Here is a 203,157-nt window from a genome sequence, read left to right as displayed (position 1 = left end):
ACTGATGAGACAAAAGTTGAACTTTTTGGAAGGTAAATGTCCCGTTACATCTGGCGTAAAAGGAACACAGCATTTCAGAAAAAGAACATCATACCAACAGTAAAATATGGTGGTGGTAGTGTGATGGTCTGGGGTTGTTTTGCTGCTTCAGGACCTGGAAGGCTTGCTGTGATAGATGGAACCATGAATTCTACTGTCTACCAAAAAATCCTGAAGGAGAATGTCCGGCCATCTGTTCGTCAACTCAAGCTGAAGCGATCTTGGGTGCTGCAACAGGACAATGACCCAAAACACACCAGCAAATCCACCTCTGAATGGCTGAAGAAAAATAAAATGAAGACTTTGGAGTGGCCTAGTCAAAGTCCTGACCTGAATCCAATTGAGATGCTATGGCATGACCTTAAAAAGGCGGTTCATGCTAGAAAACCCTCAAATAAAGCTGAATTACAACAATTTTGCAAAGATGAGTGGGCCAAAATTCCTCCAGAGCGCTGTAAAAGACTCATTGCAAGTTATCGCAAACGCTTGATTGCAGTTATTGCTGCTAAGGGTGGCCCAACCAGTTATTAGGTTCAGGGGGAAATTACTTTTTCACACAGGGCCATGTAGGTTTGGATTTTTTTTCTCCCTAAATAATAAAAACCACCATTTACAAACTGCATTTTGTGTTTACTTGTGTTATATTTGACTAATGGTTAAATGTGTTTGATGATCAGAAACATTTTGTGTGACAAACATGCAAAAGAATAAGAAATCAGGAAGGGGGCAAATAGTTTTTCACACCACTGTATATATGTGTGTGTATATATATATATGTGTGTATATATATATATATATATATATATATATATATATATATATGTGTGTATATATATATATATATATATATATATATATATATATATATATATATATATATATATGTATAGAGAGAGATGATATCTATCAGAATAGAATAGGCGCCGCCGTGAGTGACAGCCTTTCCAGCAGCTCCATGTAGGACTTTATCTTTCTACCTTTTTCTTTATCTCTCTGATCACTCCTAACACTTTCTTTTATGTGGACTCGTTTCCTGAACACTTTTTACTACTTGGACATGGATTTGTACACGCTGAAACTCGTCTATTCAGGTAGTCAACTTCTAGCGCTGAGAACAAAGGCCCATGCCGGTGTGGTTCCCTATTTACCTGACAAGGTAAGAAGGCCATATCGTGGCAGCAGAGCCGGTGCTAAGCTAAAGGCTAAATGGCTAGCGAGGAAGTGGCAATACAAGCCTTCGGTGCCTTCTGTGATCCTGGGAAATGTGAACTCACTACCAAATAAGATCGATGAATTGGCTGCGCTGGTGAGAAATGTCAGGACCTACAGAGAATGCAGTTTGTTGTGTTTTTGTGAAACGTGGCTAACAACTAGCATCCCAGATGCTAACGTGGAGCTACCCGTGTTTAGTACAATTAGTACAATTACAAACCGAGACACAAATACCTGCGGAAAGGAGGAGGACTCGCTCTCTATGTGAACACAAGGTGGTGCAACCCTGGACATGTAAACATCAAAGTCTCCACTTGCTGCAGGGATATTGAACTGTTTTTTCGTAAGTCTGCGTCCCTATTACTTGCCCAGAGAGTTTGGACACGTTGTTGTTGTTATTGTTTACATCCCTCCTCGCGCGGACGTGGAGATAGCGGGTGACATCATCCACTCCGCTGTTGATAAACTACAAACATATTACCCTGAGGCGCTTGTGCTAATCTCTGGAGATTTTAACAATGTGACGCTGGACAAAACATTACCTGCCTTTTCCCAATATATGGATTGTAACACCCTGGGCAATAGGATTATTGACCTACTTTATGCAAACGTTAAGGACGCATACAACGCCAACCCGCTGCCTGCTCTTGGGAAAGCAGATCATAACCTGGTTCTGCTTCATCCTCACTACAAACCAAGAGTGAGGGAGCTACCTACAACCACACGCTCATTCAGGAAGTGGTCCCCTTAGGCAGAGCAGGCTATGAGAGACTGCTTTGGAACTATGGACTGGGATATCCTGCAGGGATCATATAGTGAGAACACTGAGGAGGTTGTTGACTGCACTACTGACTACATCAACTTCTGTATGGACATTGTAGTTCCAGTAAGAACATTATGCTGCTATGCTAACAACAAGCCATGGATTACAAGTGATATCAAGGGCCTTTTGAACCAGAAGAAAAGGGCTTTTAAAGGTGGTGATCAGCATGAGCTCAAGCGCGTGCAGAAGGAACTCCGAGTCCAGCCCAGGGCGGCGAAGGAGCAGTACAGAAGAAAGCTGGAGCAGAAGTTGCAGAATAACAGCATGAAGGAAGTGTGGGATGGGATGAAGATCATCACTGGCTGCAGCTCGAAACGGGGTGCCTCCATCGAGAGAGATGTGAAGAAAGCAAACCTGATGAAAAAACTTTTTTAGTAGGTTTGACCACCCTAACCCACTCTCACCTCAGAGTACTGCATCCTCCACCCATCGTTCTGCTGATACCAGCATAGGAGAGAGTTCTCCTCCACCCACAATTACAGCAGCCCAGGCAAGCAGAGAGCTGAGGAGACTTTGTGCCAGCAAAGCAGCGGGTCCAGATGGAGTATCGCCACGACTGTTGAAGGCCTGTGCGTTGGAGCTGGGGAATCCTCTACAGCAAGGTTATTATACTTAACGAAAACTGAAATCAAAACTGAAACTATAATTAAAAAAAACATTTTCGTAAACTAAAATAAAATAATTAACAAAACCGAAATGAAAAACTAAAACTAAATGAAACTATTAAAGTAGCTGGAAAGATTAACTGAAATAAAATAATAATTTATGAAAATATTTTTAGTTTTCGTTTTTGAACGAATATTCTTGCCGTTAGTCTTTAACCCTTGTAAGTTTTAACTCGAAAACAGAAAGTCATCCACCACGAGCCGTCCCCGCACATATTCATCTAGGGAATGGTGGCTGGTGATGAAGGGAGGCTGTTCACACAGCATTTGCGCTGACAGAGCGTGCTGAGTGCGGATGCGTAAAGTGTGAGAAATAGAAAGCGATTTGCATGCCGCCTTTCTTTGAGCTTGTTGTATATCAAGATGTAATTCAAACGGCTGAAATCGAAATGTGCTGGTCAACAAAAACCTTACCATATGGACAGAAAAATCATGAGTGAGTAACGTTTCAGTTTATTTCTCAGGTGACTGCTTTTTGTTGACAGCAATTCACCTGCCACTTCGCACAGGAGAAATCGTTTTTACTTTCTCATATACGAAGTATAAAGTATAGTAATGATGAAAAAAATCTTGACGTTATAGACCTCCCAGAGTCCAAAAATACTGTTTTTTGGAAGTGTGTGTGTGTGTAAACACGATAACTCAAAAACACAACTAGATAGATGGATGAAATTCGGCATGTGGTTGTTACACAACAATTGTAGGTCTGTATTAACTTTTGGGCCATATCCATCACCCGGAAGTGGTACCTGAACACATACAATGTGTCCGATTTATTCAACATTACTTTTATAATAATTGTTCAATATATTATTAATTTGACTTGTTGGTGATTGTTTCTTAATGTACATAATATAAAAATATAATCATTGTCTTGCGGTTTACTCCTCAAATATCCATCCCCATATCTGAGTATAAAAGAAATTCTAGGGGAAACCACTCACGATTTTTGAAAATAAAACGCCGCTGATCGAGAGACTGACATGGTCATCATACAAGATCAGCATATTGTTGCTGACCAATCACTTTTGCTGCCTTACATCCAAACCTGCTGGGGTAGGCTCGAGGTTTCCTGTGATCCTGTTCTGGATAAGAAGGTTTAGAGAATGTATATATTGTTCTTAATCTCAGATGCTGTCTCTGTTGTTTTGTGCCTGTCCGTATTCCTATTACCTACTCTTGCCCTGCTCATTATGGGTTTACTGTCCTTATGGTGGGCTATTCAAGACTCACCACCTCTAACCTTGACACTATATGCTTGTTGTTCTTTGTTACCCTCAATACAGCTAGGTGGGGTCAGCATTCCATGCCATAATTACTAAAACTGAAACTAATATATATAAAAGTAAAATAGAAATGTCTTTGTGAAATAAAAACTAAACTAAAACTAAAAATACACAATGAAAGAAAACTAAAACTAAACTGAATTTCCAAGTAAGGTCAGAAAAAAACATAGAAATAAAAACTAATATAAAAAGGCAAAACTATAATAACCTTGCTCTACAGCGCATCTGCAACCTGAGCCTGGAACAGGGGAGAGTCCTGAGGCTTTGGAAAACATCTTGCATCACCCCAGTCCCTAAGGTATCACATCCTGGTGAGCTGAATGACTTCAGGACTGTCGCCCTGACATCACATGTGATGAAGACCATGGAGGGGCTGCTGCTTCACCACATGAGGCCACAGGTCCGCCATGCCCTTGACCCTCTGCAGTTCGCATACCAGGAGAAGGTGGGAGCGGACGATGCCATCGTGTACATGCTACGCCAGTCACTCTCCCACTTGGACAGAGGCAGTAGTGCAGTAAGAATTATGCTTCTGGACTTCTCTAGCGCAGGCATGTCAAACACGCGGCCCCCGGGCCGCATGCGGCCTGCAACAGAAATCTGTGCAGCCCGCATGACAGATCCTAGTTAGCATTGAACTTGTACAAAATGATTGATTCAATCACAAACGATAGTATTCTGCATCTTCGGTGTTACTTATTGATTTTTCTTACTTCTGCCTTCTGACAAAAGCGCGTTTTCCCATGGCATTACGGTACTGGAAACGTCATCTGCTATTATAGCCACGAGCCTTGACAAGTTAATGAGCCGCAGCGTCACAACTGAAGTGCTAGGCTGCAGCAGGGGTGGCCTTAGGCATGTGCAAACTGTGCACCTGCACAGTGCCGTCAAATCCCAGGGGCCGCCATGCCAATATATATTGAATATAAAACAGAAAGAGAAAATAACGACACAGCTGACGGCAATGTGGCCGAAAAACATTCTGTTTCTTGTTAATTAGTACGCTGTATTTACAAATGTCGCTAGAGTCGGAGCAGTAAGCTATATGTAGTATAATGTTTTGCCATAATGAGAATATCATGGGTTGCCACTTGGTTTTCAAGTTACGGACACAAGTATATAGAAGCGTGTCATGAGCACGAGGCGGCTATGCAGTGTCCGAAACGGATGTGGCCATCTGCCGTGCATAAGAAACTGTATTGACATTGCTAGGCGAAGGGGCCACCGATTCTTTTCTCTGCCCAGGGCCGCCACGAGCCTAGAGCCGCCCCTGCTAAGGCTACACTATTGACTGGGTTGCTGAGACTGGCCACTGGGCAGAACTGACCATCACAAGTAGTAATAGCTCGCATATTTTCATGTTTTTTTGCTCTAGTTTCATGTAATTTTGTGCTAGTATTGTAACGAACAGTTAGTGCAGACTACAGCTGAAGATCTGAAGTGGACGCAAGAAGTTGGTGAGTTGTTTATTAACATTTTTGTGATTTTGAGTTTGTAAAATAATTGTAGGTCATGTGGCTTTTTGCATATCGGCTTATTTTACAATATAAACTTTGAAGTAAACTTAGTAAAGTAAAATTTGATTTTTGGAGGATTTGTTTTCCAACTTGAATTACTGAGCAATGAATTCAGTGAGCATTTTCGTGATTTCAGTTCACACAAACAGGGCATTGCACTGTTCTCTTACAACGTTGAGAATGCGCCTGAGAATATCCAAATGGAGTTGATTGAAGTGCAGTCAGATTCTATTCTGAAGGCAAAATACAACGAAGTTGGTGTGTCAGGCTTGTATGCTTACCTGCCACCCTCGTATGTGCAGATCCGAAAGTTGGCATCGAGAGTACTGTCTATTTTCGGAAGTACTTACCTTTGTGAGCAATTGTGTTTTTGTTAATGAAAGCTACCAAAACCCCACATCGCTCAAGACTTACCGTCGAGCACCTTTCATCCCTCATAAAAGTTGCAGCTGCACAAGATTTCAAGCCTGATATTGATGAACTGGTTACTAACAAGAGATGCCAAGTGTCGGGACAAAAGAAATAAATCTCACACTGTAAAGCTCCTATATAAGCAATGAATATCAATCATCAAGACACTATATAAAAGTGGTCAGGATTGTCCTTCCGTCCCGTGAGTGCAAAGCTTAGCGGTATTCCGCTTATCACAGACTTACTACTTGCGGCTTGCGGTACAAAGCGACGCGATGTGAGCAGAGTTCTGGTGCTCCCATCGTTTCCTTGCTTTTGTGCGCGATGCGCTGGAAAAATAGACAAAATTATGTCTCTGGAAATAATTAATGTTGATGGAGTACAAATGCCTCACCGCGTAGTAAATATCAGGGGAGATGGTGCTTGCTTATTCTCATCTATAGCTTATTTAGTGCATGAAACTCCGTCTTTAGCGGTACAGATTCGAGCTGACATTGTACGACATGTTTTAAGTAATTGGTCAAGGTTTCAGCAATTTACAATGATGCCATCAGGAATCTCTTATACAGATGAGCTTCAGTATCTCACTGAAATGTCAAAGTCTCAAACTTATGGTACCATTTCTGAGCTAATGGCAGCGGGAGAGTTGTTCCCCTATGAGTTTCAAGTATATTATTATGGAGTCCTACACTCCAAGTTTGGACAGGCACTCGAGGGGATGATAAAAAAAAACTTAGGTTTTCGGGAGATGTTATGAATGGGCATTTTGATGTTCTCATTCCCTAGTCTTAAATGCCTGATGTACACATGGAGCGCACACAAATTGAGGATAAAAGTCGGTTGCCTTAAAAGGAGGGTGAGCCTAGTAATATAATAAGGACCTAGCTTAGAGGTTAAGACTCTAATTCTACACTGTTGTATGGAGACTGCATGGAAATAAATTGCTTTTCTTTAAACTTTAAGTGTTACATTTTTTAAAGTTTTCAGTACTGGAAAGAAAGCTACAGTAACTTTGTATAATAGTACTTGTTATAGTACGGCCCGCTGACGCACGTATGGCAGTCGAAGCGGCCCACCAATGGTAGTGAGTTTGACATGCCTGCTCTAGCGTCTTCAACACTATCCAACCTCTGCTACTTTAGGGACAAGCTGACAGAGATGGGAGTAGATTCATACCTGGTGGCATGGATCGTGAACTATCTTACAGACAGACCTCAGTATGTGCGTCTCGGGAACTGCAGGTCTGACATTGTGGTCAGCAGCACTGGAGTGCCGCAGGAAACTGTGCTTTCTCCGGTCCTGTTCAGCATATATACATCGGACTTCCAATACAACTCGGAGTCCTGCCACGTGCAAATGTTCGCTGACGACATTGCTATCATGGGCTACATCAGCAGTGGGCAGGAGGAGGAGTATAGGAACCTCAACAAGGACTTTGTTAAATGTGCGACTCAAACCACCTACAACTGAACTTCAGCAAAACCAAAGAGCTGGTGGTGGATTTTAGGAGGCCCAGGCCTCTCACGGATCCCGTGATTATCAGAGATGACTGTGTGCAGATGGTACAGACCTATAAATACCTGGGAGTATAGCTGTATGATAAACTGGACTGGACTGCCAATACTGATGCTCTGTGCAAGAGAGGACAGAGCAGACTATACTTCCTTAGAAGTCTGGCGTCCTTCAACATCTGCAATAAGATGCTTCAAATGTTCTATCAGACGGTTGTGGCAAGCGCCGTCTTCTATGCGGTGGTGTGCTATGCTATATGCATGCATATAAATATATATATGTATAGACTTCTTTTTTTCTCTCCTTTCCCCTAAATGGGTCTGTTTAAAATCACAACCTTGGTTTATTGTATTAGGATTGTACTCTCTTATGTTATCTGCTTCTCCATGGGTACCATTTAACATCATACCCTGGGTTTATTCTTTCAGGCCTGTCCGAGATTGTATTCTAGGTTTATAGTATTTGGACTGTATTGCCAATGGGTATCTCTACTTTATTCCTTCTACACCATTGCTTGGGGATTTGTTTTATTCTGGAAGTGCTCTGTCTCTAGGCATGTCAGGAGACTGGGACTTCATGAAGTGTGGTCTTGCCTCACTTTTTGGAAGCAAAATGGGGGGAAGGGTGATCTAGGGGAGGAGATAAAGAGAGCAAGCTATTTCTGATCTGTCCTTTTTATCCCCACAATTTTAAATGCCAACACAACAGTAGGCTTCATAGCCATAACTCCTGGCAATACTGGAAATTAAGGTTAAAGCCATCATATGTAATAATGTACTATCTTAATGTAAGATTTTTTTCAGTGACCACAGAACTTCAGAAGCAATCTCTGTATGACCATACAGTGAACTTTGTGAGCTGGAATGTCAAAAGGTTTCAATCACAAATTAGAGGAAGAAAGGATTCTCTCACCTAACTGGTCTAAACGCCAAGATACTGTTTTTACAGGAGACTCACTTAATCAACAAGGATCAGTTTCAGTTGCAAAGAGACTGGACTGGCCAAATTTTCCATTCCAGCTATACAAAAAACTAGAGGTGTGGGAATCTTAATTCATAGAACAATTTCATTTGCAGTATCAGATGTAGTATTTGATCCTGTAGGGCGATATGTGATGGTGATGGGTACATTTTTTAATTATAAAGTGATTTTGATAAATATGCTACGCACCCAATGTGGATGACAGAGACTTTATCCAAAGCGTATTTGTATCCACTCCTTGCTTGAACTTTCATATAATTATAATGGCCGGAGACTTTAATTGTGCTTTAGATTCATTCATTGTTATTAGCTGATGAGAACTGTGCAAAATGTATATTTAAGCAAATTGATTCTTTTTTTGAGACAAATGTATCCTCAGAGATTTCTGCAAGAAAATACTCTGGGAAACTCTGAAGGCATTTTTAAGAGGACAGATTATCTCATGTCGCTCCCACAAAAATAAATTGGAAACCAAGAAGGCCTCAGAATTAATCAGTGAAATTTCCAGAATAGATCAAGAACATACCAGGGGCCTCATGTATAAACGGTGCGTATGCACAGAAATGTTGCGTATGAACATTTCCACGCTCAAATCGCGATGTATAAAACCTAAACTTGACATAAAGCCACGTACATTTCCATGATACCTCATACCTTGACGTACGCAATTTCTCCGCTCGGTTTTGCAGACTGGTTGGCACCCAGCGTCAAAGCAGTGCTACTGTTCCTGTTTATAAATACACTGAAACTAACTGCATATTGTTTATTAGTGTAATGCATCTCAATTGTAATTAACCTGCAGCAATATAATGGTCCAGGGAATAGCCATAGTATTCCAAATACCATAACTGCTTTAGCATTGTTACTCTCACTGCATCATCTTCTTTCAGCTGCTCCCGTTAAGGGTTGCCACAGCAGATCATCTTTTTCCATATTACTCTGACTGTACCACTCAAAGTATTTATATCACTGTATCTGAGTGGGGAATCACAGCAGCAGCTGATTGGAAAGAGAATTATCAGTATACAGCATGAAGCAGATGCTGCCTCAGCCTTGGCAAAATGCTTCAAAGCCTTTCCTGCTGTACGGACCTCGCGGTTCAGAAAAGGTTTCATCCCAAGAACTATAAACGCACTCAATCAGTCCATCAAGTGCTCCTTGTAGAACTGTTTGTACTTATAAGTACAATTACCCCACTGTAAACTTGCAGTACAGTTATAATATTGCACAACCTGCGCCACTTTATAAAGCGCGTATTTACATATGATAACGATATCATTTTTAAGATGAAATGCAGCAAAATATGTTGATTATATTATACAGATAAAATGTTAACGTCATTTAAATAATCTATATTGTTAATAATTAAACATGTGAGAACACAGTGCCGCAGCGCTAGCTAGTTCAGGGATTGTTCCTGCTTTGTGTTGTATTCTTGCTGGTGCTTACGCGACACTGGAAGGATAGACGGATAGAATAATTAAACACATACTACGAAGAGATTTCAATGTTCCTTAAAAGTTTTGAAGAATCTGCGTTTTAAGCTTACAGATGGCCTCACATCTATTACAGAGCTGATTGTGTGGCGATTGGGTATTTGGAGAAAGAAAAGTAAGGACATGAATTGGAGGTTAGTACGTTTGAAAGAGACAGTACTTCTGTAATAAATTATTTCATCGAAGGTAGCGCATGGCTCAGAAAGCCTCTTGCGTGAGACATGAACAAGCACTGCGCCACCGTGTTCCCATGTTTAATAACATGCTTTCATTCCTATCATCATGAACAAGATACCACATATACATCTCAGTATTTTAATTATTCAGAGAGCTGTAATATCACGAATGCAATGGATTATGTGTCCTGTCAGAGAAAGAGAAAGCCCGCTTAAGAAGCAGGTAGTGATTCACACACAGAGCACAAAGAAGATCAAATACAGAACAAAGCATTTAACGTGCTACTTTAGTTACGATGGGATTTGAGAATCTAGTAAATTAAACAATTTTAAGATGAACTTTACGATGTTCTACTTTAATGGCTAAATAAACTACGTGATTAAAGTGGATATTTCGAGATTAAAGTTGACATTTCGTGCTTTTTTCCCCACTGTATGCCTATTTTTTTGTCTGTACCCTAATAAGCTTTCATATGACACTGAGACGGTGGGCTGCGACGCGACTTTGATATGTGACTTCTTTTTTTATTTCGGGCACTGTGCGACTTTGTGAACTTGAGCTTTCGAGTTTCTCCGACACTCTGTCACTTGATCAACTTCCTTTTGTTGTTTATATCACTGTTTAAACCAACAAATAGTACGTTGTTCCTTTGCCTCCCTTGGTATTTGCTGAAATTCTTATATTTTCCCCCATGATTTTCCCATTGTCTTTTCACAGAAGGCTGAGCTTAAGGGCTATTTATATTGATTTGCATATTCAAAGAGTTGTAATTCTGGGAGGAGTTGGGGCAGGACAGAAGGCGCGTGCACGTGCGTTACTTTTCACGCTGATCGGGATTTATGTAGCGGAAGAACGTTAAAGTTTGCGTACGTACAGATTCCTGCATCTGGATTTTTCTGTGCATTCGCACATTCCCGCTTTTGTGATTACACCATGTTATAGTGTGAGTTCTACGCACGGCGTTATACATGAGGCCCCAGGTCTTCAGATGAGGCACTTTTTAGGAAAAGATAGGCTTTGCAATCAGGACTCATCCTCTTGACAACAAAAGAAACGGAACAACTAATTTTTAAATCACCACATCATTACTGTGAACATGGACATAACACTAATAAGATCTTAGCTCAACAAATCCACAAGCAGGAAGTTTGCAGTGCAATATCAGTGATCACCAGCACAGACGGAGATAAAATCATTGACCATAAAAATACAATGCACACATTTAGAGACTACTATAAGTTCTTGTATTCTACTCAATTTAAAGAATACAAGACACAATCTAATGTGTTTTTTGATACATTACGAATACCACAGCTAGATACTCTCAGTGCACAGGAATTGGATTAACAGCTGACACTCTCAGAATTACTTAATGGTATAAACTCACTTCAGAGTGGGAAAGCACGAGGTCCTGATGGCTACCCTGCTGAATTTTATAAAAAAAATTTCAATTAAGTTAACTCCCTTTCATTAGCAACATTTATAGAAGCCAGGAGATAATAAAATTCTGCATCAAACTTTTCGCCAAGTATTAATTACTGTTTTTCTTAATAAAAATAAGGACTTATTACAATATGCATCATACAGGCCAATCTCAATCTCTTCTGAATAATGATGTCAAGATACTCTACACAGTTCTAGCTAGAAGGATTGAGAATGTGCTCCCTTCGGTCAAGACCAAACCAGATTTATTAAAAGTAGACACTTCGCTTCCAATCTTCAATGCCTATTTAATATAATATATTCACCCATAAAGTCTAGCACTCCAGAGATCTTATTATCTTTGGATGCAGATAAAGCATTTGATATGTTTGAATGGGACTTCCTATTCACCACATTGCATACATTTGGGTTTAGCCCAAACATATGTGCATGGATCAAACTACTGTATACCAGTCCAAAAGCTTCAGTTTGTATTAAGATTATTCCAGACTACTTTAAACTAGAGTGCTGTACTAAACAAGCATGCCCCTTGCCACCACTGCTGTTTGCAGTCGCCAGTAAGCCATTGGCTGTTCTCTTTCAAAATGCATCAGACATAAAGGGGATTTTCAGGGAAGAACTTGAACTGAAAATACCAATATATGTAGATAATATGGTACTGTATATATCAGACCCACAAAATTCTGTGCCTGCATCCCTAACTGTACTAGCAGAATTTCAAAAGATATCTGGACTCAAACTTAATTTGAACAAAAGTGTGCCTTCTCCATTGAATTCTCTAGCAAATAACAGTAGATTGGACATCTTCCCTTTTGTCTTTGCTGATCAATTTAAATACCTATGGGTATACATCACAAGTAAATAAAGTTCTTTTTCAGCAAAATTTTGCTATCTGCTTGGAAAAACTTAAAGCAAGACATGCATACATGGTCTACCCTCCATCTTACTTCAGCAGGGAGAATTAATACTATCAAGATGAATATCCTCCCTAAGCTTCTGTTTCTGTTTCAAAACATCCCCATATACATTAACAAATCATTTCTTAAGATATTAGATTCAATCATAACTTAATTTGTTTGGAATTCGAAATATCCACACATCCAAACAGTAACCCTACAACAACCTAAATCAGAAGGTGACATTGTTCTACCTAATTTTCAGTTTTATTACTGGATGGCAAATATACAAGCTATAAAAACCTGGACATTGACACAAATAGGTCTGCTATAGAAATAAAATTCTGCAGTACTTCTTTATACAGGTAAAATTCAATTATAACGAATATCTTTACAATGAAATTTTCTTTATAACAAAGTATGTTTATGGTCCTGACAGCTTCCCCATATGACACGAGTCTATAGAAATCTTGTTACTACAAAGTACTTTCAGCAGATACTTTCATTACAACGAAGTGCACAAAAGACCTTTAAATGCCTGAATGAATCATCCACAGATGATAGTTCTGTGGCCACAGCTCAGTTGTACACAATGATCCCCAAACAGAAACACTGTAATTTTTTTTTCTTTCTTCAAACCTTGTACTGTTTTTTTTTTTGTTGCTATTTTTGTTTGCAGTGGTTTTCAGTGATACCTTTTGCTTATTGCTCGTCAACATTTGAAAAACATCCATTGGAATTGAACTCATTGTCATCCTTAAATAGAAACGGCAGACACAAAAAAACGGTAACAGTTCATATTAGAAAAAAAAAAACTTTTTTACCGATTGCGGCAAAAAGAAAAAAGACGTTGCCAGTGAATTGGAAATTTTGCCATCGACACTGTCAACTTTCTTGAAAGACCGAGGAAAAAAAGAAGAAAAATCTCAGATTGCAAACATATGTGTACTGCTGCATTTGAAGACGTTGAAAAAGTAGTTTCTATGTGGTTCAGTAATGCTTGTTCAAGAAACGTTCCTATTAATGCGGCACTCGATCAAGAAAATGTGAGATTTCTAAACTCTCTTGGGACCTCCCACAACAAGACAGCAAGCCGAAGAGCGTCCCGAAATGTGATCTACGTGTCTGTATGGGGCAATAGCAGGCTCACAGATATGCTGCATCTCTTCGCCAAAGTAAACAGAAAAGATCTCGATGGGTGATGTAAGGTTAGGAGCACGTAAATTGTAAATGCAGATAACAGGATTACTTGATCACTGATCTGCATGACCCTGCCTGACTGCTCTGTGTCTGTGTATAGCCGAGTGGGAGATCCCGCTACAATAAATAACTGTGCCATTCCTGTTTCAAGCTGAATAAAGCTGGTTTTGCTAAAGTACTGAGACTCAGTCTCGTGTTTTGGGGTGGAAGACAGGGACTTATAGCACGACCCCGATCTTTTATGATTTGCTTCTGTGGCGCTTCACTGCAGCGCTGTGAGCCTCCTGTTGCCCTGCCCTAGCAACGGTCAAACAATCTTCCACAGACGCTGCAATTGCGCTTCAGGACGCACTTCAGTGTGTCACTCCTGTTGGGTGGGGAGTGGGGGAGTCTCAAGAGTTCAGAAACCTCACAATATGAAGAAGAAAAAGGATGATTAGGCTTCTGATTGATAACTACTGCCCACAACATGCTTCCACATTTAGATAATGTTCGTGTTAAATTCCTCCCACCCAATTGCACGGCAGCACTTCAGCCATTGAATTTAGGCATCATTCGCACCCTGAAAGTGTATTATCACAAGGAAATGCTGAGAGAAATTCTCGTCAGCATAACTTGTAGGCTGGAGGAGATTAAAATTAACACGAAAGAAGCTATTGAAATGATTGCAAACGCCTGGACGCAAGTTAAAGAAAGCACTATAGCAACAAATACATAATCTCATTACAACAAAATTTTTCGTTACAACGAAATATTTTTTAGGTCCCTGGTAGTTCGTTGTAACAGAATTTTACCTGTATTCCTTGCTTTGTACACCAGTAAATACAAGGTATTGTCAAAATACTAAAAACACAATTGTAATTCTGTCACTTACAGTAGAATATGGAACCAATGTAGGAAGCACTTCAAGTTAGAGAATATTTTATCTGTTGCACCTCTACATGATAAGTACTTTTTTGCACCCTCTCAAACTTACACAGTTTTAAATGTTTGGAAAATGTATGGGATAAAAACATTGAGTTTTGTATGTCTATGCATTCTACGAACAATTACACTCCAATTTTTCCACTATCTCCAAATTAGAAACTACTCAACGAAATCTGCCCAGTTTTCTTCACTTCCCACCAATTTTTGTTTCAGAAGAAATATTAAGCAGTCTTCAGGACTCAGCATTTCTATAATATACAAAACCATTTTCAGGTCCCTTCCTTTTAAAGATCCCAGAGTACAATGGGAAAAGGAATTTTCACACAACATTTCAGAAAATAAGTGGAAGGTAGCCATGTACAGAATTCACTCTAGCTCCATATACACACAGCATTAAGTTACTCAACTTAACATTTTTTATCGAGCACATCTATATTGTTTAAAATTGTCCAAAATGTTTCCAGGGCAAGGTCCAACCTGCAAAATTTGCATTCCTGCTCCAGCCTCACTTGGCCACATGTGTTGGGCGTGTACCAAATTAACATTATTCTGGACAAAAATGTTTCAATGCCCAATCAGACAGCCTCTGTGTCTCAATCACTTCTAATCCATTAATCGCTGTCTTTGGTGTACTCCCAGATGGGCTTAAAGTGGAGAAGGACAAATAAACTGTAATTGCCTTTACTTCATTATTGTCATGTAGACTTACCTTGCTCAACTATAAGAATCCTAGCCCACCTCTTTTAAGTCAGTGGGTAACTGATGTTAAATACTATTTGAAATTGGCAAAAAATCTAATTTCACTCGGAGGATCTGTTCAAAACATTTTAAAAACCTGGCAGGATCTAATCAACAACATTTTAGAATAAGTGTTTGTTTTGTAGTAGGACTTCTTTCCCTCTTTACTACTCTCGAAGTTTTACTCTGGCTATTAGCCTTCCTCTCTTTCTCATGGGTGGGTGTTAAATTGAATTTAGTTTTTTAAAGTTTGACTTGATTTTATGGAAAGTTACATGATTTTAATAAATTCAATAAAAGATAAAAAAAAGAAAAAGGAAACATGCCTTCTCTTCTGAGGTATGTTTACACAGCAGAAGGAAATTGGAAGTAATTTATTACATATTTTGTGACACAATTTTTTCTGAGGTAAAGATACATTTTTGTTTATACTAAATGGCTTTGGGTGGTGTTTTTATGTAAATAGACAGTTTAACAAAACCAAATGTGTCAGAAGTTGTTTAGCACTATGAAAAGTAAGTAGAAGTGTTATAGTATCAGCAGTGGAAGTGTAATTTACTAGCAAATTGAATGTTGTATAGATTAGTAGGTCATTATGTACAGTGACATGGAAGCACACTCAACTTCCATTCCTTTGAAAAGTTTTAAACACTTGATAAAAAACACATTTTAATGATGGAGACTAAGTCATTTGAAGATGACCAACTGTGTCAAATCTAAAAAAAATTTTGACTAGTATGGTTCCTGTGTCCAAGCACAATTTCAGCATTCAAAACCAACCAGCCACACATTTTGATTAAGAAACTAAGCAGTATAAATATTAACTAGTTTATAACATTATGAATTCAGAGCTTACTTTTATATCTCTCATAGACCATCAAAGTACATTCCACTTTTTCAAAAGTTATGTGAAATACGCCCCTGAAGGATGTGTTTTGTCTTCATTATTATTTAAACTGGACACAAGTGACATTAGACTGAACAGTGACCATTGTTCCATTATCAAGTATGCTGATGACACCATGTAAATAGGATGTATATATGCAGCGGATGAAGGTCATTATTTAAATCAACTGGTCCTCTTAGTAACTTGGTGTTTTAAGAACCATCTGCATGTTCACCCATTATTGTTGTGGCGGAAGAGGTAGAAATAATTATTGAATATAAATACTTAGGAACAACCCTATATTATAATCTTAATTGAAATATTAATACAGAAAACATACTCTAAATGCAATCTGCAGTTATTTCTCCTCAGTAAACTCAGACAAGGACCTTATTTTCATCTTCATTGCCTTGTTTACTAGACCGACAAATCAAAATTTAAAAAAACTCTAGCTTATTACCAAACATGCGACTAAAGTTATTTGGGCCGACGCAGATAATGAGATAAAGTGTTTTTCAGAGGGCTATGTTGATAAAATTGGAAATTCATTAAACTGGTGTCAGACTCCAATTGCACGCAGAACTTGGCTTCAGTAAATTTGGGAGGCTAGTCACTTTAAATAAAAACCCATACAAATCACTCCAGAAATGTCTTTCATTCCTGTGCCTTAAGACTCTTTAATATAGATTACAGTATTGGAGATCAAAATCCACTTCTGGAATTTTTTTTGTGTGCATCATGTAACATTTTAGGTGAAAAAGCACTATCAAACAGTTTGAAGTAGTTGTAAAAGAATCCGTTTTTCAAATGATGTAAATATTTTAGTTTTTTTGTGCAAGATTTTAACCCAACTTGCCTCTGTTTATTTAAGTTCTGTCTCTTATTGGATGCAGCTGAGAAGGCAACTTTCATGTTTTCTTGTGTAAACATGACTAAATGAAAACCTTGAACTGCTACTTCATGGATCTAGCATCCTGGTTTTGAACCTCCTGCCAAGTTATTGTCAATGTTGAGTTTGCATGTTCTTCCCAGGGTAGTGTGGGATTTTCTTCCACATCCCCAAAGACATGTAGGGTTAGATGAATTAGCAGTTCCCTGTTAGTAGTCATACGTGAGTGGATGAGTATTTGTGAGCAAGTATAAAATGACATCTTATTTGTCTAAAGCAATGATTATTAAACTCTGTTTCACTGTCAACTTACAGTAAATCTATGCAGTGATTTATTAATTTGAGTTATACAGTTAATTATACTTATACTTTTTATTTTTAGTTATAACAATTTCTGTCATAGTTTCAAATTATTGTACAGCAGTAAGTAAACCATTTGTACAGTTTGGCAGTAAAACATTCAGATAGTCAATTCTGCTTTAAACAAATCAAAAGACTAGCTTTTTCAAGACCCTAAATTTTGCAGTATTTTTAAACTAAAGAAATAAGGTTTTAGGAAATGTAGGGATTTGTCAACTGAAAGTTAAAACTATGTTAAAAATTAATACCTGCATTACTTGTGGGATTATTTTACACTAAAATAATTTGTTTTTTTTCTAGAATATAAAACTATTTTTACTTACCCATGTGTTAGCTCAATAAAGTAGTAATTAATTATGCAACCAAAGAATATCATTTGTTTTGAATGATGAATACTGCCAGGTATCATCAACATATTAATGAAGGTACATGATATCCCATAAGTGCAACATATAAATAGAAAAGCAAATTGGTCCTAGCAAGAAAATTAGATGGACACCATGTTTTACTATATACTGGAATAAGAGGAACTATTTTCAGACATTGCATGTCTTGAAAACAGTTTAAAAAGTATAAAGTTAAACAACCACTAGTACTAGTTAACAACTAAATTGTCAAACAGGTACTTCAGTTTAAAAGCATAGTGGTGGTGGTGGCGCAAACTTCACAATAGAAAAAGTAAGAATATTATTTGTGACATGAATTAAGGTGGGGTGTAGCTGAACTGAAATTTCTCGAAATACTGTGTTTTAAGGTAATGTTTTAGTTACAAGATTACAGTTTTCTCTAAAACTTCAATAAGATGTGGTAAATTGAATTTGATCTCTACTTCTTAAGAACATTCAGATCTTCTCTCTGATTTCTTTAAAATGTATGTTGATTTTAACATGTATTTGTTGATTTGATTTTATATTTACTAAGGTATTAATGTCAGTGGGTGCTATATTGTGATGCAGCAGCTTCTATGTCTAAAAAAGTGAATGCTTAATCTGTAATCCCATGGCATTTAGCATACTGTGTCAGACAGTTTGAATTTCTTATTAAGATTGTAAATATAATTTTTAATCTGGTGTAGTAATCGTAGCATGCCTTGTGCACTACTTTTTTAATTTAAAACTAGGGGGCGAAGCCCCCTGCTTGCTTCGCTCGCCCATCCCCTACCAATCCAATCCCCCAACCCCGTGCGCGCTATGCCCCAGCCACCTCGCGTCTCTGCCGCTCATGTTGCTTCGAACATTTAAAAGCCTGTACAGCAGCTGTCCTTTTGTGTCACTGCCTTGTCTCGCGGGACGTTAAAGTGTCTCTGAGAAAATTGCGTCTTGTCTCCTTCCAAGCCTTCCAAGATTTTTTTTTATAATAGAGATTTAATTCTGTTGAGACAGCAATTTTTTTTTAACCTCAAATTACTTTACTGTTGTCATCTTGCTAGCATTGTCACTAATTAAGAGAAATAATTCCATTCTGAATGTTAAAAGCCATAAGAGATAATTAAATCTAAAAAGTGGTTGAGAGTATGGACTACCTTGAATCAGATAGGCAGTTACTGAGTGTTTCTTTTCCCAAGAAGTGATACAGTAAACATTAGCTACATTTCACCAAGAATATGAAGTACACAAAACCATTTTAAACTACACATATGTGATGGATTTAGTTTTTAATATATAACAGATTATTTGAACAGGCATTAAAGTGGGAGATATCATTTTAATTTGAGGTTAAATCATAATCTCTCTAATAATTTGTAGTTTTATTTGTAGGTGATTTTGAATTTGAATGAAAATATAATTTGTGAGATACCATCAGTGACAGCAATTACAGGTAAAAGTTGGGAAAAATCTAAATATGGAGTAATGTACAGCCTGTAATTTTAAAGTTGCAGAGCTAAGAACAGTGAGCACAATACTCAAAAACGTAAGTGCAGTGTGGCAGTCCTGAATATAGTAAATTTATGGTTGTTACTCAGGAATTGCAGTGAAGTGTTTTTGTACATTCCCATATTAAGTAGGCAGAAATCAATAAGCAGGAATACCTTGCTGTCCACTTTACCTACTCTACCATATTAATAGAGAAAAATAGTAAATCAGTCACAGCCAACTCTCGTATCATCTTGTTTGCTATTATTGAAATAGCATTTCATGTAATAAAGAAGGAAATCTTTAAGGATTACATTGCCTTTATCCACAATATTAATGCAATCATATAGTGGTTTCTGTTTAATGCTGGTGGTATCTGTGTTCCATCTATGTTCTTCTGGTCAACAAATCTGAATACATTTACTCATCTATGAGCTTTACTGGGGAGGTGTGTGTGTGATACTGTTTTTTCCAGATATTTTAGCCTTTGCTTTAACTCATTTTTTTCCCCAGGAAGAATGGAGCAAAATTTTTCCTAACGAATTCCATGACTGAATCAATGCCATGGCACATACATTGTAGATCAACTTGCTATTAAGTCATTTTATTTTACTGAATACAAAACTACACTGCAGGTCAAAAGTTTTAGAAACCTCGTTTTTTCTTCGAATTTAATCAGTTGAAATGCAATGAGTGACCTAAAAATGGTGTAGTAAACTGCCAGAAGTTTAAATTTTAAGTTTAGGTTAGCAAAAACTTAAAAAAGGAAATATCAGAATATTACAAATGGGCCTTCTTCAGGGAACAACTAATAGGTTATAACCTACAGCTGTTCGGCAGCAATTGAAGTAAATCAGGCCTTGAAAGTTGAAGTAGTTTATGCAGGTGTCCCAACTTCTGTTGGTTACTTGAAATTTAAAATTCTGGCAGTTTACTACTTGCCATTTTAGCATTTTAGATAATTCAGTGCATTTCAACTGATGAAATTTGAAGAAAAACTGAAAAAGCTGAAGGGTTTCTAAAACTTTTGACCATTAGTGTATAAAGTTTCAATATGTTGGTATCATACTTTTAATTTGGTTTTCCCCCATCTTTTTGTTTAGGCTTTGACAGATCAGCAGCAGTTTGGAAAAGCTGATGAAATGTATGATAAGTGCATCGAACTTGAACCTGACAATGCTACAACCTATGTTCACAAAGGGTGAGAAAGGATTCATGTAACATAAATAATTTCAGTCATAACTAGATCATTTTGGATCAGTAGGAATTTATTTAATTATAATGAAAACTTTCATTTCTGTATTGATACAATGCAAGTATATTTTACACCGTAAGGATTTTGTCACTGAAGCATATTGCTTATTTTTATATAAAGTAAAAGTATGCAGTTTAAATATTTGATTAAATATAAGGTACAACAATTTAATTTTCAGTATGGCACACACATTTACAGTAATCCCTCGCTATATCGCACTTCGCCTTTCGCGGCTTCACTCCATCGCGGATTTTATATGTAAGCATATTTAAATATATATCGCGGATTTTTTGCTGGTTCGCGGATTTCTGCGGACAATGGGTCTTTTAATTTCTGGTACATACTTCCTCAGTTGGTTTGCCCAGTTGATGTCATACAAGGGACGCTATTGGCAGATGGCTGAGAAGCTACCCAACTTACTTTTCTCTCTCTCTTGCGCTGACTTTCTCTGATCCTGACATAGGGGGATTGAGCAGGGGGGCTGTTCGCACACCTAGACGATACGGACGCTCGTCTAAAAATGCTGAAAGATTATCTTCACGTTGCTACCTTCTGTGCAGCTGCTTCCTGAAGCGACATGCTGCACGGTGCTTCACATACTTAAAAGCTCGAAGGGCACGTATTGATTTTTGATTGAAAAACAAACTCTATCTCTCTCTCTCTCTCTTTCTCTGCTCCTGACTGAGGGGGTGTGAGCTGCCGCCTTCAACAGCTTTGTGCCGAGGTGCTTCGCATACTTAAAAGCCAAACAGCCCTATTGATTTGTTTGCTTTTCTCTATCTCTCTGACATGCTCTGCTCCTGACATGCCCTCCTTTGAAGAGGAAGATATGTTTGCATTCTTTTAAGTGTGAGACGGAACTGTCATCTCTGTCTTGTCATGGAGCACAGTTTAAACTTTTGAAAAAGAGACAAATGTTTGTTTGCAGTGTTTGAATAACGTACCTGTCTCTCTACAACCTCCTGTGTTTCTGCGCAAATCTGTGACCCAAGCATGACAATATAAAAATAACCATATAAACATATGGTTTCTACTTCGCGGATTTTCTTATTTCGCGGGTGGCTCTAGAACGCAACCCGCGCGATGGAGGAGGGATTACTGTATTATACATATTTATTCTAGGTATTGTTGCACCTTTTATACACGTATGTAGAACAGAAGTATAGAGTGACACCTTTTTTCATATATAAATGTTTAACATTTTTGGAAAAAACAATTGTTTCAACCTCTATTTAAGGTAGATGTAAGATCTGTGACCATATGACAGAGAAGTATGTCTATTATCTATTGTTTTTTCAGACTCCTTAGCAAACCTTGTATGTGGCATTTAATAAATTCTGATTTATTTGGTGTACATTTTAATTGTGGCTTTGTTTTATGTTCATTCCTGAACTGTAGATATTATTGGTGACTTTAGTGATTGTTATAACTGTTTTCCTCATTTAACTTGTTTGTGTCAGATATTATTACAATATAATAATAATATAATTAGTGTCATTTTGACTTTGCAGTCCCAATAGTTACGGAGTACACTGTATGTTAACCTTTAGTTCTAAGTCAGCATTTCAGCAGTGTATAATGTTTATGTTAAATATTTTATTCCTGATAAAATAATACCTGACAAGTGGCAACACCCTTGCCCCAAATCTGGAGAAATAATCTGCTTTGTTTCATTTCTTCTTTTGTAGACTGCTACAGCTTCAGTGGAAACAAGACCTTGATAAAGGATTAGAGCTGATCAGCAAAGCCATTGAAATAGACAACAAGTGTGACTTTGCTTACGAAACAATGGGAACGATTGAAGTTCAAAGGTAACTAATTTTTTGCAAGTATTAGACCATCTGTAGTAGACTGAGGATATGCTTTGTTCCATGTGGCAAATTTTGAAAGAGCTCTTCTCTTTATTTCTCACTCTCTCTCTTAATTTTTTTCTTTGCATATGCTTATTAGAGCAGGTGTGATTTAAACATAAATCACCATGTTGATATAAGTTGGGACAAACATTATCAGACCTAAACACTTTAAAGTTTTATATCTGATTTCAGTTGACATATGGAAAGGCAATTAATTGAATTGATAGGTGATGATTAAAAATGTATCTTAGCCCTGAAAATTTTCTTCGTAATCTCATTTTACTATCCACTAAACTGACTGCATTGCATACTAAATGTCCCAAATAAAGTTGTTAGCTCAATTGGCACAATTCTTTTTTTTTCATAAAATGAGATAGCAGTCAAGTAGAAATCTGCTAGCAATATTTGAAAGGAGTTTGCATCTTGTGAAAACCTGATTATTGTATAATGAATCAGATGACAGGTCAGTCATAGGATTAAACACTATAATGAAGAAGGAAAAATAAATAGCTATAGAAAAAAATGTCTTTATCCGGTAACAATGTGATTTCAATATGGATTTTTTTTAATCTATGGTCTTTCTTTCCCCATTACATCTGTATTTTTACCCTGTTTAATTGTTCCTTAAATACATTTTATTGCACATGTCATTTTGTAGGAATTATGTTCCTACTGTAAGATGACCTCTGCTGTATTGCATTTATAGTGATATATGCTATGACTTATTCTAGATATTACTGTGACTGCCCATCACATGTCTGCCTATTAGTGTACAGATATTTATATAGCTCACTTTTGGAAGAAGATATCATTGAAATATGTAGATATTGTATGAACATTTTTTTTATCTAACCAATAAATATTTCCCAGACAGGGCTACACAAATTTCAATATTGTTTACTTTTGTCTATGCAGGATGCAAGGAGGAGTGTTTTGGTCATGTTAAATAGTTTATAGCATTTTTCATTTGTGTTATTTTCCATCCAGAAGTTTTATACATCCACAAAAAATGAAGGAGACCGCAAGATAGAATGGCTGTAACTGCTTTAGGCAAACCAAACAAATGTAACAATTCAGATCTTTGATTGCTGTTAAAGAACAGACCTTCCATTTACTAGCAAATGTTCACTGATAGGAGAATAATGGAATAGGAACAATAAAGAACACTAAAAATGTTTAACTAACACACATCAAACTATAATGAATTTCAAATAATAACAATAAACAAAATAATAATAATAAAAATATAATGGTTGAACATTATAAATGGTGTTAATGAAGTAGTTCTAGCTGATGGTAAGTTTGTCTCCTGTTTTCTCCAGAACAGAACCATTTCATCAAGGCTTGTTCTCAAAATAGTGTTTGAATTCCACAGAAATATTAGCCCATTCTGACTTCATTGTCTCAAGTGGATGTTATAGTTATGCTAATGGTGAATCTCTGCTTTTTTATTTCGTTCATAGGATTGATTCAACTGAGGTTTAATGATTATGCTAGCCAATTCATTAAGTTGAATTTTCCTTCATGTTTCAGGAGTCATTCCAAGATTTTTGTACCCTTATGACATGTAGCTTTAGTCTTCAGAAATGCACATTTATAGATGAAAACACTGCTGCCACGAAGAGATAAACTAGTTTGGCAGCAATGTTAAAACATTCTTTGGCATTCAGGTGTTATCCTCTGTTCATAAGTATTACTGCAGAGATGGGAGCAAAAACCTGTTGGGGCAACCCAGCTACACCCAGAAAATTACTGTTACACTGGTGGTGGTGGTGGTGATGATGATGATGCCAGTCTATGTTGCACGGTTAATGCATAGACTAATACTGTTTTTGACTACTCTGTTATGCCCATCAGTGTGAATGAACAGAAACTGGCATTTATAAGGCTGTAGGAAGTTTTTCTAATCATTCAGTGCTAGTGTTCTACTGCTTACTACAACAGCGCATTTTTCTTTCTTGTTGACAAGGTTAGAACTCTTTCGGGTCATTTAGCTCACCGTCACCTGCCAAGGCAATGTGTTAGTAGTGTTTCTTTCAGCAGCACTGTCACACTCGATTTTAATTGACAGAGATGTAGTGAGTCTTCTAACTCTATACAAGCCATGTCGGACCCTGTGTGATGCTTTCATAAGTAATTTGTTACTTACCATTGGGGCCACAATTGGCTACGTATTTTTTGGGCGGACATTTCTTAATATACCTATGACATTACCATGTGCAAAAACAGCAACAGGCTTGCTGATACAAATATGTTTGGATGACCACTACTATGCCAATAAGCAGCTGTGCACATCTATAAAAGCTGATTATAATCAAAATCTGCTAGACTGATGGAGCTACTGTAGTTTTATAAGGCTTTTAATCTCAGGGGAAACCTTTGGCAGGTTTACAAGCAGGTATGAAGTTTTTCTTTGTTTTGTTAGTTTAGATTGAACCTACCACTGTACAAATGCCATATGTTGTTTTCTTAAATGAGTTTGAACTAATATTGTTATGACAGTTTGATGTTGTCATTTATGATGATCCCATACAATTATTTCCATATTTCTCAAATCATAAGAAGACTTTTTTTATTTTTAAATTCTAATAATATTTAGCTTTGCTCTTACTTATTTACATGTCTTACATCAAATAGAAAAGTATTAAATTATTTTGTGTACATGTTAATTTATGTTTTTGCTTTAAAAGGTTTATGAAGTTAGGCGGAACTGCCAAAAGTATTGAGCTTACTGTAAGAGTTAGATTTGTAAAGGAAATGGTTGAACTTTTTTCCCTTGAATATCTTTACAGAGGTAACCTGGACAAGGCAATTGAAATGTTCAACAAAGCTATAAACCTTGCCAAGTCAGAAATGGAAATGTCCCACTTGTACTCCCTCTGCGATGCTGCCTACGCCCAGACTGAAGTGGCTAAGAAATACGGATTGAAGCCTCCAACTCTTTAACGCAGCAGTCATATATTCCTCCTACTTGGCTATTGCTAGGGCCTGAAGAGTTTTCATTTCTTTTGTAAAAGCTGTGTTGGATAACTACATGTGTATTGTGATTCTGTAATTTGGTTGACATTTCCTTGGGCGTTAAGGTAACTAAAGTATTGCAAAAGGCTCAAATTTACATGCAGGGGGAGCAAAAGTATGTCTTTAGATTATTCATGATTATTCAGTCAGTCAGGACTGGTCTCTAAGGGTGTCATGTGATCTTGCATCAGTTGTTTCTTGTTATCCTCCCAACCCAGCTGCTCCACTGCATCACGATGTAGGGGTTGCTGTACCTGAATCTTTCATACACAATTTTTTTGTGTGAGTCATCTGATGGAGTACTCATGTTACCTTTACAAACACATTCTTACCCATCTATAATCAGTTCAATTTTCTGTCTATCTGCACTATTCATATAATATGTGTTGTATACTCTTTATCAGCCAGTACTAGAAATGTTTCATTGCCAGCCAGTTCACTTTTGAAATTGTCTAGCATTTGTGGGCCTATGGCTAGTTGTCCTGATCAAACATGCTAACCATTACAAATAACTTGGTGTAGTCTGGATACCTGGATCTTGACTAACACCTTATATTTGGCTACAACAAGCTTTCCTCTGTAAAGCTGACAGATACATGGCGTCTTTTAAAAGAAGTCCATCTTGTAATGCTGTAGACTGCCAGGGCTAACTAAGAAAGCATCACCGAGCCTGTCAACTTTTTTTTTTCTCCTCCCCCCCCCACCCCTTCTCATTCCCCTTGCTCATTTTATCCTTGTGAGGACCGGAAAATGCTGTCTGCATGGGAGCTTTTTTTTAAATGGTTGGGGGAGAATGTTAGGCTATTCAAAAGTTTTTTGTTTTTGTTATAATTTCTTTTTATATTCTGTACAGCATGAGTGGGATTATTTTTTCTTTCTTAATAAATATTAATATAATTGTGTTGTAAACTTGTTGGATATTACTGTGAAATTCATCAGATTGAATTATACAAGAAATACAAAGAGAATCATTCAACATATGTGTTTGTCTGAAGCTGTTAACGAATAAGGTGAATGAGTCATTGTGTGCTTTAATGTTGTTGTATTACATAAAAAAATCAAAAAATCAGTCAAAATGTGTAACTGACCTGGCTGAAAACACAGCGCTAAGGACCACATAATAAAGTCTAAAACCATACTATGCAAAATAAGATGAAATTCCACTCTCAAAAAAAATCCTGGCATGTGTAATTCATGTCTGTCCATTAAGAATTACAGATATATGAGGAATGAGACACTTCTCTAGGCTTTCATGCTGGTTTGGTGTGTGGTTGCTTTAGAATCCTTCGAAGTGGTAGAAGTTGATTTCCTTTGCTTTGCCATTCCAGTTGTTGCTTTTCAGATTTGGAATAACATGAAACTTGTAATGAGTATGTTGTTGCTGTAAGGATTCTTTTCCAGTCTTTTTCCTTTACAACATAAGATATTGACTGTTGGAGGAAGATTAATTAAATGTATTCTAATTAATATGCAGTTTTAGCCATGTAAATCTTTTAATAATTTCTCCTGTCTGATTAAAAAGTAAGGTCTAGACTTTCTTTGTAAAGAAAGCAATTGCTGTTTTCTCCTAATCTTGCTGCTCTAAATTTGAGATGTTTTAAGAAGGCAACTATGCTTGCTTAATGATACTTTTGATTAAATTACATAGTATCTTTTTTCCTTCTCTGCATTTACTAGCTGATTTGTATGTGGACCAGGTAAAAGGTACAGGGTGGGATTTTTACATGAGTGGTGTTGCACGGCTTTCTTATATTTAAAAAAAAAGAGGAACTGGCACTCTTACATATTTATAAATAGATCTAATTGTATACCTTCAAGCTGTTTCACTACTTTTTACTTCCTGGTGATCAGTCTAAACACTAAATACAAATAATTAAAAATCAAAAAGGTTACTTTATTATATCTGGTCCTCCACAGTGCAGGGGAGGTTGCTGAAATGTTCAGTTTTGAATTAAAAAAGTGGTAGCAATCACTCCTGAGCCAACAGGAAAATGTGGTGCAACTACTATATGTTCAAGAAATTAATGTAACATGCAAGAGTAAATGTAATGGTACAGGAAATCATATATCTCTGAACACGAAGAAATCATACCAGTAAGCAACTGCCAGAAGTACCCCTTCCCTTCCTTTTGTTGCTCAGACTCACTGCAGCCGTCATACTTCTTCTTTCTTTCCATTAGCAGACTCTGATGTTTAATTATTCAAACCATTATAAGAAGCTTGAATAATTAAACATTAGAGCCAGTTTTATAAAGTACCCACCTCAAGTTTAGATATGCAGAGTAGAGTGAAGTGTGACAAGTATGATGAATTGTGCCAAGCAGGTTATAAATGTCTTTGATGATTAGCCAAAGATAAGTAAGTAGGTCTTTTTTTTCTTTAAAGGAAGGCAACTATTTGCTCCAATGGATGCCCCTTTTGTTGTTTTATTTTTTTAATTAGCTTTTAAGAGAATTTATTGGGGTCAGTGTGCATGTGCATATGTGTGTCAGGGTGGCCTGAAACTTCTCCCTAAACAGTGTGGGGCTCTACAAGGTAACTGCATGTTCTCTAACCTCGTCTCATGAACAATTGCCTGTTGCAACCACCTGCACTGAAGATTTTTGTGTCTTTTGTAAATGGATTATAACAATGTAAATTGAGCAAATAAAAAGAACAATCTGGTCAATTCTTTCCAGTTCTTTTCTGTAAAGCTTTAATGAAAAGCAAGCATGCAAATAACACTTATTGGAAAGTGTCGGAAGGGGAGTAGCTTTTTTTGTCCCCCATCAATTTTTAAAACCTGCCTATTCCACTTTGGCACTGTAGAAGGCCAAAGCCTATTGAACCAGTGGATGTGCACAAGGAAGGAACCAAACATGAAGACACTGAGCCATCACAGGGCATACTCGTATGCATATGCCCACTTCTGTACAAATGACATTACTATATATAGGAACGCTTAGAATTTCCAGTTAATCTAAAATACATCTTTGGAATTTAGTAGAAAAGCCCACATCAATACAGGGAGAATTTATAAACTCCTCATTGACATTGATTTGGTCAGGATTCAAACTCCTGCCTCGAGAGCTAAAAATTAGCAGCTCAAACACCAGCTATTATCCATCTAAATTAGACAAGTCTTTATGTTTTGAGGATTTTTAATTCTATGTTTTGGTTTTGAATATGGAATAAAATAACACTGTTTACTGTGCTAACATTGACAAGATGCATAAGTTAAAGAGGTTTAGTAGAGTGTGTGATTGTGCGATATAATGTGGTTAAAAAATGTGTATGGTAGGCTCAAGAAGGGTAACACAGTTTGTTTTTAAATGTTCGTCAAAACAGCTTAAAAGTGTGTGCTTTGTGAGAACATGTGTCATAAGAAAATTACCTTTGACAGTGAGGAGCCATGTTGCCCTTTTAAGAGGATGGGCAGCATAGGCTTTTTAAGGCTTAGAGGTGTGGAAAACTTGGCACTTCCTAATTTTAGCCATAATCTTTGTGTAAGGTTTAAAGGACTATTTTTCAAGTGGACACGTTTTAATCTTCGAAATCCTGAATTAGATAAAGCATTTGTTTTAAAATGTTGTTAATAGAATTGCAAAATGAACAGAAATCTTAACTTTTTTTATCATACATTTTTATTAATTTTGTATTTTTATTATTAAAACAATTTTGTAAGCCTGTCACTAAACTTGTTTAAAGTATTTGAACGTTGGGAGAGACCTCAGATATGTGTCAAGTAAAAGGCTGATTGTACATGGTCTTGCAAAACAATTCAGCCCTTAAACAGTTTTAAGGCTTTAATTTCTAGTACTAGAGATTCTATATAGCTTGCATACAACCTACTGTACAATGTGCAACCGTAACATGTGAAAAAGTATTAAGGCAGTTTATGCAATTACAACATTTATATTTTTTAACTTTAGAACAATAGCACATTTTCTCCTGATCCTGGTCTGGTAACTGTGCTTAGAGTTTATATGGTTTCCATGTATCTGTAAGGGTTTTCCTCCTACATTCCCAAGATGTGAGTTAATTTAAATGACACCTCTACTTTGGTCTATTGTGGCAATAATGGGCTTCTCTATGTGGAGTTATTTTAATATTATGACAGTACTATTGTATGACTACTAATTATGAATTTAATGTGAAGGAAACACGTAAAAATGAATACATGCTTCAGAACTCATAGATGGGGTTATTGTAGATTATGAGAAGAATGCATGAAAGTTTATATCAAAGGCTTCTTTATACCAACATCAATACATCTGAATAATTCCTCATAGTCAAGTCAGAACTTTTCTTTCTTTTGAATTTTCTTGTTTTGTCTATCAATCAAAAGGGTTACATATTTTGCCAGGAAGAGCCGGTTGAAAATTCAAACTGAGGAAGTTTCTTCTTGCAGCCCAGATTGTCCCCTGAAAAACTCATCCTTCTGAAATGAGAGATGAAAAAACATGATAATATGAGCCATTGTAAATAGAATAATTATTTCACAAAAATTTGAAGGATTTGGTGAACTTACAGTGGAGTAAATTTGCATCATCCAACCATGTCAAGTGATCTGCCTAATACTAGTCTGAACTGTGATAAAAATAATTCTGATAAATTCTGATACAGTGCAGAACAATTACTGCCTCTGTTCTGCATAACCTCATTTTAAAATAGAGAATTTGAATCACAGTATGTAGTACCAGGCTAAAGGAATGATTCCTGGCAAATGAGATAATCATACTTGAAGGAAATAAGAGTGAAAAATATGCACATCGGAAAGAAACAAGATGCAAAATAGAAAATATGAAACCTAAAAGATAATAATCATCAAAAGATCTGTCAGAGCAATATAATAAAATATGAACATACTTTTTCAAAACAAAATCCTCACCCAATTCCATTGAGAATTTATGGCCCAACTTGAAAGATATGGCAACTTGCAAGAGATAAAGGAATTCTGCCAATTTAATCGAACAGAATGTCTTCCAAAAGAGCTGTGTTATGTGTCTAGAATTACCAAAAAATATTGTTGACACTATTTCTGCTGTTTATGAAATCTGAAGGCTGTCTGTATCTTGGCACGTCATTGAGCTTTTCACATCAAAAGTTGATGCTACTTATTAGATGGACTATTTTGATTTAAACAATAGTGCAGGCGTATCAGTGTTTTTGTGCTTGATGTCAACTGTTTGCTTGGATAGCTAAGCTCTTCCAGATCAAATTATCTGGTGTGCATCATATTGAGTTAAAGAAAGGTTGAGTGCTTCTAGGGTGACTGCATTATAGGACACACTGCAGTGTTTTCATTTTTGACAACTTTTGATGGGTAAACTGTTTCAAAAAAAGCAAGTACATTTTCTGAAATAGTTTGTATCAAAAGTATTTTTTAGAGAGGAACGGAAAACATCCTTCATTCCATTTGCCAAACCTGCTTAATCACAGGGAACCAAATCCACTGTATTTGTGGAAGTAGTGAGAGCAAGGAAGGAAGCAGTCTTGGGTAGGACACCAACCCCAAACGTAACCACTCATGCTGGGGTTATTTAATGTTTCATATTTGTCTAATGCAGATGACCTTGGGAGATGAGAGGAACATAGAGAAACCCAGACTAATAAGGAAAAAAACAGACAAGTTGAACCTACATTACAGGAGTTGTAACGCAGCAATGTAAATCCTTGAATTGCTGTATCATCCATCCATTTTCCAACCCGCTGAATCCGAACACAGGGTCACGGGGGTCTGCTGGAGCCAATCCCAGCCAACACAGGGCACAAGGCAGGAAACAATCCCGGGCAGGGTGCCAACCCACCGCAGGAATTGCTGTATCATCCACATCGAAAAACATTTAAATAAGTATCTTAAGTGGGAGATTTGTCTCAATTAGCTTACATATCATATATTTGAACATATATCTTGAGGTGTGGTGCCATGAAAACATTTTTCCTTCCTTAGTTCAACTTATTATTGCAGATTTTTGACACTGACTATTTTCAGGTCTTTAACCAAAATCTAGTATTAGTTAAAGGGCACTGAAGAGAATAAACAACCTAATTTTTATTTATTTACTGTGGTGTGCAAAAGTTTTCAGTTCCCTTGAAAGTTGTCATAATTTTCTGCATGACAAAAGATTTGTACACATATTTATCCGTTCAGTATTTCTAATGTGAACTGTCATGCTGAAGCAGTACATTTCCAAAGTCAAGATAAAGCAGATATTTAACTGAAGAAGAAAAACTCAGAAGTTGGTGTTCACACAATAAGAATAGCATACTAACAGTCAAGCCTGGTGGTGGTAGTGTGGCAGTGTCTCAGGGCCTTGACAACTTTCTGTAAATGAAGGAATCTGAATTCTGCTCAGTATCAGAAAACTTTTAAGGAGTTTTAACAAGAAATCATTTAAAAAATAATTTTAATAGTTGGGAAAATTAGACTCTTGTAAAAACAAATTGCACACTGGTCATATGATTTGTCATTACTGTTATGACTCACTGTGTTGCCATAGATTTGCTCTGGCATGATGAATATTACTGGGGTTCTAGTGATAAGGAAGAGAAACAGATATTCACTTCTCATTTTGGTGCTCAAAGTATAAAAAACGAGGAAGTAACATTTCCCAAAGTTCATAGATTAAATGAAACTGCTTCCTCTCTTCACTGTTTTTGAAAACTTTCTCAACAAACTAAAGGAAAGCAGACAGAAGAAATGGGAATTCAGCATGTCAGAGTCAGTGGGACAGTGAAGGTGCAGTCTCTGGTATTGCTGTGTGACAAAGAGCACATCATCTACTCTGCAAATATGAAAACTATTGTACTATGCACCTGTAATTTGTGACTTGCTTTGGATAAAATTATCAATCAACATAAATAGGAATTTATAACTTATGTGTATCTCTTTGCTCATCCATCCTTTGTATTGAGCCCATTTGACCAAGTTTTAGGTTTGCAGTGAGCCAGTCTGTGTATCTTAACAGTAGCAAGCCTGGAACTGGCCCTTTGATAGATAACAAGAATCAGTGTTATTTATTAATGGAATTGTTTTTGTGAATTTATCTTTTATCATGGTTATGATTTTTAAATTCGTATCTATACTTAAAATCAGACATATTTGTATAAGTGTCATAGTATTACAAAGTGGCAACACAGAGCTGAATGTTTTCTGAATTGTGTTACTTTAGTACCACCTAGTGGACAACTGTAAAGACCTATGGCAGTGATTGTCCACCTTTACTCCTCCAGTGGCCCACTACACAGGCTATGATATTTATCATCTTGAACTTTGCTGCAGTCTTGACAAAGGCATTTATTTTTTACCTTAAATTTATTAATAAATGTGTATCTGCTTGGATTATCTGTAAAACATAAAAACACTTAATATGCACTTTTCAAAACAGCTTCTATGTTGTTTTTAAATAAACGTTCATTTTTACTAGTGCCTGAATTTCTTATTCATAACATAAAACAAGTAGGAATTTTTTGATAAATAATTAACCAGCAATTGCCAAAATACAGAATTTGAAAACTGAACTGTAACCTCCTAGAAAGAGAAGACCTCATGCAGGAGCTAAGGAATGCATACATTGCCTGGAGGAAAGAGAAACGCTACTTCCAGAAGGTAAGTGACTGCTGGGAATATGTGAAAATTAAACTCTGCAGTTTCTTTCAGGCCAAAGGAAGGTAGCAAGCATGCCAATGGCAAAGGGATTTCTGCAAACTGCAGAAAAAGCCGTAGTCCCTGCAAGCACTTCATCAGTGTGAGTGGGACATAAGACTTGACTTGGAGAAGACAAGAGAGAGCCTGTGAAGGCACTTTGACGAAGAATCCAAGCACGTAGTCTTTCGCTGTAAAGTGGAGGACCTGGAGAAAGGTGAAAAGTGCAACTCCTTCTCCAGCCACATGCCCCCAGGGAACTCCAAGATGAGGAAGACATTATCAGGACCAGGAAAGAGGCCATGATGGGAGTGATCTGGGATTACTACAGCAACCTCTACTCTCCAAAGATAACTGAAGCAGACATGACTAACAGATTCCTAGCATGCATAAATAAAACTGTGGACCCTGCAGGTGAGTCAACCTTGAAAGTATCCTTGACACTGGAGGAGCTACTGATCCTTCAGACTCGGCAGGACCCTGTGCTGTGACAGATTACCAGCCGAACTCTGCCGTGCTGTGGGACCTCATCGGCCTGGACCTGTTGGAGCTGTAGGAGATGCTGGTAGAGGACAGGAATGATCACAATCTTGTGCAAACAAAAGGGAGGGAGATGTGAACTGAGAAATGAGTGTCATATCACCCTCCTGACAGGTCATCCACCCAGACCAGACCAGTGGCTTCCCTGGATGCAAGATTGCAAGGGACTCGGTACACTACGTGAAAGAGCATTGCATCGCTGCAGCCTTGGTCATCCTAGATGAAGAGAATGTTTTTGACCTTGTGTCCAATGGGTTCATGAATGGGGTACTGCGAGGGATCGGCGGGTGAGATATTTTGTTCATACCGTGACATCTCCAACACGGTGCTGGTGAATGGCTCAAATAACTGAACCCTTCCCAGTGCTGTCTGATATCAGACAAGTCTTCCCTCACTTCCCTCTTCTCTTTGTCTGTTTATAGAGCTCCTCGCAGAATAGATCAGAAGATGGCCAAAGATCAGAGCGATCACTGCCCCGTGACCAGACAGGTGAGATAACAGATGCTTACTCTACATGGGTGACGTCACCGTGATCTGTGGAGATCAGTGATTGATAATGGCACTAGCAGAGACCTGAGAAGACTTCAGCCAAGCTTCAGGGGCAAAGGTCAATTTTGGGAAGTCAGAGGCAATGCTTTTCTTAGAATTTCACTTGATGCCCTCCTCCCACCTTCTCTTCACCATCTGACCGGACTCCCTTAAAATCTTGGGCAGCAGGTGCGGCGGAAAAGGAGTGGCCTTGAGGATGCAGGATGAGAGACTCACCAAGATCAATGAGAAGATTGGTCTGTGGAGCCTCAGGTACCTTATATTCGAAGGCAAAGCACTGGTGTTGTGAAACGAGATCCTTCCGATTCTGCAGTCCCCAGCCCACACATGGTCACCCGTTGCCACGGTCTGTAGAGAGATCACCAGGATGGTCTTTCACTTCATATAGGGCTCCAGGATGGACAGAGTCAAGTGGTCAGTCATCCATCCATCCATCCATTTTCCAACCCGCTGAATCCGAACACAGGGTCACGGGGGTCTGCTGGAGCCAATCCCAGCCAACACAGGGCACAAGGCAGGAACTAATCCCGGGCAGGGTGCCAACCCACCGCAGGTGGTCAGTCATGTACAAGGAATTCCTAAAGGGTGGGAAAGGTTTTGTCAACATTCCCACCTTGCTTAGGGTTCTGTTTGCCTGCATCCACAAGACTCTGATGGAGTACAGTAACAGCTTGTCCTGAAACTCCATGCCCCACTTCTTCCTCCTGCTCATTTGGAAAAAGCTTGGCTGGGACAAGTGGGACCCCCCCATGGTTCTACACGGATGTTGTCCGGTTTATAATGTAACACGGATTGGAGGGAGTCTAGCCAGACCTGTCGAAGCCAAAGACTATCTACACACTTATCAGCACCAAAGACACAATGGAACCTACCAACTGCAACAGCCACAGTGGTCTGGGTGAGCATAGCCTCGATAGTTTCATGTACTGTGTGAAAGATGCTCATTGGGTTGCCAGGAACTGCCTCTTTCTCAAAAAATAAATGATGTCAATCGAGGACTGCTGCAGATACATCCGCAACCTACTTAAAGACTACTCTATCCTGGACACTTTCAACAATCGAAGCCATGCATGGAAGAGAGCCAAAAACCGTAATATAGGGAGGGCATGGGACTCATTTCTCACCCAGTGGACTCAGAACAACTGTTTTTTTTTTTTTTTTTTTTTTGTACCACCTTCCTCGGCAAAGCCCCACTTTGAGGTTAAGCCTTCAAAGTCTGGGACCCAGTCCAGACTACAATAGGTTGTAGAATGTAATAGATTGTGAAAGATTGTATTAGACTGTAGCTGACTTTAGTCAATTTTAATTGATTTAATAGATTGAAATAGATTGTAATGGTGTACTAAATTGTGTTTATATACATATGTATATATAACCTAAATATATGCAAATATATTCTGATACTGTATATCCTAAATATATGCAAATAAAGAATATTTTTGCAAAAAAAAAAAACAATCATCAAAAACAGCTATTAAAACTCTCTCTGTGTTCTTTTTATTAAAAAGTCCAGAATCCACCCCACCAAACAGAACCGATCAATCAGTTTTTACATTTAAATTAAGCATAAAAATGTATTTCTAAAAATATAAAATTCCAAATTAATTTGAAAAAGTGCATAATTAATTGCCACATAATTTTTTTCATACTTTAATTACAGACTCTGTTTCTTTGCCCTCTGGATACAGCACTGGATCGTTTCCATCAGTAATAGCCACATTCAAGAACAGTGGAAATGCTAATGTGTTGTTTCTCCACATACAATGATCAAGTCAGTGGAAATGATGAAAGCATCATGTGGGGTGGTGGTAGTAGTCAGGGAAGCTATTTGTGCAAGTTTAAAAGTCACAGCAGTGTTGGCAGCGATGTATATACAGTAAAGTCAACCTACCATTTCTTTCATTATTAGACTGTCACAACTTTGGCATCATGATAAAACAATAAGTTTCTATATGGCAATGACATGCTTTCACTTGTTCTTGTTGGGTGATTATAGGCAGCCAGTCTCCATTCTAACAACAAGTTAGAATATAATATGCAATGCGCTGTGCTGTATGTGAGACCACTAGACCCCAAACTGCTATACATGCGTGTGGAGTTCATCTGTTTTCTATCAAGACATAATGAGAGCAATGGAGACATAGTTTAATGTGTACATTTTATCCAGATAAAATACACATACAGTATATGGGTAAAATCTATAAATGAAAAAGAACTTTCAAAGAGGGTCTTTGAGAAAACTAACAGTCATTACAGGTTGTATGTAACAGGTTTAAAATATTGATGAAGCGACCCTCATAAGTTTTTTATAAGATTAACACCCTTTGCTCTAGATTAATTTTTAGTGGTTTAAGTATTTTTGTTACTATTTTGTAATTGTTTTCAGTAATCTTGCAGTTCCTTTTGAAGTTTATTGGGGGCCCCTAGTGGGCCACAACCTCCCACAGTTGAGAACCATTGTCCTATGGAATGGAACAAGAGGAATTCTACAAATATAGTTAATATGGAATGTATTATAATGACCACTTTGATAGCCATATGGGGAACTTGATATTGCTGGTTTGTGAGGTGCAAATTAAACTTTTGTTCTAGACTATCAGTGGACATGCCTTACACTTCCTAGTTAAGCCTAAGTAAACTCAATAAAAAGGCAACAGGGAGTAAAAGGCAATTCAAAAATTGCAAGAAAACAACATGTTTGTCTCTCAACCTACAACATGGATCCAAAATGTTTAAAATTTCTAACAGAGTCTGTGAGAGTGTAATAGATTGTATTTTGTAAACAATGTATTTTATACAAATAATTAAAAGGTAACATTATCAAATTCATTATGTATAATTCTGGATCACGGGGAACCTATTGTTTCAGCATTAGACACAATGCAACAATAGACACTTAACGACATACTCACCTACACACTTATATTCACTCTTAGTTGATTTAGAAGTCATATTTGATGCTTATCCCAGCACGATTGAGCCTAAGACAGGAACCAGTCCTGCAGTCCTGGACAGGACTCCAATCGGTCTAATCAGCACATAATTTTTCATGTAAATACAAAGCACAGTACCCTAGTGAAAGGAAGAAAAAAACGTGGGGAGAATGCATAAACACCATTTGATCCAAGCTCATACCGGGATCCTAACACAGGAGCTGTGAAAAATGTAGCCACAGTTACCTACTCCTGTTCTCAGCTCTTCTTTATCCATTATTTTTATTCTCGCAGACTTGTTTTCTAAGCAGTCAAAATATATTATACCTAAAACTTAATATTTAATCAATATACTTTTTGGCTTAACTTATTGTAAATCTTTTCAAATATTTTTACTCGATTTACACGGCTTTATTTTTCTTACACCAGGAGTGCTAATACTGTAATCATTGAATTATAAAAAAACTTATTCTCCCAGGCTTTTTACTTTTGTTGTCTTTCCCGCCTCCCCGCTTTGCCTCCTCCCCATACTCACGCCCCCTTATTTTTTGGTAACGCCCATGTTCTTTGGTTGACGGGAGGGTGCGTAGACGGAAGGTCTGGGCTGGTTTACGACAGTTTTTCCTAGTTTACGGTAAGCAGCCTTGACGTGGATGTCAGTAGCAATGGCGGAGGCAGAAGAGCAAGTCCTCCAGGGCAGCTGGTAAGAGGAAATGCTCTTCCTAGTGTTTGAATTAAATGGAACCGTATGGATTTCTGTTACTTAGAGTAGAGGGCAAAGTGTTTTGTTCCAATGGAACACTTTTCTTTTTCTTTCTAATTCATATAGCCTGCCTATTTCTCTGATTTGGCGTTTCTGTTTTGTGATGTGATTTACCGTCGAAAACAAATCAATTCCCCATTGAACTGGTCGTGGTTTTGTATAGATTGTCTGTCGCAGTTTAAAGGAGCGGAGTTCGGGAGAGGGCAATACCATCTTCTTACGAGTAAGAAGAAGCAGTCCTTGTAGTCGAGCTTTACGTTGTGCCACGATCTTATCCTATGTTCTAAATGCGTTTACTGACATTTAAATATGAGATGCGGTTTTGCTTTTCCTTCAAAAGACCCAACATGAAGTGACAGAAACGGATGTTTGACGTGGTTTTCATTCTCAGTATATTTGATTGGGTGTTGACAGTATTTAGACAAAATTCCATTGTTTGGAGGGTATAGGCTGCGATGTTTAATATCGTATCAGAATGTGTGTCCGTTGGTCCTTAAGAGAAGAACTTGATCGGTCGACCGTTGTATCTGACAGGACCTGTGCTGTACTGTCCAGGTGACATAGTTTCTATTCTAATGTTCGGTCGAATGGAGTTGCACTTTTTGGAAGAAAGGTTAGGCTGTACTATTAAATGCACACTTGTCTTGTTTATGCTGCCGCTTTTATAAAAACGTGTTGTTATGTAAAACGAGTCAAATATACTTTATACTGAAATCTAAACACCTCAGAAGTACCCTATAGCTAGATAAGCATTTTACAGAGTGACTGTAAGGGCATTTATTTGTTCCCAAAATACTGATGGTGCTGTAAATAAATTAAAAAAACAAAACAAAACAAAAAAACCCACAGCAGCGTCTAGAGACCTCGTTTTTTGGCAGTCAAATAACCCACTTCATCTTTTAATTCCTTTCGCATCTGGAAACTTAAACTATTTATGCCGAGTTAGGCAGAGCAGGTGGTGCTGGAACTGTGAAATTAAGAAATCATGGTGAATTCAAAATCCTGTAACCTAAGGAAAACTTCTGTAGCCAAGCATTTAAATAAAAAATAAAATTAATGAAAATGTCAAATACAGTACTTGAAAGTTATAGAAATGGTCAACCAGTATAACTGCAGTATATTCAGTTTTAGATGAATATAGAAATACAATATTACATTTTATCTTTGCATACTTTAACCTAATTATTTTTTTAATTAACCCAAACAATTTTTTGATGAAATATTGTATTCATTAAAAAAAAAAATTCCCAGTAGTGATTAATACACATAATTATTAATAGCTGCAGCATTTGTTTTCAAAGTGCAGCAGCATCAATAGTGGAGGGCAACTGCAATATGCCTTTTGACAACAGTGCATTACATCCGTCAGATTAGACAGTTTGATTATGGATCTTTGGAAGATTTTTTACTTTCATGTGGAATTTTAAATATTGTACCTGTTATTTCAGAGAAATTAGCATATAAATGTAGTCATCTGAGAGCTGTAGTGCAGCAAGTAATGTATAGCACAATGAGTTTTTGCTGTTGTAAGAAAATAAAGTTCCCAATAAATTGACAATACGCATTTTGAAGCTGTATGACAATATTAACTTAACTTTTACACTTTGGTTGTTGGGTTGCTTTTGCATTTTTAGCATGTGTTAAAATAACAAGCAAAAGTAACATTTTCCATCACAGCTTAGTCTTTTTGTTTCCCTCCCTCAATGACGAATATATACTGCATGTATTGTGTCTGGGATGACAAACTAGCACCATCAGTTGTGTGGCTTTGTCATTCATTATAATGTTCTAAAATCACTGGAAGTCACTTCTCCCATATTGATTCACTCAGCTCTTCCTTTATAAAACATAAAATCTTTAGACTTTCACAGTTCACCCATCCCTTCACTGTCCTTCCATCCATTAAACTGTTTAGGTCAATCAAGCACAGTTCTACTAGATTTAATTAGAGTACTCGATGAGGTGTGAGCAATATAATTTCATGTACGATAATACTGGTATAATTGCAGAGATGGTGAGATTTTGTAATATTTCAATAATGTGACCTCAGTACAATGGGCATCACATTTAAAAAAAAAAAAAATTAAAAATGGGTATTTTCCATGAGATGTGAGGGTTTAAGTTATGAGTTACCACATTCACAAGGAGTTTAATGTAAACCCTTTATCAAGTAACAAGACATCATCTTTGCAGATACTGGAAATAATGTGGAATTTTCTGTTGAGAGCTGCACACAGCTGTTTGAAAGAAAGATACGAGGAGCTCAGCATGCCACCATCTTATCATTCTTTCATGCAGGTAATCCACCTTGGTGGTCTTTTTCAAATTTTGGTATTGTTCTCCTAATGCAATTGAATGATAGAGGCAGAAAACATGCACAATCCAGCAGTGCAGGTCAACGAACACAGTGAATTTCATCTTCATCTTTTCATTTTCTATCACCTTCCAGTTCCCATTTACAATCACAAGCCAGCAATAATACTGCTACATCCTTTGCCACCCTCATCTGTTCACTTTGTTCTTAATTTGTTTAGTGAATGTGATGTTTAGGATGACCAAGTTACATTTTTCTTTTGCTGGATATGCCTTTTTTTTAAGGTTTATAATATCAATCTGGTTAGGATATTTAAACTTCCTTATACTGTCTGGGATGTAGTTTAGATTGTTACTCACTCTGGGTAAAAAACCTAGGCCTACATATTTAATTTGTTCCATTCATTGCTGGTGGATGCTTTAATCTTGCACACAGTTTTACCATGCTTTATTTTTAGAGACTGGACTTGTGACATTTCACTATCCCGCTTTAGTTAGGTAATGTGAGTTTCTGATTGTCATTTGCATTTTTATAGGCTAAGTAACATTTCTGGCAGATGTAGTTCAATTTTTTATGTTATGCAATTGTCTGAGGTGAAAGGTCAGCATTACATCTCAACTTAGAGAATTCAAGTATCACTATTTTGTCCAAATTTAGACTCGGATCTCCAACGTAATTGGGCATTCACATGAGATTTCTGACTTGGAAACTAAGACTTCCTGTTTATCCAATAGCATTTGAATGTATCTTTAGTGTTCTACTTGGCAAACTTGCTAGGAAATGCAAAAGGGTTTGAATAAAAAAAAAAAAAAAAAAAAGGCACAAATGGCAATTTCACTTTGTTGGCAGCTAAGAGGATGAGAAAGAGCTATGTTATGATTGAACACTATATCTTAGGAACAAAAGATGCCTGTACATTTGCAGACAAGTTAAAAAATAAGCACCAATGTTTTCAATCTGCTCACAAAGAGTCAAAATCTGAATGTACTGTCCTTAAAGTGTCCCTAATGTGGCCTGTTTGTAAAGTATCAGTATCAAGTAGGCAAGAAACAATACGCTCGGCTCATGATACAATTCATATTCCGATTCAGGCTTGACCATACAGTATTACATGATGTGAAATTTTCATAAAAGAAATTAATGCTTAATATTACTTGTGAGACAATCATAAATTAATACACTGCAAAATAAATTAAAATTAGTGCAAAAGTGATCAAATTTAATGTACATTTTTGTAATTTTACTTTTTTATTAAAATAATAAGTATTAAAATACAATGTTTGCACTGTAGTAACAAGATGTGTTGCATGTTGAATAGCAAATGCAATTTAGAATTTCACTGTACTTGTACATGTTACACTAATCACCCTAAAAAACTATAATATAAAGTTCCTATAGTGGGAAACCATCCAAATTTAAAATGATCTTTTTGTTTTCTGAGTTAGCATTTAACTTTGCTCCTACAATGGCTGTTCTTTTATTGCATGACTAGCAAAATACCCGCGCTTCGCAGCGAAGAAGTAGTGTGTCAAAGAGGTTATGTAAACATATATATACATATACATATATACATATATATACATATCTACATATACATATATACATATATATACATATCTACATATACATATATACATATATATATACATATACACATCCACATATATATACATATATATATACACATACATATACACACATACATAAACACACACATATACATATATACATACATACATAGTGCGTTGTAACACGGGCTGTGATTGTTACATGGGAGGGAGATGACAAATCACAGCTTCCCGCTTTCTAATCGGGCCTGTGATTGGTGCTTTGACTGATGCCTAGATCCCACAGTATGTCCCCTTAGGAGAGGCGTTAGGCAAGTGTAATTGAATAGTGGTGCTGCAAGTTTAGCTTTACACCTGTTTTTAAGGCTTATTGACTGAAAGGGGCTTTCATGAAAAAACTTAAGGCTTTGCTACAGGATACACCCTCCACAAGTTAAGGAAGTAAAAATAAAGTTATATATTTCTGTTTTATTTAAACCTTTTAAGTTTGTATGCGGGCGGCATGGTGGCGCAGTGAAAGGTGCCAGTTAGGAGACCCGGGTTCGCTTCCCTGCGTGGAGTTTGAATGTTCTCCCCGTGTCTGTCTGGGTTTCCTCTGGGTACTCCGGTTTCCTCCCACAGTCCAAAGACATGCAGGTTAGGTGCAATGGCGATTGTAAATTGTCCCTGGTGTGTGTGGGTGTGTGCGCCCTGCGGTGGGCTGGCACCTTGCCCGGGGTTTGTTTCCTGCCTTGTGCCCTGTGTTGGCAGGGATTGGCTCCTGTATTTAGGATATAGCGGGTTGGATAATGGATGGATGGACATTTGTATGCATAGCCCCATTTGCCCGTTTTTGTCTTTTTTCTTTCTTCAGTAATATTTCAGCAAACCCGGAGCTTGTCAGTTCAAATCCTGGTACTGACATCACTGTGTGACCCTGAGGAAGTCACTTCACCTGCCTGTGCTGCAAGAAACAAAAGTAATGTAACAAATTGTACCTGAGATGTTGCAAGTTGCTGGAATAAAGGCATAAGTAAAATAGATAAATATGTATTATACACATAGGAACTATTCATTTATTTTCAGTTAAGTCATCTGCAGCAAACCTTTATAAATGAGGGTTTCTCCTTTTTAGATAGTGCAAACTGTTTCTTCTTCATTGAGGTTTTCTCTTGGAGACCTTTTTTCATTTCATTGAAAATTAAAGCAGCAGCTGCCAAAATATGTAGCTTTCTTATTAATTTTTCAACATTGTGTAAAATAACTTTATAAAGTAACATGAAAGGTTTAAATACTGGTTATCCTTTTACACTAAAATATTACTAAAGAGATACAAAAAAAAGTAAAATGCATATGTTGTTTTTCTTTAAGGAGATTAAATATTAGTGAAGAAAGAAAAAAAAAAACCAAAACAGCCAAATGGGGCTATGCATACGAACTTAAAAGGTTTAAATAAAACAGAAATACAGTCATCCCTCACCTATTGCGGGGGTTACGTTCCAGAGCCCCCCGCGATAAGTGAAAATCCGCGAAGTACCGACCTATATTTATTTTATTATTTATATATATTTTAAGGCTTTATAAACCCTTCCCACACTCTTATAAACCTTTCTGTCTCTCTTTTTAACCTTTCCCACACTCTTATAAACACTTCCTATGCTCTTTAACACTTTCTACACTCTTAACACCGCAGAGCAACACTACACGCAGGATCAGACGTTGATGTGTCTGCCACTCGCTTTGTGAAGAGGGGGGCAGGTGAACGCACATTAAGCAGAGGTGGACTTTGTGCTGCTTCTGCCAAAATGCCTGCTTGTCGCTTGGCGCGTTCTGATGGAGGAGGAGGAGGAGGAGTGTCTGTGAGTGGGTGTGTGAGGGCTGAACACACGTTCGCTCAAACACCCCTCTCCGAGGCGCGGTACGCTCCTGCCACTTCGCGTTTTGGGGGGGGGGGGGGCAATGGGGGGAGTGGGCTTGCTGAATGCACGCTAAGGAGAAGTGGGCTTTGTGCTGCTTGTCGCTCTGCGTGTCAATAAGCTTGTACAGCAGCTGTTTTCCTGTCTCACTGCCTTGTCTTGCATGAACTTAAAATGTTTTATAATAGAGAGATGTTACTCATATTCTTAGTCCGACATCCACATATCATATGTGTTAACAAAGTGTGTTTTATAAGTTTACGTGTGTTTAAAGCGTGTGGGATGGGTATTTTAAGGCTTAAACTATAAAAATGTTTATTTATATGGTCTTTCTATATCGCGGATTTTCACCTATCACTGATGGGTCTAGAACTAACTTCCGCGATAGGCGGGCGATCACTTGTATTTAAAAAACCCGCGATACAGTGAAAGCCCGTTTCAGTCAATAAGTCTTAAAAACAGGTGTAAAGATATTGACAATAAGCTACGCAAACCCACCAAGACATGGAATCGTTTAAATCAAGTATCATTACACCTTCCTTTTTTAAAGAGAAGTAAGGCAGTACTTATAAGCTTAGTAATGTTATACATTTCAAATGCTACTTCGATAAACTTTATCACTTCAAACAACTGAACTATCCAGAACATTTCAGGCATACATCTAGCATTCAAACTATGTATAAAAAGCACAACTGTTAAAGGAATTCAGCATTTCCTAATTGAAAATGTTCCTTTAATCGTCAACATGTCTCAATGAGTCGTTCTGGTGGTTTTACTTGACGTTTTGATCTTCTGGTTAATTGTGTTTGCAGTTGAGATGTTCTTTCCTGATTTATACTTGTTTTCTCGTTAATATTTGTTTCGCTGGTGTTACTGTTGTGATTAGAGGTTATTGGTCCTTTGATGTCTTGACGGTTTCTTCTTAGAACAGCTCCTATTACGCAATTCCGTCACATACTGGTCTATTGTTTCGCCGCTTTTCTGGAAACACGTAAAAAACTTGTGACGCTCAAACGTCACATTGTGCTTCGGGTTGCAATACACTTTGAATTTTTCAACTATTTTGTTCAATTTCATATTGTCTCCATCTTCTTCAAACTGAAAATTGTTATACACCTCTAGCGCCTCTTCGCCAATTACATGTAGAAGCATAGACGCTTTCATTTTTTCACTTTTCCTATCTGCTTCAATCGCAGCAAGATACAACTCGAATCTCTGTTTAAATCTTTTCCAATTTTCAGCTACATTTCCCTTTAACTGGAGATTTGGTGGGGACTGTAATCCTTCCATATTTTTTTTCTCTTTTGCTAGAACGTCTTAGTGCTTTCTGACCACGTTTTCGGGTTACTCACAGACACGAGACTCGTTCAAAAGCTGAACGTCTTCTTCACATTCCTCTTCCAATCCGTCACTTCTGACATCATGTAGTGATCTTGTTAGGTTCGTAGTTTAATCAATACACAGGATTGAAAGATATAATAACTTTTTAATAGACAGACTTTAGAGACATTTACTGTACATGTTACTACTCGTTCTTTAGTTCACGCCCATTCTCCTACTTGCATCGGCATTCACAGGCATTACTAATCATTCTGTAAGTATCCCTTAATAGACCTTACTAATCAACTATCATTACAAAATCCAACGTGGTTTGTGCCCTTCAGAATGAAAACAGTTTGCATTTACTTTTTTAATAAAAGAGCTTTTAAGCCTGAGAAATCACCCCGTAAATGCACACGTTTAATTGCACATGTGTTAATATGTATGCTTACACAGTATTAAACCCACCAAGACATGGAATCTTTAAATCAAGGCGCTGTGCTACCTTCTTCCAGATCGGCCCCAAGGCGTTTCACGTGATTACGTAGGAGGCGTGATGACGCGATACGCGACTCCGCCCCCGTCCATTACAGTATATGGACAAAAAATAGGTTCCAGTTATGACCGTTACGCTTTGAATTTCGAAATGAAACCTGCCTAACTTTTGTAAGTAAGCTGTAAGGAATGAGCCTGCCAAATTTCAGCCTTCCACCTACATGGGAAGTTGGAGAATTAGTGAGTGAGTCAGTCAGTCAGTCAGTCAGTCAGTCAGTCAGTGAGGGCTTTGCCTTTTATTAGTATAGATTAAGTGCTTGACTGGCCCTATGAAGAACTTATAATGTTATATTTTCTTTCACAGTAAGTTTGTCCTTTGCTGGTCCCAGTTAATTTGAAAATAGGCCTCTGGATGTAGTGATGCATCTTTAAAACAACATTACAATTCGCCATATTCGACAGACTCAGTAAAGTCTGTGTGCGAAACACTTAGCCCTTGATCCCAACCCACTTTCATGGACAGTAAAGTATCTGTTGTGTGCTGACAACTTTGTCCTTCACATAATTATAGAGAAAGTAATAAATGGTTCTACCAAGGTGGAGTTAGTTGTTATACATTAGTTCTATTTTTTCAGTCATCTTTTTAAATCACCTGCTTTTGACAAGATGTTTTTATTTGACTTTGTGTTTCCTTTCAGTCATGTGGTAATGTCATACAGTACACGATACAAGGCCACATTTTTTTATTGGCAGTATTTTATGTTATAAAATTCAGTGTATTGGAATTTTGTTTCTTGCGTAGTAGCAAGTAAAGACATTAGCTCATATTCACCATGCAAAGCACAAGACTGCAGTTAATGAGTGCTTGTCACTAAATGTGACAAACTGTTTTTATGAGAAAAGGTAAACCGAGAATGCTATGGCTGCAGCTGTGGGTAAGGGTATAAGTCCTTAAAATGTTTTCTTAAAAGTTTAGTAAAACTAAGAAATTTAAATTAGGGATCAACCGAAACTGCTCCATGGTATTCTTATCCATATGGTACTACTGCCTAGATACTCGTACAGTGGAACCTTGGTTCACGAACGTCTCGGTACACGTACAAATCGGTTTACGACGAAAAAGTTCGCCAAACTTTTGCCTCGGTTCACGACCACACACTCGGTATACGAACAAGCCAGGTTCCCGTTCAGTTTGTACATGTTCAGTCTCTTCCTGTGCAGAGAGAGAGAGAGAGAGCGCGAGAGCGCGCGTGCCGTGCACACACACACACAGGCAGCACGCGAGAGAGCGCACACACACAGGCAGCGTGAGAGAGCGCACACACACACTCAGCGCGAGAGAACGCACACACACACACACACACACACACAGGCAGAGAGAGAGAGAGAGAGCGCCACGCACACACACACACACAGGCAGAGAGAGAGAGAGACAGAGCGCACACACACAGGAGCGCGCTAGAGAGACACACACACACACACACACACAGGCGCTCCAGGCTCGCAAGAGAGAGAGAGGGAGGGACGCATAAGGTAGAGAAGGCTTCTTTTTGTTTTCAGTTGTTTAAAGTGATCGGTTCATAGCCTGCATTGTTGCAATGTTACTTTTCTTGGTGGTTTATTAAATTACGGATTTTTCAAATGTTCATTTTTTTCCCCTGTGCTTAAAACTCACTAAAAAAAAGTGTTTTTAGCGAGCGGTTCCTAGCACTATAGCGCGAACTATTGCAGTGTTAGTTTTCTCTGTTGTTCAAGGTTTTCTCAGTGTTATTCAATGTTTTTACATTTAGTAACTATTACGCTGTGCATTCTATGGTGTAATTAACTATATTTGTGCTTAAAAATTAAAATATATATATATATATTTACATACAGTTCGTACGGTCTGGAGCGGATTAATTGTATTTACATGCAATCCTATGGGGGAAATTGCTTCGGTTTACGACCAGAGTTTTGGAATGAATTATGGTCGTGAACCGAGGTTCCACTGTATGTGGTATCAAGTGCGTCTTACGGCTGGCTGTTTATTAGTACCAAATGAATACTGGACTCTTAAGGTCAGGCAGCAGAAAATTTAAAACATGGACTTGGGAATAAAGTACAAAGTTGCAAAACATGGCTCGAGGTAAATCAGTAAGTCACTGATATCAACTTCTCTTACGAAAGAAGGAAAGAGTATGTAGTAGTCAAAAAACTTAAAGCAATTGTTTTTCAACAGAGAAACCAGGACACTGGCTGCCTAAAATATCCTTATGTATTTGATCTTTGTGTTTATGCAGTTATTCCAGGTACATTTATTTCAAATAGAGCTATCATATAAAAAATATATATTAATTAATATTTATATTTTACACATCCCTTTAATATTTGAAGTAACATTCAAAGTTTCAAAACTTTCTACTTAGCTTTTTATTACTGCATTCAACACTGTGTTTCATTTTCTGGAGGTCTGTCCTGTGCAATGAGGTGAATGAACAGGCTTTGGCAGCAGCCAGGCTTTGTTTGGAAATATCACAAATGATAAAATGGTCAGTACATACTTATGGTAATAAGAAAATGAAAAAACTGATATAAAACTAAGGATAGATTAATTTTCCTAATCACAAAATGCCACTGTGTCTTATACTATTTTGAAGGGACATACAGTGCATCTGGAAAGTATTCACAGCGCATCACTTTTTCCACATTTTGTTATGTTACAGCCTTATTCCAAAATGGATTAAATTCATTTTTTTTCATCAGAATTCTACACACAACGCCCCATAATGACAACGTGAAAAATGTTTACCTGAGACTTTTGCAAATTTATTAAAAATAAAAAAACTGAGAAATCACATACAGGTGCTGGTCATAAAATTAGAATATCATGACAAAGTTGATTTACTTCAGTAATTCCATTCAAAAAGTGAAACTTGTATATTAGATTCATTCATTACACACAGACTGATGTATTTCAAATGTTTATTTCTTTTAATGTTGATGATTATAACTGACAACTAATGAAAGTCCCAAATTCAGTATCTCGGAAAATTAGAATATTGTGAAAAAGTTCAATATTGAAGACACCTGGTGCCACACTCTAATTAGCTAATTAACTCAAAACACCTGCAAAAGCCTTTAAATGGTCTCTCAGTCTAGTTCTGTAGGCTACACAATCATGTGGAAGACTGCTGACTTGACAGTTGTCCAAAAGACGACCACTGACACCTTGCACAAGGAGGGCAAGACACAAAAGGTCATTGCTAAAGAGGCTGGCTGTTCACAGAGCTCTGTGTCCAAGCACATTAATAGAGAGGCGAAGGGAAGGACAAGATGTGGTAGAAAAAAGTGTACAAGCAATAAGGATAATTTATGCAAAGAGAAGGTGTTCTGCCATTTTATCCTAGTTGCACTTAGCAGTTTTACATTAGTAATGTGAACATGTCAAGAGTATAAGAAATCAGAATTATAAACTTAATTTTTTTTCACTTTTGGGATATATAGACTTCATAAAAATGCAACTTGAAGTCTAAATAAAATATTTAAAAAATGCAGGTAATGCTGTTAAGAAGGGACTGAAAATGGGAAAAAAATGAGGCCTTGTGCAGGCTGCCATGCTATGCTTTTTAAACTTTTAACCAATTTTAGGTTCAAACTGTTTGTACATACGCCCTGCCCCTTTCTTACTGTATGTGTATTCTAAATCACCATGCACATTATGAAGGAAAAAAGTTTTATATGTCTATTCTATAAATTTGATTTGATTCAGTTGTGCAAATTTAGCTTAACAACATAATGACCTCTGACAGACCCTGGTGAAACAAGTTATGAAACCTTTCTTCTCTATTTTTCCCCATTTTTCAGAACTTATTAATGTGGTAAGTCCATAAGTGACAGTGGCACCTATTTTAACACAGGCAAGGAAGTAGCAGAGAGGTTAAAGTCAAGCAGCGAAAGCAGAGAGAAAGCGTACGTTGGTGAGACTGAGATACTGACTTGTATAGTATGGATGGGATGCTCAAACTAAGTAAAAAAAAAAAAAAAAAAAAATGTCAGAACTTGCCATTTAGAAAATTTGTCCATGCCAGTGTGAACCACTTTAAGCATTGATGGTGTTACTTAAAACTGGGCAGTTTAAAGGCACATTTGTGTGCTGGTTTTACACAGAGCTGTATATTGTTCAACATTTTAGTTTTCATAAAAATAAAATTATATTTAATTTTTATTATTTTAAAATGTGTTGGAAACCAAAGGTGTTTTGCTGTAATAGATTTTTTTCCTTAGTTCTGACATTTTTTTTTTGTGAACAATTTTTTATTTGTTCAAGGAATTTAACATATACGCATAGAAGGCCAGTTGAAAAAAGGGAAAAACTGTATTACCCAGAGGGAAATTTAAATTCCTTTTTATTTTATTCCACATTTTACACGTTGAAGTGAAATGGCTAAAAACAGAAGCAGACAGAGTCAAACTGTTTTATCAGCTATTTCATATCTGCCCTAGCATGAAACACATGAACAAGAGAGAGAGAGGGAGGGAGAGCTCACAGTGAGTGTCCAAGACCTGAAAAAACTGTCTGTGATACCAAATAGAAGAACAGTAGCATAACACATTGAATAAATTGCGTAAATTTGGTGTCATGCTAGCATACATTCTAGAGGCATAGTATGGTCCATGTGATCTGATACTTGGCAGAAATCAGCAAGATTTCTTGTATTTTTTAGCATTAGTAGTGTTAGCCATATCATATGCAGCATAGTTTTATAGTGTCATTATTGTTAGATATACAAGGGTAAATTAAAAAGTAAAGGCAATTTGAAAAATTACATGATGGCCACAACAGACAGAAGCTGTCGCAAAACATTGTAACACTCTGCCATTAATCTAGTTGAAGCCAAGGTTAAATGAACGTGGACACTTTGCTGCTGAATGCACTATTGTTTAACAGTGCACCCTGGTGAAATTTCTTAAAGGGAGTGACACCGTCTGAAATTCACTGAAGGATGTTTGCTCAGTATTGAAGTGAAAACAGCATGACTAAACGAAACGTTTTTGAATGGGTGGAAAGGTTTGGAGCAGGATGAACAAGTGTAACCAACGTTACTTGGTCTGAACGACCATCAACATCATGCACACAAGCCCACATTGACATGGTGAATGCTTTCAACAGAGAAGACCGGCAACTTTTGCATGCACATTTTGGATATCAGCTATGAATCTGCACATGCCATAGTGAAGGGGTAGTCAATTATTATTTAAGGAGGTCCTGATAGAGAAACTTTCCTTATGTACAGGTCCGCAGCATCATCATGTTTAAGTTGCTTTATAATTTAGTTATACATTACGATTAATTTATATATATATATATATATATATATATTGAAGTAGCATTGCCATTGTATCAATATCTGCACTGTGTGAAGTCAATGACTCAAATCAAACAAAGAAAGCTATAATTCAATGCGATTTCAACAATATTTATTTTCAGTGCAACTCTGGACTCTGGTGGGTTACATACAATAATAAATAATAAATAAATAAGAAAAATAAATAACAAAGTAAAAGCATGATAAATTTGACTTTCAAGTGAGAATTATAAATAAGTAATTTCATAATAATAATATGTTTTAACATTTGAACAAAAAAAGACTTGCCTCATATAAAAATAAAATATGTAAGAGTTTTTAATATGTGCACAACTGAACAGGCTTAACCAGTTTCACAGTAAATGTGAACATCTTTAAATAACTGAACGTATCTTCCTCTCATATCCCACTGCCTACTTTCTCTTGTTAGTGAGAGCTCTTGCTTGTTCTGCCAGGATTTTAAATCTGGGTTGGAATGGTGTCAGTGCCATCCTCATGCATGTATGCAGATTGTCGTCACTGAATGTTTTTTTGTGACATCCCAAAATCCACACAACTCTGAGGGAATACTCATTAGCGAGTTATTGGCCAGTAAATGAATGTGTTAAAATCCTTGTTGACCGATCATAGTTGGCTTTAATATCGCTTATTTTCTGTGCCCTAACTGCCGAATTTAGTGGGAAACGTTTCTTAAATGTAATTTTGTGCTTAGTTTCATAGTGGTGTTTCACATTCCCACTTTCAACCACTGCCACCATCTCAGTGCAGATGAGACACAGCGGTTTTGAGCCTCCTACGGGAAGTATGAACATAAACACCTTGGTCCATTCCGGATTAAAAGCCCAGTTTTCAGTGGGAAGCTTCTGCCATTTAGCAAAAGACAAGGCACATTGACTCACAATTTCGCCGCTTTTCTCTCTCTTGTCTTCTCACTCCTTTATATTTTTCTCTCTTGTCTTCTCACTCCTTTATATTTTTCTCTCCCTGTCACTGCTGCTGCCACAAAAGAGTGCCAGCTCTTTTCATGCAGAATTCAGGTTTTCCACGCCTCTGTTCAGTGAAGGCCCACCCTACTCTGCCTGTGATTGGCTGACATTCTTGCTTTCACCTTGACCAATCTCAGTCTTCATGCTTAAACCCAACAAACTCAAATCCATGATGGCAACAAGTACTAGCCAATCAGATACACGCAGGAGATCCCTTTCACTTGGTAGTGGTGTAGAAACACTGTCAGAAAAGAATTGCCGGTAAAAATGTAATCTCCACCAAAACTAAATAAAACTCAGTGATATATCTGGTCTGGGTCTGGACCTGGACTGCGGTCTGCCTGTTAGTGACCTGTGCCATAGAGCATGATCACTTGGAGTACTGTAAAGTTTGCCCAACATGGTTACCCAGACAGCTTCCTGATCTGCACAAACCAATATCCTTAGGTGAATTTCAGCAGTTTCTGTCCCCCTGTCCCAATAAATCTCACTATTGCATTTTGTTCAGCAATGGTGCAGTCCTGCAGTGGAGCATCTATGTTCATTTAGTCTTGGCTTGAGCTAGGCTAACAGCAGAGCACTGCACTGTCTGTGTTCAAAGTACACATAAGCCATTGTGAAAATGCTGTATTGCATCCATTTATGTTATTACTGCAGGTTTTTCAGATTGCCTTTACTTTTTGATTTACCCTCATAGTTGCCTATAAAGAAGGAATAATCATCATCTCAAGCACAAATAATCACAATATAATTATTTCTTTATATGAACACTTCAACACATTGTTACTCATTGCTAACATTAACACAAACTGAAACTCACTTTTATTATGAAATGAGGGTGTTGGCCTTTCAGGTGGGTTAGCCAGCGCTTCCGGACATGGCTTTTGTTCATGGACCTTGGAGTTGGAGTAGCCTTGAAGCCTAAAGCAAGCATTTGCCTTTTATATTTCATGCCATTTTACATAATCTTCAGACCAAGCTTCGCACTGCTAGCGAGTGGAATTGTGGTGTGTGTTAGTCAGGCATACAAGTACAAGTAGCATTGTACCCTGACTTCCTATTCGTTTTCCATAACTGGGTTGTTTTTGAGTTTGGCAATAAAGCCAGTATTCTGCTATAGGAGCCATAGGTAGCCATGCTTCTTGAATCACTTTCTTCCTGGAAAGACAGTCTTGTGCTATTTGTTTTGTATTTGCTAGGTCGAATCTATGAATTGTGTACGTTGTCCTGTGTTTGTTTGGCTGAAGTTTTCTTTGGTGCTGACCTTTGTACCTTCCATTGTACCTGGTGTTTCCTCAAAAGTAGTCTGTTTTGGAAGCGATGTTCATCCATTCTGCAAATGTATCCAAACCAGTGATTATTGGTTGTTCATAGCAGATCGATCAGGTGTTGTTGTTTATGACATGGTCACGCAGGCTAATTCCTAAGATTTGATGGAGGCATTGCATTTGGAAGACCACCAGTTTGCTGAGATCTTCCAACAGGGCCATATTTTGACTTCATAGACCATGATAGGCAGTACTAGTAACACTATACAATCTTAGTTTTATGCAAGTTGAGATGTTTTTTTCTTTTCCACAAGCACCAATTGTCTTGAAGCTCTTGTGCTGTGATTTGCCTATCAGGCAAGCTGATGACCTTCAGAAACTCTGGGGTTGTGACTTTGGGTCTGCCAGATCTATTCCTATCAGAGTTTCCTCCTCCTCTCCAGTTGTTTTTGGATTGTGTTAGACACTGTACTCACTGAAACTGTGATTTTCTTTGTTTTTTTTTTTTTTTTGTAGTTTCTGTAAATGAAAGACCTACAGTTTTAAGGGTAGTAATGCTCTCTCTAATTTTATTTGTTAATTGCTATTTTCTTGCCAGTTGCAGCAGAATATCTATAGGTTGTAAATCTAAATAGTTATGAGGCAAAACCGTAAATCTTTATTTTAGAGACATTTTTAAATGAAAAAAATATTATAATGTTTATCACATTCATGGCAACACATTCATGAATATTTTAAAAATTGTTTCTCATCTGACAGAGACAACAGGTTTTTTTGTTCTGATTATTTATTCATGTTGCTCTCTTTTTTTTTATCCCAGGTACCTTACTCTACTTCACTTAGTAGAAAATAAAGTGTAGTATCATAAATTAGTAATGAAGCACTGCATAGTCACTGCAGCACATCTGTTCAGGGCAAAGAATGAACTTTACAGAAGGAAAGCAAAAATGAGAAAAGGATAGTTTGTTTTTAAAATTGGATTTTATTGTTTGAAGCAGAAATAAATTGTCCATGAATTGTTAACACACTTGCACACTTAACATTTGTGCATAACAATAGCCAAAGATGCATGTAATTGAGCAACACAGCAAAAATGTGAAGCAGTCATAAATAGCTGTTAGTGATTATACAGTAATGTGAGTATAGTGAAGTTTGAGGTTAAACTGTTTTGCAAAAGGGTATAAAAGTGAACAAGTGCAGAAGGCATAATCAAGGAGCTGTAGGGGTAAATAGGCTAAAATTAGTTCAGTCTTCTAGCCTAATAGTTTGAGTAGAGCATTTATAAAATTATAAAGCATTTTTAATGTTACTTAGAAGGATATAACATGGGTCTTCATGTTTGAAAGGAAAGGAAAAAAAAAGTATGCTGAAAAGGGTAATGCAAATATGTGGAATAGGTCACATTCAGTTTCACAGCTTTTGAACTTTTTACAGGCTTTTACAATGTATGACTTGATTTATTATAATAGGGCATGCTGCTTAGATTTGTTATTTCATTCAAGCATTCTTGGTTTGGTCTTCGTGCTTTTCTTTGTTACATTATTTTCACAGAGTCTTTCATTTAGATCATCTTTGTCATCAATAAAGATGTTATAAAACTTAGATATAGCTTTATTTATCTGCACTTTGTTTTACTGATTGATTCACAAAAGCATCCATGTTTAAAAATTTCATTGAAATGAGTAGTTTACATTTACTGCAGGGCTTGAATTTCAGCATATGGTTGCAAAAATCACTCCTATTCATGGTTTAACTTAATATGGTGGGGAAATTCTGCTGCTATTTAAAGGTTTAGGAGGCATTTGGTACTGGACTGTCATTCTGTTGGAGGGTTACTCCAGAAGTAAAAATAAATAAGTTCTGCATGATTTGAAAGTAAAATAATGTGACCGATCAATGGTAAATTCTAATTCTTTTAGTTTGTATTGCATTTGAATGACAGAGTTGAAATTCATTCATTTTCTATACTGGCCTGTCCAGTTCATGAACATTGGGTGCTGGTGCCTCTCCTACTGGCACCATAGGCAACTGGCAACCTTGAATGAAATGCCACACTTGCACACATCCACACTGTGGGACTAACTTAAGTCATTTTCAAATGATCTAACCTGCACGTCTTTGGGATGTGGAGAGAAAACACAGTCAGTGCCAGCTACAGTTGTAGCGAGCATAGATTGAGGCATGTTTCAAACACATGACTATCGCTATACGTGTAGGTAGCCCACCACATTGATGAAATTAGATACTAAACTGTTCATTCCAAAATAAAATTTATGTAGTGTGTTAAAATTTCCACATTGGCCAGACATTCATGTGGCTTAACTCCTGATGCGTTGAAGCATGTGGCATATCTCATAATAATGTGTTAATGGAAGCACATAATTTAAAGAAATGTGCAGTTAACAGAACTGCTAAAACATCTGCTGAAAATGAAAACGGCAAATACTAAATTTGTATCATTCACTGGATCTTTAAAACCAAAGTTATGTTTAAGTGGTTTAACAGTTAAAATGTAAAAAAAACTACTGAAAACATTAAACAGTATATATTTGAATGGTATAGGAGTGAACAGAATGCAGTCTTCAGTTTCAGTTAATATAGTTCAGCAATTAACCCACTCTTCTACATTTGTTGTTACTCGTTGGGGCCCCAACAACCCTTGAATCCTCAAAATGTAATTCAGGTCTTGTACTTTTTTAATTCAATTCATTAACTTTTTATAAATCTGGCCTACTGCAAATAGAGGATGTAACATAATATTCTGTAAGTGCCTTGAGCATGGGAAAGGCGCTATATAAATAAAATGTATTATTATTATTATAATTTCCTGTGATTGACCTCCATTATCCCTGGCCACTTCTGGCCTTTTTAATTTTTTCCTGGATCCAGGGACTTTTTAGAAACCCTGGAACCTTAGTAGCATCCTACTGCAGGAAATCAGGCCATTTGCAGTTCCTGATAATTTTTTTAAGCTCCTACTGTAGTGTATACTTTTTGTTCAGCCAGCAAAGAACTGTTTTGATTGACCACAAGCACTGGCGCCATTTTACAAATCTGATAGTACAGTAATCCCTCGCTATATCGCGCTTCGCCTTTCGCGGCTTCACTCCATCGCGGATTTTATATGTAAGCATATTTAAATATATATCGCGGATTTTTCGCTGCTTCGCGGGTTTCTGCGGACAATGGGTCTTTTAATTTCTGGTACATGCTTCCTCAGTTGGTTTGCCCAGTTGATTTCATACAAGGGACGCTATTGGCAGATAGCTGAGAAGCTACCCAACTTACTTTCTCTCTCTCTCTCTCTTGCGCTGACTTTCTCTGATCCTGACGTAGGGGGTGTGAGCAGGGGGGCTGTTCGCACACCTAGACGATACGGACGCTCGTCTAAAAATGCTGAAAGATTATCTTCAAGTTGCTATCTTTTGTGCAGCTGCTTTCTGAAAGGACATGCTGCACAGTGCTTCGCATACTTAAAAGCTTGAAGGGCACATATTGATTTGTGCTTGAAAAACAAACTCTGTCTCTCTCTCTCTCTTTATCTGCTCCTGACGGAGGGGGTGTGAGCTGCCGCTTTCAACAGCTTTGTGCCACGGTGCTTCGCATACTTAAAAGCCAAACAGAGAGAAATGCAAACAAATCAATAGGGCTATCTCTGTGACAGTCACTGCTCCTGACACGCACTCCTTTGAAGAGGTAGATATGTTTGCATTTTTTTAATTGTGAGACGGAACTGTCATCTCTGTCTTGTCATGGAGCACAGTTTAAACTTTTGAAAAAGAGACAAATGTTTGTTTGCAGTGTTTGAATAACGTTCCTGTCTCTCTACAACCTCCTGTGTTTCTGCGCAAATCTGTGACCCAAGCATGACAATATAAAAATAACCATATAAACATATGATTTCTACTTCGCAGATTTTCTTATTTCGCGGGTGGCCCTGGAACGCAACCCCCGCGATGGAGGAGGGATTACTGTAGTTTGGACTTTGGTGAGCTATGAGTGAAAATGGAACACCACACTTCACACCACATTATTCTTTGTAGCTTCCTCCATTGTGCACCGTGCACCACATTGAAGCAATAGATTCCCCTATGAAGTCGCTACTTCATCAAAGCAATAAAGGGGTCCCCTGTTGTGGTGAACAGATTTATAGCATATAGGTTGATAAATATTTTGTATGCCTTTATTTATAAGCTAGACAAAGCAAGTGTAATATTAGTGTTTCAGGAGATAGGTTTTACTTGATTGATGAGAACAGCAGTGCTTTATTGTTTATCTAATCAACCTCTGGATTAGGAATTTATGGTGAGGGGAATGGAGCATGCACTGTATCAGATCAGCTTGGCATGGGTGATGTGTTTGGACTTTGAGCCTATAAGCCATCACCTACAGGAAGGCCATAAACTGACTAAACACAGCAACTGGGGGATGAGTTGTACCTGAATTCTGTTGCTCTAAAGTATAGCTGTTTATGATTGGTTTTGAATTGGAGGCCATTCTTTAATGATGAGGTTTGTGTTTTGTTATAATAATGGTATAAAAATTGGTCACCCCACCTTTATCTCTCTCTACCCCCCCCCTCCCCCAATGGCCATAAAGAGAAGACCATGATGAAGTCAGCTCTAACTTTGCAGCCATATTGAGACCAACATGTGGTCTGTTTTCAGTACTCCATTTAAAGGCCATGTGGTAGCAAAGCAAGCTAGATTTAAGATAGACACCTATAGACCCAAGATGTACTGATACGTAGGATGTAGGGTATGGCTTGCCTGTATTCATATTAGGGCTGCCACAAACTATTATTTTGTAAATGATTAATCGATCAACTGTTTTATTGATTAATCGGTTAATTTAGCGACTAAATTTGTCCAAATAATTCAATAGGAATATGAATACTGTATGTGAATATTTATTCGATAGTTTTATATATGGAATTTGAAAACCTCAAGGAATGAACAAAACACAACTAAAATAACTCCAACAAGAAGACAAACAAGAAAACATTGTGAACATTAAAATATTTAAGTCAGAAAATGTTTTTGGTTAATGGACCTACCATAACTTCATGTCAGCAGGCCAACTTGAAACAAGACAAAAAAAAAAATAGGCTTTTGGGTCCTTTTGAACCTCAATGTTACAACAGAGAAATGTTAACATATCCACAAGCTCAGGACTAAGGCTGGCTTTCTTGTTGTGACTATATTTCCAGTGGCTTAAAACAGGGTTGGAAGCAGTAGATGTGGCAGGTACAGCCAAGTATGATTTTGCCAGAGTAGCCAAATGTGGGAAACCTTGGCTTGTTATCTTTCCACCGCTGCAGTGGGTTTTCACTTTTGAGAAGAATATGCTCTCCAAAATAGGTTAGGATCACTTTTCTCACTATTTGGCTGACGCTGCTTTCATTTTTATCTTCTGCACTGTCATTCTCACTGTCGTGTTTTGAGTCAGACCCTAGTAGTGAGCCAGTAAAGACACTTGCCTCTTCTCCTCCTTAGCATGAGCTGAGTTTTTGATGTCAGTGGTAGACTGTTGCTGTTTCTCTTCCTCTCTAATTCCCTTCTTTGCTTCCAATGGAAGGGCTTGCACTTTCAACTGCACTTTAGATCCTTCTTCTGGAGACAGAAATTTGAGCTTACGAAATCTGGTGTCAAGGGCCGCAGCAGTTAGTTATGTTTGCAGAGTTATCTCAATAGCTCAACTCCTGCCCCCATCTTTTGATAATTTTTGTGAAACCATCACCTGGAATGCATGCACAGGAGTGGCATCAAAGGTTGCATTCTGTGTGGACTTGAGGAGTCCTTTGATTGCAGGTAGAGCAGAGATTTTTCACATATGATTCATCACTCAGATATACAGTGGCACACTAAAGTGGTTTAAGAGCTTGTTCTAGTTCCTTAAACAGACTCCACTGTTCACCATTAAGACCCAGTAAATACTTCAGTTTCTGCATCACTTCTGGGTCTGAAAGAGCTGCTGTAACTGGCCACTTCTACTCCCAACAAGCAACTGATAATGTAATTTGTGCTGTTCCACTTAACACTAACATCTTGAATTGGTTTGTATTCAGGGGTGCCCAATGGGTTGTATTAAGCTGACATCATTATCAGAGTATGCATAAATGAAAACGAGGCGGCGGTCATTTTACCAAGGAACGAGTTGGACGGCCATGACTATCGACTTCTGTGTGTTTGGCTGTAGTAACAGCAGCAAGAGACACCCTAAGCTAAGTTTCTTTTGTATACCTTCGGTACGTAAAAATCAAGGAAAAGAAACCGAAGAACTAACGGAAAGGCTATGGAAAGCTTGGCTAAAAGCCATCAATCGGAAAAACTTGAATGACCATACTGTCAAATAGTGGCATGTTGTGTGTTCTGAGCATTTCTTTACAGGTAGGTTAGATCCACACAAATTTACTTTTATAAACTGCAGTTTGAAATATATTTACTGCGTTTATCTTTCGGGAATGCTATGCTAAGTAAAAAATGTGACGGTGATTACTGACAGCATCAAAAGCTGTTATCTGGTCTACAGTTATAACACATACATACAGTTAGGTCCATAAATATTTGGACAGAGACAACTTTTTTCTAATTTTGGTTCTGTACATTACCACAATGAATTTTAAATGAAACAACTCAGATACAGTTGAAGTGCAGACTTTCAGCTTTAATTCAGTGGGGTGAACAAAACGATTGCATAAGAATGTGAGGCAACTAAAGCATTTTTTTAACACAATCCCTTCATTTCAGGGGCTCAAAAGTAATTGGACAATTGACTCAAAGGCTATTTCATGGGCAGGTGTGGGCAAGTCCGTCATTATGTCATTATCATTTAAGCAGATAAAAGGCCTGGAGTTAATTTGAGGTGTGGTGCTTGCATGTGGAAGATTTTGCTGTGAACAGACAACATGCGGTCAAAGGAGCTCTCCATGCAGGTGAAAGAAGCCATCCTTAAGCTGCAAAAACAGAAAAAACCCATCCGAGAAATTGCTACAATATTACGAGTGGCAAAATCTACAGCTTGGTACATCCTGAGAAAGAAAGCAAGCACTGGTGAACTCAGCAACGCAAAAAGACCTGGACGTCCATGGAAGACAACAGTGGTGGATGATCGCAGAATCATTTCCATAGTGAAGAGAAACCCCTTCACAACAGCCCCCAGGTTTTAAGGACCTTGATCAAGGGCTCAACGGAGTGGAGTCACTTCTGACATTTACTGGATTTGAACCGGCAAACCTTCCAATTGCTGGTGCAGATCCCTAGCCTTAGAGCCACCACTCTGCTGTTGACTGGCACCAAAAAAAGGAGAGCATATCTCACCTGTTCTGACTTCCTTGCACTGGCTTCCAATACAGTATACGGTGAATTTTAAGATTTTAATGTTTGTGTATAAGGCACTGCATGGGTCCGCTCCTTCATATATTGCTGTGCTTCTTACAGATCATTGTTAGTTTTGACAATACATTTTGATTTAGTTTTAATCTTAGTCTTCTGACTAAACTACATTTCAGTTTTAGTCACATTTTAGTCATTATTGTTAGATTTAGTCTAGTTTTAGTCAACAAAAAATAACTTTAGTCGAGAAAAGTAAGTTGGTTTTAGTTGACTTAAAGTAAATTTGTCAAAGTCAAAATCAGATGAATATCATGTTTAAAATATGAATATGCACAGAATGTACTGCACCTCCAAACTATTATACTAACATGTATGTTAAGGAGCCAAACCACATGTAGTGATTTTTGAACATTAAATGAAGAGTAGGTGTAGAAAGGATTTACTCCAAAAGTTCATGGTCAGATAATGACAGCTCTTGTCCGTCATCACAGTTTTCTGGCCTTCAACATGCCTTAGTTATGCTGCTATAAGATTTTATCAAAAAAGCCTGGATCAAGCAACACACATTTCATTTCAGCTTCTGATTTATAAAGAATGAGATCATATGGACTATCTGATTTACCTGACCATGTGCATGTTTTAAATTTATTCTGATAGTTTTTGCCCACCAGCTGAAAAATACTGCTTAAAATAATACTAAAAATAAAAATTCAAGCATTATTATATCTGTAGTGTTGAATTAGTGAATTCCAAAATGCTTATATTTAAACACACCATTAAAAGCTATTTTTGTAACATATACTTTAAAAATCTGGTTTGTGAGAGAATCAGTCAGTTAGGTTTGCAACATTTGCTATTGTAAGATTTATACGTACACAATTAGCTTGTTAAAAAAACTCAATAAAGAGTAACATTTAACAGAGGAGTCATATTTTTTATATATATTTTTTCCAATATTTCAGAACTATTGTTAAAGAGCCTTGTGCTGTTTCCAAAGTGCCTGACATGAGTGATATGACTTTATTGCTTAGCCTGTGAGCAAATCCACAATTACAAAAGTTACCTTTACTCAATTAATCATAACTAAGAGACTGCATCACATTCAACATACCATTCTAATATACCGTATGACAGAAGTGCTTTTACTATGTTCTTCACATTCAAGGGCTTATGCTCATAAACATTAGTTTACTCTCAAAAACCAAACGAATAACAAAAATTTAGTGTTTGCAGATTTGTATTCAGGAATGATGCAGTGTTGTTTTCCCATGCTATACATGTGTATATCGTATTGATTTGGAGATGCACTTTAAGCTCTGAAATCCTAAATACATTTTATGTCAGTAATAACAAGTGGAGCAGCTCATTTCATTAATGATGCCACCAGCCAAATAGCTATTTTGTTTGAAACTTGCCTCGATTTTTAATTGCTACAACTGTTGCCATTTCTGCCACTGATCCCATATGTGTAAGTGGATGTGTGCAAGGTGGTTTCACTCACAACTCTAGATGGATGCGACGATGAACATGTGTAGGCGTTCTGTGTAACAGAAATTTTTTAAATTGCACCAAGGCATTCATGCTTGTTATTTGTTGTGTAATGGAGATGTACAAAAAGCTTTACATTGTTCACTGTCCAGTTGTCTGTCTGTCTAACATTTTCACTTTGTTTAGTTTTCGTCAACAATGATTTTAAAAGCATTCGTCTTTGTTTTTGTCATTAAAGGCACTTTTTTATTTAATTTTAGTTCTGTTTTTGCCACAGTAAAAATGTCTGAGTATTTTCCGTCTTAGTTTTTAATCAACAAAATTAACACTGCCTCAGATCAGTTATTATTATGCATTCCGTGGACATGTGGGAAGCTAACAGGTGACTGTGCTTTTGCAGCAGTGGCTTTAAGGCTTTGGAACACTCTGCCTTACGAAATTAGAGCTTCTCCCTCAATTTTTAGCTTAAATCTAAACTGAAAACATATTTTTATATTTTAAATGGATAATTTGTAAAGCATTTTGGTCAACTTGTAGTTGTGTTAATTGTGCTATATGAATAAAGCTGACTTGACTAAATAGAGTAAATGTATGTGTTAGCAGTTAAAAAAAATCTCTAGTGCAATTAATGATTAAAAATTATTAAAATCTTTTAGTGCAAGTATATTTACATTTAAGCAGTTTTTAATTGCCAATATCAATTAATTGATTGTGTGAATGTGTGTATATAATTGTTTTTTTTGTATTAGAGAAATGGTGAAGACTACTTTTTTTTATAAACATTGTTTCAGATTGGTACATTACAGAAAAAACTTGACGGCTTGTAATTATGACAAGCATTTTACTTACATTTATGCCATATGTATTATGGATAAATATTTTTGTACATCATTTTTTATTTGCATGTATTTCAAGGAAATGTTGTTATTTTTAGGGTCATTGAACAATCATTGTTATCATTATCATTTTTTTGGGAAATATTTTTTTATTTTATTATTTTGTTTCATTATTAGTTGCTCATATGGGTGCTGAATGTTTAACAGCTTCATGATTCCTTTCTTTGTGTTCTGTTATGTCACCAATGTAAGCCTCTCCCAGTGTTCATTGTGTTAACTTTGAGAGGGGGAATTGTACCAGCAGAGTTTGAGCACTCATATGTTTTCTGTTTTAACATTTCAGCCTGTTAATAATAAATATTAACAGATAAGGGAGTTCAGTGTGGTTTCATTACCCCCTTTCTTGGAAGTTCGCATGAAGATGCACATCGAGAGTCACCTTCATTTTTGTGTCAAGATCAATTTCCTTTTTTCCTAGTAATTGTAAGACAAATGTAATTGAGCGTAGGAAGAAACATTGCAGGTAATAAACTGAGATCGAGATGAATGAGTTACGCCATGCAGAGCAGGCATTGCGAAAACTGTCGTCTGCCTGTGAGACGTGGTAGCAGTCATCAGTCGAATGGTCATAAGACATATAGGTTGAGGTTAAGTTGACAACTACCTGTATTTGATTAAGAATATTTTAGTAAACACACTTGTATGTTTCCTTGATTGATCTTTTTGCTTTTGTTGTCTGTCATAGGTGATTTTAAACATTGACCAAATGTTATTTTTTATTTTCAGTGTAGTTAACATTTTGAAAGGATTTAGTTTTATTACAATCCTTTTTTTTATATTCTAAATAGTAACTTTGAATTGTGAGGGAAGATTCTCTTCTGTTAGTTAAACAATTTGATTTCAGCTGGAACTGTAACTAAGCAACAGGGCTTCTCATAATTACTACATTTTTTATTTGTGTATTTGATGTGCCACAATGTTTGTAATAAGCTTTTCAAACGTATCTCGCATACCTAGAAAATATCAATACTTAGAGAATTGTGTAACTAGTATGTAAATCTTGAACTGTTTAATATTTACAGGATCTTAGACAAACCATGGAAGTCTTTCTTTCAAAATTTTTATTTTTTGGAGCTGGAAAGTAGAGTATTTTAAATTGCTCCTTTTTTTTTTTTTTTTTTTTTTTTACAAATTAAATCAATGTACTTGTTTTATCATATCCTTAATTCTGTTAGAAAACTGAGTCTTTGCTATATGAGAATGCAGGAGCAGCTTTCTGGAGCTAGTGAATTATTTATCATAAAAAGGTGATATAATATTATAGATTGCCCCTTGTGGAACAATTCAAGGCATTTTAGTGTTACTCTCCTTAAAAATCCCCTATATATTTTAACTTAATATTAAGGGAAATCTAGCAGTTCTTTCAAGCCAGCAGAAATTTGTCATTTCCATAATTATCCCATTTATAAAATTAGTTCAGAAATAAAAATGACAAATACTTGAATAAAACTGTGGGAAATTGGATCTGGGCTGCAGTTACACATATTTACCACAGTTAATTCCAGCTCAGTGTACACAGGCAGTAGCAAAATCTGAACACTTAACATGAAACACCTTGAAATTGAACAAAGGCTGCTATTGAGGAATACTAAAATAGTAATACTCTTTGTCTAACAGGTTTTAGCATACAATAACCCATGTTTTATAGTATCTTACTAGTACAGTGCAATTTCAAATGCATGCTAATTTTGGCTTTAATTAGCCCTGGACATATAATGTGAGTCTCAGGGTGGTATTTAGCCTAGATATTTTTTTTCATTCATAAAGGAAAGATGCAAGTAATAATGATTAGAGATTAGAGACAGGGAGAGAGATTTACTAACTTACACAGAATACAGTTCAACGATTAGGTCAAATGGGAACTGAATAAAATTAATCATAAATTGGGATAAGAATGCTTGCTTTCATAAGTACCATTTTAAATGAAGTGACAACTGAGTGGATGGAGGATGTCAAGGAAGACATAAGAGTAAGCAAATTTGCTAGATTCATGTACTGTGGGAGTTTTCAGAGTTCCCACTTATGATGTCTTAACTTCCCACTTTGTTTTCTTGTGTTTTTTGAAGTGGGGGGAGGGGTTTGATTAAATGCAAGGTCACTATTGATTATGGTCTATAAAAGTAGCATTTGAAGCTAGCCTTAATAGCCTTAAAATGAATTTTATGGTAGAATTTAATGATGTGAAATGAGATGAAAGATAAGAGTTGTGGTACATCTTGGAGAAAGTTGGGATGGCATTGTTTTCTCTGTATTGTCCAACTCAGAGTTTCTACTTTGAGAGCTTTCATGTAAAATTACCAGCTATGAAACTAGTATTTCCCATCTGTCCACTAGCAAGTGCTGTGTGTATAATTCATGTACTATAAAATAATGCAAAGATTTCAGATATGCAAGTAACAGTGTTGGACACACACATTTAAACAATTTAGGAACATATGAACACAGTCAGCATTGTGGGCAGAGTATATAACCTGAAGATCAGTGTGAAGATGACAAAAGTACAAAGTTTATTGACAGTAAACAAAAACTAAATTTATTGTTGTTAGGTGGTCATTAGGGGAGTACAGGTTAAGGGTGCTCACATATAAAGTACAGCTTTAACATGTCGACAAATTACAGTACCTTACCAAGATTTGCAGCAATCCCAGAGAAGATAAACCTCTGGAGAGTTCACAATCATTTATAACAAGCATAGTTACGGTTACCCCGTTGCATAAATTCTGTAATATAACAAACATCTGAAATCTGTAGCGGAATAAAATTAAATACAATTACGTGGACTTGGGGTACCTCAGTACCCTTTGACCAAGCCTTTATTTTTGAGTAAATAACTAACAAAAAATTGTTGTAATTACACTTAGTTGAATAATGTAATGAGTATGTCATAATATAAAAAAGAACAATTGGCAGGAAATTAGTTTTTTATTGGGTATTTATGTAAAAGTGTATTATCTAAGAGTGTACAAAATAAATTTGTTAATTTTCATTTCCTATTTATGTGCTCATTGAACATGGGCCTAGTTTGTGTGGTTCTACTGTTATGCAAAAGCAAGCAGTAGGTGAGGTTTGTAATGAAAAATTCTGTTTTTCCACCGACACTGTTTTTCTGTTATAACGTAGTGCTGGGCAGTACGACCAAAATTCTATATCACGGTATTTTTCAAAATTTTACCGGTTTCACAGTGTTGGACGGTATTTTTTTCCCATGCATGAGTGGATGTTAACCACATTTTCCACTGCAATTACTGGCTAAGAATAACCTATTCCACTGTCATGAGAATTGTACATTGTATAAAAAAACATTTTAATGTGCACTCAAGTATTAATACAGGTTTGCATGGCCCCATAAAGTGATAGTTTTCAAGGGGGTGGCACTAATGAAGAGAAGGAATCACATTGCATGACAGATGCAGTCAAAATAGAGAGCCTTTTTATTGAACAGAGTTCAGAAACAAACTAAAATTTTGACAATATATTTTCAACCATCCAAAGAGGCATGTAGACTTAGTAAAATATCCAGTGGTGCTTGTCAAAAGTTGTATTGCACTGAATATGTCTTATATAAGGAATACATAGTAAATATTTTTTGTAAACCAACTACACTTTGTTAATGTTAACAATCTCTGTCCACTGACACGTTAAAGTGACTTTTTAAACAACTTTACCCTCATTAAACTGCATACTATTTAATCTAATAAATAATAACAATACAATAAATAATAGTGCAACTTCCAGTAATAATACTATTACTTCCAAGACTTCAAAGCCCAGGTGCATTACACAGTATTCACCAAATTAAAATAAAATAAAACAAGTGCAACTTGGTGATGACATCTTTACCAACTGAACCATCATTAAGGCAAACTGCATTAATATGGACCTTGCTTCAAGCTAAGCTATATACTGTACATAAATAATAAAACTGCAACTTGCATTTATAATGCTATTTGTGTTATAGCCCTACGGAAGCGTATTAGGGCCACGGTGAAGAAAAAAAAAATACAGACACAGTGAAGAAAAAAAAAAACTATATGTCGAGATTAAAGTCGAGATTTCCACTTTATTCTCATAGTTTACTTTGTCATTGAAGTAGAATGTCGTAAACTAAACTTCATCCTAAAATCAATGTTTAATTTACTAGATTTTCTCAAACCCCGTCATAAGTTAATGTAGCACAATAAATGCTTTGTGTTAAGTGTTTCCCGACCCAGTTGGTAATCGTTACGCTCTTCTTAAACTGACTTCCTCTGCACTAAGAGGAGGCGCCAGCAGTGATCGCTGCACAGAATACATTCACTTCATGATATTCCTGCTCTCTGAAAATATAGAAAGCTAAGATAAATTTTCATGATGAAATGCATTAAAGCAGGTATTAAACATGCACGGTAGTGCTGCTCCCTCACAGTAAGGGGATCCCAGGTGTACGTTCAGTGTAAAGAACTTTATGGCAGGTGTGACGAGGCTCCAAAAAACTGGATGTATGGATGGGTATCGCACAGGTTTAACTTAAATATTGTGTAAATATTGGGTTTGTGATCTGGTGGTTAGAGACATGAACACCGAATTTAATGGATGTTCTTCTGAGCGGGCTTTCTTTATTGCATGCGTGCTGTCTCTGTCTGACGTACCAAACCCGCAGTTCCTATCTTTCCACATAACCAATCACCACACGATAAACGTCTTTGTGAAATTAAACCTAGTTATAAACTTAGACCATGGAGTGTTCAGAACTTAAAAAAAAATCTTCATTATACGTATTTAATTATGCCATCCATTCAGGGTTGCTCCCATCCCAGCAAGCATGCAGTAGCAAATCCTGAACGTGGCGCCAGCACATCGCAGGGAGAATACGAGCAATACATACACTAGCAGGGTCAATATAGCCTTACAAAACCCCACACCCTACATGACTTTGAAAAAAACTGAAGCACACCGAGTAAACCCACCAGAAATACATGCAAATTCAAGGCAGAAAACACCAGGGACCCCCTTGCGGCAACACAGCAGTGCACCCTCAACGCCACCGTGCCCCCACATGATTAATACATGCTTTAATGCATTTCATCCTGAAAATCATATCATGTATTTATGTTAGCATTCTAAATGTTCAGAGAGCAGGAATATCATGAAGTGAATGTATTCTGTGTGGTGATTGTTGCCTGCGCCTCCTCTTAGTGCAAGAGGAAGTCAGTTTAAGAAGCATGTAACGATTAACATGGCTCGGGGAACACTTAACACAAAGCATTTAATGTGCTGCATAACTTATGACAGGGTTTGAGAAAATCTAGTAAATTAAATACTCATTTTAAGATGAAGTTTAGTTTACGATGTTCTACTTTAATGACAAATTACAAGAATAAAGTCAATATGTCGACTTTAATCTTAACATAAACGTCGAGATTAAAATGGAAATGTCGAATAATTTCAACATGTCATCACACTGTTACACAGTGCCCAGGTACATTACACAGTATTGAAATTAAAATAAAACAAGTACAACTTGGCTTGCAGCATTATCCAATAGTATAGAAACAATATTCACACATTTGAACATAATGGTCCACATCCAATCTTTTAAAACCAAAGTATCTACAGACAACAGACATGGCTTCTTTTTTCGGCAAAAGTTTTTCTGTGTCATCATGTTCAACTTTATCATCTGCTACAGCTTCAGTTTCAAAATGTTCTCTGTCCATTTTCACCGTTCAATACCTCCACTAACGCATGTACTCTGTTGCATTTGTGTTTAGCGGTGCAGCAGTAAAAAAGGTTCCCCCTTAAACAGTTTCCCACTGTGCCATATTCCGAACGTTGTTTAGGCTATTTAAACTGGTGTTGCAGTATATGAAAAATCCATATCATAACAAAAATAAAAAACGGTTTTTGGTATGAACCGGTATACCGCCCAGCACTATTATAACATTTGTTTGTTTCTGCATTGTAAATGTTATTAAAAATTACCACTTTTAAAGTACTGTTAAATATTAGAATATTATAGAAACATGAGGAAGCAAACACTAAAATAGTGTACTATTAAAACTGCTTACAGTTACCTAATTTCTACTAGAAAACCGTTGCTTTGATGCTGACCTTGTGTCTGTCACATTAGACACTATTGATTTTGTAACTAATAAAATTTCCTTACACAACATTATCAACTAGGCCTGGGTAAAAATATGGATTGTATGATTAATCATTATTTTTCGTTTAACCAATTCCGCATCGGTTCTTAAAGTGTCAAGATTGATCTAATGGATCTCTATCCTGCTCTTCTACTATATGTAGATTTTTGGTGATCTTCATTTTTGCCATCTGATTCAGTAGATGTCTCTAATCACATGTTACAGCTTTCTATGGAAAAGAGCTTTGCTACTTGTACTTTGCACAAAGTGGCATGTCCTCCTTACCTGAAATGAGCATCTTTGACACTAAACGAAGATTAGCAAAAATCTGCATATAGTACTTCTCACAGAATGGTGTGTCCTCCTTAACTGAAATCAGCATCTTCAACACCTAAATCAGATGTGTGGACTTGCTACAGTTTCAAACAGTTTATTGGAAAAGCACAGCTAGATAAAAGCAAAGCCCTGTGTAAGCTCTGCATCTCAGAAGGTTAAGTACTGTGTTGTGGTCACACAACAAATTTGAGAAATCACTTCTCCCCCACATCACCCAGAAACATTGTCTCAGTTAACATCCAAACAAGTAGAGTGTAAACAGTCTACATTGGAGACAGTATTTAACTCCTAGCCTAATTCGTCTCGTGTCCAAAAAATAACAATCTATAGCAGTTTTTATCTGTAAAGATATCAGACCCTACACTGTTGCTGTCACTATGTGACAATCACTTGTCATTACATGAGGAACGACTGGGTGCCATGTAGCGGATATGTTGCAGACAAGCGAGCTACATGCCAGTCACAGCGGGAGCATCCTCACTGCCTATATGGTATGCAGAGCTGCTGAGATGGTGGCTGTTGTTCCAAAAATCTTTCTAGCATCTCCAATGCATTGTTTTTTTGCATGACCACATTAGTCACAAGCTTGTGCATTGGCAAGTGCAATACACATTGCTTCTCTGTTAGCATGTGGCTGCAGTAGCTGTACCGCTACAATGTAAAATGTTTACAACACCCCATACCAGGCCAAACAAGCAGGCAATTGTTGGAATTTTCAGAGCAGTCTGCACTCTGGTCCCAGTCCAGGTGGTTCGTTGTGTGGTAGGTGAGGCAATGTGTGAGCAAAACAAGTAGGTTTATAAGCTGTACTGTACAGATATTAGAGGAGTTGTCAGTCATGGTGGCTGTTTGTTTTTTACGTTCCATTCATTCAGCACCGCCATCAGCAAGCCTCAGCATTAGAGCCTTGTTTTAATATGCATCCTTTTGTGTCTGAGGAGGAAGTGTGAGGACACATTTTTGAGACTGATTAATGCAACAGTTATATGTGAGCAACTATATGTTTAACTTGTAGAATTATAGAAAGACAAGAAGATTCCTGCTGTATCTTTAATTTCCACTAATTCAGGAGTAATTTTGCCTAATAGGTTACTGAATAATATTTATTATTTAATAAGCAGTATTTAATTATTTTTAATAACATATGCTAGATGATATATGCATTTTACAAAGTAGATGCCACTGCATTGTATTAAAACAAGGATCCCCCCCATAATATATGTGGACTCTGATATGGCGATACATATGTCTCTCTATATATAAAAGAAAATCCTGGAATGGAAAGCAAATGCAAGGCTATGATACGTGATAATCTCGAAAGACATTTTAAAGACCCGCGAGACCAAGGAGACTTGCCACGGTGTGTCTCGCGGGGACTGTAAACGTGAGACTTGATGCCAAGAGATTGTCCCAGGGCCGTAGCAAAAAGGACAGCGGCTGTACAGGCTTTAAAAAGATCGAAGGGCAGCACGACAGCAGCTACCCCAACCGAACGCGAGCAGCGTTATACATCCTGCAAGAAAGAATTCAACCACGCCCGGGGCCAGTAATAAGACAGGTATTGCTTTTACAATGTCACGCGAGACCAGGCAGTGAGCCATCATTTAAAACAAGTCAACAGACCTCTAAGCTAGCAGTTGTTGGATTGCTTTTGGCAGGCAAGCATCATGTATTCACCAGCTCTTAAAACAACGACATGCGACAGGCAGAAGAGGCAGCTAGCAAGCAGCAAAAAGACAGCAAATAATCCAAAGGCATATCCTTAGCGTACGTTCAGCCGCAACACCCTTCACAACACGAGCAGTATTATACGTCTGGGAAGAAAGAGATGGAACCACGCACGTTGCCGAAAATAAAGGACAAGTATTGTTTTTACAAAAGTTTTTAAAGTAAAAGTGAAAATAATGCATATGTAACAATTCACAAGAAAATAACAATCTCTTTAAATTGTAGATTGCCTGCCTAAGGTAAAGTCATCCCTGATGAATGGGGACATGGGAATGAGGGGACCTTTCATCGGATTAGCGAAATTTCAGATGTGGAATGGCAAAATGGGGGAGGCAGCTTGATGAATGAGGTCTCCAGGACTTAAAACAAATCCAAATCATATTATGTGATATCATCTAATGTGAAATACTACTCTGTACTTCTAGAATTTTTATTTTTATACTGTATTGAGGATTTATTCCGTTCTATGTATTGTACTGTACAGCTCAGAATTAAAAGACAATGAGTAAAATGACAAAGTAGAACTTCATAAAGACGTTTACAAATTATGGAGCTAAACACATGTAGAGCAGGTTAGAGACTATGAAACCAGTGAAATTAGAAAGGCTCAAAAAAAAAAAAAACGGCGCTATACACGTGGAGAAAGTTAAAGGATATGAAAGTAGGAAAATTAGAAAATATAAAAAAAGAAAGTAAAGATCACAGTAGCGCAAACAAACAAACTGCCTCATTTAACTATGCACCAGTCTAATTTTGGTTTTGCACAATAATTACTACACTATTGCACCTTAACACTTAATTCTACTTTATTCACATAATTTTACTTATTTATTATGTTCTACTATACTGTTATCTTTCAATCTATGACTTTTTGTTAATCTAACTGATATTCTTCTAACTTTGCACAGTTTTTGATAAGCGGATCAGGATGCATTTCACTGCGTGTTGTCCTGTATAACTATGCATGTGACAAATAAAGAATCTTGAGAATTTCAAAAACGGAGTTTACCGCACATGCATTTATTGGTTACTTTGTTAGTGTATATATATATATTTATCTGTCTGCTTATTTAAAAAGCTAAATTTACCCCAGGAGTCAAAAATGTTCTGTCTAGCCCTTGTACAAAAACCTAGACAAAAGCTGGGGTATCACCTTGGTAACCCCATGTACTTTTGGAACTGTGAGAGGAAAATAGCACGACTTTACAGACAGGAGTCCAATGCAGAACTCTACTTACTTTTTTACTTTGTAAAAAAAAAAAATTATTAACTGCTAATGATATAGATCGTGGCGGCACGGTGGCGCAGTGGGTAGCGCTGCTGCCTCGCAGTTGGGTGATCTGGGGACCTGGGTTCGATTCCCGGGTCCTCCCTGCGTGGAGTTTGCATGTTCTCCCCGTGTCTGCGTGGGTTTCCTCCGGGCACTCCGGTTTCCTCCCACATTCCAAAGACCTGCTGGTTAGGTGGATTGGCGATTCTAAATTGGCCCTAGTGTGTGCTTGGTGTGTGGGTGTGTTTGTGTGTGTCCTGCGGTGGGTTGGCACCCTGCCTGGGATTGTTTCCTGCCTTGTGCCCTGTGTTGGCTGGGATTGGCTCCAGCAGACCCCCGTGACCCTGTGTTCGGATTCAGCGGGTTGGAAAATGGATGGATGGATGGATATAGATCGTTTTGCCTGTGCTGAAATTCCAAACAGAGAAACCTGTCCTGACCTCATTAAAAAGATTCAGCATATGGGACTCGCAAGATTACAAATATTGTTTTTACATAAGTTCTGAAATAAAAGTGGAACTAATGAAATAGCAAAAATTCAAAGAAAAAACAATCTTAAAAGTGTGTATCCGGAAAACTAAACACGGGGGTTGGCGAGCAAAGACCCCTAGTTTGCTAAATTATGGTGAATTTTGAATGTGTGTGGTGCTGTAAGCTGTGATATTTGTTCCACATCTTTCAAATATTGATGTTAACTATTCATAACTGATCAAGTATTGATTCTTAAATATCATTCCATGCTTATGCATATGTTTTGAAGACAGTATATAGACACCCTTCAAATAAAGTGTTCCTCAAATTTGTCACATTATCTTAATGCTCTCAATGCATGGTTAAGCAATCTCTAAAAAAAGCCAATACTTCAAATGTCAGTGCATGCTAACTAAATAAAGATAAAATCAATATTGAATCAAATTGGGACATTGTGAAATAAATCAAATTGTGACATCAGTGGTAATACCCAGCCCTGTTATCAATGTTCTTATATTTTGGAAATTCAATTAAGACACGTATCTGCAGGCATAAGCAGCTATTTTAAATGGAGGAAAGTAACTTTAGTAAAAAAAAATAAAAAAACTGATACTAGTGATGGTTTTCTCAGAAGTATTATAACAGAAGTTTTACTGGAACAGAATTTGGGTCTTTTGCCTACAGCATGTAATTTGGTACTTGTAGATCTGCCTCAGAACTATAGTTGTAACTGGCTAAGGAAGACCTGTGGAAGAACATGACATTAATATTGTTGATGTGATTTGGAAAGATACCTGTATAACACCATACAAGGCTTTTTCTCTCTATCTTTCTCTTTCATTTAACAGCTATTTTCTGGGTTCACTAAGAGTAACCAATTGCTTATTTCATATTGTGGCTTGGACCAGAATTTGTTTTGGCCAGATCTCCCTTTGGTCATCTCTTACAGCATCAAGAGGGAGCTTAATTTCACACCAGGTCACAGGAGTTTATCCAGGTATCTGCTTATACATTTCCATAGGGCATTGCAAGCAATTCCAGGAGCAACAACAACAGCCTTAATATAGCTACCTAGTAGCACCCCACATGTACAGTTTTATCTGCATATAGACAGTTGCTTTAAGCAAGGAGACTTGCTACCTCAGCATAAGCAGACCTATGCTAGTCACCAAAGCAAGTGCCTGGTCAACATGTTGCTACTATTGGAAAACGTGTTTTACTCAGCTTCTATCCCCTATGGGAATATGGCAATCACCCACACCATGTGCTCTTATCACTCACTATAACAAAAGTATATTATTAGGGAGATTCCTATGTTTGTTATTTTGGGTCGCCTGTGCTATAGTTACTGTTACCTAACATTTGTTTAAACAATACAGTTATCTGTTTTATAGCGCCCCATGTGTACAGCCTTAACTATATATGGACAACTGCAAAGAGACTTACTAGCTCAGCACAAGCAGACCAAACGGTTGTCTTCAGACCTGAGGTACACCTGTGCCAATCTCCAAAGCAGGTGCCCACTCGCCACGATACTTTCTTTTGAAGACTTCTCTTCTCAGCTACTAATTCCTGTGAGAATATGGCAATCACCTACACCAGGTGCTGTTAACAATATACCTTGACCCAATCAAATACTATAACATCAATATTGTTATAAAGCAACATTAATAAAAACACGATAAAAACAATGGTAGCAAAAGTAGAGATATATTTGACAAGAGACTTTAAAGGTTAAGAAATTAATTTGGAAAAGGGTTTTATTATAAATACCTATGCAGAAAATATAGGTGGTGGAAAATCAATCTTTTAAAGTCTAGGTGCAGAGTTGCTTCAGATTGTTCAGTCTGCAGAAGCCCTTGTCAATGTCTTTGAGCTGTTCTTTCTCGGCTATCCTTGCTTTTTCTCCCCAAACTTAAAGGCCTAAATTTGCGTTGAATTAACAGTGATTACAAGAATAATCAATAAGTGTTTGTCTTTCCCAGGCTGTTTGTTCATTCAGATCCTAATTAGTTCCGATTTAATAAATTAACAGCCTGTTTAACATTCTGAAAGAATGATCTAAAAAATTCAGAATTTAAAATCAATCTATAGCATTTAAAATATACACAGAGTGTGTTTAAAATGAGATTAAAGACACCACTGTTTAAAAGTTTAACAAGAATCTGTTTATGTCAGAAGGTCCAGGTTAATTACTAGCTGTTTACTTAGGTGACCTTATTAATTAGTGTTAGTTGACACAGTTTACATTTTGACTAGTATTTGCAGCCCAAGTCATTAAAGGTGACAGCTCAGTAGTTTTGAACATTAAAATCTTCATATCACTTATTTTTATATAAATAAAATTACTTTGTGAGAATACTTACTTAAGTTTCAGTTAGTCAGGTCTTTCACTGAGCTATAAAGGGCCTTCAGTGTAATGTATGGCACTTATTTAAATGATTGTGCTTTTTTTTTTTTTAATTTTTTCACTTCCTTTCAAGGTTCTTTAGTTATATCTATCAAACTGTCCCGTTAATTTAGCCTAATTCCAAGCTTTTATACTTAAAAAAAAAAAAAAAAAAAAAACAAACACAAAATTTGTATGCATGGTTGCCCTGACTTCAAAATTTCAAACATCAATACAATACTAAGAAAAGTATTGAACTTCAATACCTTTTTTGATTCTCAATACAGTATATAATGTAACTCAATAAAAATTTATCTAAATAAATTGCAGTTCAGTATGCATTAAAATCTTGACATCTTTACATTGATGGAAACAAATAAAACAAATTTTCGTCATTAAATGAAATCTTTTGTTAAAGTAAAGTTTTGTAAACAAAGAGTAAAGAAGTCAACAGTTTTTTTTTTTTTTACTTTGATGAAAACAAATACTTTTACTGAGGTAGTAAAATGAAATGTCACAGATGCTATTAAATGTTAATTGAATAAGTATTGCAGTCTTTTGTAAACAGTATATATAAAAAACAAACATTGAATTGAAATTCAAGTAAAAAGAAAATTACGTGTTGTTTTGTAAACAACTGTTCAGAATAGTACTACAGGAACAGACCACTTAAAGACTGCACAATGGCATCAGTAAACATTGAATTTTTGTGTAAATAAAGTACAATGTATTTTTCTTTTTTTACAAGAAAGACTAGCATGTCAACGTGCTCTTCTGTGAGGCGTGCTTTTATTGGGCTGCAAATAAACCCTGACGTACTAAATAGATGCTCTGTACCACAGCCTCAGTGTATGATACATGGAGGATTAGCACCATTGTTAATGCAATTGAGCAATGAAAATGTATAGAGCTTTACATTACGTAGCAAATGTAATTAAATATAATTTTTAAAATCGCTTGTATTAACATAAAGTAATGCTCTACAGCAGCACACTTTGCGGTGAGATTTTGAAGTCAAGGGAGTGACAGAGCTCTAGTGCTTAAGAGTGCTGAATGAACAGGACAGAATAAAACTGTCCTGGAGGTAAAAACAATTGCAGACCACTGTCTTGATATGTTAAACAGGCTACATAAAATGTTTTTTTATGTAAATCGTATAAATAAATGTTATTGCTGTATTAACTTTTTGAAGAAAATAAACATCACATCCCTACTTCAAATGCAGCAGTTTACAGGTTTATATTTATTATTTTTCTGGAATTTAGAAATAAAATATCTCTTGAAATTCTTTGTGTTTACTCACATGTCAGTCCATCAAGTGTTTGACTAAATTGGTTGTGTAATATCTTTCAATTGGTATTGCGTGTTAGCAAGTCTTGCATACAAGCTTGCATGTATCTTGTGGTTTTCTGTCCACCTTTGCCATGAAACTGAAGTATTTCAAGATGCCACACTGGCTGCTCTCTGTCACTTAAGCATGCTGGTGAAGGTTGTGACAGTGCTGAAGTTGCCATCTTATTAACACCTGTGAGTGATTGGAAAAGAGGCTTCAACTCCATCTATGCTGATTCATAGCCTATGAGGCTTAACTTTCAAAAGCCAGAGCGAACTGGAAATGCATTCTTGATCTATGCTGTAAAATTGATACTATAAAAAATGAGAGGTGAAGTAATTTTAAAATGTTAAAATTGATACTTATTGATATTTCTATACTTTTGACAAGCCTGTCATGTACTGCATTATCTGGCAGTATAATTTATCAGGGAAGCTCCAACCTGCTGTCCATCAGGTATCTCTTTAAAAAATTTACAAATTAAGAAATTTGGGCTGCAATTAGCGATAGATCCTTCACAATCAATTACTAACAACTGGGCTACCTTTTCAACTGTATTCATATCACTGAAAAGTGCTTTTTTAAAGCATGTATTTAATGTAGTGTACTGCAACATGCAATTGCATTCAATTATTGCTGTTATTTTTGTATGACTTCCTGTTAAAAAATGTAATGAACAAAATTTAAGCAAGTAAATCTTTGAGGAAGTAACTAAAAAAAAATTGTTACTTAAGTTCCTAATTACACCTGAATGTTACACTACCATACATACATTTTCTAACATGTTTAACATGCTGTGGCATTGCAGAATGTATGAAAAATCCTCTCATTCTGCCAGCTTTACCGAATGACCTGTTCTGTTCTTGGTAGTCTGCAATTCTTCCACTGCTCTCTGACTTGGTGCTCAGTTTTGAGGGCAATAATCATCAAATATGAATTTTGTGGTAAGCATGCACTTCTAAGTTAGAATTTACAGAATAATAAGCTGGCATTTGGTGCAATTCATTTCAATATTAGTTTACTTAGGACAATGATGTTAGGGTGTAAAATAACAGTGCACAAATGTCTGTTAATTAGAATATATTCAGATTGATTTAATGTGTGTTAATTACTCAATAGTTTAAATCTTGTCTTTGGGAGATCAGTCTTCCATTATGCACATTCGTCTATAGCTTATACTTAGGGAAATAGTTAAATATCCTCATTTCTGTTTTCTGTAGGAACAGAGACCTTTCCAATGCTCTGGAGTCTAGTAGCTGTGAACTTGAAACAATGCAGAATGTCATCCAAGATCGAGATCTGCCTACTGAACAGAGAGTCAAAATGTGGAAGGTGAGCTTTGCACTTGCGTGCTATATTGTATTTTGACATGAGAGCACAGTTACAAAAAAGTGAAAGGCTTCAAATCATCTTCTTTTAGGCATTTTTCCACTTTGTTTTCAGGAACCAATGAGGTCCTCTATGATGTAGGCCTAGGGCCAGTTGTGGTCCCTGACCGCTTTTGTGAAACTAACTTTTATGAAAAATATGTGATGTGCAAAGTGGTGCACGTTCTGGGGTACACAGGGGGACTCCCCCAATGTATTGCTTCGAACTAACAACAACATCACAGGATATATTATTGCTTCGATGCAGTGCACCAGGGAGGTGGCTATAAAAGTGAAGAGGTGTAGAGTGTGGTGTAATCGGGAGTTTGTGGGGGATACACTCACCTCATTGCTTCAATCCAATTGTGACTTCATGGAGGGGATTATTATTTGATCTGGTGCATAGGAGTTGGCTATGAAGAGTGATTACAGTGTAAAGTGCTGCACTTCATCTTCACTGAAAACTCTCCCAAAGTCCAAACTACTAACAGATTTGTAAGATGGGGTCAGTGTTTCTGATTAACCAATCAGCTCAATTCATCTAAGCCCCACCCATGATAGTTCCTGGTTGAATGAAGTGTACATACCCTAAAGTAAGAGGAAAAAAAAAAAAGTTTCTAAAATGTCTTTGGTTCCTGTGGTGTGAAGGCATCTTTTGCTGTATAATTGAGCATGTCCTAATGTAGTTTTTGTCTTCATGTCAAAGGCTGCAAACATTCAGAAATGATTGAAGATTATTTTGACATTCTCTTAATGTGCCACTTACTTACACTTTTCTGTCTTCTCTCAGTTTCTGATATTTTCTAAGCTGTTTTGTAAATATAGAGTCTTTGTACAGTGGCCTTTCCAATACATCTTCTCTCTTAAGATGACACTTGTACTGAGCTCTTTTCTCTCTCTTCATTCATTGCTTAGATGTTTGTAGGTTTTTACAGCTTCTGTCATTATTACTCCTATGCAGATGATACCTAGAACCTCCTTCTTTCAGTCCTCTGTCTTTGGCACTGATCTCTTACTGCTTGTTATCTATGGATCATTATCATCTTACAATATGCACATTTCTTCTTTGACTCGGCCCTGTTTTTGGATCTTTTTTGAATCCACAAGATTTGCCTCTACTTTCTACTAATGTCACTTTCTTCTGGCTCTTGTTTTTCTCTAGCCTTGATTAGTACATCTCTTTGTTAACTGGGTTCTCATCCTCTATCCTCCACTCTGTGTAGCTCAACTGCAGTGCTCTTACCCGTTTTTTGTATTTTGTCCCTAACTACACCAAAATCAACTGCTCTACTTAACTCTCTCAGGCTGTACTTTGACTAGGTTCAGTAATGTCTTGATCGACAGCTCAACTCTGTCCATGATTAGTTTTGTCTTTGTTGTCTGCATGTAACTATCAAAGGAGTGTTTTTTATGCTTTGTCCTCCTACTGGCTATCTTTGCCCATTACAGACAAGTAAAAATGTTCAATATTTACATTTTATACCCTGTTACTCCTTGCTTTTCATAATTGTAGCATTTTTTATATTTCCATCTTGTTTTCGCATATAGTCTCTAGGAAATGTCTCTTTGTGTTATTTGGTATAATAACATCTCTTGTCATTGGTAAAATGAAAGCTTTGTACCTAATAAAAAGAAGCCACAGTTTCTTTTTCAGTTGGAGTATTATTTCAGAACCCAATATGATTTTTCTGTACCCTTTCTTTCACATGCAGAAACTAGTCAGTGCATTGTTCTCTGATCTGTATTCTCCTAGCAACTTGCATTCAGTCTGATCAGTACTAGCCTTAATTTCAAAGTTTCCGAGTTATTGAAAGTCTTGCTAGACATCATATCCACACATTGTTCTTTTTAATTTTATGTCTTGCTGTGTGCATTTACATGCTGTTTATTAGCAGTAAGGGTTTTTTGTTGTTCTTGTTAAATAGTTACTATATATATAAGCTTTATTCTCAGATTATCTGATTTCCTACCAAAGATCACTTCCAGCCAGCTCTAACATATCTAGGCACAATGATGTTTATATAAAAAAACACACTGTTGCAAGCTCTTCCAAGTAGAGAAGATAGGTATCCTCAGCCAATAAAGAGATAAAAAAGCCGGTAACACAGATGACCAGCTTTGTGGAACCAGTGTCTTTGACTCCTCAGATTAGAAATATTTAGCAAGTGTTAAAACTTTTGTTTCTGGTGAATCCTTCTTCTCCCATAACCAAAATTGTAAGCCACTTGGGGAGACACTTTTTAAATATGTGTAATACAACTTAACTAAATAAAGCAAGAGTCTGGGACAATTGACAGTGCTCCACAATTGTGAAAAGAAACCATTAACTTCAAGAATGCTTAACTTCTCCTTAAAAGTGGAGGAAAGGAAATTAGTAATTTCAAGAATAGATGAAGACTTACACCTATGATTAGAAGAAGATTAGACCAAGACTGCATGAAGAGGTCAGAAGCTTAAGAAATTCAAAGATGCTTAGTCAAGAGGTGCATTTTCAAGAGGCACCTGTCATATTTGTCCTGTGCTGTTCAAATACATTCTTTAAGCAAAAAGGTACAATCCTTAAGTAATTTATGCTTTTCAGGCATTACGTTTTCCCAGGCTTGATCAGTTAAGTATTTGCTGAAGTGTGAGGTTTAAATTTGGTTTAAGCTGCAAGGAATCTCTATAAGTAAAAGAAGGATAATAATAATTTAATAATTAAAGTAAATTCTCCTTTCATAATTAATTTACAAAGAACAGAATTAAAAAAGGAATAGTGTTCAACATACTTTTCTTTAAACATCAGCTAAAATCTAATGAATGTATGGTTCTATAATAAATTCTGTTGTGAAGTCAGCATGTTAATAGTAGTCTGCTTAATAACTGCATGTACCTCAAGTGGTAGTGTGCTACCCACATTTGAATTTAATTGGACAAATCCATATTTTTAATATGAAACTTTGAATTTCTTATTGGTTAAGATAACAGCCTACCTAGAACTTTTTTCTCCATACACTCAAATATATTGTGAACTACCTATTGTTAAGGTGTCTACTAAATAAAAGAGAATATTACTGAATTTTATTTCTGTATATGACATGATCATCCATTCATATATTGAGCAAGCATCGTTTTCACAAACTGGGGTTTTCAATGGCAAAATATGTTTTGAGCATTTTTGGATGGTGTCTGCCTGTATGTTTTATATACTGTATCTGTCATTTAAGAAATTTTTGGTCATTTTCACTTGTGAAATTTTCTGTACATCTTGCACTGATTAGTCTTCCAATTGTTCAGATTCATGTTTTTAAAGCCAATACCAACAACAGCCAGACCACTGCTCAGAACTTCACAAAATGTGTATTTAGGATTTTAAAACCAAATTTTGTGAATTTCTATTTCAATACAATGCCCAATTTTTGAGCTTTTAATGTTTAAAAATTTCAGATGCAGTTCTCACTCTTATTACAAAGAAACATTGTTTGCATTTTATGCATTTACCACAATTCACATTTGTGTCTGGCACGTGCATATCTTTTTTTTTGTTTTGTTTTTTGTTAAAACATATTCCTTGATTTGAGTTTTGAACTTGCCAGTTTAGGTTATGAGATTTGGATGAAAGCCCCAATACCATCCCGGCAGCATGGCAGGAGGTTTTGGTTTCTAAGCCTTCTTTAGTAATGTTTTTAACATTTTAGGTATTAAATAAAAAAAATTAACATAGTTATAGCTGAATCAATTTTATTATTTATTCAGATTAAACCAAAAGAACAATTTAAATCTGAAGTATTTCATATTTTTATTTGAATAAAACCATGAAGTAGTTATTTTTTCTTTTTAATTAACTTAACATGTAACACAGACTAAAATATGAAAAAGAAGCTTAAGTGGTATTGCATTTTTCATATATTTTGGTACATTCACACTGTATTCTTGTGTTGTAAATTTAGAAAAAGACATGTTCTGGCCATATTAGTTAAAATCAGTTGAACATTGTCTGTGAGTAGGAGATGTTGGAAATACAGTAGTTTGTTTTCATGATTGATAAAAGGAAACTTGAAACATTCATTTTTTTCTTATTATTTGTTTTCAAATACCATGGCAAATGAGCATGCTTTGTAATCTTATTGTGTTTTTCAGGCTGAATGGTGGGCAAAATTCATTGTTAATGAGAAGAATTGCATGCCCCTTTCAAACAAAAACCTTATGTTGGGTTCCCTCACTCCCGCAACTCATGTATTTACAAATGTTCTCAGCAAATGATAATGGAAGAAAAGAGTCTTTCTTTACAAGGCTTCACTTTTTTTTAAGTATAGGGTTATCCATCTCTGTCAGTCTGACAAAGTGCTGGAGAGAAATCTTCTCATTAAATTTAAGTTCTTAGCAGAATTCCATGGAAGCTGTGTGGCATTTGATTGCTGAAACAATGTGACTAGATTCTTAACAAAAATGATTTCTTACTAAATCTGAAATCCTTTTGGCAATTTTAATAACATATCTGATTGTTTTTATGCACTGTTTTTGTCCTAACCTTGAGTAGTTCCCTAGTTCCGTCTGTGATGTTGCAACAGTCGCCTTATCAGGGGTGCAATCCCTACACTTCACCGCCGAGAGGGAAATGGACGATGTTTGAAAGATATATCAGCCTTAAAAATATTCGGTCCTTGACCCCTCTTCCCCCGCTCTCCATGCCCGCCAATGCTTGAAAGAAACCCAGATGATAGTTAAACTGATTAAATATGTAAGTGTATTACAATCCAGAATCCAGTGTTTATACATGTACAAGAAAGGTGACTGGGTGCTCGTTTTGTGATCCTTTTTTCTCCAGATGCCCTCCCCAACCTCCCTATTCTTTTTGCAACTAGTCTAATGCCAGCTGAATACATACTAAAGTTAGGAGAAAACAAACTCAGTACCACAAGAGTATTGCAAAACACTTATTTGTAATATACCGTTAATGCACAAGAATCAATGATTTACAGTTTTGTGGCATCTGAAAGACATTTCTTTTATTATTTGCATTGCTGTGCACAGCTAACATTACTGCGGCAGAAATTAAATTCTCTGTCTATAATTAATTAGAGTGGCTCTGTTAGTTATGTTTTTTGTAATGTTACAGGGTGGAAAAATGGAGTTTCCCAGAATTGTCTATGAAAATTGTCAGTGTCCTCTGTGTCAGGTGAAATGGGGGGACCAAGTTTAAAAAGTGTTGTTATCTAAAACCATAAAAGTAGAAAGGGGACAAAGCATTTCAGTGAGATTCTTTTTTCCAGGACAAAAAAAACACAAGAAAAAAATATTTCATAATATTAAGCAAGCCTTCTTTCTGTTTCAGATTGCACTTAATGTAGCAGGCAAAGGTGATAGCCTAGCATCATGGGACGGCATCCTAGACTTACCGGAACAGAATCTTATTCATGATAAATGCCAACAACTGATAGGTAAGGATGACCAGAAGCTGTATTTTATAAAATAAACTGTGCTACTTGTATGATATTACATTGCGGTTAAGACCTTATTCTGTATCATGCAGACAGTTAATTCAATTTAGAAATTATGACTCGATGAAACCTATATTATAAGTTTCTTTACTATGAAACTCTTCCATGAGATGTTGCTCTTGTTGTATGTGTGAAAGCTTACTGTAAACATTGCAGAAAACAAAGCAGATTTTCAAATGACATGCCATTTGATTATGTTTGATCTCTGTTTTCACTTCTAGATCTTTCTTTCGCTTTAAAGTTTTGATTAGCTGCATTCAGCTACAGTTCAGTTTGTTAATTTTGCATAGTAAAATATAGACCTATGTTGGGTGATTCATATTACTTGTTATCATCTCATTGCTGTGTCTAACAATGGAAATAATTTGTTGCTATCAAATTCATGTAATTTTTACTCTAGCTTACTGTGTCTCATTCTTCTTTGCCCTTCCCAAGCTTTTAACAAATTGTAACTAGCCTCAAAGAATTTCCATGAACAATACTCTCATTAGATAAAGTAAAAGACAGAAGTCCATGAACACAGTTTTAATAGATTCCCTTTTACTTCTAATTGTTTTTGGTGAGTAATTTATTAGTATCTTCTGTTTCTGTTCACTCTGTAATTATGAACCCAAAATCCAGTTCACGGTGTGATTGTAATTATGCACCCACGTTATTATTCATACTTGTAAGATAGAGGCCAGCAGAAAAAAAAAAAAATTGGAACATCATCTTCACTAATATTTAAAAACATAAGATATAGCTCAGAAAAAAGTAGGTGTAACTGTTGGATTGTTTCCCTTCTGTAATTTTTAAACAGTATGTAACAAATAGAATTATTTTGGCTTCTATTCACAACTACTGTAGATGTGTTTTTTGAGTTCAAGTTGTTTTTTTTGTTTTTTTTTTGATAGGATATGATGTGAAATCGTAAATACCCACTTTGTCTGGTTTTCTGTATTATGTATTGTCTACTGTTCAGGATGCTGATATTTTTAACTCTGCAGACTATATTCTGACATCATCGCTTCCCTTTCATAAATGCTTGCGGCCAGTTAGACAGCAGAGGCAGAATGTGAAGGTGGAAGGATTTGTCTTTGTTGCTGAAGATAGTATTTCCTTTGTGCAGTCAGCCTCAAAAATTTGAACAGACAGATCAAGTTATGCACAGTATTGTAATGCATGCACATTTTTATCTAGCAATGGAGCCTTTAGTTCACAAATCAGCTGTCAGCATCCTATGACAAACATTATCTTCCACATTTGTTATTTGTCTAATTTGTTTGCAGTGTTTAGTATAATGGGGTAGGAATATATCTGTAGTAAGAAATAGGCATGATTTAACCTATGCACACAATAGGGCTGTTGGATTGAATGCCACTATTTAAATTAAACTCTTCTTCAAAAGGTAAAACCTTACATGTAAAAGAATGGCTGCTTGTTTTTTCCTCATATTAATTACAACATCGTATTACTTCATACATGCTATGCAATATTGTCAGGGGTTTACACATTGTAAATACATATGGTAGTCATCTGGGCTTCTAGTTTAGCAATTATAGTAATCTAGGTATGCTTTATGATAGCCCATCTTTACATACGAGGTGTAGGATTACCTAATATTTATTTGTAAAGTCAGGTTGTACATGAGTACATGAGATTTTAAGTAAATAGATGATTTTTAAAGAATTATGTCATGTTGATGTGTGATATTTTTGTAATATATACAAAAATATTTGATTAAAAATTACTGAAATACACCATAAATATTGTATTCCTAAATGTTGCTTTCATATCTAATTTAGACCCCACCCATCTGTTTGTCCTTCAGGGATATTCTTAGGTGCACTATGTCCTTTACAGTGTATTACACCTTACACAACTAGTGATCTATGCATACAGCTGTATTCAAATTTGTCACACTTGAACCATTTAGTGAGTCTTCGTATTAGATGAAACAAGGGGGCTCCGCCCCCTGCTCGCTTCGCTCGCCTACCCCCGGCGTTTTGAACCCTTGCCCGCTGGGCAGCCACGTGTGAGGAGTACGCACGTTTAATACGGAGCGTTCGCCCGTGTCACTCTGGGGCACCCCACTGTTAATACGGAGCTCCGTCCGTACTATTATGGGGTGCATTGTGGACTACTGCGGACCCCGTAGTGTTTCCCATTTCAGTTTGTATCTCGGTCAGTCGAGCTTTTGTTTTTGAAGCTTTTGAATTCCGGTCTTCATTATCTGTAACCTGCTGTCCATGTGTTTGGCCCCCTCGTTTAACCTGTTTATGACGTTTTACTTTGCTTTCTACTCTGTCTTTCATTTCTGATCTCGCTTTATTCTGCTTTTGTTTCAATGACACCTGGTCTGTGGTGAATATATTTTCCCTTTTTCGAGTAATAATTTTCATTTGTTTGCGATACTGTGATGTTTATCGTACTGTTAATAATGCATCACTGTAATGTGATTCACCTATGCTGTATAGTTTGGACGTGTGAGGATGACGTATGTTTAATACGGAGCGTTCGCCCGTGTCACTCTGGGTCTCCCCACTGTTACTACGAAGCTCTTTCCGAACTATTATGCGGTGCATTGTGGAGCACTGCGGACTCTGTAGTGTTTCACTTCGTATCTCGTTTAGTCGAGCTCTTTCTTTTTGGAGCAGTGCCTGCCTGGTCCGCGGCATTTCAGACGCACGTTGTAGGCGCCTGCGTTCATTAATTATATCCAGGCAGGCATGTGTTTGTATCTCGGTCACTCGAGCTGTGTCGTGTTGAATCCGTGCCTGCTTTGCATACGCAGTTTGAGATGCGCGTTGTAGGCATCCACATTCATTAGATCTGTCCACGCGGGCTCGGTGTCGAAGCTGTGTTAGTTGTTGAGCTTTTTGGTTTTGGAGCCAAGACAGTTTTGCTTCCGCGGTTTCAGATGCATGTCCGTACCATCTCGGGTTTGATGTATGAACCCTTGTGGACTCCGTAGTGTGTCCCGTTTCACTCTGGGGCGGGGCGTTGACTGCTCTTGTTTTACTATGTCTCCTCCTGTGCCTTCACCACGCATTAGTGCCACTCACAATATGGCGGTGACGCCTGCGCCTTCCATATTATGTCGGTTTTTACCATGCTGTGTAGACGCCTTTGCCTTTTGTACTTTACCGCGCCTTCCAACGCACGATGTAGGCGTCTGCACCTTCCGGGTCTGCCTCCGCTGTGTGGTGTGGACGTTTAGCTGTCGTTGTTTCTGCCTTTATATTCTGTATCTCGGTGTTCATGTGTTTCGTGCCTAGGTTTTTTTGAAGCTGTTGCATTCCAGTTTTCATTATCTGTAACCCGCTCTCCATGTGTTTGTCCCCGTTCTTTAATCCCTTTATAAAGTTTTACTTTGTTTCCTACTCTGTTTTATTTCTGACCTCGCTTTATCCTGCTTGCAGTATGTCAGACGGTTCGTAGTCGCTCTCGTTTTACTCTGGGGAGGGGGGCTTTGTTCTGTAACCTGCTCTCCATGTGTTTGTCCCTGTTCTTTAACCTCTTTATGACGTTTTACTTTGTTTCCTACTCTGACGGTTCGTAGTCTCTCCCGTTTCACTCTGGGGGGAGGGGGGGGGTTTGTGTGGCACTTGCGCACTATGTCTTTTGCGTCCACGGGCAGGTCCCTGCGTCCATATCCGGTTTACCATTCTCGTTTAGTAATATGGATTAGAATTAGGCCTGAAGCATGTTCACATCTGCAGTACTCAGGGTAATTGTAAGGAGCATTTTCACACAACCTTACCGGTGAGCATCTTATTTTTATGAGATTCTTCTCATGTCCTTTCTGTGACTATATAAGGTAAGATCTATTTGTGATGGATTATAGCCCTCTGATTTCAAAAGGTTACTATCCATTTCATGAGACTGAACACATGAAAATTTGTGACAGGAGCATTGTTAAAACATTAAAGCCATCACATGTAATCAATAAGCTGCTGAATATTTTAGGTCATTTTCTCAGTGATAGCAAGCCCAGTGTACATTTTTGGTTTCCAAATTGTACAATTTATTAAATGACTCAGCACTTTCACCAGCATGTTACATTTTGAAGGATTGCTAGTATAGTAAAAAATGTAATGTTACTGTTCTTTCTCAGCTTTTAATCCTGAAATTAGTTTTGCCTGAAAACAAAGGACTGTTTTTATATTCAATTTCTGAATGCCTTCTGCATACAGTAAGGTACATTTTCTACTTTGGTTGTGATTCTGTCCCCTCCCTGCAGTTGTCAGTACCTTGTAGAATATCCTCTATATATAATCTGCTAAAAAAAAGTGCTTCCATTATTTGAAAAGTTATTTTCCATTTATTTTTGTCATAATGCAGGAATGCAACAATTGACCTTGTCATCTCCTCTTTTTTTTTTACTCAACTTAACAAAGTATGCACTAATTATTACTTTGTATATTGCAGTAAAGTACAATAAGATATGATGCCCCAGTTGTTTTACAGCTGATACCATTCTTTCTCTTGTTAGCAAAGGAGCAAGGATAATACTCTATCGGAGTGGGTGATGTACAGGATAAAGAGATGCACTTCAGATATTTTTGCATGAATCCCCGTTCATCATTCAGTCTGCAGCGAAAACCTGGCTTGTGCGAGTTGCGTTCAGGGACATGTCACTGCATCTGATATATTTTTCTCTATGGTCTTCACAACCAGCATGCATGCAACAAGTACAGGCCAGACTTTAGATGGTTGTCTGACACACTTATTATAGCTGTCTTTACAAGTGACACTTAAGCTAAGATGCTACATTCAGAATTAGGTCTTTTTGTTTTTGTCAAATTGTTTTTGTTTAAGAAAATATTGCTAGCGCCAAAGAATTTAAACAGTCTTTGTGAATCTTTAGTTTGGTTGTCTGGAATTAAAAACTAGTAATCCTGGGTGTCCAGACTATGGATTTGTACACCTCTGATTGTGGTTTTTTATAAATTTGTTTTTGGGACCACCCTGTTTGTATTTTTTGAATGATTAGCTAGTATTATCCTTTGTAAAATGGGAAACCTACGGCTTTTTAAATATACTTCTTTACAATGTATTTTGTAAATTAAATGCTTGGATCTGCTCCTGATACCCTTTCATTTCACTCAGTTACAAGAGATCTCAGACAGTTATGTTAATAAAGTTAAAGCATGTCTCAAAACTGTGCTGGTTGTTCAATGAAATTACTCAAGGAGGGTAATGGTAAGCTAAGAAAAAATATATATTAAAAAATAAAGAAAAGCGAGAAGCATGAAACAATCCTGTGGTGGGCTAGAAGAAAAACAGTTTACTTAGCATTATTAATTACATCAATAAATATGATAATAAGAAGAATATTGATAGTAATAAATACAAAACAATCTTTTATTGGTTTACTCCTGAAGTGATCATACTATGTCTGTTAGTTGTCATGAAGGGAAGTCTGTTTTACAATTAAAATATGTTGCTTCTCACTGTACAGATCTAATTATATAACAAAACTTCTTTAAAAAATTAACTGCTTTTGCTTTAGCAGCAGTCTGAAACAGCTTTCAAAACTTTGATATTTTTATAGTTTTGAAATTTAGATTGGTACAGTGCTACTTAAGTATAGACTTAGTATTTTGTGCATCTTCAGTAATTTGTACATTATTATGACATTGAGGATGTACAGAACTTGTGTTTTCTTGTCATCGGGTTATCCTTATCTATAGAGCATGACCTATAGGTGTCAAACATTTCATAGAGCCCGTGGTATACTGTAACCACTGTTTTGCATAGTATTTTTGCATTAATTTCATATTCAACTCATTAAAGTACTTAATCTTTTAGCATAATATAGTGCTTGTCATTTAACAAAAGACCGGTGCACAAACTAACAAGCTGATGAAAATAATTTTTATTTTTGATTTATGTTTTTTTGTTTTCTCGTTCTATGGGCTTTAGTGCTTATTTGTATAATAAAATCTACTTCATTATACTGTTAAACTTTAAAGTATTGCTTGGTGTAGATTCCATAAACAAAAAGGTCATAGTTTCACTAAAAGCAAAACAAGTAAAAACCTAGTATGTATATTTAGATCTTCTGAATATTTTCATTGTAGTGTTGTTGTTGTTAATAATAATAATAATAATAATATTACAATACCAGTGTTTTCTAGGCATGCACAATCTGAGATAGTCAGATATTCTACCTGTCCTGGAATTGACTAGAGAAAATTAAGAACAAAATTTACATAATTTAAAGAATTCCCAATTTTTGTAATGTTTATGTTCTTTTACAAAGGGCTGATACCATCAGCAGTATCTGATGTACTGTAAATTGTGATTTATTTATTTGTGTTTCTTTGTCTCTTTAAATTGTTTTTACTCTAAGCTTCTGAATAACCAGACATAGAGAGGCTTTATGTGTTATATTAAACTATGGACGACAGTTGTTAACTGTTAATTTTTATTAACAATGTGAAATTCTGTAGACTTGTTGTTCAGTAAGCATAAAAATACTAAAATAAATAAAATTCCCTAAATTTATGTGCTTTTAATCTAATAAAATATGTAGAGACAATATTTACCTCAATACACATGGCATTAAAGAAAATAGTGCTTCTCATAATTACAAGCTTTCAAATAGATTAATTTCTTCTCAAATGTAGTTATCTGAAACAAAATTTAATATAAAAAATGTTTTCATAATTTGCTAAACAAAAAATACTGTATATCTATTCTCACACATTTATTCAGTTTATTAATATTGTCAGTTAAACACTGCTTAAATTGACTTATGGGTTTAAATAATTTTTAGACATTAATTGCAGTACAGCTTTTTTGCAGTTAAAATATGCATTTACTATATTTATATAGGGTTTTTCTCCCAAGAGTAGCAGTTATCTATTCCTAATTCTTGAGGTGTAATTATAAATATGGTCTAGCATTTCAGTTATACAGTACTTTTTTCTTATCAAACCTTAAGTATGACACAAACAAACAAATCATAAACACTGTATAAACCTGTAAAAAAGCTGCAAATCTATCAGATATTCATAAGATGTTTACCAAGAAGATTCCTGCTAACATGTTTTAAAGGTTTACAAGTAAAATGGACTAATTTTGCTGTTAAGCTAACAAGCCTATTGTTTGCTGAGCAACAATTTCAAATTCTGCTTTAGCTCTTCTTTTTCTTATTGAAAACTAGCTGTCCTCCATGGCTCCACCCACGTAGTAGTGAACTTTATAAATCAATAAACAAATAGGTATCGCTAGCTAGGCGGAGGCAAGGTATGCTCCAAAACGTGGCCAGAGGTAGACTGATTCGAACAGAGGCTGGTGCGTGAGTGAGGAGGACCCCTCCTCCCTCCCTCGGCCCATAGCTGCTCTCCCTGATTCGCGTAAATAATTCGGTACCGCAAGCAAATTATGATACTTAGCGATCTGGCAGAAATCGCAAAATCAACTGGAATGTTCAAGCAAATTATAGAAAAAAACTCGATCTAAATCCGTTAAGTAGTTCTCTCATAAAAAGCAGACAGACAGACAGAAGTTGGATTTTTATACATATAATTAGGGATGTGAGATGCTATACTTAGAACAAGCTCCCCTCACCATTCAAACTCAGACAAGCAGTGTTCATTTTAAATAAAGGGCAAAATAAAAAGATCTGAATTCATTAAAGTAGCTTTTATCGATGTTATCCTAATTGCCCGAGATGATTCCACCGATTCATTTTTTTCAGTTCATTACTCCACTTTGAGCTGATTTAAATCAGCTGCCAATCAATCGGAGCATCACTAATTTTGATTCCATAGCACACCTTATCATAAATGTTGGAATGACTTTGTATTAGTGCTGTTCTCTTACTGACTGTCAGTGCACTTTTACACATTGTGAAACAACCTGTAGTTTGTTAATTCATTAGTTAGTTGCAGTCAACTACTTAGCAGCCGTGGTATGCAGAAAGGCAGTGTTAGGTTTTTACCGTAATAGGATTAGTAGGGTTGTTTCTGTTTGTTTATTATTGTACTCATTATAGCTTGTTTAATTTAAGTTCAAATTCATTGTCATGTGTACATAATATAATCAAAATCTTACTTTCGTTGTGCCTTGGACACAGAACAGTACTACAATACCAGTAGCATACAATGAATAGTAGACAAAGACCTTGAATACAGCAGTATTCTTGTAAAGTAACATCAGAAGATATATATAAGAAGCACCCATGCATTTGTCAATGTGAATGGCTGCTTAGTAGCCATATGTGTTATAGTTAAAATCTGTGCCTGTATCTCTTTGTGTGAGTGATGATGGCTTTATAGAGAGCTAAGATCTCTAATAATATTGTTTGCTTTTCAAAATATGTGGTATCTGTGTAGGCTCTGGACAGTTGCCTGTTGTGTATCGGTAATGTTCTGATCCGACTTTAATCACCAAGGTGCTGGTAAGCATTCTTGACAATACCCAAAATATGCTTTGCCCACTCCAGGGTTGTCAGTGATTGGTAGCTTTTTACTAATTCATGCATTGTAAGAAGTTTTTGTGACTTATGTGGATTATTTCTGGCTTTTCAAAACCACTATAACAAACAACACTTTCCTCCTCATACAAACTAATTTGTAGCAGTACAAATAATAGTAGAAAAAATCTACTGCAGTTGTACAGTTTATGCCTATATTTTGAGAGTAATTTTTAAATTGGTCAGTAATTTTTTTTGAATTATACTTTGTCAGAAATGACACTGCTGTGTGCTTATATATTCATATTGTTGTTTGGAGGTTAATATATGACCATTGACATTTAGAAAAACAGTTTAACCAAAATGAAAACTGCTGTTACTTACTCATATACATTTATTAGGTAAGAATTTTTTGCGTAACATTTTGAACTCCCACTTGTATTTCTGTTATAGATCAACTGCAAGCTGCAGAAGATGAGGCTTTGTCATTGCTTGCTGACGTGGAATCAGTTATAACCTTTTATTGCAAGTCTCGAAACATCACATTCATGGAGAACCTTGGTTGGCCGGATCTAGTGAAACCTCTCCTCTGCCTTCGACTACCACGAAGTGACCTCTATAACTGCTTCTATGCTATCATGAGTAAATACATTCCCAGGTGAGCATGTACCACTGCAAGAAGACCTACTGTATGTATACATGTAGTCTTTATCTAAATCAATTGTTAATTCTCAAAGTTATACTGAATTTGAAGAGCTTTGAGTTTAAAATTACAAAATTAAAATGGGTGTGGGTCCTGAAGTGCAGCCAGTGGTTAACAGAAGGAAAGATGTGGTGGAATAATCACGTTTTGTAAACTTCTTTCCGGAAAATTGATAATGAACAAAGTCTTACCACCAGAGGCCAGGAAGTGGATGATCTTCTGAGATGTGTCTGTTCACAAGGCTGTCCTGGTATTCGATGGCCATGCAAATCCTCCTCCATGCAGACGTCCAGTTCATAAAAGGTTTTTAGGTGCTGCTGATGATGAAGTTGGTGGAAAAAGGAAAAGTCAAAAAATCCCACCACATCCTTCTTTTCCAGTTTTATATGTACAGTGCCTACATTTACAAACTGCAAATCCCACAAGCCTGTCTGCATTCAGGCAAACCTGTTTAAAGTCACACACCCCATATTTACAAACCAGGTATCTGAGCTACCAGTTTTGTTACTAACATTCATAATCACCAAACAGGACATGCTATACAAAAATGAAAACCCCAGAGAGAGAATGTGCAGCACTGTTCATAATGGCAATTAGTTTTGTTTTAATTCTGTACTTCACTACTACCTCCAGTGGGGTACAGAGTGCATCCCATAACTGAGACTGCCCTTTTAATTATTTTGTTAATTTAGTGGGCCTTTCTTGAAGTGATCCCACTGGGCCAGCACACCATGGAGGCATAGTGGTATTCACAACAAGAGAGTGGGATGCTGTGTTAAATGTCCAGCCCATATAATTTGTGTGAGGAATGTGTGCATTCTCCTCCTGTTTGTGAGATTTGTTTCCTGGGTAGCCTAGGTTCTTCTCACATCTAAAAGACATACATTGAGTTAAACAGTTACTATAAATTGGCCCCTGAGTTTATGTGCATGAATGTGTAACTGTGCCCTGCAAAGGAATGGCAGCTGGTCCAGAGTTAATTTTTGCCATTGTTGGGGATAGATTGTGGGCTCCAGTACCCCTCTAAATGTGGAACAAGCAGGTTCAATAAATAATTGAATGAATGCAAATTTAACAAAAATGCATGTAGCCCTCATTCATTTACCATAAGATTGCATAATATTTTGAGAACAATTGTGGGACTGTTAAGCAAAGAATATCTGGAATTGCTTTTAGTGCGGAAGATGAAACCTTAAATGATGGCAGACAGGCCTTTGTATGACTTCAGCCCTTCCATAACTGTTCTGTTGAGTAACTAAAAATAATGTGTGATAAATATGAAAAAAATTGTTTGTGTATAGGGAGATAACTGCAGTTGGTTAGGGTTTTGACTGTTTCAAAATGATAAAACAAAAAAATAAATGTACATAGTTCTAGCCATCTTAAGAGTAATAGTATGATACCTTTGTTGTCACTGTACAATACAATTAAACATCATGAAAATCTTAAAAATTTACTTATTCGTTTTTGTTTGATTTGGTTCAAAATATTTCAGTTCCCAGAATAAATTACAGAGCACATAAAACCAATTGACATGTAACACTTACTGCTTATTGAGTTATTTATTGAGTTTTCATTGTCATTTGTCCTTCCCATAGTTTTCACTTTATGTACTGTAAAATAACAGCAAAAATATATTTTGATAGCACGTTTTATATAAAGGTTGTAGCTCAGCGTGCTTTACATGTCAAAGAAATAAAATAGTTTAGAAATTACTGGTTTCAAGTTTTTAGAATTCCTGCTTAATATATGTATGAAGTATTTTTTTGCATTCTTGTTAAAAAAAAAAAACTTTAACCACTATTAACAGTTATATACCCTTATATAAGTTTGTCTCAACAATTTTTGTGGTAATTCACTATCACCTTTCTTTATTCATCAGAGACTGTATCCGTAATGGACGTCCCTTCCACTTATTTCGCCTTTTGTTGCAGTACCATGAGCCCGAACTCTGTTCCTATTTGGACACCAAGAAGATCACACCGGACTCCTATTCCCTTCGTTGGGTAATAAAGACTTAAAGACTTTTCTCATCCTCTGTTGTTCTTATTAATATTTGACCTAATTTCATTCTGCCTGTGTAGTCTTGTATTTTGTTTGATAAAAAATTCCATTTTGTGACGACGTTTGTAATGAAAAACACATTCATAGCATTCACATTTACAGTAAAAAGTTCTTACTAAATATAATTCCCAGGAATATTGTCATAATTTTATTTTTTTGCTTTTTAACTGACATATTTGAAATTGACACACATTAGTTCAGCTGTTTTTCGGTCTCCATCCTCTGTTTCTAATCTTCAGATTCAGCTAGTTAATTGAATGAATTGTCTGAACAGAAGTCAGAGATTATATGCTTTTTATAAGCAGACCATGTCATGAACCATCCCAAAGCCAGCTGACGTTTAAGTGACCATTCATATCCCAAATAGCCTTAAGGTGGTGACCGTGCTTTCAATCTGAAGTAATGCAATAATTTGAGGTTATTTGTTTGCTGAAGAAACCCAGAGGAATTCTGTCTCTCTCTCTCTCTCTCTAATGTTTCTCTTTATAACAGTAATAATTCTATTACTGTTGAATTGGCTTCTGATTAACCAGAAATGTTTTTTTTTCTTGAAGGATTTTTAATTTGTACATACTGTATATTGGCGATATAGATTGATACATTGATTTGTAAAAAAGTAAATAAGGAATGACTCATCTGCAAAAGCAAGATTATTTAATAAAGCAGTATGATTAAGTTCTAAAGAAAAACTGAGTACTATGTAATGTACTCGATAGGGTTTTGTTTGTTTGTTTTTTAAGATAAGATACATATTTAACTTGATTTTACCCATAAAGGTTAGTATAATAGCTATGCCTGAGCCTAAAGCTAGATATCCTCAATCTCCTTCATGGAGAGGCACAGATGCTACATTTTTTGATTCCATGCAGTTTCTTAATTAAAAGTCAATTATTGCACTTTCTTCAACATACTTTCTTGTACTTATTTTTTATTCACTCGTTAAAATTAAAAATATTTAATTGGTGCATCAATTTCTGAATAACTTCATGTACAATTCTTGATTATAGTAAGATGCAAATAACAAGGGAACCAGTCACTCACCAACTTGGTTTCATTTACATCTGTGTTTGTTCCAGATGAAGTACACTGCGGACTTCATATGAAATGTTTTCATATAACACAGGAGGCAAACCATAGTGTACTTCTCTCTTTAAAATGGAAAATAGTCTTTTTTCTAACTAAAGAGAATTCAGTTTTATTGAGATGTCCTGCCCAAAGTTTGAATATAGCATTCCTTTAAGTGATGTACAAATATGAGATTGCAGTGTAATACATGCTGCAGTATTGCATAGCTGTGTCCAGAGTTGCTGATTGTAGATATTGATGAATATGTGCTGTATGCAAGCACTGCCATTGGTGAAAATGAATGCCAGAAAGCAAATGGGAACAGCCTGTGAATCTTGCTTACAGTAGGATATTGGCATCAACTGTACATACTGACAATGCATTGTTTTTACTAAAATCATGTAACCGTTCTGTTTAATGCAGACCCTCGTATTTAAGATTGTCAGATATTTTGCACCACGGCTAATACATTACATAAAGTCTTAACTACGTATATTTATGCAAGCTTAACATTTGTAGAGATAAAGAGTATAAAGATTAAGAAACAGAGAAATAGTAGTCTTCTCTGGTGCAAAATCTAAAGTATCAAAATGTCTGACATGGTTAAATGATCTCACTAACAAGCTACAGAAAAGAATTACAGGCATCAGTAACAGCAAGAATTGGCCTGTAATGAAGAAACTGGAGCAAAAAACACATGCAGCCATTTTGGCTCTCTAGGACCACAACTGCAGACTCCTTGTCTATTCTTAGATGACCTAGGAAAAAGAGTGATAAATACTTGTTGGCCTGTTAGGGATCAATAATGAGTTTTGGAATTAATCAACTTACTTTTAAATAAGATGGCATTTTGGAGACTGGGAGATAAGGTGACTACTTACTGTGAATGTCATATATAATTAGCCCTCAGAGAAACATGATTTGTACAGGATGTCCTACAGAACGCAAGGATCACATCCATGGATCTTCAAACAGAACAAAACAATTAGCAGAACCTTGCCCAAATAGAGAGAAACAGGAGTTCTGCACATTGTTATAATGTATAATTTTTTCCTCTGCATTACCTTATTCTCCTGTTATGATGGTCTTTTGCAGTCAAAATTACAGGTATGATAGTTTTGTTCTTTATTGACTGTTTATTAAAGAAACCAGTTTCTGTGCTTATCTTTTTGAAGTTGGAGTAGGGCAGGAATGCTTTTGATTCAGTTTAAAAATTGTACTCTTTCATATAATTACCAGCATTTCATCTGTTTGTGTTTATATGGATGATGTTGTTTTTGAGAGTCATTGAAGTTCAGTGTTGTGTTTTGTTTTGTCAAAACCATTTCATTGTTACCTGGTTATTATGTTACATTAAATTTTAGCTAATACTTTTTCTTCCCACTATATATACTCCAAAAATTCTTTTAATCATTGATCCCATAAAACAAATGTCATCCAATAGGCTGCACCATTAATGGATTCCTAATTTAAATGTAACTTCTTAATCATTATAACATTTACAAAGCACATCATTATGACTCTAATTTAAATAACCTGCAAGTAAGCAGATGAGCATGGCAAAACAGCAGTATTGAATTCAGTTTAAAGGTTCACTTTTTACACACATTAATTACTTTGTGTCTGCTTAAAGTGTACTACATGTTTGATATAATAAATAATGAAACTTAATTTTTGAATGTGTGCTCTTTGTTTAGGGTATTTAATTAAAATCCAATCTTCAAGTAAAGCATTAAGGTTTCATTATGTGAACTCTTAATTTTTCAAGTAGCACTAGTGATGTTAAAACAGAAACTTAAAAGGTCAACCAAATTAACAAGGTCTCATCCATATTACTAACCGAGAATAAACCGGATATGGACGCAGGTACATGGCGATGGGACCATGAGACATAGTGCGCAGGCACCTACAGCACGCGTCTCATAAACCGCAAGTGAAGTCTGATCCACCGCGAATGAAGGAGTCATGGCCCAAAAACAAAAGAGCTCAACTAACGTAAATAAGACATGAAGCAACAACGTGCCCATAGCTAACGACCAACGACACAGCCACACAAAAAAAAGAGGATTCTGTGCTGCACCCCAGAGTCAAACGGAGGAGGCTACGGAGGAACCACAGGTCCACAAAGAGAGTACGGAAGGCGTGGGAAAGTACGAAAGGCGCAGGCGCCTATGACGCGCTTCTGAAGTAAACGTCCACACTACACAGCATGGTCCACATGCTTCTAACACACCGCAAGCATAAACACGAGATAGTACAGAAACCACACAGATCCGGACTCCACAACATATGTGAATCACATTATAGTAATACAATATTAAGCACATTACAGTATGGTCCACGCGCGTCTAAAACACCACAAGCAATTACCCGAGATGGTACAAAAGCCCCAAATATCCGGACTCCACAACATATGTGAATCACATTACAGTAATACAATATTAACAGTACAACCACAGAAAACACAGGCTCGATACCTGATGGGTATTAAGAATAAATGAACGCTCCGTATTAAACATACGGCATCCTCACACGTCCAAACCACACAGCATATGTGAATCACATTACAGTGATGCATTACTAACAGTACAACCACAGAAAACTCTCCGTATTATCAGTAAGTGCAAAAATTCATATTACTAACGGTAAACAACGTATAACTAATGGAGACATGGTCACGGCTCCAGAACGATACAGCTCAACTAACGGAGCTACCTGGGTAAAATCAATGAATGCAAGCGCCTACAACGCGCGTCTCAGATGCCGCAAGCAAAGCAGGCACAGCTCCAAAAAGAAGGAGTTGGACTGACGGAGATACAAAAAGAGAGTACAGAACCCTACACGTCTGCACTACACAGCATAGTCAAACCCGACATAGTACAGAAGGAATCACATTACAGTAATACAATACTATATGTACTCACGGAAAACACAAACAGAAGAGGCTTCGGCGTCCCGCCCCACAGTCAAACCAGACAAAGTACGGAGTCCCCAAACGTCCACAAGGCACAGGATAGTCACACCCGAGATAGTACGGAGGGCACATGCACCTATACACCGCAAGCGAAGTAGCCACGGCTCAGAAACGAAAGAGCTCAACTAACGTAAATAAGTGATTTTAACAGAAAGTGCAACACAACATATGTGAATTGCATTACAGTAATACAATATTAACAGTACAACCACAGAAAACACAGGCTCGACACCAGATGGGTAATAAGAATTCACGAACGCTCTGTATTAAACATACGGCATCCTCACACGTCCAAACTACACAGCATATGTGAATCACATTACAGTGATGCATTACTAACAGTACAATGACAGAAAACGCTCCGTGTTAACAGTAAGTGCAAATATCCATATTACTAACGGTAAACAATGTATAACTAATGGAGACACGGTCATGGCTCCAGAACGATACAGCTCGACTAACGTAGCTACCTGGATAACATCAATGAACGCAAGCGCCTACAACGCGCGTCTCAAATGCCGCAAGCAAAGCAGGCACGGCTCCAAAAAGAATGAGCTCCACTGACGGAGATACAAAAGGAGAGTACAGAACCCTACACGTCCACACTACACAGCATAGTCAAACCCGACATATTACGTAAGGTGCAGGCGCCTACAACACGCTTCTAAAGCACCGCAAGCAATAACCCGAGAGAGTACAGAAGCCCCAAAGATCCGGACTCCACAGCATATGTGAATCACATTACAGTAATACAATACTATATGCCCGAGATAGTACGGAGGGGACATGCGCCTATACACTGCAAGCAAAGAAGCCACAGCTCAGAAACGAAAGAGCTCAACTAACGTAAATAAGTGATTTTAAGATTATAATAACTCCATACCAAGGAATACTAATTCAAGGACAACACGCCATCTTTACTACAAATGTTGTGTATACAGATATCCTATGTACGTCATCTACACCTTTACACTCCAATATATCTCATACATAAATCTGCGCAAACTCAAAGACATTGTATACTTGCATAACATAACACTTACACTGCTTTTCTCATTTACATAAATTACATAGACCAACAGATATCGTGACAGTGGACATTATACATATGTAACAATTACCGCGACAGACAGTAATCTCTTTCAAATGTATTTCGGGTTACCCAAGACCAGGGGTTGGTGAGCGAAGCGAGCAGGGGGCGGAGCCCCCTAGTTTAATAGAGAGGCACTAAAAAAAATCATACTTGCTGAAGACAGCATTGTGTCTCTTGTGTACTTCTTTTGCTGTACACTGTATTGCAGATACTATCACAGCTGAGTGAAAAGTGAGTTAGCAGCATTTTGACAATTGACCATTCATTTTGTTCATTTTTTCTGTCACTACTTGAAACTTCAATGCTCTAGTTGTAAGTAGTTTCACTGCTGCATCCTGTTTTTTTCCTTAGCATTATGGTTCTGTCTGTCATCTCATTTTGCTTGTTTTTTATTTATTTATTACTATGTTTTGCAGATTGTATAAAGCAGATTTTATTTAGTTTATATCATTTTTGTTTTCACAGCTGGGGAGCTTGTTTGCATCATGTTCTTCACCAGAGGTGACTCAGGCCATGTGGGATGTGTATTTCCAACAAGCTGATCCATTTCTTATCTTCTTTTTAATGCTCATCATTCTCGTCAATGCAAAGTAGGTTTCTGATTTCTTAGTGGTGTTTTTATTATACAACAGCATCTCTCTTCAGTGGATGCATTAAGTGTGTTTAATGATATTGATTTCCTGTTGGGGTTTGTTCATTTGCTAGTAATACTAATTCCACCATAAACAGCTTACCTGATTGGAAAAATAATGGCACATGAAAATTCTAAAAACATTATCTTAATTAGAAAAAGTATTGCAGCAAAGCATGAAAAAGAAAGAACACATATATTACTAGAGTGGAATGGCCTGATGATTCCCAATTCCATGGCAGGGATTCTTAGAAGGACTTAGAAAAACATTTTTCACTTAAAGGATTACTTAACCCAACAGTTTGTTTTCTATAAAGTTCTTTTCTAAAATGATACTTCCGTGTGTTGTTTACGTCATTCAGTTTGTAGTGGTGACTGAGAAAAATTTTTAATTTTGTGTTTTTGCGGAGAAACATTACAAAGTTTCTGAAAGAACAGAACCCAATAGTGACCAATCCTGGACATTAGAAAACAATATCAAAAATTTACATTAAAAAAATCTCACATTACTTGTGTCTTTAAATCCACATGTCAAGTCATCCAAGCAAATACTCACAACATACAAAACACATGTATTTTGTGCTAAAATATTGTTAAATAAATAATTATTGTAATTGGGATGGAATAACCTTTACATAGGGAGGCACTTTTGAATTCAAGATCTGTTGGTCAAGAGTCCTGTTTTCAATGTAAATGCACATCCCCATGTGAAGGGTATTCCTACAGTATTTATTCACTACTTTCAGTTTCCAGAGTTATTTACATGTTATTTAATGGAAGGGAATGCTTTTTTAAAATGAGGATATGAAGCTTTGAATTTTATTGCAGTATTTTTTAATTATAAATTTAGCTAAAACCAGACCATGATGAAGCACTAAATTTAAAATTCATTTGTAACAGTTTGCATTCCCAAATACACAGAGCAACTAACGAAGTGCCCAGCCTTGCCCAGGTATATTTGTATAATGGGTTAAAGTATCCATCCATCTATTCCATCTGTCATCTACAATACCGCTCAGTTACAATAATTATAAAGTTTCTCTGCTCTTTTGAGTCAAGAATTTGTTCTTTTTGTGCATGATTGGATTTCTTAATTGTAACCCCTGCTTGGTTAGAACCATGAACACTGCTTCTTTTTATTTCGGGGTTTAGTGTGATTTAACAAAATGGAAATCATAAACAATTAGGATGCCATGGAGTTTTGGGGTTCACAGACATTGCTGCAGGTCTCTTTATTAATACAGGAGAGAGCAAGTGTGGTGGTATTCAATAATGTTATAAAGCTGATTCATGCAATGTTGATTTAAAATTGCAACAAATCACAATGCTCTATTGTCATCAAAGCCTAAAATTATAATGGCTCATCATAAAATGTACTTAAATAAATGTCTGCCATCAAGAAACAGTAAAAGTTACTAATGGCATCCTCAGTCATTTTCCGTCTACCATATTCTCAACAGCGGTTTAGCATGTTCTTAAAAAAGTAGTGTTTCATTCTATTTCACTCTGGCTTCTCTCTGTTGAACTCATTAGTGATATGCCAGTGTACAATAGCATTGGCTTTTACAAAAATGTAAGGATTTGCTTTAATAAAAGTATGATATCTTCAGTTCATTTAATATTTACTGTCATGTGTGTGCAATGCAATGAAATTCCTGTCTGCACGTTTGATCAACAAAGAGCAGGCCAACACTGCCATTGGTTATATATAATACAAAACCACAAAATAATAAATGCTGGTAAGTGAAGTAGCCTTTTGCATACAGTTATATTGAATGTGATATTGCAACTGCAAAACACAGTAAAAAGGCTATTTTGGAGTTTTAAAACTTGGGCAAGCTGGGAGGGGGATCGTTGTGTTGAAAGAAAAGAACATTATTACTGAAGTATTTTACAACACTGCACACCCAGTTTGAACCCGTAATATTTCCTAGAAAAAGGACTAGATGAAAATTAACTGGGGAATAAAAAAATCTTTTTAGAAATTCAGCATTGCTGAACACTACCCAAATTGAACCAAAAAGAGATACACTGCATCAGAAACAGTAATCCAGTGAGTCAATAACATTTTTATCAAATTATTTGAGAAGAAAATTATGTACATCTCAGATGATTTGCCACTATGGCTAGTACACAGTTTTGTGCGTGTTGAAAGTGGTGGCCTCCCATCAGCCCCAGTGCTCTCCTGTTAACTGATGAGAATTGTAGCACCCACATTCTTGGTTTGTCTCCCTTCATTACAGCCCTCCTCCTTGACACTCCATATAGCCTGTATGTTAAGTTGGACCAGTGGCATCACACATGTAAAATAAAGCCTGTTCAGCTATTTTTTGCAGGAGTGGCAAAAAGACAGGCAAACGATTACTGTATTTGACATGGCCTTATTTAAAACAATGTTAGTTTACAAGAGTTTTAAGTTATTTTTACTTTTCACATGGCAAAGTTTAAAATAATGTATTTTGTTTGCAAAAAATGCAAACCATTTTCTACTTTTTAGGGAATTTGCTTTTTACACTAAAAACTAAAATCTGACCTTTTTCATAAGACATTTTTCATTTGAAGTGATGTGTGCTCTGATGTCAGTTCCTCAAAATATCCAATAAGTAACCATAAATATTTAATCGATCAATTTTTTACAAAAAATAGGATTGAAAAGCAAGTCGACCCTCACCCCTGAGAGAGAGAGCATGGCCAGCGGGGTAAAACGTAAGGCTTGTAAACATACCTAAATTGATGAGTTTAATAGGCCAGTAGAGATGAGTGGAGAAGAAAAAGAAATGTGAAGATAATTGCTTCCTCAGTGCTTTAAGAGCTTATTCTAAAATTTTATTGATTATATCCTGCCAAGGTTTTAAAAAAATTCTGTACAGATCCTCTAACTGAATATTTGATTTTTTCCAATTTCAAACAGTATAAAACATCGGTTTCCCACTGACTTAAAAGAGGAGAGTTAGGATTCTTCCAGTTTAGCAAAATAAGTCTGCGTGCCAAAAGTTTAGTAAATGCAATCACAGTTTGTTTGTCCTTCTCCACTTTAAACCTATCTGGAAGAACACCAAACACAGCTGTTAATTGGTTAGGAGGGAGGATTGTGACACCAAGGCTGTCTGAAAGGCACTTAAAAATTTTGGTCCAAAATGATGTTAATTTGGCGCAGGCCCAAAACATGTGACCCAGTGAGGCTGGGACTTGATTGCAGCGTTCACAGGTTGGATCTTGCCCTGGAAACATTTTGGACAGTTTTAGGCGAGACAGATGTGCTCAATATATAACTTTGAGTTGAATAATTGTATGCTTTGCACATATGGAGCTCGAGTGAAGTCTCTGCATTGCTACATTCCACTCCCTTTCTGATATATTAAGAGATCTTTTTCCCATTGACCTCTTGGATCTTTGAAAGGGAGGGACTGTAAAATATTTTTACATATTGCAGAGATGGTGTCTAAGTCCTTGAAATTGAGCAAAATTTTTTCCAGCATGGACGAGGGTGCAAGATGAGGAAAATCGGGCAGGTTCTGTTTAACGAAGTTCCTAATTTGAAGATAGTGAAAAAAATGTGTAGCTGGAAAGTTAAATTTGGAATGTAATTGTTCGTAGGATACAAAGATGTCGTCTATATAAAGATCTCTGAGCATTTTAATCCCAAATTTTTTCCAGATAATTAAAAACTGCATATGTTTGCGAGGGTTGAAAAAGGTGGTTCTCTTGCAGAGGTGCCACAGATAAAAGCTTCTCCATTTTAAAGTGCTTTTTGCATTGGTTCTATATTCTGAGTGAGCGAAGCACAATTGGGTTATTAGTATATTGCCGATACCTTGCATTTATTTGGGCACAAAGCAGGGAATATAAAGAAGTACTGCAGGATTTTACTTCTATTGCAGACCAGGCCTGTGTATGTTCATCTGTTTTGCGTCCAGATTTTTATAGCTTGCATGTTTGCTGCCCAGTAATAAAACTGAAAGTTAGGTAGAGCCATGCCACCTTCTGCCTTAGATCTTTATAGGGTCGCTCTTTGGATATGTGGATGTTTTGAGTTCCAAATAAATGAGGTTATTGTTGAATCTAATTGCTTAAAAAATAATTTATTAATGTATATTGGAATGTTTTGAAATAAAAAAAGAAGCTTAGGAAAAATATTCATCTTAACAACGTTAATTCTTCCAGCTAGAGTGAGATGAAGGGTTGACCATCTGTGTAAGTCTTGCATAATTTTTTCCATATAGACTGCGAAATTTTGTTGATAAAGAGCTTTGTGTTTACTTGTGATGTTTACCCCTAAGTATTTAAACTGATTTGCAATGATAAAAGGTAGGGTGAATATCTAATATTATATGCTTGAGAATTCACTGGAAAGAGGAAACTTTTATTCAGATTAATTCTGAGACCAGAGATCTTTTGAAATTCTGTAAGTGCTGTTAAGACTGCAGGCACAGAATTTTGTGGATCTGATATATGCAGTACCATATCATCTGCATATAGAGAAATTTTCTGTTCCCGTTTATCTGATCAGCATTTTGACAGTGAACCACCAGTGGTTCAATGGCGATTGCAAATAGCAGTGGTGACAAGGAGCATCGTTGTCTGGTACCACGTTCTAGTTTAAAGTAGTCTGAACAAATGTTGTTAATACAAACTGAAGCTTCTGGATTGGTATACAGTAGTTTGATCCATGTACAAATGTTCGGGCCAAACCCAAATTTCTTTAATGTAGTGAAAAGGTATTTCCATTCAATCATGTCAAATGCTTTTTCTGCACAGCCAATGATGATAATATTTCTGGGGTGTTTGACTTTGTTGGTGAGTATATTACATTAAACAGGCGTCGAAGATTGGAGGATAAGTGTCGACCATTGATAAATCCAGTTTGATCTTGTGATATTACCGAAGGCAGCACTTTCTGCATCCTTCTAACTATGATTTTTGAGAGTATCTTAACATCATTATTGTAATTGTAATAAGTCCTTGTTTTGTTTAGGAAAGACGGTGATTAATGCTTGGCGAAAAGTTTGAGGTAGAATTTGATTGTCTCTAGCTTCTGTAAATGTTGCTAATAGGAGGGGAGCTAGCTGAGCGGAGAATTTCTTATAAATTTCTGCAGGGTGGCCATCAGGGCCTGCTGCTTTCCCGCCTTGAAGTGACTTTATAGCATCTAGTAATTCTATTAGCGCCAGAGGTTTATCCAGTTCCTCCGCACTAAAAGTATCTATTTGTGGTAACTGTAATGTATCCAGAAATACATTGGATTGTGTGTTGTCTTCTTTAAACTCAGTAGAATATAACGATTTATAGTAGTCGCTAAATGTGTGCATTATATTTTTATGGTCAATGATTTCATCTCTGTTCATGTTGGTGATTACTGGGATTGCATTGCGAACTTCTTGCTTGTGGATTTGTTTAGCCAAAAGCTTATTAGCTTTCTCTCTATGTTCATAGTAATGATGTCTGGATTTATAAATTAGTTGTTCAGTTTCTTTAGTTGTCAAGAGGTTGAGTTCTGAATGCAGAGCCTGCCTTTTCCTATGTAGAGCCTCGCTTGGTTGCCTGGCATGTTCTTCATCTATTCTAGTAATTTCGCTTTTTAGTTCTGATACTTTCTTTGTTTCTAATTTATCCTGTGGGAAAGATATTAAATAATCTGTCCTCTTAAGAAGGCCTTTAGAGTTTCCCAGAGTATTCCTGCAGAAACCTCTGAGGATGTATTTGTCTCTAGGAAGAAACTGATTTGTTTGGATATAAATTCTATACAGTTCTCGTCTGCTAATAGAAGCGGGTTAAGACGCCATCTACGAGGTGAGTGTGTGGGGCATAGTGACTTTAGCTCAAGATCAGAGGTGCATGGTCGGAAATAACAATAGCATCGTACTTGCAAGATTTAATCGTAGGCAAGAAATTATTATCTATAAAGAAATAATCTATTCTTGAGTAGCAATGATGCAATGGTGAGTAGAAGGAATATGTTCTTGAGTTTTGATTTAGAAACTCCAGGGGTCTGATAAGTTGTGGTCAGTTACAAACTGTGTAATTATCTTTGCAATGTTAGATGTCATCCCCCTTGTGACAGGAGTCCTATCTAAGAGTGGATTTAAAACACAATTAAAGTCCCCAGCCATTATAATTTTATGAGTGTTCACATTGGGAATGGATGCAAAAACGTTTTGTATGAATTCCTTATCATCAACATTAGGTGCATAAACATTTATCAAAATCATTTTACAGTTAAATAAGCTGCCCATAACCATCGCATATCTCCCTTCCCGGATCAGATACTAGATCTGATGCTACAAATGAGACTGTTCTATGTATGAGAATTCCCACACCTCTAGTTTTCTTTGTAAAGCTAGAATGGAACATTTGGCCAGCCCAGTCCTTTTGCAGATGGAACTGATCCTTGCTTAGTAAGTGGGTCTCCTGTAAAAAATACTATTTTAGCGTTTAAACCTGTTAGGTGAGAGAGTATTTTTTTTCTCTTTAATTTGTGATTCAGGCCTTTAACATTCCAGCTCACAAAGTTAACTGTCCCATCGTGGAGATATTGATTGAGTTTTTGATGTCATTTTATAGTCTTAACTGGAAGTGAGACAGCTTTAACCTTAATTTCCTGTTTCCCCAAGAGTTATTGCCATGCAGCCTATTGTTACGTTGGTAGTCTAGCTTGTTCTCTTTTTCTCTCCTAGAGACAGAGCACGTCCAAAGCAAAACAAGCCCCCACGCAGCGGCGTTTTAGGATTAAAAAGTAGAGATATCTATTGCCAATATAGTATAAATACTATATGCCTAAAATATAATCATTAACAAACTATCCATCCATCCATTTTCCAACCCGCTGAATCCGAACACAGGGTCACGGGGGTCTGCTGGAGCCAATCCCAGCCAACACAGGGCACAAGGCAGGAAACAATCCCGGGCAGGGTGCCAACCCACCGCAGTTAACAAACTATGATTATATATAATATTAACAAACTATAAACATAAAATATATAATATAGTCTTCAGCAATCTTAAAATAATAAGATAATAAACCCAGGGGATGGTGTTAGAAAGTGGTCCAGGATAAGCATAGTACAGTAAGTCTTAATGCAATAATAACAATAAACCAAGGGTATGATGTTAAACAGTCTCCTTTAGGGTAGTAAGAAAAAAAAAAGTTAATTTCTTCCACACACACGTCTATAACTGTAATTAAAACATAAACAGAAAGCGTCCGAGTAATGAAAAGGATGTATAATTATAATAACCGTATCATTACAAGTGGATCAGACAGCAGGTGATATCTCCATGCCATGCCATAACAGGATGCGACTCACTATTGTGTTTCAGAAAAGTGTCGGGATCAGCTTTCTTAATTCCTTTTCTGCTTCCTCCTTGCTGGAAAAGACGTAGTATTGGCCTTGCAGATCCACTTTCAGTTTGGCAGGGTACAAGAGGCTGTATTTGATATCTGGTTGCCGTAAATGCTGTTTAATGTTGTAGAAGGCTGCACGTTTAGCAGCTGTTGCGGGAGAGAAATCAGGGAAAATACAAATGTGGTTACTTTCAAATATAATCTCTTGCTGGCGTCTGAGGAGTGCCATCACATCTAGCTTACATAATAATCTCTCGAAGCGGATAATAAAAGACCTAGGTCTAAAGGTATTTGATCTGCGTATGTGATAAGCTGCTGCTATCTCTGTATCCGATCTAAAGTCCTCTCCACAATTATTTTAGAGAATAGTTCAGCTGTGAATTTCACTGGGTTTGGACTTCCACGATTCTCAGGTAGACCTTCGATTCTAATATTATTCTTTCTGCTTACATCTTCCAGAGCAGCAAGTCTATCTCAGAGTTTTTTGCATTCGGAATTGGCAGCTGTTGTTTTTCCATCAGCGGTGGATGCTAGATTTTCGGCTATTTCAATTCGAGTTGTGAATGCCTGCTTAACATCCTCTAGCTGATTGGCAAATGTGCTCAGTTTAGACGCGTTTTCCTGAATGTGCTCCTCAATTTTATCCAGCATACCATTAAAGGCCGCCTGAAAGCGGATATATACGCGTTTCTCCGAGTCTTTGTTATCCTGCTGCAGCTCTTGTGGCTCCTGCCGCAGCTTCTCACTTGTCTTCTTGCTTATCCTCTCGTTTGTCTTGAGCATACTATTTATTTCTTTCTTTATATCATTCTTTATCTCTTGCTTGAGCTCAGCGATCATCACCTTCAGTTCAGACAGATCATTTCTGCTTTCGAGCACCGTACATGAAGCAGCGGGCTCTATTACAGCCGATGTTCCTGGCTCGCGTGGAGTAAGTGAAAGTACGGACTGCAAGGCCTTTTCCAGTTTCAAATGATCTTCTCCAATCGGTGAGCTATCATGACCTGCGTCACTCGCACATTCGTTCCCCATTTCACTCTCAACTGGAGATGATGCTGTGGACAGGGGTCCTGAGGAGTCTGGGCTTTCGCCCATCTGTTCCAGGTCAGTCTCTGAAAGGCCGTACCTTGAGCTTGAACTTGGACTTGTCGGTCTGGGCTTGGATGCAGCTTTAGTTATCTTTTCCATTTCTTTCTGTGCCCCTTTCTTGCCGACCATGTTTATATATACTGTAGTAGAACCCTCGGGTTGGATAAATACAGGATATCTCGGGATAATAAGGAAATAATATAAAAATAACAACGCTGCTAACGGAGCTCCGCTTCAGATGTCCATCTCTCGCACCGGGCGAGACCAACCCAAATCCCAGATTTAATAGTTGAGCATATTTACATTACAAACCTTGTCAGTGAAGTATGAGGAGATAAAAAAACAAAAAGAACAAAATAATCATTCATTAATCGTAATTGAGGTAAAATGTTCAATTAATCGTAATATTGATTTAAGGGCACATTGCCCAGCCCTAGTTTGTATATACACACACTTTGCAAACTGGATTCAATGTGGTTTTCTATATAGCCACATTACATACAGTGCATCCGGAAAATATTCACAGCGCATCACTTTTTCCACATTTTGTTATGTTACAGCCTTATTCCAAAATGGATTAAATTCATTTTTTTCTTCAGAATTCTACACACAACACCCCATAATGACAATGTGAGAAAAGTTTACTTGAGGTTTTTGCAAATTTATTAAAAATAAAAAAATGGAGAAATCACATGTACATAAGTATTCACAGCCTTTGCTCAATACTTTGTCGATGCACCTTTGGCAGCAATTACAGCCTCAAGTCTTTTTGAATATGATGCCACAAGCTTGGCACACCTATCTTTGGCCAGTTTCGCCCATTCCTCTTTGCACCACCTCTCAAGCTCCATCAGGTTGGATGGGAAGCGTCGGTGCACAGCCATTTTAAGATCTCTCCAGAGATGTTCAATCGGATTCAAGTCTGGGCTCTGGCTGGGCCACTCAAGGACATTCACAGAGTTGTCTTGGCTGTGTGCTTAGGGTTGTTGTCCTGCTGAAAGATGAACCGTCGCCCCAGTCTGAGGTCAAGAGCTCTGTGGAGCAGGTTTTCATCCAGGATGTCTCTGTACATTGTTGCAGTCATCTTTCCCTTTATCCTGACTAGTCTCCCAGTCCCTGCTGTTGAAAAACATCCCCATAGCATGATGCTGCCACCATCATGCTTCACTGTAGGGAAGGTGCCAGGTTTCCTCCAAACGTGATGCCTGGCATTCACACCAAAGAGTTCAATCTTTGTCTCATCAGACGAGAGAATTTTCTTTCTCATGGTCTGAGAGTCCTTCAGGTGCCTTTTGGCAAACTCCAGGCGGGCTGCCATGTGCCTTTTACTAAGGAGTGGCTTCTGTCTGGCCACTCTACCATACAGGCCTGATTGGTGGATTGCTGCAGAGATGGTTGTCCTTCTGGAAGGTTCTCCTCTCTCCACAGAGGACCTCTGACAGAGTGACCATCGGGTTCTTGGTCACCTCCCTGACTAAGGCCCTTCTCCCCCGATCGCTCAGTATAGATGGCCGGCCAGCTCTAGGAAGAGTCCTGGTGGTTTCGAACTTCTTCCACTTACGGATGATGGAGGCCACTGTGCTCATTGGGACCTTCAAAGAAGCAGATTTTTTTCTGTAACCTTCCCCACATGTGTGCCTTGAGACAATCCTGTCTCGGAGGCCTACAGACAATTCCTTTGACTTCATGCTTGGTTTGTGCTCTGACATGAACGGTCAACTGTGGGACCTTATACAGACAGGTGTGTGCCTTTCCAAATCATGTCCAATCAACTGAATTTACCACAGGTGGACTCCAGTTAAGCTGCAGAAACATCTCAAGGATGATCAGGGGAAACAGGATGCACCTGAGCTCAATTTTGAGCTTCTTGGCAAAGGCTGTGAATACTTATGTACATGTACTTTCTCAATTTTTTTATTTTTAATAAATTTGCAAAAATTTCAAGTAAACTTTTTTCACGTTGTCATTATGGGGTGTTGTGTGTAGAATTCTGAGGAAAAAAATTAATTTAATCCATTTTGGAATAAGGCTGTGTTATACTATGTATTATTAATTTTAATGTCACTGTCCTCTGTGCCCACTGTTATAGATTCATTCATACAGGCAGACCAAGTATAGGTACACAGGGGCACAGCGTCAGTATTCAGAATTGCTGGGCCAAGCATTAGGATAAGACAAACAGGGACAGCTGGAGGACTGTCGTCAGCCTGAAGGAGAACTGTGTGTTATAAAAACTTACTGTCTGATGTCAGCTAAAAGTTTGTACCCTTGTTTGGAAATGGGCTCTGTGCCATCTGGGGGCTTGCATGTGGAGAAATACTATAAAGCATCTTGGAGGATTGCCAGCCATTGGGAGACTGGACGCCCGGACTACAGGAGACTATGTCGACTTGGTCCGAGAAATCCTTCCAAACGCTGTGACGATGACTGTAAACTCCATACGCACGGTCCCCACCCTTGGACTGAGTACTGCAGTGTGTCTTCCCCGTTAATTATGCAGCTTAAGCCGTTATTAAAAAGCTAGAATTATCCTAACTTGTCGTGTAAGCTTGTAACCGCCATTGCATGCTGAGTGGGGTAATACCATTTTAATTTATAATAATTTATAATTAAGGTTAATTAAAACGCCGCAATATAAAAGAACACATTTCCAGAGAGCTAATACCTCTCTTCAGGAAACAGGCTGTAACATAACAAAATGTGGAAAAAGTGATGTGCTGTGAATACTTTCCGGATGCACTGTAAGTTCATCAATATACTTCTGTTGACCTGGGAAATTACTATCTCAGGTTTCCCAATACTCCAGATTTATTTGTTAATCTCATGATATCCTCTGTATAGCTTAAAAAGCTAAATAAGTTATCTGATTCTCTTTCAAGAAAGTCTGGAGAACCACAGTCACTCTTACTAATCATCAGTGAGTTTCTAGTCATTTAATTCCTATTCTGTATGATATCTGGTCACCTGCTGCATGTGTTTAATGTTAATGAATACAAGGTTACAGTGCAGACCAATGCGGTGAAGTCTTTACGACTGATTTATGGTTATCTTCTCTTTTACAAGTTTTTCCTTAAATAAGAATAAAGCTACCCGTGTCTCCTTCAAGAAAGTCTAAAGAACAGGTTAATGGTCACTCTCCTTAATCATCAATGAGTTTGTAGTCTTCCCTGTACGATATCTGGACAAATAACAAATATAAATTTGTGCTTCCATTGATTTTTGTTGTCTAATTCATGTGAATGGACTAACAACATTCAGTGCAGACAAAAGCCACAATCTTAGCAGCAAGTCTTAGGGAAGAGATGTATGTATTTACACATAAAACAGTTGGTGCACTAATAAATGAAATTGTCTCATGCTGCTGTTCTCAAAATACAGAGTTCCTAACACTGCAGAGCTGACCATTCTGCTTACCAAGGGAATTCACAGCTATTAGCATCATGGCTGTATGCATTCTCCTCAGTGCGAACACAAAAGCCACACTATCCACACTGTATCAGTCCATCATCACGATGTAAAATACTAATTCAGACTGTGTTTGTATTATAGCTGGAGTCTTTAACATGTGGACCTTGCAACCAGGGGAGAAGACGCATTAGACCTGGTTTACAAAAACTACAAACTGGCATTTAGGGCAGCTCCCCTCTCCTACCTTGGAAATTTGGACCATCTCTCTGTTATGCCTATTCCAGCCTATAGGCCACTGCTAACTAGAATAAAGCCATCTGTGAAGCAGATAATGATTTGGTCAGTGGGAGCATTTTCAGCACTCCAGGACTGTTTTCAATGCACAGGCTGGAATTTGTTTAGAAAGGCTTCCACTGTCAACCCACACATCAGTCTGTGATGAGATTCATATCCAAGTGTGTGGAAGATGTGACTGTTATCAAGAATATCGCCGTGCTTGCCAACCAGAAACCCTGGTTCACCAGAGAGGTGCATACGCTTCTGAGAGTATGAAATGCTGCCTTCAAATCTGGGGAGAAAAATGCTGTTAGATCTACACAAGCCAACCTGAATTGGGATGTGAGAGCAGCAAAGCATGCTTATGGACAGAAAATCCAGGGTCACTTAAGTGATTCAAAAGACACCAGGTATCTGTGGCAAGGCATACAGTTGATCACAGACAACATGTCTCCTCCACCACTCTGTGATGACAACATTGATTTCCTCAGTACACTTACTTTAGCCAGTTTGAAGAAAAGAACAATGAAATCTGCTCCCACCCTGGACGATGAAGTACTTTGTCTTGACCCAGCTAATTTTCGGAGAACACTGCTCAGGGTCAACCCACAGAAAGCTGTAAGTCCTGACAACATACCAGTGTGTGTACTTGGATTGTGTTGATCAACTGATGCACGCACTTACAGACATTTATAATACTTCCTTGAGACACACCATCGTACCTCCGTGCTTCAAGGCCACTAATATCATACCAGTTCCAGAAAAGTCGCCGGCATCAGTGCTCAATGACTTCCTATAGTTCTGACCCCCATCGTGATGAAGGGTTTTGAAAGCTGGTCAAGGACCATATAACATCCAAACTCCCTCCAACATTCGATCCACTTCAGTTGGCATACCGCCCTAACTGCTCCACTGATGATTCTATATCGGCAACACTCCATCTGACCATGGCCTATTTGGAAAATAAGAACAGTTATGTGCAGCTGCTCTTTATTGACTTTAGCTCTGCTTTCAATACAGTTAACCTCCAGCACTTGGTAAGAAAACTTGACCCACTAGGAATCAACACCCCTTTATGCAACTGGATATTGGATGTCCTCACATATATACCCAAGACTGTACTTGTTGGAAAAAACATCTCTTGAGACCATCAGCATGAACACTGGGGTCGCCCAGGGCTGTGTTCTGAGCCCTCTTTTGTTCGCTTTGATGACTCACAGCTGTCATGCAAGGCATGACTTGAATCATATTATCATATTTGCATACAACACAACAGTGGTGGGCCTCATCAGCAACAATGATGTCTCCGCTTACAGAGAGGAAGTGAACCAACTTGTCTGGTGTGACAACAACCTGTCACTGAATGTCAACAAGATGAAGGAGATCATTGTTGACTTAAGGAGGAAACACATGGCACATACTACACTTACAATCTGTGGCATCACTGTGGAGTCAGAAAGAATCACCAAGTTCCTCAGGGTGCACATCTTGAAAGACCTGACATGATATACAAACACCACCTCTCTTGTCAAGAAAGCTCAGCAGCACCTTCACTTTTTGCAAATGATTAGGAGAGTAAACCTCCCCCAACCTGTCCTCACAGCATTCTACAGAGGTACTATAGAGAGCATTTTAACCAGCAACCTTATAGTCTGGTATGGCAGCTGCACTGTTTCAGAATAGAAGTCCATCCAGAGAGTGGTGAAGATGGCAGAAAAATTCATCGCAACCACTCTCCCATGTATACATGATCTGTACTTGTCATGCAACCTTAGGAGAGCTACTAAGATAGTCAGAAGTCAGAGACCCCAACCCAATTATTTCCCAACCCAGCTCATGGACTGTTCAAACTTTTGCTCTCTGGCAAAAGCTACTGCAGTATGTGGTGCAAGACTGCCAGACTCAGTAGGAATTTTTTCCTATGGGCCATCAGACTAACTCAACTCCCACTAATAACAAACTGTATGCTGACATATCAGGACTGTTAAATTCCTGAAAACACACACAGACTGTTCGCACATATATTATTTCAGAATTTTGCATCTCCTAAAATGCTGTTATGTCTGTGTATTATGTTAATGTATTTTGTCACTTGAACAATTTACAACTATTCACCAATTTGTCTATTGGATTATATACAGTATATATTCTGTCTGCTTATGCTGTCTATTCTGTTTTTCTGTTGTTGTATAACGTGCACTTGTCTGTATGTTTGTGTTTGTACATTTAGTCTGGAGAAACACAAATTTCATTCAGCTATGCACTCCTTGTTGTATGGTTTGAATGACAATAAAGTAAATACAATCCAGTCCAAGATAACTTACTGCTCGATTGCGTTCTTCGGTCAGTGATAAATGGTAACATTGAGCTTCAATAGATTGTATGATTAAATTGATGGTAGTAAATTTCTCAGTTTTCTTTGTTTCTGTGATGCTGCTTTATTTGTAAATTTGTTTTTACATTGATCATATAGTCATAATTGTATTTATTCTCCTGTTTATTTTTTTAGGGAGAGCATCTTGACACAGGAATATAACAGCAAAGAGGATCTCATTAGTAAGTGTTTTATTCCAGCCCATAACTAAAAAGCCAGTGTCCACAGTAACAAAGTATAATGATAACAGTGTACTTTTTACATTTTGGCAGAACTCTAATTTCTGGCATAACAATTCTCTCAAATCTTTAATACGTATGTGCAGTTTTTGAAAAATGTATACATCCATCCATTGTCTCCCGCTTATCCGAGGTCGGGTCGCGGGGGCAGCAGCTTGAGCAGAGATGCCCAGACTTCCCTCTCCCCGGCCACTTCTTCTAGCTCTTCCGGGAGAATCCCAAGGCGTTCCCAGGCCAGTCGAGAGACATAGTCCCTCCAGCGTGTCCTGGGTCTTTCCCGGGGCCTCCTCCCGGTTAGACGTGCCCGGAACACCTCACCAGGGAGGCGTCCAGGAGGCATCCTGATCAGATGCCCGAGCTGCCTCATCTGACTCCTCTCGATGCGGAGGAGCAGCGGCTCTACTCTGAGCCCCTCCCGGATGACTGAGCTTTTCACCCTATCTTTAAGGGAAAGCCCAGACACCCTGCGGAGGAAACTCATTTCAGCCGCTTGTATTCGCGAACTCGTTCTTTCGGTCACTACCCATAGCTCATGACCATAGGTGAGGGTAGGAACATAGATCGACTGGTAAATTGAGAGCTTCGCCTTGCGGCTCAGCTCCTTTTTCACCACGACAGACCAATGCAGCGCCCGCATTACTGCGGATGCCGCACCGATCCACCTGTCGATCTCACGCTCCATTCTTCCCTCACTCGTGAACAAGACCCCGAGATACTTGAACTCCTCCACTTGGGGCAGGATCTTGCTACCAACCCTGAGAGGGCACTCCACCCTTTTCCGGCTGAGGACCATGGTCTCGGATTTGGAGGTGCTGATTCTCATCCCAGCCGCTTCACACTCGGCTGCGAACCGATCCAGAGAGAGCTGAAGATCACGGCCTGATGAAGCAAACAGGACAACATCATCTGCAAAAAGCAGTGACCCAATCCTGAGCCCACCAAACCGGACCCTCTCAACGCCCTGGCTGCGCCTAGAAATTCTGTCCATAAAAGTTATGAACAGAATCGGTGACAAAGGGCAGCCCTGGCGGAGTCCAACTCTCACTGGAAATGGGTTCGACTTACTGCCGGCAATGCGGACCAAGCTCTGGCACCGATCGTACAGGGACTGAACAGCCCTTATCAGGGGAGCCGGTACCCCATACTCTCGGAGTACCCCCCACAGGATTCCCCGAGGGACACGGTCGAATGCCTTTTCCAAGTCCACAAAACACATGTAGACTGGTTGGGCAAACTCCCATGCACCCTCCAGGACCCTGCTAAGGGTATAGAGCTGGTCCACTGTTCCGCGACCAGGACGAAAACCACACTGTTCCTCCTGAATCCGAGGCTCGACTATCCGACGGACCCTCCTCTCCAGGACCCCTGAATAGACTTTTCCAGGGAGGCTGAGGAGTGTGATCCCTCTGTAGTTGGAACACACCCTCCGATCCCCCTTCTTAAAGAGGGGGACCACCACCCCGGTCTGCCAATCCAGAGGCACTGTCCCTGATGTCCATGCGATGTTGCAGAGGCGTGTCAGCCAAGACAGTCCTACAACATCCAGAGCCTTGAGGAACTCCGGGCGTATCTCATCCACCCCTGGGGCCCTGCCACCAAGGAGTTTTTTGACCACCTCGGTGACCTCAGTCCCAGAGATGGGGGAGCCCACCTCTGAGTCCCCAGGCTCTGCTTCCTCATTGGAAGGCATGTTAATGGGATTGAGGAGGTCTTCGAAGTATTCCCCCCACCGACCCACAACGTCCCGAGTCGAGGTCAGCAGCGCACCATCCCCACCATATACAGTGTTGACACTGCACTGCTTCCCCTTCCTGAGACGCCAGATGGTGGACCAGAATCTCCTCGAAGCCGTCCGAAAGTCGTTCTCCATGGCCTCCCCAAACTCCTCCCATGCCCGAGTTTTTGCCTCAGCAACCACCAAAGCCGCATTCCGCTTGGCCTGCCGGTACCTATCAGCTGCCTCCGGGGTCCCACAGGACAAAAGGGTCCTGTAGGACTCCTTCTTCAGCTTGACGGCATCCTTCACCGCCGGTGTCCACCAACGGGTTCGGGGATTGCCGCCACGACAGGCACCGACCACCTTACGGCCACAGCTCCGGTCAGCTGCCTCAACAATAGAGGCACGGAACATGGCCCATTCGGACTCAATGTCCCCCACCTCCCTCGGGATGTGGTCGAAGTTCTGCCGGAGGTGGGAGTTGAAGCTACTTCTGACAGGGGGCTCTGCCAGACGTTCCCAGCAGACCCTCACAACACGTTTGGGCCTACCACGCCTGACCGGCATCCTCCCCCACCATCGAAGCCAACTCACCACCAGGTGGTGATCAGTTGACAGCTCCGCCCCTCTCTTCACCCGAGTGTCCAAGACATGTGGCCGCAAGTCCGACGACACGAGCACAAAGTCAATCATCGAACTGAGGCCTAGGGTGTCCTGGTGCCAAGTGCACATATGAACACCCCTATGCTTGAACATGGTGTTCGTTATGGACAATCCGTGACGAGCACAGAAGTCCAATAACAAAACACAGCTCGGGTTCAGATTGGGGGGGCCATTCCTCCCAATCACGCCCTTCCAGGTCTCACTGTCATTGCCCACGTGAGCATTGAAGTCTCCCAGCAGAACGAGGGAGTCCCCAGAAGGTATGCCCTCTAGCACCCCCTCCAGGGACTCCAAAAAGGGTGGGTACTCTGAACTGCTGTTCGGTGCATACGCACAAACAACAGTTAGGACCCGTCCCCCCACCCGAAGGCGAAGGGAGGCTACCCTCTCGTCCACCGGGGTAAACCCCAATGTACAGGCTCCAAGTTGGGGGGCAATAAGTATACCCACACCTGCTCGGCGCCTCTCACCGGGGGCAACTCCAGAGTGGTACAGAGTCCAGCCCCTCTCAAGGAGATTGGTTCCAGAGTCCAAGCTGTGCGTCGAGGTGAGTCCGACTATATCTAGCCGGAACCTCTCAACTTCGCGCACTAGCTCAGGCTCCTTCCCCTTCAGAGAGGTGACATTCCACGTCCCAAGAGCCAGTTTCTGTAGCCGAGGATCGGACCGCCAAGGTCCCCGCCTTCGGCCACCACCCAACTCACACTGCACCCGACCTCCTTGGCCCCTCCCATAGGTGGTGAGCCCATGGGAAGAAAATGTATACATTGTAAGAATTTTGTCAAAGCAAGCATTACTGTTCATTGACTTATTGGATCACAAGTCATGTATCGTCAAGTGTGTGTGTATATGAATAGAATCTATATAATGTACATATTTTGGTTCAAGTAATTCTTTTACTAAATATTCGGTTGCTGAAATTATATTGTAATGCAGAAAATTGAACAGAGCTAAGACATCATCAAAAGACTGTGTTTGTTTATTTAATTATTTTGCATATTTTTTATTAGATATACTTGAGACATCACCAGCCCACTTGGAAGTGGAAGATATTGAAGATCTGTTTGCTTTAGCACACTACTATTACAGCAAAACCCCACTTTCTTTGAGAAAGGTACATCTTTCTTGGGAATGCCCAATTGTGCCTATTTTTCATTTATATACATTTTTTTGCCTATCGGCAGTGAAAGGTTTGGGTTCCTCTGGTGATATATTCAATGTACTGAAAGTACTCTTATGCTACATTAAATGGCTAGTAGGCAATAACCTTTGTTTACTGATTTATTCTTACTGTTTTACCATCTATGACTGCAGACCAGATTACTGATTTCATAGCAGAAATGTTCAGAAGAAGGTTTATGGGATCAGGGCATTTCCTAGTGATGATACAATCTAAAGTCTGCTTAAGCTCAGTCTAGTGCAGACACTGTTGAATATATAGATAACTGAGTAATGTATAGGTTGTTTCATCAATTAATCTATCAAACACTATACATTAAAATTTTACATAACTAAATAAATAAAAAACTAGACGTCTCATTTTAAAGTCTCTAAAATATTATACTGGATAAAGATAAACTATAAATCTGAAAAATCTCTTTATGAAAAATATAAACACAAAAGCAGTATTTCAAGCTATTCCGTTAGGCCCTATAAAATGTATGTAAAAGGGTGCAGAATTTAAGCTGTTGAAATGAAAATGGTACCCTCACACTTCTGTTGCACTGCTGTTATGTTATGAGCAAGTTAGAAAATTAACAAATGTCTAAAATCATGTGTTAACTTACTCTTTGAGTACAATATAAAAATATATTGTAAGCTTTTCTACAGCTCTCTTTTGTCTTCACACCTTACCAGAATGGGTACTGCACAGCCAACTGTGACTTTGGAGGAAGGGGGTATGGGATTTCTACTAGGTACAGGACAGACTTTACTCCAGTAAAAAATTGGTGTTGATTAGCTTTTAGTAGTAAAATGTAAAGTTACTTTTTTTATAATGTATTGTGATGAAGTTTTCATTTTGAAATGATTGGTGACATTCTCCATTCAAGTACTTCATATCTAACCTCAACTCATCAACTTTTAAAAAAGCACAAATGAATGTGCAATGGAAATAAGGTGTCTTCTCTGTAACCAGTAGTCTTAAGCGATTAATAGATGGCTTTCATTTGCTAAATGACTTTTTATTATAGCATTACTAAGCAGGTACACTGCACTTTTACATACAGCTGATAATTGGAGAAAAAAATAAGAAGTTATTTAATTACAATAACCTACACGGGCACCTTCCATGCTTTACAAATGCCTGCCTAGTGTGTATAGTGCTGTGAGAAAACCAGCTGGTAAGATAACTAAAATTGCATTCAAGAGATTTGGAAAATTTCAGTATTCTGTTGTGAATATTCATGAGTTTTTGTTTTTTATTGTACACATCCCAAAATATCACCTTGGGAGCCTGCAGTGGTAAGTAATTAGTAGATAGGGTTGTTTTTTAAAATACAAAAAAACAAGAAAACCATTTGTAAACCATCAGGAGGCTCTGTTTTTAAACTCATCATTAGGCTTTATTGTGTTCTAAAAGTATCTAAGATGAGTTCAAAATTTGTCTAAGTTTGTCATACTGATTAAACTAGGAGATTTGAGGCACAGACATCAGGAAATATGTAGAGCCAGCAGAGATCTACAGCAAATGTAAGAAAGCCATATGTTGAGTAGCACACTTCATCTGTACACTGTCCACAATAAGCATTACTACACCTTGTGGCATCCGGCAAGTCTTGGTTGATACCTAGATTTTTTAATGATACGCTAATTTAGTTTTACAGTGTCAACAGTCAATTTTATTCTCCCCCCCCCCCCCCCCCCCAAAATTCTAATTCTTTCTGCTAGGACCCTAATCCATACTTTGTTGATTATTCACAGAGGTCACTTTTAGTCAGGTATTTTTTATTAATTGAGTAACTTCATTACTTGTGAGACCCCTAGCTCGGATATAGAGGAGGCATCAAACAGGCAGGCTTCTTTGTCATTCAGGAAAGAGTCAGCTTATAGAGTAGAACTTCAAAAAATGTTCATTTCGACAGTTTTGTTAGTAACAAGAGTAAGTTACATCTTCAAAGAGTAAATGCCAGCAGTTTCCTTGGCTTGGCTCCAGACACATAGTGGTGTGTGGTGGATGTCAAACTCAACACGCTGAAGAAAACTGGAATAAAATTCCATTCTAATTTTAGTGACTGGTGCCTAGGGTCCATTACATGAGGATGTATGCTGTCAGGATATTATAATGTACATATAATTATTTCTTAAAATATGAATGGTAGTATTTTGCTTTTAATATTAACAGAAAAAGGAGAGACATGCTATCTATTAAGTTCATATGTTACATACTGTTTTTGAGCAGGCATAATAGTTTCATTTTGTAACATTTGAAAACTATTGTGGCACATTTTTGGTGAACTAAAGAAAAAAATGGTGGTTATGCACGGAAAGCCACAAGCATATATACCTAAGCATTTTTTCATTGACAAATATACATTCTAATGTAATGGGACAACAAGATGCACAAGGATTAATAATGCTGTGTAATGGGTCCATCACCCTGAATTTCAACACCATGCACAATAGCTGTCTAGGTGGAGTTTGTCCTTGTGTGTCTGCTTAGATTTTTTCCCTCTGGGTACTCTGTTTTTCACATCCCAGTGATATGCATATTAGGTTAATTTCAATTCTCATTTGGCCTTAAGTGAGTGTGAGCATGAGTTGTCCCTGCAGTTGGCTGGCTCCTCATTCAAGGCTTGGTTTCTACCTTGGATGTAATACTGCCATGAAAGGCTTGCTGTATATTTAAATTTAAATAGCTATAATTTTTGTATTTTGCCAAGTTAACTACCAGACCAATAAATAATACAAGTGGTGGTCATTTATCTCACAAAAGCTTAATTACCAATACATTACCAGTATCTTCATTAATAGTCAGTTACGCTTCTTCCAAATCTAGTAAAACTGCAAAATGGTCACTTTAGGCTATTTTTTTGTACTTTTCAGTACTTTACCTATTACAGAGTGAGATTTATAAATATAAAGAGGTATGACATAATAAAATGCCGTGGTATATATAAAATTTCCTTGAGTAAAGTATAAATTTGATCTTTATTTACTTTAAATCTGTTACATTTCATATAACAGTACCCTCGCTCATGTTTATTTTATTTACCTTCAAAAGGTTTTTTTTTTCTTCAAATCATACATTAGGAGAGCCAATGAGCAAGCTGACCAATAGGCTCTGTTAGAAACTCAGATAGTGTCCATTGACTTAAAGTTGTGCTGCTGTGTTTGAAAAAGGGAGAACAGCTCCTTTAAAAAAAAAAAAGTTATTTAAATGTGATGCTTTGCGTTGACCTGGCCCCCATTATTATTATATCCTGCTAGTTATTATTATTATATTCCAGATCTGAACCTGCAAAAAATAACATGTTTTAAAGTTCCTGTCAGCCACATTTTATGTAGGAAGACATGTCAACTATCTATAGCCACATCTATAGCCAACTATCTCAGCCACATTTTATGTAGGAAGACATGTCAACTATCTATAGTATTTGTTTAATTGAAATTATTTGAGTTAATCTTAACATTTTGCAAGTTTACACATTTTTTATGGGAATCTGTTACTCTTGGAACATTTTTTCATATTCCTCTGCAGGATAACCAAAATCTTTTTGGAAGCAGTCTGGTAGCACTTAAAGATGAAGATATGGATCTGAGTCAAGCCCTCTGCCTTCCAATATCTGTGCCAGAGATCCTCCAGGCCAATCAGCAACTGGCGGTATGTGCTCTGATTTGTGTGATCATTTAAAGGTTCTAGGTAAATTGATCTGTGGTCTTTTCCTGGGCCTAGTTAGGTGTTGCTGCATTCTAATTTTCATCTATGTCAGTCTAATATATTTGATCTCATTTTCAGGATGGTGTGAGATTCTTTGTGGTTGATTGCAGACCTGCTGAGCAGTATAATGCCGGACATCTTTCAACAGCCTTCCACTTGGACTCAGATCTTGTGAGTAGCTATCTTTGCACTGTATGTGACTAAATAATCACACTGCATTATTAACTATGATCTTTTTCAAAGCATATCCATGTTTATATGGTACATTCCGATATTAACAGAATTTTTAGAAATTTACCATTTAAAACATACCTGTGAAATTGCATCAGTATGGCTTTCAATATCAAAATCTCAAAAGTGGGCAGTTTTAGAAATGCTGGAATGAGCATAAAGAACACCTTTTTATGTCTGAATAAACAAAGTATAGACCAAAGGTTAGCTTGTTTATTTGAGCTTTAACAGGATGAAATGTCAGTAATGCTCACAAATTTGTTGTTCAATTGTTCATTTTATGGGTGCTGGTTAGAACATCACACTATTTCAGCATTAAGAACATAGTGCACCAACTTAATTAGATACTTGAATAGTTTCCGGATATACTGTTAATATTAGGGACAAATATTGATAATCAAGTGTACTTTTGAGTACTTAACGTTTGCATTACACATGTTTGACTGCACTGCTGTATTGTGTTCCTGTGTGTGCATTTAAAAAAAAAGAGAAATATCTCACATCATAAAGGGCAGATCAAGTGTTCCCTATCCAGTTTCACTTAGTGATGCTCAGATTGATCAGCTGGTTTTTACTCCAGATGACTTCTAGTGATCAGTGATTAAGAAAGTTATTATTTCTTAGTTTCTTTTGTTTTTTATAACCATCCAGAAGTAAAAGCTAGTTATTCTGTATTTGTACAGAATGAAGCAGCAATGTATATGTGTTAGATGGGTAAGAATTAATTATTGTTTCTTTTAAAAGTATATTTTAATTTCTTAATGTTCCAGCTATTTAGACAATTACTTACTTGTGTGCTTATTAGTAAATAACACTGAAGTAGCTTCTTCGTTGAGAGTCATTTGTACTGGTCTACTCTGCTCAACATTAATTGTATTCAAGTACAACTAAGAAAGCAAACACTACAGAAAAGGTGAATTGAAAATGTAGAACAAAGATGCATTTAAAGATACAGTAAAAATGCGTCTTAATTTCCTCAAAAGTATTTGTCTGACACTACTGCTCTTTTATAAATGCAAAATAAAAGGATAAAAATGGGTCAGATAATAAGAACAACTAAAGGTAACAATGACTGACTGATTTAGAAACAGGTTGGAACAAAAACCTCCAGCCATAGGGGACTCTGAGGAATGAACATTGAAAACCACTGGAGTAATAAACTGAGGATAACGGAATCTGAAGAGTCATCCAGTGAATGGAAAGAGGCACGTTAGATATATATGTTGCCCTTCTGAACTGTGAGTGGAAATAAAGGAACCTCATTAACAAAGAGGGCAAAAATTAATAGAAGTTATTTTTAATAAGCTCAGACCTTTTAATTTTGTTTTTTAGTTAAATTGGATGCTGCTTGTCTGAGTATGGACATCGAGCTAGCTTGTATTTAGTACAGCAAGTCACATTTTGAGTAAGAGGTACATAGGCTTGTTATCCAAGATTTGTCTGTTTTAGTTCATACACACAGTATTATAGATATCCTCTTTTTCTTATTTTTTTTTTTGTTAGTTGATTTATTTATTAAATTGTTTATTACATCACAAGTCAGTGATTAGCATAAGGAAGTAAATCCTTCCAAATGCATGTTCAAAATAATTCATCTTGTGCATTTTTGATGGCAGTTTTTTTAAGTTAGAAATAGATGACTAAGCGTCTAATCTTATACAAATTAACAAAACGTTTTTATAATTCTTTATTTCTTAAAACAGATTAGCAAGTACATCCACTGTATATTATTTTTTTAAATTTATTTAACAGATGCTGCAGAACCCAACGGAGTTTGCTCTATCAGTCAAGACTTTGCTAGAGGCCCAGAAACAATCTATTGAGTCAGGGTCCATTGCCAGTGGGGAGCACCTTTGTTTCATGGGCAGCGGCCGTGAAGAGGAAGATATGTACATGAACATGGTTCTGGCACACTTTTTACAGGTTGGTGTGTTGTTTCCACACTTTATTCTTTTATGTATGTCTATAATCCCTACTTGTTTCCCTACTTCCATTTTCAGGATTTTGTTACTGCCACTGGTATCCCATTATGGAATTAGTTCAGAAATAGATTTGTGTATGCTTTGATAGCACAGATATCTCAGTCTCAAGCCTCCTGTCTACTTTGTTTGCTTGCTACCTGACTATAAGTTCACTACAGTTTCTATGCTGAAGTTTTAAAAGGTAACAATGCTGGAACAGTTACCGTATTTAGACACTCCCATCTACACATCAGCAGAGTGTGTAAAATAAGAAGGACCAAAGTGGAAGGGTTCTGCAACTTGTTTTACTGGGTCTGTTAGAGGCTACTTTCCTGTTTATAATACTTGCCTTTATTCATCCATCCATCCATTTTCCAACCCGCTGAATCCGAACACAGGGTCACGGGGGTCTGCTGGAGCCAATCCCAGCCAACACGGGACACAAGGCAGGAACCAATCCTGGGCAGGGTGCCAACCCACCGCAGGACAAACACACCCACACACCAAGCATACACTAGGGCCAATTTAGAATCGCCAATCCACCTAACCTGCATGTCTTTGGACTGTGGGAGGAAACCGGAGCGCCCAGAGGAAACCCACGCAGACACAGGGAGAACATGCAAACTCCACGCAGGAAGGATCCGAGAAGCGAACCCCGGTACCCAGATCTCCCAGCTGCGAGGCAGCAGCGCTACCCACTGCGCCACCATGCCGCCCTGCCTTTATTCAGCTATGCAATTTTTGTTTACAGCATCAATAGGCAGTTTGACAAGGAAGCTATGTTGATCCATTATTTTCTATGTAAAACGCATTGTGATGAGGAGAGGGTTTTATTCACACCTCTACTTTTCTCAGAACCTTTTTTTTATATGTGTGTTTTGCATCTTGAAAAGAAAATGTAGTTATCCATGAATCCATCCATCCATGTATGTATTTTTGAACACACTTAATCCATTTCACAGTGGCCAAAGTCTGTGTACTCTAATTGCATAGTAGTACCCAGCCCAGGATGAGGCCTCTATCCATGTTTGGGCACTTTCCCACACACCCAAGTTCATTCACAGTGGACCAATTTACATTCACTAATAAACTGAAAATGCACATTTCTTGGCTGTTAGAAAGCCAGAGGTAGCCTCTCTGAGCCAAACATGATAAGTGAAATTTAGTTAAAACTTTGATGAGGACAATTAGACAGCTTACTGAGTTTCAAATTTCTAAACAAATTCAAGGCCTCATGAAGGCAGCACTCAAAGCAGAAGTGGTGATTCAGAGCTACAAAGAATAATGGTGCTGTTGTTGTCCTGGTCCAAAAGAGGGCAAGCTTCTGTCTGTCTGCAGTTGAAATGTCTCCTAAAAGACCTGTATTAAACATACAGTAATTCCTCCTCCATCGCGGGGGTTGCGTTCCAGAGCCAACCGCGAAATAAGAAAATCTGCGAAGTAGAAACCATATGTTTATATGGTTATTTTTATATTGTCATGCTTGGGTCACAGATTTGCGCAGAAACACAGGAGGTTGTAGAGAGACAGGAACGTTATTCAAACACTGCAAACAAACATTTGTCTCTTTTTCAAAAGTTTAAACTGTGCTCCATGACAAGACAGAGATGACAGTTCCGTCTCACAATTAAAAGAATGCAAACATATCTTCCTCTTCAAAGGAGTATGAGTCAGGAGCAGAGCACGTCAGAGAGAGAGAGAGAGACAAAAGCAAACAAATCAATAGGGCTGTTTGGCTTTTAAGTATGCGAAGCACCGCGGCACAAAGCTGTTGAAGGCGGCAGCTCACACCCCCTCTGTCAGGAGCAGAGAGAGAGAGAGAGAGAGAGAGACAGATAAAAACAAACAGTGAAAAATCAATACGTGCCCTTTGAGCTTTTAAGTATGCGAAGCACCGTGCAGCATGTCGCTTCAGGAAGCAGCTTGCACAGAAGGTAGCAACGTGAAGATAATCTTTCAGCATTTTTAGACGAGCGTCCGTATCGTCTAGGTTTGCGAACAGCCCCCCTGCTCAATCCCCCTACACCAGGATCAGAGTAACTCAGCGCAAGAGAGGGAGAAAAGTAAGTTGGGTAGCTTCTCAGCCATCTGCCAATAGCGTCCCTTGTATGAAATCAACTGGGCAAACCAACTGAGGAAGCATGTACAAGAAATTAAAAGATCCATTGTCCGCAGAAATCCGCGAACCAGCAAAAAATCCGCGATATATATTTAAATATGCTTACATATAAAATCCGCGATGGAGTGAAGCCGCGAAAGGCGAAGCGCGATATAGCGAGGGATTACTGTATTTGTTTGCAGCATGTCCAGAAGGCACACTAAATATGTTAAAAATAAACATAACCTGTTGAAAGGGAAAAACATTTCTGTAATTGGCATTCACAGACCTCAATGGAGTAGTGGTAAAAACTAATGATACATTGTCACAGGTGCTGCGCCTGCTCTCTGTTGTTCAGTTATGATGACAAGTGTAGGAGTCAATGTAAGGTTGAAAGAATTGGCAGCTATGTTTTTAAAAATAGGAATTCCAAGATATCCATTTGAAGTAAATGGTACTACACCTCATCAAAGGAGATGAAAAGGACTGCTGTTAAAAGAGGTCATAATGAAGAGCCTCAAGAGGTGCAGATTTCACTACTCAACTCAACTTTTATTGTCACTCATCCATACACATAGTAAATGGTTGAATGAAATTTAATTCCTTAGTCTCCAGTGAATAGGCAAAACAACATACATTTAACATGCACCATAACATTACTAAAACCATTGCAACAATATAATGTAACAAAACAAAAGATGCAGGACTATAAAGCTCAATATCTATAGTAAAGTGACAGTACATAATTTGTGAAATGTTATAGGGATATGGTACTGGGTGACGTGTAGAGGAGTTCAGAAGTCTGACAGCTTAAGGAAATAAACTGTTATAGGACCTGGCTGTGCTGGTCCTAATGCTGCAGTATGTTCTACCTGTCATCAAGAGGTCAAAAAGTATGTGTAATGGGGGAGAGCCATCTTTTACAATGGTGGAAGCTCTACGCAGACAGCATGTCTGAAAAATGTCCTGGATTGAAGAGAGGGAGACCACTATGATCATCCTCAGCTGTCCTCACTACACACTTAAGAATCTTGCGTGCATGGGCTTTGCTGTTCCCAAACCACACAGTAATACTGTTTGTCAGGACGCTCTCCACAGTTCCTCTGTAAAAAGTGGTAAGTATTGGTTGTGGCAAGCCAATTTGCTTCAGTATCTGCGGAAAAGATATGTTGTTTTGCCTTCTTAACAGCAGAGTTGGTGTTAATTGCCATTGATGAGCAGTGGGGAATAGTCAGCCAATGTTCTCCTGAATCAACAAGTATTTTTTATATTTGACATTTAAAGACAGATTATTTTCACTAAACCACCTCACCAGAGGTTTAACCCCCTAGCCCCAGCAGTACAGTTACATATCACCGTGGTGGAACTTGGTCTGTATAGCAGTCCTAGATCACATAGCCTCTCTTTCAATAGTGTAAAAATTGTTGCAAAGTAGGCACCTCCGTGTGTGTTCATTAAGTCCAAAGCCATAAGAATATTGCAACCTTAACTAAAGCGAAAAGGACCAGCATTCCTGGAAATGCCAGGATGGACATTAACGCAAACATTAGCGCCACACATGGGAGCCGAAGAGGCCGCTGCATCCATGCACACTGTCATGTTTCTGACGCTCCTTTCTGAAGCTCATGCACATAGCTGGCAATTCTTTCAACCTCAAAACACATGAATTAGTAAATGCACCTGATGATAACAGTAAAAGCACAGACAAGGCTGCATAGAATCCACATTCTCACTGAATGAATATTCTAAATGAATAATGAAATCAGTTTTATTTTTTTTTGTGCAAGTTGACAGTGTTCAGTCATTTTTACCTTTTTTTTTATACTTTTTTGTGATAATGAGTGTGTATCATGAATAATATACATTTTCAGAGATGATAATTGATGCTAATACTTTAGTGCACACTTTCTTTTTTAGGTGCATATGCATATAATATGCAAAGCACCTATTGACACATACTGTATCTGTCTCTCTGTCCATCCATCCATGTGTCCACATGAAACATTTTGGCTATCTGTGGACCAATTTTGTTCAAATGTTGCTTGTTTATTCTTCAAAGAAATGTGTCAACACAATTCAGTTTTTGTTGAGATATCTCAAACAGATCGCATTGTGTAAAGTTTTGAAATTTCAAAATCCCATATTAAGGAGCATTGGAAAATTTGTGAACTCATCCATCCTAAAAAGGAGGAACATTCTGTGCAGCTTCAACTACGAATTAGTTTGCTATTTCACTTTTACCTCCTTGAACTTATATGCCTATGTGGTGTAGTGGTTAAATCTTTGGACCTAGGACTTAAGGTCGTCTGTTCAAATCCTGCTACTGACACTATATGACCATGATAATTTCACCTGCCTGTGCTCCAATTCTAAAAACAGAAGATGTGTAACCAATTGTATCTGCAGCTACCTTGGACAAAAGTGTTAGTGAAACAATAAATATTTTGTATATTTTCCTATTGTGCTTGTCTGACAACCACTCAGATACCTAATGCAAGTGAGTAAGATTGTTAGGAAGAGTCCACACAGCTCACATAGGAGCACCCTTCTCCTTCTGCATTAGCTAAGTTAACCATTAGGATTTTTTTTAAGCATCTTCTTCAGAAATAGATAGTGAAAAGCAACATAAAATATACAGTACTAGCCAACCCGCGGCGTACCATACGCCGCATAATCGGGCCGCTTTTTTAATGATTTTTAAGCACAGGGAAAAAATTAACATTTGAAAAATCCGGAGGAGAGGGGAAGGACGCCCATTACGCCCCATCCGTCATGCTAGTCTGCTGATTTCTCGTTCAGTAACCTGTGAGTAGTGATGGGCGGAGTGAAGCCTCACGAAGCATCAACACGTTTGAAGCAATTGTGTCGGAAATTGTATCGAAGCTTCGAAGCATTTGACACTCACCTCTCTCGTGACACCTCCTGGCCATTTTCATTAACGTTACAGAAACTTATGATACACTTCAATGACGTCTGTTAAAAGTCGTATTGCTTTTATTTTTTCGTAGCTACAGACTGACAACGAAGAGAAGGGTTCGTCAGCAGCTTGTAGTGTGTGATGTCTAAAAAATATAAATATAACTAACGCCAACAGGCAGAATGCACTATACGATAGCAAGAGTTAAACAAAATAAGACGCCTCACTCATGGATTCCCGGCTCTTTCAATTAGTATTTACTTTTGCACTGTATCATTATAATCGCTCCTGTTATTAGTATTATAATTAACCCTGATCTTTTCTTGAGATTACATTTAATAGCCTTAAATGTTTTCTTTGGTCTGTCTTAATTAAAACGGAGTAGACAGAAAATAAAGGTTTATCCCTGTACTTTGCCATGATATAGGTAAGCACATTTGAGAAAGAAAATGTGAAATCCTTAAATCACAGATGTCATTATTCGATCAAGTATTAAAATCTGCAGTGCTTCGAAAGCTTGACACAGTGTCGAAACCTGAGTATCGAGCAGCCCATCACTATCTGTGAGTCACGTAGAGTTTTCATTGTTGTTTGCGATTCTGGCCGCTTTTCGCGTACTGAGTTGTTCCGGAGTCACAGTTGAGAAACAGTTTTTTAATATCTTTTAAGCACAGGGGAAAAAATGAACATGTAGCCCGGTGCATTCTTTAACTACCTTGTGGCGCTGTAGTAGTACGGCTGCTTTGCAGTAAGGAGACAGTGGAAGATTGTGGGTTCGCTTCCCGGTTCCTCCCTGTGTGGATAGCAAATTATCCGCGACAAACAAACAAACTGTTTTACACGCTGCAAATCAATCCGCGCCGCTTTTTCAATGTTTTTTAAGCAGAGGGAAAAAAATGAACATTTGCAAAATCCGTAACGCTGCTTTCAGTAAGTACAATGCACACGCGTTTAATTTGTCAGCCGTCTTTTCTGGTTTGGGCCGCTTTTGCAGTTTTACCTCTTGTGTATATTATATCTTGAAATCCTTCGAGTTGCTAATTAACTAACTAACACCCACCCACTCAGCTTGTGTGAAAAAAATGCGCCCGTTCTTTCATCATTTTGTTGCAGCCTATCAAAGACTTGCTGATCATGTTTTGTAGACTCAATATATATTGGCTTTTCACTCAGCGCGAGGGCACGCATTCATCTCGGATTATTACATCCTGCTAGACTAATCTGCTACACGGCTGCGTTTGAAAAACCGACTTATCCCGGATGAGTTTCACCGGCATTAATGATTAGGAATCTGGTTGGAACAAAACCCTGCAGCCACAGGGGTTCACCAGGACCGAGTTTGGCAAACACTGCTGAACAGAGACGAAACCGACTCAGGTGAGGAGTGGGGGCGGGCAAAGTAGTTGCAGCTATTGATTATTCAGTGTTGTTTGCCTGGGTGTCTGATCTGCTCAACAGGACCATAAATAAAAGGAAAACAATGTGAAGGCAATGTCACAGGTGATCCTGTGGTATAGCGGGTCCACAGCTCCCTTTCAAAAGACCATTTTTAAATAAATAATCATCGCACTCACAGTGTAGCGAGAGGCGTGGATGTGTGGCTGAAACGGTTTCCGGGTAGACTCGTGCTTCGGGCATTTCTCCCCTGTGCAGTGTGTGAGCGAGTGAGGAGAGAGAGAGAGAGAGAAAGCTGGTACGTTAGAGTGAGCGAGAGCAGGCTCGAAGGCAATGTGTTCCTCTGGTATAGCGGGTCCATAGCTCCCCTTCAGAAGGCCATTTTTAATCAGGCGACTGACAGTAGTGGAGTCAGGCACAGAGAAGGTCAGCTGCAGAGAGAGCGTCTCGACTGTTGCAGAGCCTGAAGCAGGTGAGACGCTAATGAAAAAGAGGCACAGGGCTTATTGGTTTTTAAAGACTGCTTCCTTCATTGTGTTTTAACTTCAGTTTTAAAGGATTGCGCGGCTCTGTCTTGTGCTGCCTGTGTGTGCCTCTGTCTCTCTGTGGCGCTGCCTCTGTGTGTGTGCGTGGCTCTCTCTCGCGCGCTGCCTGTGTGTGCGCTTGTCTCTCTCTGGCGTTGCGTCTGTGTGTGTGTGTGTGTGCCTCTGTCTCTCTGGCGCTGCCTGTGTGTGCGCGGCTCTCTCTCTCGCACTGCCTGTGTGTGCCTCTGTCTCTCTCTGGCGCTGCCTCTGTGTGAACCAAGGTTCCACTGAGGTTGACTAATGAAAAGTCAACGTGGCTCAGAGCTGCAAGTGGACTGTGGCACAGACAATCAGAAATGACGGCATGTTTTCCGAAGCGTCGCATCCGAGTTGGTGGGCGTGGCTCTGTGATTTTTTTTTGGCGTATCCAATGGTCTAAGAGTTGGTGGGCGTGGCTCCTTCCTGCGCGCGCCGTTGGCGTCTTACTTGTCGGCGGTTTAGTGAATCCACGCCCCTTCCGCCGTGCTTTCCATGGGTGGCTACTTGTCTCCCGGCTTAGTGAATTATATATATAGATTTGACAGGTTATTATTATAAAGGACCAATTTTGTCAATCTGCATCTAAATGATGCTTTAATTGATTAATTACATGGGAAAGGTGCAGCTGTCCTAACTGACATAAACATATCATGATTTTGGAAATAGACAGCAGAGTCGAGAGGTGGGGTAGTCCCTGTTCTTTGAGTCCTAGATATACACAAACAATCACAGCCAGCTCGTAATCTTCTTGCCCTTTGTATACAACATAGCCCCTGATTAATGGTATACTATTTATTTAAGATACTCATACAACTCATGTGAAACCCCAACGGGGACAAACCCTGCTCTTTGATTTTATATTCTTGTATAGATTACATAAAACCCCACTCTTCAGGTTTTTTATTCCCATGTGTAACAGCACTCAGTAATTACAGAATGGGCTAAGACCGTGATCCCTGCAAATCCTACAGATGCCCCGGTAAATAGAATTGCAGTTGATCTGCAGGCAGAAGATCAGACCAGGCTGGCCACTAATAGTAAGGACAGAACAGTACTGCTGTTTGGTTGGTGATGATTACTTAGAAGTATAATACACAATAGACTGACCACACATTAATCTTTATCTGTACCCAAAGAGTTATTTTACTTCAGTGAAATTAAAATATTAAGATTACTGTCATGTTTGGTTTTCCCATTATACAATAAACCAGTTACTTTATTAGGTCTCACTTATTTATATAATTTTACATTTACATTTATTTGCTTGGCAGAAGCTTTTTTCCAAAGCGACTTACAAATGAGGTAAATATAATAGAGTATCATTAGGCTGGAGGCTGTTTGTTCAACTGTAGTAAGAAAGGTAACAAAAGTTGATTGCTACAAGTGAAAAGATTTAATAACTAATAAATTTACTAACCTAGATTAACAGTCAATGAAGCAATTAAACTTAATGTAACAGTAAATCGGCGAAAAGTATGAAAGATCATAGAGCATTTTTTTTTTTCAATAAATTAGACAGATATTTACGGAACAGATGGGTTTTCCATTACTTCTTAAATACACTAAGGGAGTCAGCAGGGATTAGAGGTGAATGGAGGTGAGCGTCTTGCTCCATCAGCTAGGAACTGTTCAGGAAAAGTCTAGATTGAGACTTGATACCATGCAGAACCTGAATTACCAGGTGCTGTTCCCTGGCAGACCTGAGTGGGTGAGAAGGAGCATAGTACCTCACTAGTGTCTCCATATACCAGGTGCTGACCCATTGACTACTCTGTAGGCAAGCATTATGGATTTGAACTTGATGTGTGCTGCTACAGGGAGCCAATGTAGAGAGCTAAAGAGAGGAGTGACCTGTGTCCATCTCAACTGGTTAAATAAAAGACAGGCTCCTGCATTCTGGACCAATTGCATTGGCTTGATAGCATATGTTGTAGTCCTGCCAGAAGTGAGTTCCAGTAGTTCAGACATGACAAGACCAAAGCTTGGACCAGAGGTTGTGCTGCATTGCATATTCTGTCATATAAGGTCTGATCTTGTGGATGCTGTAAAGTGTGAACTTGCATGAATGAGAAACAGCAAGAATTTGGTCAGAAAAGGATAGCTGCTCATCAATCACCACCTCAAGGTTTCATACTGACTTGGCAGGTGCTAGCGATATTAAGCCAAGCTGTACAGAGATGGGGAGTTGAACAGACTGGCTGGTTGGGAACATAAGAAGCTCAGATTTTGCCAGGTTGAGCTGTAGATGGTGGTCCTTCATCCAAGTTGAGATATCAGTAAGACATGCGGGGACTCTAGCTGATACTGTGTTGAGTTCAAGAGGGAACAACAGGTACAGCTGTGTATCATCAGCAAAGTACTGATAAGAGAACCCAAGGGATTGGATGATAGAGCACAGCGAGGTGGTATACAGAGAGAAAAGTAGAGAACCCCGCACCGAACCTTGGGGCACCCCATGCATGCCTGATGCACCTTTGACAGCTCTCCTCGCCAGGATACACTTTAGGATCTGCCACAAATGTAAGATTCAAACTATCTGAGAGCAATCCCTAGTTATGCTGAGGTCAGAGAGGGTGGCAAGAAGAAGTGTGCGGTTGACTGTGTTGAAGGCAGAGGAGAGGTCTTGAAGGGTCAGGACTGCTGACATATTGGTAGCAGTGATATTTCAGCTCTGATATTATAGTTTTTATTTTATTTTATAAAATTTTTATTTTTATTTCGTTCTCATTTTCAGTGGAGTCCAAATTTTTTAATATTTTTTTTAGTTCTGTGTTTAAAATTTTAGTTTTTATTTTATTTAGTTCTGGTCTTTTTACATAATAGTACAATTTTAGTTTTTTTTTTTTTTTTTTTCCACAAATTCTGGCGTACACATATTTCAATGCTAATTGGGGCGGAGTGGTGGCTCTGAGGCTAAGGATCTGTGCTGGTATCCCGAAGGTTGCCGGTTCGAATCCCCGTCACTGCCAAAAGAGATCCTACTCTGCTGGGCCCTTGAGCAATGCCCTTAACCTGTAATTGCTCCAGGGGCGCTGTACAATGGCTGACCCTGCGCTCTGACCCCAAGGGGTATGCGAAAACTACCAAATTCCTAATACAAGAAATTGTATAAGGCGAAATAAAGAACAAAAAAAAAAAAAGTTATGTTTCAGTCAACAAAATACACTCACCGTTCATAATGCCATTAAACACAACTTGACTATCAATGAGCAAACAGATTAAGTGGCCTAATGAGTACAGTCAACAAGATAAAATCTTTTAACCCAAGAAACTATTCTTTGTAAACATGTTACTGTTAAGCTTTAAACAAGCACGCATTTCGAGAGATTTCTTAATGTTGCAACGAAGTCCGTTGCACACAATGAAAATACTCGCTCGACTAATGCCTGTAATGCATGTGCACAGACAAGGTTCTGGCGCTAGCAGACTGTATGTTGACAATTTCTGCTGTCAGTACTGAAGCTGGTGAGGCACTGACTCCCTTCAGAGTCAGATTTACAAATATATGAACCCAAAAGAGTAGCTTATTCACTATACAGCTGGAAGCATACACATTGACTAATGTTTGTTTCATATCTCATCGGCATTCTTTACACACACATACAGGTAAGGTACATATTTGGCTAAGAAAGAACGTTATATTTATAGCAGCAAGAGAGGGCGCATTTGTTCCGCACCTTCCATGTGTTCTAAATTTGCCGTTGCAATTCCTCAATTAATACTCACTCAATACAAATGAAAGTACAGAGTGGTGAACAAAAAACACAGATTTTAATTTTGACCTTAATTGAAATATTTGTTTTTAAAAGCTTTTAATTCTGATGCTTTAATCAATATAGCACCGACTGTCCAATAAAAGGATAACAAGAAAAACTAAAAAATATTTTTAAGTCAAAATTTAGTTTTTAATTATTGGGTTTTTTTTCTTAGTCTGATCCCACTTTTCATAAAATTGAAAACTGTTTATGGTCTTATCTTTATTTGTAAGTGGATCCCATGAGCCTATCCTCCATGAAAATTTCCGTCACTTTCTTATAAAAGTCCTTCTTGTCTTCACTTAGTTTTAAAAGTCTTAATCTTCCATTTTGGCAGTCAGTTGGAATAATAAATAAAAATAAACGGACCGCTGCAGTGCACGTGACTTTCTGATATCACTAACTTATTGGCACCTAGAGCCTCTGCGTAGAAGAACAACCATCTGCCTCGCCATGTGCCTTTTCACTGCGGTTTTATGGTCGATCAAGCAAGACTAGATATGTCACACACATTCATTAAAGATATTAGCCAGACTGTGGAATGTCAGGGTGTATAATAAACGTGTCTGCAAACATTATATTGGTGACATACAGAGAGATAGCAACAGGCATGCTTCAATTGCATGCATCAACCCAGTGTGTGAGCGACAGTGCAGTCCGGGTTGAGGTGAGTCTCGAAAGTGCCGCATCTCAAGTTTCTCCCCTGTATTTGAACAGGAAATGCGCCAATTCAGTGATTTTGACTAAAAAAATGATAAAAATTATTGGAATCATATAGAAAACAAGTTTATAGCACAGACCAGTGGACACATTTATTTTATGTTATTATTATTAGTTGTTTTTTTTGACTTCAGAGGTATTGCAGTGTGCAGCTTCACTCTATTGCCCTGATATGACTTTGCTGGAGTATGTGAATTTCCCCTTGGGATTAATAAAGTTTATCTGTCGATCAATCGTCATGGTACTCCACTAAGTACTGGTCCTGCACTGAAACTCCAAGACTCTTTTCTTCTTCTTGCACGCTATAGTTGCTTTTATTATCATCTGCGTTGTAATTATTTTCACATGTTACTTACTCGATTTCTACCCGCAAATATCTGTGCAAAACTAGCCATCGTCAACCACATGTGCTTACTGCTTCAACCCGACAAGCCAAATGTGCTGAACAAACAAACAACGGTCCTTTACTGAAGTTACGCTACGTGACTATAGTAAACCCAAGTAACAAAATCACCACATAGTGAACAGCACAACGTAACTGAATGCTCAAGGCGACCTACAAACAGCCCTTCTGCACGACTGAACCGGACTGAACGAAAATGCTATCGCTTTTTTTTTGTTTTGTTTTTACTCAATTTTCGTTCTCGTTTTAGTTCGCTCACATATCACTGATTTTTATTTTTATCTAGTTTTAGTTTCTCTGTTTGCCTTAATTTCTGTTCTCATTCTTGTTAAACGAAAAATAATATTTTTAGTTCTATTTCTCGTTTTCGTTGTGAAAATATCAGTGGTTGGTAGTTCTAGCAAATCGTTGCTGGTTGACCACAGTCAGTAGAGCCGTCTCAGTCAAGTAGTTCCTTTTGAAACCGGACTGGTTAGTATCGAGCAGTCCATTCTGTACTTAAAGAAAGACCTGGGTAGAAACAGCATGTTCATGTAATTTGGATAAAAAAGGAAAGGAGAGAGACAGGCCTGTTATTTTTAACTTGAGATGGATTGAGTGTTGGTTTTTTGAGGAATGGGTTTATTAGTGTGTTTGAATATGGTACGGAATGTTCCTGAGCTGAGTGAGATGTTAATGATGTGTGTAATTGCAGAGATGAGTGAGGGGAAGATGGCCTAAAGGAGATCTGAGGGGGGTAGGTCAAGTGGACAGGTAGTAGGATGATTGGTTAGAAAAGGTTGGAAACAGTGGCAGAGAGTGGAGAGAATGTTGGGTGATGTTTGGGAGGAGGAATAATAAGTGGCAGTGAGAACTGACTACTGATAGCAGCCTCCATATCCTGAAAAAAGGTGTCAAAGTCATCAGCAGTCAAGGAGGTTAGGGGAGGATGGTTAAGAAGGAAGGTGAATGTGGAGAACAGATAGCATGTGTCGGTGGAGCTGTTAATTCTGGTCAGATAGGACCTTACCTTAGTGTTCATGGTGGCAGAAGAAAAGGATACAAGAAGGGACTGATTTCCTCCATTTCCTATTGGCTGTCCTGAGCTCAGTAAGTTGATTGCAGAGTGCTTCAGAGAGCCAGGAACAGGAATGTCTTTCGTGTGCAGGCCTGGAAGAAAGAGAACAAACATTTTCAGGGCAGAGTCGAGCATAGGGTGTCTGTGGCAGTATTGGTGTCAAGAGAAAAGTGGTCAGGGGGAGGGAGAGCAGAGGTGACTATGGAAGAGAAATTGGTGGGAGAGAGGGAGCTGAGGTGATGGTGGAAGGATACAGTACGGGGAGGAGAAGAGTGAAAAGAGAGAAGCAGCAGAGAGAACTGAATGAAGTAGTGGTCAGACGTGTGTAAAGGAGTGACAGTTGCGTTTGCGGGAGTGCAGTTGCATGAGAGAACAAGTTTGAGCAGATTATCAGTCTTGTGAGTCAGTGGGATGTGGAGTTGTGTGACGTTGAAGGAGGAAAGAAGAGCAAGAAATTCAGCAGCAGAAAGGCTGTCCAGGTGGATGTTCAGCTCACTGAGAAATAAAAGTGGACTGCCGTCATCTGGGAGGGAAGAGTCCATCCAGCTCATCAGGGAAGGTCTTGAGCAAAACTTTGGGGTGATAAATAACAATAATGTTTATGTTAATTGGAAATGAGACAGTAAATTAAATTTAATTTAAAATTAAATTGCAATAAAACTGAACTCCTGCAAATTGGGACTAAAATGCAACTTAATAAAATGAGCTCCTTCCCAGTCTATCTTGGTGGTGATCTCATCAGACCTGCCTCTACTGTAAAAAAAATCTTGATGTCATTTTTGATTCCTCCCTCTCTTATTCTGCCCACATAAATCACATTAAGAAACTTTCTTACTTTCACCTCCGTAACATATCCCGTGTTCGCTCCTTCCTGTCCTTCTCTAATGCTGAGAAACTTGTCCATGCTTTTATCACATCTCACATTGATTATTGTAATTCCCTACTGGCAGGTGCCCATTCTAATCTTCTATCACAGCTCCAGCTTATTCAAAACTCAGCTGCAAGAGTCCTTACTCGAACCAGCAGCAGCGAGCACATCACACCCATCCTGCTCCGTCTTCACTGGCTCCCTGTGTCTTACAGAATCGATTATAAAATCCTACTAATAACCTACAAAGCCTTAAATAACCTCGCACCAAACTACATCAGTGACCTACTCCATCACTATGTGCCTGCCTGCCCACTAAGGTCCTCTGATTCTGGCAATCTTGTTGTACCCCACACTAATCTACACTCCATGGGTGACAGGGCCTTCAGCTGTATAGCGCCCAGACTCTGGAATGACCTACCGAAATTGATTAGATCAGCTGACTCCAAGAATTATTTTAAAAAACAACTCAAAACTCATCTGTTCAGGAAGGCTTTTAGATCTACTTGACTTTATTAACCTTCTCTCAGTTTACTTCTCTGTCAAGATGCTAATGTAACCTGTGTGTGTGTACTAGGCCATCAATTATGTTGTCTGTTTTTTTTTTTTTTTCCCCAGAATTCACTGTCTTAATCGTCTTTATTTATTTATCTGGTTTGTACAATGCTGTATACTGTATATGCTGCCGTTCTTTATTATATTCTGTAAGTGCCTTGAGCATGGGAAAGGCGCTATATAAATAAAATGTATTATTATTAAATGCATGGTACTCAAAAGTAGTGAAGTTGCTTACATTACCAAGGAGCATGAATCTCTAGCTCTTGGACGTAAGGATACCTGCCCTCATACCCTCACCAGTGAATTAAGTCTGCTTTGTTGACTGTAGACTGGCAGTTCCGCAAGCAAAATGAATTACTGTAAAGAATTACTGTTTTCACTAATATCACTAGCTAGATGGGGAACTTATTTCAGATACTTTTATAGGGTGGTATTGATAATTATTTTATACTAATATTGGTCATTTGTTTTAAAAGTTATTTTTTATTAGCTAATTATTTGATACTACTCTATAGAATATTATTTCAAAAATCTTATCTTCATTAAAACAACCATAGATAGTCATAGACTAGTATTGGATCGGTACTAAAATTTTGATTTCAGTATCGATATCAGCATTCAGACCTTAGTACTGGGACCAAAATGGTTCTGATGCATATTAGGAAAAACTCTAAAACCCCCTAATATTACTCTAGCCTCCCATCCTATCTTGTCAGCTGTGAAGTCCTAATCACATTGAAGAAATAAATAGGCTTTCTCCTTGAAGTCCCAATCACATGAAAACAATAAAGGGTGTCCCCATGAACTCCTGAGCATGTCAAAGCAATAGTTCTCCTTTGAAGTCCAGGTCACGTTGAAGCAATAATTCTCCCGTGAAGCTCCTTTCATGTTGAAGCATGTAGTTATGTTTAATGAAGTTGATGACATGGATGTTTTTCCACAAGTTGTAATAGCAAGTATGGAGGATGGCAGGTGGGGGATTGACAGGAAAGCTGATGTTTCCTTCCAGGCACTGAAAATTCCAAAGTGGTCGTATTGCACCTTTTTAAAATTTTTGTTTTTCGGTACTTTTCCAATTCTGGTAGCACAGACCTTCCACTGCTAACATTCATCAATCAGTCCCATTTTCACATCACTTGAATTAGAATCTCCTGTCTGTAAGGCTATTGGGCCATCACAGACATATTTGTGCTCTGCTTTTAACTCCATTGTGAAGTGCTATTATAAAGTAATCCAGTCTTCTAGCATATGTAATTATGTTCTATTGTCACTGTTATTTTTGAATATGACTAATCGGTGCAAAAATATTTAATAAAGAAAAATGTAATCATTTATTGACTAAGGTGGTAAAATGTTAAATGCTCCAATTTTCATAATAGTTAACTTAGTTGTTGAACGCACATTAATGTTATGCCATGCATACATTTTCCAGCTTGTTTAATTATTAGTTTGTTAGTGTTTCTTAAATTAACAACACTTAACAATGTGCTTTGTTTGTTAATTAGGGTTTGCAACCTGCCTTGAATTGTATTGTGCATCATTAGAGCTCTAGCAGTAGAACGAAGTGCACATTTTATTTCTTGCTAAAGGATAATGGAGTAATCCTGTTATCTTTGAAAAACACTAAGAATTTTTAACAATATGAGAAGACTTTTAATGTTGAAATTAATTAATCAAATGTTATCTGAGATAACAGGAGCCTTTCAAATCATGGGATGGAAAGATTCTGTCATCAGATTAGACTCTACTATAGAAAGCTCAAGAGGGGGTGAGGTGGAAGTCTAGTTGGCCTAGCTCTGTAGGACTGAGACTGTGTCTCATTTTGTCCTTAACTTCCTGTTGTACAATTAACCATGGACCTCCCAGAAGTTTGTTTTCTGCAGGGATGGTGCTCACTGGAGTTTTTGTATTCTCCTCCTTTTGTTAGGTGGACATAGTTCAACAATTAATTAATGGGCAGATATTGTTGGTTCTATTCATGCTATTCAGTTTCATACTACTTTGTTTTTCCATGTATTTAAACAAATCTGTGTCTTTATATGTACTAATTCTTTCTTTAGTAATTTGTAAAATTTACACTTGAGTTTTACCAGAAAACTTCTCATGGCACTTTGTGCATGAATTCAGTGAAGTGAGCTATACCAAAAAAAACTAAATTGAATGGAATTCTCTTTAACAGATTTTCTTTGAATAATTCTGGGAATTTTGTGCAATTACGGAGTGCTGGCAATATATGTTAAGTTGCTGTAATTGAATTAAGCAAATTTATAATTAGCTTTTAAATTCTAAATAAAATGGTAATATTTGATGTGCATCAGTATTTTTTCTGATGAGTAGATGTTGAAAACTTTCTAATTCTTAACATGCTTTTATTTCAGAAAAATAAGGAGTATGTCAGCATTTGTAAAGGAGGGTTTATGGGTAAGTTACAAAGATAACATTTTAAGACTTGCTTGGTTAATATAAAGAAGTTAATTATAGAATTACAGTAGGTCTGTTGTAGGATTAAAATGACAGCAGATTTTATTTCAGATGCTTTTGGTATGTGCAAGGCATTTTCCTGCTGTGCATATTGAATTTTTGTATACTCTTTCTTTATTCTTATGACTAGAGGCTAATCATTCTAAGATTTATATACAAACAAATATTGTAGTTTCATTAAAATTTCTGTTATTGGGGTTCCAACACTTTTACATATACCCCTTACACTGAAAAGTGTGTATATCTCAGTCAAAGCATTCTGCCTTTCTTAAGACCAGAACAGATGAATACACTTCTACCAACTCAAAAAAAAATTAAAACGTTTGGTTGACCTTTGGTCAACATTTGAATTTGTACTTCTATGAGTGCGCAGCAGATGATCAAATGAATGCTTTGATAGTACATTTAACAATTACACAAACCTTATTCAGAGTAGGAACTCTATTTAATGTTTAGTTAATAAGTGAAGAATGTCCTTACTTGTGTACTGTGATTGCCAGAGTATTTCCAGTACCAATAGGTATTTAGTGTAGATTTTTAAAAGCACCACCAAGATTTTCTTGGCAGAATATATATGTATCTTCTCATGGCTGGTTTCATTGCTGGTTGCATTATCTGGTATAACTTGGGGATGATGGTTGACTTGTGGAAATAGTCTGTCTAGTGTCCATTATTAACTTAATAGTTTTCTGATAAACACTCAAAAATTCCTTATACAGATTATTTGTAAGTTGCTCTCAATTCTAGTATCGCAAAAAAATCAAAATGAGGGAAAAACACTAAAGATCAGTAAACATACTTAAAGATCAGTTTCTTAATTTGTGAACTACTGTGAATAAGTGTGTTTTTCTTGATATTATAAAAAGATGGTAGAAAACAGGACTTCTTCTGGCCTCTCAGTCCATAAAGAAACCATAGCTTTGGGAAAAAAAGGAAAACTTTATTATTGACTGCATTTAATGTGTTTTAGAAACCACAGACAATTTTGCATGTTTCTTATGTAGATTCATGAATGACACTACTTTGTACATGCAGTAAATACAATTTTTAAGTGCTGCGCTTGCTTGACGACTTTTTTTTCTTCCCATGCATGTCTTCTAAATGGCACTATACAAATCATAAGCTCTTATCTTACTACATACAATATTGATGTTTCCAGGTTGCACCTAAACATTGTGCATGCAGTGAATTGAACATTTTAATAATTGTACAAAAAAGAACAGGTGAAAAGAAATAATATAGTGAACTACATACAAAGTTCACCTCCTGCTTGTCCTCGCTCCTTGGACGAAAGACTCTATTACTGATCTGTGCAAATGGTTAAACTTTACAAAGAATGCTTTCTCTCTGGGCTTGTGTTGTACAAGCCTGTACACTTTCAAGACACTTCGCTGTTTCTGATTTGTGAACCAGAGTTAGCGGCACAACATGGTGTGACATTCAGGGGAACACCTCAGTTCACTGCAGTATTGCATGTATTTCACCATCATGGGCTACCCATTCCCCCATGCCATTCATCGAAGTATTTGTATATAAGCGCGATTGACATATTTGTATGTATTTTATACTGCATCACAAGGAGTAAGAAGCCGTGGACAGATTAGGGAGTAGTGCATGTACCAAAGGACACAACTTGTTAAGCACATCTTCTTTGAGATTCCCTGAAGTTTATGCCTTCCAGTTGGCTTCTAGTAGCAGCCTTTGTTTACATAAGGTGGCAGCACCGTTTCTGTGCGTGATTACAGCCTCATTGCTCAGTCCAAATAAAGGACACAGGGCTTTACAATAGCCAATAGCTTGTTACAGCATTATTATCAATAGATACATATAAATGAAAAAAAATTCTATAAGATCTTCAATTTTAATTTAATTTAGTCAAAGCATTTTTTTAGATTTTTTTTTAATCCTAAATATTGATATATTCAAATGTCCTTTCTTACTGTCCTAGATGTACCATCCTGACAACTCTTTAATAACAACTTTTTAACTAAATAAGAAATAGTGATTGGTTAAAGAGTGAGTTAACTTTGCATTATGTACAGTTTTTTAACTTAACACTGATGTTTTTGCTGTGCATGATAAAACAAAGTGTTTTTTACGCTATCTGATGCACAAGCAGTTTGTCCTGTTTGTACGTGCATATTCATAAAATGGTGATTGTTTTCTGAACCAGTCTTAGGAAAAACAAAAAGTCAATGTTAGATCTTTGAACCCACTATTTTCATTTTCATAATATGATTTTGGGGAATCACCATGAACTTATTTGCACCAAATATTCAAATGAATATTTTGATGGCCCTGGTGTTTTATTCATTTAGGCTTTTTTTTACTAAAATTACAACAAAAATCATAAACTAGTTGTAGCCTGCTCCAAAGTCGATTGTGTAATCTATTTATTTGAAAATTGCCAATAGAAGTAATGGTTGAAAATATTGCCTGATCATCAATATATGAAAAATCTTCAATGTCAACCTTGGTTCAGGAGGGACACTAGATATTTTCAGTTTTTTTCTGATCCAGAATTGCAGATAACAAATTGTGGATCTATACTGCATAAAATGTTGTCTTGTATACATAGTCAGATAATATTGTATTGCAGAAAACCAGGATTTGCTTACAAAGACTTGGACAACATGCATCCTTATATAACCCACATGCCCCTCCCATTTACTGCCAAATAATGTATAACCTGTAGGTTAAATTTGACAATACAATACTCTCTGCAATAAAAATTGCTCTAGGTGCCGTACTTGATTTTTTCTTGGCCACTTATTTTTAGCTAAAAGACCACATTACTTAAATTTCAGATGCTATATCATAGATGAGAAAACTATGGTTTGCTAAAAGTATTTTCCATTAACTGTCATATCTCTCTTGCAGCACTCCAACAGCACCTGGCTGATATCAATGTGGATGGACCAGATAATGTTTATGTACACTGGATTGTCAGTACTTCTGGTTCTAGAGGTAGCATCAGCTCCTCTGCCGATGTAAGTTTTCCTTATAATAATGGAACAGCTGCATTGTTTAATCTGTAACTGGAAGCGCTACCATCTTAGAAGAGTACATTGTATTGGTCTTATGCAAATAAATTATTTAACTGTTATTTTCATAAGATAATACTATCTCTACAAAAGTATCTTGTACAGTCAGGGAACACATTCTAATTTCTCTATTATGGAAGTAGAAGATTAGCATGTACACATCCATAAAGATCATGTAAAGGTGCATTTATTATTAAAAGTGAATTAATGGATTTATTTACGCAAGAACACTTAAATCCTTTAAAATGTCATTTCTGCAATATGATGTAGTACTAGGGTGTTGTACCATGTTAGCCATTATGAATGTAGAGAAAAGCCAAGCAAAATGACACCTTTTATTGACTAACTTTAGTTAGTCAATAAAAGGTGTCATTTTGCTTGGCTTTTTTCTGCAATATGATGGAAAGTATTAAACAAAATGTTAATAGATGGTAATCCGTTTATCTCATAATTAGCTGGGAGAATTAATATTGTAAAAGTTATTATAATCCTAAATCTCCTACAGTATCTTTTTCAGAGCACTTCTATATGTTAATAAATCAGAACAATACATTTTTACAAAAGAACAATTAATTCAGAGCAATTTCTTGAAATATCTTAATTTTGCTAACTGAGCGGGATTTCATATTCTATTGGGAAACATTTTCATAATTGCTGTAGTAAAAAACTTGATAACTTTAAAATAATTCAGAGTTACATGGTGAATTATTACAGTGTATTACCAAAGGAGTGTAGACCTTCATTAGTAAAATAGCAGAACCCAGGAGGGGGCAAGTTGTTCTAATGGACTGAAGTTGAAAATTTTTGTTAAGAAGACAATTTCTTCATTTCTGTATTTCTTTTTTAACTCATTTTTATTCAATTGCCATAAGAGTAATTATCTGTTTTCTTTTCTGACCTGTTATTATTATTATTTCATTTCTTGCTCCATTCAGAGTGAATCCTTAAACAGCTTGGTTGATGGTAAAGGGGTCAAGTCCCTGGTCAATAAAATGACTTTTGCTCTCAAGTCTAAGTCTGTTAACGTCAAGGAACGAGTAATCAGCTTTATTGAGAACACATCTACACCTGTTGACAGGTATGATAATGGTGTCAAGTCCAGTCATGTTCTGAGATTCTGGGGATTTTTCACTTTAGTGAATGCAACAGTGATTTGGGAACTTATAAACATGTAGAAAAATAAAGATATCTTGCTTAAACATCATAAATTCGAAATAAGTATCTGTTCTAGTTTCTTTCATGTAATACTTAACATACATACCAGAGATCAAACATTAAAATGTTTCATCAGAGGGTACACAGGTATAGTTGTGAATCTTAAATTAACTTCACTAGTTTTTCAAGGACAGTATCAATTTTTTCAGTAAACTAGCTGCTACAGATTCATTTTTTTATAATAACGTTGGGTAACCCGCAACAGAGAGAATTTGCCCTTTATGTCTTTTGGATATTGATAGTATGAAAATCATAAAGTTTTAAATGCATAAATTATTTTGCTTTCGCTTTGTGCCTTACATTCCATATCCTTTTCACGAATGATTTTGCTATTTAAAGAATTTGTTTTAAAATTTTACTAGAATTCATTCTGACCTGTACCTTAATTCATAATAGAATATCTTTCAATCTGCCATGGCCAGAAAAGATGATCCCTGATAGGTAAGAAGCAACAGATTTCATACACACGTTTTCTTGCGAGCATGAAATCCGTAATAATAAAGCACCTGTTTAGAGACACAGTGATACTAACTGGGTTGGATGTCCACAGTTGAGATATGGATGACTTAACAACCTTAGTGTTAATGAGCACGGGTAATTCAATTTCACACGGCTTGTTACTTCTCTTTTATATCATGATTGCAGAATCATTTTATGATTTAAACTGCCCTAAGGTGCTTCTTTTATTTGCACTTTCATTTATATAGGATGTTAAAAGTTCCTGGAACTCCACATGTAGTAGTAAATCTCAAGCTGCCATTAAAGAAGATATGGGAGTGTCTTTTTTTTTTTTCCCCCTCTCCAGCAATAGACTGTACTCGATATTTTGTGTATCACTGTGATCTCTGAGGTGGTTCATCAAACACTAACAAGGCTTTGCATCAGCTGCTGCACAAATAATCACCCTATGGTTTTCTTCCACACTCAAAATATGGTAGTAGCTGCTGCTTCAGGCTGTTGTGCTTCTCCTCTGCTTTTGAAAGTAAAGATACTGAACTGGCATAACACCATGCCACATTTTGACTAACTGATTCCTTTAAGATGGACTCTGGACTACTAGTACAGTAGACAGTTTTATCAGTTTCGTCCACTGTCTTAAGTGTTTCCGCATAATTTTTCTTTGTAGAAATGTAATTATTTTATAATGCCATGTATGTATCATTCAGGTCTGTTGTATTAAATGTTGATGAGTACATTTAACCTAGATGCATACATCATTTGAAATTGGAAAGGAACTATTGCTGTCCTTAGACATTTCTGTGTTAGTTATTCTGACATGTTAGGTTAAACCTGGCAAACAGTATTTGGGGATAAGTATTTATTTAGTATAAGCAATTATTGTGTGAATGAAGTCCAATAGTTAACATAAATAACAGTCATTTAATTGGGCTTCAACTGTCTACTTCCACATAAATAAATCATTTCCTTCTTTGCTTGTTGTTTTGACTGTACTGTTTACAGATCTGACAGGTTATGCTTATCTGGTAATGTTGGAATCTCATCTTTTTATTGTGCCATTGAAAGATTTTTATTTCCTATGAGTCATATTGTGTAAAGTTAAGTTGTGTTTGTCATTCTTATTCATGCAATCTTAATTTAAATCTTACTGCCGTTGAAACAAATATACATTACTTCAAATAACTTATCTTTTGTGGAACAGGATCATGTAACAAAAAAAGACAATAATTACATGCACAAAATGAAATAATTTCTAAGGATGGTGTTTTTCGGCTACCATCGCTGGGACTAAAATAGTAAGTAAATGTTCTGAATGGAGCAGCATAACCATTGGAAGGAAAGAGAAGTAGAGAATAGTTAGAGAGAGAGTGACAGCTGCCATACATGACAGTGTACTTATTGTTAAATTAGAACAAAAACTGGATGTAGTCTTCACTGCTTTTTTAGAGATCCGTCATTGGATGACTGATAGGTTAAAAACGAGATGCTTAGCAAGTTTAACCTTCTTAAGAGCTTGATAATACAATGGATAGTTTTTACAAAAAGAGTAGTTTTTTCTCTATTTCAACCTCCTGCTCTTCATTCCCAGAGCCAGGTTTCTGCATTTGTAGTCATGGAGTGAAGATACAGTTATGTACTAATTTATAGCTGACTGAGTTGAGGCCATTTGTGTATATGGCTGAGGGCCATAGGAAAACAATAGGGTGGTAATGTTCTACAGATTGCCAAAACCAGATGCAATAACAAAGGTTTTTATTATTATTATTGTTTTTTCACAGGGCCTTATATGTTTTCTGACTTTTGGAGGGCCCTTTATGGTGGCCATTTCTTATGCATTTAGCCTAACTGTGTTTCTCGTCGTTTAGATAGATAGATAGATAGATAGATAGATAGATAGATAGATAGATAGATAGATAGATAGATAGATAGATAGATAGATAGATAGATAGATAGATAGATAGATAGATAGATAGATAGATAGATAGATAGATAGATAGATAGATAGATAGATAGATAGATAGATAGATAGATAGATAGATAGATAGATAGATAGATAGATAGGTAGGTAGGTACTTACCTACCTACCTACCAACCAACCAACCACGGGGAAATTCACATACTCCAGCAGCAGCATACTGATACAAAAAACAATATTAAATTAAAGAGTAATAAAAATGCAGGTAAAAACAGACAGTAACTTTGAATAATGTTAACGTTTACACCCAAAATGCCCCCACCCCCATGTGTGTGGAATTGAAGAGTCGCATAGTTTAGGGGAGGAACGATCTCCTCAGTCTGTCAGTGGAGCAGGACAGTGACAGCAGTCTGTCGCTGAAGCTGCTCCTCTGTCTGGAGATGACACTGTTTAGTGGATGCAGTAGATTCTCCATAATTGATAGGAGCCTGCTGAGCGCCCGTCGCTCTGCCACGGATGTCAAACTGTCCAGCTCCATACCTACAATAGAGCCTGCTTTCCTCATCAGTTTGTCCAGGCGTGAGGCGTCCTTCTTCTTAATGCTGCTTCCCCAGTACACCACCACGTAGAAGAGGGCGCTCACCACAACCGTCTGATAGAACATCAGCAGCATCTTATTGCAGATGTTGAAGGACGCCAGTCTTCTAAGGAAGTATAGCCGGCTCTGTCCTCTCTTGCACAGAGAATCAGTATTGGCAGTCCAGTCCAATTTATCATCCAGCTGTACTCCCAGGTATTTATAGGTCTGTACCCTCTGCACACAGTCACCTTTGATAATCAAGGGGTCCAGGAGGGGCCTGGGTCTCCTAAAATCCACCACCAGCTCCATGGTTTTGCTGGTGTTCAGGTGTAGGTGGTTTGAGTCGCACCATTTAACAAAGTCCTTGATAAGGTTCCTATACTCCTCCTCCTGCACACTCCTGATGCAGCCCACGATAGCAGTGTTGTCAGCGAACTTTTGCATGTGGCAGGACTCCGAGTTGTATTGGAAGGCTGATGTATATAGGCTGAACAGGACCGGAGAAAGTACAGTCCCCTGCGGCGCTCCTGTGTTGCTGACCACAATGTCAGAGTTGGCCTTAGGGCAAAGCGAACGAAGCGACCGCTTCAGGCCCACAGCTGGAGGGGGCCCACTGCGCCCTCGGTATCAGTTTGCTTCGGCCCGAAATTGTCTAGGGCCGGCTCTGTACGGTTACGGTTGTCAGTGTCAAACGGAAATCATCAAAAAGTGATGGTTGTAGATGCCAGGAAAACGCATTTCTGCAGCTTAGAATGCAGGAAATCGCTGCATTCTAGCTAGCTGCAGTGGTCGGGCCCCTCGGTATCAGTTTGCTTCAGGACCGAAATTGTCTAGGGCCGGCTCTGGTCAGACCTGCAGTTCCCGAGACGCACATACTGAGGTCTGTTTTTAAGATAGTCCACGATCCATGCCACTAGGTATGAATCTACTTCCATCTCTGTCAGCTTGTCCCTAAGGAGCAGAGGTTGGATGGTGTTGAAGGCGCTAGAGAAGTCTAGAAACATAATTCTTACAGCACCACTGCCTCTGTCCAAGTGGGAGAGTGATTGGTGTAGCATATAGATGATGGCATCCTCCGCTCCCACCTTCTCCTGGTATGCGAACTGCAGAGGGTCGAGGGCGTGGCATACCTGTGGCCTCAGGTGGTGAAGCAGCAGCCGCTCCATGGTCTTCATCACATGTGACGTCAGAGCGACAGGCCGGAAGTTGTTCAGCTCACTAGGACGTGATACCTTTGGGACTGGGGTGATACAAGATGTTTTCCAAAGCCTCGGGACTCTCCCCTTTTCCAGGCTCAGGTTGAAGATGCGCTGTAGAGGACTCCCCAGCTCCAGCGCACAGACCTTCAGCAGTTGTGGCGATACTCCATCTGGACCCGCTGCTTTGCTGGCACAAAGTCTCCTCAGCTCTCTGCTCACCTGCGCTGCTGTAATTGTGGGTGGGGATGTCTCTCCTATGCTGGTATCAGCAGAAGAATGGGTGGAGGGTGTAGTACTCCGAGGTCAGAGTGGGTTAGGGTGGTCAAACCTGTTAAAGAAGTTGTTCATTTGGTGTGCTCTCTTCACGTCCCTCTCGATGGTGGCACCCCGCTTCGAGTTGCAGCCAGTGATGATCTTCATCCCATCCCACACTTCGTGCATGCTGTTATTCTGCAACTTCTGCTCCAGCTTTCTCCTGTACTGCTCCTTCGCCGCCCTGAGCTGGACTCGGAGTTCCTTCTGCATGGGCTTGAGCTCATGCTGATCACCGCCTTTAAAAGCCCTTTTCTTCTAGTTCAAAAGGCCCTTGATGTCACTTGTAATCCATGGCTTGTTGTTAGCATAGCAGCGTACTGTTCTTACTGGAAGTGCAATGTCCATACAGAAGTTTATGTAGTCAGTAGTGCAATCAACAACCTCCTCAGTGTTCTCACTATGTGATCCCTGCAAGGATATCCCAGTCCATAGTTCCAAAGCAGTCCCTCAGAGCTTGCTCTGCCTCAGTGGACCACTTCCTGAATGAGCGTGTGGTTGTAGGTAGCCCCCTCACTCTTGGTTTGTAGTGAGGCTGAAGCAGAACCAGGTTATGATCTGCTTTCCCAAGCACAGGCAGCGGGTTGGCACTGTATGCTTTTTTAACATTTGCATACAGTAAGTCAATAGTCTTATTTCCCCGGGTGTTACAGTCCACATACTGGGAGAAGGCAGGTAATGTTTTGTCCAGCGTCACATGGTTAAAATCTCAAGCAATTAGCACAAGCGCCTCAGGATGCTGTGTTTGTAACTTAGCAACATCAGAATGGATGATGTCACTCGCTATCTCCACATACAGAAACCTTAAAAATATCTGTCCCTCTATCCTTTCTGGATCCATTTCTGATCTTTTTGGGCGGAGTGGTGGCTCTGAGGCTAGAGATCTGCACTGGCAATCGGAAGGTTGCCGGTTCGAATCCCGTAAATGCCAATAGGGACTCTGCTCTGTTGGGCCCTTAAGCAAGGCCCTTAACCTGCAATTGCTGAGCGCTTTGAGTAGTGAGAAAAGCGCTATATAAATGCAAAAAATTAAAAAAAAAAAAATTATTATTATTATCTTTTACTGTCTGCACCTATTCCATCAACACTAGATAGTTTTGTTCACCACTATAACACAGCCCTTCACTCAGCATTAGATAAAACAGCTCCTTTAATACATAAGGAGGTTTCCTTTAAACGTTCAGCTCCTTGGTATAACTCAGAATTGCGATCTATGAAAGCAGCTGGCCGACGCCTTGAGAGAATGTCACGTAAGACTGGCCTCACCGTGCACATCCAGGCTTTCTCTGACCACCAAAGAGCTTACAGAGAAGCACTAACTTCTGCCAAGAACACCCATTATGGTAGAATAATAGAAAGTAGCCATGATAACCCAAGGGTTTTGTTCTCTGTAGTTAATAAACTACTCGAACCCGCATCTGGTCCAACTACCTTTTCTACTGAAGTCTGTGAGGAATTCCTTCACTTTTTCCGTAACAAAATTAAAGATCTAAATAATTCAACCAACATAAATACATCATCTGTTTATATCTCTCCCTGTTTTCCCACTCCATCCAGCTCCTTCTCTAAGTTCTCACCAGTCACATCTGCGTTTGTTAATGACCTGCTTTATAAGATGAGGCCGACTACTTGTGTACTGGACCCCATCCCCACCACACTACTTAAATCCTGCCTTCATGCCATAATCCCGACTGTTACAACAATAATAAACTCATCCCTTGACACTGGCTCTGTGCCGCTCACTTTTAAAATTGCTTCTGTAACCCCAACGTTAAAAAAGTCTGGCCTTGATGCTGACAATCTTAACAATTTCCGGCCTATTTCCCACTTAACTTTCCTGTCAAAAGTTCTTGAGCGTGTTGTAGCTTCCCAACTCACCAATTACCTAACCTCTAATAATTTGATGGAACCCTTTCAGTCTGGTTTCAGGGCGCGGCACAGCTGTGAAACTGCTCTGCTACGGGTAACCAATGATTTGCTTATGGCAGCAGACTCTGGACAAACCAGCATATTAATTCTGTTAGACCTCAGTGCAGCATTTGACACTGTCAGACATGACATCCTACTGTTCAGAATGGAGAACATGCTGGGTATCTCTGGCACTGCCCTCCAGTGGTTCAAGTCCTATCTGACTGATAGGCAAGAGTTTGTTAGTCTTGGCAACAGTAGATCCAGCTCAGCGCCAGTCACACAAGGAGTCCCTCAGGGCTCTGTCCTCGGTCCTCTGCTTTTCTGTATTTATATGCTTCCCCTTGGCCATATTATCCGTAGTTATGGATTGGGTTATCATTTTTATGCAGATGATACTCAGCTCTACTTCAATGTTAAAAGTGGAACTTCATCAGAGCTTTCTCAGCTCACAACCTGCCTTAGTGAAATTAAAACCTGGATGGAGCAGAACTCTTTAAAATTAAATTGCAATAAAACTGAACTCCTGCAAATTGGGACTAAAATGCAACTTAATAAAATGAGCTCCTTCCCAGTCCATCTTGGCAGTGATCTCATCAGACCTGCCTCTACTGTAAAAAATCTTGGTGTCATTTTTGACTCCTCCCTCACTTATTCCGCCCACATAAATCACATTAAGAAACTTTCTTACTTTCACCTCCGTAACATATCCCGTGTTCGCTCCTTCCTCTCCTTCTCTAATGCTGAGAAACTTGTCCATGCTTTTATCACATCCCGCATCGATTATTGTAATTCCCTACTGGCAGGTGCCCCTTCTAATCTTATATCACAGCTCCAGCTTATTCAAAACTCAGCTGCAAGAGTCCTTACTCGAGCCAGCAGCAGTGAGCACATCACACCCATCCTGCTCCGCCTTCACTGGCTCCCTGTGTCCTACAGAATCGAATATAAAATCCTACTAATAACTTACAAAGCTTTAAATAACCTCGCGCCAAACTACATCAGTGACCTTCTCCATCACTATGTGCCTGCCCGCCCACTAAGGTCCTCTGATTCTGGTAATCTTGTTGTGCCCGTCACTAATCTACACTCCATGGGTGACAGGGCCTTCAGCTGTATAGCGCCCAGACTCTGGAATGACCTACCAAAATTAATCAGGTCAGCTGACTCCATGAATTCTTTTAAAAAACAACTCAAAACTCATCTGTTCAGGAAGGCTTTTAGCTCTACTTGACTTTATTACCTTTCTCTCAGTTTACTTCTCTGTCAAGATGCTCATGTAACCTGTATGTGTGTGTGAGACCATCAATTATGTTGTCTGTTTTTTTTTTTTCTCAGAATTTACTGTCTTAATCTTCTTTGTTTATTTATCTGGTTTGTACAATGCTATATACTGTATATTCTGCCGTTCTTTATTTATTCTGTAAGTGCCTTGAGCATGGGAAAGGCGCTATATAAATAAAATGTATTATTATTATTATTATTATCTGCCTGAGGAGGGATGTAAACAATAACAACAATGACGTATCCAAACTCTCTGGGCAAGTAATAGGGACGCAAACTTATGGCCAACAGTTCGATGTCCCTGCAGCAAGTGAAGATTTTGATATTTACATGTCCAGAGTTACACCACCTTGTATTGACATAGAGAGCTAGACCTCCTCCTTTGTGCTTCCCGCAGGTACTTGCGTGTCTGTCCGCTCTAACTGTGCTAAACCCAGGTAGCTCCATGTTAGCATCTGGGATAGTTTATGGTCCCGTGACCCAGTTTTGCCTTTATTATAACCAAATTACAGATAGATAGGTAGATAGATAGATAGGTAGGTGGGTGTTGCTCTTCTGGGAGAGTGTTCATTGGTTGTTAGCTATTGCATACACAGAGCCCACCCCAATGACTTAAGACAAAATCAAACCTGTCAGTGCAATTTAAAGTTCAGTTGACTGCCGGTCATGGGAGCACACCATGACTGCATCAAATGCTCTAGTGTTATTTAAATGAAGTCTACGACTAAAAGTCGCTGAAAAAAGTTGTGTAATTGACATGTATTAACACTCTGTGTTTCTAAACCTTAAAAACAAAACTTCACCATTGTGGTTTCTCCTTGATAAATCATTTAAAATTTCTATTAATCTGAGTTTTCACATGAACCAGCTTCTAAACATCTAAACTGTCACTGTACCTCACTCTGAGGAAGTCCAGATGGATTATAGATATTCTTTCATGTTGCTACCTCTTGTTGAGGAGAATTTCATTATCTTTTGTTTTTCTTCCCATTTTTATCTACATCTTTTCAAGTCAGCCATCATTCCAGGCCCCACAAATCCCATTTTTTTAAAGGAAATGTTTGCTATTTCTCTCAAGGATTAATAAGATTGTGTGATTGTGACTAGTCAGTTGAGGATGTAGTGTAGACCCATTATGTTTTTCTCTCTCTCTCTTCCTGTCTCTGATTTTTTTTCCCAGTTATGACTGGTCTGTGTACCTGTGTAGTGATTAACTTTAAATGTTTTTCAATTACTTTAAAACACATCTTATGTAAATTTTTACCAGCAGTCTTTCTGAATGCATGAATAATTTTGGCATATTGAGTTACCACTTGACTGTATGGTTAAAACCTAACTTTTTCAGGGGTGGGGTCTGATTTGTTTCAAACCTAGTTTTGTAAAACTTGACTTGCTTGTACGTAATGTTATTTGATTTTAATAAATTCAATAAAATAAAAAAATAGATTAAAATGCTAATAATAATGTAAAAACTATAATCTTCAAGATGATCAGTAATGATCTGTTAATCCTTTGCACCTGGTGCGAAATCTTCTCAGTTTAAGGGGATGATCAGAATAGGTGAAAATCTTTTACATGTCCAGAAAATAAATATATATATATATATATATATATATATATATATATATATATATATATATATATATATATATATATAAAAAATATACAGTACTGTGCAAAAGTTTTAGGCAGGTGTGAAAAAATGCTGTAAACAAAGAATGTTTTCAGAAATATAAATAATGGTTGTTTATTGTTATCAATTTACAAAATGCAAAGTGAACGAACAAAAGAAAAATCCAAATCAATATTTGGTGTTACTACCTTTTGCCTTCAAACCAGCATCAATTCTTATAGGTACACTTGCACAAAGTCAGGGATTTTGTAGGATTATAGTCAGGTGTATGATCAACCAATTATACCAAACAGGTGCTAATGATCATCAATGTCACACGTAGGTTGAAACACAGTCATTAACTGAAACAGAAACAGCTGTGTAGGAGGCTTAAAACTGGGTGAGGAACAGCCAAACTCTGCTACCAAGCTGAGGTTGTGGAAGACAGTTTCATGTCATGGCAAGATTGAGCACAGCAACAAGACACAAGGTAGTTATACTGCATCAGCAAGGTCTCTCCCAGACAAAGATTTCAAAGCAGACTGGGGTTTCAAGATATGCTGTTCAAGCTCTTTTGAAGGAGCACAAAGAAACGGGCAACGTTGAGGATCGTAGACGCAGTGGTTGGCCAAAGAAGCTTAGTGCAGCAGATGAAAGACACATCAAGCTTATTACCCTTCGAAATCGGAAGATGTTCAGCAGTGCCATCAGCTCAGAACTGACAGAAACCAGTGGGACCCAGGTACACCCATCTACTGTCCGGAGAAGTCTGGCCAGAAGTGGTCTTCATGGAAGAGTTGCAGCCAAAAAACCATACCTCCTACGTGGAAACAAGGCCAAGTGACTCAGGTATGCACGAAAACATAGGAACTGGGGTGCAGAAAAATGGCAGCAGATGCTCTGGACTGATGAGTCAAAATTTGAAATATTTGGCTGTAGCAGAGGGCAGTTTGTTCGTCGAAGGGCTGGAGAGCGGTACAATAATGAGTGTCTGCAGGCAGCAGTGAAGCATGGTGGAGGTTCCTTGAACATTTGGGGCTGCATTTCTGCAAATGGAGTTGGAGATTTGGTCAGGATTAATGGTGTTCTCAATGCTGAGAAATACAGGCAGATACTTATCCATCATGCAATACCATCAGGGAGGCGTATGATTGGCCCCAAATTTATTCTGCAGCAGGACAACGACCCCAAACATACAGCCAAAGTCATTAAGAACTATCTTCAGCGTAAAGAAGAACAAGAAGTCCTGGAAGTGATGGTATGGCCCCCACAGAGCCCTGATCTCAACATCATCGAGTGTGTCTGGGATTACATGAAGAGACAGAAGGATGTGAGCAGGCCTACATCCACATAAGATCTGTGGTTAGTTCTCCAAGATGTTTGGAACAACCTACCAGCCAAGTTCCTTCAAAAACTGTGTGCAAATGTACCTAGAAGAATTGATGCTGTTTTGAAGGCAAAGGGTGGTCACACCAAATATTGATTTGATTTAGATTTCTCTTTTGTTCATTCACTGCATTTTGTTGAATGATGAAAATAAATAATTAACACTTCCATTTTTGAAAGCATTCTTTGTTTACAGCATTTTTTCACACCTGCCTAAAACTTTTGCACAGTATTGTATATATATATATATATATATATATATATAATTTTTTTTTTGTGAACAACTGAAAAATACAATCTTTATGAATGCTTAGATAGGTAGAGTTAGGAAGAAGAATCTGAACTGTATAATAATATAAAAGCACTTTTGTGATATGGGTCTTTTGGGTTTGTCTTACCTTTTTGTGTACTGTGGAGCTACAAAATGTTTTGTAGAGGAATCCTAGGAGAAATCATTCATCACATTTAGCCCTATGAGTGCTTTGTACGTCCTTATCCCAGCTAGCCAAAGTTCCCCTCCATGTAAATTTGACTGCAATAAGTAGTTAAAATAAGAATTTATACTTTAAAGCAATTTATCCACAACTCTTCCTTTAAAATGTTAATTTATGAAACACAAAATGAGACATTATCAGAAAGATTTGTAAGATTTGTATTTGGATCATATACCTTGACCTCCTGACTTCATTTATATTAGGAATATACAGAATGGTTTCTTCTATTATTCAGAGTTTCCATTTGGACTTGCAGCTTCTCCTTATGTAAATTTAAAATAAGGTCAGAATCAGCCAAGCCCCATGACATTAAAGGAAAGGGGTAGCAGTTGGAGTGGGTATGCTTCATCAGGCATACTGCTCTATTCTTTTAGTTATCTCAAAAAGGTTTCGAACTTTTATGGTATAAAAATTGTAAGTTAATGATTTGATAATGCACTTGTGTCTGTCTTAAATTCCAGTCTAATTTCTTTGTCATTGGGATTTTTGATTTGGTTTGTTATGATTTGGATTTTTGATTTTGTATTTTTTCATCTTATTTCTTTTTTTTTTTTTCTTTCCTCTGTCCAGTTGGATTTAGGCAAAACATTAGCCCATAGCAGTTGCATTATATATTATTTTTTCTTGAACTTTTTTCCTGAATAGTTTATTTACAAGTCTGCTTTACTGTACTTGCTGAATACATTTTTTTGTTTTTGGTTTGTGCCTTTTATGCTTTGAATTAAGTTTTCATCACATTTCAAAGTAATTAAAGGTGATGGCATACATCAAACACCGATTTTATTGTCCTGTCTGTCTCTACAAACACAAGTCACCATATGATTTTTTTTTTCTGACTTGTTCATTATCTGGAATGCTGAATTATTTTGTCTTTGAAAATAAGATAACTTCCAGTTGTTTTGTTTTTGTTGTAATCATGAGTCCAAAGGGCACAGATATAAACCAAAGCACTTTACAAAACTGATTAATAAATAATAGAATAAACTTTGCATCTAATATTTTCTAAAATAAGAAAACATTATTTTGTTCCATTTTCATGCTTTTTATGTCCAGCTGTGAGTTAATTAGCAAAAATTTCTGTTGATATAAGATCACACAATTATTGTGATTATTTTTTTAGTGATCTAACTCAAAACTGAAGTGAAATTCACAGGACTGAAAGAACAAAATAAACATGACACATTGGCTGCACAGTTAAAATAATACTTAATGCCTAGAGACATTGTTCATTTCCAGTATTAGGGATGGCGATTATTGTGCCTTTGCTAGTGCTTAAGTTATATGAGGATTTATTAATATCTAAATGTAACATAACCAAATTTTATATATAAAGCTACAACAACTTTCACTTGTATATGAATTGTATCTTTTTGATATTTTGTAACATACTATTGTATTTTGTGACTTACTGTTGTAATATCTTGTAGAAGGTTAATTGTAATTACCTTGCCTTTTCTTTTGCGCTCCCCTCAAGGCACGTTAGCAGTAGTGATCGAGTTGGAAAGCCATACCGGGGAGTAAAACCAGTCTTTAGCATTGGTGACGAGGAGGAGTATGACACAGGTGAAGCTCTTCGTATTTCACATTTTTTATTGCTTGCATTTGGAACCAGGATGTCTTTTTTTCCTTAGCTAAAAGCTAATTTGAAGGCTATAATACACCTAGTGGTAATTAGACATTTTTTCCCATTTGAAAGGGGTTAGTCATTGAATTTTGGCATAGGTCTATCAGTTAAGATGCCACAAATACCAAGAGCCTATGTAAACATTGATGTTCACATCAGTCTAAATGGTAGCTAATACTGAATGGCTGACATTGCATATAGATCAGTACAGACCGCTTGAAATGCCATCAGGTAAACAATGCCCACAGCCTGAAATCCTGGCAAACAAACCATACCAAAGGTATTGTTAGGTATGTACGGTCCACTTATCATAAAATACAGATACGTTTTAATTTTATAATTGACCATATATACTGGAGAATGTTTGCCACTGATATTGAACATTTAAAGGGAAGGGAAGGAGTGTGGGCACAAAAAATGATCATGAAAAAAATTGCTGTTTATTCCACCAAAAATGATATGGTAGTCTTTCTCCGCAGTTCAGAACTTGCAAATAAATGCTTTTATTAATGTGCAGAAGGTCAGAGGATCTCTAAATGTCAAATCTTGCAAACATCTCTGAAGAAGAATGATATAATACCTTGTGTATTCTTAACGTTTTGATTAATTAACAAAACTTGCTTGGTAATGTATAGTTTTCTCTTTACAGATGAGATTGACAGCTCTTCCATGTCAGATGATGATCGCAAAGAGATAGTCAACATCCAGACGTGGATAAACAAACCAGATGTTAAACACCATATTCCTTGCAATGAGGTGAAGGAGACTGGGCACATGTTTCCCAGGTTTGTGTGCTTATGTGTTTGTGCTAACTTGGCTGTTGTCATAATATCTGGTAATACTCATCATGATCCAGGTGTAGAACATAGACTTGTGTTGCATAGCACTGTCTGCAATTTCAAGATTGTACATTTGTCAACAATTACAAAAAATGTAAAGTTCAGGCAATTGTAATCTTCTCTCAGAACTTCCATTAAAATGTACTTTATCTAGTTACTCAGACACCCAGTCTTCAGAAACCTGTGTACAGCAGCCTCTGTTTTAGTTCTTAATATTGTAGAGAAACCCAACCTTAGTTCGCAGTGTATTCTATATTGTAATATTAACTGAAATGCTAGACAGGGAAATAATTTAGCAAAAGAATAAATCATTATAACTTCAACAGAGAATGGAGTAAATGTCTACTAAATTGCACTGTTAGTTTTATGTTGCATTGCACTGTTTGGCAACCAAATTTCTAAAGACCAAATGGACAAACTTTTAATTCCTGAGGATTTCTTACAGGTAAAATTGTTCATATATAGACAATATTCTACAATTATTATCCACTCCTCCTTTAACTCTTATCTATAACGCTTTTTTGCAAAGAACTGTGCCTGTAATTTAATATAGAAAAGGGTATGAGTATATTGTGCTAAAACAAGAATTCAACCCTTATAATCTGAAGAAAAAGCTAAGAATGTGACAAAGTTTTTGTGTTAATTATGGCAGCATAAAAAGAAAAATATGAAAGAGTGGAACGTTAGTTTTGGAGCATATGGATCTAAATGATGGACAGAAAAATGATTTTGGTAAATGCAGTTACTTTTCTAGTACTAATCCAACATACTGTTGTAGCATTTGCTACTTCAAGGAGAAAACAGTTTTAACTTTTGTTATTTTAAATACAAAAAGTTTAAAAGAAATGAGAAACAAAGAATAAAAAGTCAAATTTCCAAAAAACCAATGATTGTTGCAGTTATAGGTACTATGGTATATTTGACACTAATTGAAGAAAGCATGTGTAAATATGGCCACGTATTGCTTAGAGATAATTTGAAGGAAATAGAAAGATCTGGTTTAACTTATTGATGAAGATGCACCTGTAATAAGACTAAACGTTTTAATGAGGCAAATAATAACAAAAGAGAGAAATGTATTTTAGGATTATAGATAAGGAATAAAAAGATAAATTAAATTATACAGTGGGAAATAATACATCAAAGAGGTACTATAGAGAGCAGGGAAGTATTTTGATGGTTTAGTTTACTCTTACATAGCACTCCTCTGAGGACAGACTCCCAAAGAATTTGCACTGAATAACAAAGGTAATGAAGCAACAGAATGTACATAACCATTTAACATGTACATTGCATGTATTAGTGCTCAAATTTAAATAAACATTAATACACATCACTTTCACTCCACTTATCCTGGTGATGTTTATGGTTGCAACATACTGAACTGGATGGACCAGGCTACCCTGTTCTCAATACATGCTTTTAGTTCTTTCTGGGAAATTCCTAGATGCTTCCAATCGTTGTAATAGAGATAACCCCTAGTGCATCTCTTAACTGTGACCTAAGACTTTTCCAAATGGGCTGTGTTTGTTACATCTTCTAAGGAGTCCCAGAGGACATTCCAGATACATTGCCCAGGCCACCTCGAATGATTTCTGTCAATTTGGAAAAGCAGTGATTCTACTGTGATGTCCACTCACATTGCAGAGTTTCTCAACTTTTTCAAAGAGTAAGCCCAGTGACTCTGTTCACTAACCTGTTTTTTGTTTCTTTCATTAGAAAGGTCATGACCATAGGTGAGGATTAGAATGTGGACTGACCAGTACACCAAAAGTGTTCTCTGAGGAGTTTTTACCCCCTTTTTAATACTAAATTACACCTGCTGTTGCACGGATTCCTCATTCAATTTCATTATCACTAATTTCTCAACCCATCAATAAAACTGCAGGGTACAACTGTTAATCCCTTGCTCAAAGAGGAAAAAGTCATTTATTTTCAGGAAAACACCATGGTTTTAAATTTGGAAGTGCTAATTTTCACCCCAAACACATCTCATTCTGGTATAAAGAATTCAGTTACACACTAGAGATCACAGTCTGTTGATGTCAAGAAAACATCGTCATTTGCAAACATCCATCCATCCATCCATTGTCTCCCGCTTATCCGAGGTCGGGTCGCGGGGGCAGCAGCTTGAGCAGAGATGCCCAGACTTCCCTCTCCCCGGCCACTTCTTCTAGCTCTTCGGGGAGAATCCCAAGGCGTTCCCAGGCCAGTCGAGAGACATAGTCCCTCCAGCGTGTCCTGGGTCTTCCCCGGGGCCTCCTCCCGGTTGGACGTGCCCGGAACACCTCACCAGGGAGGCGTCCAGGAGGCATCCTGATCAGATGCCCGAGCCACCTCATCTGACTCCTCTCGATGCGGAGGAGCAGCGGCTCTACTCTGAGCCCCTCCCGGATGACTGAGCTTCTCACCCTATCTTTAAGGGAAAGCCCAGACACCCTGCGGAGGAAACTCATTTCAGCCGCTTGTATTCGCGATCTCGTTCTTTCGGTCACTACCCATAGCTCATGACCATAGGTGAGGGTAGGAACATAGATCGACTGGTAAATTGAGAGCTTCGCCTTGCGGCTCAGCTCCTTTTTCACCACGACAGACCGATGCAATGCCCGCATTACTGCGGATGCCGCACCGATCCACCTATCGATCTCACGCTCCATTCTTCCCTCACTCGTGAACAAGACCCCGAGATACTTGAACTCCTCCACTTGGGGCAGGATCTCGCTACCAACCCTGAGAGGGCACTCCACCCTTTTCCGGCTGAGGACCATGGTCTTGGATTTGGAGGTGCTGATTCTCATCCCAGCCGCTTCACACTCGGCTGCGAACCGATCCAGAGAGAGCTGAAGATCACGGCCTGATGAAGCAAACAGGACAACATCATCTGCAAAAAGCAGTGACCCAATCCTGAGCCCACCAAACCGGACCCCCTCGACACCCTGGCTGCGCCTAGAAATTCTGTCCATAAAAGTTATGAACAGAATCGGTGACAAAGGGCAGCCCTGGCGGAGTCCAACTCTCACTGGAAACGGGTTCGACTTACTGCCGGCAATGCGGACCAAGCTCTGGCACCGATCGTACAGGGACTGAACAGCCCTTATCAGGGGGGCCGGTACCCCATACTCTCGGAGTACCCCCCACAGGATTCCCCGAGGGACACGGTCGAATGCCTTTTCTAAGTCCACAAAGCACATGTAGACTGGTTGGGCAAACTCCCATGCACCCTCCAGGACCCTGCTAAGGGTATAGAGCTGGTCCACTGTTCCGCGACCAGGACGAAAACCACACTGTTCCTCCTGAATCCGAGGCTCGACTATCCGACGGACCCTCCTCTCCAGGACCCCTGAATAGACTTTTCCAGGGAGGCTGAGGAGTGTGATCCCTCTGTAGTTGGAACACACCCTCCGATCCCCCTTCTTAAAGAGGGGGACCACCACCCCGGTCTGCCAATCCAGAGGCACTGTCCCTGATGTCCATGCGATGTTGCAGAGGCGTGTCAGCCAAGACAGTCCTACAACATCCAGAGCCTTGAGGAACTCCGGGCGTATCTCATCCACCCCCGGGGCCCTGCCACCAAGGAGTTTTTTGACCACCTCTGAGTCCCCAGGCTCTGCTTCCTCATTGGAAGGCATGTTAATGGGATTGAGGAGGTCTTCGAAGTATTCCCCCCACCGACCCACAACGTCCTGAGTCGAGGTCAGCAGCGCACCATCCCCACCATATACAGTGTTGACACTGCACTGCTTCCCCTTCCTGAGACGCCGGATGGTGGACCAGAATCTCCTCGAAGCCGTCCGAAAGTCATTCTCCATGGCCTCCCCAAACTCCTCCCACGCCCGAGTTTTTGCCTCAGCAACCACCAAAGCCGCATTCCGCTTGGCCTGCCGGTACCTATCAGCTGCCTCCGGGGTCCCACAGGACAAAAGGGTCCTGTAGGACTCCTTCTTCAGCTTGACGGCATCCTTCACCGCCGGTGTCCACCAGCGGGTTCGGGGATTGCCGCCACGACAGGCACCGACCACCTTACGGCCACAGCTCCGGTCAGCTGCCTCAACAATAGAGGCACGGAACATGGCCCATTCGGACTCAATGTCCCCCACCTCCCTCGGGATGTGGTCGAAGTTCTGCCGGAGGTGGGAGTTGAAGCTACTTCTGACAGGGGGCTCTGCCAGACATTCCCAGCAGACCCTCACAACACGTTTGGGCCTACCACGCCTGACCGGCATCCTCCCCCACCATCGAAGCCAACTCACCACCAGGTGGTGATCAGTTGACAGCTCCGCCCCTCTCTTCACCCGAGTGTCCAAGACATGTGGCCGCAAGTCCGACGACACGACCACAAAGTCGATCATCGAACTGAGGCCTAGGGTGTCCTGGTGCCAAGTGCACATATGAACACCCCTATGCTTGAACATGGTGTTCGTTATGGACAATCCGTGACGAGCACAGAAGTCCAATAACAAAACACCGCTCGGGTTCAGATCAGGGGGGCCATTCCTCCCAATCACGCCCTTCCAGGTCTCACTGTCATTGCCCACGTGAACATTGAAGTCTCCCAGCAGAACGAGGGAGTCCCCAGAAGGTATGCCCTCTAGCACCCCCTCCAGGGACTCCAAAAAGGGTGGGTACTCCGAACTGCTGTTCGGTGCATACGCACAAACAACAGTTAGGACCCGTCCCCCCACCCGAAGGTGAAGGGAGGCTACCCTCTCGTCCACCGGGGTAAACCCCAATGTACAGGCTCCAAGTTGGGGGGCAATAAGTATACCCACACCTGCTCGGCGCCTCTCACCGGGGGCAACTCCAGAGTGGTACAGAGTCCAGCCCCTCTCAAGGAGATTGGTTCCAGAGTCCAAGCTGTGCGTCGAGGTGAGTCCGACTATATCTAGCCGGAACCTCTCAACTTCGCGCACTAGCTCAGGCTCCTTCCCCTTCAGAGAGGTGACATTCCACGTCCCAAGAGCCAGTTTCTGTAGCCGAGGATCGGACCGCCAAGGTCCCCACCTTCGGCCACCACCCAACTCACACTGCACCCGACCTCCTTGGCCCCTCCCATAGGTGGTGAGCCCATGGGAAGGGGGACCCACGTTGCCTCTTCGGGCTGTGCCCGGCCGAGCCCCATGGGTGCAGGCCCGGCCACCAGGCGCTCACCATCGAGCCCCACCTCCAGGCCTGGCTCCAGAGTGGGGCCCCGGTGACCCGCGTCCGGGCAAGGGAAAACGCTGTCCAAAATTGTTTTTCTTCATAGGAGGTTTGTTTAACCGCTCTTTGTCTCATCCCTCACCTAGGACCAGTTTGCCTTGGGTGGCCCTACCAGGGGCATAAAGCCCCAGACAAGAGAGCTCCTAGGGTCATTGGGACACGCAAACCCCTCCACCACGATAAGGTGACGGTTAAAGGAGGGGCATTTGCAAACAGCAGAGATGCAACTTTTTGGTTTCCAAAATGAACACCATTGAAGTCTCAGTGGTGCCTTGATATCCATCCACGAAAGTTGTGAACAAGAGAAAATACCAGATGCTTAGCTGAGTCTAGAATCTACTTCTGACCACTTTGATTTAACACTATTTATCCAAACGCAGCTGTCACTATAAAAAAAAACAAAGACCGAATAGCATGCAGTGGCCCCCATTTCCAGAAGATTCAATGAGCCTCAGTTATATGCTTTTTGCATTACCACAAAGCACATACAGATAGGATACTCAAGCTTGACATTGTATTTCCCAGGAAGGCTGAAGGATGTGCTTGGCAATACAAACACACCCTCTTGTACCCCTTTCAAAAATGGGAACCACCTAAGAGGTTTGCCAGTCAAAACAATACCTTAGAATCCAGCATCTTGACTGGAATCTCATGTTCTCCTGTGAAGCATTTTAATTACTATAGCAGTCTCAGCCACAAACATAGTCCCAACGCCAACCAATGTTTCTAGCAATGTGTCCTTCAGTGAGGCCATGTCTACTATGTTTAGGAGTTTGTTAGAGTGCTGTTTCTATAGTGACTGCACTTTGGAGTAGTGGTTCACCAGTCTTTGTAGAGAACAGCATGAGTGACATCCCGCATAGCTTTCCTGAAATTCGTCAAATGGTTTGCCAAAACCACCTCAAGGCTGACCAAAACACCACACTCTGGTCATACACTAGCTTTTACTGTGCCCATGCTGCCTTGTTGGATTGCTGGAAGCTCTCAGTTAAATCCTGAGACCATACATTTAACTTTACTTGACAGGCCTCTTTTTTTAACTTGACCTTTTCTCGCAGCACTTGTGGTCACAAATTAGTCCTAGGGTTACGAGATTCATCTACAACCTTCTTGCTGTTAAGGTCTTGACCAAGGTCCATTCAGACTCTTTGTCATTGATATCTGTCAGGATAACAAGGGAGGCTCTTCCAGAAGTTAAAGGTGAACTTATCCCAAACAGTGGCAACTGCTAGTCATTTCCAGCATATCCTTAATGCCTATTTGGACATCAGGTATGTTGAGCACTGTACCATCTATCAAAGGTTAACATATGGCACAACTACAAAGTCAGTCACTAACCTTTTATCCTAGATACTCTAGTGCCAGGTATAATGATGAGCATCCTTGTTTTTGAACATGGTGATCATTAAGTCAGATTTTTCCTTTTTCTCGGTTACTTGAAGTCACATTGAAGTGGCCTTCTCTTTTCCCGCAACAAGTTATGGGTTTCTGTGTATCCGCACATCTGCCTGGAATTTCTCCCATGTGTTAAGTTCAGAGTAGAAGAGAGAGATCAAGAAGTCTGTTTCCAGGGCAGTTGTGTGAATAGAGGCGAGTCCACGTTTAATTAACCGGTATTATGCACCATTAACCCAATCTCCTTCTCCATCAGAGAAAATTATATTCCTAGAACCAAATTCTATTATGCCTGGGCTGTTTCTGTTCTAGCCTTACTGTCTGACTGGTCTTGCTCTAGCCCTGTGGTTAGTGAGTCTACATGGTGGCTACACAAAGCTTTTTTTGGACTGACTCTTATAACGGGTTTGCTGCCACTCTGGCTTAAACCTGTCCCAGACTGAGTATAGTTGCAAAGACCAGGACTTATGAAACAATTTGCTCTGGGCAAATGAGGCAAAGATAGTTATTTTACCACAGTACCAGAAGATATGTTTGGTGGAAACCAAAGACAGCATTTGACCAGAAGAGCCTGATATCAGCTGTAAAGCTTAGTGGTGGAAAATATGTTGTTTGGGTCTGGTTTGTTGCATCAGGGCCTGATCAGCTTACCATCAAAAATTTCAATATAATTTCTTCATTGTACCAGATGGTGCTTAATATGAGACCATCTGCCAGAAGTTTAAAATTCAACAAAAATGGATCTTGTAACATGACAATAATCCTAAACTTACCAGTAACTTTTCCAAGAAATGGCTGAAAAGAAAAAAAAATAGAGGAATTTTAAATGGCTACGTCAAAGCCCAGATCTGAATCCCAAGATGCTGTGGGGAGATTTGAAACAGGCTGTGCTTGCAAGACACCCCTCAAACATTGACAAGTGGGAAAATCCTTCTCCCAATCAATTTTATAGACTGGATTGTCCTTTCTCTGGCTCATTTTAGATCAGCTTGACAAGTGTAAAGCTAGCACACATGCACCTACAGACAGCACAGCTATAGTGATCTTTGAGTCACAAAAGACCCCACCCCTCCAAAGTAACACCCAAGCAAGCTAAAGTCAAATGCTAAGTCTCAACCAGTAAAATTTTGTGATAGCCAATACCACACAGAGTACCTAGTGAACACCATAGTCCAATCCAGAGTACTGAGCAAGTAAAAAATTATTAGAAAAAAGGAAAGATGCTGCATTTTTCAAATGTGATCAGTACATATTTATTTAATAGGTTATATAGTGAATGATACTTTCTTTATCTTATTGTAGATGTTTTTAATATTTAACCAGTACATACAAATGTTCTTTAAAAAATGAAATTCTAAATAAAAAAATGAACTGCATCCTAATTGTAGTTTTGGCAACTGAAATATACATCTAGCTAAGCTAAGCTTTCAAATGTTACAGGCATGTTCTTTATTAATTTGTTTCTTCCCTATTCTATACCTCTTGAAGCTGTGCTAAAAGACAGTGTTCTGACATTTTATTACACTTTATCAGTTCATCCTGCTGTCAGACATTGTTAGATTTACCGTGACATCAATAGTGTCAGACATTTGTAGACACTGAGAGCAGGTTGTTTTGCTAAGTAGGATCTTGTATATAAATTGAGATGCCGAGAGCCTTCATGTGCTTTAGAAATTAAATAATTGATTATACTAAAGGTTGCATTGTGATTTCCTCTTTATTATTATTTATTACACATGATGATACATGCTAACCATTAAAAATGCAAATAGGCTTAATAGTGATTATGATCTTTAAATTAGTATTTCGAGGTGTTGATTGCTTTGTTTTTAGCTGAAAATTGTCAAACCATAGAGGTGACTTTGTTTACTGTACATTTAAAGTTTATTTACAGATTAAGCTTATTTGAAGTATGATTGGCAGAGACTTAAAGGTTGTGAAAGCATAATGTATACGAGTGTTTGAAGCATGAGGGAGTACAAAAATTCAGGGCTGTGTCAAATCCTTATTTACATATGTTATATATAAAGTGAAAAGAAAACTCTCATTGCCAGTCCTCTCATAATGTTAATTGGCATGGTGGCATATTGTGATTAATATGTGATATTAGGTGTTATTTATTTTGTTTTTAGCACAAGTCCATAGTGGTTTCTTCATTATCCGTAATGCTACACTTAAATTTTGGCTGCAGTCCAAGCTTGATCATATATCTCACTGCATAGGCAGTGTTCCATCAAGTGATATTTACAGTTACTCAAAGCAGAGTTGAGAAATTAAACACTATAAATTTCATTTCAAGAGATACTGTATGTAAAATAATTCAGACAAGTGGCTCTGATGCTAAGGATCTGCACTGGTATCTGGAAGGTTGCCGGTTCAAATCCCATTACTCCCAGAAGGGATCCTACTCTGTTGGGCCCTTGAGCAAGGCCTTTAACCTAAAAATTGCTCTGGGGCACTGTACAATGGCTGACCCCCAAACTTCCCCTTGGGGATTAATACAGTGTACCAAATACCAGAGTTCAAATTAATCCAGTCAAATCAAATGTGACACCTGTAGGGGAAGTCAACTTGGGTAAGCCACGTGTTTAGTGGTCATCATTTTTGCGCAGCTGGTGTCCTCTTTTCTCCAGCAAAAAAACATCATCAGAAGCTTTTCCAGTACTTACATACTCTTACTGATTTACTTTCCACCTTACGATTTTCCAGCTTTTTGTATTTTATATCCAGTCCCACAGTATCACACTTTACATTTTGAAGTCCATAATTGTAGCAAAATCTGGTTACCTGTGAGTGACCTTCAGTACCTAAGGTTCACTCCAACTTCTTATTCTAAAATCAACAAAGGTAGTTTGGCCATATTAACAGTGGCAATTTGTACCCCATTGTGATACCAAGAAGAAAAACAGATATAGAAAGCTGGTAATTATTGTCTCACTTCTTAGAAAAGTACCCAACCAAAATGAAAAAGATAATAGAGCTTGTGACCCAAATGGTATTTTAATCGGCTAGCTATGCAATTGTGCTGCATAGTTTTAAGATGCCACATAACTTTTTTTGAAAAAGTCTGTCATTCCAAACTATGGAATCAAAAGAATACATTATCATGGAATGGAAGCAGCTTTTCTAGGCCCAGTATGATGACTAGGATGCAGAGACATAACTTTTTGTTGCTTAGACTTGTATTGATCTCTTACCTAGTCACTCTTGTTAAAATGTAAATATTACAGGACATAGTGCATTTAAAATGTACTTTCAAAATTAATGGAAAGCATGTAGTTTACATTTTAAAGTGCATGTTTAATATTCAAGCTAGAAGAAATCTGCATGCTTCAACCAGAATGTTCACGTTGCTGCCATGAACAGCTGAAAAAAAACCCTATTTAACTGCATGTCATGGCATTAGGAAACCACTGAGCAGCATTTTATCTCAGGCAGTTATCGCTTTGTTGCTTGCTTTGAGTCTACTGCTTTGCTGTCACTCTCAGTCAGCTGTTGATTCAATTGTTCAGATGCAGTATCAATCTATTATTTCCTGCAGTGAACACCATGAAGAAGTAATAAGGGAGTAAAGAACTATGAAATACTGACGCAACACAGGAACAATGATAGGCAATGTATGAGAAGTATTTAGGTTTGGGAGACTTGAGTAAGATCTTTGGTCTGAAGTTAAGAAACCATCATAAGAAGAAAAAAACAATGCAAAAATAAACCTAAAACTAATTAAAAAGATTATATGTATATTTTTTTGGTGAAGCCAGGTTTCAGTGTTATTTTTTACATGAATGTTTCATTTTTGATATTCAATTATCGGCTTCTCTTTACTTACAGTATTTCATGTAGTACCTTTTATAACAAAATATCAGGAGGTGATTTACAAAACTCAAAGTCGTCGTTTTATGGTACATATTAAATGTGTTTGTTTTGCATAGTTACAGTACACCAGAATTGAAACAGACAAAACTGAATGTTATATTCATTATCTGCTTAATGCTTTAGGATTTCATTTGCTGCTTGTTTAATCTCTGTTCTCTTCTATCTTCTAGCCATCTTTTGGTGACAGCCACGCACATGTACTGCTTACGTGAGATTCCCTCTCGAAAGGGATTTGCTTATATCCAGTCACGGCAGGCACTTAACTCAGTGGTGAAGATCACATCAAAGAAAAAACATCCTGAACTGATTACATTCAAATATGGGAACAGCAGTGCTTCTGGTGTAGAGGTGCTGGCAGTGGAAAGGTAACGTCAGTCATGATAAAGGTTGTCATGTGTTACTTCCTGATGGAGTGTGCCTGTTTCCTGTCTGTGTGGGTTTTCTAAGGGGTTTTCATCCCACAACTCCAAAGAAGTAAATTTACGTAAATTTGTGATTCCAAATTGTCCCCGCTGTGAGTGTGCTTGTGTATGTGTGTCTATGTGTGTTTGGTGGATTTGCAATGATCTGGCATGTTCCCTGCCTTGTGTCCAGTGCTGCTGAAATAGGCTCTGTCCCCTTGTGACCATTAATATAATTAAAAGGATCAGAGAATATGATGTGAAGTACTGCCATTACCAATTGTATCCATTTCAGTTATTCTTTCTCTACAGAATTATTACTCTGGGAGAGCAGGGCTCATGTCATTTATATATGGTGCTGTGAAAAAGTATAAGCCCCCCCTTCCTTATATCCTCTAATTTGCATATTTGACATAATGAATGGTTGCAGATCCTTGTACAAATTGTACTATTAATAATAAAATCTCTATTATAAAAAAAAAATAAAAAAATAAAAAAATCTTGGAAGGGAGACCAGAGAGATGAGATGTGATCTTCTCGGAAGACACTTAAAAGACCCGCGAGACAAAAGAGATTGGCCACAGAGCGTCTTGCGGGGACCTTAAACATGAGACTTGTTGCCAGGAGATTGTCCCAGGACCGCCTCGCGGGGACGTGGAATATGAGATTCTTGCAAGTCACACACTACTTACAACCATTTTCAAATAAGACCACGGTCATCAAAACTCTCAGTTGTGTAAAGGCTTTTAGCAGACACAGATCCTGTGCTCACAGCTCATATAAAGCGTATAAGGACAATACATTCTAGATGAAACGTTAACAACTAAGCGAAGAAGAAAGAGCAGCGTGGAGAAAAGAGACCCAAAAGCGTTTGAGAGAACAAAATGCAAACAAGAAAAATAATATTCTATGTGCAAATTCGGAAAATAAGGAAAGTAATAATCAGCCCGGAACAAGTGGAATTGAAAAACAAGCAGGTCCATTCGGGCTCAGAAATAAAAGAAAAAGAGTAAAAGACAAAGTAGAACTTCATGAAGACGTTCAAAAGTGTTGGTGCGAGATACATGCAGAGCAGATAAGAGATTATGAAAGCAGTGGAATTCAAAAGTATCAAAATAAAGATAGTAAAGATCACATTCACGCAAACAAACGGAAATTATTAAAAGGGAAAAATACAATAATCATCACTGACCAGGTGTAATTAAAAAAATAGCAGGACAAAACGAGGTCAGAAATAAAAGACAAACAGTAGAAAACAAAGTAAAACGTCATAAAGAGGTTCAAAAAGGAGGGGGCGAAACACATGATAATGAAAACAGTGGAATTCAAAAGAGACAAAAAAATGTAGGCACAATACACGTGCAGAGCAAGTTAGAGAATATAAAAGCAGAAAAATTTGAAAGTATCAAAAAAAGATAGTAAACATTGCATTAGCGCTAACAGAGAAATTATTACTCGGTGAAATAATGGAAAGGCGAATAGAAATCGAATATGTGGACAGAGGTGATATATCAGAAATATGGAAATATTGTAAGGCTTGGAAGTTTAAGTCAGAGACTTGTAGATCGTCTAATTCGTGTTACCAACAGGGAAAAGTAGTGCTTCTACACAATGAGGAGGCGTATCCAAGGGAATTAAAATATTTGATGTTTGGGGAAAGTGAAATCCACAAACAGTCGGTCATTTCCCAACCCGCTATATCCAAACACAGGGTCACGGGGGTCTGCTGGAGCCAATCCCAACCAGCGCAAGGCAGGAACAAACCCTGGGCAGGGAACCGCAGAATCCACAAACACTACAGGCAAAATATACAGGTGTAAAATAATTTTTTAGCCTTTGCATCATTCGATGCTCAAAACGTAGATTTACACAATAATGGACCATACGCTATGAGAATCTGTAGTCCCACAACAATTAAAGCAATGACAAGTTTAATTTCTAAGAAACCACAATTCGGTCAGGTGTATATTTATGATCATGGAGAAGTGATGCAAATTTTAACAGGCGACAAGAAAGGTAATGTAGTATACAGTATATTCCGCAAATAACATTAGACACCAAAAAAGACCTTGATATACCATTCATATTAAAATGTTTACAGTTGCCCGTGAGACTAGCTTTTGCTATGACAATTAACAAATCACAGGGACAAACATTTGAAGAAGTCGGATTATTTATTAGAGAAAAAGAAACGATATTCACTCACGGGCAGTTATACGTTGCGTTGTCACAATGCAAGTACAAAAACTGAATCATAATTCAATGCAATCTTGAAGAAAAGGTAATTCCAAATATTGTTTTTACTGAAGCTTTAAAGTAAAAGTGCAAACAATGAAATTGAAACAATTCCAAAGAAAATTGTATATCCGATTAACAAAACAAGAGGGTTGGCGAGCGAAGCAAGCAGGGGGCAGAGCCCCCTAGTATAAAGATAAAATAAACTAGATAGCATAAAGCACCATTTCGAAAATCTTACTAAAGATAGTTATTCAGCACCTGTATTGCCTGTGTGAAGAGGCAGCTGACCCCCAAACAGCCAACATACAGTGGAGGACATAAGTATTTGATCCCCTGTTTAATTTGTAACTTTGCTCACTTACAAAAAAATTAACAGTCTCTAATTTGTATGGTAATTTCATTTTAATGGAGAGAGACAGGTTATCTACCAAAAATCCTAAAAAAACACATTACATAAAAGTTATAAATTGATTTGCATGTCATTGAGAGAAAGAAGTATTTGATCCCCTACAACCCAGCCAGAATTCCAACCTCTCCACCGCCATGGGCAAGACCAAAGAGCTGTCAAAGGACGTCAGGGACAAAATTGTAGACCTGCACAAGGCTGGAAAAGAGCTACAAGACCATCAACAAGAAGATTGATGAGAAGGTGACAACTGTTGGTGTGATTATTTGGAGAAGATAAAAATATAAAATGACCATCAATCGCCCTCAGTCTAGAGCTCCATGCAAGATCTTGCCTCATGGGGTGAGGATGAGAAAGGTGAGGGATCAACCCAAAACTACAGAAGTGGAGTATGTTAATGATCTGAACGCAGATGGGACCATAGTCACCAAGAACACCATTGGTAACACACCTCTCATTAGGAAATGGTCAGATTCAGGTCTTGATCACTCCACAGTCAAGAAAAGCTTAATTTATGATGACCTGGAGATGCATTTTAATAGCAGTGGAAATGATGGATGCCGAGTAAGGCCATGTGTTTATGAGAGGTTATGAGAGGACATTAAGGCACAAGGAGGCATGAGCTTGTAAAGGTGACCCAGTAAAGTCATGAAAAACTTACTTGAAGATTTTGAGGAAATCATGGTATCCTCAGTGATACATCTCTCTATTATAATAAAAAAAAAACCTTGGGTCGATACACGATTTTCTCGGAAGACACTTTGATGTCCCGTAAGAGACACTTTCTAATGTTTTGTGAGACAAAAGGACAGCTGCTGTACAGGCTTTTGAATGATCGACGCGCAGTGCAACAAGCAGAACACGCGGCTCGGCAACAGAAAGCCAGCAGCTGATCCGTTCACATCTCCTTAACTTACGATCAGCGCCATTCACAACGTGAGCGGCAGAGACGCAAAGTGGCTGAAGCGTAGTGCGCCCAGGGTTAGGGGTGTAAGTTCATTGTTGTTAGTGAGATCAATGAAAGTGATGACTGCACAGGTAACTGAAAAATTGAAAAGAGTAGGAATTTAAGAAATGGATAGTATAAAGTCACTGTGGAAGAAGGCAGCCTGTAGTACAAATTTGGAATGACCAAGGTTATCCGTGACTGCATTGCAGATGTGGTAAAGAGGTACTACCATCAATGCACCACTTCCAACAAGTGTTTTTATTAAAAGTGCAATAGTGAGATCCATTCTGTAGTGCAGCCTTTTGTGTCTAAGGCTGATGCTGGATCTTGTTGTAGTAAATTTAAAATTTAGATCTCCACAATTGAGCTAGAATGGTAAAAGTAGGGATGATCTACTGTTTACCTTATGTGATAACTGGGAATTAAATTACAGACTTGATGGTAGTGATACTGTATATCTATGAACTGAGGTTGTGCCTATGTAGCATCACTAAATTGACTTTCTTTATCTGTCCAGGTATTTGATACCAAATGCAGGGGAAGCCACAAAAGCTATTAAACAGCAAATTGTGAAAGTCCTGGATGCCCTGGAGAGCTGATAGATGGAGGGATGCCATATATAGCAAAACTGCTAATCTTTTAAGGACCAATGGCAGACCACATTGCATAATGGATTGAAACTGCCAAGGGAATGACCATTCCCACTCCCTTCCAACCTATAAGAAGAACACTTCTGCCTGCCTGCTGCCCAGAGAGGTTTGGAGTTCCAGTGTTGCAGGAAACCCTTGTGGTGGGAAATTGGATATAAAGTTATATGAATTACTCATTTGCTTTAAAAAAAAAAATAGGTTTTTATTTATTTTTTTTTTTTCGAGGTGGTCTTTGGATGAACTTGAAAGATGCAGCATATTGAAATGGTCATTTTAAAACTTTCTCAGTATGGCATCTAACAATTTCAAAATGATGTACAAACTGCTCAGTAAGGGTCTCAGGCAAAATTGCTTTTTGCAAATCTGATCCCTGTCTTAACTTCTTCATAGAAGGGTCTGTCCCAGACTAGTGTAGTTTGAAACATTAACACATAGTTTAGTTATGGCTACTGTGTGCGTCTCAATTAGGAGCTTTTGAAAGGTGATGTAATTCAAACAGCACTGCTCTAACTAATAATGATTGCAGTGCAAATCATGGACCTGTTCATAAATGATATAGCCTGACCAATGGAGCATTTTTCTTTGCTACTGGTCATTTGCAGTTGAGCAGAAAGGTGCTGCTTCTTCAGCTCAGCTATCCTTCACATGGAATTATTTGTATATTTAATTATGCTTTCATTGATTGTTATCATTAATTTTGGCAAACTACATCTATCTAGTCAAATACATGCCAAATGTGAACTTTATATATATATATATATATATATATATATATATATATATATATATATATATATATATATAATATATATACTTCATTAGACAGTTTAGGAGACCCTTTTGATTAATTACCTACCTTATGCTGTGTGGCTCTTATGGTTAGAACCACAGCCATGTAGGGGATACAAATAACCAAAAACCTTTTTTGATTATTTCATTCAGATTTACTTGATGGGCCTGAAACCTGTGCTTTCGTGTAATGCTTGTTTGCTGCACATTATGGTGGGAATCTTAACACGGAGCTTTGGGTATGATTTCAGGTGTCTGAGTTTTGCAGAATGTGCATTAAATAAAAGAACGATACAAACAATTTCATAAAACAGCAGGAGGGTCTTGTTATGTGACTGTTTGAAGGTGTTTAGATTTTGCATTGTGTGATATTTTTTTAAGTGAATAATATTAGAGGTGCCATCTAATTAACAAAGACTCGATGGATTTTTTGCTGTTTTAATGAGACATGACCCAAAGTTAATATCTGCAGTTTTCTACTTTTCACTAGCCTGCATGGCTCATGCAGTGCTCCATTTTTTTTTTAGACCTGTGGAAGCTGTGCCATGAGTATGGAAGCTCCTGTGGAGCACAGAGGTGTTACTCAGCACAGTATTTATTCTGTTTTCCAGTATTCAAGTCCTATAGCTGCTCCTAATTCTCCCATCGCCAACCAGAATTATGCTCCTTTATTATGTGATCAGTTTGATTGCCGGCACTAGGCTTGTTTCTATACAAGGGGTGATGATTATATTAAATGTATATATGATGCAGTATAATTTTACTTTCAAGAAATTTTCTTACTTCCAAAATAAAAAATAAGTGTTATTATCATTTTTGCACCATGTGAGAAAAGTAATGTTTCATGGTGCTGGCCTTTCCTGGTGGTTCATCATGAAGTGTGTGCACTTGACATGTGACAAGAAACACTACAGGAAATGTGCCCATGCACTCCTCCGTCTGGCCGTGTGCCTCCTGCAGAAATAGCATGGGGGAGGTTCTGGGTGGACCACTACAGGCTTTTTGGCAGCCTTCCTTTACTATGCAAACCACAAGAAGAACAGCAGCTTCCTTGGTCCTGCATGGGAGGGTGTCATGGTAAAAGCACAACTTGAAGATGTCACTAATAACTTCAAGGACGCTGCAGTGAAATGAAGTTTCAAATTGACCTCATTAATATGCTTCAGCTTTTCTAACCTCACAAATTTATTTGTAGAGAAAACGTGGATTTGTGTTAACTGCACCTTAATTTTTGGAAATTTTCTTTATTTTAATAAACTATTGATGAAACATCTGCTTTATTTTCATGTTTGAGAATTATTTGAACCATTTTTTGGGATTAATGTGTGTTTTAGGACACTTTTTGTTTTTTTGTTTTTTTTGCACTGTCTTACTGTTTCAGAGATTTTCAGTGGTTTCTAATGTATATTCAATTAACTGGAGAGGCTTTTCTTTTTTAAAATGTAAAAAGGCATGTGACGTTCAACAGAAGGGCAGGTAGAGGTGGTTACCTGCTAATTTAAAACAGTGGAGTGTTCAGTATTACTAGTTGCAGATCCATTGGAAAACATTACAGAAACATGCAGAGTTGTTTTCAGCATTGTTACATCCTTGTGTCTGTCTTTATTATCTCACTTTTTTCTTAGCTTTCTCTCTACAAAAAACACTTGTGAAAGGTCCCTAGGATACATCTCCAGCAGAAATCCAAAGCACTATCTGCCTTTTTTTGATCAAGAACAGTCGAACTAGTAGCTTTGCTGTGTGGTCACAGTGGTTTGACTATTTCCTAACTGCATTACAGCGGGCCCTGTGGAAGAACCTTGTTTTGGATGTATTTGCCTACTATTTATACAAAATATACACATTATTGGAATTGGCCAAGGAGCTTTTTCTATTAATGTACTCTTAACCAATGCAGGCTGTGTAATGTTAGGATATATTGGGCATTAAAGTACCTACTATAATTCTGTGACATAATTTGCTAGTAAACCTTAGTTATAGTGAATTGTTTTGATAAAGCTAGAAATGGGGAAATCCACTTGTATAATCTCCTTATACACAAAAAAGTACAATCATAAAAATGACTAAAATATTTTAACATAAAATTCAGACTAACACACATGGATGTACAAACATTGCCAAAAATAATTTTGTTAATATAAAACATGGTGCTTAGAGTTTAAAAAAAAAAAAAAAAAATGGACTTCATCGGGGCAGTTTTATGCTATTATGAAATGCACAACACCCTAAAGGCCAAAAAGAGTCCACTATGTCTCTATCAGCTATTAAGAGAGTAGACCAATATTTTAAAAGAACAGGTGATGTTGTTAAAGGATCTGGAAAGCCAAAAGCTGCCTCATGGCGGGATGAGCACCATCTGAAATGTATGGTTCTCAAAGAATGAAAATAAAACCCTGTGAAAAGTGTCAGAAGAATTCAAGACCTCAAATGACAAGACTTTACAGGAAAATTACAAGAAGATTTGTCTCTTGCTGGATTTGCGTCTATAAGATGTGTTGAAAAGCTACTACTGTAACAGAAAAACACCAAAGAGAAAATAGAATTTTTTTCCAGAGCAAGAAAAGTTTGAGGTACATTTGTATGGAGTGATGAATCACAGTGGTGTACATTTATTCTTCAGAGAGATGTCTTCAAAGATCTGAAGAGAAATATGGTAGTGAATGCATCTAAACCAAAGTCAAGTATGATCAACAGAGATTGAGCCACTCATTTTTAGGAGAGAACTTTGTGATATCTTATTTAGAAAGGCAAATACTTAGCCCAACCCACTATATTCTTTGACAAACCAATGTGTTGTGCAGCAAGGCTGATCTTCATCCAATAAGAGTGGACACTACATTCCCAATCTAGGTAATGTTCAAGTATCAAACTGATTTGAATTTACAAGAACATGGGCAATAAAACCAACACTCTTGCAACACCTCCCAGAAGAAACTCCCAAATCACCTCCAAGTCATAAAATGTAGACAGGGTGGCCAATCTCCAACCACCCTTCAGTCCTCTATGAAAGGTAAAAATCTGCAAATCTGTTAAGTGGCCAAAACAAGGCCTGTATTCCTTTTGCTACATTGTTGGTTCAACACTTCTCACATCTAACACACTAATTCCTTGGTAAATAAAAAAGACATCCTCTTGTCCCTTAGACAACATTTACTCACATGCCCTGGTGTAACCCCTTTGCTTTCTAGCCTGATCTTGTCCACCACTGTAGTGTGACCATTCTAAAGCTTGGCCAAGGCCACAGTGCTGCTGGCTGTAAATATGGATCCAACCCCACCAAATGTTTCTGCCACATTTTCTTTAAAATACAGTGTACCTGCAAGGTTCAAGAGGTATTCAGAATGATCCTTCTACATTCCAGTAATGTCCCCTTTCACGGTCAACATTTCCCTGAACATCCTGACATGTTAAATGACTTACAAGAGTCTCTTTAGAGACACCCAAAAATTCTCCATGACTTGCTCTAGTGCAGCAAGTTTCTGGTCAGACTTTTTGGAGAACTGTGAAGTTGCTGTTGAGAAGAAGCTACATTGTCCATGCAAAAAGCAATTGACTAAAGATAAGCTCTAGCCTTTTTGTGAAAAATATAACAAAATGAAGTGTATTTAATGTATATTGCAATACTTCATACATAATTCAGCCACAAATACTGACCAGGTTATTCTTCTGTTATATTGAGTTAAAAGGTCAGTTTTGGATTACCACTCAGAATTCAAGTGACCCTGTTATCTCCAAATTGTCCCACTTTACAGGGCATTCCCTTCAAATTTTTGACTGATCTTCTATTTTCAATAACATGTGAGTGCAGCACAATCTGTCTTAATGTCAACTGAGATGCTGGTCATTGCACATATTTGTATCTGCTAGCAGAGTCTCTGCGAGCTTCAATTAATTTTCATTTATGAGGAGACCTGCTCAAAACTGTATGTCCGGGGTGGCCAGCTCTGAACTTGGCGAGCCACAGTGGCTACAGGTTTTCATTCTAACCACTTTCTCAATTAGTGATTAGTTTTTGCTACTAATTAACTTTGTTTAATTTAGTTGCTATTTAAGACTCAGACCCTTTAAATCAGGGCTGAGCGGCGTCAGTCCTGGAGGGATGCGGTGGCTTCCGGTTTTTGTTCCAACCCAACTGCTTCATGAGATGAGAAATCATTCATTGCTGATGGAGCACGTAATGCTCAAGTGACATTTTCCTGCATCATTTTAGTTGTCTCGCTCGTTAGTGTTTTGAACCCTTAATTGCTTATTTTAGTCTCAACTGCTGATTATTAGCAATAAGATGCAAATGACAAAGGAACCAGCAGTGCTACATCTCGCTTGTCTCCATTTCCACCCGTATGTATTCATTATTCACTATTTGATTTAATTAAGTACTTAGAAGGAAAATGAAGAACTGAAAATCAAATCACTTGGATTATTAGAAAGGAAAAAAAATATATGGTTTAAGAATGTACTGACATGGTAGAGTTAAAACACTAACAAGCCATGAAATTAAATATTATTGGTGAGGATTGGCTTCTAATTAAGCAACTGGGTTGGAACAAAAACCTGCAGCCGCTGCGGATCTCTGCAGTCCGAGTTGGCCAACCTTGCCGTTAGTGCCACCAAATGACAATGCCAGGCACGCAGCAGGCTTGCAAAACCTTGGAAACAAATTCTGTTGTACAGTCTAAAGATGTCACAAAACTAAACTTTGATAAATTTGCTTTTAAGCTCCCTGTCATACTAGAGTTTACTTCCAGCTACAAGACTTATGGGGCACTGCCCACATTAACAGCAAAAGGAGAAAAGAAATTGCATAGTCTGCCTAGCAGCACATAAAGTCCTGAAAGTAAGGCTCAGGTTCACAAAGAAGGATGGCAACTTAAGCTGTGTATCTTGTGTACTCCTCACTTTTATCTGATCATGGATGCTTAAAACTGGGTATGTGAAACAATTTTTTCTTGTTGCAGTTCATTCAGTCATTGAGAAGTTTAAAGAATGGAGAAAAACAAATTAAAAATGCCATCTGCCATTATGTCTGGTAGTCATAACATTAACACTGTCCATACCTTTTGTTGCTTGACTCCCACTGATCCTATGCACAGTCAAGATGTGATCATGAAATCCAATACTTCAACTTGTCCACTGACCCAGTCGCAACATCACTGCTCATCCCTATCTTCCTCACCTTGAACCTAAATCTCTTGCATTATAAACACTCCTTTTACCTCTCACTTTTCCATTTGTCACTCCTGTTCTCAAAAACCCTTCCCTGTAACTACACACCTTTCTCTAACCTTCTTTTTCTATCAAAGACTCTTTAGAAGGTAGCGGGCTCTCAAATACAGGCACGTATGTCTAATAATAATCTACGTGAGCCCTTCCAAACAGATTTCCACACCCATTATGGTACAGAAACTGTTCTTCTTTTGAGTTTTAAATGACCTACACCACTCTGCTGACTCTGGTCTTGTCAATATTTTACCCCTCATCGATCCTAATGCTGCTTTGGATACGGTTAATCACAACTCTCCCATCTGCAGTATCCTCTTGGAATTTGTGATACTGCTTTAACCTGGTTCAGGCCCTATTGTACTGACAAGATATATTTCATTTATATTGGGGCAACGTAAGTATCCTACTGCTCCAGTTTCTCTAGGAGTTCCACAAGGCTGTGTTATGTCCTCTTTTGTTTTGCTTCCCTGAGCTGTATTATCCATTAGCATGATTTGCGGTTTCATTTTTAGGCAGCTGACACCTGACTGCGAGGGTTATTTGATAAATATGGTAAAAAAAAAAAAGAAGCAAGTTATACACCATTTTTTGGAAAGAATCGCTTCAAACGTCTGTAGAAGGTAAAGAACATTTTGCTTTTGGCTGAAATTTGGCCTCGCCTAGTTTGAAGAGTGACACTTGCTAGCTGTGACATCACCGAACGAATTGTAGTGCCATCTTATAGAAATTTACCAAACTTATCAAACAACCCTCTCAGCGCCCACCTCACTGGTCCCCTTCCACCTTCTTGATAAACAGACTGAAGTATATTAAGCCATGAAAGGCACCTAATTTTCTTGTTAAACTCTGGGGCTCCACCCCCTGCTCACTTCGCTCGCCCACCCCCGGGTTTGGTTATCCAGATATACAATTTAAAGAGATTTGTTATTTTCATGGGAATTGTTACATACTCTTTCGATTCTGTGTTGCATCGCTTCCCCATGATCATAAATATACACCTGACCGAATTGTGGTTTCTTCGAAATTAAACTTGTCGTAGCTTTAATTGTTGTGGGACCTCAGATTTTCATAGCGTATGGTCCATTATTGTGTAAATCTACGTTTTGAACATTGAATGATGCGAACACAAAAAGATTTATTGTAGACTCAGATTTTTTTGCCTGTAGTGTTTGTGGATTTCACTTTCACCAAACAACAAATCTTTTAATTCTTGTGGAGACGCTTCTTCATTGGGAGGCAACACTACTTTTCCCTGATGGCGAACATGAATTAGACGATCTATAAGTCTCCGACTTAAACTTTAAAGCCTTACATACTTCTGACATATCACTTATGTCCATATATTCAATCTCTTTTTGCTGTTCTGTTATTTCACCGAGTAATAATTTCCGTTTGTTTGTGCTAATACGATCTTTACTTTCTTTTTTTTTTGATACTTTCGAATTTTACTACTTTCATAATCTGTAACTTGCTCTGCTTGTGTATTGTTTTTGAACATCTTTATGAAGTCTTTTATTAATGACCCCAACTGGACCTACAAGGTTTTCAATTCCACTTGGTCTGGGCTGATTATTACTTTCCTTATTTTCAGAATTTGCACATAGCTGCTCTTTCTTCTTTGCTTAGTCGTTGACATGCCATATAGAACGTATGAAACTTTTTCCTAAGAGCCAGTGTAGAACCACTGCTCCGCCGCATCGAGAGGAGTCAGATGAGGTGGCTTGGGCATGTCTAACCGGGAGGAGGCCCCGGGGAAGAACCAGGACACACTGGAGGGACTATGTCCCTCAGCTGGCCTGGGAACGCCTCAGGATTCCCCTGGAAGAGCTAGAAGTAGTAGCCGGGGAGAGGGAAGTCTGGGCATCTCTGCTCAAGTTTCTGCCCCCACAACCCAATGGATGGAGGATGGATGGATGGATGGAAAACTTTTTAAGAGCTGGAAGCAAATGAAGTGTGTCTGCCAAAAGCATTCCAACAACTGAGAGTTTAGATGTCCGTGATCTTGTTTTAAATTGTAAGTAGGGCGTGACGTGCAAAAATGACCGTCTCACGGGTCTTGCTTCCAAAGGTTGTAAAGTCTAGTCTTGCGGGACGTCAAAATGTCTTTCCAAGAAGATCATGTCTCGACCCCAAATTTTTTTTATTATAATAGAGAGATAAGAATACGACAGAGGTCATGTTGATAGGGTCCAAGGAGTTTATAATCTTGGTGTTATTTTTGACTCCACTCTTTTTCCAGACACTCATTCATCCTTTAACTAAACCTGTGTTCAATCATCTACTGTACATAATATTGTCTGCCTCTGGCTGCTCTTCACTTACTTTCCATGATGTAGAGATCCTAATTCATGCTTTTGTTACATATCATCTGAATTACTAATGTGCTGGAGATGAATTATGAATAGTTATTTGTCTGGCATCTACAGTATGCCAAGGCCAAGATCCTAAGAGGGACTAGAGATGCTTTTTTTTAAACTTAATTCTTACATAACGGTAGGAAGGCACAGGAGAAATACAAGTGACTGAAAATTCATTGAGTGACTCCATTTAACTGTCGTGCTTTTCTTTAGAGATGACATTCTGTTTTTGCTCCCATAAGCCCTGAATTTGGTGTGAGTTGCCACCAGGATGCAAAGGTCCAACTACATTTTTCTCAAAAGAATGTTTTTCACACTGTTGGACAGTGGGCCACCAAAACTGGAATTATAAAAGCACTTTGTTAACATGATGATCTGGGGCCAAACTGGTAAGATAAGTACAATCTGCAAACAACATTAATACATCAATAACTTAAGTCACCGTCACAAAGTTTAAAAAAAAAAAAACATTAAAGGCTCACAGAGGGAGCTGGAGCTTAATTGGAAAAGAAAAAGGAGAGGTTTATAAATAGCAAATAATATCTTTGTATCCCTTGTATTTACCTGTGCTTACAGGCAAGGCAGTACAGCACAAATTTCGTCTTTTTAGGCTTGTTGGAGGGTGTAAGACAATAAAGCTCGTAATATGATTGCATCTTCTTGAACTTAAAGCAGTGTTTCCACCGAGAGTCTAGTCCTGTATACTCCAAATGATGCTGATTTGTACTACTTTTTTAAGTGGTTACAGTACAGTACTTTTATATTGTTTCACCATATATTGATGAGTTGTGTCATACAATGACAGCACATCCTTCTCATTTACATGTATGCGACCTGTAACATTAACGTCTTCATTAGCGTCATTTAGGATTAACATATAGTCTATAAACATTTTCGTAATTAAGATATTTATCACAACTGCTTATTGTATAACTTATGTATTAATATTTTTGCATTTTCATAGCGATTCCTTTAATTAGTGACTGACATGACGTGGCCCCAGATTAAGTTCCTATGTCATTGTTGTCACGTGTATGGAGTAAAGTGAAATTCTCACTTTTTTATTTTATTGCATTTATTAAAAGCAAGTAAAATTCCATACAAACAAGTCAAATTTAAAAAAAGAAATTCTTACTTTCAAGTGCTAGTCAACATGCACTCTCTAGCGCCAAGATCACCGAGTGTGAAATATCAGCCCGAAACCTCTGTCTTTCATATTTGAATTAACCACCGAACTCCGAAGTTAGAATCGTGACGTCGTGTGACGGCAGCTCACAATTAAAACTGCTGGCCATATGATAGCAGCTCAGACTGTCGAGGCCAATAACCGAGGTCACGGATTACTGGTGAAGGAACTAGCAATCTGAGCAGTGCATTTTCTGTGTGCATTCATTTAAACGCTTATAACACTTAAATAATGTATTAGTCGAACAAGTAGAAAGAAAAATACACGTTGTATTTGTTTATGTATTAAATATTATAACTACCCAGAGTCAGCAATTACTCCGGCATCCTCCAGCCTCCGAAGTAGATCATATAAATATAATTCAGTTTCGCGGACCTGGCAGGAAAACCAAGGAGATGACCGTGGACTATCGGAAACAGCAAGGCGGAGAACACCAGGCCATCTACATCAGCGGCGTAGAAGTTGAAAGGGTTAACAGCTTCAAGTTCCTCGGAGTAAACATCACCAAGGATCTCTCGTGGACCCTTCACATTGACACTGTGGTTAAGAAAGCTCGCCAGCGGCTCTACTTCCTGAGGAGGCTGAGGAAGTTTGGCATGAATGCCAACATCACCTCAAACTTTTACAGGAGTGTGGTCGAGCTGCTCTGCCAGCAGCCGGAAATCACTACAGAGAGTGGTGAAGGCAGCAGAGCACATCACGTCTCCCTGCCATTGAAGACATTTACCTCCATCGGTGCTTGCGCAAGACAAGCAGCATTATAAAGGACCACAGCCATCCAGCACGCCAGCTGTTCTCCTTGTTACAGTCTGGCAGACGATACAGGAGTCTGGCTGCTCGGACTACAAGACTTAAGAACAGTTTTTACCACCAGGCCATTCGACTCCTCAACAGCAACACCTGAACACTTACATTACACCTACATTGCATTACATCTACATTGCACTACTCACACACAAACTGTACCTGCACACACTCGGAATACTGACTGGAACATGCATCTGCGCTTTATGGAATATGCATCTGTACTCATAAAACATTATCTGTGCAATAACATTTGTACTTGCTGCTCATTCAGCTCATATTGCTCTATAACTTCTTTTAAAACGTACACATTTTATTTTATATGGCTAGTCTATTTTTAACTTGTAATTTTTTTTATTATTATTTTTTAGCTTTATTGGATCTAGGCTGAATGACTTCTTTTCTCGTCATACACATTTCATTGTATGTTGACTCTGTGTTAACCTATATATGACAAATAAACCTAAACCAAACCAAGGAAACAGCGGCGACAAAGGCGAATGCAAATATAATGAATGAATGAATTAATTAAAATGAGCAGCCAATGGTCGCTGTGGGCGTGTCTCTTGGAGGAACTCCATAAAAACTGCTATGCCCGGCAAGCTAGTGGAATTAAAACCGCGACAAAAGTGGTGTTGACATATTAGTTAGTGTTAAAAGGGTAGAAGAGGAACTTAAATTTATTGGAAAATATAAACTACTGCAAAGAATGTAATTAGAAATTAAGTAGAAGGGAGAAGACATCGGGACATGTGTATATCAAGAATATTGCAGTTGTGGCTACGTACTGAAAGATTAACGAGTTGCAGTAAGCACAAGCTGGTTGTCGATTGCGACCCAGTCGCGTATTGTACCCATGGGACCCATCAGTTTCGAGAGAAATACACGAGTAGACATCTCTCGAAGCCACTATCAATCGGGGAGTACCGGTTAAATAACCAGGCGTTGTTGTAGCCGTGAGCTTTCTTTCCGTTTGTACTCTTTGCATCCACAGTATATTCGAATACATATTGTTTATGTACGGTTGTCTATATGTATTCGTGCGTAAAATGTATTTGCGTGTGTTTATGGATTTTTAAGGTGGAATTTTTAAGATGTATTTATAAGGTGGAAGTTCTTTGTTCATAGTGTTTTCAGCACAAGGCTTGCTTAAAAAAATACTGACAGGGTGTGTTACAAACGGGTGTGTAACAGTCGTCAAATTCAGGTTTTTTGGGTTTTTTTGTTAACAAACTGCCTCTTTCAGGAAGCATTAACGCAGTGGTGCATTATACTTGAAGCAAGGCGCTAACATTAAAACAAAATTCAATTTGCATTCCCCGCCGTCATACTGTTATATAATTGAAACATTACATTTTAACAAAAATACGGGATTTGGAACCAGTGGTGTTTTAATTTTTCTGCGTATTTTTAAATATCCTGCGGTGGGTTGGCACCCTGCCCGGGATTGGTTCCTGCCTTGCGCCCTCTGTTGGCTGGGATTGGCTCCAGCAGACCTCCGTGACCCTGTGTTCGGATTCAGCGGGTTGGAAAATGGATGGATGGATGGATTTTTAAATATGCTTAATATGTTCCACAAGTAGCGCTCGCTTCAAATAAAGGTTCACCGTATTTGCAGGTCTTGAGAAGCAGCTGAGCATTTTACCACATATATACTGTGACACCATTTGATTTGGGTAGTACAGTACTACCACCGCACACATCGAGAATCCGGGAGTCCAGTGCCGCGACTGGTAGTTGTGCGTGTAGCTTGCACGTTCTCATCGTTGTGCGTTGGTTTACCGCCGATACGAACAAAGAGGCACCTGCTAATTAAACGATGTAGTTGTGTGAGTGTTGGCCCGTTGAGCTCTGGGCTGCCAAGATTGGGTCAGGTCATTTTAAATTGGTTTTATGAAATTTGTTTTACCATCTACATGCAGTGGCCAGCTAGGAACATGTCGAGAAAAGGACTTCGTTTATCTGCTGGCTTCGCGTGGCGGAGCTTCTTCTCGTCAGTTTATTAATGCAGCCACACTAGATGGGCTCACGTCATTTCACTTTCTCTCGCTTCTTAATTTTTTTACGCGCAGTCATAGCCATTCGCAACTGAAAACAATGTCACCGTTATGATAAATTTACCCAACCATAAACTATTTGCTCACACCTTTCAAGGTGATCGATTGCCAAAATAGGATGCCAAATTGTCCACGAGTACCTGGGTGCAGGGAGTGGCTTAGTGATCGACAAGCCCCAAGACGTATGACTTCTGCCGAGAACTTCGATGCTGTGTCGTTCATTGTGTAACGTCATTGTGAGGTTTTTGAAAACATTTATACCGGTAATACATTTCTCTCGAACACCCATTTAATGGTTTTTATCGATTTTTGTAAGAGCAACTGGTTACTGCCATTTTGATTTCTTTTTGTGTCTTTGACTCTCTGAAAGCAATCTTGTTTTGGTATCCATCATGCCTTTATTCTGACACTAAGATTAAATAATAACTTGGATTTGTCACCTGCTCAAGATGTAGCCAGGTATTTACTATCAGGTATGATCTTGACTATATCACTCTTCCGAAAAATACCGTAATGTGTAAATATAAAAGTTACGTGCTATTCTTGTGGGGTATCAGACCACGTAAATATAGGGTGGTCCAGATCTAACTATGCAACTTTTAATGCAATAAATCCATAATTAGATCTGGACCACCCTGTATTAAGTCTTTTCTTGGCCCGCATTTATAAAATGTTATAGTTCAACGGTACCCGCATTTAAACGTTTGTATGGAGACTGTTAACAGAGTAAAATTAATTTGAATAGACAGTGCATGTTACCTGGTTATTAAAAAAATGTATTAATTTCCTCCCAAGATAAAATGGGCGGAGTATTAAATTTTGAATTACAAAACCGATCTATAGTTAAGTTTACCAAAATAAATCTATTACAAAGCCAATCTGGACATTCTTGCCTTGCAGTATATTGATATTTAACTTCGTAATTATATAAATATATTAAGACAGTTTGTAATCCGTATAAACAGTGCACGTGTTAAGCTTTAATCGCCTTTCGAAGCTCTCTCTCCAATAATGAAATAAAATAATTATTGCGATAACAACACGCACAGGTTATACAATTACCTAATTTAAACGTTTCGCCAATTAATAACAAAAACACTTTGGTACTGGCCAAATACAATTTACTGTTTTTACTGTGTAACCCGTCATTTTTCTAAGGAATCTAGAATATTTAAGCGGGGGTGTCAAGTTTACCACAGAATTAGATTAGTGTACCTGCATCGGACTGGGTAAGCATCACATGCAATCAATATGTGAAATATGAATTCCTTTCGTAACTTGTGCAAATAAGAAGCAGGCTGTGAGCTAGTAAGTAGATGCGTGCAGTTAGCTAACTAATGTCATTTCCTTTTACTGCTCATCAGTGCAGTGGCTAGCGCTGATGTTTCGCGGATCCAACGACCTGGGCTTGAATGTACAGCCTGCTTCTATAAACTTGCCAATATCAATTTCGGTGGAATGAAACTGTGTGAGTAAAACATCAAACTGTTAAGCGATATGCCCGTTTCCAGAAAATGATGTAGAGTCGCACGCGATGCTATTCGATGCTCATTTGAATGCACGTCGCGCACACGCAGTATTAGCTGGTGCGACCCAAAAGTACCTGTTGCGCAGGTATGTAGTGGGCACCGTGGTGAGCACGAGATAAGTAAGTTGTACGCACCAAATTGTTTCCCAGAAAGAAAAATGACAACATATTTCATCGAGGGCTCCATATTTGTGTGTAGACTGACAACTGTAAACATACAGTAGCCTATGTACCCAAACCATCTCAAACTCTTAAAAAGTAAAAGCCCATACAAGTCTGCTTTTTATATTATCGTATTATACGAGATGGAAGTGACGTCAAATTGAAGCGCCAATGCCTTGGTATAGTCGTAATTGGGTAGTCCCGAAGCGTACTTTTGTAATTTTACAATCTAACATTATCTCGTTAAAGCATTTCGCACATACGTGATAACATCCCGCACGTACGAGATTGGGGTCATCCAATGGGATATTTTTTTTTCCACTGTGCTGCAAGGAACTTCCGGGACATTTGTTCCTATTGGGGTTTGTGAGCGGACTGCGGCGAAAACACGTGCTGTGAAGCTCCGCCTGCTGCCAGATCACTCTGTCGGGTCTCAAATTGTCCCCCAATGGATGTGTGCGACAGGGCTGGTGCGTTTCTCAAGGTACTGTCCCTGCCCTGCGCCCAAGTGCTTACTGGGGTACGCCATCTGCTCCAACTATAGATAAGCAGGTTTAGAAAGTGAATGGAGGTTTTCCAATTAAACATAAAACTTTTGACAATTGCTTAGTAAAAGTATAGGTGAATGAAATAGTAAAACGAGCGGCGAGATCATCCAGAGTTCTCCGTGGATTTTATAATCTCCAATGCGGTCGGTGTTACACGTCACAGTCTAAACCTAGCGTGCAGTCTCGCTTTGAGAAAGCGCTCAGTTCAAGTATTCAGTTTGACAAGTGGTGTCAAAAGTCAAATCACGGAGAACCTCGGTGGCAGCAGGTTTTCATTTCTCATCGCTGCTAAACAAACGCGTCTGCATTAAAATTTTAAACCCTAATAAAAACGGCAGAGAAAAAAAAAAAAAAGGTCATGCAAATAACCAGCGAGTTCAAAACAACTCGACCAAATAACACCGTTTAACCAATTCAGTGGCTTGTTGATGCTGTCATTCTACCACAAAAGACATTTTAAACCAGTTGAATCCCCTAAACCGCACCTGACCAACCTCCAAAATGTTTGTCAAGCCTTCACCGATTTGATACAGGTATATTGTATAAAAGACATAGGTGCAAATGGGAGCCAGACGGTCTGGTCCACTGAACTCGCTTTGTATTACATGTTTGTGCTGCTAGTTTAAAAAAATGAAAAACTTAAAATCGAGACAAGGCAGTAATCTTCAGTTAGCGTTAGTCACGGTGAAAGTAGCCGGAATACAAACCTGAAGCCACAGTGGGCTTCTAAGATCTGAGTTTGACACTCCACAGAGTAAAGCTAGACGTAGCAGATTAGAAAAGAACCTTGCATAGACTGTTAATCATGTTAGGTCATCTTATTAAGGTGTTTCAAGCCACTTCTCTTCCAGCCTGAACATCTTCATTTTGCTTTAATATTTATCCAAATTTTACACATGTAATGAAGAACAGGTGTTGTTCAGCAGTAAAATTCTGCTTTTACATACACTTCACTGTATTTCTATATGCTATAACAACCGAATTCAACAGGTACTCTGATAAAAGTCCTCCTAAAAAGCTCAAAATAAACGCTTACACACACGCATATATGTAAAAGGTTGACACGAGAATTTATAGAGACAAGTTACTTTATTAAATAGAAAAAAGACTAACCAACAAAAGAAACATTAAGCATTCCAAAGCAATATCGTGACATCTGTTTATAATGGTTGGTATAGTAATAACTGGCAACAAACCATTCATAACCCTCTGACAGGGAAAAACTGTCCCCACGTACCACCACTTCAACATTCTCACCGCGTGCCATGAAGCGAAAGAACAACCAGCAAACCAAGGGTTCTTATCAGAGCATATATGCAAATGAGTTCTGTTCAAGCGTGTATTCCAATTGGCTGTTAAAACAGCGCAAAGAGCACATCGTGGCTACGGAGAAGCTGGGTGGAGCTTTGCAGGATCTAAAACGAAAGCGTGTCTCAAAAGCAGGCAACAAAAGAAGGAAAGGTCGACAAATGGCAGCTCCGCCCAGTAATGTAGACGCTTCAGCCGGCCGTCCTAACCGCCGAAGCCGTACAGAGTGCGGCCCTGCCTCTTCAACGCGTAAACCACATCCATAGCGGTGACCGTCTTCCTCTTAGCGTGTTCGGTGTAAGTCACGGCGTCCCGGATCACGTTCTCCAGAAACACCTTCAGCACCCCACGAGTCTCCTCGTATATAAGCCCGGATATGCGCTTTACTCCTCCACGTCTTGCTAGACGACGAATGGCAGGCTTTGTGATTCCTTGAATGTTGTCGCGCAGTACCTTCCTATGACGCTTCGCGCCACCTTTTCCGAGCCCCTTGCCTCCTTTTCCACGTCCAGACATAATTTCTTCAGGTGTACAAAACAGGACAATTCCTTCGGTAGTTGTAATACGTAGATAGAACGTTGTTATTGCCTTGACAGGAAGAAGCCGACCTGTTCGAAAACAGAGGCACACTACGTAATGTCAGAATTTCAGGGCCGTCCCCTTGAGTAGTCACGCGACCTGGGAAACTGTAAAAGCCCCGGTAGATGGGGGAGGAACTGCACATCTATCACGATTCATTCTACGCGATTTAATTATGTGTAGCTAGAGTCATTCGGGTCGGATGGACTTCTTTCCTGAGGGCTACGAAATATCGCTCACTTTAGTGATGAACTTTTAAGAGGTTAAAGTAGGACATAAAAATAATAAAAAAATACGACATAAAACAAATTGAGCTAGTAAAGACTTTAGCAGTTCTACACAGACTCCTTTCATTCCGTTTGATAAATTTACAGAACAACTGGTACTCGCACAAGTAGATTCAGACACGTTGGCAGTAATGGCGCCAGAAAAGGTGGGCCTACATTTGCCACGTTTATTTTGAAAGTGCTGTGTTAACACTACTTTAAATCCACTTGCAAAAATAGATTAACTGACTGTGGCGCAGTGGTAGCGCTGCTGCCTCGCAGTTAGGAGACCCGGGTTCGTTTCCCGGGTCCACCCTGCGTGGAGTTAGCATGTTCCCCCTTTTTTGCGTGGGTTTCCTCCAGGCGCTCCGGTTTCCTCCCACAGTCCAAAGACATGCAGGTTAGGTAGATTGGTGATTCTAAATTGGCCCTAGTGTGTGCTTGGTGTGTGGGTGTGTTTGTGTATGTCCTGCGGTGGGTTGGCACCCTGCCCGGGATTGGTTCCTGCCTTGTGCCCTGTGTTGGCTGGGATTGGCTCCAGCAGACCCCCGTGACCCTGTGTTCGGATTCAGCGGGTTGGAAAATGGATGGATGGATGGATGACTGTATACCCATCCATCCATCCTCTTCCGCTTATCCGAGGTCGGGTCACGGGGGCAGCAGCTTGAGCAGAGATACCCAGACTTCCCTCTCCTCAGCCACTTCTAGCTCTTCCGGGAGAATCCCGAGGCGTTCCCAGGCCAGCCGAGAGACATAGTCCCTCCAGCGTGTCCTGGGTCTTCCCCAGGGCCTCCTCCCGGTTGGACGTGCCCGGAACACCTCACCAGGGAGGCGTCTAGGAGGCATCCTGATCAGATGCCCGAGCCACCTCATCTGACTGCTCTTGATGCAGAGGAGTATATACCCATGCTAGCCCATTGCAAGGCACAAACGGCCAAATAATATCCATTATAATTTTTACCAGTATAGAATAATAAAATTTGTATTTGCATACCTAATATGTTTGTTTCCAGTCTCTTAATACACAACTGAATCTGTCAACTAGATTGTTGCTAAAATGGAAAACTTACATGTTTCGACATTCCACACACCAGCCATGTATTATCAGTTGTATCAATGAGCCACACAGGTATAAAAACAGAGGTAGGAAACTTTAATACTGTTTCAGTTGATGTGATGTGGGTATCGGACAAGTCCGTGACCTGGCTTTAGCCTCGGCGTTTGTCAGTTGAGTGGCTGTAGATCAGGGGTCTCCAACTCCAGACCTGGGGCCTCATGCATAACGCCGAGCGTAGAACTCACACTATAACATGGCGTAAGCACAAAAGCGGGAATGTGCGTACGCACAGAAAAATCCAGATGCAGGAATCTGTACGTACGCAAACTTAAAATACTGAGATGTATACGTGATATCTTTTTCATGATGATAGGAGTTAAAGCATGTTATTAAACATAGGAACACGGTGGTGCAGTGCTTGTTCATGTCTCACGCAAGAGGCTTGCTACGTCATGCGCGACCTTCGATGAAATAATTTATTACAGAAGTACTGTCTCTTTCAAACGTACTAACCTCTAATTCCTGTCCTTACTTTTCTTTCTCCAAATACCCAATCGCCACACAATCAGCTCTGTAATAGACATGAAGCCATTTGTAAGCTTAGAACGTCGATTCTTCAAAACTTTTAAGGAACATTGAAATATCTTCGTAGTACGTGTATAATTATTCTATCCGTCTATCCTTCCAGTGTCGCGTCAGCACCAGCAAGAATACAGCGCAATGCAGGAACAATCCCTGAACTAGCTAGCGCTGCGGCACCGTGTCCTCACATGTTTAATTATTAACAATACAGATAATTTAAATGAAGTTAAAGTTTTATCTGTATAATATAATCAACAAATTTTGCTGCAGTTCATCTTAAAAATGATATCATCATCATACAGTATGTAAATACGCGCTTTATAAAGTGGCGCAGGTTGTGCAATATTATAACTGTAGTGCAAGTTTACATTGAGGTAATTGTACTTATAAGTACAAACAGTTCTACAAGGAGCACTTGATGGACTGATTAAGTGCGTTTATAGTTCTTGGGATGAAACGTTTTCTAAACTGCGAAATCCGTACAGGAAGGTCTCTGAAGCGTTTTGCCGTGGCTCAGGCAGCGTCTGCTTCATGCTGTATACTGATAAGTCTCTTTCCTATCAGCTGCTGCTGTGATTCCCCACTCAGATACAGTGATATAAATACTCCGAGTGGTGCAGTGAGAGTAATATGGAAAAAGATGATCTGCTGTGGCAACCCTTAACGGGAGCAGCTGAAAAATAAAGAAGATGCAGTGAGAGTTACAACGCTAAAGCAGTTATGGTATTTGGAATACTATGGCTATTCCCTGGACCATTATATTGCTGCAGGTTAATTACAATCAGATGCGTTACACTAATTGACAATATGCAGTTAGTTTCAGTGTATTTATAAAGCCGTGTCAGGAATGTGGATCTAAGAAAGAAAGGGTAACCACACAGGAACAGGAGCACTGCTTTGACGCTGGGTGCCGCCAATCTGCAAAACCGAGCGGAGAAATTGCGTACGCCAGGGTATGAGGTACCATGGAAATGTGCGTGGCTTTACGCCAAGTTTAGGTTTTATACATCGTGATTTGAGTGTGGAAACGTTCATACGCAACATTTCTGTGCGTACGCACCGTTTATACATGAGGCCCCTGGAGAGCTACTGTCAGCAAGTTTTCATTCAAACTCTTTTCTTAATTAGTGACCAGTTTTTGCTGCTTTATTTTAATTGACTTTTCTTGAGACTCTGACCAGTGAATTAATTCTTTTTTTCCTTAAACAGCACAAAAACATAAATTTGATGTGAAGTGAGCCAACAGATGACCAACTAAGTTGGGGCCTCAAACTCCAACCTTCATTCAGTTTCTTAATTTGAAGTCAATTCTCATTGCTAATTAAACCCGTTATTTAATTCCATGGCGTTCATTCTGCCATGGCAGACATTTCCAAAACTGTTGATTTTCTTTTTTAAGAGCGCTGTCAAAATGTTTTGTGGACCTGAGCAGATCAGCATTACTGGGGCCTTCACCTTTCTTTATTTTCAGTTATTGTGTGGTGGACGCAGGTTGCTGTTTAAGTGTTGGTACATTTTGTGTCATGTCATAATATTGTTTGTTTGATAATTAAGGAAAAAAGAATTAATTAAGGGACCGGAGTCTTAAGTTGTGCATCAATTAAAATTAAGGCAAAGAGTTAATTAGCAGTAAAATCTGGTCACTAATTAAGAAAAGAGTTCAAATGAAAACTTGCAGCCACAGTAGCTCTCCAGGACTGGAGTTGGAGACCCCTGCTGTAGATTTTCCAGCACACTCAGTAATAGCATTTGATAGCTCACCCATCACTAAAGAGTACACAGTCTTCACAATCCATTGGGGCATCACCAAAATTTTCAGTTCTGACATTGGATTCTCGCACATTTGACACTTCTTTTTGTTTCCTTTTGCTAATAAAAACTAAACTGGAGGTTTGTCGGGACATTCTTCATGTTTGCCTTCATCAAGACATAGCCCACCAGTAAGTAATGGGCAATTCACAAATGGTTAATTCTTTCTGAACGACTTATTTCAGTGAATCATACAAATCCATTTAGTGGAGCACAGCAGGAGTGCTGCTATTTAAGTTCAGTAAGTTACTAGTCGATAGCTTCCTGTTAACATCATGTGTTTTAAGTAGCTGCAATTGGTAACATTTTAAGTCTGTGCAGAGGTATACTGTATAATCGCCATCCACATTGTGGCCTGTAGGGGGCACTCCAGCTCCCCAAATTCGATACAAGCAAACACAAACACAAGTTTTGCACAGCATATGTCTTTTATTCGTGTGAAACGCTTTCCAAGCAGCATTTCCTACAACCCAGCACAATACACAGTTCACAGCACAAAGGCACATAGGAATGCTTTCTCTTCTTCACTTCGTCTCTGTCTCTCCTTCTGCCTCCAATCCTCCTCCAGCAAGCTTTGTCCTCCACCTTCCAACTTTGGCTCCTGGAGTGAAGGCAGTGGGCTTCTTTTATGTTGTACCCGGGAATATTTCCAGTGGCCCGTTAGTGTAGTCTGGAAGCACTTCCGGGTGAGGTGGAAGCCCAGTGAAATAGGGCTTCATAGCACCTGCAGCACCCCTGGTGGCACCCCTGGAACCCAACAGGGCTGAGCCACCAAACTCCAACTCCCAGTATGCCCTGTGGAAACCTGTGGTGTCACTGCAACTTAGGGGAGCTGCCATGTAGCGATCCAGGAGAGAAAATCCCCTATGCCTGCTCTCTCCCTTAGTCTTTCCAGTTCACAGGCATCCCAGTCAGGTAAGGTCCTTGGCCGTCCACCACAATGTATATATGTGCTTTCCAGATACTTTTTATGAGTTTACTTTTCTAGTGCTAAAGTTAACAGTAGTGATTTTGCTGTGTAAGTATATAATCATCTGATATCAGGGGTAGATCTACTATGGAACTTATAAAGCTTGAAGTTTCAGGGCCTCTAATCTCTGAAGCCACTTTACTTCACATTGCTTAAAACATTTGTGTATCTACTGTATGAGAAGGGGTTTTAAAAAATAATGTTGATAATAAAGTGTAATTCAATACAAAATAATTGTTCAAATAAAAATTAAAAAGTTGATCTGTTGTGGAACAACCCCATTTAAGAAGATAACAGTGGTTTCCCAGACCTCATTGCTGGTTGCAAAGGGGCCCCCATAACAGTTCAAGCTTGAGAGCCTGAAAAATGTGGGTCCATCACTACCTGATATTTTAATGAAGATAGATGTGTATTAAAATGCACATTTGCAGTATAGACTAATTTTTATTTGAGAAACAGTAAAAAAAAAATAAAAATAAAAGCTTAGCCAGCAAACTCGCCTGACCTAACCTAAACCCCATAAAGAATCTATGGAGTATTGTCAAGAGAAAGATGATAGGGACCAGACCCAACAATGCAGACGAGCTGAAGGCCGCTATCAAAGCATACTGGGCTTCCATAACACCTCAGCAGTGCCACAGACTGATTGCCTCCATGCCATGCCACATTGATGCAGTAATTCATGCAAATGGAGCCCCGACCAAGTATTGAATGCGTACATGGACATACTTTTCAGTAGGACAACATTTCTGTATTAATAATAATTTTTTTTATTGGTCTTATTTAATATTCTAATTTTCTGAGATACTGAATTTTAAGTTTTTATTACATGTAGGCCATAATCAGCAAAATGAAAAGAAATGAACGCTTGAAATATATCTCTGTGTAATGAATCTATATATGAGTTTCACTTTTTGAATTGAATTACTGAAATAAATTAACTTTTTGATGATATTCTAATTTATTGAGACGCATCTGTATACGTGTGTGTTTATATACAGTATAGCAGATTCAGACTTTTTTAATTTCTGCACACTATTGCGTTGTAGGTTTAATTTTAAATGGATAGATTGGCCATTTTTGCCCAACAGTCTACACTCAATAATACATTAATCACAAAGTGAAAACATTTTTAAAAAGGTTTGCAAATGTATTAAAGCTCAAAAATTGAAATCTCTCATGCTTTGAAGTACTAGGACCCTTAATTCATTTACATTTATTTGCTTAGTAGATGCTTTTATCCAAAGCGACTTACAAAACAGGCCAACATAATTGAGTAATATCAGTTTGGGGAGCTGTTTGGGAGCAAGTGTTACAGGGCAAAGGTGCAAAATTCACTACCGCAAGTGAAGAGCTCAGCACAAAACACTGGCAAGTTACAATTCTTAAACATGTTGATGGAGTTAGAATTCCAAATTCAGGTGAGCATCTCATCTCATCCCACTGGCCAGGAGCTACGTATGAAAAGAGTCTACACTCAAGATTTGATACCACATCATCATTGGCATACCATTGGCATCACCAGAGGCTGTTCATTAGCAGACCCGAGTGGTTGAGAAGATGCATAGGACCTCACAAGTGTCTCCATATACAGTAGGTACATATCCATTGACTACTCTGTTGGCAAGCATCAAGGATATGAATGTGATACATACTGTTACAGGGAGCCAATGTAGTGAGCTGAACAGAGGAGTGACATGTACCTGCCTTGGATCATCTACAGCGGCTTTGTGACACACACCAACACTCTTGCCAGCAGAGGGTTGCAGTATCCCAGGAGCTGTGCTGCATACTCTGATAGATGCAGTCTGATCTTGCAGATATTATATTGAATATGCATGACTGAGAGGCCATAGCAAAATTGTCTCTGAAGGGCAGCTTGTCTTAGATCACCACCGAAAAGTTGTGTACCAACTTCATGGGTGATAGTGAACCTAGCTGAACAGAGATGGGGTGCTGAGCAGATGGGTAAGACAAGATGACAAGAAGGTCTGTCTTTGACAAGTTGAGCTGGAGATGGTGTTCCTTCATTTAGACTGCAATATCATCGAGACATGCAGTGGTCCTAGCTGACACTGTGTGGTCCTCTGGAGGGAACAACAGCTACAGATGTGTATCATCAGCATAGCACTGATAAGAGAAACAAGTGGACTGGATAATAGGGCCAAGTATGGAGGTGTACAGGGAGAAGAGGAGAGAACCCAGCAGTGATCCTTGTGGCACCCAATTTTGCCTGGTGTGCCCTTGACATCACTCCATACCAGGACAAATGGTAGAATCTGCTTAAGAAGTACATGAGGGCAGGCCTGGTGATGCGAAGTTTACAGATGATGTCAAAAGAGATCTTGTGGTTGACCATGTCGAAGGCAGAGAAGAGATCTAGCAGGGTGAGGACAGATGACATGTTGGTAGTTCTGGCCTGCTGTAACAAGCTGACAACCTTAAGCAGAGCCATCTCAGTGGAAAAGCCCTTCTTGAGGCCTGACTTATTAGGACTAAGCAGTTTGCCAAGGAAGGAAGAGACTTGCTTAGAGACCGCACTATTCCATTGATTTAGATGGAAATGAGAGGAGAGAGATTGGACTGTAATTACATACTTGAGATTGGTCAAGATTGGGCTTCTTGAGAAGTTATTAGGGCCTCTTTGAACAATGTAGGAAAAGTGATTGAGATAATGACGACATGTGTAATTGCAGATTTTAGTGAGGGAATGATATCTTGGTGGAGATGTTAGTGGATGGGGTTGTGGACAGGTAGTGAGGCGACTAGAGAGATGATTGGAGATGTCAGTGTTGGAGAGAGGAGAGGAAAAGGAGAATGTTGTGGTGTGTTCAGTAGGGAGCAGACTGCCCAGAAGGATTGACGAGAATTGACAGCTGATGACAGTGAAGTTTTCCTGAAAAAAAAGTTGCAAAGTCATCAACCATCAAGGAGGTGGAGGGTTGAGGTGAAACAAATACTAATTCAGTACTTTGCAGAAGCCTCTTTGGCAGCAATTACAGCTACAAACCTTCTTAGCAAAGTCTCTGCAAGGTTTGCATGCTTGGATTTAGGCAGTTTATTGTATTCTTCCTGGCAGATCCTCTGAAACTCCATTAGATTGGATGGGAAGGGTCTGTAAACTGCCATCTTCAGGTCTCTCCACAAATATTCTATAGTGTTTAGGTCTGGGCTTTGGCTGGGCCACTCAAGGACAGTCCAAGACTTGTCCCAAAACCACTGCACTATTGTCTTAGCTATATACATTCTACATAACAATAAACTTGAACTTGTGTGTGAGAAATGTGGGCCATTCACTCAGTAGGGTGGTCCACAAACCAATGCAAAGAGTTGATGTTTTTGAAATCATTTTTCCACAAGGCTTCTTTTGTCCATTAGAGTTAACTTGCTTACCTGTGAAATTTCGGTCCAGTTGTGAAACATTAAGAGGTCACTCCATTTAACTTTTGAGCCCCTGGAAATTGGAAGCTATGCAGAAAAATTACTGTCATTCCTAAACTACTCTTCTATTTTTGGTAAACCTTTTAAATCAAAGCTGAAAGTCTACATTTCAATCACATAATGATTGCTTTATTTCATATCCATTGTGGTGGCGTACAGAGCCAAAATTATGAAAACTGCATCACTATCCAAATACTTATGGACCTGACTGTGTATATAATATACTAGCAAAATACCCGTGCTTCGTAGCGGCAAAGTACCGCCTTAAAATTTTTATTAAGAAGAAATGTAAACCTTTTTAAACTGAGGGAAAATATACCAATAATTATTTGTTAAGGATCTCTTTGTATACCACGTTGTCAGTTCAGCCCTCCGGTTGTAATATGACCAAGCTGTGCGCTGAGCTTACTCTTGGGCATGCAACGTACTGTTGGCCATGTGAAAAGCAATCCTGCCTCAAATCAATGCCAACCAAGTATGTACATCGTTTTCGGTTAGCGCAGGGAAGCCGCTTACCAAATTTCGTGAAAATGGGGCCATAAATACAAAAGTTTAACACGGCGGACGTTGTCGACCGTTGTGACCGTTACGTGTAGAATTTCGAAATGAATCCTGCGTAACTTTTGCAAGTAAGCTGTAAGGAATGAGCCTGCCAAATTTCAGCCTTCTACCTATATGGGAAGTTGGAGAGTTAGTGATGAGTGAGTCAGTGAGGGCTTTGCCTTTTATTAGTACTGTATATATATATATATATATATATATATATATATATATATATATACAATTACATATATAATACAGTTAGGTCCATGAATATTTGGACAGAGACAACTTTTTTCTAATTTTGATTTTGTGCATTACCACAATGTATTTTAAATGAAACAACTCAGATGCAGTTGAAGTGCAGACTTTCAGCTTTAATTCAGTGGGGTGAACAAAACGATTACATAAAAATGTGAGGCAACTAAAGCATTTTATTAACACAATCCCTTCATTTCAGGGGCTCAAAAGTAATTGGACAATTGACTCAAAGGCTGTTTCATGGGCAGGTGTGGGCAAGTCCGTCGTTATGTCATTATCAATTAAGCAGATAAAAGGCCTGGAGTTGATTTGAGGTGTGGTGCTTGCATGTGGAAAATTTTGCTGTGAACAGACAACATGCGGTCAAAGGAGCTCTACATGCAGGTGAAAGAAGCCATCCTTAAGCTGCGAAAACAGAAAAAACCCATCCGAGAAATTGCTACAATATTACAAGTAGCAAAATCTACAGTTTGGTACATCCTGAGAAAGAAAGCAAGCACTGGTGAACTCAGCAACGCAAAAAGACCTGGACGTCCACAGAAGACCACAGTGGTGGATGATTGCAGAATCATTTCCATGGTGAAGAGAAACCCCTTCACAACAGCCAACCAAGTGAACAACACTCTCCAGGGGGTAGGCGTATCCAAGTCTACCATAAAGAGAAGACTGCATGAAAGTAAGTACAGAGGGTGCACTGCAAGGTGCAAGCCACTCATAAGCCTCAAGAATAGAAAGGCTAGATTGGACTTTGCTAAAGAACATCTAAAAAAGTCAGCACAGTTCTGGAAAAACATTCTTTGGACAGATGAAACCAAGATCAACCTCTACCAGAATGATGGCAAGAAAAAAGTATGGAGAAGGCGTGGAACAGCTCATTATCCAAAGCATACCACATCATCTGTAAAACATGGTGGAGGCAGTGTGATGGCTTGGACGTGCATGGCTGCCAGTGGCACTGGGACACTAGTGTTTATTGATGATGTGACACAGGACAAAAGCAGCCGAATGAATTCTGAGGTGTTCAGAGACATACTGTCCGCTCAAATCCAGCTAAATGCAGTCAAATTGATTGGGCGGCATTTCATGATACAGATGGACAATGACCCAAAACATACAGCCAAAGCAACCCAGGAGTTTATTAAAGCAAAGAAGTGGAAAATTCTTGAATGGCCAAGTCAGTCACCTGATCTTAACCCAATTGAACATGCATTTCACTTGTTGAAGTCTAAACTTCAGACAGAAAGGCCCACAAACAAACAGCAACTGAAAGCCGCTGCAGTAAAGGCCTGGCAGAGCATTAAAAAGGAGGAAACCCAGCATCTGGTGATGTCCATGAGTTCAAGACTTCAGGCTGTCATTGCCAGCAAAGGGTTTTCAACCAAGTATTAGAAATGACATTTTATTTCCAGTTATTTAATTTGTCCAATTACTTTTGAGCCCCTGACATGAAGGGATTGTGTTAATAAAATGCTTTAGTTGCCTCACATTTTTATGCAATCATTTTGTTCACCCCACTGAATTAAAGCTGAAAGTCTGCACTTCAACTGCATTTGAGTTGTTTCATTTAAAATTCATTGTGGTAATGCACAGAACCAAAATTAGAAAAAAGTTCTAAAAAGTCCAAATATTTATGGACCTAACTGTATATATACTAGTCATCCCCCGTGGCTTCACCCGTGTATTAGTGAAACAGGGCAGTGAGGAAAGCCCACCCAGCTCTCTACTCATGACATCACTCTTCCCCTTTCCCTCGGTCCACAGCCTCTGTCTCGGATTAGCACAAATATATTGCTCCTGCAAGTGAACTATGATTCTTAGTACAATGAGAGAAGTTGCAAAATCAACCAGAATGTTCAATCAAATTATAGAAAAAAAAAGATCTAAATCCGTTAAGTAGTTCTCTCGTTCACTAACTAAGCGGAGTTAAGGTTACGCCCTGAGGCAGACACATGAGTGAGGAGGGCACCGCAGTCCGATGGGTCTCTCTTGGATTTGCGCTAAATAAATTAGTACTGCAAGCAAACTATGATACTTAGCGTGATAAGAAAGTCGCTAAATCAATGGAATGTTCAAGCAAATTATAGAAAAAAAAATGATCTAAATTCGTTAAGTAGCGGACAGACATACAAACGGATCTAAAAAACTATAAGAAATTTTGCTCTTGGACAACGAAATTTTTAAAACCATTTCTTAGCGAGCACCTATGGGCCAAGGGCAACTTACATTCCAAATTTCAAGTCCTTATGGTTCAATATAGATATATATCTATATATATATATATATATATAGATATAGATATACAGTAGATATATCCGTAATGTTGTAGACCTGCAAGTGGGGAAGAGTCGTCTACTGTTCAGTTCAGATGATATACAGTAAATCTGCTAAATGGAGTGACTTCTAAATGTAGTTTGTCGTCATTAAAATTGTGTATGTTTGATAGAATTATGATAAAGAATAAAACTAGCATTCTATAAAACTTTTTTGGATCCACCTATTGCCCCAGGCCTCCCTTTGAGCTGATGAATCCTGATCACCTCATACAAAGAACAACAAGCACTCTTAGTAAGTGTATGATGAGCGTGTGCTTGCCTCAGACCTTGAAGTTTGCTAACATTACCTATTGTGTTTGTATTCCCAATTGATATCCAGCAGTACTGGGTGGATGTTTCATTTGATTTCATAGGTTTTCCTCAATGGTTCAGATGTATCCCTTATTTTTCATGTTACTACAGAGTAGCTGGGACTCCACATAAATGACAGTATTTACAGTCAAACCCAAGATCCTGGCCACCATAAGTAAAGAATAAAATGAAAACTTCCATGCAGGTATATAAGTAAATAATTTTTTAACTCAGTTACTTAATTCGTTTGTACAACAACAAGATTTTGTTTTATTTTAGCTTATTGTTAACACAATATTTAAACTTATTGTAGTAAATCACATTACAATTTACCCCAAGCATACTGTAAAGAAATGCACCTACATGATTACAACAGTGCTTTATTTTTTTGGATCCACCTATTGCCCCAGGCCTGCCTATGAGCTGATGAATCCTGATCACCTCATAAAAAGAACAACAAGCACTCTTTGTAAGGTAGTTATAGTGAGTAAGAGAGGCTTTAACAGATGAAATCAAAATGGGGTGTGTGTGTGTGTGTGTGTGTGTGTGTGTGAGATGAGTCCTGTGTCAGGGTGGTCTTCTGCTGTTCCGACTAATAATGCGAGGACAGAGCTGCCATGTTGGTTTGCAGTCCACAGATCAAGCAGACAGCACGTTAACTCTGTGTCCTCCTCTGATTATGGCTGTAGAATATTTCAAGTCAAGTAAAATGTCATTTATCACATACTATTTTACAAAGTACTGTTTCTTTGAAATTATTCTATTACATTTGTATAATGATTCTGTAAACCACCCTCTTTTTAAGTAATTTACTTGCCAATAAATACCACAGTCAAACCATTATTTAAATGCAGACTTATTGTAGTAAATATATTTGTTTGTTTCTAAGGTAAAAATGT

General features: G+C 38.3%; 3 protein-coding genes across 4 annotated transcripts in view; 2 read left to right on the top strand and 1 right to left on the bottom strand.

Annotated features, from left to right (window-relative positions):
- Nucleotides 1–28,105, top strand: part of tomm70a (translocase of outer mitochondrial membrane 70 homolog A (S. cerevisiae)) — a 93,548-nt gene extending 65,443 nt beyond the window's left edge. The window contains exons 10-12 of the mRNA XM_028799842.2: nucleotides 20,415–20,512; nucleotides 22,255–22,377; nucleotides 25,212–28,105. Coding sequence (XP_028655675.1) covers nucleotides 20,415–20,512; nucleotides 22,255–22,377; nucleotides 25,212–25,365 — 375 coding nt within the window. The 3' untranslated portion in view covers nucleotides 25,366–28,105. The remainder of the gene's footprint in view (nucleotides 1–20,414; nucleotides 20,513–22,254; nucleotides 22,378–25,211) is intronic.
- A 9,581-nt stretch (nucleotides 28,106–37,686) lies between these two features.
- Nucleotides 37,687–176,230, top strand: tbc1d23 (TBC1 domain family, member 23). Of its 2 annotated transcripts, XM_028799835.2 has the most exons (19): nucleotides 37,687–37,789; nucleotides 77,628–77,739; nucleotides 83,089–83,194; nucleotides 92,115–92,319; nucleotides 94,247–94,370; nucleotides 100,026–100,150; nucleotides 114,816–114,862; nucleotides 118,310–118,413; nucleotides 121,999–122,121; nucleotides 122,257–122,349; nucleotides 124,162–124,332; nucleotides 141,083–141,125; nucleotides 144,066–144,175; nucleotides 145,165–145,307; nucleotides 145,841–145,885; nucleotides 158,068–158,156; nucleotides 158,867–159,002; nucleotides 169,697–169,891; nucleotides 174,038–176,230. In XM_028799835.2, the coding sequence occupies exons 1-19, from the start codon at nucleotides 37,740–37,742 to the stop codon at nucleotides 174,117–174,119; spliced, it is 2,103 nt and encodes a 700-aa protein (XP_028655668.1). In that variant the 5' UTR covers nucleotides 37,687–37,739; the 3' UTR covers nucleotides 174,120–176,230. The 2 variants fall into 2 exon arrangements, with proteins under 2 accessions (XP_028655668.1, XP_028655669.1); XM_028799836.2 differs by lacking the exon at nucleotides 145,841–145,885.
- A 13,661-nt stretch (nucleotides 176,231–189,891) lies between these two features.
- LOC114650295 (histone H4) lies at nucleotides 189,892–190,780 on the bottom strand. The gene has a single exon (XM_028799841.2). The coding sequence runs from the start codon at nucleotides 190,643–190,645 to the stop codon at nucleotides 190,334–190,336; it is 312 nt and encodes a 103-aa protein (XP_028655674.1). The 5' UTR covers nucleotides 190,646–190,780; the 3' UTR covers nucleotides 189,892–190,333.
- Between the last annotated feature and the right edge of the window lie 12,377 nt (nucleotides 190,781–203,157).

The sequence above is a fragment of the Erpetoichthys calabaricus genome, chromosome 4 (genome assembly GCF_900747795.2).
Source record: "Erpetoichthys calabaricus chromosome 4, fErpCal1.3, whole genome shotgun sequence".
Taxonomy (NCBI): domain Eukaryota; kingdom Metazoa; phylum Chordata; class Cladistia; order Polypteriformes; family Polypteridae; genus Erpetoichthys; species Erpetoichthys calabaricus.
This window is presented reverse-complemented; position numbering and strand designations above follow the sequence as displayed.

Excerpts from the sequence above, each read along its gene's own strand:
- tbc1d23 (XM_028799835.2), top strand. The coding sequence starts at position 37,740 with ATGTCAGTAGCAATGGCGGAGGCAGAAGAGCAAGTCCTCCAGGGCAGC. Across the intron at positions 145,308-145,840 it reads ACATCTACACCTGTTGACAG|AATATCTTTCAATCTGCCAT; the intron begins GTATGATAATGG and ends AATTCATAATAG. Across the intron at positions 145,886-158,067 it reads GAAAAGATGATCCCTGATAG|GCACGTTAGCAGTAGTGATC; the intron begins GTAAGAAGCAAC and ends GCTCCCCTCAAG.
- LOC114650295 (XM_028799841.2), bottom strand. The coding sequence starts at position 190,645 with ATGTCTGGACGTGGAAAAGGAGGCAAGGGGCTCGGAAAAGGTGGCGCG.